Here is a 235,111-nt window from a genome sequence, read left to right as displayed (position 1 = left end):
AGGGACTAGTAAAGCGCTATATAAATACAGACCATTTACCATATTACAGTCCCATTTTCCTGTATGGCTCTTTCCTGTTAAAAATAACCTGCTGCCCAAATCTAAGTTGTGATTTAACTGTCTCATCTCTGCTGTTTTCCTTTGGATTTTGTAAAACCATCTTCCTTTTCTCTCTTCGCATCATTGCTTTTGCCACCTTTCCTTCATTTTCTGCTTTATTATGCCCTTTTTCATTGTCCCGCTGACACCGATAACCACATCCTCTGAAAGACTTTTTGTGGCTTTCATACGCTTTAACTCCACAGTGTGCTGGTACCCAAAAAAGGTCTCCTTAAGCCAAATCAAGTGTTTTGTGAATTTCTATCAGGATGTCTGCTCTGCTGTCTGAATTACAGCACTGTAAACCGGTTAATGATGAACTTGACTCTAGGCACATCACTGATCTTTATGGCCTTGTGTCTTCTCTATTGAGTAGGTAAAAGGTATTGAAAGCATTTCTCCTGTGTATACTGATGCCCCAACCAGAGGCCGATATACTGGGGTGGCGTGTGGCACCCAGGTTTTGCATATGACAATATTGCTTATTAATATAAGCTAGCACTAAGACTTTGAGCTTAGCTACAATTAATGCAGAATATGAATTCAAAAACTGCATATATTGCATTATGTTACTGTCTCCCATTTAAAAAAAAAAAATGGTTCAGCGCATAGTCTGAAACTGCATTATTTCTATATTTATATAAATATAGAAACATTTTTATTTCTATATTTATTTATTAATCAACATCACTGGCAATTTAGATTACAGAGGTGCTTGATTGCTAAACTCTGGAAAAGCCATGAAGGTGTGAGTTATTAACCTAATAAATCATGAAAAAAAGAAAGAGGTTTGTTCATGACAGTGCAGATTTTTGACATTTTTTTGTAAATTTAAGCATGAAAAAAAAGATTATTTCTGTGTATGTGTATACTTGCTGTACTTGATGTATTTTAACCAATGATATAGTACACAAAGAATATAACACCTGCATATGTGTAAAGAAATGGCTTTGATTTTGGCACCCTAAGAAACTTTCTCTAGATCCGCCACTGACCCCAACACTGATCCTTTTCCTGCTTTGGCATGAAAACCATGCGCAACAAATGCCATTGCAGCTGGGTTTGTTGGCTTTGGTGCATCTGTATATATTTGGACATAACTGTAAAACTGACCCATGCATGCAAGTTTAAAATGATACTCACTGTCCACACAGAGCTCTTTATCCCTCCTTTCTCTTCCCAGCAGGGTTTAAGCACATCTTGTGTTGGATGATCTTGTCCGTGTCTCCTGGCATTTCTCCGTCTACCTGTAACCCTACTGCTGGGTTGTTTTAAATTATTTTTGGTATTAAAAGATTATTGCAAACTCTTCTTTGATCATCTTTTTTGTCCTACACTTACCTTCACCTGAGCTGTTTTCCTCTATGAACTTCGTTTGCTGCTCCGTGTTCCTAAAAACGTCCTTCCTCTCTTCTGCTTCTCCCACCATGAACCGTCCTGTCACCATACCGCCGCCTGTCTCACTAATGCTAACCGGCAAAGCCCGTGATCCAAACGCCCAAAATCCATGGCTTCAATTTGTAGTCGTTTTAATCTCGCGTGTCTTTCTACCTTCAGCGTCCAAACTCTTAATACCGGCGCTGACTGACCTTAAAATCCAGGAAGCATGTCAAAGCAGTCATCCCCAGTGTGCACGCGCCTTCTAGTGGTCCGCGAAGGTACTGCAGGTGGCCCGCAGTAAAGACAGAAACGATTGCATATTTATATACATGTATTCATTTATATAAAAATCGACTTAAAGCTGCTTTCTGATGTTACATTCCTCTCACCTGAATTTCCCTTACACGGTAGTTTGTTTGGGGGATGACACACTGGCCTTATTAAATCCCCTCAGTCAGTTTGCAGATAGGAGCTTTGGTTTGTATCAATTTTGATACATCTGGTATTTTTGGTGCAATTTATTGCTTCAAAATTGAATATGGAATTAATCCAGGTTTTTGAAGAAAAAAAATCCATATAAAAATCATGCCAATTGCAAAAGTCGCCATCAAGTGTGGGATTTACTGAGGAAATGCTCTGCCCCCACTGCTGTGCTACATAGGTCTGAACACCCTCAGCGAGATAACTGAAAAGAGTGGCTACACATACCGATTATGGAATGGAGCAGTCTTGAGCCACATCCTCTCTGACATTAAGATGTATGCCAGGAGGGAACAAGTTACTGATTGACTGATCCACACCACTAGTATGGATGCCTACCCTTACATGTGAGAAATGTGTTCACCTGAAGCATGATTGCATGCTCCCTCCCTTCAGTGGTGGTGGGGATGAATAGAATAAAATCATTCTATTTTATACTATTTTCATATTCATCTTTGGAGGACACAAGGCCCTGCGTTGGCTAAGCATTTGATCTTGTTAGTGCCCAAGTTCAAAGCTAACCTTGAAAAAATTTTCAAGAAATTGTAAAGAGTAATACAACATCAAGGTGATGCCAAAACTACCTGAAATTATCATATTTTAATTGAAACAGGCGGATGTCAACATGTTGTAATGAAAACATCCCAAAACATCCAAGTATTAGTTTAGCTCTTGCCCTTCAAGGGCAGTTGTGCTCTCTGGGTGCTCTTGTTGTTATAGTCATTATGTAATATTTCCTCATACCTCTCCTTTAGGCTACATGCATTTCTCTGTAGTAGATCATTAATTTATCCCTTTTATCACAAAGCCATCGGACACTTGCTGAATAGGACTTGCAGACAACACCATTCATCCATGCCAAAAATTAAATATTGACTCAAACATCCTAGTCAAAGGCACACACCTGCAGTGCAAACAGAATTTAGAAAGGCATCACTGCTGCTCTGTGTGGTTTTCCTCTCATAGCAGCTGGACAGAGGGAAATAAAGCGAAAAGCCTCTGTTTGAATCCAGAGTATACAGAAATATGAATCTATTTAGATTTTTAAAAGAGACAACCCCATTTCCTTTCATTGATCAGGATATTACATCTGATTTTAAAAAAAAACCTTGTACTTCATCGTCTCATGGAGTGTTTTTACTAATCTTTCTGGAAGCAGCCCTGTAGAGACTCCAGCAGGTTTGATTTTCAACCATATCTCCAAACACACACAACCTCAGAGAGACTTTCTTATAGATTAGTAATTTACACCTCACACCTCACATTGTTAGGTGCATCTTTTCATTTACTCGTTAACCCAAATATCTAATGAGCTAGTCACATGGCATAAGTGGTCAACAGAGCCTGTTTAGATTCAAACCCAGCATCAAAATGAGGAAGAAAGGGGACTTTGAACTTGACATAGTTAGTGGTGTGAGTATGTCAAAAGATTACAGAGGATGGTCTGAAAAGAGAAAATTTCCAAAATTGAGGAATTGTTGATGCCAGAGGTCAGAGGAGAGGGGCCTGATTGCTTTGAGCTGACAGGAAAGCAGCAGTAACTCGAATAACCACTCATTTGGTGCAGAAGAGCATCTCTGGTCTGGTCAACAGCAGCAGAAGACCACACCAAGTGCCACTCCTGTCAGTTAAAAACAGGAAACTCGGGCTACAATTGATACAACCTCATCAAAGCTGGACAATAGAAGACTGGAAAAACTTTGCCTGGTCTGATGAGTCGCAATTTCTGCTGATACATTTGAATGGTAGGGACAGAATTTGGCATAAACAAAATCAAAGTATGGATCCATCCTAGCTTTTATCGATAGCTCAGGCTGGTAATGATGGTGTAATGATGTTGATAGATATTTCATGGCACCCTTCAGGTCTCTTAGTACCAATTGAGCATCATTTAAACACCACAGCCTACATGAGAATTGATTGCTGACCATGTCCATCACATTTGTTCCACAGTCACCAGATCTCAGTCCACTAGAGCACCTTCGGATGTGATGGATCAAGAGAGTCTCATTGTGGATGTGCAGCCGATAAATCTGCAATAACTGTCAGCTGCTGTCATGTCAAGTGCCACAAAGAAGCTCCAACCTGGCAAGGGTGTGCCTAATAAAGTGGCTGGTAAATGACATTTGCGGATGCACCTGCAGTCGTCAGGCAACTTGCACAAAAAATGAACGATAAACAGCACAATTGTCACTTTTGCTGTTTCAGTATTGGTTCTTCATGCAGAAACAACCGAATGTTGATGATCTGTCATATTGAAAAATCACATCAGGGAAGCTGGATAGAAGGACAAATAGCTCTCTTTCCCAAAATAACTGGGAACTGTAGTTTTTACCAAAAAGGACTTCAAGTGCCTTTTACTTAATGAGTGCTTTAAAGAATATTTGCCACTATAAGGCTTTGGATAGCTGACAATAGGCTAAGTGTTTTCAATTTCTGTGCATTTTGGGATCAAAATTAAATTAGAGCTAAAAAAAAAAAAAGGATTTGCCATTACGTCAGCATTTGTTAAGAATTTAGTTTCTGTATTCAATCATCGTTTCTGGTGTCTCTGGTGTCTCCGGTGTCTCCAGTTTATTTTTAAAAATGTTTGCTGGTAACTTGCTTTGTTTTTCTTCCTCACCTTTGTTCTCCTTCCTTCATCATTATCCGTTTCACCCAGCCAGAGTAGTTTCACTTACACTTCTTTGCACTTTCCAGTCAGTCCTGTGTGTGTGCAATTTTGTTCCTCCGGCTCCTCCCTGTGAGTTTATCCTGTGCTCAGTTGTCTGCATGCCACAGGGACGAGTTTGTCCATTTAAAGCTCTCAATGAATTGATGACGGTTTAACTTATGAGGAGATGAGAAGGAATTATTGGTTAGATCAAAAGGTTAAATCCTTGCCAGATGGCTCCAAGTTTAATGCCATTTACGCACATCCTTAAAGGAAAGTAGTAAGGCCTTTTAAGGGAACTGAAGACTTCTTTATAGGATTATGACACCTCTTGTAAAAATAAACGCAGTAAGAATCATTAAAATAAAATTTAGACATTTAGGGTTTTTAAAAAAATATGATTAAATAAAGTATTGGACCTCCTTACAACTGTATAGTTTACAAGGTTAGGTGTCTGTGAAATATGAATCTGGGTATCCAAATGAAAATCAGTGAGCCTGAAGGTTTTTAACTCCCTGCATTGATGTTTGCTGAAGGGGAAAACACTCTTAATAGTAAAGAAACATCTCAGTAGAGGTGGGCCCGGAGATGTACTGATAAAGCAGGCTGATCTAGTTAAGCACAAAGATTAAAAATGTGCTGGAGGGGGTTTGGCAAGCAGAGAATCAACCCAGCGTGTAGGACTTGCAAACAGACAAAAACTTAAAATGACAGCTTTTATTTTCTTAGCAAAAGGCAAAGAAAACAAAAGCAAACACAATAACAGACCAGACCAGACCAACAGACAATGAGGGTGGACATGACAAAGAGATATAAACACAGTAGGAGAGTAGGGCAGAATGGACACGCCTTGGAGCACAGCTGAACAGATACTAACTGACAAGACAGGGATAGTAAAAAGGAACATCAACACCAGACAGGCACGGGACCTGACTGGGGAGACAGACTTCGAATCATAAAAAGAGATTAGACTAGAGAGTAAACAGACCGCAAAAAGTTTATATAATTCATGATCAGGGAAAATAACAACATACTAATATTACCAAGACTGAACATAAGATACTAACTCTAAATTACTGGACCCAGGACCATGAAAGAAAACAATAAGCTGCTACACAATAACAATGGACACAATCATTGTACATTTGCTAAAATACCCACCCATTGATTTCAGATAATACACAAACGTATTGCGTTCGTACATTCACAACTAATATCATCGGTGTGTCTCAGTTTGCATAGTTCTGTTAGTTCACTTTGACTTGTGTGTAACAGAAAGATGATCTTTGGCACAGTGTTACTAGAGACAGGTCACTATATCCAACATCATATTCCTGCATTGGGAGCCTCATTGTCAGCATGCTGGACGGGCACAGAGGCCTCCTCATTACCAGTGTCAGTTAGAATGTGTCTTTATTCTCACTGTAATGTTTAACGTGTGCAACTTAATATAGTGCAAAGATCTCAACAGTGCAAAGATCACTCACAGCGGTCATAAAAAACCCCCAAAGAAACTATAAGCTACATAATATATAAAAACAGAAAAAAATTACAACAGCTATTCCCAACCCATTTGTGCACAGAGCAGATTCAAATAGATGCTGCTGTGTTTAATGCTCGTACATTGATGCCCCATTAAAGAAGATTCAAGTCATGTAAATAATAAGCTCTTTATGGAGGACAAAACAATCTCAGAGAGACTTGTTCTTCCTGAGGACCCCCAGGAAGTATAGTCTCTGCTATGTCTGCTGTGATGTTTACACTCCAGGTTAGATCCTCTTTGATGTAAAGTCCCTGAAACCAGAGGTCTGTGACCCTCTCCACAGTCCCCCGGTGATATTTAAAGGCTTATTGTCTTGTTTTTTTCTTCCTGAAGTCAGTGATCAGTTCTTTTTTCTTGGATGTATTCAGGAGCAGGTTGTTATCTCTGCATTGCTGACACATTTAAAGCCGTTTAAACATTTTGTAGCCTTCATTTTTTCATTCATCCATTCATTTTAAGAGATTTACTAACAGACAATAACAAATAAATGTCATTGACCTGACTTAGGAGGTGTGGAAATCCTGATTATCTGGTTGTACAGGTGGAATTGGTGACATTTTTCAGTCAGGTGTGTTTGTGACAAGTAGATGAATACTTTAGAGATGAGTCGGCGCAGGCAAGTGGAGACACAAAAAAAGCAGGATTTATTCCTGTCAGTTAATTATTTGTGCATCCTTATCTTCTTTGGGACTAAGACGTAAAGAGGGGAATCAACGATATGCAGTCTATGAAATGAGAGAGGGCATGGAAATGACACACGGCAAAAAGGGCAAAGCAGTGGCAAGGCAACACTCAAGGCACAGGGACGGTTTGACAGTTAGTTCTGTCTTTAAAGGCATGACCTTAGATGCAAATGAACAAACCTGATTTGCAACTTTTATATGCAAAGATTTTCATTGTATAAACTTCTAATAAAACAAGACAAAAGCATCTGCACTAAGAAATTCTAGCAATGACAGTTTGGCACTTACAATATCTTGAAATAAACTCCATGCACATTTAAGCCTGTTTGTTTTTCAGTGGGCATTTTAGATGCAGGTGATTCGGTCCCAGGCTGCTCCAGTCTGCATGCCAAATGTTCTTGGATACTAAGATAAGATACTAACCCCATGTTTCCCATGTTCTAGACCTGAAAACTTTGATCTTTGGTTTCATTCTATAATACTGACCTTATTTTTCTATGAAGGTTTGAACTTTGAGAGTTTTTAAAGAAGAAAGAAAAGTGTGAAAATGTTCATACCTGTCTGAGAAAAGTGTATAAAGTGTGTACTGTGGGGTTTTTCAGACTTACAACATCTATAATAATTGTAAAAAATAAAGCTGGCTACTTCGCGGATTTCACCTATCATGGGTTATTCGTGGGCCGGCAATAAGTCTGACTCAACCAGAAACGAGATCATGTCTGTCACCGATTCTGTTTGTAATTTTTGAGGACAGAATTTCAAGGCATAGCCAAGTGCTGGAAGGCTTTCACCACTTTCAGATTTGACAGTGGAAGGCACTGCCAAATCTGAGGCCATGGTCCTCAGCTGGAAAAGGGTGGAGACCAAAATTGACCCGTGCCAGAATTTCTTTTGGCAGAGAAATTGTCCGATGTTCAAAATAACATTAGCAAATGCCATGAAGTATTGAGTTTTTGTGATGACCTAAATTGTCTTTGTCCAACTACATTCCTGTTAAGAAAATGGATAATGATGACAGTACCCAAACTTGTTTTGTTAACTTGAAATATTTTATTAATTTAAAAATAATTATAAAATAATCATAATCCAGTCAAATTAAAACCAGAGAATGATTTAAAAGACATTTAACCAAAACAAGCACAGGAGAAAAGCAATGCAAAATCTTTGAATAACAGAATTAAAAATGGAAAGAATACACCTTTACACATACACCTTACCCCACCTTACCCCCCCCCCCTCACAAACACTGTTAAATTCTTATTTTTAAAGAATACGTTTGCTTTCTTACCCTATTCTAGAATAATCTAGAGTATACTACAGTGAGGAGAAACCTAGCTAAGCATAAAGCCTGCAAAAAGAGGAAAGTGACAGAATCCAGCTAGCTTCACCTCCAAACCTTACCAAGAAACCATCAAACTTCAGTTTTATTTAAGGCATTGCCCTTATGTTTGAAGCAGGGCAGCAGGGGATATCAGCGGCATAAACAACAGATGCATGATAACTGTGACATGTTTTTGAGTGGAGAGGTGATAGAGGACTTCATTTCTTTTTCACATCGACCTTGTAATTATTTGGATTTTTGCATGACTTCTTCCCAGGACTTGGAGGCACTATCTGCCAGTTTCGAAAAAGAAAAACATAACAGTGACGCCATCTGTAGATTTGTGATTACAGAGAGAGCTTAGACAGTAGCTTCAGAGTTGACCCCAAACATTGCTTTCTAGTACAGTCCTCCAGTGTCCTTGTAGTAAATGTGACAGTTCAGTGCAGCCTTGCTAGTGCTAGCTTAACGCGTTATGTTTACATTTGGTGCTTTACTTTGTGTGATGGAATTCAACCCTAACCTAAATTAACATCTGATTTAACGTATGAAATTCAAAGCGTTGTCAAAATTTCTTCTTTTATTCCATGTGCAAGAATCCTATTCATAGTGTGTGTGTGCGTGCGTGTGTGTGGGGAGGGGGGACAAAAACCTTCACTGCATGAGGTCCGGGTGCAAGTTTCTTTGCTTTAACCCAGCTACTGCCAAGTCGGACATGAATGCCAGGGAATATTTTTGACCAGGTTTATTAAATCAACCGAAAAAAAACTTCTATTAGTGTTAAAAATGAAGACAATTTTGAGAACCTAAGAGGTCAAGTACATTGCTTAGCCATAGTGAAAAAAAAAAGACATTTTTGGTGCAACAAGTTTGTTGTTTGGACCTTTAGTGGGAACAGTTCCCTTGTAGTTTATTTTTTAAAACAAAAGTGTTTTATAATGTGTTAATGTGTTTTGTGTTTATGTACAGACCACATGACTTTTTTGATGTCCTGATATATAAAACCTTAGATTGAAAGAGGGTGGGCTACTGTAAATCTGGCCTCAATATTTCTAACATGCATGTGCATCGTTTTGTTTTAGTACTCTCAACCTTTTCCATGTAGACTTCTTTTAAGATTAGAAGTTGTGGCGGTCGATGCGGTCGTGATCCCTCTGAGATTTTGCCATTTGCTTCTGCAGCAGAATGTGCTCGGTGAAATCCCTCACAGCTCCCGATCCCCCAGCACAATGGCAGATGTACTTTGCAGCCTTTTTAGCCACAGCTGGAGCATCGCCGGGTACTGCACTCAGCCCTGCCAGGTTCAGGCATTTCACATCTGCTTGATCAAAACCTGAGAGGGGAACAGAAGATCATTAGTCCCTATAATAATTTACTTAAACAAGCTGCAGAGATTGGCTGCACAAACACAAACAGTCAGACATCTTTAATTGTTAATTTGTTGCCAGACACTATTCAGATTTGATTAAAACAGCACTTTAACATAAATGTTAAATACACCACTTTTTAAAGCAGTAGCCTCAACATGTTTCCAATTCCTGCCAATTAAACTGTTAACAAATAAAAATACAGTTGTTTTACCCATGAACGCCACATCCTTCCATTCCAGCTTCTTCTTCTCAACGATTGATTGCAAATCATTCAGCGGCTCCTGTCCCACCTTCTCAACCTTGCACATTATCCTATCTTCAAGTTTTTGAAGCAAAGCTGGGTCAATGGGGTCTTTCTCTGTGGTCAACAGTATGACCTGGTGAAGCGAGACAGAGTGCAGTTTTGTGAGCGACGTTCCACAAGATGGGCCAGTTTACGTAATTCTGTTCAGACAGCTGAAAAAAAAAAAAATCCAACCTCAACTTGTTCTTCCTGCAGCATCCGAAGCCCAGTTGTGTCTCTGGTGTTGACAGACACCATTGCCTCTCCCGACACAGACATAAAGATCTTTCCATCAGTTAAACAGCCGGAAATGTTGCAGAACATTAGGCGGACCACCTCTGGTGTGTCCTTACCGAAGTAACCGTACCTGATTGGAGAAACATAGGCTGTATCAGGAAAGGGAATGGATAGTTGATTAAAAGCTGACTGGTAGACATTATTTTCGGCGCTTCTCACCTGAGAACCCTCTGTTCTGCCACAGGCCAGTCGATGTCCACGTCTATATCTACGCTGTACTCCGGCAGCATCTCATAGTAGGTTAACTTACCGCCCTACAGAGGTGAAAACACAAGCATGACTTAGATGTATTGTTACACAAAGGGTTTGGAAAAGCCGTGGAGCTGTCACAGTCCAATTTGGTCCTTTGGTTTATTATAGATTTTTTTCCCCTTGTTGGGTACCAGCCAGATCTCTGTCCTTATGTTTTGGGTTTTGTTTTGTGCCAGATTCTTCTCCTAAATACATCAAACTACACAACAATTAAAGAGAGAAATACGCAAGACTCTGAGTATCAAATGAAATTGAACCCAATATCAGTTTGTTACAGCCCTAGCAGGGCCTCCTCCTGAAGGTGCCTGTGTGGGCGTGTCCCACTACCTCTTCTGCCTGAGGTGCCACCTTTCCCTTTTACACAGCTGACTCCCGTCAGTAATCAGGGAGATTTAAGCCCAGGGAAAGGTGAGCTCTGGGCCAGAGTGCGGTTACAGCTAGTGAGCTGAGTGTTTGTAGCTAGTGAGCTGAGTGTTTGTAGCTAGTGAGCTGAGTGTTTGTAGCTAGTGAGCTGAGTGTTTGTAGCTAGTGAGCTGAGTGTTTGTAGCTAGTGAGCTGAGTGTTTGTAGCTAGTGAGCTGAGTGTTTGTAGCTAGTGAGCTGAGTGTTTGTAGCTAGTGAGCTGAGTGTTTGTAGCTAGTGAGCTGTGTTAGTGTTTTTGGTGGTTTTCAGCTAGTGAGCTGCTCTTTCTTTTTGGCTTACGTTTTACTTTATTGACCACGCCTGAGTTTTGTTTGTTTTCTTAAACAGTGATAGTGGTTTGTCCGTCTCTTTTAGTTGAGTTTGAAAGGGAACTTTAATAAAACTCTTTGATTTAACCCTTTTGCCTCCTTGACTCCTTTTTCTAACCCGGTCACTTTTTGTTACTCCCCCCTCATCGCCTAGACCCCTCAGGGGAACGTAACACAGTTTCAGTAAGAATCCCACAAAAATAGAACACAACTAACTAAACTTTCAACACAGGAAATCCAGCTCAGAAAGTCTGTTTTTTCTTTACTTCCTCCCAAAGTTAAGTTAAGCTTCTTATTCAATGACACTTTTTCCCTATAAAAATAACATTGTTCCTGTTTTAAGCAGACTTTTTTCCTGCAGTCCAAGGACTCCTTTTCATAATAAAGAGTTTGGAGATTTCAAAAGCTTGCAGACAGCATGCTGAGATATTTTTACAGCAATAGGGATTGAACAATCTCTTCGACAACTTAGCTGATGAAATCTGATCCATTTGTCATCAATCTCATCTGCTGCTGTCTTATAGGTGTGTGTTTAATGTTGGTGCCAACCAGGAATAAAAAAAGGCACGGTTTAACTGTTGGGCATTGGGGCTGTTTTTTCAGTCATTATAAAGTCATTATAGTAATTTTAAACCATATATGCACCACCACCATCATCACCACCACCTTTACCTGCAAGTGTCCTTCCTTTTCAATGATCTCTTTTTTGGCGAAGTAAAATGAGCCATTCTCACACAGCTCCCCTGGCCAGTCCTGACGTCGCGGCCGTTTGGCTGGCTCCAGATTGAATGGCACTGTTTGCTCACCAGCTAGAAAGAAGCAGGATCCATTAATAACAATGCAAACTCCTCTTTCCATTAAGTAGTTATTTACACAGAGAAGCTGTCTGCTTCTTGACATAGTAACCAGTGCGTGAGTGAACTGAGTTTTTAAAAAGACATTGAAGGGAAATTCATGCCATCATAGTAGGTGGGTGACCAAATCTGTGAGAAATGTGTTAAATTCTGTAGCTTTGTTTGTTTGTATATCTTTTATCATATACATGTTAAGAGTTGTATTGATCTGTTCATAAAACTAATGAAAAAAGGAAACACGAGTGTGCACGATGAAGAAGGATGAAAAGGAAATTCCAGTAAAAGGAACAACAGTCACGATCTATACCTCCAACAACCAGTTTATGAGTTAACCTTTAAACTGGTTGTAAACCTGGAGGTAGGTGTGTAATCAAGTGCACTGACAGGTTGTGTGCATGTGGGTAATTACAAGCACAACTTAGAAATACATGCATGTGCCAAAGTGAAATGACTTTATGCCAAGTAAAACAGGATGCATGGTTCAAAATGTCTTATTGGTGACAAGTAAGCAAGTGAAAAGGAATTAACAACTTAGGACTTAAAGTTTGATTTTATGATTCACCGCATCAGGATATATTAGCACTCCGTATGGTGACAGTAGGAACTTAAGAGTCTTTTAGTTCTTGTCTGAGGAGATTCACTGTTGCTGCAAAAACCCTTCACTTCTGAGAGATTCTGGGTCTTTCATGCCTCTTTTAAAATACAAAAGTGTGGGACTAGTCAGGTAGATTTTTAAATGTTAGCTGTTATTAGTTTTGTTTTATTAATGCACAGCAGCAGTTTAATGTTCAAAGTTACAATGCCACCAGCCACTACCTGGAGCTGCGCACCTGACAGATGGCTGCACTCCTCTTTGGCACTCTGTGTGAATGCAAGATATAAATGAAGAAAAGTGGAAAATGAACTAGTGACAGCCGTGATAACCGGCAATGTTTTGGATTATTATTAGTATAACTATGGAGAGTGAACAAGATTGAAAAGATCAGTGTCTTGTTATGTTATTTGTTTAAGCTATCAACATACTGGGAAATGATGTAAGTACCTGACTTTTGTTTTGTTACATGAATCTGCTGCATCTGATTTAGGTTGGTAAGAAATGTCAGGCACAGTGTGCAGTGACTTAATTATTGGTACCTCTTTTAACTCAGCCAAAAAGTGGTAGGGCACATAATCACAGAGCAGATACTGAGGCACTATGTGAGGAGTGAATTAGAGAGAAGATTGTGAGGCAGGTCTTCTCATCATACATCACTGTCTGACCTTGCAAATGTGCCCCAGGAAGAATCATTAAAAAAAAATTCCCATATAACTTGTGGAAAGCCTTCCCAGAAGAGTTGAAGCCATTATAGTTGCAAAACGTCAGCAGAGATCATATTAAACCCTATGGATTAAGAATGGGACGTTCATATGCATGTAAGGTTAGACAAGCAAATACTTTTGGCAGTATATTGCATTTTGTAAACACTCTCTGCAGGGAGACGAGTAATCCATGAATGCCTAACAACTGCCTCTGTGCTTCCCCTGGGTGGAAAACAAGCACAAGTGTGAGTAAGTATCAAAACTGAAAGCTGCTTGCATGCAGATCAATAATTATCAGATGAAGGGAGCTGATAAGCTTGGAAATTTAGTACTGTAATAGCTCAAATAACCAGTTCTCAACTTGGGACCAGTTCTCCAATCCCATTTTTAGAAACACCAAGCAGTTAAAAAAAACAAGTATAAAAAAGAAAGACTGTCACTGTAAGGATTCATTGTTTGTCCAGTGAAGCACCTGTTGGATTTTGTTTATCGCAGTTAATAATTACTAAGGTGCAGGTGCAAAGATCGTCTATTTAATGGCTGCTCCTCCCTGTCATTTGAATCCTTTAACATACCAACAAGAAATCTGACCTTTTTGTGAAAATTGAGAAAGTGAGTGTAAAAACACAACACACAGGTCTATTTGGAAGAGAAGACAAACAAGATGAACAGGATAACCACACCCTCTAAAAATAGTTTAAATACTTTCCTTTAGGCAGCTGAAATATAAGAAGCACTCCAAGAGCACACACCTCATTCATTACATTAATTTTATGTTCTTTGTTGTTTTTAAATGCATTTTAAGAGGTTTGTAGTGCAATAAGAATCAGATAAAGGGGGCATTGATATGTTTAGTTATACAAACATGTAGGAGCACGTAATGGATAATAGATGAATAACTTGAGCTTATTATATAAAAATATACTACAGTATATTTCTAACTAACTAGGCAGCTCATTCTCTTTCTCTTCATAATACTTTCTGTAAGACAGTAACACATTTTGTAAAAGGTAAACGTGAGATCAGAGGTCAAATGTGCAGACTTGCTCACTTACATCCTTTTTTAACCTCCTTCCAGCGAAACTGGTGTCTCCTGACCACTGCGAAGACTGAATCGTAACCGTGCACCGTGATCTTCTCTAAGGCCTCCTTCACATGGAACGGGTGGAGACACGGTGATGTAGCCTGGAAGTGGCAAACTATATCCACCTCTGTGAAAACAAAAGCAGAGTAATCTGCACTGTGTGGCAGCAGGGCAATGCTTTGAGACCATCTTAGAAACACGTTCCTACCTTTATGGTGCTCAAGAAACTCTTGGATGGTTTCTACTGATGAGGAAAAGTCTCTGGAGACTTTAGGACTCCTCCGGTGCACCTGAGCACCCCATGCCTTTGCAACTTCCTCAATTTTATCATGGTCCGTTGATACCCACACACTGTGAAAGTGAAGGTGCATAATCATTATTATTAATTGTAACCGTCTCTTTTCATAACACTACTAGACATTCTGTATTTTGTCCTCATAGCCAAAGCTATAGTGATTAGAGATCGTCCAATGTAAGCGATTGAGAAAAACAATACTCTGATATATCGCCCGATATTTTTGTTTTTGGATATACAAAACAGTTAATTTCTCTACCAATTGTCATGTGTTATTTATTTTTTTAATTGTTTGTTTACTCCCGTTTTTGTTAGGCTCAGTGTGTTTAAGTTGTGGTGTTGCAAGAGGGAAGTTGGAACTTTGAACAGTCAACACTCGTAATATAGTTGAAGGGTGTTTCTTCCGTCTCTTTTTTGCTTATTTAATTTTTATGTCGACATTTTTATATCGATATCGACTTTTGGTCTATGGATGTGATCCATTATAATTAAGGAGATTAGACTGAGACTCAGTCTCTTCACATTTTTTTTTTTACTTAACACATGAAAGCTCACTGAAAAAAATTGGGGGAGGATCAGGAAATTTGCAAAATCAAATCTGTGTATCCACCTGTTGGGGCGACTTAAGAGGGATTCTGGGCTTAATATTAATAAATGTGTCCAGTATAATTGTCGACAATGACACAGCCAGCTGTGATAATGATGGCAGAGAACTCTCACCTTATCAGAAAACAAGACATGACCCGCAAAAAGCTAACAAAACAAAATGAGAATTTGTGTCTGTAATTAACCACACGCACACAACCTGCCAGCCTCTTGGTGACACACGTACCTCCAAGCTTATCGGTAAACGAACAAACCAGTTGTAGGAAGACTAAATAACTGATAATTGCTGTTCTTTTTGCTGGAATATAAATTATGCCCTAGCTCAGTGCGCATGCTCCATTTTTTTTATGAACGGATCTGATGTACGATAAAAACAAACAAACAAACAAACAAACCTGCACTTATAGTAAGCAGATTTTTTGATGAATGATCTCATGTTGGTTAAACGATGGCTGCAGCGGCACTAAACTGTTAACGGATAATTAAACTGAGCTCACAGTGCAATAACTCATTGGCAGTTTGGACGTTTTAGGGTTTTGCTGCATAATTGTATGAATTGCTGTAACTCACAGTTTAAGTGTATGAGTAGTTATGTTTCAGCTGAGGGTGACTTTAATAGGAAGAGACAAATTCCAGATCGTAATAGTGTTTGTAAAGTCAAAATAAGTTTGACAAAAATGTTAGAAAATGTTTCTCATAATGTGCAGGTTATGTCTGCGGAGTCACGCCGATGAAAAAAAAGAAGTGGAATATAGTAGATAAATGCGAGCAGTTTTCTTCATTTGTGACTTTGTTTAAGTAAACATCCTAAAAGGACGCGTGGGACTCCTCCACGTCACACTTAAAGCTGAGCACAGAGCTGCTCAGCAGCTGCTTAGCGATCAGGGAGCAAACTGATGCATTTTATATTCCCTGACTTTACTGATGTGCAGAATACTTTAAGGAGGCCGTTATGACATGTGGACAGAAGTAGGTTAATATAATATAATCAAATCTGATTTGATGTTTTCATTACGAAAATAAATTAAAGTTGGCTGCTGGTGCTCGTTCATCTGACCCTACAATAAAAGCTCTTGTCCTTCCTCACCTGTCAAACATTCCCGAGTCCACGGCGGCCCTCAGCACCCACCCGATGAGCGGGACCCCGGCCAGCATCTTGATGTTTTTCAGCGGGATCCCTTTGCTCCCCCCTCGAGCTAAAATTAAAGCTGCTATGTGACTCTTGGCATTTCGCGGCAGTTTGCTCGATGACTGACATTCGTCTAACGAGGTCTCATTGTTTCTCCGTGTAGCAGATGCCATAACGACGTCAAAGATCTACTCCTACTACGAAGCAAGGTCTGGGTTTATCCGGGTGACTTCCGTGGCCTACTATGAAGGTGGCTCACTTATTACCGACATAAATCGCTATGATAACCTGTGCAGTAGATCTACCTGCTCCGGAGCAGGTTAAGTAAAATATCAGACAGCAACAGGTGTGAAAGCACCGCCCACCGACCAATCAGGTCTCCGGAACACAGCGTCATCATTAATGAAAGATTCCTCAGCCCTCTTCAGGGAGAGGAGGCGGGTTTATAGTTTGTTCTATGCGCCTTATTATATGAGCTGAACCAGGACATACGCACTGTACCGACCTGTGTGTGTATTAATGTGGTGATTTGGAAAATGTATTAAATGTTATTCTCCTCGCTTACATTTTGCTGTACCTGCAGCTGTTTGAACAGCGAACACACACCAGGAACACCTGTTCAATCAGTAACATTAACTTTGATCTGCAGACAGACTGAAGCGATACCTCTTTTTCCTAACCGGACTAAGAGGTTAAAAGAAGGGTAGGGGAACTGCAGTCAGGAAATGAAAAGAGCTGTCCGCTGTGTTGAAACTACAATTTGAATTTGGACAACACTCCTAATTCAACAGGCAAAGGATAAAGCCTGTAAACTCCCCCCTTTGAGTAAAGCAACTGTAAGTTTAATTTAGAGTCAAATTAATGTATAAAACTATTATGGTGTCTTACCATTACTGTAATGTCTTAAGTTTTTTGCAGTGTTTGCATCAGTCTTGTTTTATTATTATTTAAACATTGTTGTAGTTGTGTTTAATAAATGTGCGTTTTCAGTTCCAGCCTTAACTTCAGGTCTTTTTGTACATTATTCTCATATTAACAAGTTTCTCTGATCTTTTTTGACACAATTCACACACATTATTTCTGATTAATTATTACTTTGAGCTGATTTTAATAGCAGTTGATTTAAAAAATCCATCCACATTCATTCTCGTTGATTTCCCATCTCTCAGCACAGATGATCACACACTTAAAGTTCAGAGGCGAAAGAAATATTTCTGCTTCGTTTGAAGTTTGACTGCAGGTTAGAGTTAGTCCAGCAGGTGGTGCTGCTGGATGAAACCAAACAAACTGATTCACAATGATGGCTGATGCATTTTTTCCAACCCTCCGTGTGCAGATTATTTTCACTTGACTGTTGACTTCTTAATTTGTCCCATCTAATAACTGAATAAAAACGTATTTAACCCAGTGGAGAAAACATGAAATAAATGTCATTTGATCAGCTCAAACACTTCAGTGAAACTTCTTCATGGGAAACTGATTCATTCCAGGTTTTTTTTTATTAGTAAAGACAAGAAACCCCCCCCCCCCCCCCCCCCCCCCCCCCCCATCAATACATTTAATCTGTTTTATTAATGATACATTATTCAGGAGATCAAACTAAATGTGATACCACAGCTTCAAGACACATTAAACCAATAAGTCTGTCAGATTATGTACAAAGTAGAATTCAAAATTCAAATTCCCCCAATCATTACAAGTAGGCTAATAATCAGTGTTGATTAACATGTCTCTATTCAGCAAACGAACAAAAACGATGTTATTGAAGATTATATTTCACATAAAAAAAATTTAAAAAGAGACTTATAAAGACAGTTATGCTATGCTGTGGTTATGTTCTTCTGTCTTTATGATAATAGGTCCTTAATAAGTTACTGCTAAATGATCACAAAAACTCAGCTGTCCCAAAGAAACTGATTGTTTCTTTCAGCTTCATGTCCTTCTTCTTTGGGTGACATATTGTAGCAGGTCAGGGCTGTTTGGGGTCATGACAGCTATGTTCTGTTGTTCCAGGCGGCAGCGTTATGTTGCCATGGTTACAGGTAGCGCTCTCTCTCTCTCTGCGACTGTGTGTTTCTGGGTGGAGAGAACGCCTTTTTGATGCTGTGTGCTGTTTCTGCTCCCTGGCTAACTCGCGGGAAGCAAGACCAAAGGACACCTCTGTCTCCTCCTTGTATAAGCTCGCCACAATATATTCTGTTTCTCTTTCTAACACATACTGAAAAAAGGTTCACACTATTACTGTTATTATTTTTCATTTAATTCCTTGTTTACCAGCTGATGATACATTGGGGCAAAAAAGTATTTGGGAGACACAGATTGCTGTCCCACTTAAAAAGATGAGAGAGGCCTGTAATTTTCTGCATAGGTTCACTTCAACTGTGAGAGACAGAATGTAAAAAAGAAACCCAGGATATCACATTTTATGATTTTTAAATAATTTATTTGTATAATGGTGCAGAAAATAAGTATTTAGCACCCACAAACAAGCGAGAATTCTCTCCCTCACAGACCTGTTACTTCTTCTTTAAGAAGCTCTTCTCCACTCGTTATCAGTAAGACACATCTACACACCTTCAAACAGTCAGACTCCAACATCCACTATTGCCAAGACCAGAGAGCTGTCTAAGGCCACAGGGACAAAACCCGCGAGAATGTTATGTGGTATAAACGCCACTTGCCATGTTTGGAGTGGGAAGAATGCTGAGTTGCATCCCAAGAACACCATACCCACTGTGAAGCATGGGGGTGGAAAAATCATGCTTTGGGGCTGTTTTTCTGCAAAGGGGACAGGCCAATGAAGGAGTGGCTTTTAAAAAGCATTTCAAGGTTCTGGAGTAGCCTAGCCAGTCTCCAGACCTCAATCCAATAGAGAATCTGTGGAGGGAGTTGAAAGTCTGTGTTGCCCAGCGACAGTCCCAAAACATCACTGCTCTAGAGGAGATCTGCATGGAGGAATGGGCCAAAATACCAGCAACAGTGTGTGAAAACCTTGTGAAGACTACAGAAAACGTTTGAACGCTGTCATTGCCAACAAAGGGCATATAACAAAGTATTCAGATGAACTTTTGTTATTGACCAAATACTTATTTTCCAAATAAATTCTTTAAAAAGACAATGTGATTTTTTGGGGGTTTTTTTTCTCATTTTGTTCTTTACAGTTGAGGTATACTTATGATGAAAATTACAGGCCTCTCTCATCTTTTTAAGTTTGAGAACTTGCACAATCGGTGGCTGCCAAATACTTTTTTGCCCCACTCTAAATGTTGACTTCCACTGAGTATTACTGTGTAACACAATCCCCCAAATTCAATTTAAAAATTGTTTTTAATGCAAAATCCACTACAGCTCCTGATGCAAATCCAGCCGACCCTGCAGCTCCTATACCTTTCACTCCTTGAGCAAAAAATCCAACTCCAACACTAACTGCAGCACCAACAGCAGTAGCAACTCCAGCACAAACTTTTGCAGCAGTTCCACCAATAATGGCATCCCAGTTCCCCAGAGTAACCTCGTTCCTTCTTTCTGCTTTGTATCTTGCTTCTTTGGCCGTCATCTCTGGATTTTCTTTCCGAAGTCGTTCCATCTCTGTTTTTATGGCTTTCTCTGCCTCTTCAAACATATTGGTGGTGTAGCATCCTCCTTTTCTTTCAGTCAGATTGTTGATTTCCTTCAGCAGCTCAGAGGGATTCTTGTCTCTGTTGTTAAAGACATGATATCCTCCACCACACTGACTGATGAAGTCAGAGATGACTGCATTATTATTGATCATTTTTTCTATGGTGACTCCATCTGCCTCAAGATTGTCTCCACAGGTGAACAAGGCCATAGTGTAACTTGCTGACTGTTCTCCAAACATGTTCTTGATGATTTTGACAGTTTCTTGTTCTTCTTCTGTGAATCTGTTGGCCTGAATTACAACCAGGAACACATGAGGACCAGGAGCAGAAAGGGGGATGCAGCTACTGATCTCTCTCTTCACCTCCTCATCAGTTTTTCTGGTGTCAAATAAACCTGGAGTATCAATTACAGCAAGTTTTTGACCATCAAACAGACCTGTTTCCTTCTGACACTTTGACGTTACTACAGAAAAAGCTGCTGAGGATTGAAAAGCTTTTTCTCCTAAGATGGTGTTTCCTGATGCACTCTTCCCAACTCCAGTTTTCCCAATAAGAACAATCCTAAGGTCAGCCTCTCTGAACATTTCAACTGTGTAGAATCTTCCTGCATTTCTCTGAACCATGGTGTTGATCTTCTCCAGCAGCTCTCTGACCTGAGAGGGATCCTTGTCTTTGTTGTTAAAGACATGGTATCCTCCACCACACTGACGGATGAAGTCACTGAGAGCTGGATTTTTACTGATTAATTCTTCTATGGTGTTTCCATCTGACTTCAGCTCATCTCCATGGGTGAACAAAACTAATGTGGAACATGCTGACTTTTTTCCAAACATCTTCTGAACGATTTTCACTGTTTCTTGATCTTCTTCTGTGAATCTGTTGGCCTGAATCACAACCAGGAACACATTAGGACCAGGAGCAGCAAAGCAGATGGCTCTCTCCATCTCTGCTGTCAACTCCTCTTCAGGCTTGCGGGTGTCAAACAGACCTGGAGTATCAACTACAGCCAGTTTTTGACCTCCAAACTCTCCTCTTTCCTTCTGACACTCTGATGATGTCAATTCAAAAGCATTCTCCTTTCCTAGGATGGTGTTTCCTGATACACTCTTTCCAACTCCAGTTTTTCCAAGAAGCAAAATCCTGAGTTCTGGCTTCTCTGGTTCTTCTTGTTTTGCTGAAGAGTAATAAACATTTTAAAGGTAAAATTTAAAGTTAATATATTCACAATTCAAACTCTGAAGACAAACAATGTGTATTTTCTATTATGTCAAGTGTGTCTCTGGACTGTTGGAGAAAGCTGGGAAGTGGGAAACCCATGCAAACTCCAGGAAAAAAATAAAAAGATCCCAGAAGGATTTGAACCAGTAACCTTCTTACTGTGTCAATTATTATAGATCATGATGTCAAGACACCATCTCTCCCTCACCCTTCAACCTCTGTATGACTTCCTCTTCATGTGCGCCATATATGATGATACCTACAGTATAGTAATATTTAACTGTTTAGAGACTCCAAACCAGTAGGTGCCTGACTTCTGTCACCCCTGTTACATCAAATTAAATAAAGAAAAGGCGCACAGATACTGTAATTTTCTCAGTTTAAATAGTTGATGTGTTTTCTATGTTCTATTGTAAATAAAATCTGGGTGTTAGATTTTCTAATCATTGCAATCTGGCTTTATTTAGATTTTACAAATATTTTGGAATTGGATGAAATTGGATCAAACGAGGAAATAAAGTCTTGGTAGATTTGATAAGTGGACCATTAACCTGAAGCGGGGTAAAGAATCATGTTTATTAGTGAACAGAACAAATGTTGAAGGAGACGAACAAGAAAACACCTTCCTTCTTTTGTTCCTCTGTAGTTTTGTAGAAAAACTGTTCAAATCTTTTTTTTCCCACTTCTCGTGTCATCAAGAAACTCCAGATGACATTAATTGAAAAACAATTCTGTTCCTACGTTCTTCCCGACTCTAAGCTTTAATAAAAGAAAATAACTTTTCAGTCAAACTTTTCTTTTAACTTTTGAGAGTTGATGTTCATGTTGGGCATTTCATGAACCAGCTTTTGGATTTGTAGACTAAAATTCTGATTTGAATCACAGTGTACAAAGTACCATTAAAAGTAGTAATAACAAAGAGAAATTGTTAAAGGGATAGATCAAACAAGGACATAAATTAAAATAATGACTAGAATCTGATACATGTTTGGTTTAATAAGTGGCTGTTGACTTTTATTTGCCTTTATATAAAATTAATGTTATAGATTAGTATTTTTAAATGTACTCACCAGGACTAGTGTGTTTGCTGGCCATGTCTGTCTTTTATTGGCAATTGATGTGTGATTTTCTGGCTCTGCTGATGTTCTGCTGCTCAGCAGTTTCCTCTTTATCGCTCTGCAGTGTTGGAACGTGTGGAAACGTGTCTGAGAAGTGGGGCAGAAAGGTGAGAAGGACACAGGAACAGCTAGTTGTTAGTTACATGTGATTCAAGTTGAGTTACTTTTGTATGAGAGAAGAGTTCATATTTTGTGTTTGGTGTATTGAAGAAAAAAGGAGAGCTAATCTCAAATCCTAGTTTTTAGCCTATGTAATTGTGGAGATCTGAGTATTGACAGTTAATCACAGACTCCGTATTTAATATTGATGTTTCTATTGCTTTCACAAACCTGCATGAAGATGTCTGGGACATTAACTTTGTGACTCAAACTAGGAGTACAGTGGCTTGTGCCACCCTGAATGAAAATCGGCATTATATATGCCAGCTGAGGGTTTAAATTCTTATTCTCCATGTCATCATATTTCTGTTTGGCTTTTGAATATCCATCCATCCATTTGCTACTGCTTATCCTTTTCAGGGTCACTGGAGCCTATCCCAGGTGTTTTAGGGCGAGAGGCACGGTACACCATGGAGAGGTCGCCAGTCTGTTGCAGGGCTGACACATAGACAGAGACAACCAAGCGCACTCACATTCACACCTATGGGCAATTTAGTGTTTCCAATTAACCTAACCCCTCTAACTGCATGGAGAACCCACACAAACACGGGGAGAACATGCAAACTCAGGACCTTCTTGCTGTGAGGCAACAGTGCTAACCACCATGCTGCCCACGGTGGCTTTTTAATAAATCAAAGAAAGAGCATATCAAGGGTATGATATCTGACCAGGCATCCAGGGCAACGCCCAGAAGCTAGGCAAATACTTTCTCTGTAACATATCACACAGCCAAATCTAGCCTCCACTCTGTACAACTGAAGAGCATAGCATGTTACATAATGTTATGTTACATATGGCCTAAAATTCATATCTCGATATTATTTAGCTGGATGGTGATACACGATATATATCTCAAGCTTTTTTTAAAGCCATAAAGTAAGAACAAAAAGAGAGTTCTTAGTCAAAGCTGTGTCCCAGATCTCACACAGGCACTTTTATTAACATCCAGCGTAGATGTACATAAAAAAAACAACTCAGAAATAAATTATCAGCATTTATTAAATAGTAATGCTCCATAAATAAAATAAAACAATGTTGTTTTTGTGCATAAAAAAAGCTCACAATTGTGCAGTCAAAATGTAGCGTTAACGTCATTTTAACGAGCTTAACGCTACCAGCACTAAAATAGTCATTTCCAGATGTTTTCTTTTAACCGACCAGCTCCTCTTTGATAGCTGCCGTGTCCATCTTGTTGTTGCGTGCAGGTGAAGCGATGGGGGAGGGGGAGTTGTGTTCAGTGAAGGAGAGAGGCAAGGCAGAGTAACATTGCGTAGAGACAAAAGTGGACGAAAGAGAGGAAAACTTTCAGCTCCACGAGTATAATTATAACGTGACCGAACAGAGGGCGACACAAACAGCACACAGGAGGAGATCAGGTCAGAGTGGACACACATGGGGAACACAGAACCTGGAGGAATCAGGGTGAAGCAAAACTGAATATAAAACACACAAGATGGGAGACTATCAAAATAAAAAAGGAAGTACACACACACAGACACATACAAACTAAGACACGTGAACCTGACATTGGGACAGAGGAGAGACATGGAGACATGATGAACTAGGTGAGACCAAGGAGTAAAACGCACAGGCACAGGCACAAAACACTGAGATGAAACTAGGACGGACTAACAGAATGAAATTAGATGCAGAAAATACAAAAGTAAAGACCAACTAATACAGAACTAGAATATGAAAATCTCTTGAATCCAAAAGAATGAGTCACAACACAAACTCATAATCTGGCTCAAAGACCCAGGACCATGACAGTGATATAAAGACTTGCACAGACATTCATACATGTACAGTGGGGCAAAAAAGTACTTAGTCAGCCACCGATTGTGCAAGTTCCCCCACTTAAAATGATGACAGAGGTCAGTAATTTGCACCAGAGGTACACTTCAACTGTGAGAGACAGAATGTGAAAAAAAATATCCATGAATTCACATGGTAGGATTTGTAAAGAATTTATTCGTAAATTAGGGTGGAAAATTTGGTCTCAGCAGTTTTTTCACAACTGAACTGGTTGCATCAAAACACACAGTTGGGGGAGATTTTTTTGACAATGTCTTATAAACATGCATCTGTGTTTGACTCCAGTAGTGACAGAAAAACTTGTCCAGTCCAATATCTCGGATGCTACCACTGTGAGGAACACTATATTTTAACAATTGCAGAGATGCAATGGGGTCCTTATCTCCTAATTCCAAGTCTTTTCTCTCTTGTTTGGCTTTTCGCAGAGTGGCCAAATTTGGAAGGTGGCTTGGCTCAGGATCTCCAACATCCATCAGATCTGCTGCCCTCACTGACCTCCATACAGCTGGTTCCATTCTGCCCTCACACAGCTCTTTAGCGATCTGTTCACGCAGGTTTCCAGACATGAACCGCTTGGAGTGGCCAGTGTGCAGGGAGAAATCTGTATTTCTCATGAAACACTGGAGCACCATTGGACTATTAATTGCTGGCTGTCTGTCACATGACATTTCTAACTGGCCATGACACTCCTTACAGTCGCCTCTGATGTCCAGATAATTATTGTTGACAGTTGGATGGACCTTTGCTCTACGGAACACAAGTGTACATGTATTTTTGATCTTCTTCCATATAAGATCATTGATGATATGAGTCCAAGTGCCAGGTTTCAAAATTGTGTATTCCCTTTTTTGGGTAGGAGAAAACTTGTCATTGTATTCAACCTTTTCAGGAATAAATTTAACCCAGTCCTCAAAAGGGACTTCTAGTTCAAAAGCTTGACAGTTTTCTTGTCCAGGAGAAATGCAATGTGAATCTAACTCTCCTTCACTATTACTTTCCTGATCACTGATTTCCAAAGCTGACCAGATGTTGTGTCTATTTAGCTTCACAAAAGTGTACAGGGCCTTTGCTGACATCTTGTCTTCTAGCTGCTGACTCAGCTCTTTCCAGAATGATGCAGCTGGAGTGGCTATTTTGCCATTTTGGACTATGGCCTCTTTAGAATTGCAAAGAACTGCAAAAATGGAAACCTTGTCTACAGATGGCTTTTGAGGCATCTAAAAAGAAAAATACACTATGATTATGATGGAGCAAAACGTGATTTCTGAACTATATATACAGCCAGGAGCAACCCCTCCCCCAAGCTCTCCACCAATCTACACTTTCATATTTTGTGGAATTATTGTTTTTAAGATGGAGCTATTGAATTTGTGAGTTTATTAAATTGAGTCTGAATATTTAACCCATGTACTGTACAGCACTTTAGTCCAGTGTGCTACATGTTTTAAAGTGCTTTAGAAACTTTTTTCTTGGACATTTTTGAAAATGTTTAACATTGAAAAAAATCCTTTTGATCCAGACAGTTAGCTATATCATGTATTAACTCAGTAACTAAAACCTCAGTATTTTAAAGGTAAGCTTACCTTGTTCAGAAATCAGATGAACGCTGTTCTAAGAATCCTTCAGACACAGTAATGCCAAATAATAGTTTTTTCTGCCAGAAAATGTGTATTTGATGCAAAAGACTGCTAGCTTGTTCGTTTCTCAAAGTGTTCATGGGAGTGTAAAATGTTCAAATGTAGTTTTCAATAAAGTTTTTGCATCGTGGTTTTATGAACAAAAAGTGATTGAAGTAAAGAAATTGAAGTAAAAAAAAATACACTCATTACAAATTTAGCTGAGAGGGTTTTTTTTAACAGAACTTTATTGAACAAGTGAACACACAAAGTGAAAGGTCATTTGAAAAAGACATTTTTCAGCAGTAAACCATAACAGAATATCTCAAATCATAGCAGCACAAACGTTAATTTTACCTGCACAAATCAGCACAAACGTAGCACTAAAAAAGTAGACCATTTTGGCCCGTTTTGGAGCAGTCTGGGGGGATGGTGACCTTTGAATGACCTATAAAATAAAGTTTAATATCTCGGAAACCGTAGCAGCACAAACGCTAATTTTACCTCCACAAATCTGCACAAACGTAGCACTAACCGCTCCGCCTATTTGCCTTTACGTTTCAAGTGGGTGGGGGGTCAGCTTCACTCTGCTATGTTTCATCTGCCCTGAGTGATTCAGGGGTCTACATTTAAAAATGCGCATGAAAAACTAATAGCAAGGTTTTACAATCATATAGTCTACATAACTAAGTAGTGCTAAGTAGTGTTGAAATGTTAACTCTTGTGACTAGAACTTTCAATGGTAAAACACTAAATATAGTTTAATGCATAAGGGTGTTGCAGGACCTTAACTTTAAATGTGTCCTACCTGAGCTGGTTGAATTTAATCAGTTTCATGACATAATTCCTCTTTCATCTTGGAACAGAATCTAAAGACAAGAAGTACCGTATTTTTGGGACCATAAGGCGGTGTAAAGCCAATGCTTTAATAGAGTACAAGCTTCGGGTTCACACAACAAAGCAACTCTACAATTGCATAGCTGACCTAAAAAAGGGGGAAGATAAGAAGTCATTCAACATTTGTTTTTATTAACCTCCTAAGACCCACTGCCCACATATGGAGACATGGTGGTGATGGTAACTCCATCTTCATCATCCGCTTTCCAATATATCCACGAACCCTCTGTGCACATGTACAAACTGTCTCAGCCTCACCTCTGAAACTTTCAAACCTGAGCTGTGCCTGTAATGTACTAATTTCTAATCTTTTCCATCGTTGCCAGTCCAAACATATATAAATAAATAAATGCAAAAAACACTATTCAATGATAATTCTTACGTTTTCTACTTATTAAATACTACCAATCTGAAATATCTTGGAGAAATAAAAAATACATCCTAAACTTGACCTCAGGCCCCATGAGCTTAATGCATTCATTACATTGGCATCTAAATGACAAATATTTCATTTTAAAATTATACCAAAATAGTAAGGCATTAAGTAATAAATCTCTAAGAACAAATCTGTGTTCACAAATTTTTTTATCTCTCTTGTGTATACTGCATGGGTACTGTGATCCTCTGGTAAATGTAGCTCTAACTCAAGCCAAGCCTTCTCATAGTAGGTTTCCTGTTGAGAGACAAGTAATATGGGAACACACACACAAAAACCTCCAGCAAAGATAATATCTATTTTGAGTAATTATGAACTATTTTAAAAGAAAAAAACATTTATGAATATAAGTAGTAATTAGCTACTTACATTCCACTTCTCTGGGAGGTGGAATTTTTGTGTGTTTTCCTAATACAGGTTTTGCAATATACACGTTTATTTCTCCATGTTCTTTGCAAATAGTGCAAATGTTTTTGGATAGTGCTGAGAATTTATGTGACACTTGCAAAATTTGATGTTTCAGTGAATCCCACAGGCTGAGTTCTTTTGTCTTTGCATGCTGTCTCTTCACCAAATGTGTTGCAAGTCACATTATCCATATTCTCAGCCAGTGGTGTGACTGGTGTGGGGACAGGTGAATCTGTCTGACTTAAGTTGGGAGGCGAGGATTTCATTTGTAGATATAAAAATTTTACACCATTGACTGTTTTCCGTGTTACTTTTATCTTGTTTGTCCTGAAGCAGACACCGTTCTTCAGTTTGGGCATGATACTAAGTAGGAGGGAGAAAAAAAAAGAAAAGAAAAACAACTTAAAATACAGTCATAATAAAAAGCAGTTGAACAGATTAGCAGAATGTTTAGGTACTAGTTTAAAACAGTACCTACATTACTAACTACAACCAACTGTACACCTGACATTTTAACATGAAATCGTGGATAAATACAGAAATGACTTAAGTAATGTCACTGGCAAAATCTTTAGTCAATTACAATGTCATGTCAAAATGGCTAACGTTTAATTTTTAGCAGTTGCACCCACCAATTCACACATGTTAAAGCAATATGAGTAATAAATGAATGTTAAATTTATCCAGCTAACTTCAGTATTAACTATATGACCAAAAACCACAAAGTGGAATGAATTGGTTGGACTATATGAATAATAGCAAATTAAGCTATTAAAAGGCCAAAAAAATGCTTTAAAAAGGCACATTGGAACATAGCTACTTTAAAGGAAACATTAAGTCATAATATAAATACCATAATAATTTTCCACACACTTAAGATGTTTAATGTTTAGACACACCTGTAATGCAGTCCTCTAGCTGGATAGCGTTAAGGAGCAGCCACGTGTAGAAAGAAAAGAAAAAAAAGCTTCCGGTTTTGTGGCATCTTTCAATCAACAGTCTATTTATTTGGTCCTTGACAAAAACAAACATAATCTGAAACCTGGGCAAGTTGATGAATTAACCTAACCAAGGAAGAAAAAATGGCAGATTAGCTTGGGTAAAAGACCAAACGATGTGAGCTGCTGGTAAAGTTTCTGGGCTGCCATCCCTCAAGATTCTCTCCATTTAAAGCAATGCATTATCAGGGACTGTAAGATCTAGTTACAACACCATACAACACCATAGTTTTCCAGTCTTGGATGGGGAGTACTGCAGTCCAGAGTTAAATCCAGTGTGCCTAAAGAAGACGTAAAGGACTTTATTTTCTGTGTGTAGTTCTGCTTTCATTGAAATTACTTTGGATGAATGTGACTTACATGCATATTCTTGCACCCTCTTTATCCTTGCAGACAAACAAAATCTTTACAGTACTGCTGTTAAAACTCAGAATTATTTTGATCTCAGTTGGTAGCAAGTTATTAAAGGTGGATGGAGTTTATGTACACTATAAACAAAATAAAGGGTTTGTTAAGGTGTAGCGGAAATACACATTTCCTGCTTTGGCAGGAAAATGTGAACATAAACAAAACAACAGGTGTTTGTAGCCAACATGAGTCTAATTAAGGGAAAACTCAGAAAATACTGAAATGTCACGGAGAATGTTTGGTCTGGTAATCCTTCAGTAATGAAAGTAATAGCTCATACAATACTATACCATTAGGGGGAGTATTTCACTGATATATGACTGTACAGGGTGGGCCATTTCTATAGATACACTGTAATAACATGGGAATGGTTGGTGATATTAAAGTCCTGTTTGTGGCACATTAGTATATGTGAGGGGGCAAACTCCTCAAGATGGGTGGTGACCATGGTGGCCATTTAGAAGTCGGCCATCTTGGATACAACTTTTGTTTTTTCAACAGGAAGAGGGCCATGTGACACATCAAACTTATTGGTAATGTCACAAGAAAAACACTGGTGTGCTTGATTTCAACATAACTTTATTCTTTCATGAGTTATTTACAAGTTTCTCTTTGTTCACAGCCATTGACATGTCGAAGAGGTTAACATGTGAGGAGCGGATCAAAATTGTGTTGATATCTGGTGAACGCAGTAACCGGGTCATTGCAGCAGATTTCAATGCAAGACACCCTACGAGACCACCCATCTCCCATGCTACAGTTAGCAAACTGCTTGCTAAGTTTCGTTAAACTGGTTCAGTGTTGGATTTGTCAAAATGTGGATGCAAGAAAACTTTCACTAATGAAGAAACATCAGTGGCTGTCGTAGCTTCATTCAGCAAGAGCCCACAGCGTAGCACTCGCAGCATTGCACTGGAGAGTAGCATTAGTCGAATATCCCTCCAGTGGATATTAGCTACTCACAAACGGCACCCTTACAAACTCCAGCTACTGCAGCATCTCAATGAGGTCGACCCAGATCGGCGCACAGAATTTGCAGAATGAACAAAACAAAAATTGGAACATGACCCTCAGTTCACGCAGAAGATTTTGTTCAGTGATGAGGCAAACTTTTATGTGAATGGTGAAGTGTATAGGAATTTCTTTTACTTATGTATTAATCACATTATTTTATTGTATAATGCCTTGGTGCCACTGGATTTTAACATGTCTCACACTCATACAGTAAGCCAAATGGTGGGGGTCTAGTAAGGAAGTTGGGGGAAGCAGACAACTCCACAGGAAGAATCTTTTGTCTCTTTGATGACTTTGGGAGGTAGCAAGGGAGTGTGAACCTTAAGGTGTGAAACGGCTGTGTACTGCCTTTCGTTCCTGAAGAAGGTATTTAATTGAGAGCCATGCTAGGCTCAGGTGAGACTAGCATGGTCATGTAGGTCATGTAGGCTCTCCACCAACTTGGTTGTCTGTTCTTTGTGCTTTGATTAAAGAATGTTAGCTACCGCTCACCGCTTGTCTGCAGGCTTTAATTAATGGAAAACTTCCACAACATGAAGTTAACAAACAAAACCACTGCTATTGGTCTGACACTAACCCACATTGGATGGATCCCTCCAAGACTGTTGGAACAACAAAAGTGATGGTTTGGTGTGGTATATGGGGTACAACGATAGTGGGTCCATTCTTCATCAATGGAAACCTCAAGGCCACTGGATATTTGAAAATGCTACATGATGATGTGTTTCCCTCTTTATGCACTGAAGCTGGCACGTTCCCTGAGTTTTTCCAGCAAGGCCAGTTGAATGGCCCCCAAGGTCTCCCGATCTGACCCCCTTAGACTTTTATCTTCGGGGTCATCTGAAGGCAATTGTCTATGGTGTGAAGATGTGCAGATACGAGATGTGCAGCACCTGAAACTACGGATACTGGATGCCTGTGCTGGCATTTCTCCTGCGGTGTTGCTATTAGTGTGTGAAGAGTGGGAGAAGAGGGTTGCATTGACAGTCTAACACAATGGGCAGCACATTGAACACATTTTATAGGTGGTCAGAAACTTGTAAATAACTCATGAAAGAATAAAGTTACGTTGAAAGCAAGAACATCATTGTTTTTCTTGTGACATTACCAATAAGTTTGATGTGTCACATGGCCCTCTTCCTATTGAAAAAACAAAAGTTTGCCCCCTCACATATACTAATGTGCCACAAACAGGACTTTAATATCACCAACCATTCCCATTTTCTTAAGGTATATCCATATAAATGGCCCACCCTGTATATGTTACACCCTCTGAGTTGGATACTTAGATATGTCCACATATGTGAGCTGCCCTGGGTTCAAATTACTTTGGACACAGACAAGCCAAGGTGGTATTTATGCCAGTTACTAGTTCTTACTTATTTCACACGAAAAAAGAGTGGTCACATATGTATTAAGCTGCTTTCACATAGAAAGCCTGATGTTCTGAAACCCACTCCTTTCTCTGGTTTGTGCCGTGGAATAACGATGTCCTTTTGGCATTGAGCAAAATGCAGCCTTTCTGCTGCTTTTAGGGGTCATCACAGCAGTTCATCTGCCTCCTAGCATCCCTAGCATCCTCCTCTGTCACACCAACCATCTGCATGTCCTCTATTTTAGAACATCCATTAACCTCCAATAAAAGTATTTGAAACTAATGAAATATTTATTATTGTTCATAACTATTTTGAACAATTCAAAAAAGTTGTTTCTGCACATCTGGATGTGTTTTTTTAATTGTCTCGTGGATGAAGCACATGTATGAAGTTTTTGCCACTGCCAAAAGTTTTGATCACAACACTGTTGCCTCACAGATACAACGTTCTGCCATCATACATAACTGATATGCCTATTATGAATGTTTATAATAAGTCATGACTAATGTATTAATGTACTAATTAATGTACTAGTGACAAGGACAGAATTATTAAACAGAAAGCAAAACTTCATTTAGTCAGCAACAGAAAACAAAGTCCATCAATATAAACAGAAGTCACACTGAGGATATAAATAGCAACAGTGGAAGACTCAATGGACAAGGGGCTATATTGTACACACACACAAATTACAAACCAACCTGGAAATATCTTCTGAAAGTACGACACTCAAAATTTATTGTATACAGACACTGAAGAATGAAACCAATTTAAACCGCACCCAGCAAATGTATTACAAATGTATTACTAAGGATTATCACAGCAAATCTGCCACAAAATAACAGATAAAATTCACAAGCAATCATTTTTGATTGGCTAAAAAGAACTGTATGACTAAAAATACCATGACCGAAATATAAATAAAATATTGAAACTCAGAAAATCTTAAACCTATTTAATCAAGCAGTAGAACAGATATATGCTGTCCAAATGTGACACAATTACATGATGCTAATGAGTTTAGAGCATTACATGTATCTTAGAAAACAAGTTAATCTCTTTTAATCATGGGTGTGTTTTGTTTCTATCCACCACCATTATTGAATCTGCTTTATCAGCTTCCTGGTATGCTATGCAATTTCTACCTATTGCTCCTGCAGCAATGCCTACAGCTACACTCAATCCAACACCAATTAATATTACCCCAACTGCTTTCATTACAGGGCTTAATGGTATTTCTAAACCCTTCACTATTTTAACTGTAACTTTAAAAACAAATCTGGGAACTAATGTATTATTCTACTAGTGACTCCAAGGACAGAATATTTTTAAAAAATACAAAACTTTATTTATTCAGGAATAGAAAACAAATCCAGCATAACCCAATAACATAGGGTTATACTGTACATACAAGTTGCAAACCAACCTGGAAATATCTGCTTCAAGTACAACACTCAACATTTATTGTATGCAGACACTGAAGAGTGAAACCAACTTAAACTATAGCTAGCAGGACAATGTCAGACAAATTTTATACTGAGGATTATCACAGCAAATTTTCCAAAAACTAAGAGATAAAATTAACAAGCAATTGTTTTTGATTGTCTAAAAGGAAATATAGGAATTAAAAAGGCAAAGACAGAAATACTGGAATAACACAAAAAAGCTTTAAACCTATATAGACATTGTAAGTAGCCTAAGAAAAGCAAAATTATGAAGCAGTAGAACAGATAAATGCTGTCCAAATGTGACGCTATAAAATGATGATAATGAGTTTAGAGTATTACATGTTTCTTAGAAACATGTTAATCTCTTTAATCAGGTGTGTGCTTCGTTTTGTTTCAGTGTTTGTGAGAGTACTTACTGCTTCTACAGCTAGTTCACCAAGAGCCTCAGTTGTGTTCATAACTGCCTCCATTATTGAATCTGCTTTATCAGCTTCACGATATCCTACACAACCCCCACCTATTGCTCCTGCAGTAGCAGCAAGGCCTGCAACCACACCCAATCCAACACCAGTTATTGGAAGTTTTGCTTGTACCACTCCTGCCACTACAGGGCTTAATGCTGTTTTCAGTATTGGAATAACAGCTGCAATCATTATTGGCACACCAAGCAGTGCTCCCAACAGCATCCCTGTGGTAACACCAGCAGCCATCTTGAGAGCATTGTAGACTCTCTTCTTTGCCTCCTCTCTGATTTCTTCCCATGACATGACTCTTGATGATGATCTAATGCTCTCTTGCTGTTGTTGTATTAGCCTCTCCACTTCTTGCAGCATCTCATTTGTGTAACAACCTCCGTCGTTGTTCCTCACCATCTCTTTTATAGTGTTGAGCAGCTTTTCCCTCTGCAGCTGGTTGTTTCTGTATTCATGCTGTGGGTTGTTGTTCCAGTATTTGTTATCAAAGACATGGCAGCGCCCACCACATCTCTCTAACAACTCACGTAGATGGTTATTGCTCCTGCAAAACTCTTCAATCTGCATTCTTTCAGGAAGATCGTCACCACGAGTGAAGACAAGCACAGCATACCTGAAAGCTTCTTCAGAAAAAGACTCTATGATTTTGGTAATAACCTCGTACTCATGATCTGTGAATCTCTCCACTTTCAGTAAAATAAGAAAAGCGTGAGGTCCAGGAGAACACTCTACGACACACCTTGCAATCTTATTTCTCAAACCCTCTTCAGACCTGCGATTGTCAAAGAAACCAGGAGTGTCAATTATAGTAACAGATGTTCCATTCACCACTTTGGTAGCTTTCGTACACTGACTTGTTCCAGAGGTTGCAGTATGACATATCTTAAACACCTCTTCCGTCTCTCCAAATATGGTGTTGGCCAAGCTGCTTTTCCCACTTCCAGTTTTTCCCAGCGTGACAATCCTCAGGGGTTCTGCACATAAGAGAATAATTACTTCCTTTTTTTTTTTTTCAATATTTGGCATACTTCTCTGTTTCATATCACACACAACAGCCATGGTTCGTTCTTGCTGTATGGAGGACCACAAGAGCCACGCGCATCGAAATAAAGAATTCTGTGCTTAAATAATAAATTGTAGAATAAATTCTGCATTTGTAAATGCCACATTAATAAACTGATTTTCCAAATGCTTTTTAAAATGGCGATTCCACTCCTCATTTCAAAATCCATTTCCCTTAGTAGTTGGATTAGCAACTTTGTTTTAAAAACCCTGCTGCAAGGTAAATTAGCCATACCGTGAGATGCAAGGAGCTAAAAAGAGTTTAGCAAAAAATGCCTAAAAATAAAAGAAAATATATCTCACCTTCCATGATCAAAAAGGAAGTTAATGTAGTGTCACAAGAATTCAGGTTAATATCAGCACGTCCCTTTTCTGTTGTTGTTGTCTTTGTTGTCTGACTCTGATATGACGCTTATTTTCGTTTCACTTCTGACTTGGCTGCACTCCCAGGATTCTTTTTTTCTTTTGTAGACAGGTTGTGAACAAAATGAACATCTGTGTGAGCAAAGACAAATTAAAATTCCAGTTTGTACAGAGCAAAATGTTTTCCTTACGTTTCTGGCTGTTCATCAGAAAGCAGACATGTCGGTGTAAACAGTTCTCATCTTGGCTGAATTTTATCTGCCGTCTCCTCTCAGCTCTGATCTTATAGTTATTGCGTAGTCACATGACTCAGCTGCACTGAGAAGAGTTATGTAGCTGTGATGGAAGGTCTTATGGCTCACCTCACTAAAAAAAGAGCTCAAGGGGCTCTTCGGATTTTTTGTTTCTTAAATTAGTACTAAACATAAATTATGTCTAAAATTAATTACCAATGTATAAAAGATACATTATATTATATTTAAAAACAAATAACCATCACAAATTGATAAAAAAGGATCCAATGTTTGATCTGTGTGAGTAAAGACTAAAACTGGACTTGAAAAACTTAATATTGTTAAAAGTTTTAAAGTGAACATCTAAAAAAACGTTCTCTACATGTTTCTCTTTCCACTGCTACAGAGCATGAAAGCAGTGGGTAATCAGGTTTCCAACTAAAACGCTGACATTCATTTTTATGTATTTGAATGCCTGCCAAAACATTTTGATCAGAACAGCCAAAGAATCAGATAAAAAGTGAAATAATCTGATCAGTCCTGTTTTCTTTTGTTTATACCAAGATATCAACATTTTAAAAACAACCCTCAATTTTTCTTAAACTCTTTAAAGCTGAATATTGGCGTCAGGAGAGGATACATTTCTTAAAGTGTTTTTGTAGTTGACTAACAGACTGTTCCGGCCGTACTTGCTAAAACAACAGGCTTTTTTAAATTAATTACACAACATCATATTTTATACCTTAATGTGAAAGAAATCTGATTTGAGCATAAATCTGATTTTTAAACTATTAGATCTTTATTTACTGCATTAAGCTCTTATAGTTTCATCAGAGATATTAAGGAAAACTATAAATTGTTTAAACAAATCATTAGTAAAGTAACCATCATTTGGTTTTATGACAGGTGTAGGTATTTCAGTGTTTTTAAGTATTTCTAAATACTGCACTCACATTCTTATACTGCAAATGATTGTTGACAATTCAATTTCTCCATTTCATTTTCTTCTTACTTCTTATTTATTTTTATTAAAAACTGTCAGGGAGAAAAATCTACACTTCTGAATACTAACCAATATTATTTTGAGATTTCAGAATTAATTGTACAAATAACTGAATATCACTAAAACATTTATTCTCATTAGAATTTACTTAGCCAGACAGTTTCCTCTCCAACTTCCAGTGGAGAGATATGCACGACAAATAAACCTTTCGGCTTTAATAAAACTCTAACTTGAATTTTGTAATCTTAATTTAAGTTTCCATAGAGCTACAAACTCTTTCAGCTGCTGGTGAGTTTTAGTGCAGCCAAGGACAGAAACAGAAAGTGAAACAGAGCTACAGTCAGAGTCCAACAGCAGAGAGGAAACACCGACATCACAGTTTACCATTAATTGTAATCTTCAGGCAAGAGTACCGCTGATTACCATCATCATGGATAGTAAGTTAGATGCAGTTCTTTTATATGCACTGAGCATTGAGCTTAGACATGCACAGACATGCTTACAAGTGCCTGTAGTTTCATTTCAGTACCAGTGCAAACAGATTATTTTCAAGTCTTTCCTAAAGCAAACATGTTCGTACCTGAGAGGTTGATCAACATTTAATCATTCCTCCATATCTAATCTAATTTATACTGTTATAGCTAACATGCTACACAATGAGCTGTGTTTTGATATTCTAGCTAAAACACGTTCCTCGTTTTGTAACATGCTTTTCTGTTCATTTCTCCTGAGTGTGCTATGGCAGCCATCTTAGATATACAGTAAGTGTTTCATTTATTGGAAGCACTGAAGATCATTTGGTGTAGGGGGGGGGGGTTTTCTTAATCCATATTATTTGCCCTTTCACAATAATATGGACCTTTATATTTTGTAAGTGACGATTTTGAGTAAAAGAATAGAAAATTATTAGAAACACATTTTAGCATACAAGTAAAGTTTTTGTAAATCTTTGTAATATGGGTGTGTCTGTCTCCCATTAAGGATTTCTGGATCTGGGTAAGCTCAGAGGGCAGCAGTTTTACTCACCAAAAACCTGAATTATAGAATATGATGGTGGACAATAAACAGAAGTAAATAAAGTATTTAAAACGAGCTTAGTCTTAAACATATGCAGCAGTAATATTAGTACATTTCCTTCTTATGAACAATTTTCCAATAATACACCTCATGTGTACTGAGGTGTTTTCATACTGTTCGATTATTTCTTTTCCAAAAGACATAGTTTAAAAAATTCCAGCAACACTTGTCATTTTCAACTAATAATAACTAATTTGGGGCAATATAGTAGGTATTTTTTTTTAACAATGTTAGTAGTATTTTTTTACTGCACTCTTTCCTGGCACTTTCAGTCAGAAATACATAGATACATACATGAATAGATAGATCTATGCTGTGGAAAATTATTTGAGCCCTGACTGACCTTTTTTTCCCTCTTCTTTTTTGGCATAGATTTCATTGCCCAAGAGTACATAAAATTTTGGAAACTGTTTTCCTTCTCAACCAACTACAACTGTAAAATGTGAATGTAAATGTTATGGGGGAATAGAATAGATTTCTGCATGTCTCCATTTAATGATAAAAGTTTGCAATTAATGGATTAAAATAAGAAAACTCACCATTAATGATCAAAAAGGAAATCAGTGTAGTTTCATACAAGATACAGGTTCAAAGAAGAATGTTGGTCTGTTGCTGTCGTCTTTGTTGTCTGACTTGAATTGGGTGTGACGGCTGTATTTTGTTCACTTCTCACTTGGATGAAGTCCAATTTCTTGGAACTGTAGACAGGTTTGAACAAACCGGAAACTCCTGAAAACCTGATAAAAAAAGATTATGTTAGAAATGGGATGCCTGACACTGGGGCGCCAAAGTCTGTTTCACTCTATTAAATTAATCTATTCATCTATTTTTTGTGTTTTTAGGCATGTTTTGATGAAGCAAATATTTGAGGTTAACTCATTTTAAGGTTTTTATAAGTGATTTAGATCACTTGTCCAGAATCCACTCTGACTGGAATCCGGTGAATACAGCAGTACAGGTAAGACCATTTAAACGGACAGCATTTATAGAATGACTATTAAAAGTCAGCGAGTGTCAATAATGTTAATGTGGTTATCTTAGTGTAGCCGAGTGGTAAATTAATAATAATATTTTCCATTTCAGTTAACCAAATATCCATTTAAGGTTCAAAAAGGGGTCTTAAAATGTTGTTTCTTTGTCTCCATGTATGGTAAGACAAGAATGTTATTGGATAATTTAATGTTATTGCTTGTGCTATTTCTTTAGTTATCTGCATGTTGTGTGCACTTGAAGCTGTTAATTTTATAGGTTTGTGTAGTTGCATATTGTGGTCACTGGGGGGGGGGGGGGGGGGGGGGGGGGCAGTTCTTAAGGGTTAACTGCAGTTTTCCAAAAAAAAACTTAACAAGAAATGCATCTTGGGACTTCCTGTTTACTTTTCTTTTTGTTGTGGATGTGGAATGGGAATGTTGTGAAGGAGTTAAATTGTTGGTAAGGAATTGTTAAATATGCACATAGCTCATTGAAACATATTGTTATATTTTTTTAATTTTTTTTTTTGCCTGTCCCGTTTGGCTCTTTTGCCATCAGAATTGACCAAGGAAGACCAACAGAGGGGCAGCCGCGCCACTGTCCCAGAAAGAGCTGAGGAGAGTCCCAGATGAGGGCTCACTCAGCAGCCGCGGAGCAGAAGCCAGGGGGAGTTGCAGTGACGCGCCCGTGAGCTCCGCCGGCAGCCAGCCGTGCCTGAGTGACCGAGCCCCAGGCCGAGAGGCCGGGGTCACCCCACCTCCGAAGTGGCCCGAGCAAGCCCCAGGCTCCAGGCCCCGATAAGCAGCCGCCAAGGAGTGAGCCGGTGTGTACCTGGACGCCCATCCCCGGACACAAAGAACCACCAACGCACCGATGTCTGAGGGAGTCCGCCACTGGCAGGGGAAGTGGTGGTGGGTGGAGATAGGCCTCCATACCTTGGAGGGCCTAAGATGTCCCCAGAGAGGTGGCGCCTGACACCCAACCTGACATATAGACACAGACATACAGGCACACACAGATACAAACATCCATTCCCACCCTCATGCTCTCACATGCACTCACTCCACACTCAACCAACGTGGAGACAAACATAAAGAGACGCTGTACACACGATCACACTCCCCAAGCGTACTCTAAGCCCCGGGTCTAGGTACCCTTGCCCCTGGAGGGGGGGAACTGCACCCAGACCCAGGTGGTGTTACCCTTTTCCCTGCAGTGGGGGGAGGCAGACCGCCCCGACTCCGCAGCAGCAGGGAGGCCCCACACTCCAGACCGCAGTCGGACGGCCAACTCCTCCTCCTAGCCCCCCCGCTCCAGCAGGTCGCAGAGAATGGGGGTGAGAGAAGACTCCAAACCTCCCTCCACCCGCTCATTGTAGTGTTGATGCATGTGTGTTGTAAGGTGCATTTAAAACCCAGGAGGGCATGGAGCTGCCTGCCAGAGAGCAGCAGGTAAGCGCATGGTCCCTCCTGCTGGCCCTCAATGCCTACGTGTATTTAACATTGAGAGGTGGGCAACGACGCCAGGGGTGGGGTGTACACCCTGATGGTACTTTGGATTCCGTGTATCGTGCCCACCCCCAAGATCCTATATGTAGCTGCCGTCATAGGCAACTCTCGCATTTAAGTTCATTTTATTAGATATGTAAGGTTGAAACAATTAGTAGTTCAAATATTAAGAAATAAATCAATAGTAATTCATGTTTTGTTCATTGGATTTATATGTTTAAATGTGTTATTTTTACTAATTGTGCAATTAGAACCTTTTCTATAGTTCCGTCTGTTGTTGCTAAGAGGGTATTTTTGGCTGGCACACTCAGCAAGCTAATTGAGACGAGCCACGAGGTTTACACGTCCACAGTAAGATAGTAAATAGTAAGATAAATAAAAGAGTGCCTTTTTTGGACCTCCCCACGATGTAAGGATTAAAGTTTTATTCCCTTTGAGTGAGGCCAATGAGGTAAATGTTTTCTTTTGTTTATTTTCGTTGTATGTAAATATGCTAGTGTTGCGTGATATTCTAGTGCAATTACCGCAGTGTGAGGTGTAATGTGTATTTTATTGATTGTTTTGTTGGAATGTTTCGCCATATATAATGCTTAGGGGCTTTATTAAGAATATTCATTTAAGTTTGTATTTCTTTTTAGTTCTGACGGCATTGTATGTGGTCAGTGTGACCCAGGGTCAGTGTAAAATACAATCCTAGCTGTGTGAACAAAGCCTGGCTCCTTTAACTTTGATTTGACTTAACTAATCAGCGGTAGTTGTGCCTGAAGCTTATAATTAATGGCAGACTGTGATGTCGGTGTTTCCTCTCTGCTGTCGGACTCTGACTGTAGTTCTGTTTCACTTTCTGTTTCTGTCTTAAGCTGCAATACACCAAAACAACAAGCAGGCTGTGTTTAAAAGTCTGTAGCTGTATGGAAACTTAAATTATGATTAGGCTACAAATTTTAAATTACAATTTTATTAAAGCAGAATTATTTTTTTGTCATGCATATCTCTCCACTGGAAGTTAGCAAAGACTAAACTGCCTTCCTAAATAATGAGAATAAATGTTTTAGTGATGCTCAGTTATTTGTAATTAATAATTAATAAGTAATTAATTCAGAAACCTCAAAATAATGTTGGTTAATTTTTAGAACAGTGGAACTTTCCTCACAATTAAATAAATAGAAATGATTTGAAATAGAAAAAATTATTGTCAACAATCATTCGATGTATATGAATGTGAGAGCAATATTCAAAAAAGACTCAAAAACAATTTACTATCTGAAGGAAACGGTTTCCAGGGCCTAATCCGTGGATCGGCTTCCTTCGAGGCGTGGACGTCTATCAGCAGAGAATGTACCTTAGTCTGTAACACAGTCAAATATATTCTCAAGTAATATTCAAGCATGCCATTCAGCGTGTGAGTACGAGTTCGGGAGCAGCTTGGGAGAACAAGAAAACAGAGACTGCTTCAGGTTGTCTTCCCAAATCGACTCAACTTTATTCACAAGTACAACAGTTTATATAGAGGGTAAAATTCATGAGACAGCAGATTATCAGTTTAAACCAGTACAGACCAAGATAAGGGAGCGTCTTCCTGCCCTTGGGTGAAGAAGCACCCTTTGTGTATTTTATCAGTTCAGCTACAATTATGATTATCTCAGCGACATATTTTCAAGGCACGGAATAAAGAGTTCTTTCATTAGTGAATTCTGAAACAAACCATCTGGCCTTCAACAGGCGTCTCCTAAGAGATTTAGAAACTAATGTAGCTGAGGGAGTGATTTCTGTGGTATTTCAACCTTGTACCAGCCTGTGATTCTCACACATCAATTCTTGGGTCAAAGAGAAAAATAACTAAAACAAAGGGGCCTTATTGAATGACAGAGTTTTCCTGCATAATGTCACTATAAAACAATATCCAGTAAATGCTCCCATGGTACTAAAATACCTAACACTATCTACACCCATAGTATAACGACATGTACTTGTACTTTACTAAGGAGTGCTTTTATAGCAATTAATATTTTTATGTCTCAGAGGAAATATTACAGCTGTATTTATTACATAATACAGAACCCCAGGTGTATAAAATGTCTGGCTCCGCCTCTGAGCTCCAGCTGCATCTGTTTCTTATTCTGTTACTAAAGAGGATCTCCAAAAACACCATGGCTTTGTTATAATAGTCTTATTTGTTCTCAATAGGTTATCGATTACTTGTCATATTGTAATTAATGTAATTATGTAGCAGAATTAATATGAAATTTCAATATTACATTGTTAATTACTGGTTAGTGGCCAATCACATTATATAGTGCTAGTTCCGGCAATCTGAGCAACATTGGCTTACTCACCTGTTCCGGTATGTATCCGGGTTTCCGGACTCATGACCTCCCCAGCTGTCAGAGGTAAGAGTCACATGTCCCTGTTGTCTGACTTGGCCATATTTTATGTCGATTCGTGCTTCTTATGTTTTTGTAGAGATCACCTGCGGATCGTTTGAAGCCTTCTCTCCATCGATTGCTGGTATGTTTTTATTTTGTGTCATACGTTTACTTATTTTACCTTGTAGTAAACAGGTGTGTTTATAGGTTGGAGCACTTTGTTTGAGAATCGGGCGGCACCGTTTGATCGGTGTGTAACTTTTACTTGTTACGATCTTAGTATTACTTCTGTCATAATCGTCTTTTGTAAATGCTAATTTCACGATACATTACAGACAGTCTGGTCTGGGTGGGCGGCTGATAGCTGACAGCAGGACCACTACTGCTTCTCTGCGCTAAATTACAGACGTGTTGCTTTGACTTTCTTTCGTTCGGATTTCCTTCTGCCCGTTTCAGGAAGTGTATGGACAGTAATTAGTTTAAAGTCGGCTCTTCGTCTCGTGCACAAGCGACTTGGATTCATGCGGCGACCCAGAACATCTAAAAACAAATTTTTTATAATAGTGTTTGAGGAATATGTGGTATATATCGAAGCCTGTTAAGCTGCGTTTCATGTATTGAGTTATTCAAATAGGGCAGTTTGTATGTAAAAAAGTCACATAACTAAGTCATCTGTTCTAAAACACGTTCTCACATGTTCAAACACCGCAGATCAATAAACAGGAAACTGCTGAACAGCAGAACATCAGCAGAGACAGGAAATCACACATCAACTGCCCATAAAAGAGAGAAATGGCCAGCAAATACACTCGTCAAGGTGAGTAATTTAAAAGACTAATTTATAACATCCATTTGATATAAAGGGTAATAATAATAATATTAATAATAATAATAATAATAATAATAATAATAATAATAATAATAATAATAATTTCCTCTCTTCAACTAACAATTTCTCTTTTGGTGGTTTTCTAAGCACTTTGTACAATTTGATGCACAATATGAACATCAGCTTTTAAACGCTGTGTAAAAGAAAACTAACACAGACTTTTAATTTTGTGTTTCTTTAATTAAAACCCAGAGTCAGAACCCAGGAAATGAAAATTTAAAAACATTTTCAGTAAAATAATTTCTTTTAAATCAATATCATCAACAGTTTCTTGATGACACAAGAACAAGTAAAATAAGATTTGAACACTGTTTACAGTAAACCTGCTGAAAGGAAGTGATGAAGGTGTTTTCTCAGTCATCCCACTCAGCACTTGTTTTCTTCACTAACAGACATTTAACTCTCTGAAACAGGAAGTTTAGGGCAGCAAACTCCTGTGAAACAGTCGTTTCATTGCTGCAATAAAGCATGTATATGTCCTCCTTGTGGTTTTTGCAGCTTGTACATGTCTACTTTCGCTTCTGTAATCACCAGCAGTTTAATCTCCACCCACCAAATCTACAATACTTGGTTGGAGACGGTGCCTGGATCTTTAATAGTTGACACAGTGAGAAGGTTTCTGGTTTGAAACCTGGCAGTGATCTTTTTATGGCTTTTACATGTTCTCCTTGGACCTGAATGGGTTTCCCCCAGTTACTGCACCTTCCTCACACAGTCCAGACACATGGTGTCTTACAAACTTTATCTTTTAGCTCCAATATATAGAAATAACTCAATTATAATTATTCAGAATATTATAGACATTAAATATATATGAATGACACAAATCTTTGGTGTTACATGTTAAAACACTTTGAGTGGTCTTTGAGTAAGACTAGAAAACGCCTACACGAATACCAGGAAGTTCTTTCCAGTTTCACTTATTTAGATTATTATTTCTGTCATGTTTTTGTCTTTTAGATAAGACAGTGGATAACACGGCATAAAAAGAGATTTATTTTCATCAACAACAAGTCTTAAATCCTAAAAAAATCATTCTATCTGCTCTCTGAGACATTTATTAAGACACACACACACACACACATTCCCAGAGTTATATGGTCTCTTCTCAATTTATCCAGCAAAGTACTCCAAGATGAAAGGTGTCTACACACGTCTGCTTTCTGATGAACAAGGGTTTCTTTGGGAAGTAATTACCCAGCGTTTTCATGCTGCCTTGCAGTGAAAAGAGAAACATAAAGAGAAAATTTTCCTCTATACAAACAAAAATTTTGAAGAAAAAAAATCCTGGGAATGAAGCCAAATAAGAAGAGAAAAAAAATACTTTCATACTAAAGTCAAGTCAGCTAGCAAAGAAATCTGACATTCTGATGTCAACCTGAATTCTTGTGACATTACATTAATTTCCTTTTCTATATGTTTCTTTTAGAAACATATAGAAATGTATCCTCCTTTATTTTATCTTTCACATGTTACAGTTGTAGGTGGCTGATGAGGAAAACGAGTTTCATAATTTTATGTACTATTTTATCAGCTCAAAAGATATGTAAAAAATAAGGAGCTATAAATGAAATAATAAAAAAAACAGTAGCTAAAGAAATCAAGTTTTAAAAGTGCTGCATTTCCTCCTTGATACATGAATAATATTATTAATATTTGTCAGGGTTTCTATGTCTAATATTACAATTTTTTCATGATATGAAACAGAGGTATGCCAAGTATGGAAAAAAAAATCAGGAAGTAACTTTTCTCTTATTTGCAGATCACCTGAGGATTGTCCTGCTAGGAAAACCTGGAAGTGGGAAAAGCAGCTTGGCCAACACCATATTTGGAGAGACGGTGTTTGAGATATGTCATACTGCAACCTCTGAAACAAGTCGGTGTAAGAAAGCTACCAGAGTGGTGAATGGAGCATCTGTTACTATAATTGACACTCCTGGTTTCTTTGACAATCGCACATCTGAAGAGGAGCTGAGGAATGAGATTACAAGGAGTGTTGTAGAGTGTTCTCCTGGACCTCACGCTTTTCTTATTTTACTGAAAGTGGAGAGATTCACAGATCATGAGATTGAGGTTATTACCAAAATCATAGAATCTTTTTCTGAAGAAGCTTTCAGATATGCTGTGCTTGTCTTCACTCGTGGAGACGATCTTCCTGAAAGAATGCAGATTGAAGAGTTTTGCAGGGGCAACAACTGTCTACGTGAGTTGTTAGAGAGATGTGGTGGGCGCTGCCACGTCTTTGATAACAAATACTGGAACAACAACCCACAGCATGAATACAGAAACAACCAGCTGCAGAGGGAAAAGCTGCTCAACACAATGAAAGAGATGGTGAGGAACAACGGTGAACGTTGTTACACAAATGAGATGCTGCAAGAAGTGGAGAGGCTAATAGAACAACAGCAAGAGAGAATTAGATCATCATCAGGAGACATGTCATGTAGGATATTGTGAAGCTGATGAAGCAGATTCAATAAAGGAGGCAGTTATGAACACAGCTGAGGTTCTTGGTGAACTAGCTGTAGAAGCAAGAAGAACTCTCACAAACCCTCAAACGTCTTAATCGCTTTTAGAAAAAGATTAGCACATTTCTAACACATTTAATGCTCTAAACTCATTATCATCATTTATTATCATTTTAAAGTGTCACATTACTAAGAAAGGCGTTTTGATATTTTGATTAGATTTTGTTGGGTCTGTGTTTCCACAAACCCCGCTAATTCTAGAGACTTATTCATCATGAAGAAAACAAGACAGTCGATCGATCCATTACTTGCGCAAGGGAGGCCTCGTCTGCGTCCAGCACGACAAAGAACCCCAAAAAATGGTGGCCTCCTCTCGCTGCCTTTTATTGACAAACTTCAAACAATAGTTTACAAAGCACCTCCCCTTGCAACCCCCCTTTGGTTACAAAGACAAGGCACTGTATGTAAATGTATACTGTGTGTGTGTGTGTGTGTGTGTGTGTGTGTGTGTGTGTGTGTGTGTGTGTGTGTGAGAGACCTCCTGCTGACCAAAGGGTCATAAACCCAGGAAGCTTACATCAAAAGAAACAGATCTTTCAGATAGGATGTATCTACAATAAAACCTCCCCCAGCACAGAGTGGCTGGAGAGGTGGTCAGGATCAAAGGAATGGCTTTGATCCTACTGCTTAAACTAAGACTGTACAAATTTAAGAAACACAATGGCAACATTCAACAATTAGACTTAACAGATTTCTTACCTTGTATTTTCATTTATACATTTCCTTTCAGCCAATCAAAGTATGGTCTGGTTTGAATTGGTTTCAGTCTTCAGTTCCTGTACACAGTAAATGTTACATTTTTATATCTTTAATTCATAAATAAATGTTGTTTTTCCATTATTTGAAAATGCAGGCCAAACCGCTAGGCTTTTAAACTACAAACACTGGAGCAGGGATATGGAATGACCTGCAGGTTTTAGATGTGTCCTTGAGCCATCACAGCTAATTTAAATAGCTAATATCGAGGCTGCCGGACCGCCACCGGGCCCTCTGACCACCACCAGTAGGCAAACATGGGGTTAGTATCTTGCCCAAGGACATTCGGCATGCAGCCAGGAGGCAGCCTGGGATCAAACCACCGACCTTCTGATTAGTGGCTGACCTGCTCTGCCACCTGAGCTACAGCCACCCATAAACTTCCTGTTTGTGCTGAGTGGGATGACTAAGAAAACACCTTCATCACTTCATTCCTTTCAGCAGGTTTACTGTAAAAAGTGTTCAGATCTTATTTTACTCCGTCTTGTGTCATCAAGAAGCTGTTGATGATATTTATTTAAAATAAATTTTTTTACTAAAAAAAACATTTTAATTTTCTTTTCCTAGATTCTGACTCTGGGTTTTAATTAAAGAAACAAGAAATTAAAAGTCTGCATTAGTTTTCTTTTACACAGTGTTTAAAAGCTGATGTTCATGTTGGGCATCAAATTGTACAAAGTGCTTAGAAAACCATCAAAAGAGAAATTGTTAGTTGAAGAGAGGAAATTATTATTATTATTATTATTATTATTATTACCCTTTATATAACATGGATGTTATAGATTAGGCTTTTAAATGTACTCACTGTGACGAGTGTATTTGCTGGCCATTTCTCTCTTTTACAGGCAGTTGATGTGTAATTTTCTGTCTCTGCTGATGTTCTGCTGTTCAGCAGTTTCCTGTTTATTGCTCTGTGGTGTTTGAACATGTGGGGACGTGGCTGAGAGGTGAGGCAGAAAGGTAAGAAGGAAACCGAAACAGTTAGTTGTTGGTTGCATATCATTCAAGTTGGGTTACTTTTCTATGAGAGAGGAGTTCATACTTTGTGCGTGTTTTGTTTTGGTGAAAAAGGGAGAGTTAATCTCTAATCTGGTTGTTTAACCTGTGTAAGTGTGGAGCTCTGAGCACTGACAGTTAGTCACAAACCCTGTTCTTAATATTCTGTTCTTAATATAGACCTTGCTGCTGCTTTCACACACCTGCATGCACACTCTGTCCCCTCAGAGGAACCAGCTCCTTGTAAAGTCTATAAAAACCGCACACACAAGCTCCTCTCTATATATCCCTGACAGCAGAGCTGCCTCTTAGTTACATGTTGTAGGATTAGAGAAATTATTTTACTGCTACTGTTCATAACCATCATCTTTATCATTGCATTAATCATCATTTCATCAAAGTATTTATTGAAGCTGTTGGCATTATGTTATAATTTGTATTACAGGTGTTATCATAATCACATTAACTTTTATTACAGGTGCAGTTATGACCACTTTAAACTGTTGAGTTTAAATTTATAATCTTAAATGCTCATATGCTGATTATATTGGGTTATATAAGAAAAGCCCAACTCTGAGTACAGTCTGTGCCAAAGTAGACAGGAAACTACATGCTTTTGCAGAGCGTGCTTGCGAAAGTGAAACTAAGCAGAGTATGAGTGACGTGGAGCTTAGAAGGTTAATCTTACAGTAAAATAGTAGCTGAGCAAAGGCCTGAGTGTATTCGGCAACGTGCTGCGTTTGAGTTTGCTTGGTAGCAGACAGTGTTGGGGAGTAACGGAATACATGTACCGCCGTTACGTATTTAAAATACAAAATATGAGTAACTGTATTCCGTTACAGTTACCGTTTAAAAAGGTGGTATTCAGAATACAGTTACTTTGTTGAAATAAATGGATTACACTGCGGTACTTTCCTGTTTCATTTTGTCGCGGGTCAGGACTGTTTGGGTTTTGTTTGACAGCTACGTTCTGTTGTTCCAGGCGGCAGCGTTACGGTTGCCATGGTTACAGGGCAACGCTCTCTCTCTCTCTCTCTCTCTCTGCGACTGTGTGTTTCCTGGGTGAGAGCGCCTTTTCGTTGTTGTTGTTGTTGTGCTAAGCTAACAGGCAGAACGCTACAAGCATAGCTCTAAAGAATGTAGCATCATGGGCAGTGTAGTCCGTGTCACTACCCGATCCGTACCGGAAACCCGATCGGTACCCCACATGCGCGAAAGGTTTCTACTTCCGGTCGTAGTGTTTTACGATAGTTACAGGTCAGAGTATCTGTTAAGATGTTAAGAATAACAAGTATATCTTAAAATGTTTGCAATAATGAAGCATTTCAGTACAATGTAGACAAAAACGAAAAATAAAAAGATAGTTACGGATCAGGACTCCCCGATCCTTACTGCGCCTGTGTAAAGTCTGACCGTACAAATCGGGTCTACCCGATCCGTACCGCGCATGTGCAGATGTTTTCTTCTTCTTTGTTAGTTTAATGGCAGTGTACTCCCCAGTGTACGAGGATACCGCCACCTGCTGACCGAGCAAATAAACCCTATTATAAACTGAATTAGCGTCATTACAAACGTGTGTTAAATTTGATTTAGCGATAGTCGAGTGTGTTTATGCTTGTCTGTGAGGAGAGGATTGTTGGAATAGTGATGATGATGTGCGCTATCACTGTCAATTGTCAATAAACACTTCATCTGGCTGATGAATCTACACGTGAGATATTACAAATTCTGCATTATTAACTCTGTAATTAGGCGCCATTCTTCTTATTTTACGGCGCTGTTGCTCAATCGGGGGACGCTCTCTGTTGAGGAGAAAAGCATGAATTTCTTCGTATACGGATTATCCATTGTTTAAATGTCCCGGGCAGTCGAAAAGGAGGCAGAGCTGTTGAGAAATGCTAGGAGCTAACTGGGCGCTAACCGCATCATTCAAATATATTGAATGTCGCAAAGAGAGGAAGTGACGTAAGATTTACGCATGCGGGGTACCGATCGGGTTTCCGGTACGGATCGGGTAGTGACAGTCCATGCTGCAGGGAGAATGGACTGCCATACACGTTATGTGTCTGTGAGCGCGAGGAGGGAGAAAAAGGGGAGTGGAAAGGTACGAGTTGTCATCGAGGAAAAACGGGAGCTGGAAGCATGTAAATATAATAATAACCACTTCAGCCAAGAAGAGTGCCTGACGAGCCCAGTTGTAAGTAAGCTATTAAGACTCGACTGTACACCGTGTTCGTGTTTTCCTCCGAAAACAATAAGTTCCGTTGGAGCAGTCTTTCAACGCCTCTCTCTGTCTCTCGCAAGAAAAGTTGACCCACACAACAAAGTAAAGCTATTTTTTGGCTACGAGCCGACAGGGACCCCGCCGTATTAGTCAGAGGTCCCTTTACTACAGTTCGGAGTCGCGGACCTTCAGTGACAGTAATAAATCACACAGCAATAGTACATTCACGTTGTTGTAAAAAGCATGATAATATATCAAGTAATCCAAAGTATTCAGAATACGTTACTGTCATTGAGTAACGTAACGGAATACGTTACAGAATACATTTTGGGGCATGTATTCTGTATTCTGTAATGGAATACATTTTAAAAGTAACCTTCCCAACACTGGTAACAGATGACTCAGAATAAGACAGGAAGTGTACTTCTGAAATGTCTTTGTTTCCTCTGTAAAGTGTGCATCTTTTGGTGGTTATTTTGAGGAGCTGTTGGGATGATGCTATTTGAATAACTAGGTTATTCATTATTATCTTTTATCCGTTTATATTCTTTTTTATTAAGCTTTGAGTAGTGGCATTTAATTAAAGCATTTATTCAATATATACATATATAGTTTTAGTAGATTGTTACACATCTGAGAGTGGCCTCTGTCTGGTTGGGAGCTTTAGTAGGCGAGGTGAGAGGTGATACAGGGTGTCAATTGAGGTCAGGACACACATACACACACTGTAGGTAGACTTATATTCTAGGTAAGAGTTAAGACATATTTTGCTTGTAACTGCATTTTTGTACCTGCAGAATTGATAGTTTTGTTGCAGAGCATGCCTCTGAGGTTTTGGAGATGCGAGAGCGAGATGAGCTACTGGAAGCACCTGGCTTGGAGGCAAAGAAGATGTTCTTTCAAACTGTGTCAAAGTCGCTAACGGAACGTTTGTGGTTTTGACTTCTGCATGTATTGTATTTGCTTAACGCAAGAGGGGGCGTAATAATACCCTGATGATATAAAACAACTGCTTGTGTATTGTTAGGGAGAGATCGACGCTGAGTGTGTGACGGTGTTCATCTCTCCACGCGTGTGTTCATTAAAATCATCGTTTGACCTAACCCTTCTGGACCAGTGTTGTGATTTGAATTCCTCCTGTATCCCTCCTCAATATTTGAACCCGTAACCTTGTTTTCACTAGAGGGACATGTTTTAGTGAACCAGCTGCTGCCAATCTCCACACCTCACCACAAAAACACTGTGAAGAAGAAATCTTCCCTATATTCATCCACTCAGATGAGGACTGAAAAGTTGACCATATTTCGTCTTGTCATCATGTAAAATCTCAGGGGCTTCAAATTGGTTTGTTCACAAAGTTTGCCAACGGTGTCAATTTTTCTGCAGGTATTCTCTCCTGCAGTATTTCACTGTCTCGCCATCCCTTCACGTTGCTTGTGGAACACACCTGATGGACCACACAGCGCTCCTTTGGTTTTTGATCTTACTTTCCATGCTGCAATTTTATATCTTAGGTTCTGCAGAAGAGTCTCTTTATCCGTGCTGTACTTAGTTTGTTGACAGAAGGACTTCGTCCACGTTAGAATAGTAACAATACAGACAGATTACAATATGACATTTCAAAACATATGTGCACTTAACATGTTTATTGAACCTGAACATAATTACAAGAGTTAACATTAAAGGCTTGCATATACGACTTCTGTTATTCTACAAGTCAATTGCCTTCTCAACCCCAGTGTTTTATGCTATCTTGTTCTTTCACTTACTGAATTTTACACATACTTTGTCTTGTTGCGTGTGCGTGATGTCCTCTTGTGAGACCTCTCGTGACCACAGGAAACATTCTAAATCCTAAATCCTCCATGTCTACTCCGTGGACACTTCTCATTCCTGAATGGACAGAAACAGACCCGTTATTAAAAAGTAGCAGGATCTCTAACTCAGGATCTTGCAAAACTTTTGTGAGATCTCGCAAGAGTTCATCGTAATTTTTTCCCCTCAAATATCCCTTTCGGCGCTCTGTATTATGTAATAAATACAGCTGTAATATTTCCTCTGAGACATTAAAATATTAATTGTTATAAAAGAACTCATTAGTAAAGTACAAGTACCTGTACCATTGTTTTGAGTATGTCACGGCTGGCGGAGTGAGCCGTGTGGTGTGGAGGAAAAGGAGGACCCAAAATGCAGCAGTGACTGATGATACGAGTGATGTTTATTTACAAAGTAGTGACAAAAACAGGCAACGAAGCGTGAGTAATTACAAACGGGAAACTAAGTGACAAACCTGAGACCATACAAAAGGGGTGCGGGGCAGAGAGACGCAGAGACAGGACCACCATAGAACGCAGATGAACGCAGACGAGCCGACAACGAACACAGACCGACACCCACTAAATATACACACACAAGGTAATCAGGTAATCGCACACAGGAGGGAAGAACAGCTGATCTGAATACACATGATGACTGGAGGACACAAGCTGAACACAATGACAACAGACACAGACCTTCAGAATAGAACAGGAAATCTAGGACCCGAACCGGACACCAGGGGGGAGGACACAGAATAACTAGAACAGAGGAAAATAATCACAAAACACAAAACGCTGGGTCAACGACCCAGAACCATGACAGAGTATTTCCAAATATTGCTCTCACATTCATATACATCGAATGATTGTGGACAATTATTTTTCTATTTCAAATCATTTTTATTTTTTTATTTTTTTAATTGTGAGGAAAGATTAACCAACATTATTTTAAGATTTTTGAATTAATTACTTATTAATTACAAATAACTGAGCATCACTGAAACATTTATTCTCATTAGTATTTATTTAGGAAGACAGTTTAGTCTTTGCTAACTTCCAGTGGAGAGATATGCATGACAAAAAATAATTCTGCTTTAATAAAATTGTAATTTAAAATTTGTAGCCTAATCATAATTTAAGTTTCCATACAGCTACAGACTTTTAAACACAGGCCGTCAACTGCTTGTTGTTTTGGTGTATTGCAGCTTAAGACAGAAACAGAAAGTGAAACAGAACTACAGTCAGAGTCCGACAGCAGAGAGGAAACACCGACATCACAGTCTGCCATTAATTATAAGCTTCAGGCACAGCTACCGCTGATTACCTTCATCATGGATGGTAAGTTAGTTAACTTCTTTTTTATGCACTGAGCAATGAATTTAGACGTACACAGACATGCATACAAGTGCCTGTAGTATCATTCAGCACCAGTGTAAACAGTCTGATTATTTTCAAGTCTTTCTTAAAGCAGTGCAAACGTGTTCATACCTCAAAGGATGCTTAACATTAAATCATTCCTCCATATCTAATCTTATTTATACTGTTATAGCTAACAGGCTACACAGTGGGCTGTTTTGACATCCTAGCTAAAACATGTTCCTCGTTTTGTTTATGCTCATTTCTCCTCAGTGTGCTATGGCAGCCATCTTAGATGCGCAGTAAGTGTTTCATTTAGGAGGAGCACTGAAGATAATTTTTTTTTTTTTGGAGGGTGGGGGTGGGGGGTATTAATCCACTTTTTTACCATTTCACTAAAATATGAACCTTTATATTTTGTAAGTTAAGATTTTAAGTAAAAGAAATTGTAGAAAATTATTGTAAACACATTTTAGCATAAAGTTAAACATGAGCTTTATTTGGACAAAAAAAGCACATAGAAAAACAGAAGAAACAAGTAAGAGTGTGTTTTATGTATACCCTAAAGTATAGTAAGTAAATATAATCTAAATATGAATAATATAAGTAGATGGTTGAATAGATAAACAGATAGTGGAGGGGGCGGGGGGGGGGGGGAGGGGTTATTATGCCCACTGATATTAACCTGTTGCTGCAGGAATAATAATGCTGGTGGAGCTTTGCCTTATGTTTCCTCTTCCTGATTAGCCTTTACTAATGTCCCTTTTTTTAATGTAACTTTATATATTTTTAGTTAATCTTTATATATAATAATAAAAGCAATTATTATTTAGATTAAAACTTAATGTAAAGAGAGTCAGTACTCCAGCATGTCTGTATCTAAACAAAAAGTAGTTAACTAAATCAAAGAACAATTGACATTGAATAGTTTATAAAATAAAGAATATATCTGTATAAAACAATTGAATGTCAAATACAATCCATCATCATTCTGTACCCACACATAAATTCTTTTAAATGTATGACTTCACTTTGAAGCGTTCTTGAATTCATTTCAATCATTCCTAGAAGCTTGGCAAAATAAAGCAACTGGATTTCTGTAAGTTTAGTAAAAAAAAAAAATAATAATAATCCAGGAGACTTCTTTAGCTCCAATAATTAAATAACAACTCCAGCTGCTTGCTGTTCAAGTTTCTTAGTCTACCATGAGCTGGACAACTGAGGACGTACACAGACTTGTCCGATTATTATTGCCATTACTACCCAAACGTTCAGTGCTTTAAACACTTTGGCTAAAGACCATCCCAGAGAAACATCAAGTGTAATCTCAGTTACATGATGAATATAGTTATGAATTTCTGTCCAATATACTTGCATTTCCAGGCATGTCCACAATGAGTGTAACATTGTGGACATGCCTTTCGCAACGCGAATATAGTTTTTGTGTGTGTCACACCTTACATGTAAGTATGGTTTTGATTTCTTCTGGTTGTGTGGTAGGATGTTATCATTACTCCGCTGTGTGTAAAGAGCTTTAGTAGGTGGTAAAACACACTGGGACAGTAAGACTAGTGAATTATTTGAGTGAAAGGTGGTGTTAAATGAAAATATATCTATCAAAACAGCTCAGTGGGAAGAAAAAATAAAACAAAACAACCAAAAACTGAAAGTTGCCGTGTGGACAGGAATAAGAATAATTGAATAGAATAATTCTTTAATTGTCCCACAAGGGGAATTTTGGGTGTAACAGCCACAAACAAACAGTACACAAGACACAGAACAGAAACATACACAATTTTTACATATTTAATAAAGTTAAACAGGAACCAAAACACAGAGCTGCAAAACTGGAACTCACTTTAAGTGACACCATCTGCTAAAAACAGGAATCAAAAACCAATAAAGGAGACAATTTACAAACAGCACAATTAGGCCTACAGTCAGACAAGTGTTAAAAGTGTAACTAATCTTTTTTTCTTCTAGTTCCAAACACAACGAGGATCGTCCTGCTGGGGAAAACTGGAGCTGGGAAGAGCAGCCTGGCTAACACTATATTAGGAAGGAATGAGTTCAAAGTCCAAAATTTTTCAGACTCACAAGCAAATGTTTGTGAAGCAAAGTCTGGATCTGTCGTTGGAAGAAATCTCACTTTGATTGACACTCCTGGTTTTTTTAGCCCAGGATTTTCAGAGCAGGAGCTGAAGCATGAGATACAAAGCTGTGTCACAAAGTGTCCTCCTGGTCCTCACGCTTTCATTATTGTGCTCAGAGTGGAGAAATTCACAGAGCAGGAGACGGCTGTCATCAGGAAACTGCAGGAGTGTTTTTCTGCAGATGTATTTAAATATTCTACAGTTGTCTTCACGGATGGTGACCAGTTACCTGACAGGATGAGCATCAAGGAGTTCATCACAAATAATAAGCCTCTGAAAGATCTGGTAGACAAGTGTGGTGGTCGGTGCCACGTTGTAGATAATAAGTACTGGAAAAACCAGCAGGACGATTACAGGAACAACCAGTTCCAGGTGACACAGCTGGTCAACACAATAGAGAACATGCTGATGGAAAATGAAGGAGGCAGCTACACCACTGAGATGCTGAAAGACTGGCAGAGACAACAAGAAGAGCGCAGTAAACCATCATCATTATCAGCCTCTCTCCACAGAGTCTACAGGCTTTTGACCAAATACACAACCAAAAAATCTGTCAAAGTCCTGGTAGGTGTAGCTGTGATGGTTGGTGCACTGCTTTTTTTAAAAAGTGTGACCACATCGCAGAGCACTGCAGCAACTGCAACGTAAAACACACACACTGATGTCACAGAGAGAGAAAAAGAAAGAACAAAGATTTTTACATGAACTTTGTTCTGTGTGTTTATTTTATTTTATACGATTGTAGATTTGTGTCACGCAAGTGATTTGAATTGTCATGAACAGGTCGACTAAATAACATAGTATTGTTTGAACTATGCAGTGTTTCCAAATATTTTCTGTATCTTTGTTTATCACATTTGAACATTTTACTTAATGTGGTGTATACACATGTACCTGTTTATTTATTCATTATTAAGAAAATGAACCTTTAAACAAACTGTTTTTGTTGATCACATAAACCAAGAAAGGAACAAAAATGGAAATAATCTTTTGACCTTTTAAAGGAGGTCAAAAGAGTCTATCTAATATATCTAGTTATACTTATTTTAAACAGTTTAAACAACAGTCTTACATTATTATTTAAAGACTACATAAATCTTCATCTTTAAAAAGCGTGTTAGTAAAAAAATCAGCTCTTCTAATAAAGCACAGTGTATCATTAGCATTTATCAAAAGAAGCCTTTTACCTCTGACGTCAACAAGACTTTAGCGTCCTCCAGTCTTGGTCCAGCTGAAGTCTTCAGTGTATGCTATCTGCAGTTTAAAGTAAGACTTGTAGATGCATGTTGGACTAGTTGGTTTGCTCGTTCTTTAGGGTGCAAGAGGTCCTCAAATTTTGGATGAAGTGTAATTAGAATATTGCCCAGGTTACATACAGATAATTAGTATCTCTTCTGTGGGTCACTAATAGTTATTTCGGATGGATGGATGGATAGATAGATAGATAGATAGATAGATATTTTTGCTGTATTGCAAAAGCCTGTCTTATCTCCACACATGACATTTTCATCGAGGGGAAGGAACAAGTTTAGCAAAACAATAAACGTTGAGAGGAAGACAAACAAGATAACAAGATTAAAGATTTCATTGCCCTCACTTCAGATTTACTGTAAAAGTGTTAAGGTCTCATTTTACTTTCCTTTTTTTGTCACAAATAAAGAGCTGATAATATCGATTTTCTTTTCCTATGATTGTGTTTCCTCCTGCACTCGTTCCAACTCCACTTTTTTTCCAGCAACAAAAATAATTTTTTAGTCTGTGTTTTTTTTTTAATGTTAATGTTGGCCATTAACATAGCATTGTCCTTTTTTTTTTTTTTTTTTTTTTTTACTGTTGATGAAGTCGACAGCAAAAAAGTAAAGAAAATTACTCCAATATTAAATCTGGATCTTTATATTCTTTTACTGACAGATAAAAACCCGACTCAGTTGTCAATTTAAAATTATTCATTTATTCATCTTCCGGAAGAGAGAGCCGTGCACAGCCCAAAGCCAGTTGCAGATTTCTAGCATTAGAAGCCAAAAATGTGTATCATATAGGTGTTATTTTGGTCATTAGCACGTCACACATAGTTTAGATCAAAACAACTCTTTCTGGCCTGACTTGATGTGTGTGTGTGTGTTACTTAGTTAGGCTTTTTCTGTCTGGTTTCCTGTTCTTAATATATTGCCTCTGCAGCTCTGCACTTCCTGTATTTCTAGTCTGGCTGAGAACTTGGTTTGTGAGTAAAAGCTGGCCTTCTTTTATACAGGCCTTTATTATTAAAATGGATAAAACAATATAATCAGAAAATAAGCACTAAGAATATATATTTATTCTTTAACACCAGTTACTGAAATGGGCAGAAGGAAACCCGAACGAAAGAAGGGAAAGTCAAAGCAGCGCTTCTGTAATGTAGCCCTGGGAAAAAAATAATAACAATCTTGACAAATCAAAGTTACATACTGATCAAAAAGTGCTGCCCGATTTTCAAACAAAGTGGCCAATAGGAGGCTTCTGTAGCTCCAACCTATGAATACTGTTTACTACCAGGTAAAATAATTAAACATACGTCACACAATAAACACATACCAGCAATCGATGGAGAGAAGGCTTCAGACGAAACGATCCGCAGGTGATCTATACAAAGACATGAGGAGCATCAGTCAACAAGAATATGGCCAATTAGGACAACAGGGACACGTGACTCCTACCTGTGACAGCTGGGAAGGTCAGGTGATCAGAAACCCGAGTTTGATCTGGATGTGCACAGAAACAGGTGATCGATGGAGGGATGCTCAGATGACAGCTAATATTTATACTAGCAATGTAACTGGCCACTAACCAGTGATTGAAAATGCAATGTTCATGTCTCCCCAGGTTCTCTCCAGGTACTCCAGTATCTGAGAGCTACTGTATTAATGTACTGATGACTCCAGGGACAGAATTAAACCAAAGGCAAAACTTTGTTTTCTGTTGCTGACAAAATAAAATCCATGGATACAAACTGAAGTCACACTGGGGGAGAAAACAGGAATAATGGAAGACAAAAGGATGTCAGGATGAAGGGCTCTATATACACAGACGTTGATTAGAGGACTGGGGAAATTTATTGTACACATGTACTGAAAAATGAAACCAATTTAAACCCACACCCAGCAGCATGAATTATTACAAATGTATTATTAAGGATTATCACAGAACATTTACCACAAAACAACAAGTGAAATTCACAAGCAACCAAGCAAGACTTGCCTTAGCCAAACAAAGTAATCAAGAATTAATACAGATATGTGCTGTTCAAATGTGACACTTTAAAATGGTAATAAAATGATGATAAGGAGTTTAGAGCATTGCACGTGTCTTGAAATGTGTTCATCTTTTTCTAAATGATTAACACGTTCTGTTTCAGGGTTTGTGAGAGTTCTTCCTGCTTCTACAGCTAGTACACCAAGAGCCTCAGCTGTGTTCATAACTGCCTCTATTATTGAATCTGCTTTATCAGCTTCACGATATCCTATGGAACCTCCACCTATTGCTCCTGCAGTAGCAGCAAGCTGTGCAACTGTATCCAATTTAACACCAGTCGTTGGAAGTTCTCCCTGTGTTGCCACTCCTGTCACTACGGCACTTGCTGGTATTTTCACTGGTATTTTCAAAGTCCTCGGCATTTTAACAACGTTTGCAATCATTATTGGCACACCAAGCAGTGCTCCCAACAACAGCCCTGTGGTAACACCAGCAGCCATCTTGAGAATATTGTAGACTCTGTTCTCTGCCTCCTCTCTGATTTCTTCCTGTGACATGTTTGTTGATGACGATCTAATGCTCAATTCAATTCAATTTTATTTATATAGCGCCAAATCACAACAAAAGTCGCCTCAAGGCGCTTCATAGATAATGCTCTTGCTGTTGTTGTATTGCCTTCTCCACTTCTTGCAGCATCTCATTTGTGTAACAGCCTCTGCCATTGTTCCTCACCATCTCTTATTGTGTTGAGCAGGTTTTCCCTCTGTAGCTGGTTGTTTCTGTATTCATGCTGTGGGTTGTTCCAGTATTTGTTATCAAAGACGTGGCAGCGCCCACCGCATCTCTCTAACAACTCACGTAGACGGTTGTTGCCCCTGCAAAACTTTTCAATCTGCATTCTTTCAGGAAGATCGTCACAGGCAAGCACAGCATACCTGAAAGCTTCTTCAGAAAAAGACTATGATAGAAGACTATGAAGACTATGATATTGGTAATAACCTCATTCTCCTCATTCTCAGGATCTGTGAATCTCTCCAGTTTCAGTAAAATAAGAAAAGCGTGAGGTCCAGGAGAACACTCTACGACACTCCTTGTAATCTCATTCCTCAGATCCTCTTCAGACGTGCGATCGTCAATTATAGAGACAGATGTTCCATTCACCAATCTGGTAGGTTCTCTACACTGACTTGTTCCAGGGTTTGCAGCATGACCCATCTCAAACACCATCTCTCCAAACATGGTGTTGGCCAAGCTGCTTTTCCCATTTCCAGATTTTCCCAGCAAGATAATCTTCAAGTGTTCTGCAAATAAGAGAATATTTCTTTTTAAAAAGTATTTTAGTCCCAGTCAAAGTTAATCTGAATAAATACAAATTTCACTTATTAAATCATGATTTCATATATAAGGGGAGAAACCAAACATGCAAACATACTTAGTTTTCTTTATTTACAGCTCTTTTTACATAGAAATGTTTTGAGCTGATAAAATGAGGCATTCTTATACGTTACAGTACTCGAGTGATCACAACCTTTTGAAAACTGTTTTTGTCCTCACCAATTATAACTTTAAGATCTTACAGATGATATTAAGGAAGTGTACTTCACAATGAAAGCTTAGATCCTGGACAGTCTGAGGTGCAACCTGGCAGCATCAGATGGACCGAAACATAACGTCACAGACATGTTCTATTGGATCTAGATCAGGTGAGAAGACTCTAGGAATTCACACCATAGGAGGGAAAAATGTCAGTGGTCGCCATCATTCCTGTTTGCAAGTCTAACTGTTATCCCTTTAGTGCACCTGTTATTAAATTTCATTAATATTAGTGTAGCTGAAACTGATTAACAACACCTATATTGACACCTTAGTCTAGGAGCAGTCCCAAAGGTGACAGGGTATCATAAATGCCTATGGGTCCATACACAATAAGCTAGTCGAAGAGGCACTGACTCGTTCCCATATCCCAAGGAGGTTCAAGAACTTCATTCTCGACTATTACGGCAATTTTAGCCTGAAAGTCTCTACAAGGAAAATTACTTTAGTATTAGCACAAGCTTGAGAAAGGGATTATCATGAGGTGCACCCTATCTATAAAATATGAACATGTTACTAAAGGCCGCTGAAGTTGAGCATAGAGGATCCCTTACTTAGTGTGGCATTAGACTGCCACCTATTATGGCCTTCATGGATAACCAGTAGGATGACAGAGTACCAAGGTGGAGCATGCTCCAGCACCCGAGAATTTACGCCAGTGTCCTGTTATATTTTAGATAGCAAGGAGCAGACGGCTGAGTTATTAAACTCCACGGAGACAGCGGTGACGCTAATCTGAAGGCTAGACCGTCCAATTTCACGGCCGTTTACTTCCGGCCTACCCGACCTTCTGAGGATGCAGCCCATGAATTTGGACACGACCACAGACTTACTTGTCTGGGTTGACGGCGAGGCTAGGAGGGGATTAGTGATCCGAGTGAGGCTAAACAGGTTCGTGTACACTCACTGTGAAGTGTAGGGCAGGGAGGCAGGCGAATAGCGCCGAGAATAGTAGCAGGCCAGCGACGGGGAGTGAGTGGTTACAGGCAGCAAGATCCAATCCACTGTGAAGCTGCAGAGGCAAGTAGACAGGGTTAGCGTGACAAAAACAGGGTTTACCGAGCTATGACTCTCACTAACGCGGGTTAGCTGACGTTCCAACAAGGAATGTTTGAGAACGCTGGTCTTAAGAGCCTCCCAACAAATTACACACAAGTGCCACAAACGAGGGGTGTGGTGACTCTGCCCAGTGATGGATTTACTGACACGCAAGAAAACACAGCACTCACCCGGACCATGACACAGACGACAATCAGGATCTGTTTCCCAACCCAAAGGCGCAGGGAAAAAACCCTCTCGTCCACCGGGAGAAACCCCAATGTACAGGCAGTAAGCCGAGGGGATACTAGGATACCCACCCCAGCCCGCCGCTTCTCACCAAGGGCAACTCCAGACTGAGACAGAGTCCAGCCCCTCTCCAGGAGACTGGTGCTAGAGCCCAAGACCGTGTGTTGAGGTCAGCCTGACTAGCCAGTACCTCTCAACCTCACGCACTAATCCAAGCTCCTTCCCCACCAGAGAAGTCACTTCCACTTTCCAGTCACTAAACGTGTGCAAGCTGTACAAACCACAGGGGGAAGTTTTTGCATAGATACATTTTACATATTGCAGCAATGAAGCAACTCAAAATTGTTTGACAGGAATTTTTGATGCCTATATTTCCTCTTTGTTCAGATTGTACCAAATGCTGAGAAAAACATTGTTATGTTAATAATGAAGAGAAATTGTTAGAGGAAGAGATCCAACAAGGACATAAACAAAAATAATAGCTAAACCGAGTGTTTGCATTTTTTTTTTATTCTTACATAAAATTAATGTTATAGATTAGTCTTTTTAAATGTACTTACCAAGGTGTTTGTATATCCTGGCCATGTCTGTCTTTTACGGGCAGTTGATGTGTGATTTTCTGTCTCTGCTGATGTTCTGCTTTTCAATTGTATAGTTTCATCTTTATCCTTCTGAACTGTTTGTATCTGTGGAAACGTGGCAGAAATGTGAGGCAAACAGGTCAGAAAGAAACAGAAAAAGTTAAAAAGACAGGTTGAACAAACACTGAAACATTTTTTCTTCTTTGCCTCGTCCGTCCCCCTTTGTCCTTTGATAGTGTTGTCTTGTCATTTGTGTCAAACAGAGCATCAGTGGTGCCTTTAGAAATCTGTTCTTTCTGCACTCGAAGTCTTGACACAATCCATAATTGGTTGGTTTAAACTCAATTCAATTCAATTCAAATTTATATAGCGCCAAATCACAACCTTACGATTACTAGGTGAGCCTAGATGTTGTAACAAATTCTATGAATCTGATTTCAAACTGACTCAATACCAAACACACGTTCTTCCAGCTCCATCACTTGTATGTAATGCTGCACATTACATTTTAAGAAGTGCGCCCCTGTGTGAAGAAACACTGAGCTGATTTGCACCATAAAAAAGACGAGAACCTACAAAATCAAATTGACGTGGTTAATGAACGGCTCCAGATCTATCAAACTTTCAAGGAAAGATGCCTGAAACTGGAGTCTGAGGAACAAGGCCAAGCAGGTAGATCACTGTTTATAGTCATACTAAGGCCGTGAATAATCATCACAAGGAAGCAAACTGGAGATAGAAGTGACATTAAAAAAAAAGTGGTTAATGTCTTAATGAAAAAACATATGGGATGACTCAAGAAACTCAGTTTAACACAGGAGTACACATATTTGAAAGGTTTTATGGAAAATTATAATTCACTGAAGGCAGAGAAAGAGACTAAACAACCAAAACAAACCTCTGGAGAGAAGTGTGAGAAGCTGACATCAAGGTTTCTAAGAAAGAAGCTTTACAGGAAAACATGATAAACTAGAATTTGAGACTAAACAACCAGACAATCTAATCAGGTCAGAAAAACGCTGTGCTTTTAATGAGCAGCTTTGACAGCGACCAATCAAACACCAGCAGCTTCATGCTGACAAACTCATTCTTCAATCAACCGCGTTTCAGTCACCTTTTGTGAGAATTCAGACTTTAACATGTTGTGTTTAAAGCTGCTCCCTTTGATTAAATATCAAAGAGAGCAGCCTCTGTCAGTGCGCTCCCAGGGTGGCTGCGGCTACAATGTAGCTTGCCATCATCAGTGTGTGAATGTGTGTGTGAATGGGTGGGTGACTGAATGTAGTGTAAAGCGCTTTGGGGTCCTTAGGGACTAGTAAAGCGCTATATAAATACAGGCCATTTACCATTTAAATAGACACAAGTAATCAGATCAACAAATATTAATTAAACTAACTGGCATCAGTCAATAGTTAGGCAAGCAAGCAAAATAATTTGGCAAGTTGGCAAAACAATCAATCCATCAGTGGAAAAAAAATATTAACTTGTTAAATTATTAAAACATCAAATATGTATCATTTGTGTAAATGTGAAGGAGTGTCTTCCTCCCCTCATCCCCAACCAGCAGATGACTGCACCTCACTGCACATGGTTCTGCTGGAGGTCTTGTCCTTTTAAAATGGAGTTTTTCCTTCCCACTGTCACCAAGTGCTTACTCACAGGAGGTTCTTTAAATGTTAGGGTTTTCTCTGTACTATTGTAGGCTCGGGATTGTGAAACATATGAAATAAATGCATACAATTTGATCTTGTAATAAAAAATAAACAAATCAGAAAACAACCAGAAAAACATGCTCAAAGTGCTGAGCTTCTTTATTTGAACTATACCAGACTGAGCAACTCATCAGAATCGGAGTTTCTGCAGCAGAAACCTTAAAATGTTACATCTACAACACACCTGATACTTTCTGATATTGAAGCAGGATTTTATCAAATAATTCATCTGTCTGTTTGAGCAGATATAATGTGAGAAAACTGCCTTCATTATTTCCATAAAATTACCATATCTTTAATATGACTTCACTCAGCTTTCTAAAAGTTTCACAAATTAAAACTAGAACGCAGTATGGTTATGAGCAGTTAGAAGCTCAATACGTTTGAATCGGTGATCATTTCAAAGAATTTAAAGGATGAGCTCAATAATAATCCCTAAGAATCTTCTAATCAAAGCTCAAACGAAAAACGTCAACGATTTTGAGCCTGTGAGGGGTTTTTAGACTCAGAACTGCATCCTCTGGTGGCTGTGGGAGGAACTGCAGCTGAGTTTAGTAGAGCTTCATGGAGGCCTCAAAGAGCCGACTCAGATCCTCCACCGTGTGCGCTCTGGGAGACAGCTTGGTCACTCGCTCCTGGAAACAAACCAGAAGAAATAAAACATAAATCAACACATGTATCCAAACAAATATCTCCTTAAAGCCATGTTACAAATAGCACTTCCTTGTGAAGGACACAGGGCCAGGGTGGACCAGGTTTAGGCCTGGTCCACCCTGGCCCTGTGTCCTTCACTATCTCACATTACATCACATTTGCAGATATGAAATCAGCTAATTCAAAGAATCAAAGAAGTCTATGAATAACAAGGTCGCATTAAAAGATTACATGGGGACAAAACACAATACTACGGGGCCTTCCACTCTGTCTGGACAGTTTAATACCCTTCTAACATTCAAACCAGAAAACAAATTGCACATGTTTTTGAGGAAAAACATACAAAGCAAGTAGCCTCTGAGTTCGACCAGGATGTGAACCCAGGACCTCTCACACCCTAAGCACTAAGGTCTTGAATAATCGTCACAAGGAAGCAAACTGGGGATAGAAGTGACATCAAAAGAAAGAGGTTGATGTCTTAATGTAAACATATGGGATGACTCAAGAAATTCACAGTTTAACCCAGGAGTACACAATTGAAGGGGGACTCTGACCCACCTGAGGGATAGTTCCTTTCACTAGTGCCGGGATGTCGTCTTTGGTGTATCCCACAGCTCCCAGTCCATCTTCCACGTGCAGGTCAAACAGAATCTGACGCAGCGTGTCGGCCAGAACGGCACCCGCATCCTCCCTCTTCACCTGCCGGATATCTGCACCTGAACATAGCGCAGAGAAAGTCTGTTACTGCACAATTTTTAAAGAGTGATGGCAGTTTTGGTGAATTTGGATATTTTCTATTGATAGCTGAAGAAATAAAGAGCTACTACTGCAAAAAAATAAAGAAAGAAAATTACTTTTTTTCTATTTTAGACTTCTTTAAAAAGGTACAAAGAGCCCTTAAAAACCTTATTTTTGAATACCTTCAATATTCTTAAATAACTGAAAAGTCTCTCAATGGAGGCATTTAAGGTCCCGCTGACTGTCTTGGATGTTTGATGTTTCACTGTTTGTGTGCCCTGTTGTTGTTGGAGGTTCCTCTCCAGTGTATTTCTGTCTTTTTTTCTAACTGAGTAATTTTATTTGGCTCATTGAAGTCTGGAAACCTTTTGGTTTGGCTGGATAAATAAAGTAGACATTCCACACAGTCTCTATTATACTAAATCTAATATGGCCTAGTGTGAGGCGTCCAGGTACCGAGGATCTCTGCGGCCTCAAGGTGGCGCTCCGGACACATCAGGGCTGTGAAGTTGAAGACGGCCGGAGACGTAAGGACAACGGAGAGCCCGTGAGGCTGAAAACAAAGTTTAACAGAACATTTTATTTAAAAGCTGCACAGGTCGAGTATGAAACAAAGTAAAGTTCTGTGTGGAGTTCCTCAGGGAACCTGCACAGGTCCATCTCAGTCAGAGGTGTAGTGTTTTGTTTAAGCACCAGAGCATTGGCTACGCTTGAGTCATCCTTTGTTTCTAATCTTGTTTGACCATCATTCAGCTCTAATTAAGCAAAGTGATCAAATGTCAGAATGAATTTAAGAATATGAAGTCATCTGTCTGACCATCCTCATCAGTTCTTCCATGCTGCTCACAGCTCTCTCCCTCCCTGGTGTCTTTTCTCTCAGTCTTTCCAACGTTGCAATCTCTCTACTTCACTTATTTCTGCTCAATTTTTAATTCTGCATTATTCTCATCACAACATGTGAGTAATTAATAAAATATCACTAAAAACTTTATAATAATGCCAGAGTACCTCAAGTTTTTTGTTGGTGAGTTTGTACATAAATGATTTACCTGAAATTTGTACCTGTAGTGTAACTTACAAATGTTTGCTAATGATATACTTTTATATCTATATGTTAAAAACCAAGAAGCAACAGTCCCTTTAAAATAAACAAACCCATAGCTCTTCACTCACTTCTGACCCTGCGTGTTTATAGCTGAGCCCTCTTCTGCTGAAACCAGCAGAACTGAAGTTAACTAAGTTTCAGGGTTTTAGTCTCATTTCTGCACAGAAATCGGGTCACAATTTAAATATTTTTGTGGGACTTTGCTCAAAACACCATTCTCCTACAGTGTCTTCTTTCTATTAGACTCATACACTTCAGATAGAAATGTGTATGAACCTCATCTGTTAATGTGACTGTGTTAAGATAAGAAGGAACTTTATTGTCCCACGTGGCCAAACAGTACTACACTCTCAGAAATAGGGGTACCAAAGTGTACCAAAAAGGGTACAAATGCTTGTCGCTGGGGGTGTTCCTTTTTGAAGGACATTTCTGTACCCTTTAGGCTTGGTACATTTTTGTACCTTATGAAGTTGTACCATCTGAGGTACAGTGGGGCAAAAAAGTATTTAGTCAGCCACCGATTGTGCAAGTTCCCCCACCTAAAATGATGACAGAGGTCAGTAATTTGCACCAGAGGTACACTTCAACTGTGAGAGACAGAATGTGAAAAAAAAATCCATGAATCCACATGGTAGGATTTGTAAAGAATTTATTCGTAAATCAGGGTGGAAAATAAGTATTTGGTCAATAACAAAAATACAACTCAATACTTTGTAACATAACCTTTGTTGGCAATAACAGAGGTCAAACGTTTACTATAGGTCTTTACCAGGTTTGCACACACAGTAGCTGGTATTTTGGCCCATTCCTCCATGCAGATCTTCTCGAGAGCAGTGATGTTTTGGGGCTGTCGCCGAGCAACACGGACTTTCAACTCCCGCCACAGATTTTCTATGGGGTTGAGGTCTGGAGACTGGCTAGGCCACTCCAGGACTTTCAAATGCTTCTTATGGAGCCACTCCTTTGTTGCCCGGGCGGTGTGTTTTGGATCATTGTCATGTTGGAAGACCCAGCCTCGTTTCATCTTCAAAGTTCTCACTGATGGAAGGAGGTTTTGGCTCAAAATCTCACGATACATGGCCCCATTCATTCTGTCCTTAACACGGATCAGTCGTCCTGTCCCCTTGGCAGAAAAACAGCCCCATAGCATGATGTTTCCACCCCCATGCTTCACAGTAGGTATGGTGTTCTTGGGATGCAACTCAGTATTCTTCTTCCTCCAAACACGACGAGTTGAGTTTATACCAAAAAGTTCTACTTTGGTTTCATCTGACCACATGACATTCTCCCAATCCTCTGCTGTATCATCCATGTGCTCTCTGGCAAACTTCAGACGGGCCTGGACATGCACTGGCTTCAGCAGCGGAACACGTCTGGCACTGCGGGATTTGATTCCCTGCCGTTGTAGTGTGTAACTGATGGTGACCTTTGTTACTTTGGTCCCAGCTCTCTGCAGGTCATTCACCAGGTCCCCCCGTGTGGTTCTGGGATCTTTGCTCACCGTTCTCATGATCATTTTGACCCCACGGGATGAGATCTTGCGTGGAGCCCCAGATCGAGGGAGATTATCAGTGGTCTTGTATGTCTTCCATTTTCTGATGATTGCTCCCACAGTTGATGTTTTCACACCAAGCTGCTTGCCTATTGTAGATTCACTCTTCCCAGTCTGGTGCAGGTCTACAATACTTTTCCTGGTGTCCTTCGAAAGCTCTTTGGTCTTGGCCATGGCGGAGTTTGGAGTCTGACTGTTTGAGGCTGTGGACAGGTGTCTTTTATACAGATGATGAGTTCAAACAGGTGCCATTCATACAGGTAAGGAGTGGGGGACAGAAAAGCGTCTTACAGAAGACGTTACAGGTCTGTGAGAGCCAGAGATTTTCCTTGTTTGAGGTGACCAAATACTTATTTTCCACCCTGATTTACGAATAAATTCTTTACAAATCCTACCATGTGGATTCATGGATTTTTTTTTCACATTCTGTCTCTCACAGTTGAAGTGTACCTCTGGTGCAAATTACTGACCTCTGTCATCATTTTAGGTGGGGGAACTTGCACAATCGGTGGCTGACTAAATACTTTTTTGCCCCACTGTACAATCATGTACTTTCCTAAGACATAAATGTACCTTGAAACTATAGTACAGAAATGTTCTCTTGAAAAGGGTACAATAGGGTACCCCCCCAGCGACAACCTATTTCGTACCTAAAGAGACAAAAATGTACCCCCAATAGTCCAAAATATTTGGTTATTTAACCATTTATTTTCGATAATAGAATCACATCAAAGCACTTAAACAACCACAGGAATACATCCTTGATTACATTCGTATATTGCTATAGGACATGTCAAGAAAAATACATTCATTTAAAAAAAAAAAAAAAGTAAACAATCACATAAAGACATTAAACACCTGAACACAATGTTTTGACGGATCACAGAGATGGCATGTATTTAAAAAACTGTCCACACAAATGTTTTGCTCTACTTCAACAAGCATGCACATACATACGCACGCACGCGCACACAAAAATGTTCTTGCAATCACGTCACACAGAATACCTCAAGGACACAAACAGCCTATCATCAACTAAATAGGTGTCTAGAGCTTGAAAGTCTAATTCATTTCCTGGATTGAACAGGATCCAGTCATTGTCAACTGCCACTTGGTAAGCATGGAAATGACATTCATAAGTGCAAGGAAGTAACAGTTTCCCACACAATACCCAACAAGTATCAACATTCAAAATATACTTGATTTTAAAGAATTGAGGTATGGCTTCAGTGTGTACATGGCCAACTACAAAAACATCCTCAAGTTCATATTTGACACTGCTGACAGATATAGCAGACACACGCTGAAGCACTTTATCCTGAAAATGCACATCTGTAAAACTTTTGTTCATTTCCAGAGCATTCTGTAAGTCACCTGGCAGAGATGAAAATGGCACACTGACACTTGTGCTGAGTGAATGTTCAAAGTCAACAAGCAACTTATCTGAAGAAAACTCCCAGCACTGTTTCATTTGATGACGATTGCTAAGAGTTGCAGTGATGTTTACAAAGTTTTTGCATTTACTCGCTAGATTTTTGAAATATTGATGCTTGCTTTCATATCTCATACACCACAAAGGGCGAAGAGGACCATACATCAAAATCAGCCTTGGGTAGTCAATAAGGTAGTGACACTTGGGTGGGGGCGTATTTAATAGAGTTGGTTAAGTACCCTGGTGACACTTACTGGCAGGGGTTTGTCTCCCTGGTCTCCTATGTTGACAATGCAGTTCTGAAGAAAGTTCTTGTTATATGTAAAATTGTATTGTATTTATTTATTTAAATTTTTACTTTTTAATTATTTTACCTGCATTTTTTAATCACTCTTATATTTAAATGTTCATTTGCTATTTTATCTAGGGATTGAGAGTAACGTAGTTTCTATTCTCTGTATGTCCTGTACATGTGGCAGAATTGACAATAAAGTTGACTTTGACTTTGACTTGACTTTGAAAGACAAGTGTTTTCTTGAAGTATGCAGGGTAGGTCATGTTGAACACGAAGAAGGTGGAGAATGCTGAGATGTAGGCCTCATCCAGCGAGCGGCACGAGCAAACATCCACTCCTTCAAACTGTCACAACATGGCGACACTGTCTTAAGAGGGCAGTTGTCCAACTCTTATCCTTCATTCGAATGGTTGGGTATGGACTCGTGGGAGTATTCTGCAGAAGAGGAAGAAAAACATTAGTATACAGTATGTTTAAGCAATGTGCGAGTGAATGTGAGTGCGAATGGTTGTCTGTCTCTGTGTGTTGGCCCTGCGACAGACTGGCGACCTGTCCAGGGTGTACCCCGCCTCTCGCCCTATGACAGCTGGGATAGGCTCCAGCGCCCCCCGCGACCCTGAACAGGATAAGCGGACGCGAATGGATGGATGGATGGATGGATGGATGTTTAAGCAATATGTGCCAAGTGGATTTTCAACAGATTCCTCAAATTACCTTCTTTATTTGCTGCAAAACAAAACTGTCTATTCTGATAACCTGTAAACATTGCCCCTACTCCAAACAAAAAGCTTCTTGACCAATGACTGTTGTGGTAGTGTTTGATAAGCTGCTAAAGTTTGATATAATATTCAAGGGCAAAAGCAATCACCCCTGACAGTGACAGTACCTGTGAAGAATTTCCCTAAGGGGACAATAAAGGTCTATCTATCTATATAAACACCAGACAAAACCCAAGAGCACAGCAGCACTGTGGATTAACAGCAGTGTTTCCCCTACATTAGCTTAGCTGTGATGCTGAACCGCAGCTGAATTCAGCTCCATGCCAACAAAACACCGAGAATGAAACTTGTGGCCAAAGGCTATGCATTGCATCATGCATTTACCTCTCCAAGGATGATGAAATCTTCTATCTTCTCCTTGAAGATGGATGGCAAGAGAAGTGCCCCCTTGAAGTCAATTCCTAGGTCATACAGATGCAAATGCACTTCATTAGATTTTGATAGCATGCAAATTCCCATTAACATGCTCTTCACATGACACTATGGTACATCAATTATCTTTGGAAGAGAGAGCAAATGAATTGTCACAAAATTTACTATTTGTATGAGGTCAAATTAGCACCTGTAATGTCTTCAGCCAGTGCATTCTCTCTTGCCTCCATGTAGACCTTCTTCAGTGGCAAATCCTTGGTCATTTGAAGAACAGCAGTGAAGTTTTCGCTAAAGCGGCGACAGATGTTGTCTTGGCAGGGATGCATTAAATCAACCTCATCACACAACTGGAAATGAAAAGAGCAGAATAGACAAAAGAATGACATTTTACATTGAGGATTTAAACTTTTGACATGTTTAAAGACACAGACTGGAGATAAATGTAAAGTGCTTTAACCCTTGAACAAAAATTCTAAAGCTAATAAACAGATTGATTAATCAGTTAGTACAGAAAATAATAATAATCAGATTTAGAGACAAAAAAAAATCATTAGCTGTTTCCCCAATCATCTTAACAATTCTTGGGTTGCAGACAGTGTCCCTGCGCAGAGCTTACAGTTCTCATATTCGAAAATCCCAAATCCCACTAAGTAGGTGGAATGGTACAAATGTGTACCTTCCATTGTTTAAAATCCCTTTGAGCGGGAAACAAGTTAGATGCGATAAATTTTGCTTAGAAAACGATTTTGTTAATAGCTATATTTACATACTAGCATGTTTTGAGAAATTATTGATTTTTTTTACATTGTTGTACACGGTTAGTGACTATTTATCGATAAAACACTGGAATACGGCGGGCAGACAGACGTTGAATATTCCACCAACAGTCTAAATAGTCCACATTTGTACCTTTCTTTGTTTAAAACTTAGCTAACTGCTAGCATTCACCCATGTTAAAGCTAGCTCTTCGGACTTTTGCTAACTCTACTATAAAATTACACGTTGTAATTTTTATAAAAACACAAAATCACACCCGACTTACCTCTAAACCTTTGCGCCTCGTCGTCTGACACATCAATGCCTTCTTCCATCAACTTTTTAAGGCGCTCCTCCATTGATAACCCCCTGAGAGTCATTTTCTGTGCCAACGCTAGTCAGCGAGGAGGCGGAGCACTCATCGCTGCTGCCTTTTCAGCCTTTGGGATTAATGCGCGTTGCGAACTTGATACATGGAAATACAACATTGTGGTATTAATGCGCAGTTGTTTAGAAACAGTTATGCTGTCTTGGCGAACTATATTTGTAACTTACAAAATGTAGTCACCGTAACATAAAAATCTGCTTGACATTTTAACTTCCAAAGAACCTCGGTTTAACTTGATGTTGCAAATTCCATAAAAACCTCCCAATTAATGAACAATTCTAGGATGTAGTAAAAGCGAAAAAGTAAATGGCCAAACATAACAGTAAAATGATTTCACGTTTTTGAAAGATTTAAAACATTAAAAAATTATAACTGGAACTTAATAAAATGGAAATGGACCAGTTTTTTTTAACATCATTTGGTTGTGCCTGCATGTCATTGTGTGTGTGTTTTTTTTTAATATAATTTAACATACTTACACAAAGGTAGGTTACAGATATTCTTTGCATCATAGGATAATTTACGTACAGAGGAGAGGACCAACAGATTTGATTATAACATGTAGCTTTTATGAGCACACTCACATCTCATATGAATTTTACAATTAACCAGGCCCATCCAGATTTTCCCATGCTGACCCATTACCACATTCTGCCACTGTCACTGCAGTACAGGTCAAAATGGTACAGATTTGTACTTATTTCAAATTGTACCTTTAAAGGGGCATTTCTGGACTTTTAAAGACCAGTATTGTACTTTTAAGGGAACATTTTTAAAAAAATGTACCTATAGGTACAAAAATGTTCTTCTCTCGTACCTCTATTTCTGAGAGTGTATAGCAGCACTTGCATGTGAAAACCAGCTCCAAACCTCGAGAAGTAAATTACTTATCTAATTAGTAAAAATTTGTTTCCCTTAATACAGCTCCAGCAAACATTCAAGTACATGATGATGTGACTCCAAAGTACAATAGATGTTGGGACAAAGGAGAGCTTATAGCGATTTGTTTTACAAGTACTTGCTGTTTACTGGGGCCGAGGGTAATAAGTCATACTCTGAAAAATGGATCATTAACAATTTTATGAGCCTGAGGAAAAAACTGATTTCTTGTATCTTGATTGGAGAGATTGGTGCTCTTTCATTTCTATGTTTGCATATTTTCATTGCCGTTTTTACCAGTTTAATCTTCAGTCTTGACTTTACTGTAAGTAAACCAAATCAAGCTTCTGCACCATATCTAATCAAACTTTAAAGCACTGCATTATAAAAAAAAAATACCCATAACCTTATCGCTACGAACGATGTGTGTTAGACTTTAAAAAGTACCTGCAGAAAAATAAAGGCACGCAACTGTCCACATGTCACAGTAACAGCACCTTCATGTACTCAGGCCTAGAATGAGCGATAAATTGTGTTCATGGTACAGGCCAGCTGCTTCACACAGAGTTCTGTTTGTAATAATGCAGCTCTCTTTTGGATAAATCCTAAATAAATAACCGTGGAAATGTTGTTTTCCCTCTTGGAAAATGAAAATCATCACTCCAGCTGCACTACACCAGTGATCTCAGCCAAGAACATCTGTTTGCAATGCCAGCTGTCAGTAGCGGTTTTTGATACGGGCGACACGGGCGGTTGCCCGCGGCGGCATCGTGGTGGGGTGCGGTATCACGGACATTGGCAAAATAAAAAATTGTTCGTACTCATGCTGCCCTGACATCAGCCAGCGCATATTGGGAATGGCATGGGCACCGATCGGCTTTCTATTGTGGCTAGCTTGACTGTGACTTCGTAAGTGACGGCTCACTTGACCGCGGTCCCATTAGCTGAGAGTTTGGGCGCCCTCCGTTTGCAAGGTGCGACTGCTGCTTGAGGGGGCGGGGCAGCGGGACAGACACCAGAAATTATGATACAGACTTGTAATTTGCACCGATGCTTTTTCGAAATTCTGTACGCGAAAGGTGGGTGCACCTGCTCTGCTGCTGAAGTCAAAGTAAACTTTATTGTCATCAGTATATAGAGAGACAAGACGACGAGGCTCCAGTTACAGCAGTGGAAGAAAACAAACAATAAATATAAGAAGAGTAAGAAAAATAAATATAACTTCAGGACTCAGGTTAAAGAGATCAATAACAATTTAAAATTTATAATTTACAGTTTGATGATTTAAAGTCTCACACACAACCTGTCGAAAGGGGAGGGGGGCCAGCTGCTTCCAAATAGAGCACATTTCATTCATAATGTTGTAAATCCAAGCCCATTATGTATTCATGATTTGAATCCTGGGTTGTGCAAAATCGCAGAAACACACCTTAGACAAAGCAAATCTGTGAACTAAGGTGTAGGTCTATTAGGTTATGTTGTGGTGATCATCGAGTTGGGGGACTTATGTTCATACTGAAGTGCAAAATTAAAACCAATGGAAGATGGACAAGAAAAGTTCAAAGTCATCAGGTGCTCAGTTTAGAAAAAATAGAAAAGAAGAGGAGGAGAAACGAGCAAAAGATAGAGGCAAGCAGATGTGTGATTGGATAAAGGCGGGTCATCCTGAAACAATCAGAATCAGAATACTTTATTAATCCCTAAGGAAATAATGTGGGTTACAGTTGCTCCAAAAAGAAATGGTAAAAATAGTAACTGTAACAGACTCAACTCCAAACAATACATTATGTTACAGATTTTAATATTAATGAGTCATTGTCAATTGTTGATTTGTCCTGTTCTCATTGTATGACGAATTATGATGGCTGTTTGGTAGCCGTTTGCATACTATGCATACTCTCTCTAACTTCATATGTGTGTGTGTGTGTGTGTTTCTCTGGTGAAATTCAGTATGGTTCCGACAACAGTTTTATGTTAATGTATAATCCTTAATATGTTTTATGTGTGTGTGTGTGGCGCCCAGGGCGCCAAACAGGCTAGGACCGTCACTGCCAGCTGTGATGTCCAGTAATGATCACTCACCACTAGGGGGTGCTCCACGTTGTAACCCTTGGCTGAGTGAGTCTTGACGTTTCCTGCGATGGGATAGGACATCCCGTGACTGAAAGGAGGGAACCACAAACAGGTTGAAACGCTCACGCAAAGGTCTGGATCAGTTTAGCTCAAATAGGAAAATATGCACGTTGGCTATGAGAGCTCAAATAAACTGCAACATAAGACCAGTCCTACAAATAGAAAAACACTACAAAAGCACACAAAACACATTGCAGGAGGGGGCAGTAAAGTTGTATGTCTCAATCACATGAATCATACAATACTGCAGATACATGTTTGCTATTAGCTGTATACCATTAGCTTGTTACTTTCATCACATGATTGACTCCACAAAAACACTTCTGGTTTGTTATCTGTTTTTTTTTTTTTTTGTTCTTCTGCATCGTCTGCTGGTGTTTCTACATTTTCAGTGCATTTCATCCACTCATCACTGTAAATAAGGCCTTAAACTGTCCCTAAAGTTTCAATGTGATGTCACCAAAGTGTTAAAGAACACCTACAATCACAGGTGACATTTTAAAACCACGATCAGCTGTCTGTACTGCAACGCTGCAGAAACAGATCCATGAACTAATGAGCTAAAAACCCTCTTCAAAGCCTGATTTCCTTTCTCACTGATGAAGTTCAAGGAAACGTTTGCAGTTTAATAGAAACAAATTAAATAATTAAACAGATTTCAAAAGAAGATCAGCTGATGAGCACAAACAGCCTGCATGCAGGATTACAGGAAATCTCAGTCTTAGTCTTACCACAGATGAACCCCGGCATTCCCAAAGCCAATCCCGGCAAACACGCTGGCCAGGTGCATGCTGGAACGAGCCTCCAGGTCCTCAGGGTCTCGCACAGATCTGTAATCAATCAATCACGACTTATTTCAATTACAAATGAATCCAGTTGAATGAAATGCATATCATGGATATACTTTAGTTGTAGTTGGGGCCGTACCGTTTCATGTACTTGGCAACCACGTGGAGAGCATGGCGGGACCAGACATCGCTGATGGGGTTGCTGCCCTGGTAGGCTGGGCGGTTGATGGGGTTTGTAGGGCAGGGGCTCCTCTGGTCGTAGGGAAGGGCGGTGTATGACTCCAGGGCATGACTGAAAGGCAGAGATCAATCAGTGTGATGGAAGTGTCTCACATCAGGTTGGCAGTATCTCTACTTCTACAAAAACATGAAGGGAACACGCCACCATCACAGCAAATAATAATTATATTAATACTAATAATATAATGATAACAAAAATAATAATGATGAATCAAAAAATGCAGAAAATGAATAAATGTCCTTCATAAGTACAGACAGACCAGAGGACGTCGAAGCCACTGTTGGCGGCGACTCTCTCAGGCATGCTCAGTGTGTGCGTCGGGTCCACGATGCCCAGTGTGGGTCTGATGGCTCTGCTGGCAATTCCTGAGCATAAACAGCCAATCACAGCTCAGGGTCCATCATAAGAACTTGGATAATGAATAACAGCTCCCGCAGCTTGGTTTCTATTGGCTGATTTATGATTTCTATTAAATCTTCACTGACTGTCTTTCTAAAACATCTCAAAGGGGAAAATCAACTTCTAATATGCTTTTATATCCCTATTTTTATACCTGTTTTGGCTTTTAAGGGCTCGTAGTCGAAAATGGCGACACCTGTGGTCTCACTGCCGGTGCCTGCAGTTGTGGGAACTGGACACAAAAACCCAAAGTTAGCCACAAAGATGGAGGAAGAAGGAAAAAAAGTGGGACGCGTCATACCTGCAATCAGCGGTTTCACAGCTCCAATCACTGGCTTCCCTTTGCCAATCGGAGCATTGACAAAGTCCAGGAAGTCGGCATCGGGGTGACACGCGTACAGATTGGCCGCTTTACATGTGTCGATCACTGAGCCACCGCCCACCGCCACAAACGCATCAAAGGCGTGGTTTTTAGCAAAGGAGATGGCATCTTTAAAGCTGAAATTCAGCAGAGATCGAGCTGAGGTCATTTCATCTGATAAATTAACTTATTCATTTACTTACTGATTGTCTGCCATTAACACTGCTTAAGTATTTCAGCACTCTGATGTGCACACAGTTCATTCTGTGAGGAGGAAGAGTCATGTGACCCTGTGAAACGCCCCTATGTAGGTATGTGAGCCGACTCAGAGCCAGGAAAAAGCCTGGCTCTGATGAACTTTCTTCTCTCCTCTCTGATGAGACATTTTGGACACAAAGACATGTTTTTTTCTCTTCATCTGACAGGCAATCATTAATCAGATCGTCACTTGTGACAGCGACCTCATTGAGCGCACCTGGAGTCCGTTGGCTCGACGCGGACATTGTCATAGACTTTGTACTTGACTCCGTTTTTCACTAGAGACTCCACAACAGCCTTCATTGGAGGAAGTTGGGACAAGTTCCTGTCTGTCATCACGCAGACGTTTTTTGCACCGAGGTTCTGCAGGTCCTGCACGCAGAGAACAGCGAACAGCCACAATGATAGGAAGGACAACACAGAGAGCCACATTGGTCACTCCTTCTCAATGCATCACATTAAAAGAAGAAAGAAAAATTCCTATCTGACCATCACATGACAGCAATGAGGAGGATGAAGATGGTTACCATGCCGATCTCTTTGCTGACTCCTTCTCCATAGCGGATGTTGGAACTCGCCATCTGAAGGAAATAAAAAGAGAAGTGAGTGCAGTACCTACCTGAGTAGGTGCTAATGGAAAAGGCATATAAGTGTGTAGTTTATCAGTCTGTTTATCATTGGGATAAAGACTGTCCACACAAAGACGAGCAAGTCAAGACTGATGGTAGTACACATAAAGTTGAGGATTGTTACCTCACCCACAGAAATCCTTATGACCCAGTGACCTTATGCATTTATCCAAGATAGATACACCTCTAGTATCAATCTGAAAATCCTATATCGCCTCATGCTTGAGTTACTGTGTTCACAAACTTGTGGGTCTATGCCATGGCCTGTCCAACAGGGTGCCAATAATACCCCATCAGCCTTTTACGGCTAAGGAGTGAAAATGCCACTGTGCAGACTTTGCATGAAACAAAGATGAGATGAGCAGCATCAAAGAACTTATACAAACTCAAAACTTGGAATTTTTGACAACCTCAACAGTCTGTAGGTGGAGGTCACAGGTGTCAGTTCCCGTTAATGCACCACAGGAAATACAGATATGGTGGTTTGGGAGTTAGTTCTAGATCAACAGATCCATGTGTAACATGCGAGCCGCAAAGTTTGTACTAAAATAAGCTGTGTAAACATGTTGGGACTATTTCTGCTGGAAAGTTGGACATGTCAACATTGAAGTCTATGGGGACTAAGTTACTCCTTGGACCCTCTGCTGGATGTTAGAAGAACTGCAGCTTTCATGCTGCTTTGATTTTTAGTCTCTCCTGTATTTGTACAGGTCAAAGCTTCAAATGAAATTCAGTGCATTTTCAGAGCAATCCCACAGACTAAAGGAACTACTTTGTGGGTCTTAGAAAAGTGAGGAGCTCAGTTTGGAGAGCTGACAGTTTTAGCTACTTCTGCAGATGAATCCAGGAAAACATTCAAAACTTTAAGTTCTCATTCTGTGGTTGGTTGAATCCATCAGTTGATTAAAAAAATGAAAGAAGCTTCATTTGAATGTGTGAATGTGAGCTGAACTCTGAGCTGACACACATTAATGATTTACATCTCCTAACAGCCTTCAAGCTGAACTTCTTAGACACTTATTAAAAAGAGTCTGGTGTGACATTACCTCAAAGGCATAGTCAGTTTTCCGGACGGTGCAGGGTGCCGCTCTGACACCTGCAGAGATAGAAATCAAGCCATCAGTTACGGATCCACATTGATCAAGATGCACTTGTCTGCCTTTTCAGAGACTCTGATGAATACATGAATGATTTGTATGAGTGCAGGTTACCCTGGTGGAAGGTGTTGGAGTGAGCAGGACATCTGCACCTGTTCACACAGAGCAGAAGTCATGTCACCAATCTGCACATTTAATAATAATAATAATAATAATGGATTGGATTTATATAGCGCTTTTCAAGGCACCCAAAGCACTTTACAATGCCACTATTCATTCATGCTTGCATTCACACACTGGTGGAGGCAAGCTATGGTTGTAGCCACAGCTGCCCTGGGGCAGATTGACAGAAGCGAGGCTGCCATATCGTGCCATCGGCCCCTCTGGCCAACACCAGTAGGCGGTAGGGTAAAGTGTCTTGCCCAAGGACACAACGACCAGGACAGAGAGCCCAGGGATCGAACCGGTGACCTTCCGGTTACAGATGCGCTTCCCAATCCCCTGAACCACGGTCGCCCCGTGAATTTAGAGAAGGTCTCTAAATTCACGACCAAATTTAGAGAAGGTTCAGCAGTTGAGTTGTTGCAGTAGCTCCTGAACATCTCATGCACAGGAAGCATTTCCTTGTCATTCTTCCTCCAACCTGACAAAGATGGGTTCAGTATTTGAACCCAAACTGCCGATGTCCACTCATGAAAACATCCAAAAAGGAGACCATTAGGTTTTTATGTTAGTGTCACGATGTTTCCACGTCCTACGACTCCACTACAATGTGATTGGTCATTTGCAATGTTGAACCTGGAAAAAGATTAGTTTTGTTGATTCAGGAACAACACCAACACAACGATATCAGAGCGAGCATTAGATGTCAAACTGTTAGAAACTGTGCAAAATGTGAGGATGCACTGACAATTTACATGAGAGAATGTGAAAGGGGCTCTAAAAGCATTAGATATTCCAGGTGCAGCTTTACACCTGTACCTGGTCACATGTGCTCCCAGAAATCACTCAAATTTCACTTTTTTTTATCGGAAATGTATGCAGTCACATTTGACCACACGTCAAATGTGACTGCAAAACTAGGACTTTTAATTTAAAAAATCTTTCAGTGAAACATGTTTTTCACAGGTGAGCCGGATTTTAAAGAACTCTCCTCTGATCCAAAACGTGTGGCCTCCTGAGCTCTTCCCTCAATAAAACTGAACTTTAACCGGAAAATTCAAAAACGCTGTTATCTTTGAGCGGACTCTGGCACACTCAGTCTCCGCCCCTCGAAGGAAACCAGTAACAGTTCTTTTCAGTCTGGATGAATCTATTTCCGGTTCGAATTTAACTTACGCCGCGCGCTCGAGTTGCCTAAGCAGGTGAACGACCCGGTCCCGACCCGCCATGTCCAAGATGTGAATGACCCTCTGCAACGAGCAGCCGACCCCGGTCAACAGGTTGCTTCCGCCTCTGATTTTCACAATAAAGGCCGCTCAGACACATTAGAAGCACGAGGGTAGAAAACACCCGTTGGGCTGTCATTATTATTATTATTATTATTATTATTATTATTATTATTATTATTATTATTATTATTATTATGACAAAATAACGAAATCAAGGCAATAATTCCTCACATGGTACAAAAAACTAACACAAAAATACTGATATGAATATAAATATAAATTACAATATTTAGATATAATTTACTGTGTATGAGAAAGTAAAATGTTTAATACGTGTATATGCTTCACACATTACATTACATTCACAAATTTACAAATACCCAGTAAGAAATAGATATAAGAAAAAAAATCATGTGCATGGACTGAACATGAGGTATTTGCAGGCCATGTGTATACATATTTTATGTATATCCTGAGGCTTTTAGTTGTTTGGAGTTGAGGAGTACAAAGTGAACTTTATTTACATATTATAAACTGTAGTAGTTACGTGGGCAAGGGATAGGATGTGGGAATTGGGCAGAAGACTGTTGCACATGAGGATGGTACATAGGTGCTGCGGTGTCAGGTTCAGGGGTGCTACAGTCCTAGGGAACAAGTTGTGTTTCATTCCGTTTGTGTGTGTTTGGCTAGTTTTTAAAATGGAAGCAGCGTGAACAAATGGTGTCCTGGGTGTGTACCATCTTCATGGATTCTCCCAGCCCTCTTCACACAAGTGGTGTAAAGATGACCCAGAGATGCCAGCTGTTAGCTGACTATGTTTTGTCCTGTTTCCACAACACGCTGGGGGGCCTTTTTGTCACTTTTGGTGCGACTACCATACCGGACAGTCATGGAGGTTGTTATGCTCTGTAAAGTTGACCTCCAGGAACCTGAAGCTGAAGTGAATGTACGAATATTGGTTTTAATTCTCATCAGCCTGCAGCAGCACAGAGGACTTATTTTTAGATACATGTATTAAATCACATTCAGGATATTTCCCTCTTTTCCCTTTTTTAACAATAAAACAATAAATCAAAGAAACACAAAGAGTGATGCATTGTAGTGATGATGTATCAGAACAGGGACTCAAACTAGCAGCCTTCAGCCTCTTGTGTATCTAGGCTTGCTCATTCACACCTATTCACACCTAGCTGCCCACCATAACATCCCTGTTTACAGTCAGTCCTGCATTTTACTCAATTAGCTGCAAATGAGTTGAAGTAACACTTAAACAAGTTTCTCTTCTGATGGACTTTGCTTTGTATCACAAAGTGGCTTGTTATAGTGTCACTACTAGTGAAGTTTTCTACTCAGCTTCACTTTTAAAAGGTAGAAACTTGTTGTGTGGATCAAGTGCTGGTCATCTTCTTTCACTGTAGGGGTCGCCACAGCTCATCATATGCTTCCTTTCACGTTATCATTGGCATCACACCTCTGCGTTGGGGTATGAGTCTCGCTACGGCTGTGTTTCAGGTTCAAATCCCGTACGAGCCCTGGCAATCTTGCGTCAGGGTTTCTTCATGTAGTCTGTTCATGTTATCATGTTGTGTTTAACACAAATGTGTATGTCCCGTATGTGCACGTCTGTGTGCCCCCAGTACAGGTGCAAATGTGCGAGCGAAATTCCAGTTTTTTTAAATGAAATGTGCAAAACACAATTTTAAAAATCTGAGCAAACAGAGGTCTCCTGTTTTCCAACGTTTTCCTGGAGAACAGGCAATGTGAGGTTCACACACAAGGGTACAGATGAAATTATGTCGCTGCTAATTAATTAAAAAATATTGAGGCCAGACAGAGTTCAACATGCGGAATATTTGTGACACTTTTATTGGATTTGTCACATTTGGTACGAGGCTGGCAGCATGGTCTCTGTGGCGCAATCGGTTAGCGCGTTCGGCTGTTAACCGAAAGGTTGGTGGTTCGAGCCCACCCAGGGACGGCCGTTTTTGCTAGAAATGTTAGATAGGGGTTAAAAGCAAGCCAAACAGCTTTGCGATAACACAGATACGTCCTGGTTGGTTGGGAATTAATAGCTGGCACAAAAGTTGTCTAATGTTGTGTTTTCTCTGAGGTTATCTGATTAACTAAGTAAAACTCTTAGATCATCTAATTTAGCTTTCTGTGAGAATACCATGAGTAAGTAACAGATCACTACTAATCACTAATTCAAAGCCACTTCTTGACATAACAGGTTTATCCAGGATTTGATTCTTACAAAGTGAGAATCAAATCCTGGACATAGAGTCACAAAGGCCTACCGTAACTTTCAGCTGTCTAAAGAAACATTCTTAAACAGAAGGAAAGTCAAGCATACACAGTGGGTCAGCTGCTCCATTTTCCAATCAAAATGTAACTACATCTTTTTATGTTATACATGATTCATTATGTAAACAAATAACAATGTGGGAGAAACTCTAATTATGTCAGCCTCTCTGGAGAGAGGACCATTTATAGGACCAATATCTTCTAATTAAAGTGATTGAAGATGTTGGGTGATACACACAGTGTCGTTAACAGATTAGAAACATCCACAGCAGTACACACACGCATACACACACAAATTATTTTTATCCCTGCTCCCTCAAGTCAGCATGCTTCCCGTAAGCTCTCTACATGCTCGCCCTAAATGTGTAGATGACTGCAGCGCAGTGGGTAAAACTATAAATAGAAGATAAACAAAATCCCCCCATGTCTGTTTGCAGCTTGACCCCATTACTGAACATTAGCAGGATTTTTTCATATAGTTGTATTATTTACTACATTATATATAAGCTTCTGCTGAAGGTTTAGTTAGTAGAAGAGAAGCAAATTCCAATAAGTCACGAGTTCAAATTCCTTTGCTGCCTTCTCTCATTTGTGAGTTGGTAAAACTTTAGTCATGCGAGGCAGAGACTGGAATGAAGCCAGTCACATGAAGAGTCTTAATGTCTAGATTGCATTGTGATTCTGTTCACTGAGTCGAATAATATTTAGTGTTTGACTCTGATAATTTATGCATGGTGTAAAGTATCACACTCATTCTTAGTCTGACTTTATTTGGAATTTAAAAGTGTATTCATCTAATCCCAATATCTTCATCACTCATTCCGAACACCTTGGTGTCCCCTTAGAAGAAGGTCTGGTCATGTTTTCTTACACTGCTACCCCCAAGACCCAGACAAGCAGAACCTAGGAAATTGATTGACTGATTTTTCTTAATTGCATTTCTGCATTAAAACGTAAGTGGAAACATAATTTTGCATGGTTATTTTCTGAAATATTCAGAAAAATTCTCTCTCTCTCTCTCTCTCTCTCTCTCTCTCTCTCTCTCTCTCTCTCTATATATATATATATATATATATATATATATATATATATATATATATATATATATCCAGTAAGGGTCCTAAGGCTATACCCCCTATGCTAAGCGAGCCTACCGCAGACATGAGCGAGACAGATAAATATGAAGGCATGCCGGCTCGGACGTCGCCCGGATCAACAAGGTCCGCGTCAGGTGTTGAGGAACCAGGGCACCCTGACGAAAAGTGGGCTACTGGAACAAGAAGGCATCGGTGGGCAAGGGACGAAAACAGGGCGTTGTTGGAATGCTACTACGCAAGTAACCCCGGCGGAAGGGGCTACATGAATAGGATGAGGGACCTATGGATTCTTCGATACCCAACATCCACAATGACGGCAAAACAACTAGTAGCTCAGTGTTCCAACATTCGAAAGAAGGGACTGCTCTCACAGCTAGAGATTGACGAGGTACAACACAAATGCTACGGCAAGGAGGAGTCAGCACGCCAGGTCAGGGGGGAGATATCATCACCCCCACCCGAGATTGGGTACATAGCCCCAAGTGCGATAGGAGAAGGATCGTTGAGTGCGAGAGGAACTGACTTGAAAAATAGGATCATAGCCAAGCTTGAAACCTGGATCCCCCGTAGCCGGTTACCAAGATTACGTGAAGTACCCTCAGAAGGTCTGCTAGATGATGTTAATGCAGAACTACGGGCAATACTTACCGACACTAACAAGCTGATCTACAATACGGCAGCAGTGATCAGTGAGATGCTTGGCTACAAGTTGAACAGCCACAAGGGGCAGTACCCTCCATGGAGAAGGAGGCTAGAGGGCAAGATCAAAGTAGCACGGAGGGAGGTTAGCCAACTAACGGAGTTGCAGCAAGGTGCGACAAATAAGGTGCCTAAGAAATACAGCAAGCTGTCCATACCTGAGGCCTTGGAAACTGCCAAGCAAAGACTCAGCCTTGGCCAGCCACTTGAGGAGGTACACCAGAGAGATAGAAGGCAGGAGAATAAACCAGCTGTTCTCCACAGAACCAGCAAAGGTGTACTCTCAGTGGCAAGGGAACAATAAGAGAACAGCACCACCAAGGCTGGAGACGGAGCAATACTGGAAGAGCATATGGGAGAAGGATGCAACCCATAACGGCAATGCTCAGTGGCTAGAGGATCTGAGGGCAGACCACAGCGACCTCCCTGAACAGGGTCCAGTAACCATCACAGTGGCAGATATCCAAGAAAGGGTCTCCAGTATGAAGAGTTGGACAGCACCAGGGCCCGACATGGTTCACGCCTACTGGCTGAAGAAGCTGACTGCACTCCACGAGCGTCTGGCAGCACAAATGAACCAGCTGCTAGTTAACGAGAGACACCCGGAATGGCTAACTGAAGGCCGGACGGTCCTGATCCCCAAGGACCCCAAGAAGGGACCGGTCCCCTCCAACTACCGACCAATAACCTGCCTCAGTGCTACATGGAAGCTCCTGTCAGGCATCATATCGGCTAAGATGAACAGGCACATGGGTCAATACATGAGCGGGACACAGAAAGGAATTGGCAAGAATACCAGAGGCGCAAAACACCAGCTACTGGTAGACAGAACAATCAGCCGAGACTGCAAGACCAGACTGACCAACCTGTGCACTGCCTGGATTGATTACAAGAAGGCCTATGACTCAATGCCCCACAGCTGGATACTGGAATGCCTAGAATTGTACAAGATCAATGGGACCCTAAGAGCCTTCATCAGGAACTCAATGGGGATGTGGCGTACAACAGTAGAGGCCAACTCCAAGCCCATAGCACAAGTCACCATCAAGTGCGGGATCTACCAAGGAGATGCTCTGTCCCCACTGCTGTTCTGCATAGGCCTGAACCCCCTCAGTGAGATCATTAACAAGACTGGCTACGGATACCGACTACGGAACGGAGCAGTTGTCAGCCACCTCCTGTACATGGATGACATTAAGCTGTATGCCAAGAGTGAACGAGACATCGATTCACTGATCCACACTACCAGGCTATACAGCAATGACATTGGAATGTCGTTCGGACTGGAGAAGTGTAGTCGGATGGTAACAAAGAGAGGGAAGGTAGTCAGAACTGAGGGGATTGAACTACCAGAAAGCAACATTGCAGACATAAAGGACAGTTACAAGTACTTGGGGATCCCGCAGGCGAATGGGAACCATGAAGAGGCCGCTAGAAAAGCTGCAACCACCAAGTACCTGCAGAGGGTCAGGCAAGTCCTGAGGAGTCAGCTGAATGGTAAGAACAAGATCCGGGCCATCAACACGTACGCCCTGCCCGTGATCAGGTACCCTGCTGGGGTAGGCTGGCCAAAGGAGGAGACAGAAGCCACTGACATAAAGACAAGAAAGCTCCTTACCATGCATGGAGGGTTTCACCCCAAGTCCAGCACCCTGAGGCTGTACGCTAAGTGGAAGGAAGGGGGCCGGGGACTGGTGAGTGTCAGCACCACAGTCCAGGATGAGACAACGAACATCCAAGAATACATTGGGAAGATGGCCCCAACTGACCGAGTGCTCAGTGAATACCTCAGGCAGCAGAAACCCAAGAAAGAGGAGGGAGACGAGGAACCATCATGGAAGGACAGGCCCCTGCACGGTATGTACCACCGGCAGATAGAGGAGGTGGCTGATATCCAGAAATCCTACCAGTGGCTGGACAAAGCTGGACTGAAAGACAGCACAGAGGCACTAATCATGGCAGCACAAGAACAAGCTCTGAGCACAAGATCCATAGAGGCTGGGGTCTATCACACCAGGCAAGACCCCAGGTGCAGGCTGTGTAAAGATGCCCCAGAGACAATCCAGCACATAACAGCAGGGTGCAAGATGCTAGCAGGCAAGGCATACATGGAACGCCATGTGCTGGGTGTTTTTATATATATATATATATTAGGGGTGCAACGATATTCGTATCGATATTGAACCGTTCGATAACGTGCTTTCGGTTCGGTACGCGTATGTATCGAACAATACAACATTTGTAATTTATTTTATCAACTTTCCTTCTGACGATGCTGTCTGTGTGGAGCGCTCAGTGAATCTGCGTTCGACTACTCCGCCTAGGCTGCACTGTCGAGCGCAGATCCACTGAGCGCTCCACACAGACAGCATAGACAGAAGGAAGAGCGCAGGGCACCTCCCCCACCCTCATTCAGATCTGGCGTTTGGAATTATTTTGGTTTTCATGTGACGTATGACCCTGAAGGTAAGCGAGTCATGGACTAAAGTAAAACAGTATGTTGGATGTGCCATGCAATGCTCAATTACATGGGTGGGAACTAGTGTGTTAGCGCAGTTAGCTCGTTAACGTGTTGGCCGTCTAGCCCCATGCACGGGGCGATCGGCGGTAGCTCGTTAACGGAGATTTGCCATGTTGTGGTGTTAAGGTCATTTCAACGAGATTAACCTGAAAGCACTAGTGGGAACACAACGAATATGACTGCACATTTACGCCGACATCATCCTAGTGCAAAGACAAAAACAACAAGCATGCTACTAACTTTAGCCGAGTCATTTAGACAGCTGTTAGCACATGATTCTCCTTATGCTGCTGAGAATATAACCCAGAAGAAGCGGATAGTATAGCTTTTATTTTGGAAAGAGACATTTCTCTGTAATAAACTCTCTTTTCCAAAGATGCATGATTCCTCAATCAGATACAGGGCTTGCAATATCGCTAGCCTGACGTCCTGGGGCTAGCGATTTTTTCAGTCGGGCTACCAAAATCTATCTCTTCCCTGCCCGTCGGGCTATTGTAAGAAGGAAAAATATATGTCAATGCTTTTGCATTCTTTCAGAAATGTAGCTGGGTAATTATGTCATTGGCATCGGTGAGCCACTGTCAATATGTGACATATTGAAATCGCGTTTGAATTTGCGCTTGTTTTTTTGCTTTCACTTTGCAATCGTGCGAACTGCAGATAGAGAGCGACAGCACTGATCTGTGAGTGATGATAATTTGTGCACCAATTCCTCTGACATCGTCTTATTAATCGTTAGCTTACTATGCAAACATGACAAGTGAAATCTCCCGCAGCTTAAACATGTGAGAGGTTGATCGCGCAGAGAATCGCTGAGCTTATGTGAGTCCGTGTGTAAAAGCAGCAGGATATATATTTTAGTTCTGCTGCCAAATAAGACAGGTCAGGGTGAAGAAGTGACAGCCAAAGAAAAGCTTACCACAAAACGGAGAAGTTATGACAAATCAGACTATAAGGCAAAAAGAAAGTGCAGCTTTATGGTTTCATGGACAAAATAATTTCTGTGGCTGCAATATGACGAGCTAAAAAACAACACGCACAAGGGTTAGGGTTAAATTTAAAAACTGTACTTTTGAGTTAAAATATATATTTATAATTTTAATAAATGACAAATTAAAAAGGCATGAACATTTTTTTTGTATCGAAAAAATATCGAACCGTGACACCAAAGTATCGAACCGAACCGAACCGTGAATTTTGTGTATCGTTGCACCCCTAATATATATATATGTATATATATATATATATATATATATATATATATATATATATATATATATATACACACACACACATTTGAAATTCCTGATGATATGAACCAAAGCGTTCTAATTTGGACTTATTACTCAATAAGGTCAGATGGTTTTTCGAGTTGGTTTTGAAGTTGGTTCAATTGAGTAATTTGGCACACCTCAGCCTTATTCTCAGTTTCTCTTCCTTAAAAATGACATGCCAATCTTTGGCTAACTGCATTTTAGGAATCACCTTGTTGGCACAGCGCTGTTGTTTTATGCTTGTCAAACTGTGCTATTTTTGACATTTACCTTAGATTCAACTAAAGAAACAAATTTTTTTGTTTGTTTTGTTTTTTGTAATTTATTTTGCAACACTTTGTGTTGACTCAACACTGGCTCATTCACTTTCTCTGAAAATTGTCAGGAACAAGGAATGGGCTTAAAATGAGTGAAACAGCAGTTAATCTTCTGTCCCTTGAAGTGGACAGAAGGTCTAGTTTGATCGCAGTTATAGGATGGTTGAGTGAGACAGAAAGGATTTTCCTCTGAACTGTGGAGGTGGAGCCATGCTTAGAGCTGTTAGGAGATGAGGTGGAGGTGGAGGAAGGTCAGACACAGGACATTCCAGGTTTTGAGGAGCCAGGGAAGAAGCAAATTAATGACCCTCAAACTTCATTATGGATAAGAAGTATTGTGTGAGCCAGGACTCTGAAGTTGTGGGATTTGGTTTCTCAGCTGCCATATAGAAAGGGAGCCATCGTTCCATGACAGCCTTGTTGCACTCTGTTTAAGACAGTTCTCTCTTTCCAGTAGCCTTTATTAAAGTCTATTCAATTCAACTCCTTATTTATATAGGGACAAATCTACACAGTCTCTTCAAGGCACTTTATATAAAACCAGAGCAATCAGGCCATCCCCAAGTATAAGCACTTGACGACAGTGGGAAGGAAAAACTTCCTGGGCCTTAGGACATAAATAGAAACAGTTTACTTCAAAACTACAAGTGCATATTAATTTCTTTTAGGGGTGGGGTTGGAAGAGGTTAAGCCAAGTTGTATTTAGCATTGTCCTTGTTATTCAAGGCTTTTTTGTGATATTGCTGCCTTCTGCTGGACAGTTGGGTGTCCCAATAACTTTCATTCTGAATTAACTTGACTACACAGAAGGTCTCTTTAGTGTACTTCAACTCCTGGAGCGATTGGTGGGGGGAGGGGGGGATAATTCATGAGAAATCCACAGATTGTGACAGTGAACCCAGCAACTATAGTTGCTCTACACCACCTTTAAAGATCATCTTTGATTGTACTACACCTTGCTCTGGTTGCATCTGCATCGACTGGCACATTTTCTAGCCGCCCATGTGTTGGTTTAAGTTGGCAGTGTTTGAATGCTGATTCTGTTGAGTTAAAAAAAAAAAACTAAAGGCCATTGTGTTTGTGTGTGTGTGTGTGTGTGTGTGCATGAGTATGTGTGTTTGTGTGCCTTACTGGCCCTTTAAGCCAGCTGTGATTGAAAGGACAGTGTGTGTGTGTGTGTGTGTGTGTGTGTGTGTGTGTGTGTGTGTGTGTGTGTATGAGTCAGCTATAGTGCACTATGGTCTGTGCTACGTTTGTCTCGCGTCTGTGGGGAGTGAGGGAGACAGCTGAGAGCTGCAGATAGACCACTCGCTCTCTCAGTTCTGACTCGTGTCTCTTATTCTCATTTCGCCCTTTCTCTTTCACTGCCATGGATCTCTTTTTATTTTAAGGATACGTTTTCTATATTGTCACCCTCATATGGATCACAGTGTGCTTCTTGCTCGGATTTGACAGCTGTGTGTGTGTGAGCCATGCTACGCGTGTTCATTCTGTGTGCAGAGCGGTTGCAAACGCCGGACGATGACATCAGTGATGCCTACTGCAGCGTCACCTATGAAGGTACGGACGGCTTGTTCATGGGGCCTGAAGGGAAAAAAAACAGCTGAGAAGTTGTTATTTGAAAGTGAACTCTGATTATCTTTCATGGGGTGGGGCAGAGAAAGAAGAGCTTACAGGAAAAAGAGACAGACCTAGAGGAAGAGGGAGAGAGAGGAGATGAGGATGTGAGCAACATGAAGAGTTAAAGCAGTCCAGAAAGTATGCCGACTGTGTTTCCAGTAAAGCACTTCTGTGTTTATAGATACCTGCAGTCTTTCAGCAGAGTTTATCTTATGAGGCACTTCCTCGCTCGGCTTCAATTGCAGCTTCAGTTTACACTTCAATTTAAAGTAACATCCAGGTTCTTATATTTAGGTGACCTGATAAAAAAAAGAAATCTTGTTAAATGAACTGAGATTTCACACAGTCATGGTCTACATAAAACAAAGAAGTTATTCTTGTACATGACAAATGTCTGACTGTCTCTTTTGTGCTCCCATGAAATTGCCATTTGTGGTTATGAGTGATCTGTCGTGATAGCCGTTGGCCTGATAGTCTTGAAATTTAATCCACTCATTCACTTCCCCCCTTAGAATGAATTATAATAGATCACTGCAACATTTCAACTGTCCAATAAATTGGTTTAATTTATTGAGCAAATTCTAGCTTACCTTCTAACAAGTTTAAAAACTTTGGTAAACATTATACCTACTAAAGGCTTGTATGCTAATGTTGTTACTGTTAGCTGTTATCTTTAAGTAGAGGAACTGAACCCTGAGCCTGAAACCTGAACAGAAATCTGAAACTTCAATTTTAAGTTAAAGTAGAGTGCATTTAATTCCACAGGCCTCAGGTTTATAACCAAATACCAGCAACATTTCGTCCAAAACTAAACGTTGTTTAGTTGTGATTAGCAGATGCTAAGTAGCATGCTAAGGTTTGGAATTGGTAACCATTGCCATAATTATTATTCTGTCCTATTATTCTGAAACATTTGTATTATTTGAAAATTAATTAATGTAGATTCAAGATGTGTAGAGTTTTCCATGGATCTCTTTTGGATCACACTTTTCTATGTGCCTACAGGTCATTTCAAAGAGCTTGATGTTTAGCTGCAGAGCATTCAGATGTAACCTGACTTCAAATCTGTTAGTGCATTTCTGTACTTTGTGCCAAAATGGTGTGGAGTACAGAAGTTTCGATCTAATTTCAGGACACTGGAGGCACACTTAAAAATAATAAAACCAGTTCATGAAGGATTCATTTAAAGCCCCAAAAAGCAAATACAAAACTCAAATCCAGAAATAACCAAGGCACAACACACACTTTGCCCAAGACTGAAGGGACAGCAGGGCTATTTATACACCGAGGGCTGTTAGGCACTAAAACGATTGTAATGACTGAAGTCCGTATTCACTCCTGTTAACAGGACTGCAACACATAAAACATAGAAATACCAAGGACCACAGCATTTTGTCATTCTGCTCGAGTGTTCAGCAAAAAAAGACTTTTGGACTTTTATGGACAAAAATATTTTATGTCTCAGCCGATGTAAAGCTTGGATAACTTGTTACTCTGAGCAAATTTTAAGTATCTGGAACGTTCGTCTATGTTCAAATTAACAGTAAACACACTGGTACTAATCTTGTATCCCAGCTGAGGGAAGTATTTTATTCATTTATTTATTCATCATTTGTTTGCTTTTAACATTTGGTTTGTTTTTTGAAAAGACTGTTTTGTCTTAAATGTGTCATGAACTCTTGACACTATGACTATGCACAAATGTTTCCCTGTGTGATATAGGCCACACACACACACACACACACACACACACACACACACACACACACACACACACACACACACACACACACACACACACACACAAGCCTGTTCAGCTAACTTAGTGAGGACCTTCATTGACATAATGATTTCCCTAGCCCCCCTTACCCTAAATCTAACCATAACCTAATTGTAACCCTGACACTTCTGCAAGTCCTCTTTGCAATCTGTTTCAGGACAAACAAGTGTATTACACTCGAAGTGTGTTATTGTGCATTCTTTTGTTTTAATCATTTCTGCTTGGTTTTTCTAAGCAAAGTAAACTTTTTCACTGGAAGCACAAAGATTAATGGGGACTGTTAACGTTTAACAAAAATTCTTAATATAGTAGTGCTGGTATAATTATTTCTGTTAGGGTTTGGCTAGCAACAGACCACTTTGATACTTAAGTTTTCATCTTTAAGTAATGGTCACTCAAAACTATAAAGTTAGTGTAACTTGCCTCTCTTAAGTTAAAGTGAGTTATTTTTTCTTTTGAAGCAGTGAGTTTCCAGTCATCCATCCATCATCTTCCAGTTATCCATAGAGGATCCCAAGGCATTCCTAGGCTTATGGGTTCTTTATTTACAATGGGATATTCCAGCTGAATGTCTGGAAATCACCCTGAACAGATGGATGAGGAACCTCAACGGTCTCCTTTTAACATAGAGGAGCACTGGTTTCATCATACAAAACTGCAGGCTTCTATGCACACTTAAAAATGGCATGATGACTTCCTGAAAGCAAAAAGATGAAATGCTTGGTTCTATGTCTTTGGCTTGAACAAATGAAAATATTCTAATATTCTAATATGGATCACAAAAAAGAGTTAAATTTTCCAGCATGCAGATAGTTTATCCTGTCTTGAGGTCGGCAACATTTGCAGGTGAAATTCATGTCTAGTTAACCCTTGGAGACGAGAGATTTTGCAGTAAGTGGTCAATCAGAAATTCATATTTTCTATAGATGTGGATCTGATGTTGTGCTGTATAAAATGTTGCCTTACATAAAAGCTGCAATATAGTTTTATTGGAGAAAAACAAGTGATGCTCTTAGGATCAAGCAGTTCTTGCACAATCTTTAATGCATCACTGAAATCACTGTCTTTAAAATGTGACCATTTGGCAGATTTAAATGCCTGAATCATAGTAATGGTGAAACAACATAATCAGACTTTGTGTAATTATCAAAATTTGCAATACGATATAGTCTCCTGCATGCAAATGAAAAAGTGGTCATTACTGTGGTGGGTTAGGACAAAAACTCTGTGGCTGCTCAGTGAAAACATTGACGAACAGCTGAACACTCAGGTTGTTGTTGAGCTTCTCCTCCTCACTGATACAGTGGAACCCCGACTTACGAAATTAATTCATTCCTGAGGCTCTTTCGTAAGTTGAAAATTTTCGTAAGTCGAAGCACCCATCGCGTCTTTTGAGTGAACGATAGGCTATAGGCTAATTGCTATCTGCAACAACAATATGTCGTTCAAGTGTAACAGCAAAGCGCAAGTATGAAAGCCAAGGGGGTTGTCACATGATTCGGAAGGCATTGTGAGCATTGTAGGCATTCTGGGCTCAGCCAATCAGAGCCAGCAGATTTTCGTTAGGTGGGCATTTTGCCGTAACACGGGAAGAAATATTGCCGTTAAGTGCCTTTGTAACTTGAATTTTCCGTTAAATGGGGTATTCGTAAGTCGGGGTTCCACTGTATCTGACACTTGTTCTGCTTTAACTCATCTGCTCCCCCTGATAGCTGAATGCTGTCTCTGCTGTGTCTGCTGCATCTGCTCCTAAAAACTGCTGCATCATTTCTTTGAATCAGTAAGGCCTCAAATGCTACTGAAGAAGAAAGGATAGTAACAGATACCCTGGTTTGGAAAGTGGAAGCTCATTAGATTATTTCGATCGTTTCTGTCCTAGCATCATCTGGTTTCTCTGCAGTGAGTCTAGGATTGTGTAAAGGCAGGAGACTGGACCTCAGAAATAAAAAAAAATGCAGAGACTTTCATCTGGGAATGAATAAGGGGAATTTTATTGCACTAAATCAGATCCTACATTAACACAAAAATCAACTGACAAGCATACCACATTCACTGTGTTGTAAAGTCAGGATGGCTAACATGGTACGAGAGCTAATCGCACATCAGGCTGATAAAGAGCATTGTAGTTTAATGGCTCTATAGTGTAGCTGGTTTAGTTCAGCACTTAAACGTGAAACCACAACCTCTGAACCTAATGCAGCAGTGCGGGTTTGATTCCATCATGAGGTCCTTTGTCTTTGTTTTCAGCCAGTTACTTCCAGTTTTAGTTTGATTCTTTGTTGTCTCGTGTGCCTTTAGTTTCACTTCCCCTTGTCATCTTGAATAGTTTCAGCTGTCTCATAGTGGAAATGCATGAACGTGCCTGCATTCCTTTGTTGTGTCATACTGTGTTCCTCCCATGTTAGTTCAGTTAGTATTTTTTCCCTGCTGGTGTCGGCTGTATTTTTGATCTTCATTATGTTGTATTCTAGGTTATCATCTCCCTTTTCGTTCTCTTTAAGTAGTGATGCAAAAGGCAGGTCTGAAGCTATTTTGCTGGAATTTTACAAGGTTAATTTTATATACGCATAAAATAAACTGAAACTGTGTTTGAGTTAATCATATAATCAAGTGTAATTAGATCTGCTGACTGCCTCAGAAGAACAAGATGTGTGAGCACAGGGCAGATGAGAGGATGCTGCAGGAAAAGAGAGGAACAAACAGACAAGACACAGACTGACATGGCTTAGTTCATCAACACGGTTTACCTACATATGTGAACTTCCTTTAAATTTTATTTAAGATCAGAAAGTTTTCAATTACATTATACTTACGTGTTCAGCTTCCTTACAGTTTGATAATGGTAACAAAGCAGAGTTCAGACAGTTAAATCTATTACTAAATTTACTTTAGATAGTGAGATAGAGTGCATACAATTTAAAAAAGCAGACACCAAGTATGAGAATTTGATGTTACTATGAGAGGACTATTTTGAGAATATGGGTTCAGATGACTGAAAAGCTGTTTAATGTAGATGTTTAAAGGTGATAATTAGTTACACACACAAAAAAGTTTTGGGTCTGTTTTCTTTGAACAGCTGGGTACATTTGTAGGTACCAAAGTTCATATTTACTCAAGTGCTGGTCTCAAAACTCTCAGTAACATTTTATCTTTGCAGGTTGTTGCAGTTTATTTTCTGGCATGGTTCTGGGTCGCAGTGTTTATGAATCTTTTTTGGTTATTGTTGTTGATCTCAAAGAATGAGTTACATTTACTACTTTAGTTTTCTTGTGCTTTTGAGTTTTCTGATTGTACTATCATCTGTTGTGGTTCAGATGATTTTAGGTTGTTTAGTTTCATGTCCTGTCCTTAGTGTCTCCTGTGGAAGTCAGTCTTGTCTCCATGTTTATTTACATCTCTGTTTCTTTCTCTTTCGCTCTCTCTCTTCTTCGTCTCAGTCATGTCTCTGTGTTCTGTCTCGTTACCTGTTCTCATGTTCGTCTCTTGGGTGTTTCATTCTTTTTCTCTTGAGTCGGTCGTGTGTTTCCATGTTTGTTTAACCTCATCTTAGTGTCAAGTTTGCATGTCCTTGTCTGCGTCTCGGTGTTCGTGCTACTTCCTGTTTTATTTTGACAGTTTTTGTCTCTTGTGTGTTATGTTCAGTTTTGCTTCCTCTGTCTAATTACGACCAATTTGTTCCCGCTGTGTTCAAATGTGTTCCCTGATCTTCCTGATCACTCATCAGTGTATATATTGTCTCTATTTTCCTCTGTTTTTGTCAGTGAGTCTGTTCATCTACAGCTATGATCCTGGCGGTGCAGGGGTCCCAGTGTTTTCCCAGTTCAGTGTTTCTTGATTAGTTCGTCATTCAATCTGATTTTCTTATTTTTATGCTGTTTTGCCTGTCAACCTGAATAAACGGCTCACCTTCTGTTAACTCCAGTCTCCACGCATCTGCATTTGGGTCCTCTCGCTGCTCCACTCAATCTGCTGCTGCAGATCATGACACTTTCTTGGATGCATGCTGATAAGTATAGTCTTATTTGTTTGTTTAAATTGAATTTTTCTACTTTCCTAAGGGTTCTGACAAAAAGGCCTAGAGACCGGTTGGCAACTGGCATCAACCACACATCCTTAGGGACAAACAAATTGAATGACCGGTTGGTGTGTGGTTGCTGACAGTTGCTAGGTGGTGATGTCTGCAAAAAGGTTAGCAGATTCACACCCATAATTTTCATTTAAAAACAAAAAAAGTACATTTGTCCTGTAATAGACAGCAATGTCAAGCAAACAATCACCAGTAATTTGGGGAATAGACATTTTTCCCTATGGTTGTCAGGGGACCATTGTGTGAACTCTAGGGTCATGTGACTGAAACAAAAGGTTTCATAGCAACCTTAAGCACATGCTTGCCAACTGGTCAGGACATACATATTTTTTTTAGCCTAGTAAGAATTGGCTTAAAGGGGTTGCTGACTGGTCTCTAGGCCTTAAGTACAGATAATAAACACACTGGTGTAACTAGCTGCTCTTGAGTAGTTTGTACTTGAACTTATCAACTTTTAAGATTGCGTATAATCAGCTTCAAAGATCCAAAGTTATCTTAAAGGATCAAAGAGAAATTTACTTCACATGGGACACACTGAGTCGAGCCTGAAGGCAGACAGAGATGCCCCAAAGTAAAAGAAATCACAACTGTTACTATTACAATATAAAGAAGAACTGATGTAAGATGAAAACATTTTGGACATAAAGTATAACATTGATACAGCAGCACGGATACACTCCGGCAATTTTCAACATTTAATCAGAGGGTGAAATTTTGTAGGTATCCTGAAAAATCAGATGAAACTCAGCTTTCAGTTACTGAATAAGAAGCATACTGACAGCCTACTTCTGTTAGTACTTCTCATGCAGATGACTAGTTTATTTTCTCACCACTTTTCATAAAATACCATTTTAGAAATCAATTATAAATATATTATTGTAAAGCTTGTGTTAAAAACCTTTCATTAAAAAACAATCCCATGAACTAGTTGCACGACAGCTTGTAGGACCCTTTTATTAACAAGTGACTCATAGATTACCAATATTTCTTATTGTTTTTTTGCTCAACACCTCATATTTTTTTCAAAACATTTCAGTATAATGTTTACATTGTGAGGCATAACTTATTGGAAGGTGATTCAGGTTTTCCTGAACCACACTCACTTTATTCCAAATTTTAAAAATTTGGGGTATGTGTGTCCCCCACTTTACATCTGCAGGTGGTGCTATCTCCCTGTGCATCTAGCTGGCACTGGAATTTATGTGTCTTAGAGTTAAGGCTCACAACTCTTCAACTCTGCTGCAGATAGCCTACATTTTTCTGACAGAATGTTTAAATTAACCTTTTATAAATGTTCCACAACTTATCTCAGTGCAACTAAAACTTTTGGATTTTTCGACCTGATTTCGCTGCGAAGGGCACACATAGTCTAGTTGATCATTTCAACCAATTAAGATCGTGTCTTCTACAAGAAAATGCCAATTTTGAATTGATAAATCTAACTAAACAAAAGCCACTGAAACTCCTGGAATCATATACCAGTTAATTTTCTAGGATTTTGAAGGAAATCCAGAACATTGTTCCAAATTCCATAAGAACTGTTGGTTTTAGCAAAGGTGACGGTTTACTGAAAACATGAGAGAGATGGAAGCAAATAAAGGGATTAAGAGAGAGACTGAAGTGAAAGAGGTGTGCAGGAAAATATTTGGGCAAGACAAGGAAATAACCAGAAGACGAGAGGAAAAGAGCACAGGAAATGTTGAGATTTCCTTTGGTTGTTGGGTTCCTGCCCTCTTTCCCTCCGGGAGTGTTACAGTGAGAAGAAAGAGACATCTCCGACTGAGAAGAAGAGCTTTTATTTTGTAGTTACTGAAAGAGGGAGATGTTGTGAGGCAATGTGGAGAAGCTATCTGAGGATATTTTCCTTTCTGATTTTTCTGGATTTTCATTCATCTTTCTGACTATTTTTCTTTCATGTTTTTGGTCATCAGTTTTTGGCAAATAAGGAAATAAGTTACTGATTGATTTATCTCTTCTTTTTGGTCTTTACCTTGTAACTTTTTCGCCGCTACTGCTTTGGTTGTTTTCATTACAAACTCCCTGTAGTCATGTAATCAGCGGTTCATTCGGCACTGGATCCACCTTGTATTAACCCTGTGACAGTGGGATTTGATTTTTTTCATTTCTGAGCGAGTTTTTACAGCCTTTCAGCTTTCAGGATCGTGCTGCGTTCAACATGTTACGCTGTATTATTCAGCGAGCCAACAACTTGAAACACTCTGACCCTCAGGCCAGTGTCATTTTCAGAGGTAAGAGGATTATGGGACGTTCAGGGCATGCATAAAGTCAGGGAATAATAGGATCAACTTGGAAAGTTGGCTGTTAAAAATATCAAGTAACATGTTCAAAATAAAACTGTTTCAGTTCTCTTAGCTTGTTCTTTGGTTTTTGGAAATATCTGTTTCTTTGGCTGCTGAAAGCTCAAGCTGGTGTGTGTGTGTGTGTGTGTGTGTGTGTGTGTGTGTGTGTGTGTGTGTGTGTGTGTGTGTGTGTGTGTGTGTGTGTGTGTGTGTGTGTGGTGCTTTTTTTAATTTCATTTGACTTGAAAATTAAGGTGTAATATATGTAATTTGTAAAATTATGTTACTGTAGAAATAACAGACCATTGAGTTGATTGTAGTATTGCTGATGTCCAAGTTGAGTTTCGAATGAAAGACACACAATTCTTGAGTCTGTGTGTCTGGATAAATAAACTAGACATTTCACTGCAGCTATTGTACACCATTTTTATCCAAGAATATAACTATGCACATATCTGTGAGAGATATCTAAGAAATGTGGGTTGCAAATGCTGGGAGTTGAGGTGAATGCTTTTGAATGGGAAATGTCTTAGCCATTTATGTTCTTCTTTTACATTTTTTTTTACATACATACACAGACTGCTGGTAACATAATATAACTAAATTGAATTAACTGAGTGTCTTTATTGCATGTGAAATTTCGGATCACCCGTTGTGCTAACAAGTTAGGTTTTTATTCTTAACTGATTCTAGAAAGCCAGGGTAACTAGCTATTTGGCTAATTAGCTTTGAAGCATACTGATATTATTCCCACTAAAAGTTGTTCATGTTATTTATATAATTATGGCACTTTCACTGTACTCACATGTTTACCTTAAATTAAAGAAAAAAAAAAGGAGTTCAGCTAGCATAAGCTGTCTCTTTGTCATTCAAAGCCTGTCAGATATGACTTTTGCAGCTTATTTTATAATCTCAGACATTTTTTACTGTGACATTGTTTTTAAATTAGGCAATAACACAAATAAATATACTGATGACGAAAGTCAAATATGGTGGCTAAACAGATGGCTAACAGTGGCACTCAACACTGAACTTACTGGTGTTTAAATTTAATTCTATTACTAATGGTTATTAATCTGTCATTGCTGGAATCTAAAAAAGTACTGCATGAATGAAATTATTGAACTGCACCACTAATGTAGGTGGTCCTATCACTGCAGAAAATCTATGAATGGTAAATGGACTGGTACTTATATAGTGCTTTTCTACTCAGTTTGAGCACTCAAATGTAACGTCTTGATGCATTCTTAATCATCCAGGTAAGTAAATCTCCAAAAGTTGATTAGGTTTATCTGGACGTAGCTCTTTCAGTGGGAGAAACGTTTTGTCACTCATCCAAGTAACTTTTTCAATCTCAGCTGACTGCAGGTTTCTCCAATCTTATAAACAGTAATGCATGAAACTAGCACCACTGAATGAACAATGGGCTGGGAGGTTTCTAAATCATGATTATGCAAATTCTCATGACCATTGATCAACAACCACTGATCAAAGACAGCTGATCAATGGCCATTGATCAATGAATGGGACCTCCCAGCCCATTGTTCATTCAGTGGTGCTAGTTTCATGCATTACTGTTTATAAGATTGGGGAAACCTGCAGTCAGCTGAGATTGAAAAAGTTACTTGGATGAGTGACAAAACGTTTCTCCCACTGAAAGCGCTACGTCCAGATAAACAGAGTCCACTTTTGGACACTATAAGTTGCGTGAAATCACCTTTTATTATTTATTCAGGACTTAAAGCCAGAACTGCAGCCTCCAGTCTAGACTTTGGTGTCTTAAAATCAGAAAAATGCCTAGGACGCAACAAAGTAAACCAACAAAGTTTTGGATTGTCATGTCATGATTCTGTTGGTTTTTGCCATGATTTCAATATTGGATAAATGCAGAAGCTCAAAGATTCCCAGTTTATAGAGAGGGAGATGTTGCAACACCTAAAAAGATGGAGAAAACAAACAAAATAAATCTTCTTCTACTCTTGTACCAGCGCTAGATTTCTTTCTGGTTGGCGACACCTATTGTTCAGTAGAATACTGCAGCATGTGGGACACGCCCTCTTCTCCATTATTCATGGTGACAGGGCTGTGGTGATGTCACAATCAGCGACAATAAATGAGCTCTTAGCTACTTTGCCTCAGCGGCATTCCTGTTTTCCGATCTGATTTTCGTGTAGGGCTACTTTCCATGACTCAGTATCTGACTCCTTTATGAAGAGCGCTCTGCTTTCTACTTCCTGCCTTTGTCCTAACAGTTTTCTCGTGCCATCACACAAATACTTGTATCGTCGTCTTACCTCAATCTATTGCTAATTTTAAATTGAGTGCACAGATCAACAGCCCACTTTTAACAAAGACTAGTGTAAGTCTCTTTCACGGTTTAATAAGCGACGTGCCAGCAGATGTTTTTCCTATTTTGTTTACTCATGCATATCTCACTCTCCTCATACACTCTTAAATTAAGTGAATTTGGTGCAGTGACTCTGCATCTTTCCTTTTCCAGCAGAGCCAGACACCTTAAGCATCAAAAATGAATGATATAATCCATTTATATACTTAAAAAAGCATGGAAAATAAACGAGTTGGTGGCTTTTTCCCCCACAAAACTGTGTTCCAATAACTTGAAGAATTTAGAGTTCGAAAGAAAAATGACAGAAAAATTGAAAGAGAATTTCCTCCCCTCAAGAACACAGATACCATGTCCATTTTTAGACATCAGAGATGTTAGTTGAGCAACTGTTATATGAACTGACTAATCTCAACGGATCCAGAGGGAGGGATATGCATTTTCTGCATTTAATGTAGTCAAAACGGTTTGTGGAAATGTATCCCAGAGTTTCCAGAGCAATTCTGGCCTATAATAGTGACCAATACAATAGACATTTTCATGGAAACTCTTTCTGCACAAGGTTATGGTGAGTGCTAATGCACAGACAGATGACTGTTTTTTTGTTTTTTTCCTACGCTGTGTTTGTGAGCAATGAGTCTATGGGTGCTGTGATTAAATCTGGCAGCGTGTGCTGGTGGTTGTGTCCTAAAGGCAGGATTTCCGGCCAAAGTGTTGTTATTGTCAGTGAGTGTTGTTCTCAATCAAAACAGAAATAAAAGCTGGCAGCACTGTACTATTTATAATGTGGATCCCCCATGTGGGTCAGACTGAGCTGCTGGTACTGTTCTCAATTACTCCACACAGACACTCCTTAACCAAACAGGAGGCAACAATAATAAACCCTTAACACTTCAAGTCTACAAACTGTGACATAGTCTCTATTTCCAAAGTCACTTCTTGAAAATAATTAAAACATAGTAACATTTACACATAAATTGTATATTGTTCAGTTTCATATTACTGCTTTAAATTGTCAGTATCAGTCATCAAAGTATCATTGGCTAAAATACAGAACCATGAGTTACTCCTAAGGAATGAATGAGAGACACTGTAAAAGTGCTCAAGCAGAGTGCAAACGCACACAATAAGAACCTAGAAAACACATCAAATACGTAAACTGAGATATTTCATTATTTCTAATCTCTCCAAATATTATTGGTCCAAATATATCAGGCTCTGAAAACTACATGGGCGATTGGTTGTTCATGTGACCATAACTCCTTAAACTTTGAGCTGACTTTAAAAATACATGTCCACACACACAGTGAAGGTCTAAATCTAGGTTTCCTATACGTGTCTGAAAACCCAGAGGGCTGCACTATTCTATTCTCAGCTCATAATAGAAATGTGCCAAGCTGAACCGGGAAGTTAATACTGTGCCACTTCCTCTCTGCAGGTTCCAGACTGTGGCACCAGCACTTGGGAGATTTCTAGAGTTGACACGCACAACACACACACATTCACTCATGAATCAAATGTAACCTCTCAACCTTTCTGTGGAAGGGTGGAGATGTTTTTTTTTTTTTTTTTTTTTTTTTATATCCCACAAGAACGGAGGCACTCTTACGTAGGTAACTTGTGTGTGTGTGTGTGTGTGTGTGCACTTGCTTGGGTGTGTATAGTTGAATTAATGGTTTTATTGCTCTCTGTTTGTGTTTGTGTTCTCAAACTTGGTGATCGCTGTAGGGAAAACAGGAAGGCAAACAACTTTTGTCCGTGTGTGTGTGTGTGTGTGTGTGTGTGTGTGTGTGTGTGTGTGCATGCATACTGGGAATACATGTATTAAAAATATTAATTGTACTCCAGTTGAAGCCAAAGATATGTGACCTTTGGTTTCCAAAAGGGTCTGGAAATTTTTAGACAACCAGACTTGCATGTTTAGAGCGCTAAAAAAAAAGTGTCCACGCAGAAAGAAATTCGCAGAAACGTGGTGACTAGAGACCAGAGAAATTCAACAACATCAGTGACTTCAATCTAATATGCTATCAGGGCAATGTGAAGTGGGAAGGTTCCAAATACAGACCGTATGTATAGACGACTGACATAAGTACTGTGACATCACCCACTGGCTTCTGAAGTTCTGTTTTGAAGCCTCGAGATGACTGCTTCCACCCTAACCATGTTGGAAAAGCTAAGATGAGACAAAGAAGTGTCGATCTGACTGTAAAAGCCAACACTCATTGGCTAATGACTCGTGATTGACAAGTCATAAGCGAGCACATGGTTTTATAACACAGATAATACTATTTTATAACATTGTATGACCAAGATTGATAAAACAGTACCTCATTTTTTTTATTTAATATAACCCCTAATAAATGACTGAACCCTTCAACTCAGCAGTTTGTCTATGAGATTCAATTCAATATTATTTATTTCATGAAAAATCACAACAACAAAATCACAACAAAAATCAATGCAAAGGCCCTACAATTTTAGAGAGAAACCCCAACTATCAAACCGCCTATGAGCAAGCACTTGGTGACAGTGGAAAAGAAAAACTCCCTTTTAATAGGAAGAAATTTCAGCATTACCTGGCTCAGGGAGGGGCCACCATCTGCTCAAACCATTTGGGGGTGAGGGGAAAAGATGTGATGTTATTTTCCCATGAACTGCTATAGGACAACAAGTCTTTGTTCAACTACAGTTATCACCATAGTGTGGCAGGTTTTTAGGCACAACTGCATTGACTTAATTTTTTTGACCTGGAAGTTATGTCCACGTTTGATACTCCCTGTGGTTCTAAGAAAAACTTGTGTCAACTTTGAGTTGGATGATATGGCAGGCTGATGAATCCAGAAGGTTACCAAGGCAAGCTGAGCCTAGAATGTTGTTGGTGACCAAACCTAAGCAACAAAATGATGTGCAATGAACAAATAGCTTCCTGTGTGGACACCCTTTTACTTTCATTTTTAGTGTCTCCTATCCTCTTTTTACATTTTTCTGATTCTCTTTTTTGCACATTTTATGCACCAGTTGTTTAAGTTATTCATTCAGCGTTTTTTATTTACTCATGGTTAAAAATCTGTAATTATTCATATTTGACTTTTGTAACCCCTGACCTTTCTTGTTTTATTTGCACTTGCCTTTAAAATACATCATAATGTAAAAAACATGTCTGTAAAAGCTCCTCAAGAATAACTTAAGTAATTTTTAAAATAATCTAATCTAATGGGATTATCAGATAAACAACTGCAGTCAATACATGCAAAACTACCGTCATTTGTATCAGCTTCAGCTGTCCTTGGTGACATTTACCAGGAATTAGCACGTCATGGAAATGAAAAGGTAACTTCAAAGATGAAGACAATGGCCATTGACTCTGTTTCCTTTTATCTGGAAGCACCAGTTTAGTCTCTGTCTCAATCAATTCCTGTTTTACCAAAAATAATTGGAAACTGTGATAACTGCCCCCCTGTGTGATAACTCACATTTTCACATATTTGTACACATATTGTTTCATAAGTGGCCTTCAGTATTTGAGTACCTATTCTGGCAGGGTATTAACCTGTCTCACCTCTCACTTCTGGTTAAAGCTGCCCGACGGCGGGCAGGAAATCAGAGCACCGAACTTCATGTTACAGGAAGCCATGGAAAGATAACACACATATACAAATAAACCTATTGTGTGTCAGTAGTTATTTTAGAGCAGAATATTTATACCACTGTTTATGTGCGAACTTGTTTCTATAGTGCACCTTTTGGAGGAATTACAATAAAATGTATGTCAGTAATCATCACACAAAATGAGACGACTAGAATTGATATACTTATATTATTTAATCTTTACAACAACTTAAAATACAGATAATAAAAATTACATAGTAAGTTCAATCTCTGCAATAGTCTTAATTTTGTTTACCAAAAATAGTATATATTTCAACTTTAAACTCTGACTTTAGCAGTTTTTTTTATGGAGAAGGGTAATTTATTCCAAAGTTTTAAGGTGCAATGTGTAAAGTTTTTTTTGTTCTTGTGTTTTAACATTCAGAATAACTTCATATCTTTGATTAGCATAACCATGAACGAGGGTAACAAAAGTTTCATGTGATGGAGCAGTTTTTCTTATCATTATACAGCTACATGAGTGGTAAAGATAAACAATCCACCCTTACTGGAACATTTAACTATTTTATTCTACACATTTCATTAAAATGTTTGTCAGTGTGGATAGTGTAGGATAGATCGGGGTGACTGCATAGACTTTGAGTCTTTTCTGAAGGACCTTACTAAGTTATTATTATGCTTATTCAAAGTTGGAGTAGATAAGGACACATTTTCTTTTCTATTGTTAAAAATATTTTTTTCCCACTAATCTGATTTATAAAAATTGTTTTTTAGATGGCTATGCTCATAAATGTTGGTCAAAACTTTACTTTGTAAGTAAAGTTTGCACTATTAGTTGAGCTAATAGCAGAGCAAATATATTTGACACACAGGTTTCTAACTTAAGTTGTTGGTTACTGCAAAAAGGAGACTTTCAGTTTTTCCGAGATGGCGTTAAAAATTATTTTTCTCATTTCTGACACAACTTAAGGTCAATATCTGTATTGACCTTAAGTTGTTAATATCCTAAATTGTAGGATTATCTTCATATAGAAAAATTACAAACATTACATTTTCCATTTTCTATATCTGTTTCAGGGTCCAAGAAGAAGACAAAGGTCATCAAAAACAATCCTAACCCTGTGTGGAATGAGGTAAGTCCCCCATTAAGCCACAAATTCATCAACCCATCATCTGTTAAAGTTCCTAAGTGTGTGATAATGCAATGTCAAATATTAAGTATATTTTAATTATTAATGTGAGAACAAGTTATAACCTAATTTAAAAGTAAGGCATTGCTTGGTAAAGGACTCAAAGTGGAAAATGCAGGATGAGTCCTCCTCTTGCATACAGTCCTGGAGTCCTCATCAAAGTGAAGCATCCATAGATTCATATAGAAACTCAAAATACAGACAAAAATAGTTGAAAACAAAAAAAGATCTAGTAAAGATATAAAGATAATGTTTTATTTGTTAGAATGGCAGCAGCCTTGCAATTTAGGTAAGTCTGTTGTTATGGTACATTAATCTACCATTGGGTCCTAACAATGCTAGTTTTGACTGCTTCTTTATTCATATCTGGTCGCAACATCAGGCCGCTCAAAGTGAGTAAAATAATTTGCTACCTGAAAGTTAGATCTGACTTGGAAATTTGTAATAATTAACATAACTGCTTAAGATAGAAATTTGCTGTATGTAGTCAGCAATTTGCAATTAACGTGAAAGTTAACATTAGCTAACGTTAGTCAGAAAAAAAAACCTGTTTGATTTTACTTACACAAGCCTGTATGAATGATGTTTTGGGAATTGAAATCAACCCTGAATTGGCTTTCCCCTGGGTTAGCTTACCACCTATCTAGCATACCCTAAAAACACATTCAGTGCATTTAGTAAGTTTGCAACATTACGAGCTGGTGAAATTGTGACAACATCTCTGTATGAGCAAAATAACCAGACAAAAAAATTATTTGCAATTTGCAAGTACTTCACAAATATAATGCAATAAAGGTGCAGTAAGGATATTACAAAATATCATCATTAAAATGTTCTGCCTTAATGATCCCATTTTCACTCTTTTTTTTTTAAACATTTCTTTCCTTTGTGTCCGTCAGGGTTTTGAGTGGGATCTGAAGGGGATTCCTCTGGACTCTGGAGCTGAGATTCACTGTGTTGTTAAAGATCATGAGAAAATGGGGAGAAACAGGTACTCTGTGCTATGCTAATTATATGCATTCAGATGTGGCATCAAAACACTGAAGAAATATACAAAATGACCCTGAAAAAACTTCTTTAAGTAGTTTTCCTTTTATAGGCAGGCAAGTGTCTCAGATGGTGACAGATCTTATCATTAGAGATTTCCAAAAAAAGAGGCATAATTGTTTTAAACAAGAAAAATAGATCAAACCCATAAATGAAACTGAAGAGTAAAAGGGAAAGGTCTGTTTTAAACTCCAAACGGGCTATATTTACTTTTAATCTCTCATCACTGGCAGCTGTTTGTAAATCATTTTAAACCTTGTCCTGGCCAACAGACAGATAAAGAGGCGATATGTACAAATCACCCCTGGGATAATAAATTTAGGATTGTCATACTATGTTTGACTAGATGGAGCTGCACATTGTCACAGTAGAGATGTGGCCAGAGGACCCCTCAGTGGGTTATTTTTGGATTACTTCACTCAATCAAGATGTCACACCAGTCAGAGTTCTTTCAGAAGGGAAGGGGCAGGAACGAAAGAATCAGGTCTTCCCCTCATTGTGGTATTTATTCTGCCAAATTCCCACCCATTCACTCTCTGTTGTGCTGAAAGATGAATGGATCCATAAATCAGCCACTCAAATTACAGTGGAACTTGACTGTGTCTCAGCTCTCAGCATAAATCCATTATCGTTGGACTAAGTATTTGTTTTCTAAGGAGCTTCAAGAAAAGCGATTGGTCGTCTTTAAGTTTCCTGAAGACGTTTCACCTGTCATCTGAGAAGCTTCTTCAGTTACCCACTACTGATCATGTGCCTCACCACATGAGCAAAAGTGTGAAAAAAGGCATGGGTCATGAGTTTTCCAATGAAACCATTGTGAGACCTTGCTACACCCTATCATGTGACTTAATGAGATCACCTAAAGCAAGATGGGATTGGGGGTTGAGGCGCCTGTGGAAGGGATCTCAAAACCGCGTTGTAGGTGGCAGACCACCTCCTCTAATCAAAGATGGTCATTCACAGTGGGGATAGATAGCCTCTTGAGGGACAACTCCCACTAGAGTTTAAATGTCATTTGGTTTTAGAACTGAAGGAGTTTCTCAGATGAGACATGAAACATCTTCAAGAAACTTAAAGAAGTCAAGTCGCTTTTTGTTTCATAGCTGGATAGAGTACCATGACCTGGATGACTGAGAACTTACACAGCATTTTTTTTTTTGTCGGTGATTTTCTGTTCACCTGGACTTAATGTGTGAAGTGCATATTTGTCATTTTGAGGTGTATTTGCTTTACCATGTTCCTTTGATCTCTCTAGGCGTTACAACTTTGCTTGACAATGTTGTACAGTAACAAAAATAACCACCAAGGTTGGGGAATAAATGTTGTAAGATGTCAGAAAATGACTGTGAATGGGGAAACAGGGAAACTAAGAGTTTATCAGAGACTAGGCACAGGTGCAACACCGTTAGGGTCATGTGGTAAGAGCTGTAATTCAGTCCTTGAAGTCTATAACAGATGGATATCACCAAATACTGGGTTTCCTTCTTTGAGAGGCTTTGCATAATGCATCTCATTATTGGAGACTTTGATAATGGCATGCATGCCTCCTCAAGAGTGTTCATGCTATGGCCAGATGTTGGGAAGAGGTTTTTTTGTTTTGTTTTTTTAACGAAGGAATGAATTTTGGGATCATCAGCTTTTCTTGGTTGTTGCTGAGCTGGTTAGTGCATTCCTAATTTTTAAGAATTTACCAGTCCTAAAGTTTTCTCTCTCTTTCTGATATGTTTATTTGATTTTTTTCAGCCCAATGGTGGCTGACATATTAATGTTGTCATTTCTTTGATTCTCATACTGGGACTTCCAGGGAAAATGTACTTGGGATCAACTCCAGCTGTGTCTTTAAAGATGTTATTTTGTAAATAACGCAGTTGTTTTTAAGATCCATCTCTGTGTTTCTGGTGTGTGTCTCTTTCAGGTTTCTGGGGGAGTGTCGGCTAGGTCTTAGAGATGTGCTCAACTCTCCCAATTTCGCCGCCACCTTCACCGTCTCCTTGCTGGACACCAAGAGGAACAACACAGGGGTGAGCACACGAAACTGCACTGACTGATTAATCTGCAGCCTAACTGCGTCACAAGTCAATTATAAATGACTCCAAGTTTCCTCTTTTGAGCTTAAAATAAAGTGAGCAACATTTCTGAATCATAGTTGATTTGTTATTTCCTTCTTTGGGATCCTTAATAAAAAAAAAAAAAAAGAAGAATCAGAAACACAAAAATGTCTCTCCACAACAAATAAAATGAACTATAAATAACTGCAATTGATTTTATTAGATGGGTTCTTTGCTAATCTGCTGACTAAGGCTGATCAGGGCTGTAATGTCAAGAAAAATGGTCAACAGGTGGTTAGTGGGTGGGTCTTGGACTTGATGAGGCACTGATGTGTTCACGTGCTGCTGGGGAAATCCAACATGGATTTTCCGTTTATATTTCTTGTACTTTTTTTGTTGGAAAATATGAACTCATGAGCTCAAAATTAGGCAAAGGTCTTGCTGGAAGCAAGAGATGTTCTTTATGTTTTTCATCTTTTTCCGTTTTTTTCCAAGTGTGTGAGCATTACTATTTATCTTATATCAGCAAGGTTATGTCAAATTTAATTAACTCTAGTAAGCACTGGTACCACACTGCAAGAAAGTCCTAGCTTGCATGTTCTCTCCGTTCTGCATGTATTCTCTGAGGGTCCTTATGGCAGCTGGGATATTGTATTCTAGGTGTTTTTTTGTTTTTTTTATTGTCATTAAAAAGACACCTAGAATACAGTATCTATTACTGGCTAGTATTACTGGAGCCTTTTTCTTTTTTAAAATTAAAAAAACCCCCCACTTCTAATTATGAGAAACCTTCAGCAGCTGATGGTTATTCAGTGATGAAATGCTTGATTTCCTTTTTCCTCTAATTATGCAACACTGCTCTATGGAGACCCACATTGACATAATACAGGTGTAGCCTAGAAAACCAGTCATCACAGCTACAGGTCTAACCCAACACCAACTAAAATAAAATTGTTCAGTAGTTTTAGTTTCCAAAAGAGCTCAAACTCAAATTGGTCTTTTAGTTGAAGATGCAGAAGTATAAGATCTGGGCACGCACACACATGCACGCACACACCTTGGCAGCCAAACCTACAGTGTTTTATAGCAGCAAATGAAACACTTTTCTCTTCCCCATCCTTGCTTCCTGAAGCCAAAACAAAGTCTTCCTGTCACTGTCAGACTGGACCTGATTGATGCCACATACATGTGCACACACCCACACCCACACTGTATGGTATGTACAATTTGTGATTTATCAGGTTTTTTCTTCATTAGTCATAGAACGCAAACTCTGTTACAAACAAAAATAAAACTAATATTGTTTCTTCAAAGATTTCTTGATGCATCTGCCCTTACAACTGTTTGCTTCCACAAACAAAATCTTACACAGATTCAGTGAGATAGAGCCAAGAAATCAAGAAAAACATGTCAAGATATTCACATTCTTAACATCTACTCCATAGAAACTGTAGTCTGACCAGAGTTGGACACGCTGAGTCTGATGAGTTTGTTTACAGAAACATAACAGCTTATCACTTAAGCTGCTTTTTCCTGTTGAAGGAAACAGTAGAAGCCACCCCTGCTACCACAGAGTAACTCATCTTGATTACAGTGTGCAGGAAACAGGTCTTTTCTGGTGGTGGTGGTGGTGAGGTTAAATGCCACTTTGAGTTTGGGTAGAGAACCATAAGTGAAGAATGGTGGGCTCGTCCAGGATTTAAACCAGGGACAACTTGCACTTTAAACTTGAACCAGACCAGTGAAACGGTTCTTTCTGCCAGTGTGCAGAAGTTTAACTACATATTTAATCCCTGAGATATCTTATATACAAAAGTGAAGTACTATTTCAATTGAAGGAAAGTCAGCACAACTCTTTGAGCTTAAACTAAACTACAGAAATCTATAATTTAATTACTTTGGTGAAATACAAATGGCTACAGGGGAGGTCTTTATCAGTAGGAAAAGTTGTAGCTTATACAAATAAACTATACAATTACACAATTAAAAGTCCAAATATTATGTTCTCCTTTGCATTTTCCGAAAGCGATCCAGTGTCCCAGACTGGAATCTTTGCCAGGCCAAGTCATGTTTGACACCCCTGCCCTAGACCAATGAGCCACATGTTTTATGCATAATTTGTGCTGAGGTGTATGATGAAGTGAAATTCTCTAAGTTTAATTATCCCAACTTGTAGGGCACAAAAAACCCCAAAACAAATAAAACTGCTAAAAAGTGCTAAAAAAATAATTGCAGTTCCTCAAAAGGCCTGTAGAGGCACTAAATAGAAGTCACGACTTCCTGTCTTAAAAGCTTAAACTTAACAGCATTAATCACAGCCTGGTTTAAATAACTGTTTTGGCCTCGTTGGATAGTTTCCACCACCAAAACAACTGAACACAGAGTGAAATGCTTTTATAACTCAGTCTTGCATCAGTTTTAGTAAATCTGAAGGTAGGGTGGCAAACTCTGTCTCTAAGCCTAACCCGGATGATACAGATGAATAGCATGGGTAGCATAAAGGCCACTGCAGTTAAGTTACTTATTAAGTGCCATCCGCTGACCTGCTCTTCCATCATCTTTTACTGTACTTTCTCCAGAGACGTATACAAGTGTCCTATGCATTCACTTCCTCTTTGCCTTCTTATGTATGATTAGTTCCAGCTGAGTGTGCACCTGTTCGCCATCCTCTCGTTATCCTGCCTGTGTATTTAAGTCCTCCGTCCTCAGGCCACAACAACAAACAGAGGACCGTTTGTTGTTGTGGCCTCCACATTTGCTGTGTGTTCTTGCGTAAGCACCATGTTCTCTAGCCATGTCATGAAATGTTGAGTGCAAGATTTTTAGTTCTAGTTTATCTTTTCTTTGTTTTCTTTCAGCGTTCATATACCTAGTTTTAGTTTGTGTTCTCCAGCAATAAAGCTGCCACCTTTAGTTAAGCATTTTGTCTCCAAGCCCTGCGTTTGGGTCCTACATTCTGCCTGCCACACAGCCAAACATGACAGATCTTCTACAAGTTGTGTTTTCTGCCTCCCATAGGCCACGCTGACCCTGCAAGTTTCCTACCTTCCTCCTCCGGGATCGGCTCCGATGTTTCAGCCTCCTCCCCAGCTGGACCCTCAGCCTCATAACAATCCTAGTGTGGAGCTGGACACGGTCACAAGTAACCTCAGCGTGTCATATAGTGAAACAATAATTGCAGTGGTGTGAAAAAGTGTTTACCCCTTTCGAGATGCTGTGTTACTTTTACAGCAGATGTAATGACACACACACACACACACACACACACACACACACACACACACACACACACACACACACACACATATATATTTTGGTCAGCTGACCACTCCTGGGGAGTCACCACTGTTTCAAGTTTTCTCCATTTGTGGGTAATGTCTCTCACTTTGGTTCACTTGAGTCCCAAAGCTATAGAAATGCTTTGTAACCTTTTCCAGACTGCGCGATCTCAACACCTTCATTTAGAAACTGAACTGCATTTTGTATTTACTTATTATCTTTATCAAATATTTAAACTTATCTGATGATCTGACACATTTATGTGTAAAACAAAAACATACAAAGACCCTGGAAGAGTGCAAACACTTTTTCACACCACTCTATGTTTTTTTCCCCTTCTTCTGTTTCCATTTGCCCAACCCAGTGTCTCCATTTTGTTAGTTTACCCCAAGATTTATTTCCTGGGACTACTTTCTGTGCAGTGATCTCTCTGGATACTTTGGGCGAGGAGGATACAGAGAGTATGATGATGCTTGAGCCCACAGAGGACCAGGGAGCAGACGATGGACGCTCCATGGTGATAATTGGTCCTCAGGGGCCCCCGGGCCAGGAATCCCCCACCGCCCAGACGCCCAAGCGTTCACCGCCATCCTACCACACCCAAGGAGGGCTGAGGAAGAGGAGGAGAGGAGCCAGCAGTCAGCCCAAACAGCTACCCAACAAACCACAGGATCTACAGGTTAGTTACGATACTTAAAAAAGACACATTAAAGGAATACTTACACTCCATACATGTTGCTGTCCACACGTGTCCTCTTCCAGATTCGTGTGCGGGTCATTGAGGGACGACAGTTGCCGGGCATCAACATTAAACCTGTTGTTAAGATAGCAGTTGCCGGGCAGTCCAAGAGGACCCGAATCAGAAAGGGGAACAACCCAGTCTTTGATGAGGTGAGTAAATGTTTTTGCTGCTTTTTATTCTAACTTTACATGTTACTTTTTACTCAAACTTCAACTTGCATTTATTTCCCTCCACAGACTTTCTTCCTGAACTTCTTCGAGACACCCTCAGACTTGTTTGACGAACCCATTTTCATCACTGTGAGTGTGACGTTTTTCTCTCTTTTTTTAAAAAATTTGTTTACCTTGAATAAATCCAGCATGTGGGAGAAATTCAACACTATCAGCGTTTCTTATTTTTATCAGAGTTATAATCGTTCTCTTTTTCAGGTATGTGACTCTCGTTCGCTTAGAACTGACGCCGTGATAGGTGAATTCAAGGTAAGAGCTTTAACTTGAGTCTATGATTTCTATGAATATTGGACTGCGGTGTACTGTGATAAATTAGGAGGGGGGGCACGTGTGCTTTGGAAATTAGAAGAACTCAAACATCTGTCTCTGTGTTCTGTTTTCCACAGATGGATGTGGGCACCATCTACAATGAGCACAGTGAGTATATGGTTGTTTGATTTAAACATTTTTAGGTGTATTTGCTTGAAAAAGTTTAAACAAAGATCTAAATGCTAAACTGTAAATTATGTCAGATTGATCAGTCTGATGACATTTTTCATTTACTTAGCTTTTAGCCATTTAGTCAGGCAGCTAGCATTCTCACCTCACCTCACAGCAAAAGGGTTCCTGGGCTTATTCCCTGACTTTTTCCCTTGTGTTAGCTGGGAAAGGCTCCAGCATCCCTATGACCCTGATTTGGATACGTGGTTATGAAAAAGGATGAGTGAAGAGCTGTTCTCACACATTGGCACTGCTGCTGTTCTACACAGCAACCTGGCAAATGAAAACTTGACAAATGTTAAAATGGTCTTTAACCTGCCAGGTCCAAAGACTTTGTGATGTCAGATTGAGTCAGGGTGCAAATGCAGTTAACTGTCCAGTGTATTCAACACTAGCAAGTCAGAGTCTTGTGTGCTGCCTACTGCCTGTGTCCATTTAGCTAAACCACATTAGTATTTCCAGGTATGAAAATGTTTCTGAACCATTAGATGATGCCACCCACCGGTTTTCTGAACCACTTTTTGAACCCTCTGTGGTAATTGTTTTTGCTGCTGCCACTTTGTTTTTTGGACCAGAAATAATGATATCTGGATAAGAAGTTGGAGTGCGAAGTTATCAGCTAAAGCTAGCAAGCTTGGATGGACAGCTGTATTCATAGACCTCACAAGCTGTAACATCTCACTTTAAAGGGTCCAGCAAACATTTATACAAGTGTTAAGAGAACAAAAAGCAAAACAAAACATATTTGAATGTATTATCATTGACTGTCAGGGCAGTCAAAATTAAAATATTTGAAGATATATTCATATCAGTGATACTGATGTGTTAAAATCCATTAAGTCTGTCAAACAATGATGCTTACAGCTAAATAGGAATCCAGGGTGATGATTGTATATAATATTTAGAAAATCAAGATCACTTTTTGGTCCATGCCAATCAGAAAGCTAAGGTTTTTTGTCACATGCTCCATGGGTTGCAGCTTGGTGTCATTATGTCTGGCTTTGTGTGAGAAAGGATAACTGTGAAAAGTTTCTCCTGACGTGTGTCAAAGCTGCTTTTGTTTATCCTGAATTTACAAGCTTCTGGCTTTAAACCTCTCTCTTCCTCCCCTCTTTTCAGGGCACTGCTTCTTGAGGAAGTGGCTTCTGCTTTGTGACCCTGACGACCTCTCTGCTGGGGTCAAAGGCTACCTGAAGGTCAGCTTGTTTGTCTTAGCAGCTGGAGATGAGCCACCGGTGAGTTTCATACTCTTTTACAAAATAGTCCTAGAAGGCTATGAGGTCAATCAAGTAACATGAGTTGTTCTATTTTTACATGGTTGTGCTTTTTCTGTGCAACTCATTATCACAAGTGAGTATTTGTACTTTAATGTGATTGCAGGCTGATAAACGTGAGTGTGTGGAGGATAAAGAGGATATAGAATCAAACCTGTTGAGGCCTGCAGGTCTGTCTTTGAGAGGAGCCTCGTTCAACCTGAGGATCTTCAGAGCTGAAGACCTGCCACAGAGTGAGTCTCTGTTGTTATTCTATGCACATTTGATAAGCTTGAAAAAAAAATATGTATAAAGATTCCTAATATGCTTCTCTGTCTGAAGTGGACGATGCCTTCATGGATGGGATGAGGCAGATTCTTGGCTTTGATAGCAACAGGAAGAATCTGGTGGATCCTCTGGTGGAGATTCACTTTGCTGGCAAAACGGTGCATATGACTCTATAGAAGTTAATTACATTGATAAAATGATTGTCAACAACCAAATAAAATAAAACTGGAAAGCAAATACGTTTTTAGTTAATAAAAACAAATGTGGATTGTCTTGTTTTTCGTTGTCAGATTTGCACTAAGACTTTGGAAAAGAATGCCAATCCACAGTGGAACCAGCGCCTGGCCATGCCAGTCAGAGTAAGAAATAAAGACAGACTATTCTTGTGCCAAGAAGTTGTATTTTCATTGTCACTAGAAAGTACATGTTTTTTTTCTTTCTTCTTCCCAGTTTCCTTCCATGTGTGAGAAGATGAGGATCAGAATTCTGGACTGGTGATTTTCAGCTAAAATCTCCCTTTCTCACATTTGTTCATCAAACTTTGCATCATTATCAATATTATTTTGACCTCTTTAAAAGATGGGACTGTTGTGGAGACCCACACCAAAAAATAGGGGTGGGCAGTTAATTTCCCACATGAGGAATTGGGACTGTTGTGCAGTGCCACACCAATAAGCTGAACTCAGTTGTGCTCAGTACTAACTTTATCTCTTTATAAGTCCTAGTATTTCATGTAGAAATAGAAACATTAATTATCCCACCACGCCCTAGTGTATAAGATACATTTTGACCTATGTCATTTTGACCTATGCGCTTTGCATCCTTCTATGGCTTTCTCATTTTAGGGATAGAGCCAGTCACAACGACGTTATCGGCACCACCCACCTCTGTATGTCCAAGATCTCCGCCCCCGGAGGAGAGATAGATGGTGAGTAACAAGTTGCAACCAGTCTGAACTAGACTCTACCAGATCAGATTAGGCTGGTTCAGGCTGGATTTAAACTGCACCAAAGTGTTGAAACTTGCCTGGTTTGATTACTGACATCCAGTGATAATCACACTGTTTGAAGCGTTTAACATCACATTCAGCTCTGCCTGAAAGCAGTTAGCATTAGCTTGGGGAAAATGCCCAACCTGTTTTAGAGATATTTTCAGCGAGGTTTCAGCTGATCATACAGGTCAAAATAAGGTTTTTGTCAACTTTAACGTCAACTTACTATAAAAAACTATAAAAACCTTAGTTCTGTCTTCTATTTATATAAATATGTGTAATTTGACCGGTTTAAACATGAGTGAAACAGCACTGTCTACACTGACAGCCTGCAGCCTGCTTCATTTTGTTTCATGGATTATCTTTGTGCTAGTTATTACCAAACAGACCTGCAGTGGTTGCTGCGGTAAAGTTTCTGGGCAGGTGTATGACAGACTACAGTGAAGTTCTACACCCTACAGGGTAAAAGTGAACACAGTACTATAGATCAAACACTGAGCTTTATTCGGTTTATTTTTTTTAACACGTCAGCTCAGGAAATGACCCAGTTTGATCGGTGTGGTTGATACTCCCTGCAAACACTTAAGTTATTAACTTAGTACCCTCAGGAGCTGCAGCCTGAATCAGTAGATGCATCTGTTAGACTTTAAACAACTTCTGCCATTGTGTGTGTGTTGTTACACCATTTGCTCACACGTTTACTTGAACAATTAGACGTGATAACTGTTTGTCTCAGGTGCTGCTGTCTGTGTTCACAACAGACTTTTCCACTCTCTCTGATGAAATTTTTGCTAACCTTGTTGACTGTGTGCTTCGACAGCAGTTCTACTGGATAAGTTGTTTTTGAATAAGCAAAACCATCCTTACAAGTGGTGCATATTATAGGATTTCCCTTCCCACTTTGTTGTGCACACAACACAATCAGTATTACTGACACTTTTAAAACTGAGATTTTGACTGTGTTGAAGGAATGCCTTCAAGTGTGTGCAGCTTTGAAATACACCACTTTAACTGAATGCATCACTTTATAGTTTATGGCTTTGCTAGTGTGTTAGTTTTCACCAGGATCTCATAAACATGTCTTTACTGTTGTGGTGACTTCCAAATGTGCACATCTCAGTTAATGTCTTTGTTTTAGCGTTTGAAAACTTGAAGTGTAAAGTTTTGAAACACAGAATGAACCCGTGGTTTGTGCATAAAATGCATGGATGTTTCTTCAGTGGCATGCATGAAGACTAACTCGGTAATGTTTGTGTGGGAAACACTGACACTGCTTGAGTTTTCAGTCTTTGATGCCCCCAGCTGCAAAAAAAGAGAAGGTGCATGAGCTTTGGTCACTGTCAAAAGTCAAAGTCAACTTTATTGTCAATTCTGCCACATGTACAGGACATACAGAGAATAGAAACTACGTTACTCTCAATCCCTAGATAAAATAGCAAATGAAATACCACTGCTTGTGGTAAATGTAATTTCTTCTTTGTCTGGAATACGTGAATAATAATGAGCCATTTTAACCAGACCATGATAAGGAAACACCAGAAAAGTAATAGAACATTCCTCACCAACCGGCCTCAATCAGCCCGACTCCCACCTCTCCCCTCCACTGTCACTCAGCATCGGATCACCCCAGGGCTGCTTTCTCAGCCCCCTACTATACGCCTTGTACACATGTGACTGTACACCAACCCACCCAACAAACGTCATCGTCAAGTATGATGATTACACCACTGTTGGTTGGGCTCATCTCTAAAGGAGATGAGACAGTGTACAGAGCAGAGGTAGAGAACTTGTCCTGCTGGGACTGTATGCTTCTCTGAGCCATGGTCTGAGTAACCTTCATCACTCAGGCAACTCACATACAGACTTTATACTCAGATCAAGTATTTTTGCACTACTTCCAAGCACTTTGCAACATGTTCTCTAAAGTGTTTTATATACATTTCTCTTGTCTTGTGTATATCCCCGTATATATTTCTCATCTTTGCTATTAATTCCTGCAGTCTACCATTTATATTTATTATTTAATGTGGCGCACCCACAATTTCATTGTACATTTACATTGACAATAAAGGGCTATTATGTTCTATTCTATTTTATTCTATTGTATCAGTGCAGTAAGCTGTGTCACTGTGCCAGAAGTATTGCAGTACTCAAGAAAACTCTGTTGTATTCTATGGTGCTGCAAAAAAGACCCTTTTTCATCCACTACATCCCTCATTACACCTGGTTTGAAAAAACAAAACAAGTTGGCAAGAGTAAAAATGTTTAACTTTAGGCTTCGAAAGAGGACTTAACGATCCATGGTGGCTGTGTACATCTTTAATAACCACCCATGGTTAAAAGTGATTCACTCACCTTCATGTTTTTCATCAGCTCTTTTCCTCCTTTCTTTAACTTTTGTTGCCAATAACTGTGAGTGATTTCCTGTTTCATGGTGTAAGGCCATCAACCAGATTTCCCTCCAAATCTGACTCACACATAGTGTTGATGCTGCTTCTGGCAGCAAGGGTCTAACTTTATCAGCATTGTTTATGTGGTAAAAATAACAATAATCAGGGACAAAAATATTTAATCTTTCATAGACTTTCTAAAGTTTTTCTAAAAGTATTTTATATTAAGTACCTTTTTCTGCCATTACTCGGTTGCCCACCTTGTTTAAAGTCATGTACTTCAAACAAGCTAAGCTGAAGTGTTTTGCATGTCGTGTTTGGGCTTTGAGTTTGAGTGGCGTTCAAAACACATCTGTTTCCTCTTGTTCTGTGATTCTGAACCATCCTTCCTTTCTACGCATTCAGATGACTTGACTCCACGGAGCGTCCACTCTGGCAGTACGTCCACCCTCCTCTCTGTACTGTAACGCTTTTGTGTGCAAGAGTTGGGCAGTCATTTGCACTGTCTCACTTCACTGTTGTGATGTTCTCTTCTCTAAACTCAAATCTCCTTCAATCATGGTTAAATTTTGGAGAAATCTAGAAAATATCTAATCACTGCAATTGTATTTAATCATACCTGCTTGATTCTAATCATAGTTCTGCATCTTAACCCCTCCATAATAAAACATTATGTCCTTTTTGTCCCCACAGTGGATGACAGTCTTGGTTTCCTGCCAACATTTGGTCCATGTTTTGTAAACCTATACGGCAGCCCCAGAGAGTTCACCGCCTTCAATGACCCCCATGAGGCTCTTAACTTGGGAAAAGTAACCTATTTATCTTTGTTAATGCGTTCATGATCTCCATGGCTAGTTTCAAGTCCTTTTGAATTCAATATCATGTTCATTTTGTAAACTATGGACCCATTTGGAGCACAAAAAGGAGAATTAGGCAGAGAATTAGCCTGCTTTTGTGCAGGCCCAGTCTGTATCAGATGAGCACACAGTGTCCTTTGGTTTTAAAATATCAAGATGTTGTTGGATCAGAACATTCAGCTCAAGGCTTCATTAGGAATGGTATCACATGTTTTACAGTACAGTACAGGCTGTGGAGGTGTATTTGTTTAAAGGTTATCCATGGTTATCTACACAGACTGGGTTTGTAATGACAAACTGTGACAGTGCCAGCGTTTGTCCCTTTTTTCTGTCCGTCAGGGGGAGGGCGTGGCATACCGAGGCCGGGTTTTACTGGAACTTACCACGAAACTGGTGGACAAGCCGGAGCAAAAAACTGAAGACATACCCTCAGATGATCTTTTGGTGGTGGAGGTGAGAGATTAGGACCTGATTCCAGATAGAAAGATAGATGGATAATTAGACAGATACACTGATCCCTCTTTTCCCCGCCCCTCGCCATCATGCAGAAGTTTCTCAGGAAGAGGAAGTTCTCGCTCTTCGTTGCATTTTACTCGGCCACGCTCCTCCAGGACGTCGACGACGCCATCCAGTTTGAAGTCAGCATCGGCAACTACGGCAACAAGTTCGACTACACCTGCCTTCCTCTGGCCTCCACTACTCAGTTTAGCAGGGCAGTGTTTGACGGTGAGTCAGAGGTCAAAGGTCAGGCTGGAACCGGTGTGACATTCAGAAGGATAATATTCAAAATATAACTTTATGTACTAATATAAGAAAATTTAAACATTTTCAAGATCCCGACGTGTCAAAAAATGGTTGCCACTACAGACACGTACTAAAGCCTGTGGTGATGCACTTGGCACCCCAGTGTAGTTGGCGTACGTTAACAGTTTTTGCCATCCAGACGAGTGTAGTCAACTTCTCATTTGAAACTTTGTTTTCCTCAGTTTTCACTTGCTGGCTAGGTATAGCCATGAAAAACATCAATGCTAAACATATTACACTTACCCCGTGTGTATAAATATGACGCCTTTGCAATCTTCCATATGAGACAGATTAAGATGCCAATACACACCTTATGTTTATCTGTGAGATACCAACAACTCAGAGTATTTGACACTCAGGGAACTAAAAAGGACTGAAATCTTGAGCTGTTGGGTAGTTTATGTCTGCTGTACACCTAAATGTGTGTGCAGAAAAGCAAGAGAAATGTTCAAATGTAACAAAGTGGTACACTTGAGCAGTAAATGAGTGAAAATAATAATAACAATTACGCATAAATAAATGATATACAGCATATGTAGTGAACAAAGAACTATGTTTCAGGTAGTATGTATTAGTTCTCAAATCATAAAGTCAAATATAGTTTACAGAGGATGATTGGTGTTCAATGATCAGAATCAGATTTCGATGGATCTGCAGTTCAGATGATTAAAAATGTGTATTTTTATAACGCAGATAAATTTCATGCAGATTGTGATTTAAAAACTATGATTTAATTGTTTTTACAGCAATGTCTCTATTCTTGCTGCCTATGTAAATGTGTGTGTGTGTGCATATGTTTCAGGTTGCCACTATTACTACCTCCCATGGGGAAATGTTAAGCCGGTGGTTGTTCTCTCTTCTGAGTGGGAGGACATCAAGCCAAGGATCGAGGCTCTCAACATGTTGCTGGCCATCACAGACAGGCTGGTGTGTGCCCGAATGTGTCTTCATCTGTACTTGTTACAACTAAATCGAGTTGAAGATTTAAATACTTTATTTTTTATGCAAATATTTAAACATGAAAATAATAGTTGTTTTATGTTATTTTTATCTAAAATTACATTAAAAAAAATCAGTGTTAATAATTTAACTCAAAGCTCCCTGGAGTCGGTTGTTAAATTTGTATGCTGAGCTTTAACTGAGTGAACGGGTTTGTCTGTCCAGGAGGCGAACCTGCAGAGGGTGCAGCTGGCAGTAAAGGCTGGCGGTGATCTGGAGGAGGTGGAGCTCAGAGTGGTGGAGTTGTTGGACCAGCTTATCAGTGACTGCAGGTAAACTCAGTGTTATTTAAACTTATTGTGATCCACTTATTCCCGAGTGTTCATATGTGCTTCATTTCAGGGAGGGAAATCCAGGGAAGTTTTTATTTGTTAATGTGTCATTAAGACTTTGCTGGAAAAAATAGTTAAATTCCTTTAACGACAGATTTTTGCTGGTTAAATTATAGAGTAATTAAAATGATCTCTATCCAGGGAACTGACTCAGTTTAAGTGAGTTCATGTAGCTGCATCAGCCTCAATACATAATATTGAGCTAAGCAGCAATCATCTCTGGAGCATTAAAAGTACATTAATTATTTTTAGTGACAATAATCTTTGTTCTTTGTTTTTAAAAAAAGATATTTATCAACCAGCACGTGCTGCACTCATCATTAGCCCCGTGACTTCTCACTGGTGAACTCTTCATTTTCTGCCATGTTTGCTTCCCGTCTTTGCTCTCTTTTCCCAGTGATGAGCTGCCCTCACTCGATCAGTGGCAGTGTGCAACGCCTCTGGATCGCTCGCTGAGGCACGTTCGTACCCTCCACCTGCAGCAGATCACCGCGGCGGCGCTGGCTCTCAAACACGGCCCGGAGACTGAGCTCTCCACGATGCTGGAGCAGGCTGAGGACTGGGCCAACAGGCTGAGGACCATGACTGAAGAGGTGCGTTTAAATAAACTGCTACAGTTTGAGTCAGAAGCTCTTGATATCTGGTGGGTGAAAGTGAGCACAGGAAATAAAAATAAATAAATTGAGTCATTTTTAAGCAAACGTCATATAAGTTTTCCCTTTTCTTGGTCTTCCTATAATGAATTCAAGTATTAATTTTAAATGTTATTCAAGGTGATGAGCTTTGAAAAAAAACAAGCTGACCAACCATTTCCTCTCTGAAAGTTTATCTGGCCTAGAGATGGATGCATAGACACATTCCATAAACTATTATTCATTTAAATTATCCTTTAATGAGAAAACTCGTTACCACTAATTTCTCTCTCTCTTCCTTTACGTCAATCTTCCAGCCCCAGAACAGCCTTCCAGACATCGTGATATGGATGTTGCAGGGTGACCGCAGGGTAGCGTACCACCGCATCCCAGCACACACCGTCATCTTCTCCCAGCAGCACTGTGGGAAACACTGCGGTCAGCTGCAGACTGTCTTTCTTAAGGTGCACACTCACAGTCGAGTAACATCAGAGGACATTACACCTCTTACGTTAATCAGCTTCTTGACACAAAGTGTGACTCACCGTTTGTATGTGTTTGCTGTGCAGTGTCCACAGGGCAGTGGAGGAGAAGCCAAACTTCCCGGTCAGTTGAGGGTTAAAGTTTGGTTTGGATTGGCTGCTGATGTCAAACACTTCAATGAATATGCTGAAGGAAAACTGTCTGTCTTTGCCGAGGCGGTAAGAAGTCGACAGAACTAGAATGAAGTCTCAAAAAGAAGTCTTTAAATATTAGCAATGATCCCAGCCTGCCTCTTTCTCTCTGTCTGTAGTATGAGAACCAGACACGGCTCGCCCTGGTGGGCAGCTGGGGAACTACAGGTTTAACCTACCCCAAGTATAGCGACATCACCGGGAGAGTTAAATTGCCCAAAGAGAGTTTCAAACCCTCGCCCGGCTGGTCCTGGGCTGGAGACTGGTACATCAGCCCCGAGAGGACGTGAGTCTGTTCCTTTAACCTTTCACACTCTCATTATTCTGTGATTAACAGTTTCAAACTCTGGGCTTTGTTGTGTGCTGAAGCTGTTGGAAAGAACATGGGAATTTTGTGGCTTTAACTGATTTTTTTTAGAGGCACATTTTTAGGTTTAATTTATCCACTAAGATTAACATATTTGCTCCAGATATCAACAAATGGACAGGCTGGAACCCATCAGTCAGTTTTATACATTAAGATGGAGACACTTATACATGTTAGGAAATATATATATTTACAACACTTATGGATTTAGTCTGTGGATTTACTTATTTTCACAGGTGCAGCCCTGAACTTTTCTAGACATTATAATATATAAACGGACTGAACCAGACTATTTCCTGGTGTATGCTACACGTGTGAAAGGAAAGCTATGGCAAATATCTTGATGTGATTCTTTCCAAAATTTTCAGAGGCTCTCTTGTGAAATTTATATAATTATCTTGAATCGAAGCAGGGTCAAAAGTGTTCATACGGACTCAAATATACGTACAGTTGCCTAAATCTTTGATTAAGTGGCGCTAAAGGTTCTGGCTGAAGGTCTTAACCTGACAACTTCAAGGTCTATTAAATCACGGTTGGTGATTGAGTGGCAACTGGTAGTTTCTCTTGTCAGCATAGAAAGGATTTGTTTGACAGCACTTACTGGATTGACTGATACTTGAAACGATAAGAAAGTCCGAGCAACTCGGATCAAATAAGGAGAACTCTAGATTCCACAAGTTTGGAAGGTCTGTTTCCATTTCTTAACAGCTACAGATTAATAGACTGTCATTTCAAACAATTCAACACAAGTTAATCAGATGTATAATGACTTTGCTAAGGTCTGGAAGAAGACCCTAACTGTCACAATCAGATGAAAGGAAATTTGTTAGGATGTTTGGGAACAACCCAGAAACGACCAAGGCTCAAGCCTGCCATGAACTGAAAACTTCTGAAACACCAGCATCTCTGTCCACAGTGAAGTGAACTTTAAAATCAACACTTTCAAGCTCAACCTGAAATTTGCAGCTGCCCACATGGACAAGCTTAAATACCCCAAGGAGAAAGGTTTTATGATGAGACGAGACAAAAATTGAGCTATTTGGCCACAATGATAAGAGGGATATTGGAGGATTAGAACATTGCATCAGTTGTCAAGCATGGTGGTGGTGCATCATGCTCTGTGGCTGTTTTGCTTCCAGCGGTACTGCTACATTGCACAAAGTGGGTGGAATAATGAAGGGAGAGGACTACCTCCAAATTCTTCAACTTCACCTCAAATCAACAGTTTGTTGGTTGAAACGTGAACACAGTTGGGTGTTCCAACAAACCAGTGATCACAAACATGCTTCAAAGCTGCGTCTGGAATGGATGAAGCAATCTCATGTTAAGCTTCTGGAATTGCCGTCCCCATAGCCTGACCTCAACCCTATTGAATATTTTTGGAGTTAGCTTAAAAGTTGGGTCCATGTCAGGAAAGCAACCAGTTTAAATGAACTCTACAGTTACTGCCAAGAAAAGTATCCAAATATTCAACCAGAATTGTGCCAGAAGCTTGTTGACGGCTAACAAAAACATCTGGTTGTGCTAATGAACATTTAACTAAATATTAGAGTGTGTGGGGGGTAAATCTGTATACTTTTGACCATGTGTAGATTAGAGAAATCCAAAATTAGAAGTCCAAAATTACCCCAACATTCATGCCTCCGATGATGGATGTAAGCTTCTGACCACAACTGTAGTTGTTTAGCAGTGAGTTAAATGTGGCAAATGAAAATATTTAAACATGAAGGTCATTTGTAAATGAATGTGTATGTATCTGTTGCTTTGTGCTGTTAATACTTCAGACTCCTGTTTGATGTGGATGCCGGTCACATGACCTTCACAGAGGAAGTGTTTGAAAACCAGATGAGGCTACCAGGTGGCCAGTGGATCGGCATGCAGGAAGGATACACGGATGTGGTATGTATAAGTGCTTATGTAACATATTTTGGCTTCAGTCATCGCAGTAAATCTAAGCAAGTGTGTCTTTGTCAGAACGGGGAGAAGGCGGTGCCAAAGGACGAGATTGAGTGTCCACCAGGTTGGGTATGGGAGGAGGTGGAGTGGAGTGAGGATCTCAACAGGGCTGTGGATGATCAAGGTACACACAGGCACACAATAATACCACTTTCAACAATAGAGAGTAAATTAAAACTAATAAGTCCTTTTCTGTGTGTTCAGGCTGGGAGTACGGCATCACCATTCCCCCAGACCGGCGTCCCAAGTCGTGGGTGCCGGCAGAGAAGATGTACCACACCAACCGACGAAGACGATGGATACGGATGAGGCGACGAGACCAGCAGAAGATGGACGCTCTGAGAAAGGTAGCAGAAGAGAAGGAAATGAGTTTGAACAAAATATACTTCATTCACTGTTTTTTCTGACATATTAAATATCGGCGCTTCAACAAAGCCAAAAGCAGGACAAATGAGTCTGCAATGAACAAAGCGGTGACACTTTATAACAAGGGCATGATAAATACAGTTTCAATGTGTGTATTTGCATAACTTCGGGTGTTTTCAGGAAAAGAGATGCAAAATATACTGTAAGCAGTTTTAAGTTCAGCGTAATTTTATGGTAACTTTGCAACAAACCCAACACAATTTCTCCGTCTGACATCAGAAATAAACTGCCCATCGGAGCGTGGGCTGTATTATGTTGATGTACATAATGATGTTCTATTATTCACTCTGAGTCGTGGGCCATATTCTGAAGCATTACCAGCTAATTTTGAGGTGTTGCATGAATGATTGTCAAATAATCCCATAAATAATACATATTGGTCTCTGGAATTCTTATTTCCTATTTCTTCATGCTGCATATTGTAAATTCCTCAAGTGTTTTTTTTTCTTGTTTTCTAGGAAGAAATTAAGAAGAAATTATGTTCTTTACTTTTCTCACTCTGGGATTATGATACATTCTGTAACACAGAAGATATCCTACTTTACATCCCATTCTTTTTAGGTCACGGATCCGTGTATCCCCATCATGTCTGCCCATCCTAAGAAATCCGGTGATGTGAAGAAGGCAACCATGATAATAGTCAGAGGAACATTAAAGTCTTAAAGTTTCCATCAGTTTGATGGCTTATTTTATTCCACACACTGTATGTTTTATTTTATTTTATTTTTTTTGTTTATCTTTTGAGAAGATATATTTGACCAAAATATCATGTCAGTAAGGATTTGCTGGCCTGATTTGATGTATAAAGAAAGGAGCTGATGAAGACAAGTGAAAAAATGATGTTAGTCAAAAATGTGGATTAATAGTTTTTCCTAAATTGAATTTTAAAATAAAAATGTAATTACAAAATTAAGTCATGAACAGCTGAAGTTCCCCATAGTAACCACTAGATGGTGGCCAAGCTCCACAAATGAATTTAGGAAAGTTTGCTTTGAGCGTCTCTTCTGCCCTCATGTTTTTATTTTTGGGGAAAAGCTGATTTAAGTTTATGTTCGTGTTCACAGCAGCGTCCAGACGAGGCGGAGAGGGAGGGCTGGGAGTACGCCTCGCTTTTTGGCTGGAGGTTCCACCTCAAGCCCAGGAAGACGGACAGCTTCAGGAGGCGCAGGTGGAGGCGCCGCATGGAGCCGCTGGAGAAGACAGGACCGGCAGCCATCTTTGCCCTTGAGTGTTCTCTGGTGAGGAAGTGCCCCAAATTATGTAGACACCTAAACAATATATAACCCAGGTGTTTTGATTTCACATGTTCAAAACTGCTAATCCTCCTCTGAAAAGTCCTACCCTGAATTTTTGATGGCTGCCTGCAGGCATGTGTTGTTTACCACCACAGGAACTATCAGCTGATTTTTGGATGGTCTCACCTGTAGGAATTCTTTCAGGATTTTTCTCATAGGAAAAATGAAGTGTCTGGACTAAGTTCTCCTGAAAACATTTGATTGGTTAAACTCTTTAAGGTCAACCACATAGTGCCATTTTTAAGAAACAAAGACAACGTCACACAGACCAAATGAAGAACAGTAGAAACAGACTGATGAGGCGCAGGCTGAGACCTGAAGTGAGCTAGAAAGAAAAAACAAAGTGGCTATCACCCAGACCTGGAGAGCCAATACAGAATGAGAACTCAACAGGGTCAGAAACAGAAAAAAAAGGTAAATACTCGCATAAGACTGGAAATCCAGGGGTCAAACCTCCAGTCTCCTGATTAGCACATGACCTGCTCCACCTCCTGCTGCAAAATCAAATTCATCCAGTCCAAATTCTGGGTAATTTATCCCTTAATTGGCCTGGCTTTGTGCTTTATCACTGGTATTTGGCGACATACTTGAAGATGGGCTTAAGTGGACAAAATCATCAAAAATGGTACAGATAAAATAAAATAAAGTGATTTGACCTGTCATTATTTGTGCAGTAAAAGTAACACAGTCTTTTATTTTGAAGGCCACACAGAAAGAAAGTGCTTGTAAAAGGTTTTGTTTCTGTTCTGCTCCTCTCCTCCGACCCTTCCTCCACAGAGCAGTATAGAGGACAAGAATGAAGACAAGTCAGTTACGACCACGTTTGGAGTCAACAGGCCTACCATTTCCTGTTTCTTTGAGCGTAAGGCAGCTTCCTTTTTCCTCCCTTTCTTTCCCGTCCCTGTTTTTGTGTGTATAATGATGTGTGTACATATCTGTGTCTGTGTGTGCATTTGTATATATGCAGGTGGCACTCGATACCATCTGCGGTGCTATCTGTATCAAGCCAGAGACCTGCTGCCCATGGACAAAGACAGCTTCTCAGGTACTGAAGACAATGTTGGAACTGCTGCATCATCTGGCAGCCAAAGTTGACCCCAAATCATTTTTTCCAGCAGTTTTGATGATTTTATTTTGTTAGACACCTTTAATGTTGTTTTCCCCCTTTATTCCAATCCAGACGCCAAATTATCGTATATTCAGTGTTTATTACATAAGATGGATTTTCTTCCGTCCCTCCAGAAAGAAATTAGGGTTGTGGTGATTATCGGAGTGTTATGTTTACATATACAGGACAAAAGTTAAAGGCAGTAAAAGTGATGGTGCTTTTAAAAACATACAAAGTGCAAAATTATCCCAAACTGCATTATCTGTAGGATGCCTTCATCTTTCTGTGTCTTAGAAATAGATTTTTCCTGACTCTGGGTGCATAAACACACAAGACAGAACATGGCCTGCAGCTGCAAATATAACTACAACATGAAGCAAAACCTGGAACAATGAAACTCCATCTGTGAATAGGATCGAAAGATCAAAACACAAGGATAGTTACAACAATGCACAACTAAAGAAAAAAAAAAACTTAATTGTGTCCAAGGCCATGACAGGCTCATTGTTGAGGGAGGGTGGATTGTTTCCACTCACTTGCTACTTCATATCAAGTAGCAGCCTGTTTCTGCCACTAAAAAAGACAAAACAACAAGTATCCATAACTCGAAATTTCGAGTTATTTTCTCGAAATTTTTAGTTAATAAGTCGAAATTTCGAGAAAATAAGTCGAAATTTCGAGATCCTTTTTTTCTTTTTTCTTTTTTTTTGTGGCGGAAACGAGCTTCCATACTAAGAGAGAGAATAATAAACTTGCATTTAACATGTCTCTGCTGCCCCCATGTGGCCGAAAACATATGTTCATAAGTTAAAACATCACTACTGACAAGTGTCTTTTCACGCTTTGTCATTGCTAACAATCCTTTGACTTTTCAAATAAATAAATAAAGTCTTTAAATGCACCGCAGCAGGCGAACCTTACGGGACATGAAGAAAAAGAAGCTTTGATATGAAGCACCGAGTTGTGTATGTGCAGCTGGTGTTACTGCACTGCAGAGGGAAGCAGCGCAGAAAACAGGCGCACAGAATGAGAGAGCAAAGCACACGCACAAAACAACATGTTTTTCTTCCATTCAGAGAGGTCACGGTAACTGCGACTGCTGCGAGCCTGTGTTAATCAGAAACCCACCGCAGACTCACATATAAAAACAGAGCTCTCAGAGAACAGACGAATGGATGGACGGACAGATGGAGGGGGAGAGCGATGATAGATGGGAGGTTGGTTAAAGACAGGGTTAGAGAGAAAGAAGCTCAGAGAGCATCCTGGCCACAGACTGACATGATGAATCGCTATCACTCTCATTCACTCGGTCTCCTTAGCACGCACACACACACACAATGTAATGGATGAGAAGAGTTGATGGATGGGCTTCACTTGTGCGTTAATCTGGTGTAACATGGCGTCTGGGCATCCATGATTAAAGACGCTGAGGTCTTTCTTGTTTTCTTTTTCCTTCTGTCTGTTGTCTTTTTCTCTGATTGCCTTTCATCTTTTGTCTGTGTTTCTTTCTGCTTTTCCTGCACATCTGTCTTTTTAAGCTTCTCTTTATAGTTCCCCGTTTGCCCTTTGCCGTCTGCCTCTGTTTGTTTGCTTCTTTCAACCTGCTGAAGCAATGATCTTACCAGAGCAAGAAACTGCTTGCTGACGAAGCAACTAGTGGAGCAATCAGCTGATGAAGTGTTTCTTCTCTTTACATGTTTGGTTTACTTCCTGCTTTGATTTAAGCTTTGTGCTCACAAAAGCCACAAAGAGGCGAGACTATTTTCTCCTAATAGTTTAACTTCTTGAGGTTAAAAAAAGCCCCGACGATCCCTTAAACTGCAGTTCCTCAAATGACCACTTGAAGCTATATTCAAACTAGAGTCCATTCCCATGTTCTCATGTTAAAATGACGTAACTCTTTCCCCTGTAGAGACAATATTTGATGACTTTGGAATTTAAGAACTTGTTTGATTAGATTCTTGGTAGCTCAAGTAGGCTGTACAGGCCTCACTAACGTCTAATACACCCAGGTACTTTATAGAAAGTGCTATGCACTGTGCTCACCACTATTTCTATCAAGCTGGCTGTACTTTGTTATTTTTTGCGGTCATTCATGGGCATACTGTACGCAGAAGATTGAGACAAAAGTTAAACATTGCAGGTTTAACTGCCGCGAAGCTCTTTAGTATTTTATTCTGACAGAGTGTCTTTTGTAAGGATCTATGTTCCCTCAAAAAGCAGAAATAAAGTCATGAAGAATGCTTGTGTGGCTTGATTCCACTGATTCCCCTTCTTGGATTTTTTTCATCATTCTTCCTTTAAACTGGATCAAAATCTCCACATTTAGAGATAATGCTCTTTTCCTCCTGTCCTCTCCTCCCTCCTTTTCTCTTTCTTTCCATCCTCCCTCCTCTCCTCTTTCTCTTTTCCCAGTCTTCGTTTGCTTATGTCCCTCTGTGGCTCCCACCAGGGTCCTGACTACTGCCGCTTCCCCTCTACACAAACATACACACACACACTCTCACTAAAAACACACAAGCACAGACTTACATAACCCCCCGGGGCTGTTTGTATTGTGGTTTTTATGAGCTAATGGGATGTTGGAAATGGACGGTAATTGAATGGGTCACCATGGGTGGTGTGTCTGTACACTGTGTGCGAGTGTGTGTGTGTGTCTTAGATATAGGGTTAATTGAGGGCTGGTGGGAAAATGCATCTTAACTTCTGTTTACTCCAATGCTAACGGCTCCACAGAGACTCTTTACCCGGCCTGAAACAACAAACTACTCAGTCTGTGTAACTGTACGTAGGCTACATGTGTTTAATTCAGTGTGTGTGTGTGTGTGTGTGTGTTTAACATGGAGGAGAGCCGTTTTAACCTGGAATAACAAACTTCCCAGAGCGGCGTTCCCAGCCCTCTGTCTCCAGCTTGGCATTCCCAAGCTGCTGATGTCACTGTGCAGGACGCCAGGACAGTTTGGACATAATCGTGCATAAGTTTGTACTGCTATACTTGCGAGGACCGTCTTTAAAAACTCACTCAGCATCTTCAATAATAACCTTGCTCTCTGCTTTGCAAATTAGGGCGGCAAAAGCTCGTAAGCAGCTTCCAAAACCTTCGCCCAGAAGATGTTGCAACCATTTAATTTTCCTTTTGTTTTCTTTTTTTTTTGGGAGTGACCAAAATGAGACCCAGTGTGAAAAACAGAAACTACCCTTTCTGCTTATACATGTTTGGTCTCTCTGAGAAGTTGCATTATATTTCATTCTTTCTAATTTGCAAGTGACAAATCTTCTCATTAATGCATCACTAAGGGCCAGCTTCTTGAAACTCTTCAGTATCCATCAAGCTAGATGTAATAGTTCACCCATCTCCTAAACCCCACTAGTACGACCTCTGTAGACGATGCAGGGTCTGGAGATGACTCTGTTTCACTGGGCCTGTGGGTTGGATACAATTCACTGGGACTCCTTTAAGGCTCTGGATGTTGAGGGGCTGCCCTGGTTGACACTCCTCTGCAGCATTGGTGAAGTTCTGGGTAGGCCTGTCTGGATTAGCAGATTATAGTGGTGGTGGTGGTAACTTTTTAAAGGAAAAGGACCTGAGCTTATGTTCCAACTCCAGGAGGATAATACTCCTTATCCTCCCTGTGAAGGTCCACAGTGGGAGGAAATGGCTGGAAGAGGGCGCTATGGGCTACCCTTCTAAAATGGGTATTCTCTTGGACCCAGATAAGTGGATGGATGGAACTGTCATGCAAAAAATCCTTTTAATAATCCAGTCTAATACATCAATAACATTATATCTTCCATAGGTAAAGGAAACCCTATAGGTTGAGTAAACAAATATTGAGCCATTAAAAAATAAATGACCTCACTCTGCCAAACGTCCAGACCTTGAGTCATATGTACTCTCACCAAGTTTAAACTAGCGAAAAGAAAGGCTCATAGTGTTTTTCTCTCCAGACCCCTACGCGATCGTATCCTTCCTCCACCAATCCCAGAAGACGGTGACGGTGCGAAACACTCTCAATCCCACCTGGGACCAGACGCTCATCTTCTATGAAGTGGAGATTTTTGGCGACTCCGAGGTCACGATGGCCAGCCCCCCCAATATTATAGTGGAACTCTACGATCAGGACACATACGTGAGTGTTTAAATCTCATGAAAGCTATTTAGAGGTCTTTGAACATCTGTTTGTCTTCCTATATTGCTAAAACATGGATGTAACATGTATGTCTATGTGGTGTTTTCATTCTTCAGGGAGCTGATGAGTTCATGGGTCGCTGCGTGTGCCAGCCCTCACTGACTCGGTCGCCACGCCTGGCCTGGTTCCCAATTCGCAGAGGGGACAAGAACGCTGGCGAGCTGCTGGCTGCCTTTGAGCTTATACGCAGAGAAAAGGTCAGAGGTCAACTTGACACTTTCACCTACTGGTCTTTTTCCTTCTTGTCATATTCAAAGTTTTTAAAAAGGCATGTGGTTCTGATATGGATGCTTTAGTCTTTGAGGACGAGTCTTGATTTCACTGTTATTCCAACAGCCGTCACTTCACCATATTCCAGGTCAAGAGGTACGTTTATCTCCATTTTTTCCCATTCCTTCTTGAATTTTTGTCTTTTCCATTTAACTTTGAAATATAACTCATGTCGTATCACCTACAGGGAGATTTCCTGACTTCCACCCACATCTTAGATGAGGTAAAACCACACCAAGTATTGTACCGTTTTTCTCTAATTTAAATGTTTGACAGTAAACATGACTGATATGAGACTATCACACAGTCTAGGAGAGTCAAAGAGTAAATATTCATAAAAAAATTTAAATAACTTTTTTTTTCCCCCCATTTTTGATTTTTGTTAGGAAAAGTCTCAAAGTAAGCAAACTGGCTAAATCAGAATAATTTATTATGAAGTCCTTTCTTCAGTTTTTCTTTCTGCTGCTTTCTTCATAAACTGTATGTAAAAGATAGAAGGGGACACAGTGATGTTCTATTTTGAAGCCACAACTTTAACATTTTTTGTAATTCCCTGATCGAGGATCGGATCAAACGTAACTTGTCAGTCACAAAGTTACTACACCATGAACAATACGGTGCTTTATGACCTATTTTACTGTAATTGGGAGCCATAATTGACAAAAGCATCTTGAAACTGGAGATCATAAAATAAGCAAGTGACATCAAAGGCAAATAAAAATTAACGCTAATTTCTGCAGTTCCTCCAGTAGCCAGATTCATGGCACTTCTGCATTTGTCTTCACTTCAGCTTTATGCGTCTTGTATGCAGTATACAGCCTGTCTTCCAGTCGTATCAAAAACACCCCACATGTTGCAGTATATTTGTGCAGTTACAGCTCTTTTCATTTATCTTTTGTGCTGAATTATTTTCTTTTTTCTTCATTCTGGCTTCTTCAGCTGATGTTTCCAGGATTCCTCTCTGAAAACCTGCAGCAATGGGTACAATATAGAAACACAAAGTCAAATCCATCCATGGTCATCCCATTTGATGTCTCTGTCCATTTACTGCATACGCTAATAATTTTATCTCACGTGCATGTTAAAAGCCATCCCCTTTTTCTAAAACTTGAAATGTTTATTTACTTATTTTTGATCAGCAGTAATCTAACACTGTGTGGTTTTTACACGTGGTTTGTTGTATGTTGTATGCAGATGCGTATGGAAGTCCAAAGACAGCATGCATGCAGACTTTAAATCATTTTTACCTTTTTTATAGGAGCTTAAGAAAGTTTCACTTTCAGAAGATTCCAGATTAAATTTTATCATTAGTGAGTACAGTTAATAATTTTGTGTCACAGAAAGAAAGAGAACATTATATCATAATCAGATAATGTTTCTGTTACTATAATTACACCTTTTTAGGAAAACATACTGAAGCTCAGAAGGAGAAATGCTTACCGATGTTGTCTTTGGTCTTCTACAGATTCTTGTAGGTGCAAAAATATTTTTGCCTCTTATGCATTTTAATCGCATCTTAATTTTACATATATTTGGATTATGTGGTTTATAAATTTACAATGTAGGAAATTTAATGTGATGCATATTTTTATATTTTTCAGTCAAACTTAAAATTGACAAACACAATGAGTTTCAAATACATTCAACGTGTTTTATATGATTTTAGGATTAACATGCTTGTTGGGTCTTCTACATTACTTTTGTATTCAAAATATTTAATCCAAATAAATGTTAAATTTGCATGCTTTAAAATACATAACAGGCTGCTTGTTGTAAAGTACTATTTTATGCTTTTTAAAGTGTTTTTTTTAATGTTAAATGTTATTACATTTGTGTGGTATTAACACCCTAAAACAAAATTGATATACTCATCCTAAACATTGTCATTTAACATTTCTTCATGTTTGTTTCCATAGAACAATTCACCTGGCAGTAAATAGCACGGCAAGCTGTTTAAATCGTTGTTGTGCATTCATGTGCTGCTTGGATGGTCCCGACCTGGGAAATTCCTCTTCAGAATTTGATGTGTTCTTAAATTTGAATTTGGAAACAGCAAAAACACTACAGAGATTAAAGACTTGTTATCCAGCTAATAAATGTGTTTTCTGCCTAATCTACGTTATTGCTCATGGACTGCTTTAAACAGTGACAATGTCATATCACCTTCTTGATTAAACGTTAGCCATATAAGTCAATTGATTTAAAGTTTCTTACCTTAAACCAAACCTTTACCAGATTTTTGTGTAATTTCAAGTCACTAAAGTCACCCAGAAAAGGGGATTTTCCTAGTCGGGGAGTCATTTCTCAGATGATTCCAATACTCCATGACTGCACAAATTCTCATTGGTCACTTGTTGATGACCTGCTACTTTCCTGCATCCATATTCACAGCCGGAGGAGTCAGACCTTCCCTACCCACCGCCTCAGAGAGAGCCAAATGTCTTCATGATTCCTCAGGGAATCAAACCTGTTCTGCAGAGAACCGCCATCGAGGTATCACTAATTATCTGCTTTAACTTTTCTGTTTCATTATCACCACCTTCCTGGGTGCTGAGAAACGGTGAAAATGATCATAGTCTTTTGATCCCTGGTACTGATTCTCTATTGTGTTATGTGTGTCTTAATTATAGATGACTTTAGCTTTATTAGTTCCCTTTAGCCTTCCCTTGCTGTTCCCTCAGGCTTGTCTTTGTGTTGGTCTTGTCTGTCATGGTCCTTAGTTTAGTTGTGTTACGTTGATCTAATATTGCTGTTCTGCTGTGTCTCTCTTCCTGTTTTATTTTGGTACATGTTGAACTCTGTGTCCTGTGTTGGGTTTGTCGTCCTGTGTCTTGTTATCCATGATTTGTTTCCACTGTGTCTCCCACCTGTTTACCCCTCGCCTCATTACCATGTGTATAAATTGTCTTGTCTTGTCCTTTGTTGGATCATCGTGTTTCCTATTTCTTGCCGTCCCTGTTTGTAGCGTCACTGTAGTTATTTCTTTAAAGCTCCCAGTGTTTCCCACAAGTTCCTGCTTTTCCTGCTGGATTTTTGGTTTGCCTTAAAGCTTGGTTTCATTTAATGCTTCTCTATGAGTCTGGATCTGGTGTCCTCTTCAGTCATTATATATGATAAAAATCTGTTCAACTGAGAGTTTCTGTTGTTTTTCAGTATTAATATTTTTATAATTTAAACTCAAAGAAACTTAAAGGATCTTCATTTTGTTTTTGTTTTTTTAATTTTGAATATCTATGAGCAGTTTGATAGATTTAATTATTACAAGTCTAAAAATGACACCAACACTACTCTTTCTGTGTCATCCTGACAGATTTTAGCATGGGGCGTCCGGAACCTGAAGAGCTTCCAGCTGGCCAGCGTTACCTCCCCCAGCCTGCAGGTGGAGTGTGGAGGCAGCATGGTCCAGAGCTGCGTCATCCGCAGTGTGAAGAAGAAGCCTAACTTTGACATTAATACGCTTCTCCTTGATGTGGTGAGCTATGCTGTACTAGACTTAAACACACAGAGTAATCAGTGCCCACAGCTTCCATGTTAAGGACAGCTCTGCTGTGGTTTGTGTTACCCATTTATCTTCATCAGTGAAACCACAATAATGGCAGAATAGAGAAATTCCTTCTCTTTTTCCAAGAAAATTATAGGTTTCCTTGTGTGCTGCAGCAGATTTTTAAAAATTTATTTTTAGAAAAGTGAATGTTTCTTCAGATAAGAGTTAATTATCTTCCATGGCTATTAGCATAGGCATTAATGTACCATAAATGCAGGGTGGATATGTTTGCCATGGGTATGGTGGAGGGTACAGATGCTTACTGGATGTTCTTAAAGTGGATGTCACTGTAGTACAAGGTCAATAGTAAGCTAAGTTTGATGTTTAGTAAATCAGGGATAATACCTTTAACATCGATGTAGTTTTCTTTGGATAAACCAATTCATCTTATTTTCCACCACTGAAGAGGCAGACATTTCCACCTTGTTCAGGGATCCTAGGAATAAATAAAATATGTAGAAGTTTTATATTTGTTAAGACTTTGTGATTGTGTAATGAAGTTATGGTCACATTTGCACATGAATCTGCAAGTAAGTACATAAAAGGGCACAAATTGCTAACCAGCTGACACTGGTAATATCAGGGGTGTCTCACACACAGTGCATTATCTGACATGTAGTTCAGTTATGGGTTATCAGGTTTTACTAATAGGGTCATCCCATCTCAAGTGTTAGCTAGCTAGTGGTTATTTGGGTGGTGTTAATTAGCCTCTGCACGGCCTTCTTGTTCTCAGTCTTGGCCCCTGTGTACCAAACAGCCAGCACGCTCTCCACTGAGGAGCAGTAGAAAGCCGGCAGGGAGAAAGTGCAGCCGCTGCTGCTCTTTCTTTACCAGGGCGTTGGTGTTGTGGGTCCAAGTGAGATCAGCGAAGATGTCGGTGCCCAGATACCTGAAGGTGGAGACAGATTCCACCCATTCTCCATTTATAATGAGAGGGGAGTGGACCTGTCTGTGCCTCCCAAGTCCATTATGAGTTATTTTGTTTTAAGGAGGTTCAACATCAGGTTATTTTCTGAGCACCCGCAGGGCAAGTTCTCTACCTCTGCCCTATATGCTGTCTATCTATATGCATTTTTTTTTTAAATAAAACTTTATTTGGGCAGTTGTTGTAGTTTGAAGGTTATGTTTGGGGTCTTGTATCAGGCTACCAATGTGAAGACTACAAGACTACTCACATGAAATTGGCTTCTGACATCTTTTCATCTCTCTTGTTTCACTAAATTTATTTCCATGTATAAGTGGGAGCCAAAAGTGAGCTAAAATGCCTTGTAAGGCTGAGAGGAATTGCAGAGTTGAATATAGTGGGCTATTATGAAAGAACACAAGTTATAGCAGGTTAAAAAAAAGGGTTGTATGGTCGCTAAAAAAACCCAACTGCATGCATGTCGACGCCTGCGCTCCCCTCGCTGTCACTCTGCAAAGAGCGTTTTTTAATTCACTCATTTATTTTAATCAGACCAGCCGCAATCTTCAGAGCAGGGAATCGTACCAGTCGTTACTTATCCTTCGAATGTAACACTGTCCTCTGAGAATATGTTTCCACTGAGTTTACATTGGTGCCATTGAATTCCACCTAAGTGTTTTCTTATGAAAACCTAAACTGAAATATGGAAATATTAAACACATTTTCCTAACAGCGGCTCCAAACAGGCTAGAGAGTTTAACAATATTAAGGTCTGAAGTTGATCACCTCCGTGTTTTATTATGACAGCTATAACTGGCGTATGGAAATATTCACTTTTTTCCCCTTAAATGCAGATCCTTGCTTTGACTCCTGCAGTTTAATGTTAACAAGATTAAGGTCCTGTTTTGACCACCGCACGAGTGTGACAGCCTCAATCGGACTGTGGAAATGTGCACATTTCTTTTCCTCTTAAATTTAGCCGCTGAACCAATTCCAAGCATTTAATGTTAACAATATTAAGGCCTTAAGATGACTGCGTAAGTGTTTTCTTATGCCACGGGAGCAAAAGAAAATGTCATGGGCATAGTTTCCTTAAATATTTCTCTTTGAAGTGTCTAACCACCTAATGTTAGCTCTCTCAGTTTATTGTGTGAGTTTAGCATCATCAGCCTCACTTAAGCCTTTCTTAAAGCCAGAGAGGTCAAACAGATTACAGTTGCCAGCCCATTGTTTATTTACCTTTGAGTGAGTTTGGATAAATGAGGTTGTGTTGCCATATTGTCTTCAGATGTAGCTGCTGTAAATGTTTTGAGGGTTTCATTATGCAGCTGGTTCTTTGAGATTCTTCTTCTGCAGCTCTCTGTAAAAGTAAGAAGGATTGAGGGAACTCGAGCCAGTTGAATTTTATTTAAGTATATAGCTGTTGCAGAAGCTCTGCCAGCTGCAGCACCTACAGTATCAGCATCAAGCGGGAGAACATGTCTGGCAGGTCAAGTGATGGTCTGCTTGTCTTCTAAAGCCTGCAGACGTACAACCCAATGAAGGTTGCAAACTTAAAGGGGGCAGACATTCTGGACCAAAAGTCAGATCTTATACAGGAAATCGCAAGAGAGGATTGTATAGATTTCACTAAATATGTTGCTACATGTCATTTAAATCTAAATTGAATCCTCTTTAATAGAAGATCATGATGACTGTATGAAAACAGGAAGATAAAATGCTCAGTGTTGATCAGATTTGTGGTTGTTTAGTAACTTTCTAATTGTTTTATTGGGCTGTGGCAGATATAAGTTGTTCTTTCTGCTCTAGTTAAGTCAGCTGTGAGTAATTCTGGAAAGGTTTGATTAGATTTTTTCCATAAACTCACATGAATAAGGTCCATTCTTGGTTTTTGTTTTTTCTTTGCGGTTATTTGTTTGTTTGTTTAAAGAGAATGGGCTTCATACGCTGATATGTGCATAGAACAAAATAAAAGCACATGGAATGTGATGTTCCTACCACTGTGCAGCCATAAAAGACGACAACAGTAAAATAACAGGAGAAATACTACTGAGGAGGAAGTCTGAAAAAAAGCACAGCTTCCCAAAGTGTTTGCACAGGAGTACCTTTAGTTTAAAATAAATACATAATTATAATAATAAATAAGAAAGGCTTAGGATGAAATATCATTTCATTGTTTTATTTTACAGAGCAAACTGTAGTCCTACAACGCAGTAACAGCCTTCATTTTGGACCTTCAGGGTCATCATTCCCAGAAGTTCACAACAGTCTGTTTTTGCAAAACACTGGTGTGAAAATCTCTAGTGTGCGATTAAGATTAATGGAGCCATATATAATGCAAGGAAGTGACACTTACATGACAGAACAAAATGGCATATACTGAAAAGGACAGAGTTTACCGCAACTTGTGTGTGTGTTTTTTATTTTTTTTTGTTTTATCTTTTTTTTTGTGTCACTTTACTTGCAAACCTTATATTAAAATCCTCAACTTATATGTTAACTCAAAGTCCCAAAAAGTTGATTCTTTTCATCTGGATGTCATATTTTTAGTGGGAGAAATGTTTCATTACTGTCAGTGACAACTGATCAATGGCCATCAGTACCATTCACAGAGTTGGGGAATGGCTGCAATCACAGAATTGTAAGATTGTCAATGATCAGTGGTCATGACAATTTGCATATTAATCCAATGATCAAGAAACTGACCTCCCATCCTACTGTTCAATCAGTGGGCTAATTTCAGCGTTGTGCAAAGGTACTGTTGAAAGGTTTTGGGGGAACCTGTAGTCAGCTGAGACTAAAGAAGTCACTTGATTATGAGTGACGAAATGTTTCTCCAACTGAAAACGCTACGTCCAGATGAACAGAATCAACTTTTGGGGGATTTCCTTACCTGGATGATTGAGCATGCGTCAAGACACTTTAACTCAAAGTGTTGTATGTACCCTGATTTCCATCACAAAGATGGTATCTGCACCTCTGCAGATTCAGCTATTTCTTCCTTTACATCTGAAAAGGTCCATTTAAGCCTTGATTGGTCATGCTTTGGTGACCAATCAGTTTTAGGCAATCAGCAGCCACAGCCAGTCAACATCACGCAGGCAGGTGGCATAACCAATTAGAAATAGACGTTAAGCAGCCAGACGCTTAAGTCCCTGTGTTTTCATCTTCCTCCATCTCACCACAGAGACTTCCCCAAGAGGAGCTCTACATGCCGCCAATTGTCATCAAAGTCATTGACAATCGTCAGTTTGGGAGGAAGCCGGTGGTTGGGCAGTGCACCATCCGCTCGCTGGAGGAGTACCGCTACAACCAAGAAGATGAGCAAGCTGTGGAGTTGGAGGGAGAGGAGGAAGGATGGAGACGTAAGGCACACAGCAGTGGAAAAAAATAGAGCAAAAATGATTAACACTGATGATAAATGTTAAGTGTCTTCTTTTCCTGTGTGTGTTGGCACGTGTAGGTGAGACGCCCCATTTAATTTCTGGGGAGGTTTTTATTGACATCGATGATGAGCAGCCGCTTGTGTCTGACCAGGTAAAAGAGCTTTTTGTATCAGCTAGTTGCCTAAACCTGCTCTGTGTACACAACACTGTACATTTATTGGCTAATTACTCTGTAGGTAATTACTGGTAATTAGTACTTTAAATAATTGCCACAAAACTGCCTTTAAAGCATCAAAAACACTTTTCTGTTCATCTCTAAATTTCCTCTCACTAACATAAGGATTCTCTGGCTGGGCTGTGACTTTCACCTTCCTGTTGAAATCCAAAATCTTTGACAAAAGAAAAGGAAAAAAAGAGCCTATCCAACAATATCACTCGAATGCAGATAAAATTGTTTATTTAGTAAAGGCTATTTTTCACATTGAGTTAAAACTGCCAAGGATAGTGGTGAGGAGGGAACCTATATACAGGACACAGCCCTATTAGGCTCATAGCAACAGGTCCCACTGTCTTACCCTTTCATTTTTTTTCTCTTTCTTCTTTCACCAGATAACTGGTCAAAGATTTTTGACATCCCAGTTTGAAGAACACACAAAGTCAATTACTAACAAAATGTAGTCTTTTTAAAGCATTTTTTAAAATATCCCCTCTTACCCCCCTCCTGGTCCACAGTCGTAAGTGGTTTCATTGTGTGTATTAGTGAATAGAAGATTGTATAGAATTAGACCGTGACATAATTTGGCTTTATTGGTTTGGCAGACCGCACGAGGTTCCGTTGAAGGGAGCAAACATAAATAATGCAGCGCTATAAATGCTAAACACACACTCGCAGACCGCAGCTATCGTTGTGTAATCATGTTTGAGGACTGAAGGGAGCTGGAAAGTTTCAGGAGGAATGCATTGTCATCAAACTGTGGTCCCCCCAAAAACTGCAAAAACGCAAAGTCATTATTATGTTTAAGATGTTTTTGTTGTTGTTGTTGTTACATTTTCTAAAAATAGTGTTAGGAGGAGAAGAGTTACCAGTAGGCCCAACAATAAGTAAATACATGTAATAAGTGCTTTGCTGGGCTATTGATTATTAAGGTTATTATTATTATTAATAACAACAACAACAACAACAACAACAACAACAACAACAACAACAACAACAACAACAACTAATGGTACAAGAACATGTCTGGAAATGCTTCTGAACCAAACTGTAGTTTGTCAAAGGTGTTTTTTATATTTGCAGCATGCATAACCACACACAGCCAATATAAACTTTCCATTTTCAAGGTTCACCAGTAGAGTTTTGGTCTCTGATGTGATGGGTTTTTTATTCAGAGTCAGAACCAATTTGATTTGAATGACAAAATCAAAATCTAACCTGGGAGTTACTCAGATCCCAAGTTACTCGGAGAGGAACTTTGTATTAGTATCTTGCCCAATGTTATTTGGCATGACGGGGACAGAACCACCAACCTTCCAGTTAGTAGATGACCTGCTCTACCACCAGAGCTACAGCTACCCCACATGTAAACAAAAAATGAATTCAGTTGAATTTAATGACTTGAAGCAATGGATGAGGTCTAGCAGACACTGATTGGCTCCAGCTGCCTGCATTGGCACATTTGTCACTCACACAGGGAGCGATTCACTTGTCATGTATCTCTTCGAAGTTGACCATTGATCGCCAGTAGGGCTGAACGATTATGGAAAATAATCTAATTGCGATTTTTTTGCCCCAATATTGCGATTGCGATGCGACAGTGTCTGCTCCCACCCCCACAACCTCACCTGCAGTCAGCCTGGAATCCAGAGCCACACCACTGTGCCAGCCTCTCTCTTCACATGTTGCCTCCTGTGAGATTCCTGACACCCCTCCCCCACCCATCACCTTCACTCAATACCAGGTTGAGATGCAAATGAGGAGACTTCACTCAGGCAAGTCTGCTGGACCAGACGGAGTGAGTCCCCTTGTCCTCAAGGCCTGTGCCCCCCAGCTGTGTGGAGTCTTTCATAAACTGTTTATGCTGAGTCTGAGTCTGCAGAGGGTCCCGGTGATGTGGAAGACATCATGCCTCGTCCCTGTACCAAAGACGCCTCGTCCCAGTGGCCCCCAGGATTACAGGCCCGTGGCACTGACCTCCCACATCATGAAGACCCTGGAAAGGCTCATCCTGGACCAGCTGCGACCCATAGTAAGACCACATCTGGATCCCCTTCAGTTCGCTTATCAGCCTCGTCTCGGAACAGAGGACGCCATCATCTACCTGCTCAATCGTGTCTACACCCATCTGGACCAGCCGGCGAGCACTGTGAGGGTCATGTTTTTTGACTTTTCCAGTGCTTTCAACACCATCAGACCGACCCTCCTGGGTGATAAGTTAGCAGCGATGCAGGTGGATGCTTCTCTGGTGTCCTGGATTGTTGATTACCTGACAGGAAGACCACAATATGTACGTCTCCCACAGTGTGTGTCTGACAAGGTGATTAGCAACACAGGGGCACCACAGGGGACTGTCCTCTCCCCCTTCCTCTTCACCCTCTACACCACAGACTTCAGCCACTGCACAGAGACCTGCCATCTTCAGAAGTTTTCTGATGACTCTGCGGTGGTTGGATGCATCAGCAGGGATGATGAGACAGAGTACCGGGCTGTGGTCGACTCCTTTGTCACGTGGTGTGAGCAGAATCATCTGCAGCTCAACGTGGCAAAGACCAAGGAACTGATCGTGGACTTCAGGAAGACCAGGAAACACTTGACCCCTGTTTCAATCCAGGGGGTCAGTGTTGACATTGTGGAGGACTATAAATACCTTGGAGTACACATTGACAATAAACTGGACTGGGCTAAAAACACCACAGCACTTTACAGGAAGGGCCAGAGTCGTCTCTATTTTTTGAGGCGACTGAGGTCCTTCAACATCTGCCAGAAAATGCTGAGGATTTTCTATGAGTCTGTGGTGGCCAGTGCGATCCTCTATGCTGTTGCATGCTGGGGGAGCAGGCTGAGGGTCGCAGATGCCAACAGACTTAATAAACTGATCCGTAAGGCCAGCAATGTTGTGGGGATGGAGCTGGACTCCCTCAAGGTGGTGTCGGAGAGGCGGATGCTGTCCAAGATAAAGACAATGTTGGATAACACCTCCCACCCACTCCATGACATGTTGGTCAGTCACAGGAGCTCGTTCAGTGAGAGACTGAGATTACCGAAAAGCACCACTGAACGACACAGGAAATCATTCCTGCCTGTGGCCATCTCCCTGTACAACGCATCCACTTAACACACTGTTTGCTGCTACAACTACACGTTTCTTTTCCAAATATTTATTTATAAGTGACTTATGTATGTATGTATGTATATATATGTATATATTGTACTATTCTTAGTTAGCGTATTGTCTGTCTTGTCTTGTCTTAATGTTGGTTTAAAATGGAGCACTGTAACAAAAAATAATTTCCCCCAGGGATCAATAAAGTATTCTGATTCTGATTCTGATTCTGATATGCGATTATTTTTTAAGGTCTTTGTCTTCTGTATTATTAAACAAAGACAAGCAATACATCATATAGTATGGCCAATACTATATTACATTAATTTTAAACTGTTCTTTCCTGGAAGACAGACCTCTGTTATGATGACATGAGGTGATGCATGAATTGATGACTGACATTTTTATTTAACTTCTTCAATCACAACAGTATATTTGAACATACACAATAGTTTATTTTTAGCTTACAAACATCTGACCATAAAGTGCTGACAAGGAACCCTGGTGTAAACATTAAAATGAAAGTCAGTACAATGTGCAGATTGCAGAAATATACATAAAAAAAATCAGTGGCTTTACCACACTCAGTTTTTCGACATCTGTGAACTACTAGACAGTCATTCAATTAAAAAATAATATTAAATAAATAAAACTAATAAATAAAAAATACACACATCTTACTGATCTCTGCAGTCAGTAACATTACACATAAAGTGCAAACATAATAGCAATTGTATAAACACACACACAAACACGCCTTTAAAATTTAAAGGCGTGAAATTGGACGGTCTAGTTCTGATTAGCGTCACCGCTGTCTCGGTGGAGTTTAATAAACTCGGCCGTCTGCTTCTTGCTATCTAAAATATAACCAGACACTGGTGTAAATTCTCGACTGTCTCATACTTCTGTTTAATAAGTTTTCTGTTTGACGTTTAGTCAGCTGTGTGAAAACCAAGGAGGAACCCACCCGGGGGATTAATAAAGTTTTATTTTATCTAATCTAATAACTTTAATCTCAGCCAAACCGATTTACTCACGAACAAACAAAACACTGAAAAAAGCCCAACAATAACATTTTTAGGTTGTCTAAGTGACTTATATATTACGTTTAACCCGAGCAGCAAAACTCCGCGGTGATCTGAAAATGATGTGCCGGGAGTTGTGCCGTTCTCGGCCGCATCAGTAACCCTCGAGCTCCCGGCTAGCTGTCGAGCTGGTGGGTAGCAGACGCCTCTGAAAACGTCAAAGCACTTTTGCAAATATGGGATATCTTGATAAACCGAGCAGATATTTGATGTTTACACAACTACTTTCTCGCCTGAAAATATGTTAAAAGTTTATTTTGTGACCCAGAAAGATTAGTATGAGTAATTTTAAAACTTAGTAGCGGCCGCCATTGCTGGAAACTGGAGTTTGGCTGGGCCGCGCTATGAATTCTGGGATATGGTAGTAATTTGGACAGCCTTCGGCGCGTCGCTGTGACGTAATCGGTCTACAAATGCGGCCTCAGGAGGATGCAGCCCATGAATTTGGACATGTCCAGAGTATAATCGCAGCCTTTGCGGTTAGAAAATTGCACTTGATCATGTCGCGATATTATCGCAAATGCGATATATCGTTCAGCCCTAATCGCCAGTGGACATTTCGGACTCCAGTTTCCTAGGTAATCCGCTAATGTATTCACTACCAGGTCATAGGTTTATCTGTGGTATCTGGCACTCTTATTGACAATCACTTCAGTTGGTTGCCTCCAAGTTGAGGAAAGTGTATTTCAGGACCCGCTTACTTTGTGTCACCTGTAGCTTGAAGTCAACAAGTGTCATTTCTGCGGTGTCTGGTCACCATGGCACTGTACTGGTTTCTGTGAAGACATAGCTTTATAGTCTATTGAAGCAAACACTATTTTCTTGCCTCTCAAATATGTTTTTTATTTTAACAGTTTAACATAAGACCCTGTTGGGGACTGACAAACTTGTGAAGTCAGCCCTATGTGTCCATTAGAAGAACTGCACTTTTTGGCACTCGTGTTTTGGCTTCATTTTAAAGCCCTGGGTTGTTGTCACTTGGACCACCACACTGGTTGAGCATGTTTGTGGGCACTTTTTAGTGGCATTAAAGGAGTTCTAAAAAGTCTCAACATTTAACTCTGTTTAAACTTAACCATACTTTTACGATAGCATTGTGTCATCAAAAATGGCCAGTCTATTTTTCAGCACTTTTAACAGTTTATGGCATATTTCTGCCTCTATGATCATTGTATGTTAGGTCAGAGGGTAGGAACAAACAGCCTACATGATCATTAAGGTTAGAAGTCTTGCTCTTACCTTTGGAGATGGTAAAGGTACTGGCACCCTTGTCTACAATCTTTATGCTAAAATACCCATCTGGCAGCCATGATAAGAAAGTAAACACTCATCAAAATATGAAAATATTCCTTTAACATAACTAAAAGAATAGATGAGTTGTCTCTGCTGGTTGGTATTTGCTCTGAACTGTAATTATGCAAAACCAATGGTTGCCTGTTCAGAAATCACTAAAGACAGTGTGGCAGGCCTTGGAAAATGTTCTGCAGTAATGTTTAAGTGTGCAGGATTTGAAGTTAATGGGCTACAACATGGAAAACCACTGGATTTGCCCCTTTGAGAATACTGAAGTAACTTTTGAAGACAGTGAATCTGCAGAGGACTTGTGAGTTTTCTGGAAAGAATTCCAAGCTCGTGATTTCTGTCAGCCTCCTCTGTGAGAGTAAAACAATTCAAGACTTCTGTTTTGGAGCCCTGCACCTTCTTGCTGATGTCTATTACTTCTTCTTTTCTTCTCCTCAGTTTCCCCTCTCTGCTGTCATCAGCTGTCAGTCATTTTATTTGAAGACCCTTGGTCTTCCTCCTTTGCTTCTGTCTATTGTTCTCCCTCTTCTCTCTCCTCTGCACAATAAAACGATTATTTGGTTTTCATTCTTTACATTCAGCTTTTCCCCACACTACTTTTATATCACTTCCTGCCACTTTCCTTCTTTGCAAAATATCCAGTGGTGTAAAATGGATGCTTAATTGCCAAAAACTGCAGTTCCTCAAGTAGCCACTTTGGACTTCCTCGAGAAGTGAACTACCCCTCATGGACTCCCAGGGTAAAATGACCAACTTAATAGGAGAAATGCCCAGTCATATGAAAAAGAATGATTTTATAGGACTCTATGAAGTCCATAAAGTCTGTACTACCTACACCCTTACTGCTTCCATAGGATTTAAAAGGACAAATTACAGACAGATGCTGCTTCTCAAATGCAATTGGTTGATTTGCAAGGGTTGCCAAGACAAAGCCTCTTCCCTCTAAAAAACAAACAAACAAAAAACAACTATTGGCATATGGCCTTGCTTTGCCAATTTGCTTCTTGGAACATTGTGTAAAGACATGGCAAAAGTGGTGTCCATAATCCACGGCACCACATTTCAAGAAAACTAAATTTCAGGCACAGCAGTGGAGGCCTGAGCATTGTGGCTTGTTTTGTAGGCACAGGACCTGGGCACCATGTATTGACTGTGTCGACCATGAACTTATCTATATACCAAAGTATTCTAGACTCGAATGTGGGGCCATCTGTCCGACAGATAAAACTTGTGCCAAACTGGGGCTTAAAGTTAGGAACGCCGCCAGTTTGACTGGTAGATGTGCCAACACAGCTGACTAATAACACTCACTGAACTTGATAACTTAATTGCGTTTGTGCTGCTGCTGCCTTTTAGCATAATGACCATTGGCCCACAAGGTAGTAGCTGATGTCTCAGTGGCCTTTTACCTTGTTTTAGATGCACTCTCTAAATCTGTTTTTTGTTGCCGTCTAACTAACTTCTTCCTTTTATTTATCAGTTGTTGTTCCTTCTTTTCTGCTCAGTTTCCTGGCTCTTTTTAGCTTTTACCAAATTATGTTTTTCTTCTGCCTTCCTTCCTTGCTTCTTTTCCTTGTTACATAAAATTTACTTAACTCTATTCCCTTTTCCCAGTAAAACCTCCTTTGCTCCATCTCTTCTTCTGTCCTTATTTTCACTCATTATGTATCCTTCCATTCCTTACATCCCTCTGCCCTTTCCCTTCTAAATTCCTTCCTACTTTACTATCTCTATTTATCGCCATTCTTGTTATCTTCACTTTAGCCATACTTTCTTTTGCGCAGTTTTCATCTATTCAGTAATCCTTTCATCTCTCCATTTTATTGTTCTCCATCTTTCTGCTTTTCAAGCTTGCTTCACCTCTGTTTTTTATTTTCCCTCTCCAGTCAACCCAGTTTTTCTCACACTCTCTCTCTCCATCCGTCTTTTGCCTTCCCCTCTTTACCCTTTTAATTCATTTTCTCATTCCTTCTTCCCTTCTCTATCGATCAAGCTGGCAGCTGTTTTAATGTGGCAGCTCATTAGGGAGAATCCTCATGTTATCCTCCTCCGTTTCCTCTCTCTCGCTTCATTGTTGTGGTTCATCAGCCAATCATCCCCTCACTGATCCTTTCATCATCTTGAAATGCCTGCTGGAATTTTTCCCTTTTTTAATTTCTCTGTGCGGCCCTCCTTGGTATCCCTTAACCCACAGGCGCCACAAAAGCTGCGCGCGCGCACACACACACACACACACACACACACACACACACACACACACACACACACACACACACACATTTGTGTTTCTGTCACTTAGAGAACATTACATTGACTTTAATTTATCTAAATGATAATTAAACCCTTGACTAAACCTACCAAAACTTCATGTTAAAACTGAATGATCAACATTATGGAGACGTGTTTATGCATTTACATCATAAGGAAAACACATACACACAAATACGTGCACTATTTAACATAAGGAGACATCATGGGACTGTCTCTAATATATTGCTGTTACCTCATTCTTACGACACTGACCATTTTTCCATTCTCTTGCACTGATGCAAAACCTCAATTGCCTTGTTGTGTTTGACGGGGGAGGGCAGCGGTAAATGTTTAGTGACATGGGAGTTCAAAAAAATATGTACAACATGAGCTAAATAAGCGAGGTTAATTAGTGCGTCTGCGGGTGTTGAAATCAGTGTACACTCCCTGACATTAACACCCTTATCCAATTAAAATGTGCAGTTCATCATCAGAACAGCTTTGTGTGGGTACAATAACAGTCACGCAACTGGATGATAAATTTGCAGTGACAGCTTAAAAAGAAAAAAGAAAATCTGCACTCTTGTCAACCCAATTTGCAGATTCAGACCGGGCGATGAGTTAGAAGTTGTAAATTAATGGAGCAAAGTGTGACATTTGATCAGCAACAAGCAGCTTTGTTTCAGCGGATTCTTTGTACTGCTGAAATTCTTCGTTGCACTTTAAAAAAAAAATGCAAAAAACCCAAACTTGGCGCACAGCTAACTTGTTTAATTAAATTGGTCTTTGATAATCAATCTTTGTGGAGCTTCATCTGTTTCTTCTTAACTTGAAGATTGCAAACTTTTAAAGAATAAAAGTGGGATGGTGATCAGTTCACAGCTTGTGCAAAATAAAATGATTAAACGCTGAGGTTTCTTCATGAAAGTCAAAGTCAGCAGAGACATGTGGCAACCAGTTGTAGTCAAATCGAATCAAGTGTCCAATTGGATACTTGAATATTGGAACTATAGATAACTAATTTATTTATAGTACTACAAGGACATCGCTGTCCACAGTTTAGTGGACAGTGATGTCCACAGCAATTCATAATGACTCCACTCCCTTATGTGAGAATTTTGTGTAATTCAAGCTACCATCACACTCACACCCACCTCTGGATGAGTCGTCAGCTTTTGCGGCAACATCATTGCCAGGGAATTTGTCCACCCACCACAACCAAACTCCTTATTGACTTTCCATTGGCATTGTTTTCCTGGTGCCTTGTGTGCCATCACCACATAATGCATTTTGAGGAGGCTGTGGTCACTTCACATTATTCACTGAGATCAGGTTGCATGTAACCTTGGTTAAACATGGGTTGAAAACCACTTAACTTTGTTCTGATTTTTAAAGAAGTTTAGCATTTAAGAGCTGCATTTTTTTTTCGTGAATTATTGCTATTAGTTCAGATTGCTCCAACCAAACAAATACTGATACTCTGTTTTCCAATTTGAAATCATTACACATGTTTGAAAATTCACTAGGGTTTACTACTATTACTAGGGCTGGACGATTTTCTCCAAAGTCTGGGACACTATCCACTTCCATAATACATACCGTTTCACCAGCAGCAGTAATCCTGGAGACACAAAGAGAGACAGACATAGTCTTCATTTTCCATTTCCATATTTAGTAAAATCTTTTTCTCTTTCGGCCTATAGTTCATCTAAGTTTTTCAGTCTCTCTCTCTACGCTGCTCTTCCCTGTACTCCGCAGTCAAAAGCTCAGCAGTAAAATGACAAACATAAAACCTGGTTAAACAAAAAGTTGGATCTGCACGTGCACAAGCATCCTTTTTACAAGAGATCGCACAGAGTAGTGAGATAGATTCTCTTTAATAGGAATCTTACAATAATCAGTTGGGAAACAAGCCAAATATCACTATTTAACACGATTTGTTAACTTTTGGCAGTCATTCTGACCATCGTCGGTTACCTGCATCATCTTCCGTGAGCACAAACCTACTTTCCACCCGTTTTGCTACTCAGGCTTTTGGTTATAAAGGCATCAGTATTTACCCCTTAGACCTGGCAGAGGTGCTCCAAGGACTGTCGAGGAACTGTCAGGACGTGGGGATCTGACTGTGAAAACAAGGTCACTGCATGCTTATTGAGTACTGACATGTAAATAACAAGGTTGGCCCAACCTAACATAAACGATGCTTTCATCCTGATTTATAACTATTATTGGACTATAAAGTAAATAAAATTATAGTAAGAGTTCAGACTAATGTAAGAGGTCATAAAGTCATTAGGAGTTTTTTCTGAAGGTTCTATTGTTACAAATATCTACAAGTTATGTCCATACATTTTTTTAATATAAAGTCTACCACTGCAAGGTGATGACGGCACAAAAATACAATAACTGCATTCAGATTTTCCCATCCTATCTTTGTTCTATCCTTCTCTGTTCTCAGCTGATCTCTAACTTTGTCTAAACACTTGAGGCCAGATTTACTAATGAGTGGTGCGAATGCAAACTGGCCTTTAAATTCATGTGAGTTGTGTTTATATAGCACTGTACAATTATACAGTGGTGTAAAAGCAAAAATACTGTTTGTTTTTATAAAGACTCTCAAACTGATTTACTAGCATCTGCGACACATAATTTACTGCTAATTATGCATGATATGATGCATGGTATGATATTTAATACAGAAAAAAAGGTGTGTTTTTTATGTTTGATTTTGAAATTAACTAACTGTGCGATGAAATAAAAACAGCTCAGCTGTTGTAAATCACTCATGTTTAGTAAATCTGGCTCTTTGTCCTCCTAATCTAGGTTCTGTCACAGTCCATCAGAGTAAATTCTCTGAAGTATAAGGCCGTTACTAACCCTAACCCCAATCCTTCTCTAATGTGTATTTTGGTGGAAGATAAAACAGATTTATTGCTTCTGTATTTTACCAATATCATGGAGAAAAAAAGGCATATTCTGATTGCCTTGGGTTAGAGTTGGGGTTAGGGCTGTGGTCATCTACAGTGATGACTTAGACCTGGGTATCTGCATTTCTTCCATAGTGGTGACAGTGATGTTTCTGTGTTTGAGTCGCTGATGTCCCTTCAAATGTTAGTAGATAATGTCTAACAGTGTCTAATGTTGTAATTTTCATGTATATTTCTAATATCATGTTCCTTCTTTTTGAGTGATTAACACTTTCAAATTGTCTTTTATGATTCATCATTGAGATGTGTTGCAAATATTGAAGCTAACTCTAACAAACTAACCTGAAAGTGTGTGTTTCTGTGTGTGTATATATGTGTTGTAGCTTGCGGATGGAACCAGTTCTGCTATCATTAACCTTTCAACCTCTAGTTCCAGCCTTCATGTAGGTAACAAACTCATCTTGTCATTCATTTCATTCATTGAACAAGAATGTCAGTCATGCTTTGCATTTACTTTTCATTGCACTTGTTTTTTTTCATCATCCATCCATACATCATGCCTCCCAGCCTCCCACTTAATTGTCTTTTTTTCACATACTAAAGAAAAGTGGATACTTACTGCAAATCTGCTCATATTGGCAACTGACTGTCTAGATTTTTTAAAAAGGTCTACACCAGAGCCAGGAAATTTTTGCAGTGGTCGCCAGACAGAGGATAGTAGTGGAAACTGATGTCGCTCTTATATTGAACACAGCATTGAGCCAAATGTTCGGTCTCCCTTCTTATCATTTGGCTCATTTGTGCACCACATGCACCATGAGACAAGTCTGTTACAACTCAAGATGTTAGCGAGGTTGCAACTGTTGATAAAATTCATACAGTCGATGTTGTTAGGAGTCCACAAGGAAAAAGCTGCTATAAAATGAAAATGGCTTTCAAAAAAAAAAAAACTCCCAAAGTTTACATTTAAATTCAAGTTACTGTTTTAGTTTTGCTATCTATCGATGAAGTTTATTTAAAGTAAGACACTGTTGAATAACACTGAGTGCAGACAGATGAGGGCCGATCTGGAATGAGATAAAAGTGGGGCTTTTTTCCTGCTGCCAGGATGAAACGGGAGACTTGCTGCTTTGCTGGTCTTGTGTCAAAAAAATGCATCCTACTTGAGAAAGCCAGATTTTACAGAGCGACACACCGAGCTGTGCGGTTACACAGGAAATCTAATCCCACATTTGAACTTGGGGTGGGGGGGGGGGGGGCTCCGCTGCTTGTTACATTCTTCTATTTTATTTATCTAAGCCAGGTCAGTTTGAAGACTAAGCATGACCCGGACCAGCCTGAGCACACAAACATACACATCCAGTAGTGCTCTTTCCTTTCTTGCTCGAATTTGGGGGGGGGGGGGATTTCTTCCTCTCCAAACAAAGATATTTGTTTTATTAAGGGTCAGATATTTAAAGCAGTCAAATTAAAAGCTCAGTTTTCTGTCTGGCCATGGCCAAAGTCAACAGAGCTGCTTATAGATCCTCTATACCACAACTCTCTGTGAGCTCTTACTAAAAGACAGAGGAGGGATGGATGAATGAGAGAGGGAGAAAGTGACTAAAAGAGAAGCAGAGAGAATGAAAAGAATCAGAAAAGTTTCAACTAAAGGAGCAAAAAGAGGCGGCTAATATCTCACGGCACCAGAGAAAGAAAGCATGCTCTCTCATGTGCCGTAAATCCTGGCATCCTTAATCTCTGGGTCGCAACCAAAAGAACAGGTCATGCGCGTATGTCTGATGATTACCAGATTACTGCAGCAGAGTGTGCGCTCAGCAGAGCCGCTTCCAAAGCAGATCAGTCAGATTTAGTTTCAGAGTTGGAAAAGTTTAAGAAGATCGGCTGTCAGGAGCGTCATGGCTCCTCAAAGCTCGGAGGCTCCAGCCCCCCTTTCGTGATATCTGAGATCTAACGTCGCTCAGATGGAAAATGAACATTATATGTCACGTCTCATCGGCAGAATGCGTGCACGATGACAGTATATATCGTGGTTCAAACCAACCTCTGTGTTTTCTCATTTCCATAAGGAAACTGGATTTCAAAAATCTGTCAGGTCACTATAATCTGGTTTTTGTGTCTGCTTTTTCTATCGTTGTACCTCTGCCATTAATTCTTATTAGAATTATTCCACTTCTTCTCCAAAAAGCAGTCAGTTTTGGTTAAAAATCCTGCTCTGAAAATGTTGCAGTTTACCTCAACTTCCATAAATCCTTCCTGGCTGCTTTGGATCCAGAGAAACTAACTGACATGGCTTTGTGCCAGGCGACTTTGTGGCATTTTTGGGGGTTTGTGAAACACACATTTATGGCCCTATAATGACACTGTAACCAGAAACAAGATGTCAAAATAGCTTAGTAAATCATTATTGTTTTTCTTGTTCTGCTAATTTCAGCCACAGGCTGATGTAAGCTGCTGTTCAACTCCAGAATCTGAGCGCTGCACATATTTGTTGCCCAGACCATCATCCAGATGTGTCTGTGCTTTTAAAGATGGCACTGGTGTACTTTTAAGTCTATCATTAGTCGCAAGTTAGTGTTTGAACTTTCAGATATCAGACAGACTTTCAAAAAGCTCCTGTGAAAAGCCTTATTCACTCAACATCTCCCTGACAGTAGAAGGACATTGTTTACTGTAGCTGGTGACCATAGCGGACCATTTAGCAGCTAAAGATGCAGACACAGATGCTTCCCACATTATAGAGAGCCTATCCGACTTGGCATCTGAGGCCAACAGTCAACATTTAGGTAGTTAGGGCATCAGGGTTAAGGCTATCTGTTCTTTTTTTTTATACTTGTTAACCTTTATTTAACAGGACAGTGGAGAGATACCAGGAAAGCCAGGATGAGGGGTAAGACGCACAGTTACTGGCCTCAGGGCAGATTCGAACCCAGGCCTATATGGGTTACCTTCTCAACCCAGTGGGCTGAATCAGTGTCCATGACTTCCTATTCTGTCAGTTAATGTTTGCTAGTCCTCCATATATGATTCCCAATTGTCTTTGGTGTTACATATAGCATGGACTGTTTACTAGCAGCCACAGCTTGCTCAAACAGTCAGTAGCAAATGCAAGAAAGTTTGTTATTTTCAAAACCTGTGTCGCTTTTTGAGGCTTCTGAGGTTCTTTTAAATTGGGGAGAATGTGAGAACAAATTGTTTTCTGCATAGCAGATTGGCTTTTCAGATAAATGGGCTAGTCGGCGGTATGAGTTTAGAACAGCATATGAAAAAAGCTTTCAGAAACTGGACATGCTGTAGATTGAGTCAGCCCTGTGTAATATCAATCAATGATAGCAAAGAAGACATTCATTTATGTGCAAATGCCACAGATTTTTACTTGAGGTTTGCTGTTCTGCCTTGAAACCGCAGTGGAGCAAATGACAAATACATGCAAACAGTTGTGCCTAAGAAGCCAACATAGTTTTTCCACTTTCTTCACACTGACCAGTTTATTTTAGAGGTATGGAATGAGGTCAAAGAAAATTTGAGTTTTTGGCAGAATGGCTTGCTGCTTCAGAAAATTCTCCAGTAGACAACTGATCTTTGAGTAGGAAAAGTTTTTGATTCGGGTGCTTTGAAGTCAACGTTGCCGGATTGGTTGAAATGGACCATACAGTACGTTTTTGGCATAAAATTAGAGGACACTGCACGGTTTCCCGGGTATGCTGCACACCACCAAAGTGAGCCAACATATCCAACCAAGCAGCATCTATAGCTGAAAACTAAGCTTAATTAGTGTGAAAGTTCTCAGTCATCCAGGTCATCATCTGGACCGCTAAGTTATCAGCTACTCCAAACAAACTGCTTTCATGGACTGTGCTGGTTCATCAAACGCACACAGCCACACACAAATAATTACTACAAAGTAGGAACGCACAACATGTTTTACAGATCAAAACTGAAGCACAAACTTCTTTTTTTAATGCAGTTATCTGACAAAAGATGTACTAGCTGTACAGTTAGTCTAGGAAATGTGCATTACAGTTTTGATAAGTAAAGGTTTAGTTACTTTTGTGTTTCTCAGGAATAATTAGCATGTATTTGGTGTAATAAGTGCTTGCCAACCGAGCTTGTTAGTGTTAGCAGATCCTTTTAGACCTCCACCCTTGTGTCCAAATATGCTCACTTCTGGCTCTAAAAGTAGCAGGTGGTGGTAGTGGCCAAAATGCTAACATTTAGGCAAACCAAGCAATGATGTCATGGTGGCAAAGTCCATCTTTTATTCACAGTCTACGGTTCCACAGAGTAACCTCCACAGATGATTCACCGGGTAAATTGCAGCTTTTTGGGAGGCTCCTGATGTCGTCGATTATGTAAGGTCACAATTCATGCTGTTGGAACTTTGGCATGCTGGAACTTATCACAGATTATAATTCATCTAAAAACACTTTTCTTTTCTTGTTAGAGAGCAGCTCCCTCGTGATAAATGTGTATGTTTTTGACATTACAAGGCAACAAAAAGCTCCTAAACGCTCTGTCAGATTTGGCTTTTTATGTGTGTGAACTTTAAAGGAAGCCTCTTCCAGCCCCACCTGTGACCTCTGACTCTGTTGTGGATGGGGTTTCCCCACAAAAAAGCTTTTATGAAGCAGCTCGGTGCTCTTATGAACTCTTATGTAAATGCACTCGCTCTGCTCATAGAGTTCTTGGCAGTGCCAGTCTGGTTTGGTTAGGCTGGCTTTCCCCACAGGGCATAATGATAGGCTGCAAACCACACCGACACCCTGACCAGACCACTACAGGCTCTGTGTGTGTGTGTGTTCGATCTCCAGAGTGTATACTTAGTACAGAGTTTGGAACACTCCACCGGCGGCCTTAATCTGTCTGAATCAGGAGTCGTGGACACACACACACTCACTTTCTGGCGCCCTGGTCATCAATGCTTGGCACCAGCAGCACACAGAGGGCACATAAACACACAGCAGACACTTCACGCCTCAGACACAGGGCACTGTGCATGTGTGTGTGTGTGTGTGTCATGTCCTAGTTAAACGCCACGTGCTGACCTTTTCCATGCCATGCTGCCACTTTGGAAAAATTAGGAATTCCATAGTCCCCCTACTTCTCCTGTGTGCGTGTGTGTGTTTCTGTCTCAGAGTTTGTGGGAAGTAGGAGAAAGGGGATTCCACACAAACCCAGTGCCATAAGAGCACTTTTGTTCAACATTTATGCCTTTACTTACACACACACACGCACACACACACACACACAGGAAAAAGTGGCGCATGCGTCACAACTGTGTTTCTGGAGTGTTCCTCAGAGGGTTGAAGGTTGCAGGGCGGGGATGAAATGTGTGTTTTTGTATGTGTGTGAAGATACACACTGTAGGTTGATCTGTCCCCACTGTATTCTCAATTTTTGTGGTCGCTGTTTCCTTGTTGTGAGCAGCCAGCAGCTTGCCATCACACACACACGCACACACACACAGTGAGATGGACAGACTTTTCGCTTCTGTGAGAAAATAATCAAAAATGAGCTTTTAAGTAGCTCTGCGGTCGGCGTTGCCAATGTGAGCAGACTTTTAGTAAATTTGATGGATGAGGCAGCTTCACGCTTGAGAAAATGGAAGTCTTGATAAAACACATGAAACAGGGTTTCTTTCCGAGATGTCACATATTTCCCCAAAAATCACATCGTATAAATCAAAATGAATCCAAACCTCAAAAGGCCATCAGTCAAGATTTCAAAAACAAAGATATATATTTTACCCTCCAAAACAGAACGACATTGTGAGCGCAGGATGACTCATAGCTGTAATAGTAAGGCTTTAACAGCCTTTGATTTAATGCCAGCAGTCATTTTGTAATAGCGGGATTTATTTCTTCTTCTACTTTTTTTTTTTATATGGTGTATGTTTCATTTTGGATTGAAACCCCTAATGTGCTATGAGAATAAGTATTAAGAAATGTGTTGAAAAGCTCCTTAAAATGTGTTTAATCCCTCTACTTTAATGCGTGGTTACAATTCTGTCAGCATTTGTGCGTCTGCACTGAGTGATCGTGCAGTCTACGGTGAAATTAAATTTCTCTCTGACCTGTCTTTTGTTGTTAACGCTGACACTAGATGTTACAGTGGGTAAGTTTTGGAGCGCACCGACTTATAAAAAATGCCATTCCAAGCGTGTGAGATGGTGTGGTTTTGCCAAAACCACTGAAATCTTTCACACATTATGCACTACCAGTGCATTATAATCCCCCAGCATCAGATGCTGCTGTTCTTTTGGCATCTGTGCCATGATGCAACGGGTTATTGATGATTGTAAGGGCCTTTGGTGTCACATTTAAATTGGTAGGCTTTTTTTTTTTTTTTTTTTTTTTTTTTTTTTAGCTGCAGGGTTAATTTTGTCAAACCAAAACACAATCTTTTCCCAAACCCAACCGAGTAGCTTTTGTAAGCCAAACTAACAGCAGAAATTAAAATTAGGTGAAACAAAGCACGAAATGCAACACTGTGATTTATTACACCAGTGATTTATTGCACTTAAAAAACATTTAATGTGGACCTTTTAAAAGGGAAACTATATGCCCAACTGCACCCAAAACCCTTGTGCATCATGATGGAGCTCCAGTATCTGACACCCATCTGGTGTGAAATTATGTTGGCAGTGCAATATGTGTAAATGCATCTCATTCTGGTAACTTTTGCACTTGCATGCATTTGCCCCATCTGTTAACTCAGGGTGGAAAATTAATTTTCCCAGCAGGCTACATGAGAAACTGGGACTGTTGTGGAGGGCCACACCAATAAGCTTAAAAATTTATATTAAGCAAAGGTGAGATCAGCTTAATTTAGTTCAACAACTCCATTCTGCTTAGTATTAACTTTCTATCTTTATAAAGTGGGACTATTGTGGCGGCCGCATCAATAGGATGAGCTCAATATTACTCCGTATTAATTTTATTTCTTTATAAGCTTACTGTTGCGGTTCTTCACAACCATCCCAGTTTCTCACCTCGTAAGAGCCAAGGACTGTTGTGGAGGACCACACCAATAAACTGAACTCAGTTTTGCTTAATATTCATTTGACCTCTGTGTTATTGGTGCAGCCCTACACAACAGTCCCAGTTTCAGGTGGAGATTGGCTCCAAAAAAGAAAGAAATACTTAGGAAACAATAAAATCAAAGCAATCAATGTTTTCCAGAGACTGAGAAGTAATGCGTTTGGAGAAAACAAATTAAGAGACATTTTGCTTCTAACACTAAAAAACCTTTTTTAGATTATGGGTTTTTTTGTCAGAACTTTAAATGGTATTAAATTTAAGCAGGGGTATGTTAAATTTAGGGTTGCGCACAAATTACAAACTTGGATTCCACTTAGTCTGACCTCTTTCATACTCCCTTAATCACATGAACTACACCAGCCAATCTCTCGGTAGATAACTTCAGTCCAGCCTCAGTGAGTTTGTGTTTTCGGGAAGGTAGTTAACATTTTCACATTTTCACTACATCTGGCCTCGTCTGATCAGCATAAAACACCCAAAAAAGACAATGAAAGCACCAAGTATTTTTTGTTCCTGAAGAATATTACTAGGTTATAGAGAGACGTGGTGAAAAACAGCTTGGAGCAAGGTAGCAGAATAATTAATTTCTTCATGAATAAATATACATTTTTGGACTCTTTTGGCATAACTCGGTTCTTCTTATGTCCATGTTGATTTTCGTCCACCTTGTGCCAGTTCCCATCCCAGTGTTGCCCGTTTCCATTGCCTCAGAACGCCCATATACCATGACCTTAATGCCATGGAGTCACCAGAGACAATTTTTACTTGTGTTGACGTAACTTGGCTAACTCGATGTTGCCATGTGATCATTGGAAAAATCATGAAAAGCGCTGCAGTGCTCTACTCACTGCAGGACTTTGAACAGGTTTGAAAGGTCAAAGGTTCTTCAGAAGAAGTTCAGATATCAAACAAACACAGCCCATAAACGACACAAAAATCACTTTCAGTAGCCACAGACAATTTGGTGGAATTGGAAATGACCTTTCAAGTATTTATTTATTTATTTTTAGTTTGACTCGTCAGGTAAATGAAGCAGCAAGAAAGTAACGCAAACATGAAGTCTAACCAACACAAATATTTTTTTAAATAATATTACGCAAGCCATAAGACTGCATGCAGAGCAAACCTGAATGATTCAAAAGTATCATTTGGGTTTTACCAAACAACACAGCCTTATTTATATTCAGCACCTCCTATTCAACCTTCCAAACTCTGACATCTGATTGTGTCACCAACAGGGAGAAGAGATTATGGACTGGTGGAGTAAGTTCTACGCATCAACTGGAGAGAAAAACAAGTGTGCGACTTATCTGGAGGAAGGCTTTGACACTCTCAAGGTAAGGATGTGTGTTAAGTGCTTGTAGGAAACAAATGTTGTTGTTTTTTTGTTTTTTCCTTAACTAAATGTATATATCTTTCAAATGAAGCTTGCAAATAATACATATGTTACAACTAGATACAAGATTCTTATTAAGTTTGTCTAGTATGATGTGGGAATTCATATATTCGAACATGCAATTGGCTATATTCTTTAGGCAGCTGTGGCTCAAGTGGTAAGTTAATTCAAAGCATTAATTGTATCCATCTTTTACTGGTCCAGCCCTTTGCAGCAGCCCTACTTTTTCCATTTGATCCATGAGAAAATTAACCACCTAACCCTTTATTAACCTCTTAGCATCCAGGGGTGGACAATTCGTTTTCCCAAGAGAAAATGGGACAGTTGTGGACGGCTGCTTAATCAGTTAATAAATCTGAAATAACATTCGATTATTCTGACTCACATTTGACAAAATGTAAAACTTCAAAGTTCCAGCTGTCTGAAGCATGAACCAACACCAATAATGTAACAGCTTGTAAGATAGCATTGGTTTAGTACTAAATTTAGTTTAAATGGGGAGGCTGATGGTGAGAGAAGTGTCTTCTTTATTCCTACAAGGCATATCTGAAGTTATTTTGAAGCAGATGTATGTAAATGAATTCGTTGAGCCATTGGTCAGCAGAACTCTGCCAAATCTGATAAAACCTTTGCACAAGGTTATGGTTTCACTTATGACTCAGTGTGCCAGCATGTTCAGTGTCTTTGCCTCATCACACCAGAGCACTAAGCAAATCATGTTATGGATACTGCTAAATTAGTACAATTATAAGTGCACTTACCTGAATAATTTTTGTATACACCTGCTGTCACAGAGTTTAAACTTTTTTCTAACCTCTGCTTTGTCAATGCATCAGTGCAACAACACTCCTGTAGCTTTTGGGCAGCTGTGGCTCAGGTGGTAGGTTAATGTAAAGGGTTAATGTAAAGTGCAGGCCATTTATCATCTATGAAGGACTATGGAATACAGTAAGAGAGATGATCCAAATGCAGGACACTGCAGACTGAATATTAAGCAATAGGCAAGCCTTTAATGCAAACTATCAAAGAAAACTATCCTTCAAAGTTAAAACGTAAAACAATAAATAAGTAAATAACAGGAGATAATCAAAAGTCGAATACAAAATAGCCAAAAACAGTCAAAGGAAAAAAGAACCCAAGGAACATGACAAATTAAAAAATGTAATTGTTTCATTGTTTAATTGTCTTTGCGCTCTTTGGGGCTGCTTTCATGAGTAAATAATTTTATGCGACATGTGCATCTTGTAAAACTGCACTACATACTATTACTATTTGAGGAAATATGTAAGTTCTTGTGATATCTTTGTATTTCTATAATAATATGAAATTTATGCACACATTCCCCATTTTTCCCTGTTAAGGCATATGTTAACTCACATTCCACAAAGTTTACTTATTGTATATGGTGTGGTTTCCTGGCCTTCATAAATAAAAGATTAATAGACGCTAAAAGGTAATTGTCAGCTTTGAGCTGAAAGGTTTGCAGCTATTATTTTTATGATTTGTGTAGTTTCAAACCAAAAATAAAGATCATGTTCAATTACAAGAGTTTACCTATTTAATTTACATAGTATTTATTGTATTTTTATTCTTTTTCATTAGTATTGTAAGTCACATAATAATTGGAAAAGGGTTGTACATTGTTTTGGGGTTTTGTATTTCTTCTGTTGACGCTTTTGTCATAAAAATAACCCTGACGTGCATTGTGGGGGGGGGGAGACAGTTTTATTCAGTGGTAATCTGACACTATCTTCCAAAATGCTTATTTAACATCTCCATCAATGTGCATGTACACTGTCACTAAATAAACAGACACTTTTTTTCTTTTGTTTTATTTCTAGGGGAACAGTTTTTTTGGGACTGGGAAAGTACCCCTTAATGAACCACCATTATACTTTAGACCCTTGGTATTTACTTTGCAGTTTGTGTCTTGCAGACATAAACTGCGAAACTTAATGTAAATGTACAAAGTGGACCTTTCATCTTACAAAGCAACAAATGTATTAGATTGCCTTATTAGATATTTTTAGAAACAATAAAACATTCCGTTAAATTCCAATTCCGTTAAATACACCTAAGATGCTTACATAAATCCAAGAGATGGCCCGTGTCCTTTTTTCAGTGTATGCGTATATGCTTTTAATTTACCCAAAATAAACAGCAATAAAATATTGCATCTTGAGATGTAAAAGTGAAAGACTACACCATTTCTATCTGGGGACACTGGCTTTCGGAAATGTGCTCATAGTTAGTTAGCTTGGAGTCAAGGCTGGACTGGGACAAAAAATCGGCCCGGGCATTTTGACTAGAGACCGGCCCACCAGGATAAAGATTGAAAATGTGACATCATTCAGGGGTAAAACCGCAAAGGATTCTGGGAAGTTGTGGCAAGCGGTACTAGCGCACGCAGGCTTTCAATTGAACTCAGTTACACAGCAATAAAAAGAAACCCAAAAAATGTCAAGAAGCTGTTGTATTATTAACTGCAATAGCCAGTCGCATGACAGCCACGGGAAGCCGACGGGTAAAGAGATCGTGTTTTTTTTTTTTTTTTTTTTTTTATCAGATTACGTCGTTGAAGAGAAATTTTTTAAGCCATGTTTCCGAAGTAAGAGCCGACGGATGGTCTGGATATACCAAATATAATGTCTCAGAACACTCCAGCACACATGTTAGTCTGCTCCAAGCATTCCCACAAAGGTCAGTCTGCTGTTGTAGTTAATGCGTCATTTTTCTTAACATAATTGGTGATATAGGTTACAAGCAAGTCTGGCGCTGAACAGAAATTGTCGCGCTATGCTCCTTTATTTATTGTGTTTATTGTGCATAAATAGTGAATTGTCCTGACACAATATTGCGTTTCGCTTCTGTTATTACCATGGTACATTGACGAAAACATATACTTTTATTCACAGGGTAAAACAGTTGTTTTGTATCACTAATTGTCCAGTACGATTACAGCATACAGTATTATTGTCACTGCTACATTTCTGTAATGCTACCAGAAATTATTTCCACTGCTAATTAATTACCGTTGAGCTCAAAGGTTATATTAATAAACGGTTAACGAATGTGTATTTATGAAGACGATTTGTGAGACTGGTAAACTTATGATATGTACGATGGTCTTTCGTTCTACACGGTGCATTTCAAGGTCCTGTACCCATCCGTCGGTAAACTGTACCTGGGCTTGTTGCAGTGACCTGAAGTTACTAAACTTCATGAGTGTATGCATTCACTCCAAGAACCGTATGATTATAAATCTGAGCGTGGTGAAAGTTGGGCAGCACGCTAACGTCTTTTGTCCCTCTGTGTGCTCGTAAGGGTCTGACCCTTTCACTCCTTTGATTTTTTCCTCGTATTTTTCTTTGACTTTTCGTCGAGTCTGTCTTTGTACGGACCGGCATGGTTCTCCTTTTGTTTTGTACATTCCTTTTTTGTGCGGCAAAGAAAAAAACAAGAAGGTATTGGAACCGGAGAATGAACGTTTTGCGGTGCTGCAAATGCTTGCGTTTGATGCGGTACTTGGATTGTTTTGCCACGAGTTCCCAGCATGCAATGCGCGAAAATCACGTGATTGCTAAACAAGGGGGAGGGTGCATCCGGCCTCCTCGGCTGTAATTGGTCCAGCCCAGAGTCGATCATGACCAATTGGCCAATCCAACACCTTTCATTATATATACCCTTCCTAAAAAAATAAAAAAAAATAAATAAATAAAAAATCCATTGGCCCATAAAAACAAAAAATCGCCAGCGGCCCACCGGGCAAATGCCCGGTATGCCCGATGGCCAGTCCAGCTATGCTTGGAGTCCCAACAATTAATTGATGTGTAATTCATGCACCTTGGACTTGTATGGACAGAAATTGACTTTTACCATACCCTTATTTCTGAGAGTATAATAGGGTAAAGGTAACAGTAGCAGAAAGAATAAAAAACTGAGAAAGTAATAAGAAAACATGAAAAAGATGGAGACGCCTTTAGCCTTTGTTCCTTTTTCTTAAAACCCGTTCATTGCTCTAAACCTCACCATTTAAATCATTTATCTGCCCTAATGCCAGTTCACTCTGTCAGTCTGTCATTCCCCTCCTCCCCCTCTCTTCTCATGCTCCATCATCACAAGTCTCGGCATCGTGACATTCTGTCCGTTTCCCTAACTTCTTCATCCATGACTCATCCATGTTGAATTTGCTTTGGGAACACCACAGTGGGAGAGATTCAGGGAAAAGGCTGTGCTCTGATGTTGGCGACTCCGAAATGAGCCGTCGTCAATGTTTGTCTATAGTCTGGTCCTTTAAGAGTCTGCCGCCATCCCAGGAGCAACCCTTGATCGCCCACGCTCTGTTCAACCCTTATCCCGTTTCTCTTGGCCCAAACGGCGACCTTTCCTTCCACCGGGATTCAAAGCACACGTCAGTCTCTTGTCTGATTCCCAAACAAATGACTAATCATGTCAGAATGTTGCCTTTTTTATTACTCTTTAATTAGAGCTCTAACCTCTGCCTTGAAAGCCCTTTCACATCATCACAGCAATAACAACAGGTTGTCTGCATGTACCCTGACATACATGTTGTACAAAGTCAAAATCAAGGGCTTAAAAGTAAAATATTAGTAATTGATAGGCTTTAAGTGTATTTATTAATATTATTAAATCACATAGCAACACAGTTAGTCATGAATCTAATGAAAAAAACGTTCAAAAATAGGTTTTAACATCCAGAGATTTTCCATAAAAGCCATGCTATATGTGCTGTAATGTCAAATAATATTTCTTTGCCTCTTTCTTTATATGAAACCATTAAAGTAGAGCTCAAACTAAATGGCACAGTAGAGAACAATTACATCTTGCCCAATAGTCATTGACCCTTGAAAGACTCTTTCCATTTTTCTAGTGGTTGTATTTTTTTCAGTCAGGAGCCTATTAAATGGTTTCACCCTGTCCGATGGAAACACATCTAAGTCACCTCTGAGTTTTTGCGACATTTCAAAACTTTGCTCAAAATTCAGTTGACAGTTGGATGGAAACTAGTGAAATGACCAGTGAGCCACTGATTCCATCGTCACGTTGCCTCACTTTCACCCTTTCACCGACCAGCTCGGTGCCAACACCTCCTTTTGATTTACTCCCCCCCGCCCCTCTCCACTTTTCTCCCACTCTGTTTCCTTTATGTCTTTGACAAGTCCTTAACTCAGATCTGCTACTGTCACAGAGAAATTAGCTGCTGTTTCCAACCTTTTTCAACCTCTTTTTCTGATTTCCTCTGACCTTTCACTGTCTTTGGGTAGCAACTGTCAGCAGACACAGTTTCCAGCCCTTGCTCTGACCTGAGGAAAATTTGTTTACTTTTCTTCTCAGCCTTGGCTTTGTGCTCCCCTCATTTTGTCACCTTTCTGGTTCTGTTTCCATCTCCTCCCGCTGCTGCAAAAACTTTTTCGGTTACATCACCAATTTAGCACACTGGTGTGCCACTCATATGAAGGTGGACAAGAAAATGACATTCGAAAAGGGCTAAATATTTGAGAACAAGTGAAAATAGAGACTTTGCTAAAAAAATAAATAAACTGGCATAAATGGGAGAATAAAATTAATTGTCTGGAAGAATAATGCAATCCACTAGAGAATAAGTAAATACCACAAAGATTTTCTTCATCAGAATGAATGAAAATGTTCACTGCATGTATTATTGTAGGGTCTTTACCTTACAATATGAAGCGTCTTGAGCCAACTGTTGTTGTGATTTGGTACTATATAAATAACACGGAATTGAATTGAACTTCAGTGTGGCCAGTTCCCCGCTATCACTATAGAAAAAAGTCAAAATTAAGAAAGACCTTTTTTTTTTTTTTTTTTTTTTTAAACATATGTTTTTATCATCATATTGTACGAGACTCCTCAGACCAGACAATGTCCTTCCAATCTTCTAGTGTCCAGTTTTGACAATAGAAGCTTGTGTGAATTGTAGCTTGCGTTTCCTGTTCTTGGCTGACATAAGTGACACTCGGTATGGTCTTCTGCTACTGTAGCCAATCTTCTTGTGAATTAAGAGATACTATTTTGCAAATCTTCATTTGGAAAATAGAAAACACCCTGGTTATTGTGTTACAGCTCAAAGCAGTCCAGCTGTTCTCCTCTGACCTCTGGTATCAGTGAGGCATTTTTACCCCTAGAAGTGCCGCTCACTGCATATTTTCTCTTTTTCCTGACCACTCTCCATTTGGTCATCCTAGTATCGGCAGTTTCTGAAATACTCAGACCAGCCTGTCTGTCACCAATTACCATGTGACATTCAAAATCATTTAAATCAGCTTCATTTTGATGATAAGTTTGAAGTACAGCTAAATGCATGGGTTTGCTGTCAGACAAAGCCTTGGGTTTTGCCACTATGATGCTTCAGCTGCAACAGTGTTTGAATAAAATAAGTTTGAAAGCACCAAAAAGTTCACATAAAACTTACTTTACATTATCGGGCTAAATACATGGTTTAAACATGATGAAGACAAAGGCTGTGTTAGACAGACATGATAGCAATATGCTCTGTCAACACGCAATGATTAGCACAAAGATAATGCTATGCTTTGCTAGCAATGCTAATATCAAAGCTAATATTTCTCCATATAGGCTGTAATAATCTGTGTGGAGTTACATGTATTTTGTGTTTCCTACCGTTTAGTAAGATTTATTAGCTCCAGTTTCAGCAACGCAGACATCTTTGAACTTAAACTTAAAAAGGCAGGAGGTATGGCACAGTCAAGACCGTGTTAATGCTCTGGTTTGAAACATGCAAACAAATGACACTAAGGCTACGTGCACACTAATGCGTTTTTGTTTAAAAACGCATCGTTTTCTCTCCGTCTTGGCCTCTCGTCCACACTGAGACGGCATTTTCGCTCATGGAAAACGCAGCGTTTACAAAACGCTCTCGAAAACGGATACATTTGAAAATGGTGCTTTCGCGTCGCAGTGTGGACAGTGAAAACGCAGACTTTGTAAAACGATGATGCATGTTAGTCATATGATGCAGTCATGTGACCAATTAAACTAAGATAGCGGAGGGCATTATACAGCAGTTGTTTTGTTTTTCTACTTTATACTTTTGTGTTACTCGCAGCAACAACTCCACATCATTGTTAGTCCATTTAAAAAAACTCTGTGCCTTTCCTCGACATTTTGCCGCGACGTTTCAAAGAGTAAATAAGCGGCAGACAGAAATAAGCGGCAGACAGAAATGAGGCAGGTCGAATCTTCTTGCATTTCAAGCATGCACAGTACTGGAACGTAAGCGTTTTCGTCCATTTCAATGTGGACACACAACTCTGTGAAAACGACTGAAAACGCTAGTGTGGACGCGAAGCGTTTTCGGATGAAAACGCTGTTTTCAAATCTATCCAGGCTAGTGTGGACGTAGCCTAAAGGGTTATCATTGCATTTAAATGTGACACCAAGTCCTAATCAAGCATCCATACATGAGCAAGAGTCAGTTGAAGTTTTTTATGTGGTATTTCACTAAGTTCATGTTTGTCACATCTGATTTTTATGCAGGGCACATGATACATGGTTTATCTCATTGTGTACAATGACCTTAAAGTTAATACAGGCTAGAAGAAAGAGTATAATGCTAATGCTAGTGCATAGCTTGTAACACTCTAAAAGTTAGCTAGCACTAAAGTGATTTATAGCAATTAAAAAAAAAACATTCATGATTTAAACAATTTGGTAAACCAAGTCATAAAACAGCTTTGACTGGTGACATTCAGGAACAAGAGCTGTGATTGCCACTGTGGTTTCTAGTGGGTGCGCTGCATTTTTTTTTTTTTTTTTTTTTTTACTTTCTTGCTGTCTTACATCAGCCTTTACCTCATCTCCTAATTTTTCCATTTTACCTTCTTTGTACTGTCCTTTTCAATCCACACAGTGATGTTCTCTCAAACCTTGGGCTTACTCCACTGCTTCCACACTCTGACCACTCATTTCACATCTTTGCTTCTGCCCTGCAACAGACAGCAGAACTGGTTAGTTTTGCTTCTGTCACAAAGACACCGCTGTTACCACCCTTGTTATGACTTCGCCTGTCTCTTGGCGTCTCCTTTCCCACCGCCTTCCATCTCCATTGGTATTGGGTGCATTTCCAAACTTGTCTTGCTCTGTTGAGAACAAGCCAGCTATTTCTTAGTCAGAACCAATGGCTTTTTTGAGTCTCTGCTTCATGGTAGATGTCAGTACAAGTTCAAAGTGTTATTTTGAGCTTTTTTAAAAGAAAGAAAAATAAAATGCAAACTGTTAACTGGTGAATTTGAGAAGGTGACCTTTAACGTTTTGATCGAGAAAGGTTTGCTATTTTCTGTCTTTTTTTTCATGTAAGGTTAATTTAGCTAAACTTTATATCAAAAACGTAATTTCTAAGTACATTTTCTATAAGTGATATGATTTAATCATATCGTGGTTTAATCAGCAAGGTATCTGTTTAGTACCTGTGTGTATCCTATACATTATTAACTGTATATGCTTTGCCAGAGCCTTTTTCTCCATGCTCTGCCTTGCCCTTTTGGGTTTGGTGTTGAAGTACTGAAATGAATCGCTGTTTCCAGACCTTTCATTCATTTACATCACCCCCGTCGTCGGTATGTTTCCACAGTTCCTGCCCCCATTCCTGCTTTTCCAACTCTTTCACCTCTCTCCTTTCACAGCATTAACCGTACACCCTTCATTTCATCCAACACAACCCCCTTGTTTCTCCTCATTTCCGAACAATCCTCTTTCCTCCCCTTCCCAGTTTAATAACAAAGTAAATGGAAAGCATCTCATTGCTTTCACAACCTTTCTCCTCCCTCTTTCAATTCATTTTGAAAAAGTGCTTGCAAGACCACTGTCTTAGTTTCTGCATAACTTGAAAAAAACATTTGCAAGAAAGAAACAACAGCCTTTTGTTTAACAACAATCTTCCAATAATGAGATTTGGGAGTGCACATGTTCCCCCAGCAACAGGTTGTTATCACAGGGTCACTGGCTGGTTTGTTGGACTGCGTAAGTGGAGACTTTAGCAAGCATTTCACCAGCAAATCCCATTAACATCCAACAGCCACTCGCAACTGGTTGGGGAATATGTGTTTTTCCCTCACAGATGGTTGCCAGATGGTCACAGATCAGTCTCTGTGCCTGTGTGACTGGAGCTCATTTCAGTCTATCCTACTTTTTCATCATAATTGTTACAGATGCGAAATTTCAAACACAAAAGTGACTGGTGTCACAACCTGTAGCTGGTGACAAATATGAGATTTCAGTTGGCTGCCTCTTTCACATACTAGATTGTGACTTTCCAGAACTTGATAAGCTGAAGAAAGTCAATGAATTTGACTGAGTTAGTGAAGTAGAAAATCATCACTAATGAAAACAAATTAATCTAGTCATGCTTTGGACCCATTGAATTCTCACACATGTGTATCTAATTTGAAAAAAAACTTGATAAACTTGATAATGTCTTAAAAACTGAACATGAATTAGATGTAAACACCACTGTTATTCTTATATATTGATGAGCTCTTTAGCTTTGCATGATTCACAGCTTAAAATAAGCCTTGTGTATCTTTTACTGGACCTCAATTCATCCATGTTTGGCTTCTCCCTATTTTGACCAACTTTATTGTGATTGGCTGTCCCTCATAAAAGGCTTGAACATCAGGTGGTCTCCTCTGTGGACACTTTGCGTTGCATGCATCTGCATGCATCCGAGGCAGTGGACTTCAGTGAAGTATAACAGGAATGATTACTCAGCCGTGGTGCCTCCAGCTGCCTGTGTCCTTGTCTGCAACAGAGTATAATTGAGGCCTTGGGGATATCCCCTCTCTATGACATCATGCAGATCCAAGACTTGGAAAACCTCAGTCTGAAGGCTGAGCTTTTGGCTCACAGGGATTACTTTTACATACTCTGAATTCATTATTTGAAATTTTAAACATGTTGATTGCGACAGATCCAAAAAGCATTTTCTTTCTCATTCTCTGCGTTTACATTCACAGCCCCTCTTCTTCTTTCTCTTTGTCTGCTCACCAATTTTCATTGGCTCTGATGTTTTCATGTTCACTACTCTAAATAGTAAGCATATGATGTGTCCTCCTTCCATACCCCAAGCGTCTCTTCCTTTTATTCCTTTCTGAGTCTTCTGTAATTTAAAATATGTCTTTCATTCTGTCATCTCCACATCTTGTTGCGCTGTGGACTTTCATCCATCTCTGCCCCTCTTTTACACTCTCTTAAATGTCTTTTTTTTTCTTTTTTTTCTCCTACCTCCTTATTCTGCTTTTCCTCTTTCTCTTTTTTTTTTTTTTTTTGCCCCAAACGTATCTATTACTTTGTAATGTGTGAGTCAGCTATTAAAATACACCTGTTTTAGGGCTAAATAAACTCCTATCCCGCTCTGCTCTTCCTCCTCAGGTGTATGACCGGGAGCTGGAGAAGATCGAGGATTTTAAAGGACTTTCTGATTTCTGCCAAACATTCAAACTGTACAGAGGAAAGACTCAAGATGAAGGAGAAGATCCCTCAGTGGTGGGAGAGTTCAAGGTAAATGCAAAGTTTAAAAGTTGTTCGGTCGAGTCTCACTATTTGCCATTTTCTTCTAGTCGCCACATTGCAAGTTGTTGCAGCCTGATGTGAAGTTACGTATCACATATCACATGCTAAATTGTGCCTAGAGCTTATCTCGATTCATTCATCTTTGTCGGTACTTATTAATTTAAAAGCTTCCTTTACACCACTTCACATCTACTTCTTTAATTCACAATCCCTCCACCCCTCTCCCTTATGAACCAGGGCATGTTTAAGATCTACCCCCTGCCAGATGACCCCGGTGCCCCTGTTCCCCCAAGGCAGTTCAGAAAGCTGCCTCCCAATGGCATCGAGGAGTGCTTGGTCCGAGTCTACATCATCCAGGCTCATGGACTCCAGCCCAAAGACCCCAATGGGAAGGTATAAGGGGAGAAAGGGAGAGAAATGTAGAAGAGGATGGCTAGAAAATGTAACCAGAATTAGGTACTCATGGTTAGGATACTCATTAAGGTCAAGGAAAAGATTTGTACCAAGGAGGGTATAAGTGATACCAAGGAAATAGAAGATGACATGAGTTAACAGAAAGCTTGTTGTTCTCAGTGTGACCCGTATGTGAAGATCACGCTGGGGAAGAAGTCAGTCAACGACCATGAAAACTACATCCCCTGTACACTGGACCCAGTCTTTGGAAAGTACGTACACTAATGCCTCTTTGGTCTGTCCCTCTTTCCCCCCTTTCTGTCTATCTGTGCCTAAAACCAAAAGTCTGGACTTCCCCGATCTTGCTGACTCGGAGGCGATCCACAGACTTTCAGAGTCTCTGGTCTAGAGGCAGGCTTCCTTAAACTTCACTCCTCTATCCTCTGTTATTCCATGCAAACCAGCACACCCTGGCACATATTTCATACCACTTGACATAAACCGCAATGGTTCACAGGGAACTGAATACCTACCCATGGGTTCCTGTTAATTGATGAATTGTTTTATATTGAATGTCTTAATATCAATAAAATGTTAAAAAACAAAATACAGAACAGGAAAATATACCATGAGAAACTATTTATTACACAATTTACACAGGGGTAGGATGAAGTGTACACATGTTGCACTGTTATCACGTATCATGTATAAAGGTCCCAATCTGTCCCCAAGTTAAAAGGATGTGGATTCAGCCTGTATCTAGCTGTGCCACAAATCTTTGTGTATGTGTAGAGGGATGAAGGTTGTATGTCCCGGCTGATTCCTAGTTTGGACAAAAATAATAATAATTGAGGTTGCAGTACAAAAACTAACTTTTAAATGTTATTCTTTAACTAAACTGAAGTTTAAATTTTGCATTTGTTTATATTCAGCACTCTGGGACTGATTATGCTCATTTCCACATCCTCATGTTTATTCTTGAGCTCTACTAGAGTCGCTTTGCAAACTTCAAATATTTGTTAATCTTATATTAGGACTTGTTCCTCTGTCTGTTTACCTCTAGCTGTTTTACTGCACTTCCTTTTAAGGCCACCTCCTTGTTAAGCTAACTTCCCTGTGATTGGATGTCCTTTACAAACAGAAGGTTTGGGTGGGGCTATTGTGCTCACAGACAGAGCAGTTTCCCTCTAATGACTACATCTACTCTGACACCTTACAGAGCCTAAGAGCAGACAAAAACTGCCTGAAACCTGAGCATTGTGCTCACAGGGATTACTTATACATATACAGAATGTATTATTTGAACCTTTGCTCATTTGCCATGTTTAATATCAACTTCAACCATCATATACATAAGCATAATTAAAAGTTATTTGAAAAAAAGTAATCAATTGGTGGTCGATAAAGCAAATAGACTTTTTTGGAGACTAATAAAACCAGCTGAGTATGAGACGTCATCAGCAGGTGGCCTCTTTGCTTAGTTGGTAATCCAGCTCTGGTGATTGCTGCATAAATTTAGCATGAAGCAGTGTTATAGAGAACTTTTGTATAATTTTATTAAAGCTTCTCTCTATCTTTTTTAGAGCTAATAAAATATAATGACTTTAAAAGAAGCTGACAAAATGAAACTAAAGAGGGTACAATAATAAAACATGGATTCTTAAAATAATTAAAAGACAATCCATTGTAAAATGTTCATAAAACAAAAAAAATCTTGATTAAAAAAACCCAACTAACTATCCTCTAACTATTCTATTCCACTTATCCTTATTCAGCTTCACAGTGGGCAGGAGCCTATCCCACCTACAATAGGGCGAGAGGCGGGGTACACACTGGTCAGGTCGCCAGTCTGACCCAGTTCTAACACAGACCCACAACCATTCAAACCTATGGGAAATGTAGAATAACCATTTAACCTAACCCCACTAAGTGCATGTCTTTGGACTGTGAGAGTACCCAGAGAAACCAGACAGACACAGGGACAGCTCTGCAAACTCATGTCTTACATGATGATGATGAGGATGATGAGGATCCAGTCTAAATACATGACTCAGAATTATTTCCATAAGCACACATACTGAATTCACTCTGTCACTCTTTCGTATGCTTGTTACTCTATTTTGTGTCCTTCGCCCTTATGTGTGTTTTCTTGCCAGTAGGGGTCACTACACACAAACCAATCAGAGCACCAGACCACAGTAGAGCAGAAACTTGGTGCACATCAGAGCTCCGACTGCTGGCTGTAAACTGCTCTCAGTCAGTGTGACAAGTCAGTGCACACCAGCGTTCTGCTAAAATGTCTTTCCATAGACTCATGAAGACGGCAACAGGGGGATAGGCTTGACAAATGTCCTAGCAGACCAGCACACATTACTCATCACAGGAGTGAAACTTAAGAAGTTCCTTCAAGTGGACGTGCAGATTTATGCTCCTTTTCCAGGAGGTTTTATCTGACATTGCATGTTAGGACATAATTTTGGCCTTAAAAACCACAAAAATTGTATATGCATTTCAATCACTTCTACATGCATTTAAAATGTGATCACAATTCCTGTCATTGATGTGGTCACACAAACGCGTGAGAGGCCACTGGAAAGCTCCTAATGCCTGAACCAAAGCTGAAAATCCTTTTCTGCTTTCCTTATCTACAGGATGTTTGAGCTCACATGTTCTCTCCCACTGGAAAAGGACCTTCGCGTGATGCTGTACGACCACGACATGCTCACCAAAGACGAGAAGATCGGCGAGACGGTGATTGACCTGGAGAACCGCTTCCTGTCCAAATATGGAGCCATGTGTGGCCTGCCACAGTCATATCATGTGTGAGGAGACATTTTTTTCTGTTTATTAAGCTTAAACTGAATTTCAATTAAACTGATAAAATTAGACCCTGAACTGTTCCAGATGTCACCCAACAGAAATGGATGTGAGAACAAAACCTTTTTTTTGTGACAATGATTATAGACAGACGAGATCGTGGATACAAGCGGCGGAAATGAGCTTCCTCCGAAGGGTGGCTGGCCTTCCTTAGAGATAGGGTGAGAAGTTCGGCCATCCGGGAGGGGCTCAGAGTAGAGCAGCTGCTGCTCCACATCGAAAGGAGCCAGCTGAGGTGGTTCGGGCATCTGACAAGGATGCCCCCCGGGCGCCTCCTGGGTGAGGTGTTCCAGGCATGTCCCACCGGGAGGAGGCCCCGGGGCAGACCCAGGACACACTGGAGAGATTATATCTCTCGGCTGGCCTGGGAACGCCTTGGTATTCCCCTGGACAAGCTGGAGGAGGTGGCTGGGGAGAGGGAGGTCTGGGCCTCTTTGCTTAGGCTGCTGCCCCCGCGACCCGGCCCCGGACAAAGCGGATGAAGATGGATGGATGGATGGATGGATTATAGACAGATATAACAAAATAAATAAGACTTTATTTATATTATTTTTTTGTCTCTCACCTGTTAGATCTGGAGTAAACCAGTGGCGAGACCAGCTGACACCCACGCAGCTGCTATACAGATTCTGTGAGAGAAGAAATCTGCGGAAGCCAGTCTATGAAGACGAAGCAGTCCGCTTCAAAGGAGAACGATACATCGCTGCCGACCTCGGTGAGTGACCATTCCTCACAATTCAACTGAAGTATATAAACACGTGCAATAATAAATCTATACCGTTCGTTATATTGATACATTTACTGTATATAGATATGAAATACTTGAGCTGTACATTGATCAGGCATACAGTTTAGAGCACTGTCACTGAATCAGAGCATCTCCAAACCTCCCGCTATTATGGGATGTTGCCGGTCTGCAGTGGTCGGTTTCTATTAGAAGTGGTCCAAGGAAGGAACGGTGGTGGACCAGCAAAAGGGTCATGGTGGCCAAAGCTCACTGATGCACATGGCAGCAAAGACCGGCCCGTGTGGTCTGATCCAACAGACGAGCTGCTGTAGCTCGAACTGCTAAAAATGTCGATGCTTGTTCTGATAGAAAGGTGTCAGAATACAGAGAGAGTCACAGTTTGCTGGGTTTGTGGCTACATAGCTGCAGGCCAGTGAGAGTGCTCATGCTGACTACTGTCCACCACCGAAAGCACCTACAGTGACCACAGAACAATGGAAGATGGTGGCCTAGTCTGATGAATCATGTTTTCCGGGTTTGCGCGTTGCTCACTTGGGGAACACCTGGCACCAGGATGCACACAAGCCCACCGAGATAATGTGATGCTCTGGGGAATGTTCTGCTGGCAAACCCTGGGTCCTACCATCCATGTGGATGGTGCTTTGGCACATAACACCTACTTAAGCCTTTTTGCAGATCCTATATTCACCTTGCACAGGGACTCTATTACCACCTCCAAACCCCTTTTCGCCATAGTCCATATTGTTGTTTTTGAGATCTTTTAGCTGACTTCACTTTGTCTAATATAAAAATTTGGTTGATGAAGTATTTAAGCTAAGCAATGAGGACTGGGGCAAATACTGCATAACACAAAGAAGAGCAGTAGTTTACAACCTTACAGCAGTGAGTGGGAGCAGAGGCAGAGCAGAAGACGTGAAGGTCTCACTTTCAGTTTCACTGTCAAATGATGGCTAAATGCCTAAATAAATAAACAAATCAGGGATGCCATCATGAAAAACGTAAGAAATCTGATTTGAGAACAGTAAAACATTTTTAAATTGAGTAAAAGGACTCCACAGATCAGATATTAAATGGCGTTCTACCAGCTTTGGTGGACATGTCTCGGTCTTAGCAGCTGTTATGCTGTTTGTGTTTTGATTAGAGCGTCGCTCCGCCAAACACAAACACACTTTTCACACAGCTGATTAAGTTGCTTACCAAAAATACAAACCGCAGATTTGTACCGTCCACATATTCACGTATGCTCAGTGCCCCTTAAGTACATTTACAGCAAGTAAATCAGTCTGCACTGTATTCCCACTGCACCCATATCCCCCTCACTCTCTTCTTTTTCTTCCTTTATTTGTGCTTTTCTTCCTCCTTTCTATTCTCTGCTTTTCTTTCTTCATCTTTTCTGTTCTTCTTTCAGTTTGACCCCATGATTCTGCTCTTCACAGCATCCATCACGCCGTCTACATCACCCTCATTTTCCCTCTTGTTGTTTCTTGTTTTTCTCTTTCCTTTTACCTCCTTGTCACCGTCCTCTCCTCTTTTCTTTTCACTCACTCTCATCATTATCTCGAACTTTCTGGCACCTTAATTTCTTTCTCTGTCTCTGATGTTTTCCTTCTTACGTGTTCTTTTCCACCATCCCCTCTCCATATTTGTTGGGATTTACATTATTCTTGGGTTGATATTGTTCATTTTCGCTTTTGATTTCAAGCTCTATTCTAGTCTAGTTTGAAAGCACATGTTTCCACATGTGCAGAACAGTTTATAAAAATAAAATTAATCATCCATACAAGCTCTTTTTTTCTGCACGTAAGTGCTTTTTATCTGACATTCACACTTCAATGAATACAACCCAGGGTTCAGTATCTTTGCCAAGGCATGCAAACTGGAGCAGCCAAGAATCGAACCACCATCTTTCCAATTAGTAGATAACCTGAGGTACAGTCACCCCCAACAGGCACCAGCAGGTCAGGAGTGAAACCAGGAGCACGTTTGTAAGTAAAGTAAAATTTTATTTATATAGCACCTTTCTAGATAAAAAGATCACAAAGTGCTTCACACAGGGATGACGAAGTATAAAACAAAAACAGGCAAAAGTTAACAAAATGTAATTCTAAAAAGATGTGTTTTTAGTTGTTTTTTAAAAAAAGAACGACTGAGTCCACAGATCTTAAGCTCAGTGGGAGAGAGTTCCACAGTCTCGGGGCCACAGTGGCAAAAGCTCTGTCTCCCTTAGTAGTTTGTAGCTTTATCAGACATCCACAGGGTCAATCACAGCACGCTGTGATTAAGTCTCCCCTCAGGGCTAACGGGGAAGTGTTCAGTAACATCCTGAGGTGTCTAAGGAAGAACTTACCTTAACAGTTACCTGAACTAACACTGTGAGTCAATGTGATCTCAACATTTGGTTTCTTGGAAAAAAAAAAAACTTTCTCAAATGAATCGCACCTTACATTTAATATCATCATCTTTCTTCTCGGTTTTGCCTTTCATCCTCCTCCCCTTCATTTGCTCCCCTTCTATCCTTTCGTACTTTCTCCTTGCTCTTCTACTTCTTTGCTTCCCCCGTTCAATTTTTCCAACATTTCACTCCTTCTACTCACTTTCTTTTGATGCTTTCTCACCCTCATCACCCCCTCCTTCCCTGCCCAATGCCTCAGTTTTACCCTCCTCCTCTGCCACTAAAGAAATGGAGGTGTAGAGAAGAAAAAGGAGGTGGGGGAGTGAAACCGCAGGACCACCTGAAGAGTGGAGTGATGAGATAAATATTCAAGATTCATTATCATCCCTGTGTGCACACAAAGCCGACCCACACATATGTTCCATGCAGGCTGCTACGGTGCGGGGGTCACGCTTGTCGTTTTTTTTTTTTTTTTTTTTTTTTTTGAGGGGGGGGGGGGGTGATTTATGGTACGTGTGTGTGTGTGCGTTCTTGTGTGGACGAGCCAACGTCAACATCATGGTCGTCTCTCGGTTGGTGAGGAGCGCTGCTGCAGCGTTTTCTTTCCACAGTTGCCGCGGTTACTGTGCGTCAGCTTGCTGTCCATCAAACGGGGCTGCTAATTGGCCAAAAGGCCACGATCCTCATCCTCCCCTCATGAGTTTGGCTTTTCTTCACTCTCTCCACCTCTTCGTCACATTCGTTTGTTTTTTCTTTCTTCTGTCTTGAGTTTCTGCTCTTCTTCCATCCTTTGTGCCTCTCTACTTTTTGCTCTCCATCCTCTTTTTTTCGGTTGTATTTTTCTTCCTTTTAGTTTTAATATGAATTGCTTCTCTTGTTCTCTTTTCTGTGGGTTTGTTGTCTCAGAAGTCAAATTAAATATATCTTTTGGCTTTCCACTTCGTCTCATCCCTCCTCTGTGCTTTTGCCTAGTCTCGTCCTTCTGCTTTGCTCCTCTTTCATTTTCCTCTGCTCTCATCTTCACATCTCCCCTCCTCTCCTCTGCCTCCTCAGTCTTTCCTTCCTCTCCTCTTACAGCCGAGGTGACTCCAAGTTTACAGTCATAAACTTTTGACGTTAGCTTGATATTTTCATTTTGCTTGGAAGCCGTGAAGATTTTCCTCATTTGGTTGTGATGCAGAGAGAACAACCAATGCTTTAGAGTGTGTTAGTGTCTCACTAAGTGTGTATGTGCGTATGAATAATGAATTATTCCTAAGTGACCTGCTTGCTTCCCAGTTTGCCCAGTATTCTGGATTTCCATTCTCCACTCTTGAGTGGCCCGGCCCTGTACTTAAACCCTAATCTCTGCATGTGTGTGTGTGTGTGTGTGTGTCTGTGTGTGTGTCATGTTTTCAGAGGACAAAAATGTGTCCAAACGTCATCTTGGCCCGATTAAGGAGCGACTGTCCCTTCACATCTTGAGGAAACTGGGATTGGTACCCGAACATGTGGAAAGCAGACCACTCTACAGCCCGCTCCAACCTGACATAGAGCAGGTAGCACGCACACACACACTGCACTTGTGTGTGTGCTTAAGTTCTTCTCAGTTTTATCCTTTCCCGCTTTTTTTTTCCTGAGCATTTTCTTACCTTTTGTTTGCTTGTCGGTGCTCTCTGTCAGGGGCGTCTGATGATGTGGGTTGACCTCTTCCCCAAGTCTCTGGGACCACCTGGACCGCCGTTCAACATCACGCCACGAAAGGCCAAAAAGTAGGAACACAAACACACAAATATGTCAAGAAAGGCAAATCCATTTCCCGTTCTGATAACCAAAACAAGTCAGTCAGTATCTGAGGTAATTGAATCTTTTTTTTTCAGGTTCTTCCTGCGTTGCATCATCTGGAACACCAGTGATGTCATCCTGGATGATGTCAGCATCAGCGGGGAGAAGATGAGCGACATTTATGTCAAAGGGTAAGAGGAACAAATCATTTAACTTCAAAATAAAGCTAAATAAACTGGGTGAGGGTCACAATAACTGATTCTGTCTTTCAGCTGGCTCGACGGACATGAACACAACAAGCAGAAGACAGACGTCCACTACCGCTCTCTGGGAGGAGAGGGGAACTTCAACTACAGATTCCTGTTTCCCTTCAACTACTTACCAGCAGAGCAACTGTGCGTCGTCGACAAAAAGGTAACAACGAGCCCAAATACAGCGAAGGACCCTGTGTTTGGTTTAAATAAATTAGACCCACTGGGACATAAAATCCACTGTGGTGAGGCTGTGATTTCATGCCATCGTCATGATCTTTAAGACTAAATTTAGCAATCACTTGACAATAATTTATTATGCTGCATATGCGGTTTAGAAACCAACGAAGAGACGAGTGTTGAAAAGTTTGAAAGAAAGATGTTCTGGGAATACTTATACTGGGCTTTGAAAGTTGTGTTTGGACACTGATACAATTAGGCTACCAATCTACATTTTCCCATTCAGTAATTGGTGAGTAACTAATGCACTTTCTGTGAACTAACCTTTCAAGTAAATGTGAGGATTCCCATTTGGAAATGCCATCCATCCAGCTTGTTGTAACTTCGCCAGGGTATGATTTTAGCATCTGACCACCAAAGTAGAGGGAATGCAGGGACGAGCTACCCCTCAGTAGTTAAAGCACATGTACGTCATCACCTCTGTCACAGCGCACCACACAAGTAGATTAAAAACCACAGAGAAGTCAGAATACTAGGATACTTTAACTTAAAACCGAGAAAGTTCTGAGTGATCTGATGACATTTTTAAGAGTAGTGTTGTTGCTACTATGCTAACTAATCTATGCTTCAATAACATTTGAAATTAATACTATTCCTGAAAATCATCCTGGAGCACAGATATTCCTGACATACTTGACGTTTTGAACATAAAAACACAGGGATAATGAGGTGTTTATAGTTTGTTACAATAATGAAATATTCACAGGCATCAAGGGTTAGGGTTAAGGTGGGATGTACAGAAATGCAGAAATAATATGCAAATTATTATAGAAAATGTATTCTATAGAGCAGCGGTCCTAAACCCCCGGCCACAGAGCGGTACCGGTCAATGAGTCGCTTGGTACCGTGCCGCACGATTTGAGACTTGAAATTTATGGTTTTCAGGGTTTTTATCGTTAACTCGGTTTCCCTGGGTCTTTTCCCGTGTTGTAGTTGTGAGTCTTATTTTGAAAGAACTATTTACATGTTACCATAGTGACCAGAGAGCATTAAGGGGCAGAGGATGTTACTCTCAATGTTGTTGGCACATTTCAGGAGGACGCTGCATTTTTTTGTGTTGGTCATATCATTTTGTTTTGTTGTATTTATCCGCGACACCTTAAAGGCCGGTCGGTGAAAATATTGTCTGACATTAAACAGGTCCGTGGCACAAAAAAGCTTGTGGCTGCTATAGAACAACACATATTTGGAAGGAATGCCTGAGATGTATTGTAATCAGAGATGGGCAGTAATGTGTTACATTAATGCATTACTGTAATCTGATTACTTTTTTCAAGTAACGAGTAAATTAAGGGATTACTATTGCAAAAAAGGTAATTCGATTATTGTTGCTTTCCCGTAAGCACTCTGCGTTACTGCGTTACTAAAACCGTGATTTTTTTTTTTTTTTTTTTTTTTTGCAAGAATGTCTCATGACAATGACATAAGCGAGTGCGACGTTCGTGACAACAGCATGGAAGTACTGACCTTACTTTGAGTTTGATTCCATAAAAAGTGACAAAAACATTAGTGTCCGTTGTGCGTGGGAAGAAAACTTTACAGCGAAAAAAAACCCCTAAACTTCTACGACGTAATGGGAAATTCACAGAGAAACTCGCAGATTCTTCCACTGACCGCAGCACACCTGCACCAGGGCAAACCTCCGCCTACCCCACTCCTGCTTTACAGGTGAAAATAGAGCAACAGGACCGTTAGTCTTTGACTTTATTTATTTTCTGCTGTGTTTCACTTGCATTTATTTGAAAGAGTGATTGTAAACACAAAAAAACATATTTTATTTTATTGTATGTGCTGGAATGTGCAGAAAATAAATAAATGTTAAACAAATTGCTTCCAGTCAGAGAATGTTGCATATAATTTAATTTTTACTTGATGCATAAAGTTAAAAGATTAAAACTGATAAAGCAAGTTTTAAAAAGAGACTTTTCCATTTGATTACATTTTGTATGGATTATGCAGAAAAAGTAGAATTGGGCTGAAAGATCTATCGCTTTATCACCTATTCAGGTTGTAAATCGTGTTTTTAAAAAGTAACTAAGTAACTAAGTAATTAATTACTTTTGAAAATAAGTAATCAGTAAAGTAATGGGATTACTTTTTGGTGAAGTAATCAGTAATTAGTTACTGATTACTTTTTTGAAGTAACTTGACCAACACTGGTTGTAATATACCTTACTTTGTCATAAAGTGATGCAGAAAATTTACAAAATGATTCATAAAAGTTTGCAAATATGCAGAAAATTTGTCTGACCTGAAAATATCCTGATAAAGAAACCCCCACCTCCTTACCCCCATACTCCAGCCTATGTATTGATAACATTCAGTTCCTGCAAACAGACGCACACTGTAAACTTGTTCAGTTATAATGAAAAAAAAACCTCGCTACAAGCCCCTTGCTCAGTCCAAAAAACAGCCTCAAATTTAGTTGAATCTTATCACCAGTTAGTTTCTATGAGCTGGAGACATGTGGAAAAACCATCACACCCAAACATGAGCCAGTGCACAAAGTTCGGTCAGGGGGAATTTCCGAGGCGAGGTCGTCCCTCCAGAGTCCGCTAACGAATCTACTGTGGCCTTCAGTTAACAAAAATAATGATGTGACAATTTAACAAGAAAGAGTTGTGAGTAAAATGTTGTTGAATCTTTGAGACTCAACAATAACACTGAGTGAAGAGCTAAAATAACATCACTCCCGAAAACTGGAATAACAACCCGGCTGTCATTTGCTTTTCTTGGCATGAGCCAGAGGCTCTTTAGCCGCTCGCGGCCGACATGTTTTACGACGGCATTCTCTCACTTGCAGCAGCATCTTCAATCAGCGAGCGGCTGAACAGACGAGAGGGAGTTTTAAATGAAAAACTCCGCTGGGCGGGGAGAGCCTCAGCTCGAAAACAGAGCTGCGGCCAGAAACGGAGTTTATGAAGCCAGAAACCTCAGCGGTTGGTGATATAATCACTGAGTCACAGGAACAAATCAGCGGCGCTATCAACACTCTGCAGTCTTGCTGTGTGATGGTCGGATGGGGTGTGTGGAAGGAAAAGTCACACTTGTTGTCTTTTCCAGCTTGATTAGTTCAACCATGTCACCATGACGTCTGTTTTTCTGACTTCAGCCTTAAAATTCAGCCTTCAATTGTAATGTCGATCTATCATTCAGTTTAATGATTAAAATGTTTAAATATACCTTTCGCGTTCCCTCACAGCGCAGTGTGATATCTGAAGTGTTCTCCTTGTGTCTGACCAGAACTCCAACCCACTCAGATTGACTTGCACATAAACCAAAGGACTGAAAGTCAAGTAGCGATGGAGTTGTCAATGTACAATTCTGTGTGGTAACTGGGAATGTGATTTTTAGGCAAATTAATTAAAAAAACAAAAACAGATTAGTCATTTTGGGGAGATTTCCCTGAATTTTAACACTTTGGATCGCCGAAACCTTTGGTGCCTCACCGATCATTTGCATAATGGGAGGACAGCGGATGAAATGTAGCCTCTTGATGCTCAATAATCCAGGTAAAGAAATCCGAACGATTTGATTCAGTTTGTCTGAACACCACACTTTCAGCAGGAGAAACATTTCCTCACTCATCCATTTGGATGTTCCAATAATATAATTTTGCTGAGTTGATATCTGTTAATAAAATAATGAACAACTGGAGAAACTAGAGACACAGGCATTATTAAGCATTGCAGGCCCATTAACATCACTAACAGAGGTCATTAAAATATTTTCCTAGCAGCAGATCAAGTATATTAGTAAGACAGCATTGCTCGCCAGTGAAAGCAAACAAATTTATCCAAACTGGGATATTCTCCATTTTTCTTCACAATCAGTGGCGTTGCCTTGGCCTCCAGTAAGGCTGTGAAGGATGTTGGGATTGTTAACCAGGATATGTCTTTCAATGTCGGCAACAAATATGTGCATTTGTCCAACATCTCTAAAATTAGAAACTTATTGACTCAGAGTGATGCTGAAAAACTAGTTCATTCAGGTTAAAATACTGAAAAACCATCAGCTGATCCAAAATCCTGAAGTGAGAGTACTGACAGGGAGCAGAAAGAGAAAGCACATTGACTCTTTTTGATTGGCTCCACTGGAGACTCTTGAGCTACACCCTGTAGGCACACCAGCAGTTTGAGAATATTACCGCCCTTTGAAGCACGACTGACCAATAACATTGCTCCAGTGCTTTTGTTACAGGTGTTTCAAATTCTTTAATTAACTATGATTTTGAAATTGATTTCCCGTGCGTGCCTTGTTTGCACAGATTTTCCATATCAAACTCTTTGACAGTGTTTAAGACATTTACACACCTGTCAAATTTTGCCACTGTAAGTATACTTGTTTTGTTACTGAAACGTGACAATGCCCAAAGAACAAAGGCACACTAGCTGAATTTATTTATGCTGTATGTAGTTCAGCTCCATCATCAACTCAGGACGATGAGTCAAGGAAGTTGGAAAGAAGACAAAACGAATTTCTGCACTTAGCACTCTGGCAACAAAATGACAAGCTGATGGCTGCTGATTGCTGCTGCTAGATACTGCAGCAGTTTGACACACACACCCACACACACACATATAGACGTCCCACCCTGACTTGTGACATCTGTGAAGTGATAACTTGGATGTATGTAGTTTGTGGATGAAGTGAGCCAAGGAGCTTACAAAGCTTTAGGAGCGACACACGCACACACAGAGGGTGTAGTGTGTTTACTGTAACAGGATGGCGACTACCTAACCCTGGCACATGTATGTACAGACAGAGTAGAGCTGTGGAGACCTGGCTTCTGTGGTCTTGTTCCGCTAACAGTAAATAAAGGTCTGTTGTTCTATTCAACTAACTGGCCTCCGAGTTGTCCCTCCAGATGCTAAGAAAAATTACAGTTGAACCCCGACTTACAAATACCCCATTTAACGAAAAATTCAAGTTACGAAGGCACTGAATGGCAATATTTCTGCCCGTGTTACGGCAAAATGCTCGCGTAACGAAATCCGCTGGCTCTGATTGGCTAAGCCTACAATGCCCACAATGCCTTCCGAATCATGTGACAACCCCTTGGCTTTCGTAATTGCGCTTCGCTGTTCCACTTGAACGACGTATTGTTGTTCTAGTTAGCAATTAGCCTATAGCCTATCGTTCAGCATCGCCTCACTCAAAAGGCGCGATCGGTGCTTCAACTTGTGGGGCGATCGTGGCTCAAGAGTTCGGAGTTCAGCTTGTAATCGGAAGGTTGCTGGTTCGAGTCCCGACTTGGACAGTCTTGGTCGTTTTGTCCTTGGGCAAGAGACTTAACCCGTTGCCTACTGGTGGTGGTTAGAGGGCCCGGTGGCGCCAGTGTCCGGCAGCCTCGCCTCTGTCAGTGCGTCCCAGGGTGGCTGTGGCTACAATGTAGCTTGCCATCACCAGTGTGTGAATGTGTGGATGACTGGATATGTAAAGCGCTTTGGGGTCCTTTGGGACTAGTAAAGCGCTATATAAATACAGGCCATTTACCATTTGCGAAAATTTTCGACTTACGAAAGACCCTCGGGAACATTTAGTAAGTCGGGGTTCCGCTGTATGTATCACACAACCACTTGGTGAATGGTTGTTGGAGGTTTCCTCTCTGTCGCTAGGAGAATTTGCCAGCTAGCGACAGCTACATCCAAAAAGAGGTGAGGAAGTATACAGTGTCGCACACAGAAAACATATGTGTAATTTCTTCTTCTTTCCTACGGGTGACAAAAACTAAATTCAAATGTCTGCTCTCAGTTATAAAAATGTTCACCTAACATAACATGAAGGAGCAAACTATCCAAATGTATTTGAGTTTTTTCTGTAGCACACTGCAAATATGTTTTGTTTTTGTTTTGTTTTTAATGCCTTTTAGTTCAATATTTTAAAACAACAGTTTCTGGATATGTACTCACTTTGAGAGCCAGCCTCTAGTGTCCACATGAGGAACTACCAGTCCACAAATGTCATCAACTCTGTTATCCAGTCAGTGGGTCAGCATTTAATGGCTTCAGGTCATTTAAAACAATATTCAGCCCCTGAAAGAGGGTCTCAGACTAAAACCTGCTACCCCCTCGACCTGATCGTACTGAGTGGGGGTATGTCCTGCCTCCATGATGCCACCATGATGGCACCGCAACACCAGCATGAAAAGGAATGAACAGATCCTGGGATTATTGCTCCACAGTAACAGACACGAAAGAGTCAGAGGGAGAAAATTAATATTTGCATTCAAAGGTTGCCAAGTGCAACTTTTTGTTTGTGTAAAATCTCCTTGCTATATTAAGTAACAGCAACATGCTGTCGTATTCTGCAAATCACAGAGGGGGGTAATTTTAATTCAGGTGTGAAAAGCCGTACTTTATGTCAGCATAACAAAGTCTCACACGCAGATAAAAAGGACGACTGAGCGAATGGAAAGGGAAAGAGAGGAACTTGATGTGCAGCAGCTGCACAGTGAAGCCCATTAGCACAAAGGTGAGACGGGATCAGTTTCTGTCTGCCAGTGTGGCGTGAATTTACCAGAGGCCATAATAACTATACTGTAACACACACCACGCACACACACAGACTTCCAGTATGGAAGTGGAGATGCAGTGAGACCTGTGTTGATGGAGTGGCTGCAACATCTTTCAGCACAATTTGAGAACATTTAGAGAAGAATGAAGCAGACTTTTAAAGGTAAATCACCTTCTATTATTATTATCCTTATGAAATCTAATTTCCAAGAGAGACCTGGTCAATAGGCAGCAAACGTAACAACAAATTGCATAACAAGTAGAAACCCAAATATTCAGTACAAACCAGTGAGCACGTGTGAATCATATGCAATAGCAGGTCATTAAGAGCGACATTAAAAACAGTAACACTGACCAAAAGATTTATTCTATCGCTCCTTTAAAATAGATATAAAGCTGCTGAGTAGCTGGATAGTGGTGGTAGTGGTAAGACTACACGGATCCCAGGACACACTGATGAGAGTTGGCCTACGGGAACAAGAAGACGCAAGTGGGCAAGTTATGAGAACACCTCGCTGTGGGAATGTTAGTACACTTGTAACCCCAAATTCAAATTTTATTTGTCACATACACAGTCATACACAGTACGATATGCAGTGAAATGCTTAGACAACTGCTCGTGACCTAAAGAAAAAAAAAGACTATGAATAGGATAGGAAATAAATATGAAAATTAAAATGAAGGGTAAATTTAGCAAAAAGGAATAAAATAAAATATAAAAATTAAAGTTAAAAATAAAATAACTGTACAACAAAATACACAATACACAAATACACAATATAGAAATATATATATAAGAAATTATGAAGAAATGTAGAACAATAACAGCAGCTGTACAAGTACTAAATGGTATGAAGAAATATAAAGTCCAGGGTTGTGCAAGCGGAAGGGGTTACATGAATAGGATGAAGGACCTATGAAATCTTCAATACCAAACACAAATTCTACAGCAAGGGGAGCCAGGATGACGGGTGAAAGGGGAGATATCATCACCTCCACCCGAGATTAAGTACCAAGCCCCAAGTTCGATGGAAGAAGAAGGGTTGAGTGTGAGAGGAACGGACCTGAAAGAGAGTTCATCGGGATAGATAGATATTTTAGTGCTGTCAGCGTTACTCTCGTTAAAATGACGTTAACACCATAACTGCATTAACGCGGCAAATCTCCGTTAACGAGCTTACCCCGCGCGTGGGGCTACACGGCGTCAACGCGTTTGCACGGTTAGCTCATGCTAGAAAACAAATATTATATTAAAGGTGCATGGTTTTCTTATTGTGCCCTCAATGCTAAATCTTAAAATTGCATTATGTAAGCTACAAAATGTCAGGTATACAAAACAATGGTGTTGCACATAACTTGCTGGAAATGTGTGGATGCTACACCGATAGCTACGGTAAAAACTTTTGATAGCTATTGTGAAAAAAGCGCAGATTTGGATTAGATCTTCCCTACACGCACAAAAATCAGTCACACTCACTGATTCCTTTCACCTCTAGTGGACTGGATTCACACAGCAATTACAAAGTGGAGCTCTGTTACTGTTACAGACACTTCACGTTAAAAATGGTTCCTTAAGGTTGGAGTCTTTGACTTTAATGAAATCCCCACCAGTGATGTAGTCAGTGCAGCCATGAGTGGTGACAACCCTCCAAACTCCATGTGATAAACCTGCTGGTACCTCCAGCATTATGTATGTTTTTCTCAGCCTGAAATGGACACAGCTGAGGAGAAATAGGTTTATGATATTTAGGTAAACAAATTTATTCTTAATTTTTTTCATAATTTCCATTTCATATCACAATGTATTTGCTCCATATCTCCATATAACCCATTTATAGATGAATTTTTTAAATATATATTTTTATTTGTAATTTTTCCATGTATTGTTTGAGTTCCTTTCTTTCTTTCAACATTTCTTTCTTTCGCTGACAGCCTTGTCAGCTGGCATGTTTTCCAAGCACCAAGCGGTTGTTTCAGTCTTTAATGGACATAAATAAAAAGGAAGATCTTCTTTCAGGGCTTCTATAACCCAAGTGTTGACCCTGTACCTCTGTACAAGAATAAACAAAATGAATCAGAATTCATGTTTTGAGGATCTATCATTGAAAGAAGGAACCTGGTGTTGTGAAATTGCAGCTGTTTCCCATTTTCTGCCTTCTGTTTGTCTGCAGGAACATTTCTGGAGTCTGGATAAAGCCGAGACTAAACTGGCTCCTAAACTGACCATTCAGATCTGGGACAACGACAAGTTCTCCTTTGACGACTACCTAGGTAAAAACCATCACTTTGACTGTCTGTGTTTGTTTTTTCTGGCGTGCCACATTGTGTTTACTGTGAAAATGAGGCGAGGTCTTTAAAAAAAAATCATGATTTATCTCATCCTGCTGTCACAGCTGGTTGGTCCCAGAGATTTTAGACCCATGATGTGTGGTAAAAACATAATTGGATTTCCTTCACGAAACTTCAGTGAAATCAAAGTCGGACTAAAAGCCATTTCTTCTGTTCGTTGATTTACTGTAAAACGTGTAAATGGATCCGTATTCTCCAGGTCAGAAACACATGTGCTCGACTTTGGATGGTTGAAATGCACTTAACTCATTTGTGTATGACATTTAGACAGATTTCCCCTCATTTCTGGCTCAAGGTTTAGAGGTAAATATATCCAGGGAACCATATGTGCGATGTACGAACAGCTACTGTGATAACATTTATCTTTAGAATTAGCACTCGCCCGTTTCCACTGTGTCTGCACATTTTACAGCAAGGGAGGGGCTGCTTTTTCTGCTTTTTTTTTTTTTTTCTCGAGTCTCAAGCTGTCCAAATTCTGCCTTTCCTTCACCCCTAACGCTGCCCCAGCCCATTCCCTTAAAATAACTTACCACCGAGATTCTCCCCTTTCGCTCCCCCTGCATGGGTTCAGCTTCTTTTCTTTATTTTTGCCAAAGAAGGGAGGATGACAGTCTGTGGACGGAGCGTCCCTCTGCGGTGAGAGAGAAGGAGGAAGATGAGGAATCCAGATTCTGACCTGTTCCTGTCTGTCACCGTCTCGCTCTGCTGCAGCGTTTTCTCCCGCTCGACTTTATTCACCTCATAGAGTCTGCGGGTGTGTGGCCACCTCAAAGCATTTTTTCCATGCCTGCCTGTCTTCAGCTCGTCGGCTCGGACCGCCGACTGTTAATCTTCCTGCACGGTGTGCGGGTCAGACACGAGCCATTTTCCTGCGGTTGTACTGTCAAACTGAAGCTAACTCTGGAAAAACACTTCCAGTGGATCTCTGGTCTCTCTTCAGCCCACAACTTAATGTCAACAAAGATCAAACCTTTTACTAGCTACCCTTCACCACAGGGTCGCCAATAATTCACTCAGCGCACGCTCGATAATTAGTCATTCAGAAAAACTGGCTAAACAGACAGCTGAATCTGCTGAGTTTTAGAGATCTAAGCCTTGCTTGCCCCAAAATATCCATCTCCTCCAACCCTGCTTTAACAAATACAGAGTTCAGGCTGTAAAATATTTCACTGCACGAAAAGTGCAGTTTATCGGCTAACAGAAAACTCCCAGGAATTGTCGTGGTTGACATAGTTTGACTTCCTGGCAGATTTATGGATGTTCACCTGGCAGAAAGTTTTTTTTTTTTTCCTCCATTATTTGTGTGATTAGGTCTTTACATCGTCTCATGAGATGTTAAACCTTGAGCCAATCATAGCTTGACATTTTCATATCTAGTACAATGTCATTAGGAAAGAGCTGCAAGGGAAACAACATGAAGAGAAACAAGAGGATATCATTGGTTAATGTTGTTGCACGAAAAGGTGCCCTATCGAGAGTTTACACTGCATGTTTCCCCAGCTTTTATTATTCTGATCCATCAAGGTGGGACAATGAAGTCATTTTTTATATTCACAAGTGTAAAGCTAACTGTCTGTGCACCATCGTCTTAAACTGAGTAGCTAAGTAAACCTTTTTGGGCCCGAGTAACTATATGTGCCATTGTGACCTTTTAATTCATAAAAACGTTTCCTAGTGTGAATTTTTGAATTGACCCGTTCTCAAAGAGTATGAAATTAAGCAACAAATGTATGTGTGAGAGCAGGAGAAATACTTACAAATCAAACACTTTTCATCTCTTTGTGAGGTGGATTGTGGGTAATGAGTTTTCTTCCTGCTAAGGTGGCTGTTGTGTCATTGTTGTTTAGTTTAATCTGCTTGGTGGCTTTATTTTTTCACATTCTAACAAAGCCCCTTTTCCATTATGTGTGTGGCTGTCGTCATAGCAACACGTCTGTGCGTCCTGCAACATAATCAATATGCGACGTGAATGCTACAAAATCAATTGATAATCCTGGGGCTGGATCGTTTAGACGTTTTAATGTAGGAAAAAAAAGGAAAATATCAGACATCAGTATATTCAGCAGGTGTTGTTATCATCATTAATTTATTATGTATATGAGTCTCTGTCTAACTGTAGTGTGCTTGTTTCTTTAGGTCACCTGGTGATGGACCTGAACCACATGTTGCGTCCAGCAAAGTCTCCAGAGAAGTGTACTCTTCTGGTGCTCGACCAGCCACCGGACAAACTGGTGTCTCTGTTTGAACAGAAGACTGTCAAAGGCTGGTGGCCCTGCACCTGCGAGAACAATGGAGAGAAGATCATCGCTGTGAGAGCACAAACACACACACACAACCATTTTCAACAGGGTGCGAAAACATATAAGTCCACTGCCCTTTTTGTTTTTTGCATTTTTGTCACACTTAGCACGCTTCAGGCTCATGAAACAAATTTTAATGAAAGATCAAAGTAAACCAAGTCCATGCCAAATGCAAGAAAATCTTGAAATATTTGTAATTCATATGCCATACAGTTATTTATCAAACACTGGCACTGAGTATTTTACTTTGTATTGACATGAAGTTTAAAATCCCTTAATTCCCATAAAGACAAAGTAAAGTAAACATCATTCAGCCGCTGAGCAATATCCGTTTTACCCACCTGCCAGTCGTGCCTACTTTGTTCTCTGAAGAAAGGATGAGACAAACTGTGTGTTTGCTGCCTCCATTTCAGGGGAAGGTGGAGATGTCTCTGGAGATAGTGACAGAGCAGGAGCAAGAGGAGAGACCAGCCGGCCTCGGCAGAGATGAACCCAACATGAACCCTCACCTGGAGGAGCCTCAGTGAGTCTACACACACACACACACACTAAAAACCACACACACAAATATAGTTTCTCATTCTCGTCTTTTCTTCTCTCAGGCGTCCAGAGACATCCTTCCTGTGGTTCTCCTCCCCTTACAAGACCCTCAAATACATCCTGTGGAGACGGTTCAAGTGGTTCATCATTCTCTTCATTTTCCTCTTCTTCATTATCCTCTTCCTTGGAGTCTTCCTCTACTCCTTCCCGGCAAGTTTTAGTGTGTGTGTGTGTGTGTGTGTGTGTGTGTGTGTGTGTGTGTGTGTGTGTGTGTGTGTGTGTGTGTGTGTGTGTGTGTGTGTGTGTGTGTGTGTGTGTAAGAAAGAAACTGTGACTAAGCAGATTCAGGGAGCTTCACTGCAGCAGAGACAGAGAGGACAGTCACACAGGTTTAGAAACTGGTTGCCAACCATCTGGCAACCTCTAGATGCTATTGAAAAACGAGTAAGCAATCAGCACCAGCCTCCAGCAATCACAGTAACTGACCGGTTGCTGTGATTGCTGGAGGCTGGTGGCAGTTTCAGTGAAATTGATTGCTAAAACCTCAGTAATGCAGGCCTAGAGATCGGTCATTGATAAGCGGTGGTAACCACCGAGGAAGATGGTGGTAATCACCGCTTGCTAGGGAAAAATGCATAATCCCCAACTGGTTGGCAAGTGGTTGCTGGAGATGCTTAACAAGCTGCACCATAACCTTCCTTGCAATTACTTCTAAGATTGCCGCGGCCCCCGGTTTGCATGGAAGACACGGACTTGTCTCCAAAAGCTGTTTGCCAAATGTTTACTGAGCAGGAGTGAAATTGAAATTCGCTTTCATAGGAAAGGTTGTGACTTACCACTGAAGTCAAAAAGACACAACTTATTTTGGTCTGTATCTCACTTTCTTAAATTTCATGGTTAGTTGTCAAGGGATTGCAGACCGAATGCAAACATCCAGCAACCGCTTGCCAGTCAGTCAGTAAATAACAGTTTTTCCTGAGGGACTAGAAGTTGCCGGGGTGCCACCAACCAGTCTCTAGGTCTGTGTGACTGAAGCCGTACACGGAATAACACTGGGAAAATGAGACACGGAGGCAAAGACAAGGCAAAAGAAGTGTGCTGAAAACTAAAAGAACATTAAGAAATTACAAAATCAATGTAAAAAATAAGAAATTGTAAAAAAACAAATTTTGACTCTTTAAATGACAGTTGAGGGGGAGAAAATGAAGAAGAGAAAGCATTAGCAACAAAAAGAAAGGAACTTCCTGCATTATTTTGTGTTTTTCCTCTCACAGAACTATGCTGCCATGAAGATGGTGGGACCATTTGGACCAGCCAAGGAAACAACTTAAGATGAGGAGCATTTGAAGGAAAAGACAAACAGACGTGAACAAATGGAGACAATGAGAAACCACACCACTGTTCTGAGAGTGAAACAAGCACGGATTTTATTAGCCCTTTCTTCTTCTTTTTGAGACTTTTTCTGTTGTCTTCCTGGAGTCATGAGTGATGAAGTCAGCCAAATTGTCAGATCCAGATGTCCTTTGATATAGTCACACCTGATTAGCAGTGGCTGTATGTGCGCTTATGTTTGATATGTGTGCATTTTGTGCCTTTACAGTTAGATTCACTTCTGTACTTCTGTGCTGAAAGCGTTTCCAAAGTTACTATCAGAACTCAGCGTGTGCCGTCTGCATCGCCGTCATCCCTCAGTCACCGCTTTCATCTCTCTTCCCGCCTTGTGCTCTCTCTGCTGCCCTCATGCAGGGGAGGACAAGAAGAAAAGCTCGCCGCTGAGTGAGGCTGCGCTCCGAAACGGCAGAAACAGAATTAAAGATCGTGATTTTGATGGTGTTTGATCTTTTTACCGCCCGCTGCTTCCCTGCGAGAGGCATAGTCAGGTCAGGCAGTCAGTTTACCGACTCATGTCAAACTTTATCACTCCAAAAAATTCAATCTGAGGTTAAAGCGTGGCGGGAGTTTTCAGCTATCATTCTCTTTGAATCACCTTTTAATGTTGTTGCCCTGCTGCTTTCAAGTGCAATCAGACTTTTATTTTTAAAATGTTCAGATCAGAGTTAAGTTGTTAGAAGTGAAACATAATATCCAGGCTGGGTGTTTTTTTTTCTTTGATTATATTTTTATTACAGCAGGTCGCATACGATGCCTTCAGGTTGTGTGGGATTTCCCAGCACTTACTGAATACTGTTAAAAACAAATTTTCGAGCTCCGCTCCTTAACTATCAGTTCTTCTCCTTCTTTTCCCTCGTCTTCCTCCGTTTTCCCCCTCCTCCTTCTCTATCCAACCTAATCCCTCTCCTCCTCAGGGTTCTGCAGGTTAAGTCAGGGATTTGCTTTTGAGCCGTATTATTACACAGCATGTTTTAGATAGATGATGTGGGCTGATACGGACACACAAGGACACATTGTGTTGTTGATCCTTAAACCGCTCAAGCTTTAGTGAGCAAAGCCGAACATCGGTGAACGATAAAGAAGAACAGAGTCATGATTTGAAAAATTTTATGTAAAGTCTCATTTTTGCTTATATTTATTATCTTCTTTTCTTTGGGTGCAACCACATCCTGGCTTAGTTTGGTTTGCTCCACAGTGGAAAAGTTGACTTGGACCCTTTTAGTTCATTTTAGGTTCACACCAGCTGGTTACAGGTCGAGCAGGCCTCGTAAATAAAAGTCACATCGACTCACAAGCAGCTCATTAACGTGAGCACTTTTGGTAACCTGTCGTCCTGCCAGGTCAGAGAGGATTTACCTCCAAGCTTCACTACATCAGCATATATCACTGTTTCTGAGAGTAGGTGTTTTTTTGTGTGTATTCTGTTTGTTTGTTTGTTTTTTACGTTAGCGTATTTCAATGTTCACCTTTAAATGCTGCATTTTTCTCTTTTTTTGTATTTTTTTTTTAATCAGAGATTTGATTCAACTAAAAAGGCAAAAAGTCTCACGAAAACCAAATTCAAAAACCTCTGAGGGTAAGGCTTACTAAAGTGCATTTGATTTATGCTGCAGATACATATGAAATGAAATCAAGTGCTTTATGATTATTTTCCAAGTACTCACAGTATGTTGAGTTTCTGCATAGCATTTAATCTCCCTTTTTGAATGTAGGGAATTAAGTTTTGAAGTATGAATTCCATAGTTTCTGTCTTAATTAGCCAAAGTGTGGAGGACCAAAGCTGCCAGAGAAAGACAAAAGTTAACATCAGAAAATGAATGAATATGGCATTAAATGTAGCAAATTAAAATTATAAATATTATAAGCATTATTTTCTTTTAAAAGCTTGTGGATGAAATGCATAATTTCAATTGTTATACATTTTTTATGTACTTATGCACCTTTTGTGTAACTTTCACTTTATTATTTACCATTTATTTTGCTTTTTTAAATCAGTTTACTCATTTTTAAATGTATTTATTTATAAATTAAATGGCAGTGCTATTTTCACAATGATTAATTAACTTCTTGGACACAAAGCCTCCTGGTGTTGATCAACCACGAGGATGATCTTAAAGAAAGTTTCCCAGCATATATTGAACAAATACTAAAAGCCACACCTTGGTGGCCACACTGTTTTTTTTCTTTTCATCACGAAACTGAAATGTAAAATAAAAAGGTTTGAGGGAAAAAAATTAATGGAAAAAATAGGAAAGTAAATAGACTGGTTGTACAGGTAATTAACGAGCATTAAATGAAACCAAAAAAAAAGAAAAAAAATCCTACATGGAGTGTATTAGTTGCAATGCGTGTAATGCCATATTTATTTATTAGGTCTTTTTTTAAAATGATAATTTGTTTAAATTTTGACAGTTTTAGTCCTCCACTGTTGACTTCCTAACTTTAATGCACTAAAAAAAACCAACTTTATTATAATTTTAGTTTGTGAGAGAAAAGAAGGATCAGACTAATAAACTTCAAATTTATTTAAAAAAAAAACAACAACCCACACACACTTTACATTTTTATTCTAAAACATTTCCAGCAGACACAGCTGGAACACCAAATACCCCAAATCTGCCTGACTGTGGGATGTTTAAAGTGTCTGATGGTTTCAAGTTAGTTATGGGGAAGTATTTCAGGTTACTTCTCACTGGCCTGAGGGTCTTCCAGATGTTTATATTGCAGATATTCTTGGTTCATATACAAGTTTATTATAATAATAATAATAATGATAATTATTATTATTGTTGTTGTTATTATAGCTAATAAAAATGATGCAAACAGTATAGTTTAGAATTGTTTGAATTAAAAACTTAAAAACTTTTGTAGTTCTGCAGGTCCTACAGAAATAATGGATGGATGAATGTCATCTGCAGGTGAACATTTGTGCGTTTAAAAAAGACCATAATGCTAAACAACATGAAAAGTTCTGTGCTTTGTGTCGTAATGCATCAGATCTCTGTTTAGAGGTGGGCATTATTGTCAATTAAGCAGAAAAAGCAGAATATTTCTTCAGCTTTTTTAAGTTTGTAACTTTTGTTTTAGAGTTTTGAAATACCTTTATATATTGAAGTTCTGCTGATGTTAACAAGTCTTGAAAGGGTGAAATTTTACTGAGACAATCCTGCTTACAGTGCCATATACACTGGTTATTTGAAGTCTCGAGAAGCCAAACATTGACTCAGCGCTGTTTTGACCTGACATTATTCTTCTCAGTGAATGCAACGTGCCTTCAAGTCTTTAGCCTTTAGCTTTGCTGCCTTGTCGTATAGCAACACTAGCTAACACCTTCCTCAACAGGAAACGAAAACAAAATCACATGCTTCTGTGACAGTTTAATGCTGCTTATCTCTTCACTGTTATCTGCAGAAACCAGGGGTTGATCTTGTTGTTTGAACCTATTGTTTTACTCTTCTTGTAAACTGCACTGTGCTTCAGTTTTAGACACAAGCAGGGCTCTGCTGCTGGCTGTGATAAACTCCTGCTGCCAAAAAACTGCACTGAAAAATAACACGCGGGGACTTTGTCATGTGAAAGGACAAAGCCCTTTGCTGTTACTGTTTAATGTTTTGTGGGAGATGTGCACTGAATGTTTTCAACACAAGATATGAATTAGACTTCATAGCTGCAGAGAGAAATACTGTGTGCACTGCATTATGTCTGTATTATCAATAAAACTGCACTCTTACCCTAAGCCATGTGTACGTCACATGAAAAAACGTGACCTGAAGTGAAGACTCATACACAATAGAGATGTTTTTAGATTCAGCTTGACTGACACGGTAAGTAGATGTGAGTATATAATTGTTATATCATCGGCTTAGAAATACTAAAACTTACCAGAGTGAGTACTCTTCTCTATAAACAGCTGTCTGTACATTAACGCGAGTAACAGAGTATGACAAAGGCACCAGAGGTCGTCAGAAATTACAGTGCAACCAAAGTATGCAGAAGAGCATCTCAAGCCCTGAAGCAGATTGGCTATAAATGCAGAAGACCACACCAGGTGAATCGGAAGCTGAGGCTATAATTTTCAGAGGTTCACCAAAACTGGGCAATAGAAAATTGGAAAAATGTTGCTGCTCTTGATTTCTGCTTCAATATTCAGATGGTAGGGTCAGAAGTAGATATAAACAACATGGAAGCATGGATCCATCCTGCATTTTTATTATCAGTGCAGGCGGGTGTGGGGATAAGTTTCATGGCACACTTTGGCCCCCTTAGTAGCATTCAAGCATGGTTTGAATGCCACAGCCTACCTGAGAGATAGTATATTAATCTTACTATCATAATATATTTTAAACAATCAGTGACTGGATATGTTAACAGCAAAAAAAACATTATTGATGATCCTGTACTCTGTGTCTCACCTTACTACACAAGAAGATTACTTCTAACTGGATCACATTCAAGCTCACCTGGCCAGTCTACACACACAAAAAAGTTCTGATCGGATCTAATTTCTCCACAATATTTTATTGACCTGAAGTGTCAATACTTTTTATCATATTTTTTTGTTCTCGTGCTTCGTTGGGGAACAAAATTGATGAAAACCATTGGACAATGAAATTAACACTGCCTGGAAACCCTCTTAAAGGTGCCATCCACGAAGGACGACAAGAAATATTGATCTGATTATTGCAATAAGGAAATTAAACCAGTGTTTACTCCAGCAACATCTGATTTCCACTGACAACTTTTTGGACACAAAACATCCGCCCAGTGTGCACAGACTGGTATTGCATACCAGAGCCTGTCTGCTCCACTGTAATTAAAACAAAAAGATAAATATACCTTTTTTTTCTGACTCTTTGCATTATTTTGAAATCTGGAATCCACTCATGTTCAAATAAACAAGTTCACTCTCATGTAGAAGAAAGTAAATGAGTGTGCTTTGTGGAGGTAAAGACTCACATTTTCCTGAATTAAATGAGTGGAACAAAGTAGATCAGAGAGGCTTTGGTGTCGACTAAGGGATTATTAACCTGCTGGCTCACACTCACAAATGCATATACACACACAGTGGGGCCCGTTAGGCTGGAAAAACAGATGAGGGTTTAAATATTAAAGTACATGCTCACACAGAGTACATACACCAGTCTTGTATGTGGGTATGTCTTGCATTGTGTCCTGTAATAAAATTCCTGTAGTTTTCTTGACTTTTTATCTTTTTTTTAATGTTGGATTGAACAAATTTCATTAATTAATCCTGTTTTGTGCTGTGAAAGTGCCAATTTACTCAATCAGTGCTGAGTGTTCTGCTTATCCAGTCAAGGCAGTGTTTTAAATGCTCATAAAAGCAGCATTTAATTTGACACTGTGAGGATTTTCCAGAGATAATGAGCCAGTGATGCAGAATACATTATTTAACAGACCAGAGAAAAGGATATGTCTGTGAAGGTTCTCAGTCATCCAGGTCATTATAGTCTAAGGAAAAAAAAGCTTTTGGACTTATTTAAGGTGTTTGAAGACCCACCCACCACCACTTCCCCTGCCAGTGGCGTACTCCCTCAGACATCGGTGCGTTGGTGGTTCTTTGTGTCTGGGGGTGGGCGTCCGGGTACACACCGGCTCACTCCTTGGCGGCCGCTTATCGGGGCCTGGAGCCTGGGGCTCGCTCGGGCCACTTCGGAGGCTCGGTCACTCAGGCACAGCTGGCTGCCGGCGGAGCTCACGGGCGCATCACTGCAACTCCCTCTGGCTTCTGCTCCGCGGCTGCTGAGTGAGCCCTCATCTGGGACTCTCCTCAGCTCTTTCTGGGACAGTGGCGCGGCTGCCCCTCTGTTGGTCTTCCTTGGTCTCTTGTGTTCTGGGGGCCTCTGGATGTCTGGAGTTTCGATCTCCTCCATACCTGCTTCATACCCTGGAGGACGGGGCTGTGGCTCCCCACACTCCCTAGCAGATCGTTACATGGAGAAACCTTTGGAATGCAAGCATGCTGATCCACACAGGTGTGCACACAGGTGTACACATGGGTATTCACAGACGCGGACTGCAGCTTTCTTGGCTGCTGCCTCAAAGCACATTGTGCGCTGTCTATCTTGCGTGCTGCACAATATCGTTTATTATTTAGTATCTACTGATATCTACTGCTAGCTAGTTTATTGTGATGGTGCCGTTTTTTTTTTTATTATGTTGCTCTTTGTTGTTTGCTTTCTCTTCTGTTTTTTTTCTCCATACAAGTGACCCAGGTGTTTTGTTTTTTTTGTTTGTTTTTCTTTCTTTCTTCTCCCCCTTCTCACCGTCTCTTCTCCCCTTTGGTTTTCTTTCTCTCCCTCTCTTTCTTTCATTCTTTCTCCCTGTCCTATCCCCCAGTCATGTCTGTCCCGTTTGTAGCAACTGAAAATAAAATAAATTCATAATTATAATAAAGGTCAATCAAATGGACCAATATGGCAAGGCCATGATGATCCACTTGGTAAAATAAATCCGCTTAGCGTCTTTCTTGGCCTTAAGACAACAATTCTGATGGCTAAAGATCCAAACGGGACAAAAAAAAAAAAAAAGGTGTTTGAAGACGTTTCACCTCTCATCCGAGAAGCTTCTTCAGTTCTAGGGTCAAATGGTAGAGGCCCAGAGGTATGACCAGACCTCTATATTGGAGAGACCAAACAGCCTCTTCATAAACGCATGGCACAACATAGAAGAGCCACCTCCACAGGACAAGACTCGGCAAGACTGGGCCTTAACGCCCACTCACATCCTGGGCCATCTGACCTCAGGAAATCACATGATAATGTGGGGCCAGCTTTCACAATGAGCTTACCCAAAGCCTTGGCTGATTGTGACCTACACCAATTTTCACACCTTGGCTCGTGTGATTCGGTAGAGGATCATTAGGGAGTCCATTGTCCCTCTTGGGGGGACACTCCTAAAAGGCTTAAGTCTGGGACGCTCCACTATTTGACTCTAGAACTGACAAAGCTTCTCGGATGAGAGGTGAAATGTCTTCAAGCAACTTAACCTCCTAAGACCCGAACTCTTTCATGGCATGCATTTTTAATTTCTCTAATTTCTTTAATTTCTATTTGTGCTGATTGGGACCTGATGAATGTAAAAACAAAGAATTACGTGATTTTTTTTTTTTTACCTGATTTTTGTTTCTGACAGAAATGAGATCCACAAATTAGGACATTCGCTTTAAATTTTGATAGAACAGTGGCAGTATAATTTCCTCGTAAGTGGCTATCAGGCCCTTGTAGAGCAAAATTTAGTATTTTGGTCTAGACAACCCAAAATGTGACATCCACATATGTGGACGCCGGGTCCTAGGAGGTTAAAGAAGTCCAGGCACTTTTCTTTCCTAGCTCCTTAGACCAGAGGAAAGAATCTTATGCTCTACAAACTTCAGTGGTCTCAGAAACTCTTCTTTGGTTCTATAGCAAATTCAGTTGATTTAGGGGCAATTACATGATTAGACAACTAGCAATGAGTTAGAAGAACTTTGGACCACTCTTATTTGTGAGAATAGGGGCGATTGTGGCTCAAGAGTTGGGATATCGCCCTGTAATCGGAAGGTTGCTGGTTCAAGCCCCGGCTTGGACAGTCTCGGTCGTTGTGTCCTTGGGCAAGACACTTCACCCGTTGCCTACTGGTGGTGGTCAGAGGGCCCGGTGGCGCCAGTGTCCGGCAGCCTCGCTTCTGTCAGTGCGCCCCAGGGTGGCTGTGGCTACAATGTAGCTTGCCATCACCAATGGGTGGATGACTGGATGTGTAAAGCGCTTTGGGGTCCTTAGGGGCTAGTAAAGCACTATACAAATACAGACCATTTAATTGTTTACATTCAGCCACACTGTTTAGTTTTCAAGCACGAATACCCTGTGTAAGATCATGTGAAACCATCTCAATTGGATGGCAGGATGAATTATGGACAACTCAGAGGAGGCCTTGCTCGGTTTTGGACATTTTCCTGCTGCTGAACCTAGGTGTGTCTGACATTCAGAGCATGAACTTAAGGCAGATCTCCTTCAGGATGGTTCCATCATTAACAGGAAGTCGTCCTGAAGCAGCCTCAAACTATCACACTACCACCACCATGTTTGACTGTTGGTATGATGTTCTGTTTATGAAATTATGTTTTAAACCAGATGCAATGGGATTCAAACCTTCTAAAAAGTTCAGCTTTTGTCTCATCAGTCAGTCAGTTCAGAATATTTTCCCAAAAGTCATCAATTTAAGTTTTTGGCTTATGTAGTAGTCGAGCCTTTGTGTTCTTCTTGATGAGCGGTGGTTCTCTCCTTAAACTCTCGTATCGATGCCATTTTTTGCACAGTCTCTTTCTTATTGTTCAATCACGACCTCCGACCTTAACTGAGACAAGTGAGGCCTGCAGCTCTTTAGATGTTGTCCTGGGTTCTCCTGTGCCCTCCTGTATGAGTCATCGATGTGTTGTTGGTAGGCTGCCCACTCCTGGGAAGCTTCACCTCTGTTCCATGTTCTCTCCATTTGTGGATAATGTCTCTCATAGTGGTTCACTGGATTCCCAAAGCCTAAAAAATAGCTTTTAATAATTTCCAGGCTGCTAGATGTTGATGACTTTGTGTCTCAGCTGTTTCTTTAGATCATGGAGTGATCTAAAGAAAGTGATCTAAGATACGCTACTTCAGGTTCTATTTAAGTAATTTCTTGACAAAGCAAGTCTGGCACTAATCACATCTGGGTGGTGCTACTGACACTGAACTTATATTTCCAAACAACTTTCCAAAAAAATAAATTACTTGATTGAAAATTAACTACAGTTGATACATGATTTAGCAAGCTGGCAGTTATTTTTCCACACAATGCCATGTAGGTTCGGATTGCTTCTTTTCCCTAGATAAATCAAGTCCAATATTGAAATTTGTTTGATGATCTGAAATATGTTAGCATGCCAAATATGCAAAAAGAAAAATATATGAATACTTTTTCACAGCGCTGCAAATACCAACAAGAAACTGTCTTGCATTGAGAAGACGGTTTCTTCTCAAGGGAGTATTACTCATTAAACACTAACCTGTGGAAATATAAAACAGTGTAGTACAACTAACACTCAGTTTTCTACATTTTCCTTACACTTTTTTAAAATATGACCTTTAATGGGAAAAAAAGCACTACAATTTTAAAAACTGGCCAGTGTGTGGAAAAGTTTTAGCCTGAAGGGACGGGGGCAATGATACTCATACACAATGATAAATGATTGTATTTACAGTCAAATTAATTTATTTAAGGCTGAATCATTAAATCAATGAGTTGGCGCTGTGACTAGTAACTCTGATTGCAGTAAATTGTATTTCAAGATCTAAAGATCTAAAAGCACACCAGAGACCACAGATTGATTTACTGTACTTTAACAGTTTTCTTGAAAACAATTTTCTTTTCCCCCAAAAAAAGTAAAAAAAAAAAGAGGTTTTGGGCAGCTTGAAGATACATCTTTGTGTATGTAATAAGAAAGAGATTGGATGCACATATATGCTGAGGGGGTTTAGTTTGCTGACCTCCGATTGAACCTGCAGCGTCGGCAGAAGTTGAACTGAACTTCTTTTTTTTGACCGATTCTTCTCCTGAGCTCCCTCAGCCCTAAATTATTACTTTGCTTTCCCACCTCTCCCTCGTTTCCTCCCTCCATCCCTCCTCGTCCCGTAACCTCTTTCTTTTTTCCTCTCCTTGTCCGTCTCGTGTTCTGGCTTTTGCGATCTTTCTCAGGGGTGTTGTTATGGTCAGCGTGAACTGCAGGTGAACCTCTGACTGCAGCGTGTGTGTGTGTGTGCAGTGTGGGTGGGCTGTCTTCACTCTTCTTTCTCTTTCATTTTCTTTGACTTTTACATCTTCCTCCATCTCCTCCTCATTACCCTTCCTTGACCTCCCTCGTCGTCCTCCTTCTTCCATTTGAACTCCTTCACAGTTTTTGCTCCTTATCAGTTCCTCTGTCGTGCACATCAGTCCTTCTGTGTTTTTTGGCTGCGTTCGCGCTGCAGCTGAAAACGTCCCACGTGTGATGGCTTTCTCTCGAAGAATGGGTGGTTTCTAATCTGAAAAGCTGCACTGAAAATCTAAATAAAGCCTCAACAGAAGAAAGAAAGTAGTTACAGAATCCATCCATCACAGTCAAAGACTATTTCTGTGAAGTCTGCTGAAAAAATATCTTCTTACCCGTGCAACCTACACAGAATCTAAATGTACTGGTGTTTGATGGGTCAAGAAAATCAGTATACATCTTAATATTATTCTGCTTTACTTCCTTTTTTGAGATTACTAATCTGAAATAATATTGATTTGAGATAAAACTGTGTTTTTTAGGCCATTCAGAGCCATTATTAAGACATAAAAAGGTCTCACTAAAATTGCTCTTCTATCATAACGAACATGTTAAATTATGGATTCAAGCTGGTCTTATGGTGTGTTTTAGCCTTATTCACTCAGCTGCAATCTCAGCACTGATAAACAGTGTTGCTCAAGTCACTTGAAAAAAGTAATCAGTAACTAATTACTGATTACTTCCCCAAAAAAGTAATCCCGTTACTTTACTAATTACTTATTTTCAAAAGTAATTAATTACTTAGTTACTTAGTTACTTTTAAAAACACGATTTACAACCTGAAGAGGTGATAAAGTGATAGATCTTTCAGCCCAATTCTACTTTTTCTACATAATCCATCATACAAAATGTAACCAAATGGAAAAGTCTCTTTTTTTTAACATGTTTTATTAGTTTTAATCTTTTAACTTTATGCATCAAGCAAAAATAAAATGCACCATTCTCTGACTTGAATAAATTAGTTTAACATTTAAACCTATTTTCTACACATTCCAGCACATAAAATAAAAATATTTTTTTGTGTTTACACTCACTCTTTCAAATAGATTCAAGTAGAACACAGCAGAAAATAAATAAAGTGAAAGACTCAGCGGTCCTGTTGCTCTATTTTCACCTGTAAAGCAGGACTGGAGCAGGCGGAGGTTTACCCTGGTGCAGGTGAGCCGCAACGGTCAGTGGAAGAATCCGTGAGTTTCTCTGTGAATTTCCCATTACATCGTAGCTACTCGGTGCTTGCTTGGAAGTTTAGGGGGGTTTTTCGCTGTAAAAAGAAGTTTTCTTCCCACACACAACGGACACTAATGTTTTTGTCACTTTTTACAGAATCAAACTCAAAGTAAGGTCAGTACTTCCACGCTTTAAACGCTACACGCTCATACTCTCTCCCGCACTCGACATGTGATCCACTGTTGATCTGCACACAGCTGTTGTCACGAACGTCGCACTCGCTTACGTCACTGTCGTGAGACATTCTCGCAAAAAAATCACGGTTTTAGTAACGCAATAACGCCGCGTTCCTACGGGAAAGTAACGGTTATCTAATTACCGTTTTTGCAATAGTAATCCCTTACTTTACTAGTTACTTGAAAAAAGTAATCAGATTACATCTCTGCTGATAAACATGTAAAGCATGAATATGCAAAAAGTTAATATTCGATCCCCAAGCCGCAAAGCTTAATTCCTTCATTTATACTCTTTTTTTTTCAGTCATATACAGCAATATAATTACTTTAAACATAATTATAGCCAGCGGGGTCCCTAAAAATCAGTATTTTCCATTTTTGCTTATCAAATACAAAGACTTTTGTAGACTCTTTTAAGAGCAGTGATGCTATCTTCCAGATAACCTGTCATACACAACTCCATAGCAGGTGAGCTGTGCATGATGACGTATCTCAGGAAGAACTTTGTAACCCTAAAAACCTGGGGTAAAACCTGAAGTTACTGCTTGCTAATACATGCCACCTCGGTTCCTGATAAAAATCGACTGCTCTCATCTATTTGCTGCACTACTTGGACAAAAAGTACTGGGCAACGTGCATGTTACACCTGCAGGAGCTGCTCAGATTTGGTGAAGCTCCTGGTGTAGTTTGTGTGCTGATGTTAATACCAGAGGAAGTTTGGAGCCCTGCAGTCACTCAATCAGCAGAGCATTGACAACTTTTACACACTGAACTTGAAAATTAAGCTTTGCCCAAATATTTTATACTTTTATAGTGTAGCTACTGTATGTCCAGCATCACTGTTGGTAATGATGTAGGCTTCTCCCACTGGTTGAAAACTGGTTGAGGAACCCTCCTCTATTGCTACTCAAGATACCAACCATATAGCAACAGCTATGTGTGCGCCAGCAATAATAACATGCCATCATCCATCGGCTTATCAACCCTGGTGTTTTGAGAATATGATCTTCAGTGAAAATAAAGATGCTGGACGCTCATATGGGTGGTGTTTTATGAGTCACAAGGTAGACCCACCACAAAATATAAATTTAGTGATTTTAATGTCATAATTCACAAAATGAATGCCATGCTGTATTAAATAAGACATGGACCTAGCAGTCAAGAAAAGAAACTGCTCAGAAAAGTCTCGGTATAGTATGAATGTCCATAAGGAGAGGAAAAGCTCACCAGGAAAAGCTCTAAAACCTATGAAAATTCAGCTAAAAGTAAAGTTGCTTGCAATTTAATTCAGTTGATTCAGTTCCTTTCAGTTTTATTTACATAGCACCAAATCACAACAGCAGTTTTACCTCAAGTCACTTAAAATAACAGAAGAACAATCTTCAGCTTCTTGGTACTTCTTGGCGTATTAATGTTTCTGCTTGTATTTGCACGTTTTCCTCACAATAAATGCTTTTTTTTGTTCTCAAACAAATATGAAATCTCTATGAACCATGAATGAACTATGAACATTAGCTAATGCCTAAGTGTGCTTTATGTCCGATTCAGTTAATAACCCAAAAATCTGAAACAAAAGGTAAGAAGATAAACAGATGCATGATAAAAACCGTGGCAACTGTCATGTTTATTTTACAACACATTAAAATATAAGAAGTTTAGAATTATCTTCACTTGCTCCAACACAAGTATCCCCCTCCTTTTTTTGTCCTTTTTATTATCCTACACTCCCTGCGACCTCCCGACTTGCTCTCTCTCCTCGCCCTGTTGCCTCATCTCGCCATTATGTTAATTAAACTCGCTGAGGAAATAAACGTGATTTCTCCAAAGCAATCTTCTGTTTACAGCCAGGCACAGGGGAGCGCTCGCAGACTATCTCCTGTGTTCTTAGGGCAGCTTTGAAAATGGGGTCAAAGTGCACTTCGTTCACCAGACGTGATGGAAAATGACTGGAGGGGAGGCTCGCAAACAGAATTCCAGTTGTTTCATTATCACCTAAAACTCACACACACACACACAGACACACACACGTCAGGGCAAGAAGGCCTATAACATCAAGCACTTGCAGCTAGTAAAACTGTAGTAGCTCCATCTGTACCTGTGAGTCTATCCTTCTCACTGCCAAAGTTCAGAGCAGTGATATCAGCTTACAAACTCTCTCACACATGCAGACATATGATATCAGCTTGCAAACACTCACATGTGTACAGATGTGCGTTAACAGCTTGCGCTGACACCTCCGAGGCCATCCAGAGTGCAAATCCCGGCCTCGATGAAGCTGTCTGTCAGTGAGCGCTGATGTTGTAGTCAATGCTGTAGTCAAGGCGAGCTGCACTATGTGGAAGATAAAAGTTCTGGAAGTCAGCAGATAAGGGGGATGAACACTGTAATGGCTTAACATCAGCAGCCATAGACTGACATAATAAACCTTGTAACTCAGCGGCCCCCAACCCCCGGGCCTCGGACCGGTACCAGTCCGTGAGTCGTTTGGTACCGGGCCGCGAGAGTTGAGGCTCAGGTGTGAAATGTATGGTTTTCAGGGTTTTTATCGGCTTTCAGCGTTATTTTGTTATCATTTTTATTGTTAACTCGGTTTTCCTTGGTCTTTTCACGTGTGTTATGAATAAATCTTCTTTTTTTCGATACCGGTACTAGTTTTATTTTGTTGTATTTATCCGCGACACCTTAAAGGCCAGTCCGTGAAAATATTGTCGGGCATAAACCGGTCCGTGGCGCAAAAAAGGTTGGGGACCGCTGTTGTAACTCTCATATTTCTGGGCTGACCACATGTTACATGCATGTCTGTGCGCAGCCTTTGTGCTTGGGCTTGCCTTGCTGTGACTGCCAGTCTCAGTGTGTCTTCCCTATTGTTTGTTTTCTGTTGTCCGTGTATCAGCGGTGCACGGCTGTAAACTCATTTTACATGCCATGCTCCTCTCATTAGTGCTTGTGTTAACTACTGGTGAGGAATGCAGTTGAACAGCTCAGTGGAAAAAGCAATATAATTTAACAGGATGCTAATCACCAAATTGTTGCGGGGTTTAGTCACCGTGTAGCTGCACGCGGTGACGTCTTTGGGAGCTCAGGTAAGGAGAGGGTGGGCTCGCTATTTACTTCATCCTCTGGTTTGTCTCAGGCTTCCGGCTTTAACAGTTGGGTGGATGTGAAGAGTAGACAATGTCTTTTAAATGGAAAAAGAAATCACAGATCTTTTTCTATCGGGACACTGCACTGACTGGTTGCTGAATTTGGTACACCTGCTCAACTGCTGGTTTTTACAAAGGTGAAGAAGGGTGATTCAATTACTTTAATTGGAGCATGGTTGTTAGTGCCAGACAGGCCGGTGTGACTATTTGATCTGCTGGGATTTTCCCGCATAAGCATCTATAGGGTTTACAGAGAATGGTCTGAAAAAGAGAAAATATCCAGTGATCAGATTTCTTATAGAAAAGGCAGCACAAACTCAAAGTGTCATTTGTTACAACTCAGGTATGCAGAAGAGCATCTCTGAATATGCAAGAAGTGGGGTTACAACAGCAGAAGACCACAACAGGTGTGTGGAAAGGACCACAATTCGACACACTGTTTATTTGTCAGTTTTATTTGGTGGCAAAACTGTTTGCTGTTCTTCAGGTTCAGCACCATGTTCCTCAGCTTTTGGGCTTCGCTATATATAAGGGAGAAACCTCATTAGTTAATTCAGTGCACTTGTCTCTCCAACCTCCTTGGCACTTTCCCTTGAGCTCACTGCACCACCCCTCCCCTGCAGCTGAGCAAGGGACCATACCTCCCCCACAAGGTGCCACTCCTGTCAGCTAAGAACAAGAAGAATTTGTGTTAGAATTTGTGTACTAACATGAAAGCATGACTCCATCCTACATTGTATCAACGGCTCAGGCTGCTGCTGGGGGTGGTGGTGCGAGGCAGTGGGTATGTTTCGTTTTCACTTCTTTTATATTTGTTTTATTGTTGATTTCTATGGTCAAAGCCATTTTTAAAAATATTACCTTTTTTGAGGATCTGAGCATTTTGGATGTCGTCACCGTGGGCTTTCGAAACCAGATGTTGTGAGCTTGACTTTGACACTGAGAAACACCGCTGGCTACTACCATAATTTACAGAATGAATGTCATGTCGTTTGCAATAAGACACGAAGTTGAGGCTTGAGATTGTGAAACTCATCCTGTAAGCATTTACTGGATCACTCATCAAGAAGCCGAGGAGTCATTTTCTCATAGACTCTCATAGATATAAATAATGTGTTTGTTTTGCAACATTTCCTCAGTGGCTTCGCTTTCAGACATGTTACATCTTTTACATGCAGCTGATTGTCAATAGTGATATTTTTCACTATTCCACATGAACATTTTTAATACATTCATGCTTTGCCTGTGAGATCTTGGACATGGTTTATCTAAGTAATGGTGATTAGTTTTTGACTGAGCGTTACACACTGTTCTTAACCTTTACATGTGCTTTTAACCTTTTGCAAAATGAAGTCAGTCTGGATGTGCTTTAACTCAGAGATCACTGCAAATATGTTTTCAGTAAGACACTGCAACATCTGCAGTGGTACCTTTATTTTAACAAGTGCTCAGAAGGGCATGTGCTTATCCTTTTCCTCAGTTAATCCTTCTGCTTTCATGTCTGAAGCTGAATCCCAGTCATGTGACTCCAAACCAGGAAGTTGTTGCTTGTGCCGGTGTGATGAAGATCCAGATCCAGAGGTGCAGGTATCCTCTGCTTATTTGCTTAAATGGATTTGTGAATTCTTTTTGTGACAAGCACCTGTTCAGGATTCATTTCAGAGATGATTCATAACTAAAACAGTCTTGATTCATTTCCATTATTTCCCTCAGGAAACAAATAATGAGTTACTTTTTTAAGGGGATTTTAAGTTTTATATTTAATTCCTTATGATTAGAACAACCTTGAGGTGAATGTGGGTGTTTCACATTCATAGTATATTGCATTATTTATATTATAGGTACTTTACCTGTTTGTTACCATTCTTACTGTTATGGAGCAACCGGGAACACATAATTTCCTCTGCCATTTTTTGTGGTAATTCTGCATTTTAATCGACTACCTTACCAACAGACCACAGTATGAGAGGCTCCATGACTGTGTGTCCAAGGTTCTCTCACCTTTCCTGTTCAGCCTTTATACTTCAGACTTCTGTTATAATTCGGACGATTACCGTCTACAGAAGTTCTCAGATGATACAGCCATCACTGCAAGTGTATCAGACGGGAATGATCAGGAATACAGGGGGGTCATCAGTGACTTTGCTGGCTGGTGTGAGACCAACGCACTCCAAATCAACGCCGGCAAGACAAAGGAGATGATCATAGACTTCAGGAGGAAGTCACCCCCTGCAACACCGGTGAACATCCAAGGTAAAGACATTGAGATGGTGGACTCTTACAAGTACCTGGGTGTTCACCTCAACAATAAACTGGACTACAAATACAGACATCCTGTATAAGAAGGGCCAGTCAGGGACCTGGATCTGAGCAACCCAGGGTCCCTGAGCAGTTATGGACTTGTATTATATTATATGTGTTTTTGGTGTTCTTGTCCTCCCTGCTTGCAGGTATGTGTGTGTGTGTGTGTGTATGGGTGTGTCTGGGAGCACCTGTTTCCAGGTGCACTTCAGGCCTGGTTGGTGGGGCCCTACCAGGTGGTTGGCCACACCTGAAGAGCATCACACAGCTGATCAAGCCTCGTCGGAGGAGCTACTTAAGAGTGTGGTGGAGCTCTCTCTGATGCTCATCATTGCGTGACTTCACGTTGGTCTCTCGGCCAGTGAGTACGATTAGTCAGCCTCATTGAGGTGTGTCTAACGGCTGCCTCTTACCCCAGGAGAAGTGCGGAGACGAGAGGGCAACGAGCACGGGGTGCTCAGACACGGAGAAGCGGGGACAACAAACACTAACAGTGGGAAGAGGACATGTCACGGGAGTTGGGAACGCACATATCTATATTTAGTGTATACGTGTGTGTGTGTGTGTGTAATAGTACACAGCAAATCCAGCATGTCCAAATTAACACTGTCGGATTTGATTTCAACACTATTAAAGTGTCTATATGGGTCCACACCAGAGAGTGTTAATTTAACTCTTTTTGGAGAGTTGGTACGTTAACTCTGATTTAGTGTTAAACACCAAATCTGTCTGGAGTTGATAATTTAACACTTGGTGTTAAGAGTTTATATATTAACTCTCAAAGAGTATTTTAGTTTAACTACGTAAGAGTTATCTTCTAATTCATTCTTAAAAGCGGGAATTTTACTGTTCTGAACTTCTAGAAATTTCTTTTGGAAATAAACATTTACTAAAAAGATGCAATGGTTTTTGAAAAACATTTATTCTAAACTGTGTACCACAATTTCAAAACATTTTCTGAAAGATGTAACAGCATACATGTTCTCACTTTCATTAGAATTTTGTTTATCAAAAGGTCTGACATAGTAAATGCAAATAACAGCATTCTCAACACTTATTTCTTCAATACAATATGCATGTCCTTCATTCATCCCTTTGTGGAACTTCAACGCACTTCTGCTCTCCCCCATATTCCATCTTCACAAGCATATCCTGTGCGGAGATCGAATAAAAATTAGTTGACACTAATTAATGGCACAAATAATCCAGTAAACAATTGCAGCACAGTAAAAAAAAAAAAAAAAGGAATCCTCTTTGAGCCATTACTTGTGTAAAGTATTTTCCCAAAAGACAAGGACACAGGCAACAGGTAATACTGAACTAAATGTAAAACCTCAACCTTTTTCATTTTTACCTAAACCGTGTGCACAAAACTCTGGAGGGATCTATGCTAACGTAGAACCCAGTCAGGACGTCAGCTACTGCTGTTTGCTCGTGTTTTTTGTTTGTTTTTTATGGGCGATCGTTTTCAGGCTTCAAGTAGCACCATTATACCAACATTTCACATTCTAGACATTGTTTTAGGTGTATTTGACCAAAAGTTTGACTGAAAATTCACATGCAAGCTTTTTTCAAGGCTGTGGCATTTGCCCGCAGACAATACCTTTCAGCTAGCTAAAACAGAATATTATGCTATCAGCGAGCAACATGGCTAATGCCTTTCACACAGCTTTGTCTCAACTCCAAAGAGCCACAGAAGTAAAAGCTCATAATAATAATTGAAACAATCTTTGAAAAAATGACTTACCAAGCATGGCAAACAACTCAAATATGTAGAGCAAAATGTTCTGAAACGGCTTCACTTCAGCTTCGATTGGAGCCGTGCTGGGGGCGGAGTCTGTGAATTCACTCTGTTGGTGTCATAGCCCCTCTAGGAGTTCAGAGTTAAGAGGTCAAGAGTTAATGTTTCCATTGTAACACCTCCAGATTTGACAGAGAAACACTCATTTTTAACACTCGATTTGAACTACTATCATTTTACACCTCAGAGTTACATTAAAAGAATGTGACTCTGCTTAGAGTAAAATTAACTCTACTTTTGCAAGAAGACTATTAACACCAAAAAATTTAACACTTTTGAATTTGCTGTGTAGTGGTACAATAATTATGTAAAGCTGTATAGTTTATGTCTTGCATATTTCCACAACCATATCCACCATCACATACTACTACCGTTGTATATAGTGTATTATTTTATTTTTTATTTGTTTGTACTTGCATTTTTCCTTCTGATATCTGTACCTGAGCTGAGGTAACACAACAATTTCCCCATCGTGGGATCAATAGAGTCTTATATTATCTTAAGTCAAATAACTACATTTCCTTTCACTGTCACTTCAATCATTCCCCATAGACTTCCATGTTAAAGTATACAACGTTCCCAACAAGTGTCTTTAAAACCTGGTAGCTGGGGCCACTATGGGTACTTTACCTCTTCAGGTCAGCTCTTAGGGGATGGATTTTTTGTAATCTTTTTTAAAATCTTCTTTAATCTTTTTTTTTTTTTTTTTTTTTTATCTCGTCTTAATAAGAAAAAAATTCAGTTTGAGGCATAGATGAGATTGACTGGTGCCCCAACATTGACTGAGCTGAGGAGTTGAGAGATTTCTCCCAGGCCTCGCCTCCTTATGATGGACATCTTAACTCTGTGATTACTGTTGGTGCCTTCTGGACCGTTTTTAAAGGATTATTACCTAAATTATGACTTGCTGTGTAAAACAGACATCCCAAAAGCTTTTTTTTTTTAAAGGTTTGGTGAGTCTCTTTCACAAATTGGAGATAAAGTATCTGCATTTTAAGAGCGTGTTTGGAGGCATGGTCCATGCCTCCAAACACGCTCCTTCCGGTTCTTATCTATATATGTTCCCCCAGTTCTACAAGCTGTTTTTTCTCATTTACGTGCCCCACCCTCCCTGCCCTTTTCAATTCTTTAACTTCTTCACTTCTCTTTAGTACATGGCGATCTGCCAGGCTCGGGAACTGTCGCCAGTCCCCTTCGAGGCCTTCCCCAAACCGCAGCACAGTTCACGTCCAAGCCTTTCATCTTTATCTACTAAAATGCTGTCAAACATAAAATGTGGATGTGGGCCCAGCTAGCGAATTAGCAGATATGTGTGTGCAGGAGCTGATAACTTCACACTCCTCTCTCCAAATATGGTGACAGGGTGCACATCATTTTTCTACATTGTCTGTGAATTCTAAGCATTTTACATGTTTAATTTTGCATTATTGTGAAATTTAAATATAAACCATTCAGAAATGACCAGTATTGTCTTTGCAACTTAGATAGTTGAGCTGAAATTGTTAGAAAAATTGGCTCATTTGTGACGGATTGACCCATACAAACTGTATGGGCCGCAGAGGTATGTCCCAGTGCTTCCTAAAGAGGCTCTGCTACTGATCTGACCCTCAATATAATGCCCGCTATCCCCAGTGCCTATTGTGATTTTTGAAAAGTTCTTTTTCCCATGAAAACTGGCGTCATCCACTCAACGTGTCTGCCTGAAGACTCAGGGAAGGGTCACAATGTTTTCCTGTAATTTTCCCAAGATATTCCCAAGTCCTCTGCTTCCACGTCTGGGACGTCCGAGGCGTTTAAACCACAGAGCTGAAGTTACGAGTGAGCAGAGCAGGAGGAAGAGGAGCCAAAGGGCGGACGTCCCGACTTATCCTGAAGGGACTTTTTAAGGAAACGACACAGACATCATGACGAACGTTAAACGAAGGTGACTCGACCTCAGGCACCTTCAAGGTCATTGTTGATGGGTGTCACTCACACGGTCGCAGAGAGGCTCCTGTAGAATGCCTGTCCATTTCCTGTGCTGGACAGGAAGCTGACAAAAGAAACCCAAAATGCCCTGTTTTTTAGTGTGGGGATGAAAAAAAAAATCAGGCCTCACCTTTATTCCACTGTGGGAACTGTAACTTTGTCCTGTCTCACACACACACAACAAAGAACCCCCCCAACAAACAACAATGCCCATCTTTGTTTGGCCTCCTATCGTTGCGTGCCTGTAAAGCGTGTGGCCTTTTATTGAACGTAGTTTTTAGCTCAGCGGCGGGATGTTATGATTACAAATTAGCATCAGTACTAATAAGATTTCAGGCTTTAAAAAAGAGTGAATTTAAAACAGAAACAAACATTTAATTTATTTATTTATTTGCTCGTTAAGCGCTGCTCTTAACAAGCTCAGAGGCTGACAGTAAAAACAGCAATGAAGTGAAATGAAGTGTGCGTTACTGCCTGAATGGCTTTTGCCATAGACGTTCCCGGCCTCGGCTGTTGTCCTCTCGTGTTTGTTTGTTTGTCTGTTTGTCTTCTGCATTCATGCTTTCAAAGAGTGTGTGTGGGTTTTCAAGCATGCATGTCAGCGTTTATGTGCCTTATTGCACATGTTGGTGTATTACGTTTTAGCCCACACTTCTCTTTTTTTTTGCATTGCGAAGTATATTTGTGTACCCATTGTTTGTGTGTGTGTTTGCAGCAGTTTCTGGTGGTCACAGTTGCACAATATCCCTCTGTGTTGTTGCGAGCAACAATAGATAGTAAAGTTAGTTTCGTACTGTGATGATTGCTCTATAAATCTAAGTGCACACTGAGTGTGTTTTAGTGCAGCTCATTGTTCTTTGTCTCGTGCGAGAGCCGTGCTGGTTGGTCACCGGGCTCTTCATCACCATCTTCATCATCTCTTAGCCCCTCAGCTGCGGTTTTTAAAAAAGTACGCACATACACACCAAGCTGTGCTGTTTGGCAAAGCAGAGTTAATGCTGGTGACACTTCTGAGGAAATGTCGATTTGTCATAAAGAGCTCGCAGCCAGAGTCTGGACCTCCTCCTGGTCCAGTTCAGAAGAGAGTCCAGGTCAAGACCAACATTTTAATAATGTTGTTAAATCCAACACAATAAATTACAAAATAAAACAACCTTTCTGCCCTTTCCAGCATTTTTTGAAAACCAATCTTGTTAATAAACTACTGGTAGATCCATAGTTTTGGATGTCTTCAAAAAGGCCACAATGTGTGTTCATTAGGAACAAAGGCTTTGATCTCAGATGTTACTGTGCATTCCTCTTTAACAAAAGCGTGAACCCCACAAAGCAAACTGTGGTTGAACACAGAGCTTTATAGATTTTTTTTCTAATTAGATTTTATTTTATAGTTTTTTTGTAGTTGAGTTTATTTTTCAGTTCGTTTCCACAGCAGAGCTGCTCGTTTCAGTTTTTTTTATTGTCTGAAAAATGTTTACGTTCACTTCAGTTTTTATTTGTTTCGCTATTAAATTTAAAAAGTTTAAAAAGTTTTTTTTCGAGGCGCCAACCATCAACCAAGACTCCTACCATGTTGCGTGTTTTGAATACAGATGAAATGAAAGGGTGGATAGATCAAAAGAAACTTCTGCTTTTATACACAAAACGATTCTATTCTATCTTCATCATTTATTTGGTTTATCATTTCAATATATATTTTTGTCAAAAACGGATCATTTGAGCATAAAACTGATTTTTTTCTCCTCTTTTGCTTAATGTAAGTTTGATTGTTTAGCAAAATGAACAAATTAAGTCAAATGTAAGCAAAGAGAAGACCTCTAACTTTCAGGTACAACTATAAAATAACTGTTTAACACTTCAGTTCAACAATAGCTAAAGTGATGTAACCTTGAGGCTCCTCAGGAGCTGCTCAATATTGTCACACAGTAACATGAAAAATATATATTTTTTAACCTGGTTTGCTATATAAGCATTTTAACCTGCCTCTAAGAGTGCACATAAAGCGCAACTAGCCATGCTCAGTGGACTCATTTGTTTACATTTAGGTCGCGCATCACCATCTGCTAGCATCTCTTCTGTTCTTCATGGTGTTTCCTTGTCAAGTCGTGAAACAAGTTTGATGTTTCCACCTACAAAAAGTCTTTTTGCATGCTTTGCAAAGGTTCTGTATTGGTTTCATAAGCTTTATGCTTTGGCTTCTAAAAGTGCGAACAAGCTTATAACTGCATCCAACAATGCATGCGCCTCTTTAGGAGTTTTCTCACACTTGAGGATGGAGTGGTCTGATGGTGGTGTAAGAACTCCTTATTGAGGGTTTCTTTTGATTGTATGTCATAGTAGTCACATTTTTTGCATAACAGATACTGTATGTCACATGTAGTTAACTGGGTGAGTAGATTTCACATCTATCTAACCAATAGGACACATTGTATTTTTCGTCTTCCCTTCTGTTAGTTACTCGTTTTTTCATTTCCTTGTTCTTTTTCCTTTTTGCTCTTCCAGGCACAGATTTTTCTGACTCATGCAATGAAAATATCCACGACGTTTAGATGTTTTATTTTTTTGACCTATGTAAGATGTGGTTCTGATTGGATTTTACTGGTCGTAGTTAAGTGACCTATCACAGGTGATGTACTGTAAGTGTCATGATCCACTAACATTCTTAGTTTTTGTGTTTTTGTATTTTGTTCTTTTATTCCATGGTCCCTTGGCTGTTCTGTTAAGATGTTGCTTATTTGATTTCCCCTCGTGACTTACCCCCTGTGTATCTGTGAGTCCTCGTTTCCCCTCCTTGTGTTTTATTCCATGTTTTCCCCAGGTCAGATAAGCCAATAAGTATGTCATATTCAGTTAGCAAATTTTCTTCACGCTCAGACTTGAAACTGTGAAGCATTAGCAGAAGGCTAGACTCAAGTGAGTCAACTGGATTGAGTTCAAAAGCTTCATCTACAACAAGAGTTATAAATGGCAAACAGTCACTAGAGTACTTTCTTTCTGACATCACACACTTCCCTGTACTGACCCGGCACCCAATATTTAACCCCTTCCAGACCTTCCAGTGTCACGACATTTCTCAGTAGCGCTGCATGCCAGCCACCATGAACCACCGAGACGAGTTCACCCTGCGTGTGCAGATGTTTTAGAATGAATATCCAGCAGGCCTGCTCAGTATATTCTGTGCTATTTATCTATTTATTCTTGGATCTCTAACTCTCTGAGAGGTTTCAGTCTCGGGGAGTAGACGATCCCCAGCTTAATACTTTTATCCCATTATAATATTGCGAGCTTCTCCCAGTGGATGTGAGTGTGTGCCATCTTCTTACCTTATCCTGAAACATTAGAAGGCTGAAGAATGTCGACTGACTGTGTAAAGAAACTGGAAGCTGGAAAAGCCATTTGCAGTCATTTTTTTTAACCCAGGTCTTTAAAAAATATATATATTCACTTCAATCTTTCACATTATTCTTTTATTTTCCTTTTAAAGCAATATAACTCATGTTTTCCTTGTATTCTGCTGTTTTTTTTTTTACTTTCCTGTCTGCTTGCTGTGCTTCTCATTAATTTTATTGCCAATTCTTCCCCCTTTTTCACCGTTGCCTCCATTCGTCTTGCTGTATTTCTTTAAATGAAATGGCCCATTTATGTGTAATTCCTAAAGCCGAGGCTTATAGCGCTATAGTAAAAGTTAAAGCGGTGCAGACTAAACATTTGGACTCAGAATGATGAAAAATGACCAATCAGACAGCTGGGATGCCGGCCAGCTCCATGATGTAACATCCCGTTGGGCTAAATCCTTTTATTTTAGGGTAACTTGGAGCCTTTCATTCTTCCCCTTTGCATCCTCGAGAAGGCGCACATGCAGTCTCATATCCTTTCGCTCACCTCTGTGAATGGGAGCGGGAATAATGGGCTTCAGACGTCAGAGAGGAAACGACCCAAACATTATTCCAATAGGTTTTTATTGCTGCGATTATTAGATTTCATAAAATAAATCCATTTTAACGGAGGTTACCGCTTGTTTTCCCAGCCTGTTTCAGGGTTGTCGTGTGTGCATGTGCACAAACCCAAACTTTTAATGTTTTACGCATGTGTGAGCAAGTGTGTGTGTGTGTTTCCGACATTTAATGACACTGGTGTGTGCTCATATGTGTGTTTGCATGTTCGGAGCTACAATAGAGCTATACATTAGTGTACGTTTTGTTCCTCAGCTCTGCTCAGTTTCCACTTAACATAAAACTATTTCCCTTATTAGTCTGCTCTAATCGGCTGACCTACTATATGATTGTGTGTAACAGGAGTGTATTAACAGATATTTTCCACATGCAAGTGGGTCAGAGTGCACTTTCCATCATGCTGTCAGTGCTTAATTATGTCTCTAAATGTTTGTGGGTATGTTGCATTGCCTTGAATATCCCTAATGTAGTGTATGTTAGTGCTGCGTGATACTGCAAAATTTGTTACCAATCTGATACCTTGTACAAAAAACTTTTTTTTTTAAATTCTGTGCGCTATATATACTAAACTTTGAGTATGATACCGATACCAGCGTTGGTGTCAATATCGGCATCGATAAATATTTGGCTTGATCAGCCAACGTCTTCATCTTGTTTGCACAAAAATAGATATCAAAACCCCAGATAATCGTTGATTTACAAATCCACTGAATTTTTTTCACCCAGTAAAAGTTTTTACAGAGGTCATGTCAGACAGTCTTTTTCTTATAGACTTCTATAGGTCTGGAAGTCTTTTTGCAACCATAGTTAGCGCCATCATCATTCAGATAGAATGCAGGTTTCAAGCACATCCGTATTGTTTACACTGCATTATATTGGCTCTGTTGTTTATAAATGCATGTGATTGGAGGACGTTGCTCAGTGCTGAAGTGCGGTCATTATTGTGCTTTTACCAGTTTTGGGACGGTGGGGCTTCAGATGCACAGACAGTACTTGGAAGTCCCTTTATGAAGCTTTCAGTTTTTGTGTTTTTTTCCACCTCCACTTTGCTCTTTTTGGAATTCATGCTTCAAAATTGTCTGATTTACAGAGAACATGACAAACAACATTATAACATTGGCTTCCATTCATTAATATGTGGTTGGAAACAATCGTACCCAGCACAAAAAGAAAGAGGAGTCATTATTGAATCAGACTCATTCTAAATTCCCTCGCTCACTTGCATCTGTAATCTGCATAAATCTGCATACGGCAGAAAATATGGAGATCCATCTTATTTTCTTATAAACACATGAAGCAAGATAATTTCTATTTATTTGGCCTTCCAAGCATGCTAAATGTTATCTTTATATAACTATATGAGCTATACTTTATATGAATATTAGTCACACCCTTTATATTACCTAATATGTATATATAAATAACTTATTAAAATATGATCATCTTAACATCTTCTATATACATGAAAGAAAGAAAATGATGAAGAGATGGTGGTACTGATGATAATGATGATGATGAGATGATTATGACAGTGGGAAGAAGATAATAATGATGATTTTTATTATAATAACTATTATTTATATATTTTATATTGGATGTTGTTATTGTTATTGATTCTTTTAAAATAATTCTTCTCTAGTCTGTATCTCTCCTGTAAAATAGTCAGATGTCTATTCTCATTAATGTACAGAATTCACCTGCTTGCTGCTACTACTGCACATTCACCCAATGTATATACTACATATATATATATATATATATATATATATATATATATGTGTGTATATATTAGGGGTGCGAGGATATTCGTATCGATATTGAACCGTTCGATACAGTTCGGTTCGGTACGCATATGTACAAAATTTTTCATTTATTTTATCAACTTTCCTTCTGACGATGCTGTCTGTGTTGAGCGCTCAGTGGATCTGCGCTCGACAGTGCAGCCTAGGCGGAGTAGTCGAGTGCAGATACACTGAGCGCAGGGCAAGCTAGCGAGACAGAAGTTAAGCTCTCCTTGCAACATGGCAAATTGAACCTCCCCCACCCTCATTCAGATCTGGCGTTTGGAACTATTTTGGTCTTCATGTGACGTATGACCCTGAAGGTAAGCGCGTCATGGACTCTCGCGCTTTCTCCCGACTTTTCCTGACATGATTCTGCGCGTGGACGGAGCAGCAACACAGATGACTCGACTAACGTACTGCCACCTGCTGGCATAATTAGACAGCAAGAAAAAAATCTGGAAACTAAACTTCATTTTAACCCTTGACTATTGTATGACACGCACACATCAATGAAAACTAAACACATTTTTGCTATAAATTCAGTTAATTTTAGTTAGTTTTGTGAACACTCATTACAGTTTTAGTTAGTTTTCCTTTTTTTGTTTTTATTTTTATTTCCGTTAACGAAAATGTTTTTTCACTTCTAGTTTTCGTTATTTCGTTAGTTTTCGTTAGCGATAATAACCTTGATTTAGACAGCCGTTAGCACATGATTCTCCTTATGGGGACCTGATATGTTTAATATGCTGCTGAGAATATTGCCCAGAAGAAGCGAATAGTATAGCTTTTAGTTTGGAAAGAGCCATTTCCCTGTAATACACTCTTTTCCAAAGATGAGTGATTTCTCGATCATATAGTTTTTTTTATTACTTTGTTGTTTCAGCAACATTAAATTTAAAAACTGTACTTTTGAATTAAAATATATATTTATCATTTTAATAAATGACAAATAAAAAAGGCATGAACATTTTTTTTGTATCGAAAAAATATCGAATCGTGTCACCAAAGTATCGAACCGAACCGTGAATTTTGTGTATCGTTGCACCCCTAATGTATATATATATATATACATATGTGAAAATTCTGTCTATTTTCTGCTGCTTATCCAGGTTTGGGTCAGGGGAGCAGCAGCCCTCTGTGAGTCCGGGATCTGACACATCATAAAGAACATTGAGCTTTTAGATTAAACTCCTTAAAAATATATATACATGATTTATCATTGTTTTTAAGGCCCACACCCACAGGTCCAGCTAGTAAGAAGTGTAGGTGTGTACCCTTCCTTAGAATTTAATAGGTTCTTTGTTTTGGACAGAATAACTTTGATTTTTTTCTTTAATATAGTGAGTGTGTTGTTTCCATGTACTTAATATGTTAATCGTGGGAATTTACACATTGGCTTAAACACCATACTATCATGTAATATTCAAAAGTGACTAGCAGAATAGCTCATTCATGGTTGATAGTGAATGGTGAGAATTGCCAGACAGGCAGTTTCGCCTCATGGTGTTTCTTTTTGTGGTCATGTCTTTTTTTTTTTCTTGTTTTTTGTTCATTTACTTTGTTTCAATGTCTTTGTGCAAACCTCTGTGTTGGTTTCATTTTCCAACAGCTGGAAAATGAAGCCAACACAGAGGTGCAAGAAATAGTTCCCAACTTAACAGAAAACATAAATATGATTGCAACCTGGCACTAAAACTTGTGTAATATGCAACATACTTTATATTGAAATACTAAAAGCACGACTTTTAAATGTATATGCCTCTTTGAATCCTGCAAATCTTTTGGTGGTCTTGTTACAATGCACTGTGGTGTGTATCAGTCTGAAGTTGTGTCAGACAACTCGTGGTGCAGCGGTAATTATATTACAGTGCCCATTGTGGCTTTGAGACCTCCTACTGTGAGTATTATGAGTCCAGCACATGTGGCACAAACACACAGGATGTTTCACATACTTCATTAATCTAAGGTTTTATGGTAAATGTACACTGTAATCCATGTAGCCAGTGGGGCGGTACAACCATGAATGTATGCCAGTGAGTGTTATTAATGTTGACTAAGGTGACCACACACACCCACGCACTTTCTGCCCCCTGCTGTTTTAGGAGCCATGGTTTTGATCAAGCAGACCGAGACCTCTCACTGGTTGCTGGCAGATTTCCAGCAGCCAATCACAAGCCTCCGCCAATTAGAGCTGAAGGTAGAGAGCACAGAACATTTAATGGAGCTTTTACAGGCTTGTTGGTGTGTGTTTGTATGTGTGTCTGTAACATAATACATGGTATTTCTGTGTGTTTTTAAAGTATATCATGTATATTTTCATGTGTGACAAATTCTTGCGTGTGTGTGTTTTGCAGATTCAGCGGCAGAGTAACCCATTAGCATAACAGCTCTGTTGCACTGCCCAGGCTATTACGGTGCAGTTTTCTCTCTCTCTGTGTGTGTGTGTGTGTGTGTGTGTGTGTGTGTCTTGTGCTTGTGACCTTCATCACAGTCTCACCAGTTGATTTAGCTTTACCCCCCCTAAGGTAATGTATGTTTTTTTTTTTGTTTTAAGGCAGCTTCAATAATTAATCAGGACTTTTTAACTCTGTGTGTGTGTGTGTGTGTGTGTGTGTGTGTGTGTGTGTGTGTGTGTGTGTGTGTGTGTGTGTGTGTGTGTGTGTGGGCGGTCAAGAATTTAAAATGCTTCCTCTGCTTCCTCTGCATATTGCGAGAAACCAATAAGGGGAGTGGATATAGTAGGCTTTCCATAGTAGCCTGGTGGTAAGGGGTCAGAGGAACATTCCAGGTATGTCACGTTTGCAAGTGTTTCCAGGCTGATCTGATGGGACCCAACTTCAAAAGTAAATGAGACTGTAAAGCATTCTTTGGTAAGGACCACCTACATTTTTGTCCTTTGTTTTCTTCAGTTCATTGCAAATAGATGTCTATTTATTATATACACCTCAAAAAATAAATAAATAAAGGAACACTTTTTAATCAGAGTATAGCATCAAGTCAGTTAAACTTCTGGGATATTGATCTGGTGAAATAAGTAGCAGAGGCAGTTGGTTATCAGTTTCAGCTGATTAGCATTCTTCATTAGTGTTAAGGATATTCCAGGAGACAGAGAGTTACTCTAGGAGAGCTGGACAGGGCTGTAGAAGGCCCTTAACCCATCAAACGATGGGAATCTGCTCCTTTGCGCAAGGACCACTAGGGTGAGCACTGCCAGCCACAAAATGACCTCCAGGAGGACACTGGTGTAAATTTCTTTGCCCAAAAATTAGAAACTGACTTCATGAGGGTGGGTTGAGGGACCATCATTCTCTAGTGGTTGGCATTTGCCATAGACTACCATTAGGTGTTGAGATGAATTGGCAGTGAAGAAGGCGCAGCAGTGCCTCTTCTTTCTCAGGAGACTGAAAAGATTCGGCATGAGCCCCCGCATCCTCAGGACCTTCTATCACTGTGCCATTGAGAGCATCCTCACTGGATGCATCAGCACCGCCTACAACCACAAAGCTCTCCAGAGAGTAGTGCGGTGTTCTAAATGGATAATTGAAGGTGAGTTTCCCTCCCTCCAAGACATCTACAGGAAGCGCTGCCTGAGGAAAGCAGGAAGGATCATCAAGGACTCCAGTCACCCCAGCCATAAACTGTTCAGACTACTTCCATCAGGAAGGAGGTTCTGCAGCATCCGGTCCCAAACCAGCAGACTGAGAGACAGCTTCTTCCATCAGGCCATCAGACTGCTGAACACGTCATAGACACCTCACCTTCACTACTGGAACTTCAACATTATGCACTCCATACTGTATATAAATGCCACTTGTTTTGCACAATATCCAACTACCAACCTCTGTATATTTTAAATATTTTATTTATTGTTTACTCTATTTAATTTGTAAAATATGTACACACACACACACACACACACACACACATACACACACATATACACACACACATATGCACACACACACACACACATATATACACACACATGGACATACATATTTAGTATACACATTCAGTAATATGCATACACTCTTATATTGTACATATATTTATTCATATAATTCTCAGATTTAGCCATTCTTATATTTTGCTTGTTCTTATGTTATTGTACTTTGCACACCTCTGTTGCTTGTGAAGCTCGCACACAAGAATTTCACTCACATGTGCTGTACCAGTGTACCTGTACATGTGATGTGACAATAAAAGTGATTTGATTTGAATTCCATGGGTTCACTGTCAGATCTCAAACTGGTGCAGTGAATCCTGTATTGTTCCCACTGTACGACAATGCCCAGCGTCATGTGATGACAAGTATGCAGGGGGTTTCTAAAGGATGAAGGAGTTGATACCACTGACTGACCCCCGATGTTCGCCTGACCTAAACCCAGTAGAACACTTCTGGGACATTATGTTTCAGTCCATCCAATGTCTCCAGGTTACACCTGCGACACTCCAACACACCATCTGTAGTTTCATTAGGAGTATTCCTTCACATTGTCAAGATTGCACACAAGCATGTAATGGTGCATACAAACTATTGAGCACCGTTTTTAGTTGCTGTAAAGAGATTATAATAAAATGGACCGGATTGGTGCATAATTTTTTCACTTTAGTTTTCAGATTGTCTTTGAATTCAGCCCTCTGTAGGTTGATAATTTTTATTTCCATATTTCCAACAATGTGCATAATTTAATTCCCAACACATTACCCAGTTCATATCAGAATATATATCCAGAATGGCTTTTTGTTCCATTGACATCTGATGTGTTTTCTAAGTGTTCCTTGACGTTTTTTCCAGGAAAAAAAGATCAAGCAAGCATGAGGTGGAAAAAAATGAGCATCCTTCCCAGAAAACAACCCATTAGCTCATTTTTACAGCTCTCATTTTGTCATTGGGTTTAAAATGTAAGTGCCCTCTGGCAGCAGTATGAATAAGCAATTATAAAATGTAAATATAAAAATGTCTGCCCCATCACCTTAAGATGACATCATATTTAAAGTTGTCTCCCAAACATTAAACCCCATATCCTGCTTCAAGCTAACCAAACTGCAGACTACAGCAAGTGGTCCTTCCCAGATAAGACCGAGACCTCTTGGTTTGAAAAATGACAATACGTTAGTGCCAAAACCTTTGGTTCCTGGAATGGCCACTTGTGGCTGACTCAAAAAGCAAGCCAATCCCCATAGATCCCCTTGTTAAAATTCCATAAATTTATATGTGGGAATAAACATCTTTACAGCTTGGTTCTAAAATCAGTGTCATCAGTGAGACCCAAACCCTAACAAAAGGACTTTTTTTAGAGAGAAAAAAGGGTAAATGGCTTTTGATGTGTTTCAGCTGCAATCACTCTTTGCTCCCTGATTTTTCTTATGTTTCTTAAAAATGATATCTTTTATCATAGACTTAGACCTCACAGGGTAGAACAAAAAGAAAGAAAAGTAAAGCAAAGACAGTTATTGTCAAACGATTTCCATCTACTTGTTTTCTGCCCCTTATCCAATTTAGGGTCCTGAGAAAGCTTGAGTCTGCAGCTATTCTAGAGCAAGATTGATGGGCACACTCCAAATCACTAATTCACCTAATAGTCATATCATTGGTCTATTGCAGTATCCAGAATCCACATATATATATATATATATATATATATATATATATATATATATATATATATATATATATATATATATATAATGGTACAGTTTTACATATATATATATATATATATATATATATATATACGTAACAATTATCTATGTCTGTGTAATGCGCCCATACAGTATATTATTAGTCAAATGTAGTCCCTTCTGGTATCTAACCTCCTCTAAAGATTTGTTGAATTTCACTCACACTTGGCATTCCCCCCCCCCCCCCCCCCCCCCCCCCCCCGTCAGCTAAGTGGTCACATCACTGTTCAAAGGCACTTGAGTAAAGAAAGCAGGAAAGCGGTGTTGTACCCTGCTGCTGATCATTAACCCTGTCTGACCTTTTTCTAAGTTATACAGATTATTCTCAGACGCAATCAAGCATTGCACTGGTTCATGTGGCTATTTAATGATGATATCCTTCATGTATTACTCTGTACATGTTCTCTTCCTTCTAATGTTTGATAAATGGACACTCCTTCACTTAACCCAGGAGAAAAAAAAGAAAATCTTACACACAGAGATACATAAAACCCATAAAAATACAACTTAAATATACAAAACTGATTTTAAACCTTAGACAAATAAACCCAATAAACTCAAACATAAACCTACTACACACACACACACACACACTTGCACACACATGCTCCCAGCAACTGCTAAAGACCATTTGTATAAAAAGGGAGGAAAGAATAAATAAATGTTTTCAGTAGCTGGAAAGTTATCAAGTCTGTAGTGGGAAGGCTACACAGACTAACACCAGTCTAGACCCTCACACAGGGAAACACACACACACAAACACACACACACGATCGAGCACCAACACAAATAACGGCAGAAAATGTATCACAGACTGCCAAGGCCATGGTCCTCCCTTTTATCACAATAAATCACAGCAAAAAGTTGGAATGGTACGGCTGAGTGTGGATGTGTGCGTACAAGCTCGTGGGCCACTGTCTAAGCATTGCCTTTGTTTTCCATCCCACTTAAAAAGGTCAGAGCCCTCGGGAGTCATTATATCACCCTGATATTAATGCCTGTGAGCCAAGAAGAGTGTGTGTTTGTGTGTGTCAGCCATGTGTTTCTACTAATACAATGGGCCTGAAAAGTAGAGTTCATTATTTTAGTAATGCCTGTTTCTGCCTGTATGTTTGATATCTTTAAATTAATCCATGTCGGTTTGTGTGGTTCCTTCCTGAGTTCAAACAATGAGTAACAGCCGAGTCGCACTCGGTGTTGGCATTTTGTCTTCATTTATACTCGTCCACTTCAATGGAGTGCCAGTTTAAATCAGTTCCAGCTTAAATCAGAAAGAAAACCATACAGACAGATCTTTTACGAAGAACAAAAAAAGTTTATTTTAATGTCTACATGTTATCTGGTTCACTTCCCTGTAGTTTCCATGTTTGCTAAAAGTTTACACGATTATTTAAAGCCGGTTCATTAAACCGAAATATATAAACAATAGATAGAAAAGAAATATGAAAGAGATTACCCACAACGATGAATGCACAAAGAATCATCACTCAGTGCTTTTAGTTGTATTGTTTTTATATACCAACCCTTAGTTTTAAAGTTGGTATCTGGGTCTGGGTGCAGTTCCCCCCTCCAGGGGCAAGGGTACCTAGACCCGGTTTGTAGAGTACGCTTGGGGAGTGTGATCGTGTGTACAGCGTCTCTTTATGTCTGTCTCCACGTTGGTTGAGTGTGGAGTAAGTGCATATGAGAGCATGAGGGTGGGAATGGATGTTTGTATATGTGTGTGTCTGTATTTCTGTGTCTATATGTCAGGTTGGGTGTCAGGCGCCACCTCTCTGGGGACATCTTAGGCCCTCCAAGGTTTGGAGGCCTATCTCCCCCTACCACCACTTCCCCTGCCAGTGGCGGACTCCCTCAGACATCGGTGCGTTGGTGGTTCTTTGTATCCGGGGGTGGGCGTCCGGGTACACACCGGCTGACTCCTTGGCGGCCGCATATCGGGGCCTGGAGCCTGGGGCTCGCTCGGGCCACTTCGGAGGTGGGGTGCCCCCGGCCTCTCGGCCTGGGGCTCGGTCACTCAGGCACGGCTGGCTGCCGGCGGAGCTCACGGGCGCGTCACTGCAACTCCCCCTGGCTTCTGCTCCGCGGCTGCTGAGTGAGCCCTCATCTGGGACTCTCCTCAGCTCTTTCTGGGACAGTGGCGCGGCTGCCCCTCTGTTGGTCTTCCTTGGTCTCTTGTGTTCTGGGGGCCTCTGGATGTCTGGAGTTTTGATCTCCTCCATACCTGCTTCACGCCCTGGAGGACGGGGCTGTGGCCCCCCCACACCCTCTAGCAGATTATTACATGAAGGAACCTTTTAAAAAAAACAAAAAACAAGCGCGTCCATGCTCACAGGTGTACACACGGGTGATCACACCCACAAACTACACCCTTTTTGGCTCCTACCTCAAAGCACACTGTGTTCTGTTGGTCTTGTGTGCTGCACAATAATGTTTAACATTTAGTATTTACTGTCATATTCCCATATATCATTGTGATGTTGTTTATTCTATTACTCTTGTTCTCTTCTGCTTGTTTTCTTTTTTCTTTCTCAGCAGGTGATCCAGGTGATCGATAGATGCATTTTTTTTCTTCTTTTTTTTTCTGCTCATTCTGTTGGTTTTTGTCTTTTGCCCTTCTCCCCCGTCCCTATTCTCAGTTGTTTCTCTTTCCCTCTTTCTTTCTCCCCTTCTTTCCCACAGTCAAGTCTGTCCCGTATTCAGTAAGTGAAAATAAAATAAACAATAAAAGGTGAATCAAATGGACCATTATGGCAAGGCTGGGATGGTCAATTTGGTAAAGTAAATCCGTTGGGCATCTTTCTTTGCCTTTAGACAACAATTCTGATGGCAAAAGAGCCAAACGGGACAGGCAAAAAAAGAAAAAAAAAAGTTGGTATCTGAATTGGTTTGGGGTGGTGAAGACCAAATATAGAGCTCAAAGGACGGTGATGAAACGGTAGGCAATTATCTGCTAACATTTGTCATTGTAAAATCATAATGTGCATTTTTGTGTATTTATATGTATGGAATTGTGATTTTTTTTTGTTTATAGCTTGTTCCAAAAACAATTAGTTTTAAAGCTGTAAAAAGTAACTTCCTGCTGTAAAATGATTATGAAAGTAATACTTTTTTTTTTTTTTACAGTTAGTGATTTTTATTTTCGTGCAGACATGTTTCACCTGGAAAATTTTCCTCTGGATTAAAAAAAATGTACCTCAGGTGGTTGGTACAGTTGATGCTCAGTTTCTTACTTTTAGGACTTTTTTTTTTTTTATGTTTTTTTCTGCTTTTTCTTCCAGGATCAAACACAGACCCACTACTTCACTGCTAAACTACTCCTACAGGCAACGTAAATGTCGAAGTGGGGTTTTCATTATATTTTAAGAGTTGCCTCTGTTTTTACAGGCCAGGTTGCTACAATATAACCTTTCTCCACAGTAAGTGAATGGGAGCCATATGGAAAACATGGTACTGTACCTGAGCTGCTATTTTGGTCACACAGACAGAGTATTGTACACATAAAGTTTAAGAGAAAGAAGGGATAGGTTAACAGACAGATATCTAAAAAAGGAAGGATCGATAAAAATAAAAAAATGAAACAGAAGAAAATGATATCAGAGTAAAAACAAGATCCCGTTTGTGAAAGTCTTACTGCAGTCAAAAATGAGGACAGGTCTTCTGTCTGCAATTACATGTGGATATGGACAAGCAGCTGCCACATGCGACCATCATCTATGAGACGACAAAAACACAAATCACCCCCATTACTTTGTGTCTTGACAAAATGTTCTGTGAGCCCACAGAGGTTGGATGTAGAGTTTTGTTTGGATGGTTACTCCAAAGTCCTCAAGCATATGGGCAATAGAGGACAGGTGAGGAGAAGGGCCACAAAGAAAGCCACTAGATAGCCAGGGCTGATCTATCCTTGGGCGGCTGTTAATGGAACTAAACCTATTATTAGATTTTGATAGAATTTACTCTGCACAACTTTTACTATAAGGTTATTTTATTCTGAGGGGGGCTTGATTAGCCCTGCTTGGTTTGGTTGTTGATACGGAGAGACCAGGAACACCCTGTGACTGCAGAAAAATCTAAAGATGGAGGGGGGGGGGGGGGGGGGGGGGGGGGGGGGGGGGGGATGTTTTCTTATTGAGGTTTTATTATTGAATGCAAAACTTACTTTATTGTTACTGTTTTGCTGTATTTGAGAGAATTTATTATCATGGTGCGGGGCAGGCAGGGTAGGACCCAAACTGTAGAACTCTCAGGCAGAACTAAACTTAAAGGCATCTTTATTGCTGGATTTAGAGACAAAAAACTGAAAAGACACTAGGTGGACAGAATATGCAGCATTGAGAGAGATCGCAACAGGGAGCAGAAGGAAATGCAGACAATAAAAACAAGGGAATCAGGGCAAAGAGGAAACACCTGGGGAACATGGCTGGATGTAATCTAATCGATGAGACAGAGGATGCAAAACTGAACATGATGCGCAAAGGACAAGTGACTATCAGAATAAAACAGGATGTGCAAGAAACACACACCAAGATGCAGAATAAGACACACAAATTGATGTGGGAAGACAACAGCACACATGGTAGACGAGCATGACAGAGCTGAAACACAGAGAGAGCCAGGGAGCTAGAGAGCAAGGGACAAGAGAGTGAGAGGGAGACAAAGGGAGAGAGACAGCAAAAGAAAAAAGACAGCAACACCAAACTTGACATCCATAAACAGACCTTATAGACTACACACCACGGACACCAAAACTCAAATTAACCCTTTAAGACCTACCATAGAACCAAGTCCGCCAGAGCTTACTTTATATTTTTACATGCTGTAGTGCCATTTCTGGGAGCATTTCAAGTTGCTATACATTAATACAACTGTTATAGCCCAAATTTAAATAATATGTATGCATTAAGTGCATAGTAACTACATAAATTGCAAAAAAAGTGCAATAGACTACAAAAAAATTGAAAATTATTTTTTATTTTTTTTTTTTACATATATTTCTAATTAGAGAAATTTAAGAGGCTTATCCCTCAAAACTTTAAATACAAAAAAGTTGAAAAAATAGTTTCCCACCACAGGAAATTTATTTTGAGTGTCTTCCTAGTTTTATTTTTGAGATACACCAATTTTTATATACTGCAGGAAAAACGAAAAACAATCCTATTACGCAAATTTGCAAAGAAAACAGCAGGTGCATCAAAATAAACTATTTAAAGCAGTGCAGTTTGAGTTCTAAGCATCCCAGCAACTATTCAGAAAAGCTTGATGTCAAACATGACTTTTAAAAACACCACTATAGGCTTATAAGGCCTATAAGTATAAAACTGCATTTTCCGCGAAATTACCGCCATTACCTGCCCGAAACCAGAAGTGACGTCATGTCACTTCTGGTTTCGGGCAGGTAATGGTGGACATGCGATAGTTCGCGCTGACGTCTATTTCAATGTAGGAAGTGTTATGAACAGCTGATCGGATCGGCAAAGCGTGTTTCTGGAATATTATGCTTTTGTTGCTGCAAGTGCTTTTAATGCAATCTTTGCAAAGCGATATGTGGAAGGAAACCGTGACCTAGGACAAGCTGATGGCACAAGATGTAATTTCAACTCCTCCGGTTTCATATGCAAAAAAAATTATTGCGCTAGCTTACGTGGTTTCGGTTCTACAGGGATTTAAAAATAGTTACGCAAAACGGAGCGTGCCCGCTCTGACCTGTTTTAAAGGGATAAGTGTCTGAATAACCTGAGAGAAATGAGCAAAACACTAAGCAAACTCAAAAACCTGGGTCAAAGAAACATGATCATGACAGTTTATCAGATTCTCAGCAGCTGGACCACACCTTAAATAATCCCCTTCTTCATCTATAAATGCTTACTTGTTCTCGTTACTGCACGACACCCTCCCAGCGTTTATTTTTCTGATTGTTGACCTCTGTCAAAGGGATCTGCCAGGCATTTAAGAGAAAACTCTGATCCTCAGTGAGGCCTTTGCCAAACTGCAGCCTCCTAATGGAACATCTAAGCCAGCAATTATATTCTTTTATTTAATTTTGCACACCAGACTTGAAACTGCACATGAATAGATTTTGTTTTTCCATAGCACTTACATTCCACCTGTTCCCCCTGAAGAAAATCTTCCTTAACTAGTCACTAATCTGTCTGAAAACTATGGATATTCATTCTGCAAAGCAACCAGATGCTAATTAATATAATAGACACATTTTCTTTCTTTTTCTGGATGCACATTAGATAATCTTTTTCTTCACCCTATGTCTAGCATCCTCCTCTATCACCACACCAACCCTCTCCATGTCCTTATTCACTACATCTATGAACCTTCTCCACATTTAAAGTCCCTACTATCTCCTCCACAACACTGTTCACTCTACACCCCCCCCCCCCCCCCCCCCCCCCCCCCCCCATCTTCTGCCTTTGTCTTCAGCCAACAGTGGCACAGTTTCCACCAGCACTCTGTTGGCCAGACCTGAGGCGGTCCTTATTAACCCGGGCCCTGACCCATCTGGTATGGAAATCTTGTTCTTTATCATCAGCATGTTTTGAATAATGATAAGTATAACAACAGAAGTGCTATAATAAAGCACTGAGTTTCAAGGGAATATTTTCAACTTAAAAACTGAACACAAAGGGGATTAGCACCTGCACTGGTGAAGGTAAAGCAAAACGTATTCTACCAAAGCTTCTGCTATCACATCTCTTTTTATATAACTGTTCTTCTTACAGTTAGAAGTGCTCATGATTTGCATGTTAAGACATCTTCATTTCACAAAATCACACAAACCTGAGGTGAGGACACGATCAAAGCTTCAGTGCAGAGAGAACCTTGGCAGCAGCAGTCACACTTCATCCAGTCCACCTATCCATCCAAGACTAGGGTCAAGGATTTGGTAAGATCTGTGGTGCAGCTGTGCGACACATGGGATCTAGACCATGAATAACTTAAAACACACAGTGCAAGGGAAACACGAGTAGGAAGAAACTGTAAGAAACGGAAAAGTGTGGGGAATTAAAGGAGGGGAAAGAGTGGAGGTCTAACTCTGTCGCAGCATTTATTCAGAAGAGCAAGGCAAGACGGGCGAGCAATTCTGTCTCTGCATCGATTAGAGCGATTACTAACCGGAGGCTGACGCATGATCGGGTGGGAAGAAACGCAAGTTACCGATGTAAGACTGTAACATTGCCTATGTTAGAGGGAGCTCATAATGGGAACACACACGGCCACTTTATTCAGTGACGCACGTAGTGACACACAAAGATCACATATACACATGATCGTGCACAGTGACGCATGAATGTGTAAATATTTCCTAATGCAAGCATGCACACTCGAGTCCTGAGTGGTACTTGCTGAAACCTACTGGAAGTTGTAAATGAGCGCTAACGTTGTTTTGCTTTTTTTTTTTAAGTTCATGCATTTGACGACTTTATTGGTTGTCAATCAAAAGAATAAACTACATTTTCTGCCTTTAAGGCTCTAAAATAATAATAATTCCTTTTGTAAAAAGCGTAGCTAAAACATGAACCAACTGTGTTTTATGAATGTGGACAGGTGCTATTTTCACGTAGAACCTTCAGCTTCATCACAGCTAAATCTACACGCTCATGTGAGTGCCATGAGTGAGTAGGGCTTTGAAGACAATTCACAAATATCTCCATAAAAGAGCTTGTGAAATTACTTCCAAAAAACATTCAATCTCTTAAAACAAATGTCTTTCGCAATATGCATGCACTGTCCACACATTGCTCAGTCCACCTTTTTAACTGCTTTCATCATGCAAATATGTATTCAGCCAATATTAAGGCAGCAAATCAGTGTTTTTTAACATGTAGAGGTGGTCAGGTGCTAGAAAACTGTCAGATAATCAAACTGAAACATTGTGACTGTGATGGTCACCTATATATGTATATAGTTCAATGGTGTCAGAAAGTTTTCACATTTGGTAATGAATGCTTTGGTTTAAGATGTGTAAAACACAAAGTCTCATATGTGTGTGTATATATATATATATATATATATATATATATATATATATACATATATATATAATGTCTCTATATATCTCTATATAGAAATATATTTATTTCACTTGCATCCTACAATTTTAATGATCCAATTCCCATCTTTTGTCTTTTAGTTATTTCAAATATTTTCAATCTCACATCAACCCTAAAGTACTAACCTCGTTGATTAATGATCAGTTTCGATGTCATTGCAATGTTGTCAGGTTGTGACTGTTGCATGTAGAGTGACAGGTTTTTATACTAAATTATGTTACAATTATTTAAAATCTGTGCAGATAAATTAATCTTTCTAAAGTTCATGACTAAATTGTTCATTTTCACTCCTTTTTCACCACATAAAAACAACATTTCATTTTGTGAAAGCTTCCTCTCTTATCTAGGTATGCATGTACTTGTTGTATTAAATGGCTAAAATAAAGCCTAAAACATAATGTGTTTTCTGTCAAACAGCCTCTCTGAGCTATCCTTCTTCCTGCTGTATATTATCTGACCCAGTCAGTCAGTTTTCCACTGCAGCTGCCTGAATTTAATACACGATACAACATTTCAATAATATATGGCAGAGATCTGTTAGATTCAAGCATGCTAGTTCCTGTCCCACATGTACTCACATCCCATGTGCCACATGTGTGTGCGTACATGTGTAGAGGTCAGTAGAGTATGATTGAGGAAAGAGGTGGTGGAAAGGAAGGAGGAACAAAGGTATAATTTAACGCCTGTCAGGTTCATGGCCTTAGAGAAGATGACAGACGAGGGAGATGAATTCTGCAGCCAATTTCTCTTAAAGAACAATCTATAAGCTCTGCCAGCAGTTTTTGACTCAAGCAAGTGTGTTGATATCCTGAGGTTCCTGCAAGGTTCATTTGCCTGTTGTGCCCTTTTCTGCTGATCAGCCTCTGTGTATTTATGACCTCAGTTCTCTTGTCCTTTGTTGTCATGTCTGGTGTCATGTCTTGTCTAGCTGTTTTTATTATGCTAACTTCCCTGCTTGTCACCAGCCAGTGTTAAGTATTGTCATTAACTTTTTGGACTCTGGAGCTTGCATTTGCCACAATAAAGGTTGCCTACTGCCTGCTTGCTACCAATGAATGCTGGCAAGAGCATTACAGATGACTTGGGGTAAAAATGTACAATTTCACTAAAATATTTAATCAGCACTTTTTTATTCCTGATTTATAGTAAGTGTTAAATTATTCAAAGACATTAAAACATAGTGTGCAGAAAATGTTTTACATACAAATCGTAGTGCATCCATTGAGCAGCTGGCTGTGGCTGTTATGGGGTACAGAGGGTTAATCTGAACTACATAAATCATAATCACAATTTGAAAACATTAGTCACTGTTGTACTGATAGTTTAACCAACAGCCCAATTTCAGGTCGTTCATCAGAAACAGGTCCTTCCCTGCCACAGACTGTCTCTCTAACTGCCTCTGAGAAGCGCAAGGCTGCTGCCACTGTGCTTTGCCATAGAGATGATATCAGCTAGCTGTTGAGTTGTCCTGGTGTTCATCTTGTCTAGTTCTGTACCTTTTTCACAAACTCTAATGGGGCTCTATCATAGAGCCTGTTGGTTAACACTGGGGGTGGCAGTTCTTGCTTGGATACTGAGTTTGGCCAGACTGCCAACAGCTGGAAGAATCTTAGTGTTTTCAGACTTCTTTCATTACATAATTATTTAGACCACTGTGCGCTAAACACATTATGTGCAACAAAGAGTGAAAATGCATGTTAACACTGCCCCTCCGGCCCTGCTCGTTTATGTTAGCTTGCTAGCTTGCTTTATTTATGTTAGCTTCCTTTGATATATTTGCCACCGCATAAAATGACTGCAAGTAATTTTCAAAACCACAGAAACTGAGTAAGTAATTTATTAATTGCCTTCACTTACACTGGTCCAATGAATTTTGTTAAAAACATGCTATGCTGAAGTTTTTAATGATTGATCACTAAATGCTAACAAATAGCACTCAAAGAAAACAGTGGGATGAAAATATTCAGATTTTTATATAGAGGAGACAGATTGGCCATGAATATGACTACAGATGACTGTTGTTCAACATAGAAACTAATGCCATGTCTTGATTCTTCAAGGCACTGGAAACATTCCTCAGAAATCTGCATTCATATGAGAGTACCTGCAGCCCATTAAAGTTGCACATGCAGTTCACTTCCTCCAGTTTTACGAGTATGCAGGACAGTTTGAGGGGAAGAGCAGGATAGCACCGTTGAAAGGCATTACCTCAGTACTAGGATGGGTATCTGCTGCTTTGTGCATGGAGGAACAGGAGTTGAACTGCCGCACAGCCCTACAAAATGACCTCTGACAGACTACTCATGTGCGTGTTTCTCCAATGCTACATTTCACTATGTGTTATACTTGTATAACTATGCATGTGACAAATAAAGAACCTTGAACAAATTGTCAGCATCCGTCTCTATGACCATGGCATGAGGGACTGACGTCCTTTATTAGGACCTGCCTCAAAACTGTTACAATAACTGAACAGAACAATGAAAAGAAGGTCAATGCTTTCTCCTCTGAGATGCCTTAGAAATATAGCGTTTCTTTTAGGTTTTATAAGTTCTTTTACATTTCAATTAAAGGTTTACTGAAAATTGCATCATTTGGCCCAGAAAAAAAAAACTTCTTTTCAACTTTTCAAAACAGCAAAATGTTCTCCACATTTTATGACTGCAGCTTTATCATAAATGCTTCTTTGATCCTGATTAGAAAGAAAAATAAATCTATAAACATGGCTCAGAGGGATCTTAGGAGCAAAAGGTGAAACTCTTTTAAATAAGAAGCGAGATCATTTTTGGAAAACATTGGCACGCAAGATAACGATATAGTTTTCAAAGCATGACACGCTTTGAAAATTATACTGCTATCATGTACAAATACTCCAGCAAAATATCCTATTGAACAGTATAAGATGCTAATAGGAAAAAGATTTTGAACTAATGAGAAAAATATATCAATGAGAGATGTTTTCTGTGATGAAAGCAGTGTGTTTTTGTGTTGCCCTGATGTTGAACTGTGGGTCTGTACGTGATTAAGAGAAGAGAGAGAAGAATGCAGTCCACTAACAACACGAGGCCGGTACCGTCCCAGGCTGTAAAACACATTTTGATGCTGTTCATACACACACAAATACACACACTCATCCGCGCACACCATAACTGAGATGGACACCCTGCTGCTTTCAAACTCAACAGCTGCCGGAGTGTGAAACCCGATAAAAGCGGAAGAAACTAAAGTGCTGGCCCAGCAGAGGGATCATCCAACTTTTGATAATAAGGTGATAGTTTATTGATCCAGCAGAGGTCAAAGTTCAGACTTAAGCGCTGGCGCAGCACCTCTGGAGCTGGAGGGAATATAGTGACTTTCTGACTTGCTTGCTATTTCTTCATTTTGGTGCACAAACAGCAGATCAAAAGGCATATGAAAGACAAAAATACACACATATCTTTTTTTTTTAAGCCAACTACAGCTCATAGTTTGTGGGTTTTTTTTACAACACAGTATACAGTTGTGGTCAGATATTTACATTCACTCATCATGGGCTTTTCATTATTTCTTTGAACTGTACAGCATTGACACCTTTAATGCCTTTAACAAACAAAAATTGGGTGCACAAGTTTGAATTTGTTTTCAATCTCGTCTAATCCACAGTGTCAAAAGTACATATATAGGCAGAAATAGATATACATACACTCACTTAAATCCTTTTTTACAAGTGGCAATTTGGCAAGTCCAAAACCTATTTACACTAACTGTCAAGATCATCAGTTTTCAGTTATTTGAGTGTGTCACCACTTTGTCAGAGTCTGGAAGAAGACCCTAACTGTCAGAGGAAATTGGTTAGGAAGTTCAAGAACAACCCAGGACCCACCAAGGGTGAAGCCTGTCATGAATTGGAACCTGCTGGAAAACCATATCACTGTCCACAGTGAAGCTAGTTTTACATAACCTTGGACTTGAAGGTTCCTCACAAGAACATGGACAAGCCAAATTTCTTCTTTAGAAAAGTTTTATGCTCAAACAAGTCAGCGATTGAGGCATTGACGACCAGAGATGTGCAGTAAAGCGTTACTTATAACACATTACTGTAATCTGATTACTTTTTTCGAATAATGAGTAAAGTAAGGGATTACTATTGCGAAAACAATAGTAATTTAATAGTAATTAAATTACTGTTACTTTCCCGTAAGCACGCTGCGTTACTGCGTTACTAAAACCGTGATTTTCTTGCGAGTGTCTCGTGAAAATGACGTAAGCGAGTGTGACGTTTGTGACAACAGCTGTGTGTACCGCTGTTCACTGCGTGGGAAGGAAACTTCTTTTTACAGCAAAAAAACCCCTTAACTTCCGAGCAAGCACCGAGTGCGCTACCACGTAATGTGAAATTCACAGAGAAACTCGTGGATTCTTCAACTGACCGCTGCAGCACACCTGCACCAGGGTAAACCTCCACTTGCTATACAGGTGAAAATAGAGCAACAGGACCGCTAGTCTTTGATTTTATTTATTTTCTGCTGTGTTTCACTTGCATTTATTTGAAAGAGTGAGTGTAAACACAAAAACATGTTTTATTTTATGTGCTGGAAT

General features: G+C 39.8%; 8 protein-coding genes and 1 non-coding gene across 17 annotated transcripts; 4 read left to right on the top strand and 5 right to left on the bottom strand.

Moving 5' to 3' along the window:
* Positions 1 to 8,889: 8,889 nt before the first annotated feature.
* cmasa (cytidine monophosphate N-acetylneuraminic acid synthetase a) lies at positions 8,890 to 16,712 on the bottom strand. The gene is made up of 8 exons (XM_024801853.2): positions 16,317 to 16,712; positions 14,537 to 14,679; positions 14,300 to 14,455; positions 11,764 to 11,900; positions 10,269 to 10,363; positions 10,008 to 10,179; positions 9,741 to 9,906; positions 8,890 to 9,492 (listed from the first exon to the last, which is right to left on the bottom strand). The coding sequence occupies exons 1-8, from the start codon at positions 16,529 to 16,531 to the stop codon at positions 9,278 to 9,280; spliced, it is 1,299 nt and encodes a 432-aa protein (XP_024657621.2). The 5' UTR covers positions 16,532 to 16,712; the 3' UTR covers positions 8,890 to 9,277.
* A 2,888-nt stretch (positions 16,713 to 19,600) lies between these two features.
* LOC106674815 (GTPase IMAP family member 8-like) lies at positions 19,601 to 22,355 on the bottom strand. The gene is made up of 2 exons (XM_076882685.1): positions 22,267 to 22,355; positions 19,601 to 21,152 (listed from the first exon to the last, which is right to left on the bottom strand). Exons 1-2 carry the CDS (start codon positions 22,289 to 22,291, stop codon positions 19,642 to 19,644), a joined length of 1,536 nt encoding a protein of 511 aa, XP_076738800.1. The 5' UTR covers positions 22,292 to 22,355; the 3' UTR covers positions 19,601 to 19,641.
* A 9,682-nt stretch (positions 22,356 to 32,037) lies between these two features.
* LOC143417042 (GTPase IMAP family member 7-like) lies at positions 32,038 to 37,738 on the bottom strand. The gene is made up of 3 exons (XM_076882684.1): positions 37,640 to 37,738; positions 34,728 to 34,919; positions 32,038 to 34,336 (listed from the first exon to the last, which is right to left on the bottom strand). Exons 2-3 carry the CDS (start codon positions 34,732 to 34,734, stop codon positions 33,225 to 33,227), a joined length of 1,119 nt encoding a protein of 372 aa, XP_076738799.1. The 5' UTR covers positions 34,735 to 34,919; positions 37,640 to 37,738; the 3' UTR covers positions 32,038 to 33,224.
* Positions 37,739 to 41,962: 4,224 nt separating this feature from the next.
* On the top strand, positions 41,963 to 45,520 carry LOC101482442 (GTPase IMAP family member 4). The gene is made up of 3 exons (XM_076881313.1): positions 41,963 to 42,088; positions 42,658 to 42,763; positions 44,598 to 45,520. The coding sequence occupies exons 2-3, from the start codon at positions 42,739 to 42,741 to the stop codon at positions 45,290 to 45,292; spliced, it is 720 nt and encodes a 239-aa protein (XP_076737428.1). The 5' UTR covers positions 41,963 to 42,088; positions 42,658 to 42,738; the 3' UTR covers positions 45,293 to 45,520.
* Positions 45,521 to 52,374: 6,854 nt separating this feature from the next.
* On the top strand, positions 52,375 to 56,340 carry LOC143417041 (GTPase IMAP family member 9-like). The gene is made up of 2 exons (XM_076882683.1): positions 52,375 to 52,494; positions 54,496 to 56,340. The coding sequence occupies exons 1-2, from the start codon at positions 52,488 to 52,490 to the stop codon at positions 55,311 to 55,313; spliced, it is 825 nt and encodes a 274-aa protein (XP_076738798.1). The 5' UTR covers positions 52,375 to 52,487; the 3' UTR covers positions 55,314 to 56,340.
* Positions 56,341 to 63,147: 6,807 nt separating this feature from the next.
* adhfe1 (alcohol dehydrogenase iron containing 1) lies at positions 63,148 to 79,366 on the bottom strand. Its single transcript, XM_014408463.3, has 14 exons — positions 79,261 to 79,366; positions 78,037 to 78,074; positions 77,872 to 77,921; positions 76,724 to 76,777; positions 76,414 to 76,568; positions 75,879 to 76,075; positions 75,732 to 75,809; positions 75,438 to 75,543; positions 75,077 to 75,229; positions 74,881 to 74,979; positions 74,099 to 74,177; positions 64,915 to 65,011; positions 64,279 to 64,436; positions 63,148 to 63,701 (listed from the first exon to the last, which is right to left on the bottom strand). The coding sequence occupies exons 1-14, from the start codon at positions 79,311 to 79,313 to the stop codon at positions 63,618 to 63,620; spliced, it is 1,401 nt and encodes a 466-aa protein (XP_014263949.3). The 5' UTR covers positions 79,314 to 79,366; the 3' UTR covers positions 63,148 to 63,617.
* LOC143417040 (uncharacterized) lies at positions 68,077 to 71,172 on the bottom strand. The gene is made up of 4 exons (XM_076882682.1): positions 71,036 to 71,172; positions 70,184 to 70,340; positions 69,946 to 70,022; positions 68,077 to 69,277 (listed from the first exon to the last, which is right to left on the bottom strand). Exons 1-4 carry the CDS (start codon positions 71,066 to 71,068, stop codon positions 69,182 to 69,184), a joined length of 363 nt encoding a protein of 120 aa, XP_076738797.1. The 5' UTR covers positions 71,069 to 71,172; the 3' UTR covers positions 68,077 to 69,181.
* A 1,851-nt stretch (positions 79,367 to 81,217) lies between the features above and the next one.
* Positions 81,218 to 81,291, top strand: trnan-guu (transfer RNA asparagine (anticodon GUU)). The gene has a single exon. It is a non-coding gene; the product is annotated as a tRNA-Asn (tRNA).
* A 7,499-nt stretch (positions 81,292 to 88,790) lies between these two features.
* dysf (dysferlin, limb girdle muscular dystrophy 2B (autosomal recessive)) lies at positions 88,791 to 194,327 on the top strand. 9 transcript variants are annotated; one of them, XM_014408467.4, is made up of 57 exons: positions 88,791 to 89,085; positions 104,343 to 104,398; positions 105,355 to 105,446; positions 107,418 to 107,523; positions 110,569 to 110,692; positions 111,252 to 111,508; positions 111,592 to 111,720; positions 111,808 to 111,870; positions 112,000 to 112,050; positions 112,188 to 112,218; positions 113,401 to 113,516; positions 113,662 to 113,788; positions 113,877 to 113,980; positions 114,113 to 114,181; positions 114,273 to 114,316; positions 114,668 to 114,750; positions 117,609 to 117,641; positions 117,897 to 118,012; positions 118,400 to 118,513; positions 118,609 to 118,786; positions 119,667 to 119,791; positions 120,029 to 120,135; positions 120,593 to 120,788; positions 121,145 to 121,291; positions 121,397 to 121,528; positions 121,621 to 121,787; positions 123,653 to 123,767; positions 123,843 to 123,948; positions 124,029 to 124,171; positions 125,315 to 125,488; positions 126,323 to 126,407; positions 126,513 to 126,590; positions 130,602 to 130,783; positions 130,900 to 131,040; positions 131,180 to 131,209; positions 131,301 to 131,336; positions 132,053 to 132,094; positions 133,505 to 133,606; positions 134,424 to 134,585; positions 138,749 to 138,926; positions 139,025 to 139,098; positions 150,215 to 150,274; positions 158,110 to 158,208; positions 168,696 to 168,824; positions 169,074 to 169,229; positions 169,410 to 169,501; positions 171,881 to 172,051; positions 172,679 to 172,821; positions 176,645 to 176,784; positions 176,909 to 176,997; positions 177,106 to 177,201; positions 177,283 to 177,424; positions 186,188 to 186,287; positions 188,502 to 188,674; positions 189,079 to 189,188; positions 189,268 to 189,415; positions 190,480 to 194,327. In XM_014408467.4, exons 1-57 carry the CDS (start codon positions 88,998 to 89,000, stop codon positions 190,534 to 190,536), a joined length of 6,408 nt encoding a protein of 2,135 aa, XP_014263953.2. In that variant the 5' UTR covers positions 88,791 to 88,997; the 3' UTR covers positions 190,537 to 194,327. The 9 variants fall into 9 exon arrangements, with proteins under 9 accessions (XP_014263953.2, XP_014263954.2, XP_014263955.2 ...); XM_004561112.5 differs by lacking the exon at positions 88,791 to 89,085 and adding an exon at positions 96,745 to 97,261; XM_014408468.4 differs by lacking the exon at positions 117,609 to 117,641.
* The last annotated feature ends 40,784 nt before the right edge of the window (positions 194,328 to 235,111 follow it).

The sequence above is a fragment of the Maylandia zebra genome, linkage group LG3, assembly GCF_041146795.1.
Source record: "Maylandia zebra isolate NMK-2024a linkage group LG3, Mzebra_GT3a, whole genome shotgun sequence".
NCBI classification, from domain to species: Eukaryota; Metazoa; Chordata; class Actinopteri; order Cichliformes; family Cichlidae; genus Maylandia; species Maylandia zebra.
This window is presented reverse-complemented; position numbering and strand designations above follow the sequence as displayed.

Excerpts from the sequence above, each read along its gene's own strand:
- adhfe1 (XM_014408463.3), bottom strand. The coding sequence starts at position 79,313 with ATGGCGGGTCGGGACCGGGTCGTTCACCTGCTTAGGCAACTCGAGCGC. Across the intron at positions 78,075-79,260 it reads AGGCAACTCGAGCGCGCGGC|GTGCAGATGTCCTGCTCACT; the intron begins GTAAGTTAAATT and ends CTGTGTGAACAG. Across the intron at positions 77,922-78,036 it reads CTCCAACACCTTCCACCAGG|GTGTCAGAGCGGCACCCTGC; the intron begins GTAACCTGCACT and ends CTATCTCTGCAG.
- LOC143417040 (XM_076882682.1), bottom strand. The coding sequence starts at position 71,068 with ATGTGTCAGACGACGAGGCGCAAAGGTTTAGAG. Across the intron at positions 70,341-71,035 it reads CGAGGCGCAAAGGTTTAGAG|TTGTGTGATGAGGTTGATTT; the intron begins GTAAGTCGGGTG and ends TTTCATTTCCAG. Across the intron at positions 69,278-69,945 it reads ATTTCATCATCCTTGGAGAG|AATACTCCCACGAGTCCATA; the intron begins GTAAATGCATGA and ends CCTCTTCTGCAG.
- cmasa (XM_024801853.2), bottom strand. The coding sequence starts at position 16,531 with ATGGCATCTGCTACACGGAGAAACAATGAGACCTCGTTAGACGAATGT. Across the intron at positions 14,680-16,316 it reads GACTCGGGAATGTTTGACAG|TGTGTGGGTATCAACGGACC; the intron begins GTGAGGAAGGAC and ends TCACTTTCACAG. Across the intron at positions 11,901-14,299 it reads GAAGGAGGTTAAAAAAGGAT|CTGGTGAGCAAACAGTGCCA; the intron begins GTAAGTGAGCAA and ends GCTTCTTTCTAG.
- LOC106674815 (XM_076882685.1), bottom strand. The coding sequence starts at position 22,291 with ATGGCCAGCAAACACACTAGTCCTG. Across the intron at positions 21,153-22,266 it reads CAGCAAACACACTAGTCCTG|CAAAACAAGAAGAACCAGAG; the intron begins GTGAGTACATTT and ends ATTACTCTTCAG.
- LOC101482442 (XM_076881313.1), top strand. The coding sequence starts at position 42,739 with ATGGCCAGCAAATACACTCGTCAAG. Across the intron at positions 42,764-44,597 it reads CAGCAAATACACTCGTCAAG|ATCACCTGAGGATTGTCCTG; the intron begins GTGAGTAATTTA and ends TCTTATTTGCAG.
- dysf (XM_014408467.4), top strand. The coding sequence starts at position 88,998 with ATGCTACGCGTGTTCATTCTGTGTGCAGAGCGGTTGCAAACGCCGGAC. Across the intron at positions 120,789-121,144 it reads TGAGGACCATGACTGAAGAG|CCCCAGAACAGCCTTCCAGA; the intron begins GTGCGTTTAAAT and ends TCAATCTTCCAG. Across the intron at positions 131,041-131,179 it reads AGCTTATACGCAGAGAAAAG|CCGTCACTTCACCATATTCC; the intron begins GTCAGAGGTCAA and ends TTATTCCAACAG.